This window comes from Barbatula barbatula (assembly GCF_947034865.1).
Source record: "Barbatula barbatula genome assembly, chromosome: 17".
Taxonomy (NCBI): Eukaryota; Metazoa; Chordata; class Actinopteri; order Cypriniformes; family Nemacheilidae; genus Barbatula; species Barbatula barbatula.
In genome coordinates this window covers 18,700,913-18,989,270 of record NC_136780.1, presented here as the reverse complement: position 1 = coordinate 18,989,270, position 288,358 = coordinate 18,700,913, and the positions used below count along the sequence as shown (strand labels likewise).

The 288,358-nt window shown below is 41.8% G+C and overlaps 9 protein-coding genes across 21 annotated transcripts; 2 read left to right on the top strand and 7 right to left on the bottom strand.

Moving 5' to 3' along the window:
- Window positions 1–82,585: 82,585 nt before the first annotated feature.
- dhx35 (DEAH-box helicase 35) lies at window positions 82,586–93,932 on the bottom strand. Its single transcript, XM_079477865.1, has 21 exons — window positions 93,620–93,932; window positions 93,224–93,351; window positions 91,894–91,986; window positions 91,738–91,815; window positions 91,557–91,661; window positions 91,229–91,290; window positions 90,986–91,055; window positions 90,847–90,906; window positions 90,428–90,540; window positions 89,983–90,079; window positions 88,957–89,115; window positions 88,626–88,836; window positions 88,196–88,320; window positions 87,657–87,711; window positions 87,389–87,579; window positions 87,230–87,307; window positions 85,419–85,548; window positions 85,186–85,267; window positions 84,996–85,067; window positions 84,810–84,921; window positions 82,586–84,062 (listed from the first exon to the last, which is right to left on the bottom strand). Exons 1-21 carry the CDS (start codon window positions 93,657–93,659, stop codon window positions 84,024–84,026), a joined length of 2,100 nt encoding a protein of 699 aa, XP_079333991.1. The 5' UTR covers window positions 93,660–93,932; the 3' UTR covers window positions 82,586–84,023.
- Window positions 93,933–93,993: 61 nt separating this feature from the next.
- rab5if (RAB5 interacting factor) lies at window positions 93,994–98,375 on the bottom strand. The gene is made up of 4 exons (XM_079478712.1): window positions 98,086–98,375; window positions 97,759–97,862; window positions 97,553–97,682; window positions 93,994–95,288 (listed from the first exon to the last, which is right to left on the bottom strand). The coding sequence occupies exons 1-4, from the start codon at window positions 98,191–98,193 to the stop codon at window positions 95,247–95,249; spliced, it is 384 nt and encodes a 127-aa protein (XP_079334838.1). The 5' UTR covers window positions 98,194–98,375; the 3' UTR covers window positions 93,994–95,246.
- A 1,006-nt stretch (window positions 98,376–99,381) lies between these two features.
- On the top strand, window positions 99,382–109,419 carry zhx3b (zinc fingers and homeoboxes 3b). The gene is made up of 3 exons (XM_079477820.1): window positions 99,382–99,583; window positions 104,466–107,709; window positions 108,669–109,419. The coding sequence occupies exon 2, from the start codon at window positions 104,595–104,597 to the stop codon at window positions 107,682–107,684; it is 3,090 nt and encodes a 1,029-aa protein (XP_079333946.1). The 5' UTR covers window positions 99,382–99,583; window positions 104,466–104,594; the 3' UTR covers window positions 107,685–107,709; window positions 108,669–109,419.
- Window positions 109,420–109,605: 186 nt separating this feature from the next.
- plcg1 (phospholipase C, gamma 1) lies at window positions 109,606–139,552 on the bottom strand. 4 transcript variants are annotated; one of them, XM_079478630.1, is made up of 33 exons: window positions 139,218–139,552; window positions 138,545–138,822; window positions 128,176–128,328; window positions 127,969–128,062; window positions 127,516–127,563; window positions 125,489–125,573; window positions 125,274–125,357; window positions 124,930–124,952; window positions 124,597–124,666; window positions 124,297–124,398; window positions 123,954–124,072; window positions 122,686–122,771; window positions 122,379–122,499; window positions 122,118–122,286; window positions 121,906–122,028; window positions 121,724–121,825; window positions 121,360–121,547; window positions 120,749–120,949; window positions 120,175–120,294; window positions 119,912–120,092; window positions 119,701–119,778; window positions 119,494–119,600; window positions 116,135–116,228; window positions 115,884–115,950; window positions 115,441–115,604; window positions 115,242–115,338; window positions 114,897–115,121; window positions 114,665–114,813; window positions 112,810–112,924; window positions 112,265–112,426; window positions 112,055–112,161; window positions 111,725–111,969; window positions 109,606–111,233 (listed from the first exon to the last, which is right to left on the bottom strand). In XM_079478630.1, the coding sequence occupies exons 2-33, from the start codon at window positions 138,756–138,758 to the stop codon at window positions 111,194–111,196; spliced, it is 3,933 nt and encodes a 1,310-aa protein (XP_079334756.1). In that variant the 5' UTR covers window positions 138,759–138,822; window positions 139,218–139,552; the 3' UTR covers window positions 109,606–111,193. The 4 variants fall into 4 exon arrangements, with proteins under 4 accessions (XP_079334756.1, XP_079334758.1, XP_079334757.1 ...); XM_079478632.1 differs by having other exon boundaries at window positions 112,073–112,161; XM_079478631.1 differs by having other exon boundaries at window positions 119,494–119,597.
- A 15,643-nt stretch (window positions 139,553–155,195) lies between these two features.
- Window positions 155,196–173,810, bottom strand: LOC306906281 (protein spire homolog 2). 5 transcript variants are annotated; one of them, XM_079477544.1, is made up of 16 exons: window positions 173,432–173,810; window positions 171,443–171,474; window positions 171,201–171,371; window positions 170,985–171,110; window positions 170,795–170,857; window positions 169,348–169,515; window positions 169,167–169,247; window positions 168,813–168,933; window positions 168,551–168,627; window positions 168,428–168,461; window positions 163,956–164,023; window positions 157,057–157,173; window positions 156,919–156,986; window positions 156,823–156,850; window positions 156,602–156,726; window positions 155,196–156,455 (listed from the first exon to the last, which is right to left on the bottom strand). In XM_079477544.1, the coding sequence occupies exons 1-16, from the start codon at window positions 173,673–173,675 to the stop codon at window positions 156,287–156,289; spliced, it is 1,692 nt and encodes a 563-aa protein (XP_079333670.1). In that variant the 5' UTR covers window positions 173,676–173,810; the 3' UTR covers window positions 155,196–156,286. The 5 variants fall into 5 exon arrangements, with proteins under 5 accessions (XP_079333670.1, XP_079333673.1, XP_079333674.1 ...); XM_079477547.1 differs by having other exon boundaries at window positions 156,098–156,455; window positions 156,602–156,675; window positions 156,787–156,850; XM_079477548.1 differs by having other exon boundaries at window positions 156,098–156,530.
- Window positions 173,811–176,199: 2,389 nt separating this feature from the next.
- Window positions 176,200–204,420, bottom strand: ncoa6 (nuclear receptor coactivator 6). Its single transcript, XM_079479015.1, has 15 exons — window positions 204,291–204,420; window positions 203,103–203,382; window positions 201,932–202,087; window positions 201,729–201,851; window positions 200,443–200,565; window positions 196,571–197,413; window positions 196,365–196,496; window positions 193,766–195,035; window positions 193,570–193,685; window positions 184,711–188,076; window positions 184,572–184,619; window positions 184,128–184,158; window positions 183,736–183,777; window positions 183,304–183,449; window positions 176,200–176,617 (listed from the first exon to the last, which is right to left on the bottom strand). Exons 2-15 carry the CDS (start codon window positions 203,335–203,337, stop codon window positions 176,565–176,567), a joined length of 6,684 nt encoding a protein of 2,227 aa, XP_079335141.1. The 5' UTR covers window positions 203,338–203,382; window positions 204,291–204,420; the 3' UTR covers window positions 176,200–176,564.
- A 288-nt stretch (window positions 204,421–204,708) lies between these two features.
- ggt7 (gamma-glutamyltransferase 7) lies at window positions 204,709–216,253 on the bottom strand. 3 transcript variants are annotated; one of them, XM_079478038.1, is made up of 16 exons: window positions 216,080–216,253; window positions 215,023–215,228; window positions 214,653–214,879; window positions 212,749–212,900; window positions 212,485–212,599; window positions 212,328–212,395; window positions 211,368–211,441; window positions 211,075–211,268; window positions 210,840–210,927; window positions 210,530–210,657; window positions 210,329–210,417; window positions 207,361–207,513; window positions 207,158–207,275; window positions 206,936–207,073; window positions 206,742–206,841; window positions 204,709–205,951 (listed from the first exon to the last, which is right to left on the bottom strand). In XM_079478038.1, the coding sequence occupies exons 2-16, from the start codon at window positions 215,219–215,221 to the stop codon at window positions 205,782–205,784; spliced, it is 2,013 nt and encodes a 670-aa protein (XP_079334164.1). In that variant the 5' UTR covers window positions 215,222–215,228; window positions 216,080–216,253; the 3' UTR covers window positions 204,709–205,781. The 3 variants fall into 3 exon arrangements, with proteins under 3 accessions (XP_079334164.1, XP_079334166.1, XP_079334165.1); XM_079478040.1 differs by lacking the exon at window positions 216,080–216,253 and adding an exon at window positions 215,605–215,679 and having other exon boundaries at window positions 204,753–205,951; XM_079478039.1 differs by lacking the exon at window positions 216,080–216,253 and adding an exon at window positions 215,402–215,492 and having other exon boundaries at window positions 204,753–205,951.
- A 12,136-nt stretch (window positions 216,254–228,389) lies between these two features.
- On the bottom strand, window positions 228,390–235,764 carry tp53inp2b (tumor protein p53 inducible nuclear protein 2b). 4 transcript variants are annotated; one of them, XM_079478041.1, is made up of 4 exons: window positions 235,518–235,764; window positions 233,626–233,873; window positions 230,873–231,269; window positions 228,390–230,278 (listed from the first exon to the last, which is right to left on the bottom strand). In XM_079478041.1, exons 2-4 carry the CDS (start codon window positions 233,747–233,749, stop codon window positions 230,011–230,013), a joined length of 789 nt encoding a protein of 262 aa, XP_079334167.1. In that variant the 5' UTR covers window positions 233,750–233,873; window positions 235,518–235,764; the 3' UTR covers window positions 228,390–230,010. The 4 variants fall into 4 exon arrangements, with proteins under 4 accessions (XP_079334167.1, XP_079334168.1, XP_079334169.1 ...); XM_079478042.1 differs by having other exon boundaries at window positions 228,390–230,275; XM_079478043.1 differs by having other exon boundaries at window positions 230,873–231,002.
- A 39,876-nt stretch (window positions 235,765–275,640) lies between these two features.
- On the top strand, window positions 275,641–277,654 carry snai1b (snail family zinc finger 1b). The gene is made up of 3 exons (XM_079477534.1): window positions 275,641–275,836; window positions 276,033–276,548; window positions 276,622–277,654. Exons 1-3 carry the CDS (start codon window positions 275,761–275,763, stop codon window positions 276,801–276,803), a joined length of 774 nt encoding a protein of 257 aa, XP_079333660.1. The 5' UTR covers window positions 275,641–275,760; the 3' UTR covers window positions 276,804–277,654.
- The last annotated feature ends 10,704 nt before the right edge of the window (window positions 277,655–288,358 follow it).

The window sequence follows — 288,358 nt, the reverse complement described above, 5'->3', positions numbered from 1 at the left end:
ATTTCGCTGCCGTAAAGCTCCTTTACCGCGTTACATTACCGCATGTGTGACTGCTGTCCTCCTGGCTGGTAAGCAGAGGTGTATATATTTATAGTTTAATTACAGTTTATTACATCAAGTTATACGACTCGTTGTGTCTGTGGTGTAGCGTTGGGGTGCTGTTCTGAAGACCGGACGAGGCGTCCTCCGCATATGGGTTTGTAGCGCTCGCTTTTAATGCATTGATCGCACTTCGTTTGAAAGGTACGTGACGATTTTACTCTTGTAGGTTTCAGATGTACAGCAAGGCGTTGGTACGCTTTGTAGTGTGTTGCTGCTGCATGTCGTGAAGCTCCATCGCTGCTGTTTTGTTGTGCTTTGCTTTTTGCTTTGCTTTGCTTTTCGTTTTGCTTGCTTTGCGTGGCTTGCTTCGCTTTGTTTGTTTTGATTTCGTTGATTTACATTTTGGTTACGTTGCTTGCAGTCCAACCAATTTTGTCTGTTTTCATTTGTTGTTGGACCCCGGTGTCGCTCAGGTTGCAAGTTTTCTCTGCTTGGCTAGCTGCTTGTTCACTTCTGAGCGCATGTAAACCTGTGGTGTCGGGTTTCTCATTCTTTCACGGTTTGCTGGAAATATTAATTATATTTCTCGTGTGCATACCCTTTTTGAATTTGTTATTTTCTTTGTTTAGCATATTTGTTTATCTTGGATTATTTGTGTATATGTGTGTGCTGCCCATGCTTTGGGTAATCACAACTGGTTTTTGTATTAGGTTTATGATTTTGTTGCTTTAGAAATATTAATTGTATTCTACTCTTCTTGTCTATTTAGTTATAAGTAATTGTCCTTTTTCTTTGTTTGCTTCTAGGAGTTGGGGAGGACCAGTGGGGTTGCAGGCTGGTGCGGCCATATACCGGAGTTCCTTAATTGCTTGTGTGGTTTTCCTGTTCTTTTCTTGGTTTAGGTTTTGTCCTTGCTGTGAATTTCACATTTGTATTTGACTTAATTGTAGCACGTGTGGCTCCTTTGGGAAGCCGGACACCTAGCCTGCCTCCTTGCTGGCGATCCCCAGACTCTGGTCGGCAGCTCATCTAACTCTGCTATTTTAATGTTTTCCAACCCATGCTGTCATTTTTATTAAGATTACTACCGATTTTAAAAGAACGCATGGGGTTTTCCCAAATCATTGATTACAATAAATTATATTTTGATATTCACGTCTCATTGTCTTCAGTCATGAGAAATCTGAACCTGTGTGTCTGAGTCTATTTCCCAGATAGCTGTGCTGGGTGGCGTAGTCGGTTATATCAATTCCCCTTTTCCTGTTTTATTGTACCTTCCCTCCCCTCCCCTGAGCTTCGGTCACATTAATATCACCAACATCTGATTCATGCCCAACAATACTTCATATAAAACTAGACTTAAATTAAATGTATTGAATGATTGCCCGTTTCTGACAATCCATCATGGCATTTATTTCAGTTAAGTTTCATCAGTGCACATTGCATAGAGAAAAACTTGCAATAATACCATGTATCGTAAAAGAATGACGTAAAGCTGCTTTGCAACAATACAAATTGCAAAAAGTGCTATATAAACACAACTTAAATGTCATTGTAAAGTCAGATAAGTCAGATTAAATGAAATAAAACTAAACCGATGAACAAACCGTTGATGAACTATCACATTTTACTGCAGACACTTACAGGATAATCCTTCTCTATAAACAAACTATTCAATTTCATTTTGATTCACAATTTTCATTGTTGCTAAGCAGCTTTACATACATCATAATTAAAAAATAATCTAAATAATACTGACTTTCCCAGTAAAAAGTATTTTCTTGATGAGCAAACTGACTTAAGAAAATAAGTATTGTTTTTAGTCAAACAATATGACATTTCTGTGATTTTGTGCTTAAAACAAGCAAATAAATTTGTCAATGGGGTAAGAAAAATAATCTTGAATTGAGAAGATCATTTTTCTTACTCCATTGGCAGATTTATTTGTTTGCTTTAAGACTTATTTTCTAAAAAGTCAGTTTGCTCATCAAGAAAATGCTTCTTGATTCAAGAATGTTTAGACATTTTTACTGGAAAACAAGAAAAAAAGACTAAGTAAGAAAGTCATTTTTTGCATTGGGTAAAATGAAAGATTAACATACATGGTATTATTGCAAGATCTTCTCTATGCAATGTGCACTGGTATCAGTGGAAACTGTCAATCATTCAATGGAAGTAGATTTAATGTAGTTATATTATAATTTTAAATATTCTTATCAGGCGTGGGAGCCGTAAATGACAGTAGACCAGAACAATTAGCAATAATGTGCTGAAAGAATATATTTGTAAAGATATGTTAACCTGCATGTGTGTTGTTGAACGGAAGTTGTGGATGTTTATGGATTAAACTAAATCAGCGGTCTCCCTGTGAGTGGGCCGGTGGCAAGGAACCAAAACTCCACCGTACATGTCTATGTGTGTATAAGAGAAAAAAAATGTCATTATGGAAATATGTGTTATTATTAACAGCAGTCGTTTAGTGATTTTTGTAGGATTTTGATAGGAAACGGCACATCTTTAACACTCCTGATTATATGACATTTATGTCAGGTCACATGCCGATAGTAGCACTGAATGTGAAGGCATCTGTAAACCAATGATACACACAAAACACTTCCCAAAACACCTCAAGTAGGTTCTTAAAGATGTTGCACAATCATTTCAAGCTATTATTTTGGCCGACAAATGACATTTGTCAAAACTATCTTTGGTTCATTGGCTGAATGTTTTTCAGTGTGTGAGCAGGTCAATGTTTCTTTAATCTCATAGAGATTTTCACAATTTGATGTTGTTGCAAAGCAGCTTTACAGAAAGGCATCGTAGAATAAGAAAGAGGGAAATGATGAATTCACAATGCGTTTATTCTTCTTCATATTGTTTTATACAAAACAATTGATGTCAAATTGATTTGCGTGCAGTAAACAGTATGTGTACAGTAGGCAGCACATCGTGTTTAGCAGCCAGAATGTCAGTTAAGCATGAGAATCTCTAAAGCCAGCACAGGTACACAACACCATATGTGAGAGCAGCTTGGCCTCGTATTTTTGCTCTCTTCTACAAGTTTAGCTGCTTTTTTGCATAATGAGGTACAAACAGAGACAAATCACTGCTGCCCCGGCCCAGTTCAGATGTTTCAGATCTTCAAACATCAGCATACGCAGACGCAGCCAGTACTGTGAGCGTGGTGTGTTCACCTGTGTGTGGTATCTAGAAGTCTGCAGTGCGCTCTTCCCTCAGACACCCGCAGTGCAACATATTTGGCCGTCTGGTTTGCACTTTGGATGAATGTTGACGTGTCTTGTAAACAGCGTGTGTGTGCATGTGTGTTTGTATGGGCACAGGGCATCACAGTTCACATTAATTGAGACTACTGGGCTTTGTTTGCGAGAGCCCCGTCTGCTCACATCATTAGCTAATTTGCTGTGTTTGGTCTCATATGATTTCACCTTCACTGGCACAAAAACATCTGAGTGAATCATCCACATCTCTAACACACACACACACACACACACCCAAGCACACGATGGGTCCAGCTCTGAGCTCAGCTCTTTACATCTGGTCTGGTGTGACAAGCAAGATTCAAAATTCTTCAGAATATTTGAGGAAAGATGAAGAACAACATCACACTCATCTCTCTCTCTCACACACACAAATCCAGAGAAATCTTGTTTTGCTGATGTCTGACATTCTCTGTCTTTCTTTCTTTCTTTCTTTCTTTCTTTCTATCTCACGTCACACATCGGATCGTAGTGTGAACCCTGCTGCTGCTTTCTGCTGTTTTTTTGTAGAATAGAGGCAGAGTGACGTTTAAAGCCCTGAAAAAGACTCTGAGATCATATCTGTCCACTATATCACACGCGCTCACACTGTTTAAGTGTCATTAAAGAATTCAATAATGACCTCATGTCTTGAGCACTGAAAGAAAACCATGATCGCGGGAGTTTTGTTGGTGAATGATGTTCAAACTTTCCTCTAGTGTGAAATGTAAGTGCAAGACCACACACACACACACACACACACACACACGTGTATTTCTTGCATTTACTAGCAAACATTTCTGTCATCCTATGATGGGATATAGTACAGGATCAGATTTTGGACCAGGCTTGCAGTTTCACTTTCTCTGAGCGTTGAGCATTGTTCAGATCATAAGCTCAATGTTATCCAACAAAATAAATGTTCTGGACAAATGAAACACACTACAGTAAATTCATTTCACAAATATATTTTGAGTCAAATTAACTTCGTCCCTCAATTACATTAAAAAAGTAACGATTAGATTTTTTGACAAGATTTTGAATCTTGACATAAATCGATAAAAGTGCCTGTAATAAAAGTAAAAACAGGATTCAATAAATATTAGAAAGAATCTTTAAATGAATTCGTGTCAATGCCATTTGTATTAACATGAAATAAAAAGTAACGGTTTCAATCAAAGCATCAACAAAAACAAAGAACTAAAGAAAATAAAAATAAGACTTAGCTACACTTGACACAGTATTTGCCTTTGTGTCTTGAGCAATAACACAGTGTCAGGAAACATATTCGGTTAGATAGAGCGGAGCGATCTGTTAAAAAGGAAAGACTGAGCAGCACGAAAGACATTCTATATCACACCGGTGGAAAAGATTTAGAGACCATTTCAAAATCAGTTTTTCTTATTTAAAAATTCACACTTTCAAGCTATATATGTGTTTAGGTAAAATTATCATTCCATTTCATCCTTTGAACTAACAATATTTCTCCCAAATTTCTAATAAAACTATTGCTTCTAGATATGTTCTATTTGCATTTACTTGCAGAAGTGAAAACTGGAGAAACAGAGATGGTCTGTGTTTTTTAATACCTCAAATACTTAAAGGTTCAAATTCACTTTCTAAGCAATAGAACAGCGATATGTGTACATTTAGGAAAAGTGATAACCTGGATTTTTGTCCTTTGTGAATAACTGGAATGACCACAAAACATCTAGAAATGAACATAAAGAAATGGTCTCTCATTTGTTTACATTGAATTCATTGTGTTTAAATTAAGTTCAGTATCCCATTTTCATCACCAGTAAATAATATTTGATTATTAACGTTGTAACATTGACATTGGTACTACATAATAACATTTATAACCTGAACAAGACATCACTGTTGTTTTGACTTTAAGGATGAATTCTGCATGAATTGTGTCTTTTCCAGTTCAGTGTATGTTGCATTTCAACAGAAACAAACATCGGAAATGATATCATGAGAGTTATGAAATAAATAAGCTTATGTATGTTTTTCTGAAAGGATCCTTAAATACATGTGAAAACAATAGTGTTGTGTTGTTTAAATATGGATAAATAAAATCGTTTTCTTTGCAGTGTTCAAGATCTGTAAACATAGCAGGTTTTTTAGTTTTTAATATTCTGCAAATTAAGAAAACTATATTTGGATTTAATATCTGGGGAAAATGTTGTCACTAGTTCACAGAATGAAACAAAAATGATGATTTTACTTAGTCACACACTTAAAAATTGTGCATTCAAAAATGCTGAAAATATTTTATTAAATTAGACATTTACATTTTATTGTATTTATTTTTTTATGTAGATTAATAGACAGACAGGTGTAAATAATGCAATGTATTATTCACTTACATAACTTCGTACAATTTATCACAGAATATCAATGAATGATTTTGTCAATAATGAAGCAGAATAATATTTCTGGAATCTATAGAGTGATACTGGAAATCTTGCTGCTTATCAATAATTCATCCTCTCCTGCAGGACTTTCCTCATGTAAAACATAATTTCACACACACACACACACACACAGAGAGAGAGAGAGAGAGAGAGAGAGAGAGAGAGAGAGAGAGAGAGAGAGAACAGGTGAAAGTCATTCTCTTTCGTCTCTTTCATTATTTGAAAAAATAAAGGTCAATTCTTTGTAGCGAATTAGCAAGCAAAATGCATCTGTAAGATCACGAGTTATGTGATGTGATGTGTGTAGGTGTTGTGTCCTCTCTTGCTTTTACATTCAAGAAAACCTGCACAATTTTTCCAACCGACATTAAATACTGTAGAGCTTTTAAACCGTACAAAAATGAATGATTCAATAACAATCACTTTCATTTCAAACACTTTATTTTCTACCGTCCAGGAATGTGTTATACACAAACTGTTATATAATGTCTATTTTATTCTTACATCTGAAGTTTAAGTGGGCATATTTATTTCTGTAATTTCTCTTAAAAGTGTTCCTATAGCACTACAGCAACGTGGCATTTCAAGAAACTTCAAGCTTTGGGATGATTATTGCTTTAGTGCTGCTTTAGTTTTTTAGGCTTTAATATCAGACACATGTGATATCTGTGAGCTGTGATATGATCCAGCTGTTTATTTACATGCAAACAGAAGATGTGTCGACCATCACAAAGACTGTTGACTTTGTGACTGAACGAGTGCGTTTACAGTAAAGAAATCAGAAGGATACTTACCCAAGGATAAGAAGCGACATTAATGAACTATACTGTAGCACAAGCAGTGAAATAAACTGAGTGTGTGTCCAGAGCAGGCCTCTGTCTCCCCCTAGTGTCACATCTGACATGCCCTAAACACTCACTCCATCTAGAAGAATCCAGTGCATAATATACATCGTTTCATCGTGTGTTTCATCCATGAATAAAAAACAACAACAAACCGTTACCGTTAAACGAACACTTCAGATTGAACCCAGTATACTGCAGTTGTTTGAAGTATATTCCAAACTTAGTTGTGTGAATGAACAGTTGCTCTTATATGACCGAATAATGAATAATTACATAGACAACGCTGTCTTGGCGAGAGACTCCCAAAGAACTAAAGTTTCACTTGAATATATGTGAACTAAACCTTGAAGCAAACAAAAGGAAGCTCTGCGGAAATTTCGCCATCACTTTCAATCGTGCAGAAGTGCTCATTTACCAGCATCTCGTGAACAGAGCAAAGGAGCCATGGCAAGATCACGAGACGGAGGCCGGCGGGTCCATCGCCGGGCCTGTGAACCCACTGCCGAACAAAAGCGCTCTGCTGTCCCCAGCTGTTAACATCTCCATCACCTCTGATATCGTTTCTAATTATCCTGAGTTATGATGTGAAAAGAAAAAACACTTTCTGCAAATCTTGCAGGTCCTAATTTGGAGTGGTGGGAGTTAACGCACCTGCCATATTATTGCTGACAGCGTGATTTGAGCGAGGGGGTTGTTTTGTTGAGAACGCTCCAGAGAACTTTGAGACTTGCCAATACCGCCGCCGCCGCGCCGCGCCACGTGGAAATGTTGACTGCTGGATGATTGATGGTAGTTATTTGTGGCTTCCTAACCCTCATCGCTTCTCCACCACATCTACCCATCCCTGCCTACGTCTCCTGCTCCTGTTTTCCGAGGTTTCCGGCTCGGAGGCAGTGAAAGGGTGATTAATAACGTGTAATGCCGTGTGTGAGCTGCTCCCTGTGACATTTGGAGAGGGCGTCGCACAGTCGCTCAATCGACCAATGAGGAAAGACAAGCGTCCTGGGCAGTGTGGGAAATGAGCGGAGTTACTGCGCGTCGCCCAAACAAAACTTCTGTCGTAATAATCCACACAGCTGAATGATGGAAGATAATGCTGGTGATTCAAAAGTATGTCATTTTAAAGACCAAGTCAACTTCCCATCAGTGTTTGATTATAATAAAGCTGTTTATTTTACAGTTCATTTAGATTCATATGAACTTATTGTATGTTTATTGTATTAAATAACATTCAAACTGCTAGCTGTCATTGATTCTTTGCGGCGGTTGTTCATGTCGGCATCACAGGTGGACTGTTGTGTGGCACTGATACCCTGAGATAGAAACCATCCAACTCCATCAGAAATGTCCGCGTACACTACAATAATTTCATTGTTCATTCTCATTTCTGTAATACAATCCATGAGTTTCAATGAGCATAAATACTACAATGGTATCACATCATTTTTCATGTGTATTATTTTACAGTCAAATCATCATGACAAAAATCATGTAGTGCAATACCTGCAATGGAACATAGATATTTATAATCTTTCTCATATCGCTGTGTTCTTGATAAAAGAATATGTTGCTGATAGATTGAATATATGATTGGGTGAATCAGTGACGTCCACTTGAGCATGTATAACACATTCTGTTAAATGTGACCTCTGACCTCTTTGAGTGTTTGCCGTAAAGTTGGCTGACTACGGTATGTTATGTATGTTTCAGGTTGAAAGAGTCATACGTGACAAAGAGTTGATACCCTTCACAGTAAAACCCCTTTCACTGCCTGATTCTTCACAACGTTAAATGTCCTGGACGGGCGATAATGTAGGGCAGCTGGGATTTGATTGGAGGGTAGAGTTGCATGCTATGAGATTATTGGTTGAAAGAATTCCCCTTCTCCCACCAGGCTTTGGTTACTTTAGCATAAAAGGGAAATCCATTTAGATGCAGCACATGTTATTACATTTTAATAACAAAAAATATTAAATTTGATTATAAATTGTGCCATGACTAATAAAAGCAGTGAATGATTATTATTATTGTATGCAATACAATTAAGAAAGCAAACAGGGTCAGTTTGGTGCTGTCTTTGCCATCAACAATATTACATCTTAACTTTAACATATACATTCTATTTGCATGTCATGGTATTATTGCAAATTGTTCAGGTATGTTCTCATTACAGTAGGCATAAAGAAAAATGTGTCTTTATTTTATTTATTCATCTATTACTGTTATAGATGTACTGTATGTAAATGCTTTGTGAAAAGTGCTATATAAATCGAACTGAATTGAATCAACAGCCCATAGAAATCAAGATTCAGAAATATGCAAACACAAACTCTTACAATTGAATAAAAGCCTCATGTAAAATTGTGACACAAAACTTTTACCAGTGTGGATTGTCGAGAAGCACCTCTACAGAAAACATTTACTATAAAATCATTTAAAGGTTTTTATGGCTCACTTTACAAAATATAAAAATAAGAAGGTCGTGAATATGAGAATGCAGAGCCGGATGGAAGGACAATACAGTCAGTGTGTGTGTGTGTGATGTGATATGGAGGGAGAGTGTGTGTGTTTCATTAAATGGTCAATATATCTTGAGTTTTCTGGATCATTTAAGCCACATTACAGTGCAGTGAAACTCTTTTAATTTCTAAAGTGCCTTTCAACAGCTTTACCTTCAGGCTGCAGGAGAAAACAGCAGCTGTAGCCAGACAGAAACAAACACACACACACACACAAACATGTTTATACTAATGGATGCTGCACAACAAATTAGTGGAGAGTATTCTTACACAATGTGCCATCATGAAATGTACAAGTACATCTTTACATTTTGTGAACGGTGCTCGTTCTTGCTAAATGTGATGCTGGTGTGCCCGCTGTGGATGCAGAAGTGTTTTCCAGAGGGTTCAGTGTGGTTGCAAATGATGCACTAACCTAAAGCTAAAATAAGAACAATAACAAATACAGCATATTAACCAGTGTCCCAGTGTTCCAGGTACGGTTGACGGTTCTGGTTTGGGGTTTGCAGTCCTGTCAGGTGGCAAAGTGAATGAACACCGAACACTTGGGATGGGGGGGGTTGAAAGGGCTTGAGACCTGCGAAGAAATCAGCAAATGACAAGTGAGGGTGTACAGGGAAAGGACAGGTGGGTGTGTCCGTGACGGGTAATACATCAAACATGAAGCCGCCATGACGTGACGTTCACTTCGCAACACGAGCTCTGCTGGAAATTCAATACATCACCGCTTCATGTGACACAATGAAATGAGCAGAGCCCATGAGGTCTTTATCATATTTCAATATTTCAGTCACAGACAGCACTGAGATTAAACAAACAGCAAACTGAGGGTTTCGCTGAATTCTTTTGATTCCAAACTTTTTCACTCGAGAAAACGAAGCCAATAGTCGAGAGACGAGAGCCAGAACGTCTCAACATCCCAAACCAAAACATCTGAGCTTTACACCAACAAATCCTTGATTCTCCTGAGCTATGAAACAACAAAACCGTTGTTTGTCACTAACAAAAAAAAGCTTATGATGATCAGAAGACAGTGTGGAATTTTTTTTTACTTTAGGCAAATCTGTGGATGCAAATGCTTTGTGCTTAAGATACGTTTCTCTGAAACCCAACATCTTCTTGTGTAAAGAACAGAGAAAAGTGAAATCATCCATCATGATGCGGCAAAAACAGCCTGCAGCGCAGAAACTGCAGCCATGCAGAGGGAAATATTTGCACAGGCCTGCTGGGCCTCCTCATATGTAAAATAACACAAACAAATGTTTCAAAAATGGTCTCTTTTTATTAGATGAATTGCACCATTAAATAACATTATATAATGTGAAAATGCACCATTAATTTTCCCCAAAACAGACATAAACATGCTGCAGCGGCTGGTATCTCATGTCTCTATCTCGGGTGAGTCCCACAGGGCCACATTTCACAGCCATTCTATCTATCCCATTATGCAAATCGACACAATTGAGAAGTGAAAGATCTATAAAGGCCTGTTTGGGGCTCATCGCTTTGAAATGTGAAAATAAATGACTTTCTAATTGTTTGGCCCAACACAGAGAAACGGACTAATCGAGCAAATAGCCCAGCGGTGGTGATTGTAAAATTTTGGTTGGCTGTCTGTACTCCAAAAATAATAACAACACGATAATCAGTGAGTGTGTGTGGCCTTGTTTCTCCATGGACAAAATAATCGTACAATAAAAATGCAAAAAGTTTACTGTAATGTTTAGGTTTAGGGGGTGGTGTGCGTGTTCAATCGTTCAAACGCCATCAGCCTCCAAAGACAGACATTAGACAGAAAACAGAAAATGCATTTCCTACGGAAATCTGATGTTTACATTTATTTCCAAGCGAAACATCTCTGTCAAACCAATAAATCAATCATTTAATCATTTACGGTCATGGGCTCAGCATTCACATACTGTACATGTAAGCAACAAAACTCGTCCCGTCCCGAGGCAACCCCTAACCTTTCCCAAACACAACGCACACTCTCAGTGTGACAAATGATTTCCAAAGGTTTGCCAATTCATCAATGCAGATCTGTGTAGGAGTTTCATTTCTTCTGCACTAGCGGCAGAGGAATGGCTAATTAATCCACGCATGTGTACGTGGAGGCGTGTCGTGTTTGCTGTTTATTTTTGCGTGTGCAGAAGCGGCCCGTTTTTTCCTCCTTCACTTGCAGTGCAGGTGATTAATTTGAATACAGCGGGAGGAGATTTTGACCCTAAACAGGAAAGTCTTGTTGAGGTTCTGATTTATTTTGGGAAGGTGACAATGGCATTAATTACGCTGCCGCAGGTGTAGGCCCTAATTTTTCTTCCCCATCCCAGCCTCCGTGTGCAAGACGTGACAACAACAGCGGCACAATCACATTTTTGTGGGTGTGTTAAGGCAGACTTACTGCACATTTCTGGGTGGCTATAGAGTGTCTCACAGCTCAACAAACACATACATCCCCTATTAACACACATTAGAAATGCCTTTAAACGCAGACATGCCTTTGTAATTTAACACAAAAATGACACTTCAGACCCATCAATTTATGAACTTTTGTTTATTTCTAAACATTTGGAATATTCTTTTCTTTGACTTGCGATTAACAAGAAGTTAAAATAGGTTCTTCAATGAACCTGGTGGCATCTAAGGACTTTTATTTGTAAGTGCTGGTCTTTATGGATTTGTTCATATCCAAATAAGCATGAATCTTTATATATTGCGTGACAACCTAAAGCGCAGTAGCATTACAGTATATTCACGCCAGTGCAGGTCAAAATCAACTGTGACAGGTAAAGTTTGTCAAATCGCTTTTTTATACTAAATACGTCAATCTGCACTTGTCTGGTTCTTTTGATGTAGAGAAAGAAGGTGAACAGAAAGGGTGTTTTTTAAATAATATGAACAGATTGAAATACTGTAGATACTGTCACTTTCTTCATTCTTTGGCTGGTAACTTAACAATGTAAAAATTGGCTGGTGAGAGTAAAAGTTCACTTTAAACCCTGAACACAGCTCATTATAGCCAAAATGTGGTGCATTGGTGATGTGAAAAGGCACGCATGTGTGTGCCTTCTTTTGACAGCACTTACCCAGGGATTTTAGTGTGATGCTCTCATTCACAGACGCTGGTAATAAATTATCACCTCGGCGTTCTTGTATAAGCAGCTGACAGTGAGAGACAAGACCCAGCATCCCCTCAGCTCTTTTTAAAGGGCTTTAAGCGTTAATAGTTTTGCCTCTTGCACGCTTCTTTTACTATCAGCTGCGCACACAGATGAGTTTGAAACGTGAAGATTCCCACAAAATCTCAAGATCGTTTTGAGTTCTCAGAACCCTCTGGAGAACCCTTGTAAGTCCTCAACTGACTTCAATGTACAGTTCAAGAGCTTATAATGGGGCTACTGACAGCTCTTCCAGGAACCCTTCTCCAGAGGCTTCTGCTAGTGCGGCATGTGAAGAACTGGAAACAGCGCCCCGAGATTCGTATCTTTTCGCTATGGAAGACGCTCACCAGTACACAGACTGAAGAAGAGACATAGACAGTGGATAATGCCACAGTGTTGCCTCACTGGTTTCTTCAGCAGTGGGCCTCTTGAATTGTGATGTCAAACATTTGAAGCAAAAGAATATGAGCAACATCTCAGACAAAAGTGATAATAAAATGCAGCATCAGTACTTTGAGAAATGAAACACACAGTTCTTTTCTTAAGAAGCACACGCGATGCAGTCTCGGGCTGTTCACACACGGCACGTCACGACAGCGAGTCTCATTATGGGGTGAATTAGCGCCCCGCGTCGGCCTGATTACCCCCCCGGTGAGCGGACACACAGAGCAGAGCCCTGCCGGCCCGTCCTGTTCCTCCTCTCCCCAGTGTTGTCTCTTCATTCATCTGACAGCTCCCTCGTTTCTCCATTACAAATTGCCGCTGGCTTCCCTGGGCATGCATCATGGCGCGAGGAGCCAGCCTCAATAGCACTGCTCGGGCCTGTTCATTTATTACCGAGTTTGTTTGCACTCTTATCTGCGGCCTTGCCTGGCCGGACCATCCATCACACACACGCACACACACATCTGCCCGCTGCCCGTCCAACCCCCCAACACCATCTCTGTCTCTCTCTCCTCTCAGTGTCTTTCTGCATTACACAGCCATCTGTCTGCCTGCGCGACTCCACCTACTGAATTCTCATGCTCTTTCTTTCCTTTTTTTAGATCTAATGGGTTTATTTAGTCTTCTCTAGTAAAGTGTATCACAGACACTTCAGCCTAAAATGATATATGATATATAGGCTACAATGACATGCACAATATTTACTCACATTTGATGCTCATTATAGCCAGATTTGATGTTTGTAGTGCTATGACTTGTCTTTTCTTTAAGATCATGTTCTCGGTGAATTCCAAAACAATAATACCATGTAGGCCTATTCCAATTCCATGTGTTCTGTTATATACAGTATATGTAGCCTACAGTATATACAGTGTAGTATGTTGAGGTAAAATGAATTTTTTTATCATTCTGTGAACCACTTACACTATTTTACCCAAATTTAAAATAAACATATTGCTTCTATTTGCATAAACTTTCAGAAAATGAAATAAGAGAAAAGATCCTTGAATACTGCAAAGAAAACAAGTTCAGATTCACTTTTAAGCGACAGAAAAGTCATATTTCTACGTGTATTTTGGAACATTTCCGAATTTCTTTTTTTAAGGTGATAACCTGGATTTTTCTCACAGTTTTCATGTGTCTTGTCACGCTGTCAGTGTTTCACATTGCTGTTGGATGACTTGCGTATCTCACGCCTGAGGTTTGATTTCGTTGTAATTCAACAGATGCTGGACTGGAATGACCAGAACACATCATGGTCTGGTCTCCATACGAGCGACAGGTTATGCATTGATCCTGGTTCCTACTGTTCCTGTTATCATAATCTGATACTTTGTGTCGTCCTCGTGCTAATGTCTCGAGCTGTTCTCATTTACCTGCATCTCTGTCAACAACAGCAACTGAGGTGTGGACCTCATGCCCGATGAACTGTGTTCAGCCATCTCCATCTCCTCCATAGGATACAGTGTTCGACTATGTAGCAGTTATAAATCGGGGTATTTAATAACAGCTTAGAATGCGGCTCAACCAATCAGCACCAAGAACCGGAACCGATCGTTTTATAAAAAACATTTTGTTGCTGTTTACAGTCGAATCGGGACTATTTTTCCCAGTGGAAGGAAGGCTTGAAGTTATTTTACTAAATTTCAATTTAGGTGTGCTTTATAGGCATGACAAAGTGTATATTCGTATTGCCAAAGCATTTGCAGCTGGGCTGCGTACAAATAGTGCAATATGTAAACAAACGAAAAGAAAGATAATATAGTAATAAAATAAAATAGGATAGAAACAAATAAATAAAAGTGTGATGTATGTAGTGCACCTAAAGTGGTTTATAATATAAATGCGGAGAGCAGGGCTAGACGAGAGCCATGAGGTAACGAAACAAGGGCTGTGACCTAAGTGAAACGAGTGTCAGCTGTGCATGCACCGGTCTCGCATCTCTCACGGAGGAGCTCCCGAAAGCATAAGAGAGGAGCGACAAAAGGGAAGTACGAGAGAGGACCAGGCCTGGACTTTATGTGATGTGTTATTGTGGCCGGCAGTCAACCGTAAGGGAGCTGCCAGCATTTTAAGTTAATTTTATTGGTCCGGTGGTCCCAAGTCCAGTGGTCCCCAAGGTGTCCATTTCTGAGGTTCTGCCCTTGGAGTCTGTATTTATGGTGGTAGCTGCTGCTCTGCTTGTTCTGGGCTGTGCGCTGTTTATCTGCAACAGAAACTGTTTCTGAACCCACTGAGGTCCCTACCTCATCCAAGATGGCTAAATCCGAGTTCCCTGCCTTGTCCAAAATGGCCGCCTGCGAGCTCCCTGGCTTGTCCAAATGGCCGCCACTAGCCATCCAGCCCAGCCTCCTTGGCCGCCTGACCAGCCCGCCTCTGCTCCATGGCCCTAGCCTGTTCACCCCTTTTGTCTATTTGTTTTGTCATGATCAGTTTCAGGTGTGTCTTGTTGGTTATCCCGTTACCCTGTGTATTTAAGACCTTGTCTTTCCTTTGTCTGGTTTCTGTTGTTGTTAGAGGTTTGGTCTTATGTCTTTTGTTTTCAGTAGTTTTTTTTTTGGCTCGTTATTTTGTTTCTTTGTTTACATCTATTAAAATCTAATACTGCAAGTCGATCCGCTTCCTGCCTCGTAACACCTTGCATGCATTTTTTTTACTTATTTCACTGACAGATATACCTAAGGTGTTCCCATTGAGTGTTATACAATCACACAGACTGAGAACAGAGGCAAAATCCATTAAGAGCAGTTCTGCGCTTTATGGCCATCCTGATTAACAGAGCTTTCACTAGAGTCCAGCGATCTGCACGGATCCTCAGACGACAAGTGCCAATGAATGAAGGATCTGCCTTCCAATTCACTTGTTATTGTGCTGTCCATGTGACAAGTATACCTATATAGTAAGTATTTATTTCAAGAATGTTTTCTTCCATTTTTCTGTCATGATGAATGTTACTTTTATAAATCCGTCGGCGAGTCTTTTAAACCATAAACAATATTTCTTGGGCTGAAGATTCCTTGTGCAGCACTCTTGAGGAACCTTGAGATTTCCTGGCCGTGATTTAATAGCTCATAATTCTTGAGAGGCAATCCTTCTTCCCTTTTTCTTTTTTCAGCCGCTATGCGCCCCTCTGCCCACTGGATGGCCTGAAAACTGAGGGCACTGGAAAAAATGTACCCCCAATTCTTATTAGCATTTTACACAGGGGCTCTTATACAGCTTACTTGTGTTTTGGAACAACCCTAACTATTACATTTCAGTGTGAACCTGTCAAAAAAATTTATGCATGGATCATGTGGTCTGTTGTTAAACTGAATGTGCTGGCACTTTTGTTTAACCGTTCCGAGTTTTCACCTTATAAAACATTTGCATGGCGTCTTCCGATTTTGCAAAGTGACCATAAGAAGAAAACAGAAAATGTTTTGTGTATATTTCCAACATGACAAAAGTTAGCTTTAGCTTGTTAGGGCCATAAACTGAAGTACAGACTCATCAGCAACTGTGTACAGGTGCTTTTGACGGTAGCATAACCACAGAAACCCAATTCCTGTTCATTGGATTCAATTTATTGTCATTACACACATACAAGTACAGTGCAACGAAAATGTATTCATACGCTGCAGAAAGAGACAAACACATGCTCACACAGATGCAATCCAGCTGATTTGAGCCCCGTTTAGACTGACAATAAACATATACAGTAGTGGTGGTGTTTGGTCATTAAGCTGATATCACTAATTGTGTTTTCTTTCTCTTTGTGTGTAATCCTAAGCCTCTCACTGCAGTCTCCATTAATAATGCATGAATTAATTAAACTCTTCACAGGATTTCTCCACATTGAACCAGCGAGATAAAAAGCGTCCCATTTCTCACTTGTTGGCATTTCTTCTCCATTCTCTTAATTGTACGGTTTCCATGTATGGTCGATAACAGTATTAATTCCACAAAAGATCAAGCTTATTGATTGTTACCTGCAATGGTATTTCATTTTTTTGGGTGCTCCACTGGTTGCTCCCAAACATTATTGCTCTAAGTGTTACTTATTGGGCCGAAAACCACATATGTGACTACCGAGAATACTGCTTAAATGTTGACGGATGTACCATAAAACCATCGTCGTCAGCAAAGAATCTTGGTGTTTTATTCGATAGTACTTTGTCATTTTAGAACTAAGTCACCAGTCGTATGCTGTCACCATCAGATGCAGAGAAGCTAATTCATGCATTTATGACATCAAGTCTAGATTACTGTAATGCACTATTAGGTGGTTGCCCTGCAGGCCTATTACAAAAACTCCAATTGGTCCAAAATGTGGCAGCTCCAGTTCTTACACATACAAAAATGTATGAGCATGTTAGGCTGGTTCTGTCAACCCTGCACTGGTTACCCATAAAGCATCGCATTAACTTTAAAATCTTGCTTATTGCCTATAAAGCCCTGCATGGTTTAGCTCCTAACAACTACTTGAGTGAACTTCTCTTGTATTACAGTCCTTCACGTGCTCTTTGCTCTCAGGCATCCGGTCAGTTGGTAATACCTAGAATTTCAAAATCAAGTGCAGGTGGCAGATCCTTTTCCTATCTAGCATCTAAACTTTGGAACAGTCTTCCCCGCAGTGTCCTAGAGGGAGACACACTCTGTCAGTTTAAATCTAGACTAAAGACGCACATTTTTAATCTTGCATACACTACACTATAAATCCTCTGAGGGTTTAGGCTGCACTAGTTAGATCAACCGGAACCAGGAACACTTCCAATAACAACTGATGTATTTGTTGCATGAAAGAGTGCAGAACAGTACTCTACTCTCAGCCAGTCTTGTCTCATTTTTCCAAGGTTACAACATCAGGCAGGATGCAGTTCATGCCCAGACCTGATGGTAGAGCGGAAATGGGAAGCGGCGACCTGACAAGAGCTGAAATGATAGAGCTGGATAAATGCTTGACACGTCTTCACTACAAAATTTCAGCTGCTATTAGATTATTTATGATAATCTTAAATAATTTGTATTTTGCCTTGTTGTGCGCGCACTGTCGAGCTTGTGCAGAAGCTGCAGCTTTTGCCAGAAGGGAACAGGAATCCCCTGGTTAGGCCTGGTTTCCCTCTGAGGCTTTATTTTTGGGTTGTTTGGCACTGTTTGCATACTGCTTTTGCACTGTTTGCCTGGCAGGGGGGGGGGGGTCTGGTAGAATTTTTAAGTTTTATTTCATTAACACTGCATACAGGAATTTATAGTCTGTTTAATATTTGACCGGTGTTTCTCTCTCCTTATCTTGGGTGTCTGGTTCTCAGTGATGGCCGCTGTGCGTGTGTCTGCATGTCTGTCTGTGTGTGTTAGTGCGTGTTGTGTGTGGAGTGTTTTGTGTGTGGGTGTGTCTGAATTTGTGTTTTCACCTTTTGTTGTTTTTATATAAATAAAACTATATAAATAAAGTTGGCTTGACTTGACTAAATCTTCATAGCAATCTTCAAAATTGTAAAAGTGTTACAGAAATATAAATAAATTAAATTTATTTTAGCTCCTTCCTAAAAGTTGACAACATAAACAGTTTTTTATGTAAAACAAACTACAGTTAAACAAACCTTTTAATGACTCATCTTGCACTCACATTTTATTGTCTGATGTTGTCTGTAGAGAGTGAGAAATCCCTTTTCTTAACACCCAGGGGTTGACAGCTCTTTGCAGAATGTCATCACTGCAGAATGACTTAACATACTCTGGCAATTTTGGTCATACAAATAACACCAATAGCTCATTTGAAACTGTGTTAAGGGTCTACTTAACAACAAAACTTTGTGCTTTTAAAAAATAAAGAAAATATAACAAGGAGCACTTTCAGCCATCTCCGTGGACATCTTTCTGAAACCCATCCCTAAAACAGAACTAAACTCTGCAGATACTCATCATAGAAATATGTCTAAAGAAAGCTTGAAGTGTCTGCCGATTAATATCTTATTAAAAAATTATTTAATTATGTAATATGCATGAAAGTCAAGACAGGTCCATTTTCTCCTGTCTCAGCTCATGTGATCACGGCCTCATGCAGAGCGAGCTTTTCACACAGTAATGATCTGTGTGAGATAAGTACACATGTCCACACCCTCATACAAGGGCACAACAATACAGTAAGATTCCTCGTTTAATATACTAGTTTTATTATCTGACATGTTCCTCCTGAACTAATAAAACTTAATTTCACTAGTTCACAACTCATATAATGGACATGAAAAGATATCAGCCCGGGATTAGGCGGGAACCCAGAGCATCCCCCAAAGTAACTTTTTAACGATTTACCCCCAAATAGCATTGAGATCTGGCAGGTTGGTTTGTAAATTAGCCTAATCCTGGTCCTGGTCGGCAGGGCTCGTGCGACCTTCGACGGGAGCATCTCACAACGCCGAGTGGACGGATCCTACCGGCAAGGAAATATAGTTAGATCAGGGGGGTTTCATGACACCTCTAGACGGAGGCAGCTCGCATCGTCGGAAGGTGAACCCCACTGACGAAGGGATGGGGGAAACAGCAAGGAGTTATTGCAAAGAGAGCAGTACTTTTGCGCGTCCGACTGGAGTTCAATACTTATGGCATCAGACAGGAAAGCCTCGTTGGGTGAGGAAAGTGATTGAGCTCGACCGGGAGAGCTTGTGATATCCGACGGGAGTTCAATACTCTTGGCATCGGACGGCTGGCCTCGCCAGTAGTTGGGTAGAATGATGAATTTAAATTTATATTTAGTAAGCTAGCAGATGCTTTGCAAAGCGACTTACAAAGATTTCAGGGAGTAATAAGTGATATGTCATACAGGAGCAATAATACAATAGGTGCTAATACAAAAAGGTACTAGTTTAAAAAAAAAGCCAGACCACTACATGTTGAGAGAAAGAGAGAGGGTCAGTGTACATTAAACATGCTTTCATTCATTTGTCTGTCAATTATTCACAGAAGAGATGGGTTTGAAGGTTGTGAGAGATGTTGTTGACCGGACCGAGTTAGGAAGACTGTTCCACCAGGAAGGAGTTGTGAAGGAGAATGAACGGGAAAGAGATTTAATGCCCTTATGAGAAGGCATTACAAGGCGCTGCTGGTTTGCTGAATGCAGGGTTCTTGATGGGGTGTAGGAGTGTAGTAGGGTGTGAAAGTATGCCGGTGCAGATCCAGTGATAGTCCTGTATGCAAACATCAGTGACTTGAATCTGGTCCGGGCTTCAACCGGTAGCCAGTGGAGAGAGATAAAAAGGGGGTGTCACATGAGCCCTTTTGGGCTGTTGGAAGATGATGCGTGCTGCTGTGTTTTGAACTAGCTGGAGTGGTTTTGCAGGAAGACCAGCAAGGAGAGCATTGCAGTAGTCCAACCTTGCGATGACCAGGGCCTGGACAAGGAGTTGTGCCGCATGCTCAGTGAGGTAGGGTCTAACCTTTCTAATGTTGAAGACATATCGAGAGGACCGCGTTGTCTTTGCAATGTGATCAGTGAAGGACAGCTGTTCATCAAATATGACTCTGAGGTTCCTGGCTGTTTTGGAAGGAGTGATTGTGGTATTGCCAAGTTGGATGGTGAGAACGTGTTGCACGGTGGGGTGTGCTGGAAACACGAATAGTTCTGTCTTTGCCGGGTTCAGCTGGAGGTGATGCTCTTTCATCCAAGCGGAGATGTCTTCTAGGCAGGCTGTTATGCGAGCTGCTACATTGGTATCATCTGGGTGCAAGAGTTGTTGTACTGAGAAGGCTCTTGCAGCATTCGATGGGAGTTCAGGTTTAGTTAACCAGCAGTCACTCTTGGAAGCGCCATTTATAGGTATAATAAATATTCTCCCGTCCTGTTTGTTTCACGTCGCAGCACGATATATATAGAGCCATTTGTGCGAACTATGTTTACGGTGCAAGTCAAAAGTTATAGCATGTCGTGCCGTTTTCCGAATTTGGGACGGAATACTGCGATCGAGCAGTACCAGCATTATTGTTTACAGATTGCAGCACCTGAACACCCGTGTCCCGTTAGCAGTGTGCAAGCATGCAGGCAGTGGTCACATAGAGGAACGAATAAAGTAACGAACACACACATACACGCAGGTATGCAGAATAACTCCCCCAATCTGTAGGGAAGATAAATGTGAAAATATTTAGCCTACTGCGTATCGGACCTGCGGCCCTGCTGCATGGCTGCAGCACTTTAAATCAGTTAGGATCCCTTTTTAAATACAGGCTCCCTGAAAATGCACGCTGTCCCCCCTGTACCGACGGAAAATTTAGTTCAAGCCATGTCAAGTCAAGTCAAGTCAGATTTATTTATATAGTGCTTTTTACAATTTTCATTGTTACAAAGCAGCTGTACAAGAAAAAATTGACTATAAGTAAAACATAAAAGGTTATGGAAGTCAAAACACAGGTCAAATATCCGACACACAATAAATTCCTATATGCAGTGTTAAATAAATAAGACTATCAAATTCTAGCAGCCCCCCCGGCCAGGCAAACGGTGGCGAGGAACCCGAAACTCCATTGGAGGAGAAAAAAACCTCAGAGGGAGACCAGGCCTAACCAGGGGATTCCAGTTCCCCTCTGGCAAAAACTGCTGCCTCTGCATAAGCTCGACAGTGCTTGCACAACAAGGCAAAATAAAAAAACAAAGTTAGATTTAAAATTATCATTAATAATCTAATAGCGACTGAAGTTTTGTAGAGTCGCCACGTCCTTCGTCCAGCATTTGTCAAGTCTGGGAATGGATTGCGCCCTGCCCGCTCCGGTAACCTTGGACTGCGTCCTGCCCGCTCTGGTAACCTTGGAACAATGAGACAAGACTGGCTGAGAGTAGAGTACTGTTCTGCACTATTTGATGCAACAAATGCATCAGTTGTAATTGGAAGTGTCCCTGGTTCCGGTTGATCTAACTAGATCTTTGAAATATATATATTATGATAGTCTAGTGTATGCAAGAAGATGCGTCTTTAGTCTAGATTTAAACTGACAGTGTGTGTCTGCCTCCCGGACAGTGCAGGGAAGACTGTTCCAAAGTTTAGGCGCAAGATAGGAAAATGATCTGCCGCCTGCACTTTGAAATTCTAGGTATTACCAACTGACCTGACACCTGAGACCGTAGTGCACGTGATGGACTATAATACGTTAGAAGTTCTCTCAAGTAGTGAGGAGCTAAACCATGCAAGGCTTTATAGGTAATAAGCAAGATTTTAAAGTTTATGCGATGCTTTACAGGTAACCAGTGCAAGGTTGACAGAACCGGGCTAATAAGCTCATACTTTTTTGTACGCGTAAGAACTCGAGCTGCCGCATTTTGGACCAGTTGGAGTTTTTGTAATAGGCCTGCAGGGCAACCACCTAATAGTGCATTACAGTAATCTAGTCTTGATGTCATAAAGGCATGAATTAGCTTCTCTGCATCTGATGGTGACAGCATATGACGTAGTTTAGATATATTTTTAAGATGGAAAAACGCAATTTTACAGGTGTTGGCGACCTGGTTCTCAAATGTAAAGCAAACAAGCTGCTGCGTTTGCGTGTGCGTCTCTGATGAGCAGTAATGCTTGGAAACTGTTGAGGAATAGAGGTAAGACACTGTGTATTTATACCCATCATTGGACGGTTACGGAATGAGTATCACATGTGGTAGATTAGGCTCCTCCCGAACTCTGTTAATAAAACTTCATTAAGTGTCTTTGGATTTTTATTTCTGCTCTCTTTTTTTCATTTCATTTTTACTTTTTACAGTACTTTGGATAGCTGTGCTATGTATAAATGTGCTTTATAAATAAAATGTACTTACTAAATACTTATGGTCGTGTATAAAGAGAAAATTATTCTTTTAACTAACATTTCATTGTAAAGGGCAACTAAATCCAGTCGAGCGATTCTCTAAGGCCCTGTCCACACGAACACTGGTATTTTGTTTATGTGGTTTGGCTGTTCGTCCACACGCAAAGGCAGTACCTGCTCACTGAAACAAAACTTTTTTTTATTTTTAAATTTGGTGTAAGACGTTGGAATGCGCGCCGCAATCACCTTTGTATGACATCAGATTTCACGGTTCTGATTGGGCAACACGGGTTTGTGGTTAGAGTTACAGTATATCACAGTTTGACCTTAATACAGTAATATGAGATTTTAGCCATTAATATGTTTATAAGCAACTGAAAATTCCTAAAATGTCAGGGTCCTCCACCTTGCCCTTTCTCAGCACCATATCAGCCGACTTGACAAGCTTGTTCATAACCTGAGAGAACAACCTGTCTCATTAGGCAGTTTGATGTCAAAATCAGTGATGACTTCTTATTAAGTAATGTTAACCGTTGTCTATCCGTGTATAGGATCAAAAGAGAAATTATTTGCTGATTTTGACTGAAACAAACTTTTGTCCAGTACCTCAGTGCATATTTAATTTAACTTTTCAAAACATCGGATTAAATATTCACATTTAAAAAATGTTTTGCATTGTAGTCTTATATGGCTGTAGTCATATACCCATTTTGTAGAGTCTCTTTCAAAAAGTAAATCAAAAACTGATATGTCAATGCTTTACTTTACTCATGACTTCGAAAAGTAATCTGATTCTAACGTGTTACCCCAACACTGGCCACATGAGAAGATTATTGGACATAAAATATTGCTTTGAGATATTTTATAAGCTCATTGAAAACAAGCCACACGTGCAATTTGGTTTAAAATCCGAAGTTTAAGCTCATAATCAGGCATATTTATATTGAATTTATATATAAGCAAATAATTTTCAAGGTCAAGTACCCAGATATGATGTTATTAGTTTTGGGTGGCTGTTGGTTGGTGAGTAACAGACCTAGATATTTCACGACTGGCCAATCAGAATCAAGTATTTCAGAGTGCTGTGTTGAAATTATACTGAACAGTAAATACTGTTCTTTATAACGATTAAAATTAATAATCATTTTAACAACATCCAGTGTAAACAATGTAATACAAGATTGTATAATTCAGCTTTATAATGTAAACATTACAATCATACAATGATATTGTAATTATTGAAGAATTTCAGCGTTTGTTTGTTACCTTGTTAAGTGACAATATTTCAGCATTTACAATTACTTGTATTATTTTTAGAATGTATTTTGCTGCCATGAAGTGACAGGAATACTAATATCCTCGGAGTCCTCTGACAGTCCAGCGGTCAGATAAAATAAAAAAAGAAATATGATACAGTACTTTGCTGGGTTGTACTGTGCTTTACATTAAACCAGTGATGACATTTCCAAAGTGAATGAATTCCAGCCACTTTCTTTGCTTAATTTGACATTTAGGGAAAACATATTTTCTATGTTTCAGTGTTAGCCATGACCATGGTCCCAAAGCTAGCAGGCCTGCACTAAAACCACAAACCTGTCATTTGAATTGCATAGGGTCTTTTCCAAAACATCCCAGTTATCGCCAGGCACACATAGGGCACCGTTACTACAATGAAATCGCATGGCACCGTAACCCTGCATGTGTGTTAAACACTCGTCTCTCGCCTTCCTTTCTCTCTCTCGCTCGCCTATCAACCCCTCTAATGAACTGAAAGGTCAAAGCACTAATAAAACTATTAGCAGAAATGAAACTCCCCAATGTGTTAATGCACTTTTAATTCCTGTTAGCAAATTTCATCCCCCAGCAGTTTGCCTCACGCTAATGAGAAATAAAATACAGCGTGCGCAAAGGAGAAAGGGATTTCAGGCGCTGGTTGCGACAGGGGACAGTCCGATAACTCTCTTGCCGATGCGCTGGCTTGCCGTGACGTGGGATGTTATTCACGGGCTGAGGCCCGGTTCCAGCCTCCTGAATCTGTCGGGTTAATTAAAGAGCAAATCTCCATCTGTTCTCATTCAAATGGCCCATCTCGCTTCCTCAGACACCCACCGGCATCTCCTCTGTTTTATCTGCTCTTTCTCCCTCGTTTTATTTCAAGCTTTTTTGTTTTGGATGCCACTTACTGTACATGTTTTTGTTTCATGCATCAGCACATTGACGCATATTTAAAAAATATCAAGGTTTAGCAGGCTGAAGTTAACACTGTGTTCAACAGCATCCCTCTAAGAGAAGCAGCGAGCAAGGCAAATGAACAGTATGGATATGTGATCATCAACACCAGGCCAATGAGTGGCAATGCCGCAAACACACAGAATTGCGGTGGAGGTACCCTTTGTTTGCTCGTGTGGCATAGTATTTTTAGTTTCATATACATTTATATTTTAATTCATTGGCAAACATTTAAGGACAATTAAAGTTATTTTAAATGTACAGTATATACATTTATTTTCATGTAGTTGATCATCAAATATTGTAACACATTAAGTTTGATGGAAAGATACACAAGAGCTAATGAGGTAGAGTAGGTATGATGTTTTGTCGCACCACAGTTTTGTTTTTGATCTTTGTATTTATCAGTTCATCATTGCAATGCAATCATGCACTCTATTTCATGTGTATGCTATACTGTGTATTGAATCCTTAGTTGTTTTCTGTGATGTCTTCATTTTCTTGTTAACGGGAAACTTCACCCAAAAATGAAAATTCTGTCATCATTTCCCCACCTTCGAGTTGTTCCATATCTGTTCAAATGTCTTTGTTCTGATGACCACAGAGAAAGATATTTCGAAGAATGCTTATAACCAGACAGATTGACTCCCATAGTAGGAAAAATACGTTATCATTTTTTTTCTGTTGAACACAAAAAAAGATATTCTGAAGAATGTATGAACAAAACAAACAGTTCTGGGGCACTTTTGATGGCAATTGTATTTTTTCGTGCTATGGGAGTCAACGGGAGGCAAAATCTGTCTGGTTATAAGCATTCTTCCAAATATCTTTCTCTGTGTCCATCAGAACAAACACATTTATACAGATTTGGAACAACTCAAAGGCGAGGAAATGATGACAGAAACAATGCAACCTTGTAAACAAGCACTATACATGCAAAGATAATTTTTAGATTTAAGTGATTTGATATTGGTTTAAAATATCTGTCTTTTTTGTACAAAATGACCAAACAACCAAATAGGTTGGTTCAAGACTTTGAACACACCACTGCAGTCATATGGACTACATTTACATCTTTTCAGAACGTTTGGCCCCTGATCAATTCTGCTGTACAGGCAATAGAGACAGCTCAAAGAATGTTGAGCATAAAGACATAAAGTGTGGAATCAAAGTCGTGCATTTTTGTCTGCAGCGAGGCGCAGGCGTGAGTTCTCTCACCAGTGAGTGAGTGTGTGTATCAAATCTGAAGTGAAACAAATGTTCAGGTTTTGCTCTGTTTAAATGGCTCCAAACCCAAGAGTACCCCATTAAAACTATTCACAAGTATATTATGCAACAAGTGCACATACAAACTTTTTCACAACATCACAATTGAACATATTGCAGATGTAAATTGTAATTTTATGTTAGAACTTTCTACAAGACACACGTAAACAACTGAAATAACTGAAACACCAACTAGGACTAGATTTGTGGAACCCAAACCACAAAAACACATCTTTGTTGGTAAACCACACTCCCCAACCCTTCCATTGCCAGAAGATCAACTTTACCATGTTTTTCTGGCAAACTAAATCTTGCAAGTGTAATGTTATGGTAAATAATGGACAGCAACTTGTCTTGATTATTTGGTCAGAGGATTCCAAACCCCAATGTTAAGTTTAAGAGGTTTTAATTATTTTTAGAAATTGCCCAGTGAACCCAACATACCAGAATCTGATTCAATCTTGTGATTTATCAGTTTGCTCTGAATAAAGTTTTTAAATGTATTCGGTATAAAATCATTGGAGCGCTCTGTCAACTCCATAACAACCAAGCAACTCCAATGAAAAGATAAATTCAGGGATAGTGTTCACAAGTTGTGTAAAAATACATGCGTTTTCTAAGGGTTCTAACAGATTCCACATGACAGAAAGTCTTGAGACAAACAGCAGACACAGTATTAACCTGTGGGAGAATCCTGTAACACCTACAAAAAAATCTATATTCACCTCATCAATTAGTTCAGATTCCCATATGTGGCCAACCAACGGATTTCTTGTTTGAACTGTTGTATCAGCTCAGCCGTTCTGACACAACATAACAGAGGAACAAAACACAAAACCATCAGCTTTTGTTTTGTGTATATTGCACATATCCTGACAAGCACTCTCTTGTTCTAGTCTATAAGAAAAAAGTGGGTAAAAAATCAATGAAAGACTATGAATAAAAAAAGCAGGGGCAATAAAAACCTAAGATTCAGTAGGAGGGGCGGACACACTCTATTACCAAACTGTGCCTTTTAATCAATAAAACGATAAAAGATATTTTAATCAAAGGCATGTGTCCTTGTTTGCGTAATGCCTTTCCAGTACACACCTAATCTTTAAGCAAGTGAGAGTGATGCATAATGCACTCCCAGAGCGCCACTCATCCGTGGAAATTGCCAAAGCGGACAGTCAGCAGAAACATAGACTCGCCAAGTGCTCGGAGCTAAAGCACGCGCCTGCCGCTAAATTGGATTAGGACATTTATATGAAAGCAAATTGCATCCTGTAAACTGGAATAATAATGCCCCCCCCCAATCGCCCAACCAACCCCCCTTTCCACATAGACACATCACCACCGCTGGCTATTAGAGCAAATAGCGCAGGCTATTTGTCCAACACGCTAACATCCGCTGGCTTTGATGTAAGCGGTGAAATAACATTAGCTCGGTAACAGGATCCACACTCTCACGGACCAGTTGGACAGATTTCAGGTTAATGAGCTGGAGGCCCGAGGTGGATCGAGTTCCAGTCTACCGGGTTGAACGGCTGTGGACATAGGCCGAGGAGACGGACCCGAGCCCGGGAGATTAGCCTAGCGCCACTCACTTGACCGCCGCCGGCATCGTTGCGGCCAGAGTGATTGTTTTGCTGGGTTTAAATGCGTGCATTAAGTGAAATTCATCTCCCGTCTACTCGCTGAGTTGGACTGCTCACCGTCTGAGGTATACACAGCAGGTGTTTAGAAAGATCATATCCGATTAGCAACAAACAGTTTGGCCAGGCTGATGAAACCTTGTTGAAATTACATTGAGGTCTACTTAAAAGCATGGCCATTATAAAAATAGGCTGTTGCAACTGACCTGCTTAAAAGCATTGTTTCCTATAGACGGCATAATTCATATAATCGTGCTTTCCGCAACGTTACCTGTTTCCTGGTTTTTACTCAATCATTCAACTTGTCATTAAAATGTATCTGTATTTTCAGACTCAAATATTTCTATAAAACGCTTGTATTGGGTGTAGCGGCATACTGTAGCCTACTGTATGTCTGTGGCATTGAAGTATTGCTTCACAAATCTGGTGAAAAAAACAATTCTCAATAATTAAAGCAATATTTCAAGAGTGCTGGAGAGGGAGGCTTGTGCCTAGGACACGTTTCCAAATATTGTCATGAGTATGAAGCACCATTGCCAAAATTACCAAAATGAACCTTTACACAATCATACTACCACTTATTATGATATATCCATAAAGCTTAATATTAAGACCCACTATGTATCGCATAATTAAACTGAATTTACAGTGTAACTAATTGTAACAATAATGTACCTCTCTATCAGTAAATGGGGACAATATGCAAAGTGGAATAAAGGGGTAATAAAAAAAATATGGTCATGGTCAACTTACACTTCCCCTGGTTTTTTTTAACATGAAAAATCGTTAAAGTTCTTGAGTTCTTAAAGTTTTGGACAATTCTCCCGGAAAAGCATGCGGCACGCCCACACATCAACCATGGACAGCTGGAGAAGGAGCATGCGCACAAGAGACTTGGATTTGAAGATTGTTTGAAACTGATAGATGGAGCGCCCGTTCCTCGGCCTAAACGATGCCGGACATGAACTGCACACGGCAAGTGAAACTGTCTATGTTTTGTTAGCAATGTGTGCGCAAGTGCTTTAGTTCCGCCCCCACACGTGTTGCATGTTTTCGGAAATAATCATACAGCTGTATCTGTCTTTTCTAAAATTGATCAAACTAGATCTAAATCCTCGGTGCTGATTCGGCTAGACCCCAGTGTTTGACACTGTCTAAAAATAACCTGCACCTGTTTCACGCCGCCGCCGGCACCACCACTATGTTGAGTTACTCCATCAACCAGCTGATGAATCTCAACAATTTCTTCACTCCACCAGGCACTGCAGTGATTAAACATCTAGGAATTGTTTTTACGTCCTTGCTTCATACATAGAAGTTCCAGCAGAAAGTTTGTCTGCTCACAGACAAGTCTTACCATAAAAACTGTAGCTCCATCAATTAGCAAAATTTAACTCTTAAATGTTTGTTACTAACAAATCCTGCTTCATTCATGACCATATCCTGCATAAATGTCTGGATTGTATGTGCATTACAGAGACCTGGCAAGAACCAAAAACTTTTTTCTCTTTAAATGAGAGCTGTCCCCAAGGATATAGCTACCTCCAGAAAGCTCGGAGCACAGGACGTGGTGGCGGCCTGTCAGTCATCCATCGCAGTGATCTGGAGCTTTATTTGCAACCATTACCTAAACTGTCTTCATTTGAATGCCTCGCATTTACATGTAAGTCTCCTTCCCCTGTGCTATTCCTCCTCATTTACAGACCACCAAAACCAAATCCATCATTCATCACTGAGATGTCAAATCTTCTCACAACATTCTGCACATCCTCTGCCGAAGTTATAATTCTTGGTTCTATGAACATCCATGTTGACACCCCCTCCTGCCGTCTTGCAGCTGAATTTGAGTACCTTGGACCTGGTCATTACAAACTCTGCCCCTCTCACCAACTTGCAGGTGTATGACCTAGGTGTGTCTGATCACAAGGCAATTTCTATGAATTTGCCATCCCCATCCAGCCTCTCCAAGCCTTAGCGAAATATCTGTTTCAGAAACCTTAAAAACATAAACCCAGAACTCTTGGCAGCAGACATTCAACATCTTTACACACACTTTTCAACAGCTGACGAAGGAGTGGACTACTACAACAACCATATGAGCAGCCTCCTGGACCTCCATGCCCCTGTTAAAACAAGAACAGTCACCTTCACCCGCTAAGCTTCCTGGTTTACAGATGGCCTTAATAAGATGAAGGCAGCAGCACCGGTCCTTAAGCGATGCTTTAAAGTCTCTGGCCTCACTGCCCACAAACAAATCTACCGGGAGCAACCACAAAAATATGCACAGTCCCTCAAAGAGGCAAGGTCACATATTTTGACTCAGAATGTAACAAGTATTCTTTTGGTTAAATTTGCACTAGCGCCGGTACATGTGCTGGTGGAGAGCATGATTGAATGCAGACGTTGGTAGGATCCAGTTGATGAGTGGACAAGCAGCGAGGTTGTGTTTTTTGGACATCGAGAAAGGAATAATTAGGAATTGAAAAGGGAACATAGTGAACAGGGTAAGTTTGTGTTCCTTTTTTTCCCCTATGAGAAACCATTGCTGTTGCAGAATTAGATACGTACTGTTGATGATTATCAAACTATAGGTTAACTCCTTGTGTTTGTAGGATAATTGTGGGATTTCCCTAGTAGGTTTAGCAACGCATTGCGTTTTAGTTTGTTATTTTTGTGCTTTTTGCTGAGTTCACTGCCGCTATTGTCTATCTCACTGTTTTTGTCAGTGGGCTTATACAATTGATGGTATTTGAGTGCTTAAAGAGACTCGACTCTTGGTGAGGGCATGAAGAGTCAGGTTTAGGTATTGTAGGGAGATGGGGAAATATTACTAATTGTCTTGATGGTTGAAGTTTGTAGTACGTGGGGATACGTTTGCTGGAAGATGGTTGAATTAGATTTATTTTATAGGTCTCCTAGTGAGGAATTGTTTGATCAGCTAACAAAAGACCAGTTGTTGGAGGTTGCCGAGAAGTATAAGGTACAATTAAATACTAAGGATAACAAATTAAAAGGGACAGTTGAGTTAATTGATAATGTTTTTGATATTAGTGATTCTGATTTTGCTGCGGCTGATCAATCTAGCGTTTCGATTGCAACTATGTCTTTTGAGCAGAGAAAGGAGTTGATGGTTTTAGAGTTATAGAGTATATCTGAGTTTTAATTTTTTACAGACCGGGGAGCAGCCAGTAGTATCATGTAAGGATGGAGATTCTGGTTATGCTGCTTTCATAACTGAGGCTTATGTGTCATTGGGTGAAAGTGATGAGAAGGTCCACGTTAAAATGTTGAAAGACAAGGGTGCATCTGAATAATTTATTTTAGATTCAGTTTTGCCTTTTTCACAGGAATCCGACACAGGGAGGAGTGTTTTGATTCGAGGTATTGGATTGAAAACCCTGTCAGTCTCATTGCATAAATTGTTCCTTCAGTCTGATTTAATTAGTTGATCTGTTGTGCTGGGAGTTAGACCTTCTTTTATAGTTGAGGGAGTCTCCGTGATCTTGGGCAATAATATGGCGGTTGACCGCGTATGGAGCGACATTCCACCTCGCCCTGTGGTAACTACGTCACCTATTGCATTGGATGAAGCTTAGCTATCTCAGCAGTTTCCTGAGGTGTTTGTGTCATGTGCACTGACACATGCTAGGAGTAAACAGAACACAATGGAGGAGCTGTCAAAGCAGAATGGTGTTAATATGCAACCGGTTGATCCTAGTGATTTTATCACTTCAAAGAGAGTGGTGCCCGGTCTTTTGGCTTTACCTTCGGTTTCTCCTCAGATTTGGTTGTCTGCTCAGAAAGAGGACTTATCCTTGTTATCTTTATTTGATGCTGTTTTATCCCCAGAGGTTGGAGGAACAAAATTTTGGAGTTCTTTAGCCTCTCCCTTTTGAAGGGGGAAGGTGTTACGGGTTATTATTTCTTTGTGGTTGTGTTCTTTTATTACAGGTAAATTAGGTGCACCTGATGCCGATCGGGAGTTGGCTATTTGAGGGCATAGGTTGTCCAAGCAGGATGAAAGCGTGGAACACAGAGTGGCTGTGGCATTGTCTGTATTCAAAAGAGAGAGCTCATCAGAGGGGGGGAGTGCAGAGAAGACAGCAGAGGAAAAACAGGAGGGAGGGAGAGACCGCAGGTTGCGCCGGAAGGTGACCATCGGTAAGACATATGCGATGTCCGGAGCAGTGAGGTCGAGGTCGAGGGTGACGAAGAAGTGATCAGACGTGTGCAGCGGGGTGACCTGAGAGTGATGAGTGGAGCAGTACCTTGTGAAGATCAGATCTAGATGGTTTCCAGACTTGTGGGATGCTGATGTGGAAACCTGCTCGAGGAGAAATTATGCGGTCAGGTTGACAAAGTCAGCAGCCTGTGGCTTTCCAATGTGAATGTTGAAGTCACCTAGTACCACCAGGGGAGTACCATCCTCAGGGAAGGATGAAAGAAGCACATCCAGCTCCTCCAAGAAATGTTCAAGCTGACCTGGGGGACGATATATAACTACAAAAGGTTTTAAATCCAAGAGGTTTTAAAATGGTGTGGAAAGCACGCAGAGTGCAAATTGTTAAAAAAAGGCACTAAAAGCAGCAAAGGCTGAGCACCTTCGTAACCTCATAGAAACCAACAAAAACAATCCAAGAGGTTTTATTTAGCATAGTTGCTAAATTAACAAATAAACCGACATCAACCGACCTGGCTATTCCGCCGCACCTCGGTAGCAATGAATTCATGATATTTTTTACGGAGAAAATTTAAAACATTCGCAACAAAATAGTAAAAACTCAACCTCCAAGTCTGTCCTATGAATTAGCACCAACCATCGCTCCAAAAGAAAGGCTACAGCGTTTTCACCTATAAAACAGGAAGATTTAATTAAACTTATTGCAACATCTAAACCTACAACTTGCTTATTAGACCCCATACCAACTAAATTATTAAAAGAGTTACTACCTGTTGCAATTGAGCCCATTTGTAACATTATCAACTCGTCAATTAATCTAGGCCATGTCCCAGGACCCTTTAAGATGGCCGTCATTAAGCCTCTAATCAAGAAACCAAACATGGATCCAAATGAACTAGACCGATTTTAAATCTCCCATACCTGTCTAAAATTCTAGAAAAAGTAGTGTGCACTCAGTTGTGCTCTTTCTTACAAAATAACGACATACACGAAAAATTTCAGTCAGGCTTTAGACCGCATCATAGCACTGAAACTGTGTTCGTTAAAATTACAAACGACCTGCTTATAGCATCAGATAAAGGTAACATCTCACTCTTAGTCCTGCTTGACCTTAGTGCTGCGTTCGATACCGTAGACCATAACATACTTCTAGATCGCTTACACAATTATACCTGTATTGAGGGACAGGGACTACAATGGTTCAGATCTTGTCAGACAGACATCAATTTGTCCATTTAAATGGGGAATCATCAAACCAAATGCAAGTAAATTATGGATTACCTCAGGGATCGGTTGTGGGACCCGTGCATATACATGCTGCCCCTCGGAAACATTATTAAAAATCATGGAATTAGCTTCCATTGCTATGCAGATGATACTCAGCTATATATCTCATCAAGACCAGATGATTCCTCCCAGATATCCAAATTGGCAGAGTGCATTGAAGATATAAAACATTGGATGACCTGTAATTTCCTTCTTTTAAATTCTAATAATACATAAATATTACTTATCGGACCAAAGACACGCAAACCGAATAAATCTGATTATAAACTGCAAGTTGAAGGATGTACTGTTACTCCAACAAATACAGTAAAAGATCTAGGCATTATATTAGACAGCAACCTGTCATTTCTAAATCACATCTCAAAAGTCACAAAAACAGCCTTTTTCCACCTAAGAAATGTTGCAAAGTTACGAAATATTCTATGTGTTGCTGACGCGGAGAAACTTATTCATGCATTTATGACCTCAAGACTTGACTACTGTAATGCGCTACTTAGTGGTTGTCCTGCATCATCAATAAAAAAACTACAGTTAGTTCAGAATAAAGCTGCCAGAGTTCTAACCAGGTCCAGAAAATACCATCACATAACCCCAATTTTATCAACCCTTCACTGGCTACCCATTAAGTAACGTATTGACTTTAAAGTTCTTTTAATCACCTGTAAAGCCTTAAAGGGTTTAGCCCCTACCTACCTAACAGAGCTTCTATCACACTACAAGCCACCACGCTCTCTACGATCTCAAAACTCAGGACTTTTGATAATACCTAGAATAACTAAATCCACCAAAGGGGGTCGAGCTTTCTCATACGTAGCACCTAAACTCTGGAATAGCCTTTCTGATATTATTCGAGGATCAGACACACTCGCCCAATTTAAATCTAGATTAAAGACACATCTTTTCAGCCAAGCATTCACTCAAAGCAAATATGCTAAATAAACCACCAGGAGACTGCTGACATTAACTTGTTATAAAAAAGACCTAGTAAATAATATCTAAACCATTCATGTTCTGTGTTTTACCCTTTTTTGTGTTTTTCATATTTCCCCTGTAAAGCTGCTTTGAAAAAATGCAAATTGTGAAAAGCGCTATATAAATAAAATGGAATTTAATTGAATTGAACTTGTTTCCTTTTGTTTTCTCACCGGCTTGCAACCACCCCTTTTATAAATTCGCCTCCGGGGCGTTGAGAAATCAGGGTACACAAGGAGATAAGGGTATGGATGGAGCTAAACTTCCTTCAATTAAACGGCTCCAAAATCGAAGCCATCCTGGTTGGCACCCCTCACCAGATCAAATCATCATCCATAACCTGCATTACCTTTTCTGGCTCCAACATACCCCTCTCATCAACATTCACAAATTTTGGTGTAATAATGGACCCCCAACTCACTTTTGAAGCACATATGTCATTATTCTGCTCCATCATGTCATGTTTTTCTTAGCATAGTGGCAGGATCATGACAGAACCTCATGTTTAATGTGGAGAGGCAATTATTGTTCTTATGGCCTTCCATACTCTCTCTCCGGTCTCGTCTTTGTTCCCATCCTCTCGTTACCCTCGTTATTGATTATTGAAGGCACCTGTTTCCCTCTTGATTTGCGCCCTTATTTAATGCCCTTGTGTCTTCTGTCTTATGCTGGTTCATTGTGGTTTGTGTGGTAAGTTCATGTGTCTTGTTAGTGTAGTCTAGTGTAGTTTTGATGTTCATCTTTAAAGTTTATGTCAGACTTGTTTAATTGTATTTAGTATTAGTCATGTTATTGTATCCCTGTTTTGTTCTGTTACCCCCACGTGGGTCTTTGTTTTATTATTGATTAAATATATGTTAACCCCTTACCCGCTGTCTGCACCTGGGTCCTCTGTCCTTGTCTCACCACACGAGAGTCATGACACATAAATTATCTATGCTAGATTTCCTTCTACTACCTCATGTCCTACTACCTCATTCTACTAAAATTTACAAACTCTGCCCCATTCTGCCTTTGTCTCTTCCAGACTGTGGAGTTCCAGACTACTGTAACGCACTTCTCATTGGGATTCCTAGCAATAGACTTCAGAGGCTTCAATACATCCAAAATTCTGCAGCTAGGATCCTGATGAGAGTGTGGAAATATGAGCACATTACCCCATTTTCCCCTTCCACTGGCTTGCTGTATCCACCAGGATTGAGTACAAGGTTTCCCTACTCACACACCAATGCATCCATGGACATGCCTCTCCCCTACCTCAAAAAGCTTATCAACCCACAAAACTTAACACGCACCCTCTGCTCCACTCACTTAGAACTTCTCCACATACCCAGAACCAGACTCAGGACCATTGGAGATAGGGCCTTTTGTGCTGCTGCCCCAAGTCTGTGGAATGCCATCCTTGACACCTTTAGGGCACCTCAATCCATTGACTGTTTTAAAAAAAGGCCTTAAGACATTGCTTTTTAGCAAAGCTTTTGGTTCCTTTTTGTTATTGTAAATAATTTTTGTTGTTCTTTTTTAACATGTAGCACTTTGAAATCTTTTGATGATAAGGGCATTATAAATATAAATACAATATAATTATAATATAATTATAAATACAATTTATTATTATTGTACCCTATAATTCAAAACTTTATTGTGCACATGTGTGTTTGGGGGTGGGGTCCTCAAGACACTTGTGCCCAAGGGCCTTTGATCATTAGACTTTTGTGCCCTGACAATAAGCAAGACATCTGAGAGGTTAATTCATTAGCATTTTCTCAAAGGGTACACTTCACAGGCTACACACAGCGGTTCTAAAATGGAATGGAATGCTAAATACAAAACCTTCTATCAAATGGATGTTAATGTCACTCTTTTACCTTTAAGGACAACTCTTCTGTGAAGACAGGTCGGTCAGGTTTATTCAAATTGTATTTGAAACAAAAATGTGTTTTTTTGCATTGATACACCAAGTGCAAACTAATATTACAACAGCTCACCTTTAGATAATGTCCCATCAAGAAATGTGAATTCTTCTTTTTCACCGTGCTCCACTTTTTACTGTGACTGTCTACATTTGAATACTTTTCCTGCAATCCAACACTCTTCGCACAGGATCTCCTCCCTCAATGAAACGCCGGTTGAGACGCCTGTCACAGGTGCACTGGTTATCGGTGATTCTATTTTACGGAACGTGGAAATAAAGGCTCCAGCGACCATAGTTGAATGTATACTGGGAGCCAGAGCATCTGACATTAGATGAAAGCTAAAAGTGCTGACTAATGTAAAACGTAAATTCTCTACTATTAGTATTCACATCAGTCGGAGATCAGTATAGATAATGTTAAAGAGGTGTGATCTTAAACACTGTCAGACACTGTAATATGCTCTGGTCCCCGCCCTGCTTATCGGGATGATGAGACATTAGAATAGCAGATTAATGTCATTGGCATGGCTGGATTAGATTAGATTCAACTTTATTGTCATTACACATATACAAGTACAGTGTAACGAAATGTAGTTTAGGTCTTACCAGAAGTGCAGTTAGCGAGTGCAGGATATACAGTTAGAATAAATACAGAATACAATAGTGGGAATATAATACAGTGGGCATGGACTATAAAAATATTTTGCAGTAGGTGTGTTCTATGAAAATATGACAGTAGGTATATACTATGAACAATATATACAGATGACTATATACTATGAACATTAATGTACAGGTGGATATGAACAGATAATAATTTAGACTAAAATAGTGCAAGTGACTTAGGTATGCATAAATTATTGACATTGGCTATTAAAGTTGCAGTGCAATAGGTGAGTTAATGCAGTTGTTGAAGTTGATGCAGTTATTAAAGTTACGGTGCAGTATATGAGTTAATGCAGTTATTAAAGTTACGGTGCAGTATATGAGTTAATGCAGTTAATAGGTTGCAGTCCAGAAGATGAGTTAATGCAGTTAATAAGGTTACAGAGCAGTAGATTAGTTAATGCAGTTACTGAAGTTACAGTGCAATTGATGAGTAGATGCAGTTAATAGAGTTACAGTGCAGTTGATTAGTTAATGCAGTTATTGAAGTTATAGTGCAATTGATGAGTAGATGCAGTTAATAGAGTTACCGTGCAGTTGGTTAGTTAATGCAGTTATTGAAGTTACAGTGCAGTAGATGACTAGATGCACTTAATAAAATTACAGTGCAGTAGACAGGTTAATGCAGTTATGGAAGTGGTCCATTAGTGCAAATGAGCATTCAGTTAAATATTCCTGGTGTGCAAGTGAGCAGTATAGAGTGCAAATGATGCTGTGTGTGTGTAAACAGTCCGGTAGAGCAGATACATGAAGTACTGGTGTGTACAGTTCAGTCATGCATGCAGCCCTGTAGTGCAATGTAAACAATGTTGTAGCAGCATTGGAGTTAAGGGTATGAGAGGTAGTGGAATCAGTGGGGGGCAGAGTTCAATAATGAAACAGCTCTGGGAAAAAAGCTGTTTCTTAGTCTGCTGGTTCTTGTCCGGAGGCACCAGAAGCGCCTACCAGAAGGCAGGAGAGTAAACAGTCTTTGAGCGGGGTGAGAGGAGTCCTTGAGAATGCTGCGAGCTCGACGCAGACAGCGTTTCTTCTGGATGTCCTCAATGGCAGAAAGTGTAGTCCCTGTGATGCGCTGGGCTGTTTTCATCACCCGCTGCAGTGCCTTGCGCTCAGCAACAGAACAGTTCCCGTACCAGACTGTGACACAGTTGGTCAGGATGCTCTCTATCGTGCAGCGATAGAAGTTCACCAGGATAGTTGAAGACAGTTGGTTCTTCTACAGTGTCCTCAGAAAGAAGAAACGCTGGTGAGCCTTCTTGACCAGGCATGAGGTGTTGGTGGTCCAGGATAGGTCCTCCGAAATGTGAGTCCCCAGGAACTTAAAACTGGAAACACGTTCAACAGCCATTCCATTAATGTGGATGGGGTCGTGTGTGTCTCCTTTCGCCTTCCTGAAGTCCACGATGATCTCCTTTGTCTTGGAAGTGTTGAGGAGCAGGTTGTTGTCTGAGCACCATATGGCCAGGTGCCGGACCTCCTCCCTGTATGCAGTCTCATCGTTTTTGCTGATGAGACCAATCACTGTTGTATCGTCTGCAAACTTGATGAAGGAGTTAGATCCGTTCACAGGATTGCAGTCGAGTGTGAAAAGGGAGTAGAGAAAGGGGCTCAGTACGCAGCCCTGTGGTACACCAGTGTTGAGGGTGGTGGTGGTGGAGCAGATGGGGCCTAACCTAACAAGCTGAGGCCTGTTTGTCAGGAAGTCCATAATCCAATTGCAGGTAGGGTTGTTGATGCCTAGGTTTCCAAGTTTGACGATTAGCTTGGAAGGGATGACGGTATTGAAAGCAGAGCTGAAGTCTACAAACAGCATATGTGCATAAGTGTCCTTATTGTCCAGATGTGTGAGCACGCAGTGCAGCGCCATTGACACTGCATCATCTGTGCTCCTATTGTTTCGATAGGCAAATTGGTATGGGTTCAGTGTGGGTGTTAGAGAGTCCTTTAGGTGTGCCATGACCAGCCGCTCAAAGCACTTCATGACAATTGGTGTGAGTGCTACCGGGCGGTAGTCGTTCAGGCACGTCGGGTTTGAATTTTTTGGGATACGCACAATGGAGGTGGATTTAAAACATGCTGGAACCACTGCTTGGGCGAGGGACAGGCTGAAGATGTCCGTGAAGACCCCAGCGAGCTGCTCTGAACATGCCCGAAGTACGCGACCAGGGATGCCATCTGGGCCAGCAGCCTTGCGCGCGTTGATCCGACTTAGTGCATTGTGAACATCAGTGGAGTTAAGTGTGATGATTGGGTGGTCAGCAGAGGGTGTGAGCTTGGTAGCTATTTCCTTGTTGTCTCTCTCAAAGCGAGCATAAAAGTCATTAAGCTCGTTCAGGAAGACGGCATCTGTGGCTATGGGGGTGGAGTGGTTGGGTTTGTAATCACTGATGGCCTGGATGCCCTGCAACATGCGTCGAGGGTCAGAATTGGAAAAATGCTCCTCTAGCTTGAACTTGTAGCAGTGCTTGGCCTTTTTGATGCCCCTCTTCAGATTTGCCCTAGAAGTACTATAGGCCTGTGCATCTTCCGATCGGAAGGCAGTGTTACGTGCTTTCAACAGGAGGCGCACTTCCTTGTTCATCCATGGCTTCTGATTAGGGTACGTGGTGATCTGCTTCTGGGTTGTGACACTATCAATGGTGGAATTTATGTAGTCCAATACAGAAGAGGTGTAGCTGTTGATGTCCGTGTGAGAGCCACTGGTGGCCTGAGAAGCAAACAGACTCCAGTCTGTGTGTAGAAACCTTTCCTGGAGTGTAAAGTCTGCCCCTGCAGGCCACACCTTGATGGTCTTCACTGATGGCTTCACACGATTGATGAGATTAATGTATTTGGGTGTGAGGAACAAAGAAAGGTGATCAGATTGACCCAGGTGGGGGAGGGGTGTCGCGGCGTAAGCTTTAGCCATGTTTGTGTAGACTCGTGAGGCACAGAAGTGCGTGGCCGAATGCAGGCGTGTCAGAGCGGGAAATCCCGGAAGTAACATCTTCACCACCGACGACGTAAGTCTCGTCGTCTGGCAGGTGACCTGGCTTCGGTGTGGCTTGGAGGCTTTCCGTCCTCTAGATAAAAAGAAACCAGCAAAATGTCCTCAACAGAAGCGGCTACAAACGAGCGCTAGACCATCAGCAATGGATTACGAGAGGATAAGAAAAACGTCCCTTTCTAAGGATACTTGCGTGCGGTGTTCACTCAAGTCTTCAATCGATCATGCCGTTCACCAGTTGAGGAGCAGGGGAGTAGGGAAGATTAATCAGGGTCCGGACCGCGCACCCATGGTAAGTTTCAGTCACCTTTTATAGAGCTATGAGTCTATGATTATGATGATGAGAGGTGTGGCAGCTATTCAGTCAATGGGGGCCACCTGTAGTAGTCCATTACATCCCACACCCACAGTGTCTTCTGACAAACCTCTTAAATTCAATCCAATCCAATGGCCGGGTGCCCTGTGTAGATCGCTGGGAGCGACGTAGCCCCAGGGACTCTTCTGCAGGGGCTTCCGCTGGTGGCCTCAATCTCGTCTAGTTGGGGTGGTTCCAAGTGTGGTGGAGGGTCTGGAACAGTTGCCTCAGGTACTGGTGGGGGCCGAGTGCTCCAGAATACCAGGGGTCTGTATCCTTGGTTGTTGCTACTCCCCTGTGGCCAGAATATTCCTTCCTCCTGGGTGGATCGTGCCTGTTCATTGGCTGGCGGCTGTGAAAAAGATACTGGACACCCTCGCAAATTATTCCTATGAGCAGTAAGAGTAGGACCTTCCTCACCTTCGGGACGAATCAAGTATACAAGTCGGCCCGGGCGCAGTTGGGAAACAACCACAAATGGTGTCTGCCGCCATCGAGGTGCCAGCTTTCCGTAGGCTCGTTGACGGAAGTGCCGGAGGAGGACACGCTCCCCAACCAGGAGGTCCAATGCCTTGGCTCTCTTATCCCGACAGGTCTTATCACTTTGCTGCCTCTGCTAAGTATGTTGTTGGACTACTTTGCGTGCCTGGTTAAGTACCTGGTGGTGGGACTGGACCCATCCATTGAGGTTCTGTCGCTTGGTCATAGGCCCAGCCTCGTGGATCCAATCTATTGGGAGTATTCCAAACACAACATAGTAAGGAGTGAGGCCAGTGTTGCCATGTGGGGTATTGTTGTACGCCTGAAGAAGGGTCGGTAATCTCGATGGCCACTGTGACTGTGCCTCATCTGTCTAGGTTCCTAGCAGCTTCAGGAGTGTCTGGTTAAATCTCTCACAGGCTCCGTTACCCTGTGGGTGGTATGCCGTAGTATGCTTCGGCCGACATCCATACAAGAGACAAAGCTGCTGAAACAGGTCTGAAGTAAAGGCCACTCCACGATCCGAGAGAATGTGCTCCGGGCTCCCATACACCTGGAACAGGTTCTTCCATACTGCATTGGCAGTGGTGGCAGCAGTCTGGTCCCTGGTGGGTACTGCAAGGGCATATTTCGAGAACAAATCGGTCATTACATCTCCTGGACGACCCAATGACAAAAAGTCAATACCCACCATCTGAAACGGATAGGAAGTCTCGATGGGCACCAAGGGGGCTCTTACCTCAGAGCCTGTTTTGTACACTAAACACCTGGGACAGTCAGCAGCCCACTCAGTCGAGTCTCATCCCATACCAGAAGAAGCGCCTCTTCAGCAGGGAGAGTGTTCTCTCCGCACTAGGATGGCCACCTTCTATGTGGTATTCCTGCCACAGTGTTTTTGTGTGGGAACTGGGAACCAGGATCTGGCTAGAGGATTCACCCATATGCCCCCATCCTAGTCACTCTCCGCAGGGCATCCTTGCCCACTTCAATCTGGTCCCACTCACGTAAGAACCGCTGGAGTCCCGTGCTCAGAGCAACCTGTTCTTCTACAGGAGGGGGTTGGCCCTGTTGCTTCCAGGAGAGCAACTGACTTAAATCGGGGTCTTCACGTTGTTGTGTGTACCAAATGGGTTGCTCTGTGGAATCCTCTCCTTCGGTGGACTCTCCTCCCACCAGCCGGGTCATGACCTCCTGTTGTTCCCCTGGGAGTCTAGATAGGACGTCAGCATTACGGTTAGCAGTCCCTGGGCAGTAACGTATTGTATACTTGAAGTTGGCTAGCTGAGCTGCCCACCGTTGTTCTACCGCTCCAAGCTTCGCCGTCTCCAGGTGCATGAGTGGATTGTTGTTGGTAAAGACCTCTACCTCCATCCCCATAGATAGTCTTTGAACTTGTCGGTTATTGCCCACTTAAGGGCCAACAGTTCCAACTTAAACGAGCTGTAGTTCTGGTCATTCCTTTCAGTGGGGTGGAGACTTCGACTGGCATAAGCAATGACACATTCTTTTCCATCCTGTCCCTGGGCCAGCACTGCGCCCAGACCCTCCAGCGTCGCATCAGTGTACAAATGGAAAGGCAGGTTAAAATCTGCATAAGCTAGGATGGGAGGGCTCACCAGGGCTTCCTTCAACTGTTGGAACGCCTGTTCACACTCTGTTGTCCAATGGATGGGTGCAGTCTTGTGGGCGGTTGCCATGCCCCGTAGCAGGCCATGGAGAGGGGCAGCAATCTTTGCGAACACAGGGATATACCGACGGTAATAGCCCACCAGCCCAAGGAAGGACGGGACCTGGTGGACATTCTGTGGGGCAGTCCAGACCTGGATGACTGCAGTCTTCTCAGAGTTGGTGGCTGAGCTTACTATATGTCCCAAATAGGTCACTTGTTTCTTGAATAATCGACACTTTCTGGGCTGGATATTTAAGCAATAGCCATTTAGTCCCTCGAACACTCTGTCCAAGTCCTGGAGGTGCTGGTTAAAGCTTGATGAATACACAATGACATCATCGAGGTATATCAATAGTGATTAGTTCAAGAATTCACCAGGACAGCGCTGCATGAGTCTTTGGAATGTTGCTGGTGCATTACAAAGCCCAAAGGGCATACGCTCAAACTCATACAGCCCAAGGGGGTGGTGAAGGCAGTCTTCTCCCTGTCCCGTTAGTCCACCTCGACTTGCCAATAGCCACTTGCCAGGTCTAATGTAGAGTACCATTGGGCACCTTACAGACTAGTCAGAGACTCCTCGATGCGGGGGAGGGGATAGGCATCTTTTTGCGTAGCAGAGTTCAGCTTCCGATAATCTACACAGAATCGCCAAGACCCATCCTTCTTTTTCACGAGTACGATCGGTGCAGCCCACGGGCTAGAACTCTCCCTGATGACCCCACTGTTAGGATGCTCCTGGTGGATGGAGGTCACAAGTGACAAAGCAAAACTGCCGCATAGGTTTTTTTTTAGGGTGGCTTTATTTGTGCCATTCAATGTAAGCCTCCCAACATGATACCAGCAATAAACATAATGCAAAACAAACAACAAAAATAAATGTTCAAAAATGTTTACAAAAATAAAGGCTTTGCACGACCACTAGGTCAATGAGTTCTGACCATCTCTCACAAAGCAGTACCTCAGACTACTTTACACTGCCTCTTGGCCTCATTTATAGGCTTGACTCCTCCCCTCCCCAGATCGTACCATCCTACAGGTAAGCACATTTCATTAATTTACAGCTCATTTACATACATATAGGTATATGCACTTCTATAATATATGACTAATTAACAAAAGGTTATGCTCAAATATCACAGAAGGTATAATCCAAAATAGTTTCTGCAAAAATAAAACTTGTTCACAGGTATAAACCATGGAACATTCGATGACGTCACTCACCACTCATCACTCATCAGATAGCGCATTTACCCCACCTATAAATAGCTCGAACGGATAACAGTGCAGGCTTAGCAATCATGGGTCTTAAACCGGGTAAGTGTTGTCCTGTAATTAAGGCAAACATTTTAATAAATCTTGTAACCCAATGTACGTGGTTTTGTGGTCATTTCTTACCCACGGAGAAGTTTACAAACAGAAACTCATAACAGAGTAGCATTCGAGTTGCTAACATAGATATGCAAGCAACATAACCTAAATCAAGCACATAAAACTAATATACACTTCAACTAATATACACACAATAAATATAAACACACAATACATAGAACCGCTACACCGATCTGTGTAACTATGATGTACGGTGCCGGCAAACAGAGAGTGATACTGTGCAATCTATGTGTGTGTATATGTATATGTGTGCATTCAGTCTCAATGCGGTCACAGGTTTACACTGTGACACCCACCATCCAGCATGTTCCTCAGTAAGCTCTTTAATATCGCTCACGGCTAGGAGGGGCAGCCCCAGTGGGGATCTGGTGTTTCACAATATTAGTGTGGCCAAAGTCCTCGTCATGCTCTGCAAAGATGAAACGCCATTTCCTCAACAACTCCTGTAGGCGTTTGCGCTGTTCCTGCTTCAATGCAGAACCCTCTTGTTCCAGGCCAGATGGTAAAGTTGAGGGACTGGCACATACAGTGCTGACCCCAACTTTGACCACTCCAGGACTGCCCGGTGTCAATATAAGCTCTCTCTAACCAACAATGTGTTCAAGTGGCAGTGGGGTGGCTTCTGCAAGTGGCCAACGCTGGGGGACCTCTACAGGAAGCATAGTTGGGTTGCAGAGCCTCAAAGGCAGATGGCCTTCATGTACTATAGCAACAGTACGTGCTGTAAGCAAACTTGACTCCTCATCTGCCAATGGTTCAATCAGCACTGTGCAGTTGATTCTAGGCACTTCATCACTCGTTCGACACCACAGCACCATCTTTGTCTCAGGAGGAATAACAACAAAACGCTGCCTGGTTAGCTTTGCCACCACCTGTCCCAGGGCTGTTGACTCCATCTGCTGTATTCGTCGACATACTGCAAAGGCCTTCTCCCATAGGTTACCTTCAATTGGCGCCACAGCAGCCAGAAAGGCCACCACCCCTGGATGCATAGACCGCGGAACTGGGGGGGCCATGGCCCGGGCAACTTTTGTACTCTGACAAACTATCTTATATGTATAAAAGCCTTAGTTGTATCTGTGTTTACGAGCCAAACAATACTAGTCACCACACAGCTTCACTCACTCTCACCAACTCCTGCCGATAAAAAAAAAACTCACACTGACTGCTGCATTTTGATTTGAAATTAGTGTGCGTTGTTTTTCAACTACAACGTTACATCGACGTAGTTACTAGGTCTGTCATGTGAGAGCGTCGTCGCGAGCTAACGGCGGGTACCTGTTTAACCGCTGGCGGCATTACCAGGCTGCGACAATGAAGGGACAGAAGTCAATATCAGATTTTTTACAAATAAACTGCAAAACAAAATGAGCAAACTACTCCAGCTTCCACTGTGGCCTCAACAACAGACCCGGAGCGTCCATCTCCACCACGGACTCAGACGAGCCCTGGCTAGCTGCTCTCCTCTGGCTTCAAGCGAAGCTACCGACAGCCACTGTACAAGTGAGTGCTGCGAGGGGATCTCACAAAACCCAATCAACCTCAAGACCTTGCTTTGGTCTTTATAAAGACCAAAAAGGTACAGGGGACTGGGTCTAACCAACAAGCAAGATCAGATCAATATATGTGGTTCAGAGATTTTAACTGGCTGACATTGTGTGAAACGAGCGGGAAACTTTACTTGTTTACTTCTAGCTCTGTATGCCACCAGAATAAAATTAAAATGATACAATCAAGATGAATTTGAAGTGCAGACTTTCAGCTTTAATTCAAGGGGTTGAACAAAAATATCAAATAAACATTTTAGGAACTGCAGCCATTTTTATACACAGTCCCCCCATTTTCAGGGGCTCAAATGTAATTGGACAAATTAATATAATTGTAAATAAAATGTACATTTTTAATATTTTGTTGAGAATCCTTTGCAGGCAATGACTGCCTGAATTCTAGTGCCCATGGACATCACCAAAGACTGGGTTTCCTGCTTTGTGATGCTTTGCCAGGCCTTAACTGCAGCTGTCTTCAATTGTTGTTTGTTTGTGGGTCTTTCTGCCTTTAGTTTTGTCTTTAGCAAGTGAAATGCATGCTCGATCGGGTTGAGATCAGGTGATTGACTCGGCCATTGCAGAATATTCCACTTCTTGTCTTTAAAAAACTCCTGGGTTGCTTTTGCAGTGTGTTTTGGATCATTGTCCATTTGTACCGTGAAGCGCCGTCCAATCAACTTTGCTGCATTCGGCTTAATCTGGGCAGACAGTATATTCCTATACACTTCAGAATCCATCCGGCTGCTTCTGTCTTCTGTCACATCATAAATAAACACCAGTGAGTGCCACTGGAAGCCATGCATGCCCATGCCATCACACTGCCTCCACCATGTTTTACAGATGAAGTAGTATGCTTTGGATCATGGGCTGTCCCAAGCCTTCTCCATACTTTTTTCTTCCCATCATTTTGGTACAGGTTGATCTTAGTTTCATCCGTCCAAAGAATGCTTTTCCAGAACTGGTCAGGCTTTTTTATGTGTTTTTTGGCAAAGTCTAATCTGGCCTTTCTATTCTTGATGAGTATTTTCTCTTGATTGTAGACTTTGACAATGATACTCCTACCTCCTGGAGGGTCTCCTTCACTTGGCTGGAAGTTGTGAATGGGTTTTTCTTTACCAAGTAGAGAATCCTGCGATCATCAACCACTGTTGTCTTCCGTGGACGTCCAAGCCTTTTTATGTTGCTGAGCTCACCAGTGCATTATTTTTTCTCAGAATGTACCAAACAGTTGATTTGGCCACTCCTAATGTTCCGGCTATCTCTCTGATGGATTTGTTTTGTTTTTTAAGCCTAATGATGGCCTGTTTGACCTGCATGTTGAGCTCCTTTGAAAGCATGATGAAGGTTCACAGCAATAGATTCAAAATGCAAATACCACACTTAGTATCAACTTCATACCTTTTACCTGCTTAATTGATGAAGAAATAACGAAGGAATAGCCCACAGCTGTCCATAAAACAGCTTTTGATTCAATTGTCCAATTACTTTTGGTCCCTTGAAAAAGGGGGGTAGCTACTCTCAATAGCTGTAATTCCTAAACCCTTCTTCCAATTTGCATGTAAATATGGTCAAATTAAACCTGAGAGTGTGCACTTTCAGCCCATATCCGTTATATCACTATAGCTTGAATAAGTTTAGGTAAAAACCTAACAAAAATAAAAATTGTGCCTGTGTCCAAATATATATGGACCTAACTGTAGCAATCCGAGTCCTAACTGTAGCAATCCGAGTCGTAACAGTTGATTATCTGTATTATGTTCATGTTTAGTTGGTTTAACCTTAATTAAATTACCTTTGAGAGGTTTACGCATTATTTTATGTTTGCTAATCCGGGGGACAGACACAGTCTCTATTTTATGATGTTTGGGAGAAAGTATTATTGCATTTTGTTGTGTATTTAGTGTGTTCTGCAACGTGAGACGGCAAGCAGACCGTTGGTTAAGCCATTCTATCTGCTCCCTGACCTGGGCCCCGGTGAGTCAAGTTTTAGCATTAAGACTATGTGCCATATTTCTAGACAGTAGAAAAGCTCCAGCCCAGGAGGGGTGGAGACCATCACTTTTCAACAGGTCAGGTCTGCCCTCAAAACTCTTCCAGTTATTTATAAAAACAATATCATTCTGCAGGCACCACTCAGACAACCAGCCATTTAGATATGATAATCTGCTATGTATCTCATCACCACGATAAGCAGGGAGGGGGACAGAGAATATTACAGTGTCTGACATCGTGCTTGCAAGCTCACACACCTCTTTAATATTATCTTTTGTGATCTCCGATCACAATCACTTTGGTCAACTGGTTTTCTGAGTGTTCTCTTCTGCCCTAACCAAAAGCGTGAAAGAACACTCGACCTACAAAAGGACCACGCCTCAGAGTACCAGCACCTCCGCTTACGCCTCAGACATCCCGGATCCCTTCAGCAAACTTCTCCAACCCCTGTGCACTCAACTCACCCCACCTCCAGCGTGAGTCCTATGGCCACACCTATGACCTCACCGATTCTCAGGAGTAGTGGAGGAGTGCAGTGGGTTATGCTTAGAGTGTGAGTTATATTTCCGCACTCACTCTGTTCCTGCAACATCTCCGGGAAGTCTTCGGCCAGAACGCAGACCATCTCACCGCGCATGACCGGTTGCTGAGTCTACGGCAGGGTCGCTCTTCAGTGGCGGATTATGCTATCCAATTTCGGACACTCTAAAGATCGGGACCCACCATTCAGAGGAGATCCTGTTCTGGGTTCTGGAGGGTTCCACATCAGATCTCGTCTTGGGATGGCCCTGGCTTCTTCTCCATCAACCCATCGTGGATTGCCTAACCAGTCAATTTCTCCAGTAAAGAGAGAATTGCAAGGGATCCTGTCTGCCCATGGATTATTCTGCCTGCTTGAATTCTGCAAGTCTCCCCATTCGGGTAAACTCCCTTGAAAGCTCAGAGGAGTAACCCCAACCCAGATCCCCTGAGAATATGGGTCATTGACTACCGTGGTCCCTGGATCTCCACACCAACCTCTTCGTCTACCCGCTTCCTCTGATTCCGGGATCGTTCGAACAACTCCGTCACGCAATTGTATTTTCTCAGTTAGACCTTAGAAGCGCGTACAACCTAATCCAGATTCGTGCTGGAGACGAGTGGAAGACCTCATTCATCACACCCAGTGGGCACTATGAATACGGAGTCATTCCCTTTGGCTTAGTAAATGCGCCGGCAGTCTTCCAAAGTTTTATGAACGAGATATTCCATGACTTACTGGGAAAATTCTTGATCATCTGTCTGGACGACATTCTCATCTACTCCCAGTCCTATTCAGATCATGTCAGACATCTCACCACCGTTCTCGAGAGACTCCGTAAGCATCAGTTATACCTCAAGCTGGAAAAATGTCAGTTCCACTAGAGGACCATCCACTTCCTAGGATACATCATCTCCCACAACACTATGATGGATCAGAGGAAGGTAGACTCCTTCATCGCAGGCTTCAGTAACATCGCGGCACCCCTCCCCAGACTCCTGTCCTGGAACCCGGAAGCCCTACACGCGTTCCAAACCCTCAAGGAAGCCTTTTGCGCTGCACCAACTCTCTGTTTACCCGATCCCGAATTAACGTTCATAGTAGAAGTGGACGCATCCGCATCTGGAGTTGTGCTTTTTTCTCCCGCAAGATGTCCCCAGCGGAGGTGAACTATGACATAGGGAACAAGGAGCTATTGGCCATCAAGCTAGCCATTCAAGACTGGAGACACTGGCTGGAAGGGGCCAAACATCCTTTTTCGGTGCTCAATGATCACCGCAACCTGGAATATCTAAAGAACGCCAAGAGACTCAATTACAGGCAAACTCGATGGCCGTTATTTCTCAGTGTTAAAAAAACTTTAAAATTCTAGCAGCCCCCCCGACCAGGTAAACAGTGCAAAAAAGTATGCAAACAGTGGCGAGGAACCCAAAACTCCATTGGAGGAGAAATTAAAAAGAGGGGATACCAGTTCCCCTCTGGCGAAAGCTGCAGCCTCTGCTCAAGCTCGACAGTCCTTGCACAACAAGGCAAAATAAAAAAAATATTTAGATTTAAGATTATCATTAATAATCTAATAGCAGGTGAAATTTTGTAGTGAAGAATTGTCAAGTCGCCGCGTCCTTCTTTATCCAGCTCTATTATCTCAGCTTTTGTCAGGTCTGGGCATGAACTGTGTCCTTACTGCTCTAGTAACCTTGGAACAATGAGATAAGACTGGCTGAGAGTAGAGTACTTTTCTGCACTCTTTGATGCAACAAATACATCAGTTGTTATTGGAAGTGTTCCTACGAATCAGCCAGGAACCTCAGAGTCATATTTGATGAACAGCTCTCAGTCAATGATCACATTACAAAGACAACATGATCCTGTCGGTATGCCTTATTCAACGTTCGAAAGGTTCTTACTGAGCATGCGGCACAACGTGGTCCGGTCAACCACATCTCTCACAACCTTCAAAAAACGACTTAAATCCCATCTCTTCTGTGAATACTTGACAGACAAATACTCTCAACAGGTAGTGGTCTAGCTTTTGTTGAAACTAGTAACTTTGTATTAGCAGCTATCGTACTATTGCTCTTTTATGATATATCCATTATTGCTCCCTGAACTCTTTGTAAGTCGCTTTGGATAAAAGCGTCTGCTAAATGTAAATGTAGTTCCGGTTGAGCTAACAGTGCAGCCTAAACCTTCAGAATATTTATATTATGATATGCAAGATTGCATGCAAGATTTAAAAGATTCATCTTTAGTCTAGATTTAAACTGACAGAGTGTGTCTGCCTGCCGGACAGTGTGGGGAAGACTGTTCCAATGTTTAGGCGCTAGATAGGAAAAGGATCTGCTGCCTGCACTTCATTTAGAAATTCTAGGTATTACTAACTGACCGGACACCTGAGAGCTTAGTGCACGTGAAAGACTGTAATACAAGCACTCAAGTAGTGAGGAGCTAAACCATATAGGGCTTTATAGGCAACAAGTAAGATTTTAAAGTTTATGCGATGCTTTATAGGCAACCAGTGCAAGGTTGACAGAACCGGGCTAATATGCTCATACATTATTGTACGTGTAAGAACACGAGCTGCTGCATTTTGGACCAGTTGGAGTTTTTGTAATAAGCCTGCAGGGCAACCACCTATTAGTGCTTTATAGTAATCTAATCTTGATGTCATAAAGGCATGAATTAACTTCTCTGCATCTGATGGTGTATGACGTAGTTTAGATATATTCTCAAGATGGAAAAACTTAATTTTACAAGTCTTGGCAACATGGTTCTCTAAGGACAGAGTACTATCGAATAAAACGCGAAGATTCTTTGCTGAAGATGAGGGTTTTATGGAACATCCATCAAACGTTAAGCAGTATTCTTGGTTGTTATGCATGGCAGTTTTCGGGCCAATAAGTAACACTTCTGTTTTGTCCGAGTTCATTAATAAAACATTTTTACTCCTCCAGTTTTTTATATCGACTATGTATTCCACTATTCAATTGAATTGCTGTGTTTCATGATGCTTCAAGGAAATATAAAGTTGCGCATCATCAGCATAACAGTGAAAGCTAACTCTGTGTCGCTTTATGATATCTCCTAGAGGTATAATAATATCTCCACATGTATAATGCGAAAAGCATCGGTCCTAAGACCTGTGGTACACTGTACTGGACTTGTGATTTGCGTGACATATCATTATTTATTGCTACATATTGAAAACGGTCGGATAAATAAGATCTAAGCCATTTCAAAGCTATTTCCTTAATGCCGACATAATTTTTGAGTCTATGTAGGAGTGTGCTGTGGTCAATGTTGTCGAATGCAGAGATACAACCTAGGTCAGAAGCCAAAAGCAGATAATTTGTAACTCTGATCAAAACAGTCTATGTACTGTGATGTGCTCTAAATCCAGACTGGAAATCTTCATTGATGTAATTCCTTTGGAGGAAGGAACATAATTGGGTTGAGACTAGTTTTTTCAGAACTGAAAAAAATGAAAGGTAGATTTAAAATAGGTCTGTAGTTAACTAGTTCTCTAGGGTCATCTCTTCCGTCAACACGTCGCTGATTGATTTATCCTAATTCTTTTCCCTTTCCTTCTTAAAAATAAAAAAATTAAATACTAACCTCACTATTCTTAGCTTTGTATACTGTGCTAGGCTTTAATGGACTAGTTTTGATGCACTTTGATGTATTTTGTTGCCTATGTTGTTATAATTGCTTCCAATGTTTCCTCATCTGTAAGTCGCTTTGGATAAAAGCGTCTGCCAAATTCAGAGCCGGACAGTAACGGAGTACATTTACTCGAGTACAGTACTTAAGTACAATTTTGAGGGATCTGTACTTTACTTGAGTATAATTTTTGGGGAGTACTCATGACTTTACTCAAGTACATTTGAGAGGCAAATATTGTACTCTTTACTCCGCTACATTTCTATCCATAACCGTAAGTACACGTTACTTCTAAAAAGGAAAAAGAAAAATCTCGGAAACCACCAATTTGTTTTTTCCCTCTCAAACGTGATTGGATTGTGCAGGCGCCACTTATTGGGCGAGCCTATCAGCAACAATCACCCAGACCTCAGAGCTCTATCATTTGCTGTACACAGCTGTCAATCATCTCACGTCTGCATGACACGTCCTGTGTACACTTCCTTATTCAGGACATCCGCGATGAAGCTAAAGTAACATTTCTTCACCAAAACAAGAAGCTAATAAATGCACGATTGAAGAATATGTGTTTTGTGTGTATTTTCATGCGATTTGGGGGTATTTTTATACGAATAAAGAATAAAGGTAAGGGAAGAGTAGCCAATAGCGTCATATAAAATGCTAAATATAACATGAAATGAACTTGAAAACATCGCGACCGGTCAGCTGATTTTCTTTAATCATTATTATTTTCTCTTCTTTGCTCTATGCTGCGTGTATAACACGGTCAGGTTCAGAGGTGTGTCAGAACATTGCTATATCGCCTTCTTTGCTGTTTTAGGTTTATTGATTTCAGGGGCGGCGTTTGTGTATGGCCCTAGCGTTCAGAAAACATTGTTGAAACAAAGTACGTGTGCATAATGAGACTCATTTAAGATAATTAAACTACTTTACACTGATGTGTACATGTAGCATAGGCGTCGGAAGCATGTGTATTTGAGAATGTATAAACACCGTTAATTCACATAGCGTCATTGACGTATAGTCGGTAAGACCGAAGATATGTAGTTTTGACGTGACATCATCGTAATGTTGGTTCGAAGCTCTTTTTGGCTAAACTCGTTTGTCTGCATTTTCCACATTTAAGATCATATACAGGCATTTATTTTCAATAAAACAAAGAAACTGTCTACAAAATGCCTAACAGTGGTTTTGGAATCAAGTGTGAGGTTATGGGTAGTGGCGATGGTCTTTATTTTCCCAATTAGTTGGCATCCATTTAATAATTTTAATAAATCGAATAATTTACACTATTGTTATTGTATTTCATTCATAATGTACAACGCTATCTGTGAAAAATTAAAAATATATATTGTACGGAAAGACTTTGTAGTGCAGTCGCAGTTTAGGCTATTATGTATTTTGCGATTTGCCACTAGCTATGCCAGGATTAGCTTAAAAATGAAAAGAATCAAGGCTTAACAACCCTGCGACAAGGTAAGACATGTTTTATATTTAATCTTGTTTGCTGAATCTGATCAATGGTTGGTTTATATTTTAGTCTCATAGTCGATTAACGTAGTCGTTGGTGGTGGTTATGACAACATCTGGCTGGGTTATTTTTACTACTTTAAGTTTTGTGGTTACATATATGTGGTATCATTTGGTTTCATTGTGGTTCGTTTTTGTATGGTCTGAGGAAATTTCGCCATACCCTAGGTTTTGATGAAACGCCACTACTGATTGATGAAAAAACAGAGAAACTCACATGTACACACAATTGTTAGCTGAATTGTATTTTCTAATATTACTCATTAATGTAAGCCGAGTATTTGCTTTGATGTTCTTGAGTATGCGGTGTGTTGTTTAAAACTGTTCGGTTCAAATGTGGGTGCAAAAAATCCATTAAAACTCTAGCAGAGGTGAAAAGAATAAAGCATGGTAAAAAGATTAAAATTACTTTATTTTACTTTAAATTCCTTTAACATTCTCCAAGGTATTAACATTAACATTTTTCATAACTCCATGTAGGACGTTTCTGTACATAAGCACTGTGGCAGTAGTAATGCAATATTTAGAAAATGTACTCTTGTACTCTTGATACTCAAGTACTTTTAAAAACATGTACTTCAGTACTTTTACTTAAGTACACATCTGACTGTAGTACTTTTACTTGTACTTGAGTAAAATTTAGCAAGGGGTATCTGTACTTTTACTCAAGTAATGAACCTGTGTACTCTGTCCGCCTCTGGCCAAATTACTAATTGTAAATGTAGGGTCGAGTTGGGTTTTTTTGACAAAGGGACCTTATAACAGCCACATTATATGCTTTAGGCACATGTCCTAGTGTCAGAGATGAGTTAATAATGCTAAGAAGAGGATCTATAACTTCTGGGAGCATCTCTTTCAGTAGATTTGTAGGTATAGGGTCTAGCATGCATGTAGTTGATTTAGATGATCTAGTTCATTGTTAACTATGGTAGAAAATAATAAAAATTTCTACTTTCTGGTGTAGTTAGTTGTTCAGCGGGTTTCACTTCTGGTTGCATATGTGGTAAGGCTGATAAGTCTTTCATGGCGCCGATTGGTGGATCTGATTATTAGTTGTCCTATCAGTTGATATGGGTTTTGATTCTAGTAGTCTCCCCCTTTCTTTTGCTTCGGTGTTACATCCGGTCGTCCAGCAGGTACGTAGCGATGTTGATTATGTCATTGGTAGCATGTGGTAGCTAATGTTAGCGGTTCTTTGCAGAACGGCGCGTTAAGCGAAATCTTGTGACTAACATTTGGTTGGCGTCGCCCCTCTACAGGTAAATGCACTGGCTGTGGTGGTTTGATGTAAGATTGTGCTAGTGGTGACACCACAGGCGAAAGCTTGAGTGAGCTGGAGTCGAGCTTGGGTGTCCGTTACCGAAATTTTGGGGATTGGCTGTGTGCGTACCCAACAAACTGAATGAGTTGACCTCCGCACAATTGTGTGATTACCTGATCCACTGAGTTACGAGATCGGATGTGTACGGTACGTGGGTTAAACCTCGTCCCTGTTAGCCACTTTAATGAGTCGCTTACACATTCTATTTTAGACTAAGTGATGATATCTTGCTGTCTCTGTCCTCCTAAATGAACTCTGCCTACAGATTGTTGAACCGCCCAGAAATTCATCTGTTGTTGCTTATCGGGGGTGGGGAGATTCTTCATGGTATGTACTCGGAAAGTTTTATCAGGATTGTAATTTTGTCTAACCGATCTAACTATTTATTGCATTACCGACAGATTGGTCGTGCCTCTACCAACAAGTAGTTCCCATGCTTTTGAGCTACATGAGAGTTATCTGGAGGCGCTGTTTATTTACCTTATGTTATTGTAAATTTTTCTTTTGTTGAATTTGTTTTGCTTGTTGTGTTTGCTGTTTCTACTTTATTATTTTTTCTTATTTTTACTATGCTTGGTTGGCATTACTGTTTTCATGTTTTTGCTTTCGTTTGGTTAATTGCTGCAGCACTGGTGCTGTTGCTGAAGCGGCATGTTTAATTTAATTTGATTCTATTATATTGTTTGATTCTATTATATTGCGTGTGTAACCCCTGTGTAACCAGTGTGAGGTGTGGTGTGGCCTAGTGTGTACCTAGACCGCGCGGTCATGCCTGTTCTATTTAGTTTGGTCTGTTTAGAGGGGTTTGTTGTCTCAGGGTGCTTACTCCCATCCTAGTATTCTCCCATCCTAGTATTTTCTTTGTTTATCCTTTATATTTCTTTCTTTATTTTCAAGTGATTGTCTGTCAGAATCTTTTAAAAGCAAATATGAAATGAATGGCACCAGCACGAGTTTCAAGATGACAGAGTTCACTGCGTACTTTGATTTTAAATATATAGACCTGTGCATAGCAAAATTTAATAGATTAAAGATGACAGATCCCTATAATTTCCCCGGAGAAGTGGTGTAAAGTATCCGAGTAAATGTACGTAGTCACTGTACTTAAGTATCTTTTTGGATACTTTGTAGTTGTACTGAGTATTAACGATATTAGCAACATTTACTATATACTTGACTACATTTTTGAATAAGTATATTGTAACAAAGTTCCATAAAAGGGAAGGACGGAGGCGTAAACTGGCGAAAATTCTAACAAACTTTAATCAAATAAACAACAAACACGGAAGTAAAAGACTGGCAGCCACCGGGCCCAGTCCTCTCTCGTCAACACTTCTGACTCTCTCAGCTTATGCTTCCTGAGCTCCTCCATGAGAGATGCGAGACCAGTGCACGCACAGATGACGTTATCACTCACGTGACCGGCCTCTCGCCTATCCCTCACGGCTCTAGTCCCGCCCTGCTCGCCACATATATGTACTCCTTACACAACTACTTTTGTAATGACTAATGCAAGCACACATACAATTTTCCAAGGCACCTAACTTTTTCTGCAGCAGTATATTTCTGCTTCAGAAGAAGCAATATTGCCATTTACAGGGAATTGAAGCTGCTGTATTTTGTGCATTTTTGCCCTACTTACTAAAACTTGTAAACATGAAGTATTTGTGCGAATGCGTGTGCATTATCAGATAGTTGACATTGCTGGTGTTTTATGTGGGAAGTGGACATAACTGCAACCGGTAATAAGGCCAAAACCAGCATGTCCGGTGCAAAAAGGCTTTGACTTTGTAATTTTTTCTTAATGTAGCAGGGTGACGCAGGGCCCTGGTGGCTCATTGGCCGAGGTCATGGGGATTGGTGAGCCAATCAGAGCACTGGTCACCGTGTTTAAAAGACTGGTGTTGTAGTATCGGGAAAGCGTCATTTACGGGGACCGCCCCTTTCTGCAGGGCAACAGTGTTGTGAATGAGTGGTGAGTGTTTGGCCGCATTGTCGTTATATCTACCTTTAATATGAGTAACTGAGGTGATCGTATGTGTTGACACAGGATGGGTTTAACGGATTGATGTTCGGGCTGCTGTGCATTGCAGGGCTTCTAAACAGGTGGGTTTTGTGGTGATGCGGAAAAGCAGTTATTATTAAAGGAGCGACTGACTGTTTGCGTTGTTTTAGTGGCACTCGTACGTGATTAGGACCTCCCGGGACGAGTGACGTTATTTAGGATGACTCTGTGACTTGTTCACGGTATGTATTAGGAATTATTTTAATTAAGTAGCTTACCGTTTCTCGTATTTAATTCTGTGTCATGTCTGGCAGGTCCAAGGGTTTCAGCACTTGGAGTTCTGTTGCGGGAGACGTGAAAACGCGTTGATATGATTATACTGCTGCTTTGCCCAGGCTTTATTTCAACGATTTAAATATGTTTATTTAAAAAGACGCTTGCTACGCATTTTATGCCTGTTTCGTTCCCTCGCTCGGGAAGTCTGCAGCCGAGAGCAAGTTGGCTGTTCTCAGCAGCGTGGCATATTGCTTATTGTCATTTTCCCTTTTTTTTGTTTGATTATTGTTTTGTGTATTTATTTTCTGGTTGTCTACATTTGTATTCTTTGGTTTATGTCTGCATGCCCTAGTTCCACTCCTTCCGCGGGTTTGCCAACGAAAGCGCGGATTACCCGAAGTTTGGTGATTTAAAAGGAGTGCGGAAATCTCATTGTTACAAATACACTTTTGTCTAAACTATCTTATGGTTACTGGTTTGTGTTTTTTATTTTCTTTGATTTCTTTCTGTAAGTTGAGTTGTATTTTGTTATTATCTGTATCGGTGTGGAGAGACGCTGGCTGGTGGTGAATGTTCCCTAATCACGTTGTGTGAAATATTGCCGTGGTCTACGAGAGGTGTGTATTGAGTGGGGTGTGAAGAACTAGCGGCCCTTGCTGGCATTCTCTCTCCAGCCCGGTCTTATGTAATGTTTGTTTCATTGTTCATTGTTTCGATCTTATTCAGGTTTGCTTTTTAGACCTGGAGTAATTTATTTGTGTCTATTGTAATAAATGATTATATTTTTCTATTTAAATTTTCTCTATTCATTACTTGCTCACTCCACTACGATCACGAACCTGTGTGCTTATTTTTGTTTTCCCGGCATGTACCGGGTGGCGTAGTCGAGCAATTCTATTCATAAGTCTCATAACACCCTTGCTAAGAGCTCTCCTTGCCACATTAACATTATTTTATTTATCCGTTTACAGAGAGCATTTTGAAGGATATTGGTTTCCTTATGGGCACTTGAGCTTAACTGAGGCTTGGGTGTTTGTAATAGACGTAGGATATGGTGTCGACCTTGATTTGTTGCAATTTTGAGGTGTTCAGTTTTATGCGATGGCTCTCCTTACGAATTAACTGTTTCTTGTTTTTCACTGACATATCTCTTAAGTGTTAAGCCATATAGTATGAGTAAAATACTCAAGTACTGTCTTAATCAGATACTCTTAAGACTTTTGCTCAAGTCGTTTGTGACTTGTTACTTGTAATGGAGTAATTTTCACTGCATGGTATCTGTACTTTTACTCAAGTATGGTTTCAGGTACTCTTTACACCTCTGCTTCAGGGTGGTTTTAACGTGTATCAACAAAGGATCGGATCGCTTCACTGACCTGCAGAATCCTCAACTACCTCATCAACTTTTCATCGTCCCACTCCGGAGACTCTTTAAAAGCCTGGAGTGAAAAAATTACATGAATTTTGTAATGGATATTCAACTTCGGAGTCTGTCGGTTTTAACATGCTTTGTTGTCATTGGAATGATGAGTCAACAGTGTTGTTGTCTAGTGTAATCGACCCTAGCTGTCCTTGTTTGTAGGTAACGATTGTGGCAAAAGCAGTGTAGAAAGCAGGCAATACTGAGGAGGTGATGGTCTAAATCAAACCTGCCCCAACACACCGACTACGCCACCCTGGGAGTTTCACCCAGAGAATGATTTTGTTAATTTCCTAATACCAATACTACGGATTCACTTAAAGACACACAGGTACGTATACAATTCAGCCAGAGACGAAATTCAATGTTTTAAAAAAAGAACAAACTTTATTTCAATCATTTAAAAAGATAATTTAGAACGCATTGATACTTGAGAGAGGGGGGACCAAAAGACAAATTACATTTGCTACTGAAGCCTTCCGGTGGAGGAGACGGGAGTCACGAAGGCAGGGAGGAATCCCAGGAAGAGTCACCCACGTGAACACACACAAACACTAGGAAACACACAGTAAACACAGCAAAGAAAACTGGATCGACAGCACAGCACACAGGAAGGGGACACCACCACTTTCGGCTGTCAGCAACTGAAACGGACAAACACTTTCAAGAGTGTCATGATTCTCGAGGTGAGACACGGACAGAGGACCCAAGCGCAGACAGCGGGTAAGGGGTTAACAAATAATTTAATAAATAATAAAACAAAGACCCACGAGGGGGTAACAGAACAAAACATGGATACATAACATGACAGGACTAAGACTAACTACACTGAAACAAAACTTAAATTAACTCTTTGACATAAACTACACATGACTAAACTAACATAACACAGGAACTCACCACACAAACCACAATGAACCAGCACAAGACAGAAGACACAAGGGCATTAAATAAGGGAGCAAATCAAGAGGGAAACAGGTGTAGGCAATAATCAATAACGAGGTAACAAGAGGATGGGAACAATGACGAGACCGGAGAGAGTATGGAAGGCCATAAGAACAATAATTGTCTCTCTCCACATTTAACATGAGGTTCTGTCATGATCCTGCCACTAAACCAAGAGAAACATGACATGATGCAGCAGAATCATGACATAAGCCTCTCCTAAAGGAGCAGCAACCTGATGCTCCTCAAGGCACAAACAAGACAAGACAGACTGTGACAATGGCAACATAATACAACATGACAATACAATAAATCAAAACAGGCAAGCACAAGAGTCCAAGGGAAGGGGCACACAAGAGTCCAAAGGGAAGTCCAAACATGGGCAGACACGGACTGGGTAGCTCCGGCAGACATGAAAACACTAGCCGGCAGACATGAACAGGATGGCCGGCAGACACGAACAGGAGAGCCGGCAGACACGAACAGGATGCACTGGGCTGGAATGGCCGCATGCACCAGGCTGGAATGGCCGCATGCACCGGGCTGGAATGCCCGGCTCCGCCAAGCAGGAAAGCCCGGCTCAACCAGGCGGGAATGCCTGGTTCCGCCGGGCGGGAGTGCCCAGCTCCACCGGGCGGAAATGCCCGGCTGCACCGACCTGGAATGCCCAGCTGCACCGACCTGGAATGCCCAGCTGCACCGACCTGGAATGCCCAGCTGCACCGACCTGGAATGCCCGGCTGGGGATCCTTGGTGGCCACAGGATTCCGGTGGCTTCGACCCTGGAGGGAAGACCGGCGGTCTCAACCCTGTAAGGCAGTCCGGCGGTCTCGGCCCTGAGCAGGAATCCGGCAGTCTCAACCCTGGTAGGGAGTCCGGCGGCCCCGACTCAGGAGGGAGTCCGGCGTTCTCGACCCAGGAAGGGAGTCCGGCAACCTCTAACCCTGGAGGGGAATCCGGCAGCCTCAACTGCTGCCACAACGATCCCTCTGTCTGCTGGGTCCGATTATGGCTGGTTCATTCTGTCATGGTTCTCGGGGTGAGACACGGACAGAGGACCCAAGCGCAGACAGCGGGTAAGGGGTTAACAAATAATTTAATAAATAATAAAACAAAGACCCACGAGGGGGTAACAGAACAAAACATGGATACATAACATGACAGGACTAAGACTAACTACACTGAAACAAAACTTAAATTAACTCTTTGACATAAACTACACATGACTAAACTAACATAACACAGGAACTCACCACACAAACCACAATGAACCAGCACAAGACAGAAGACACAAGGGCATTAAATAAGGGAGCAAATCAAGAGGGAAACAGGTGTAGGCAATAATCAATAACGAGGTAACAAGAGGATGGGAACAATGACGAGACCGGAGAGAGTATGGAAGGCCATAAGAACAATAATTGTCTCTCTCCACATTTAACATGAGGTTCTGTCATGATCCTGCCACTAAACCAAGAGAAACATGACATGATGCAGCAGAATCATGACAAAGAGGGAGTCACTCGAAAAGGAAATCAATATAATATTTAAATGAAAACAAACTGAAGTAATCTTGGTCAGAACATAACCAAAACCTGCCAGCCCAACAATGGTTAAATTATATAAAATATATAAATTCCAAAAAAAAAAGAGATAAATAGGGTTGAAGTAAATAAGACCTTGGCTAAAGAAAACAAATACAACTGAATCAGACAAAATATATATAATAGAAAGTAAACTAAAGTCTTAATAAAGTAACCAACAAACCATATCAAATTACCCAAGTTGAAAACAAAATAAAGAAACAAAGAAACAACTTAACCAAATTATAAAGAAAGAGCCAACCCATTCAGCTATATTCAAACAAATTTAAAATACTGGCCCACATAGAACTGAAGGCTCGCATTCGACCAAATGGCCGTGATGGCAAAACGGGCGGACAGCGTTCAGTAGCGTTTGCGAGTAAATGTTCAAAACCTGCACGTTAAGAAACAGGCGTACCACGGTCAAGTGGAGGGTTGGAGTTGCGAATACAATACGCGTTAGACAAGCAGCTGTGCAACACAGGCGTGCCGCGGTCAAACAGAGTTGCGAATACAATGTTCAATACACGTTAAGTCAAACAGCAATCCAGGCAAAACAGCAGCCAGTGAGTGAATGCTCTGCGGGTGAGGTCACTCTCCCGTTGAACCAGCCCGATTCCTATTATTTATAAAAGAAATAAATGAACCCCAACTCAAACAAATAAATCCCCAAACGTGTATCCTACCTACCGATCAAACAGTGTTTTGCATCACCCAGAAGGAGGCAGCTCAGAGGGTACAAACAGTACAGTAAGCTTTTGGTAGCATCCGCTTTTTAATGCGTTGAACAAGACTGGCCCGCCAACAGGAGATCTACAATGCATAAAATAACGGCAGCTAATAACAGCGAAATAAGTGCAGACAGCAGAGCCGGTACCTTACCTTCAGAAGTGCCGCAGCCAAACACGGAGTGAGTGACCCGGAGTATGACACCTTCTGTCACCAGCGAGCAAGAGGACAGCCAAAAGGACTACTTCCTGTATTTATAGTAGTGGCCTATGGCCGCGATTGGCCAAAAGAATGCCAAGTAGTTCTGAGTTAGACTCATACTGCTACACAAGCATACCTTGCTTATCCCCACCTGTTCTGGCATCCTGGCGCCCATCAGCTGTCTACCATGTTAAAATAGTATGATTTGTCTAAACAGCCTGGTTTTAAATTATCGTTTTACCACTGTCAATACCAATGCTACAGCCGCTCCAGCGCTCTCTTGATGGCCCTACACAGGGCCGGTTCTAGACATTTGGAGGCCCCCCATCCTACCCCCGCCACACCCTCCTCCCCTTCACCTTTCAGAATTCACAAGTGAATTTTTGCCCCACATTGTGAGAGGAATAATCTAGATGTTGTATTTTGGATTGTGTTGTTTACATCCAATAAGATGATTATTAAAATCAAAGTTAGGAGATGGGGTGGTGGAGGGATGCTGATAATTTGTCAATGAACAGAGGTAAGTCTGCAGTATACATACCTCTTATCTTGTTGATTAACTGAATGTACTCCACTCGTGTTTAAAAACGTTTAATTATCTGAACGTGCTCCTCCCGAACTTTGTTAATAAAACTTTAAATAAAAAGCACTTGAAACAAATATGATTCCTAACCATTTTATTTATACAAAACCTATCATCAGTATTTTTATATTTTTACTTAAATGTGCATATTAATTTAACTTTAATTAAGGTAAAAAAAAAAAAAATTCATCTCAAAATTCATCTGGAGGATTCTGGACTAGCACTTATTATTATTCCATGGCCACCTACAGAGGCACTCTTCTGCTTTTTTTTGAAGCAAACTCATCAATAACTACTTCATAAGAAATCTGTTGTGCGAGTTCTCTGTTAATGCTGATTAAAGCAAGTCCACAAAGCCGTTCCTGAGTCATTGTGGAGCGGAGGTAATTCTTTACAAGCTTCAGTTTTGAGAAACTTCTCTCGGCAGCTGCTACGGTTACTGGCAGGGTAACTGCAATTCTGAGAGCAATCCAGAGGTTTGGAAATATCTCCTGCAATTGCTTCTGGTGAAGAAATTTCAGAAGCTCCAGGCCTGTGTTTTTTTATGGTAATGGTGGAAGGTTGAGGATCTCTTCTGCCATTTCAATTCCAGAGATATCTGCATGTCCTTCCTTGCTGAGTGCCTTCTCAATGTCTTCACAGTGTTTCTTCACTGTTCCTCTTGACATGGTTTCAACATCATTAAAATTCAAAAGGATGCCAAAAGTGTCCCTAACATTTTCCATGGTCTGAAATCTCTCCTCAAGAGAATGGAGTGCTACATCCACAACTGTGTTAAAAAATGTCACTTCCAGGTTTCGCAGTGCGTCGGTCAGAGGCTCATCAGCAGCCTCATAAGAGAACTGCTTCCTGGTGTTACGTAGTCTCTTTTGCTTGAGAACTGCCTCTAGGTTCATTTCTTCACATATATCCTTTGCAGTTGCTTGTGCTGCAGCAAAGCCAGAGGTTCTATACTGTGAGAGTGCTGCTTTGGTGGACGTAATCAGGTTTGAAGCAACGTCCAGTTGCATAGTGGATGACTGGAAAAGCTTATTGACCTGGTTGACAAGTGTCAGAATGTCACACCACACAACAGAACAAATCAAAAAGCGATAAGACCCCAATTCTTCAGCAAGAGCTTGGGCCTCCACTTTAGAAACGGGGTCAGACAAACTCTGCCGTACTTCTACAAGTGCTTCCCTGATTTGGGCAACCTGGAACCTGACAGCCTGAACACTTTGTAATCTGCTCTCCCACCTTGTGTCACTCCATGATTTAAGAGTGAGGTCCACATATTTTTTCAAAACAGACCATCTCTGAGTGGATCCTGAAAAAAAGCTGAATAGTTTCTGCAGGTGTCCAAAGAATCCAATGGCATCCTTTGAAGCTCTTGCAGCATCTGCCAAAACCAGGTTTAATGTGTGCGCCACGCATGGGACAAACAGGGCTCTTGGGTTCTTCTCAAGCAGCCTGGCTTGTACACCTTGCTTCTTGCCCTTCATATTCGAACCATTGTCATATGACTGACCTCGACAATCCATGAAGTCAATCTGAAGGTCCTTCAGCCTGTTAAGGATTACCGAAGACAGATTCTTGCCAGTTGTCTCTTCAACAACCAAGAATCCCAGAAAATATTCTTTTATTTCTGGCTCTGGCTGTAGTTCCACAATGCGTAGAATGATAGACATCTGTTCCAGGTGGCTAATGTCTGGTGTACAATCAAGGATGATAGAAAAGTACTTTGCAGTGGGGATTTTTGCAACAAATTCTTTGGTCAGTTGACTACTCATCAGATTCAGTAGCTCATTTTGTATGTCTTTCCCCAAGTAGTGTGTGTGTGTACTTCCATCTTTGATTTTAGCCAAGTGCTCCTGCATGACTGGATCAAACTTTGACAGGAGCTCCACTTCTTTTAGAAAATGACCATTATCAGAAACATTGAGTTTGTCTGTGGATCCCCTAAATCCAAGATTCCTCTCAGCAAGAGACCGTATAATTGTTAACAGTCTTGTGAGAACATTCCGCCACCTCTGTCTTTCTTCCTCCAAAAGGGTCATCTGTCTCTGGTCTATGGTTTGACCTGTTGTAGACCGCAATTCTAATTCCCTCCACTTCTGCATGGTGCTTATATGCTCAGAACTATTCTCATGACTGCGCAGGATGGTGTGGATGTTCTTCCAGTCTTTTAATCCTCCTTTAATGAGCTTAATTACTTGGGTAGAGAAAAGTTTGCAACTGTAGCAAAAGACTGCATCATTCACTTCTGAATATGACAACCATGATCGTTTGACTCTTTCACCATTAGGCATTTTTCTATGACACAGACTGTGTGAAAAGGCTCGTCCATCTGTATTTTTTGGAAAAACATAACTTTCGCTGACTTGAAACGGTCCTCTTCGCACTGCCTCTGTTCTGTAACTTTGCGAAATTGTGTCAGGCCACAAGGCTGGATCAACAGGTTGAGCTTCGGGTACTGTGCTTCCTATTTTACTTTTTGTTGATGTTCCAGGTCTGGCATTGTCTCCTCCAGACTCAATGACTTCCAATCTCGTGCTACTATTGCATTCAACCTCATGGCTTCTCTCTGGATCTTCACTCTCTTTGCCCTGTCGATGCTCTTCCTCATGACTATTCTCTTGCTCCTCACTCTCTTTGCCCTGTCGATGCTCTTCTTCATGACTATTCTCTTGCTCCTCTCTCTCTTTGCCCTGTCGATGCTCTTCCTCAAAATCACTCTCTTGCTCCTCGCTCTCTTTGCCCTGTCGTTCTTCTGACTCATGACTATTCTCTTGCTCCTCTCTCTCTTTGCCCTGTCGATGCTCTTCCTCATGACTGTTCTCTTGCTCCTCTCTCTCTTTGCCCTGTCGATGATCTTCCTCAAAATCACTCTCTTGCTCCTCGCTCTCTTTGCCCTGTCGTTCTTCTGACTCACCACTGGTTTTTAGAAACCTCATCAGCGATCCTACAACAGGTAATGTTTAAAAGAAATAATGTCATTAGATAGGCTACATTTATTTTTCTACACTGTAAAAAATCATTTGTTTTGTTTAAAAAAAAAAAACTTTTTACATGTACATTTACATTTATTCATTTAGCAGAATTAATAAATGAATTAATGGTGAAATGTTCCACTTTGCTGGTTTTGCTATTACCTCTGAAAGCAAGTATTCTTATTTTTATGTGAAGGTGCCGGGTCGGATTTACCTCAACAGCGACGACACTGAAACTTATTACATGCAACTTATGACATGTCTGATAATAACACTAAGAAACGACCTGCTCCCAGCACAGACTCCAACACAAACTCCATATGTAAAACAATAATAATAATAATTTTTTGATGAAGCTCGTAAGACCAAACATGAATCGGAGCATGCGCCTGTAAACTTATTGGTTGCAATCTGAAACATCACCGCTAGAGGCCGCTAAAATCTGCATACAGCACCTTTAATGTCAATTTAAATTTTAATGTCGATTATTTTCAGTCAGGAATTTTTTTTGCAGTAATTAGTTCAGTAATTTATTTATAGTAACACTGGAATAATGAACAGTTTTGTTCAGTGATAGACTAAATAGTGTCATATGTATTGTAGAGAAATACCTTTAATATGAATATACACAAATCAGCTGCTAGTGTGTAAGTGATATAAATAAACTACTAAATAATGTCTAGTTAATTTCTTCAACTGTAATTATGTGTTTACTCATATGCTTAAAATTGCACACTTATTTTCAATAAATATTGCAACAGCAAAAAAAATTAAATAGGTCTATTATGATAGAGCAGTAAATGTAGGCTAAACATCTGCGTTTTAGAAGATAGACAGTTGAGGTACTGTTTTGAAACATAAACAATGCTCTAGTTATAGTGCGTTTTCTCTTTGACTGACAAACTTCTTTACTTTTACTTTAGTATTTTGCCATTTATTTCCTGACTAGGGCTGGAAATCGATTCCAAAAGAATTGATTCCTTGATTCAGAGGCGTTAGGAATCAAGAGTCGATTCCACAGGTTGTAATCGATTCCATCGAGGGGAATCGACTCTTTTGTAAGATTCAGAATCAGATCAACTGTTAATCATGAATTTGCCTCTCTCCAACAGTGACTGGAAGACCGTATCATTTCCGCGGACAGATTCTTTCGGACGGTTTGTTTACTTTAGAACGTCTTTCTATTTTCTAACAAAATTCTGCATTGTCAGAAGCAAATTCAGTCCATCAACGTTCGCGCTCTTTTGAACTCAGAATAACCGTCAAATTATAGCCTATCCCAAAATGAAACTGATCGTCAGGCTCAGTTTATTTTTTTACAATACATTACAATCACTCCAAAACATATGATACCTGCATCACGAGCTGCACTTTCTTTGCGTGCCTGCTTAGCCTTACGCTTAGCAGCCCCTGAAGGATGCGATCGTTTCGGCGCCATCAGATCAGAAAAGTTGGATTTTATTCATCATCACACTAACGTTAATTGGTTTACTATAGGTGAGTGGCAATTGTTATATTCAATGGAAAAACAGCCTAGTCTTTTGCTGCTCTTGATTGGTGGATCTGCGGGATGTTTTGGAGGCCCCGCCTCCAAGCCCGAGGCCCTAGGCAACGGCCTACTCCGCCTATAGGTAGCGCCGGCCCTGGCCCTACACTCAGCCGGGAGCCCCGCCATTTTTCGTGGGGTGCAGTACAGGATTAAAGTCTGTGTCCCGGTCTCCCTCATCATCAGGATCAGTGGCAACAAGCTCCTACGGCGTGTGGTGACAGCTTCTAGCCTGCTTGCCATGGTAGGGATGCAGCGATTACCCAGGTTCACGTGAAGAACCCGTTACACTGCATTTTTCTGTTGCACAGAACAGAAATGTTGCAACTTCCACAAAATGAAAACAAAGTTACACCAGCGGTGCACCAGCTTAAAGATCTGTGCTTATCAGAGACACGGAGGCTACAACACACACTATATTAACTATGTGAAAGACCAAAAAGCGAATCTTACATGTACATTCACAATCAAGGCTGTAGTGGTGACACTTGGTAAACAAACAAAATAGCATGTAAATTAACAGAGTGACCGATTGTGTCTTGGTATTTGAAGGAGATCTGGCTTTATGCGTTGCATTCATGGATATCTTTGTACAAAGTTATCTTATGGCTTCAATTCAGAAGTTTTGCAACACAAGGTTTGCTTCGGATAAAAGCGTCTGCCAAATGCCTTAATGCAACACAAGTTGATTTAATATACTGTACCTGTGACTGTGCTTTCACTCATGTATTGTGATTTTTTATGGATGAGAAGTGTTAAATGCATAAAAAGTGAACAACCTAAAGCAATGGAATACTCTACACGTCAAACATAATCGTAGGTCGTAGTAGGCTGCTGGTGCTAGAGAGCACTCATCCTTAAGATGGAACTGGTGGTAGTAATAAGGTACTTTTGTACAAACAACCCATAGGCTCAATTTAGGAGGACAGTCTTATGATTAAACAAAACATTAACACATGAACTAGATTCATTAATTATGGTGAAAAGTAAAATGTTAAAACTATTAATGCATTTATTCAATTCAATTCAATTTTATTTATATAGCACTTTTCACAATGTGCATTGTTCCAAAGCAGCTTTACAGGGGAAAATAAGAAAACCACAAAAAAGGTAAAACACAGTACATGAATAGTTTAACTTGTTATATAAGCAACTTGTAAATAATATCTAATGTCAGCAGTCTCCCGGTGGTTTATTTTGCATTAAGTGAATGCTTGGCTGAAAAGATCTAGATTTAAATTGGGCGAGTGTGTCTGATCCTCGAATAATATCAGGAAGGCTATTCCAGAGTTTAGGTACTATGTATGAGAAAGCTCGACCCCCTTTGGTGGATTTAGTTATTCTAGGTATTATCAAAAGTCCTGAGTTTAGAGATCTTAGAGAGCATGATGGGTTGTAGTGTGATAGAAGCTCTGTTAGGTAGTTAGGGGCTAAACCCTTTAAGGCTTTATACGAACTTTAAAGACAATACGATACTTAATGGGTAGCCAGTGAAGGGTTGATAAAATTGGGGTTATGTGATCGTATTTTCTGGTCCTGGTTAGAACTGTGGCAGCTGCATTCTGAACTAACTGTAGTTAGTATGATGCAGGACAACCACTAAGTAGCGCATTACAGTAGTCAAGTCTTGAGGTCATAAATGCATGAATAAGCTTCTCCGCGTCAGCAACACACAGAATATTTTGTAATTTGGCAACATTTCTTAGGTGGAAAAAGGCTGTTTTTGTGACATTTGAGATGTGATTTCGAAATGACAAGTTGCTGTCTAATATAACACCTAGATCTTTTACTGTATTTGTTGGAGTAACAGTACATCCTTCAACTTGCATTTTATAATCAGAAATTTCGGTTTGCGTGTCTTTTTTATGTTAAAAGTTTATGTGTAAAAAGTCTTGGTAACGTATGTAACCTCGGTTCCCTGATGGAGGGAACGAGACGTTGTGTCGAGACTGATAGAATTGGGGTTTGGCTTGAGCCTATCATCTCCGATTCTACTTTGAAAAGGCCAATGAACTTGGCGAATGGGACCCGTACATACGGGTATAAAAGGGAAGATGGTGATACCCATTCATTCACCTTTTTGGGCTGAGGAACTTGAGAGGCACACAAATTTGTGTAGGCGCTCTTCCCTTCTGCACACAGAGTTATGTAGGATTCAAACGTGACAACCCCTCCCTTTTCCCTCCAGCAAGAATCCAGAGGTGGTTTACGAGAAGTGATGCCCCTTATCCTAAACAGAACATCTGTGTGGAGTGGTATGACGCCTATAAAGAAAAACATGATAAACACCTCAAAAACAAAGATAAACACATCATGAAGCAAGGATAGAAAATGTACATTACATCATGAAGCAAGGATAGAACATTTCCATTACAACGGTCTCACCAGTGGGGAGAACTCATGGTAGTAGTAGTGCGGGGCCCAAACCAGGGGTGCACATAAGCGGTGGAGAATGGAGGTCACAGCTTCGCCGACAGTGGAACGAAGAGTGAGAAAGCGTCAGACTAGACTACCCAAGGAGGGGAGTCACTACATGTGGAGCACTAGCCCAGGTACAAGGGTTCACTTCGTGAGGGAAACTAACATATACTGGGCGTGAATAAGAGCTGCTCCACCAGGCTTGTACCCCGCAAGTGCTTAGTGATGGATGGAATGCCTGTACTTCGTCCAATGGAGGCTGGAATAGCGCGCTTGCCTGGAGTGAGCGTCACTACAGTGGGCAGGGGCCTGAGATCGGTAAGCCAAGGGATGGCGTCCACGATCTAGTGCACCAGTCTCTGTTTGGAGACAGCCTCCCTGCTGTCCCATGACACAGACAAAGAGCTGCTCAGAGCCAGAGCTCCGTTTCCGGGCCGAGTAGAGGTGCAGGGCACGTACTGGACACGACAGGGAAAGGGTTGGGACTTCCTCCCAGGGGGAGCTCCTGCAGGTTTCCCACGACCTAGTCCGTGATGGGGGTGGTGGGGACTCTGGGCATGTGGCCAGGTTGGGGTCTAGCCCACGTGGGGTACCCCAACTCTAGGCACCCACTGAACACTGAGAGTGTGTGCTGATCCCCTACCCTACTATTGGGTTCTCCAGGGGCTCCAACAGGGCCCTAAGCAGGCCCACCAGGACCATGTTAAGGTCCCAGGAGGGTACGGATAGAGACGGGGGGGAATCTTCTAGGAATCTGCCCCTTAGGAATCTGCTAATCGGGTCGTGCTACCCAGCAGATCGGGGCACTCTGTGCTGCAGGAGGCACAGCAGGGGGAGAAGAGGCGCCACTTATAGCGACGGTCACCTGGTGATGCTCTTGCTGAGTGACCATGATCAACGAGAGCGGGAGACAGGTCACTTCAGATCTCCTTAGATGCGCCTCTACTCTGGCTCTGCACAGTATCTGTGCGGGGAGGCTCATTGGGGGGAAGATGTACTCCCGCTTGTGCGGCAGCCAGCTGTGCACAAAGGCATCTGTACCGAGGAGGTCTCGGTCAGGGAGTATCCAATCGGGCAATGTGAGGTGTGCAGGGGGGTGAACAGGACCACCTGTGGCTGCCCGCACTGTCCCAATGAGCTGTACCGCAACGATGGAGTCGCCAACTTCCGTGGAAGTAGCAACCTGCCAAGAGAGCGCGTTGGCTGTCTTATCGAGGTCGTCCGGGATATGAATGTCTGCAGCATGTGCTTGCGCCAAATGAGAGGCAGGGGCCTCTACATCGCAAGGCAAGCTGTCAGCAACTGCAGGCAATTGGATTGCCACTGCAGGTGGGGGCCCATCCAGCGTCCCGACACTGCCTGCCCATTGCACACTGCACCCCAACCGAGCAACCCCATCTGCTCTAACGGGACTCCAGCCCGGAGTCGGACATGTCTGTCCGAGGGGCTACGGTGTGCCAGCAGATAGACGTGATGGGAATACGCCCTGTGCTGGGGTGCCACGCTCTCCAGGGAACCCGACTTTGAAGCCAATGCTGAAGCGGCCTTATATGCATCAATCCGAGCGGCATTACTGCCGACAAGGACGCAATATGCTCCAGGAGCCTCTGAGTGTCCCAGAGCGACAGCTGACTGCTGCCTGACGAGGGTCTGGCAGCATAGCATCGACAGGGCACTCTCTCATGAGGCATGCTGTATGGTAACAGAGTCTAGTCCAATACCGGGAAAAGAGGTGCTCCGACAAGGGAGAGCATGCTCTTGTCCTGGTTGACCCGTAGGCCCAATCGCTCAAGGTGCAAAGATAGGTCAGTCGTCAAGATATTTAGCATACGCATGTACCTGACGGCTCATCCTCACTAGGCACTGTGACGTGCTGGCCAGCCATACAGTTACCACGAAAGCTACCTCAGCATGCCGGAGACCCAGACATGTGAGGTAGGTATCTTGCCTGTCTGGCTGGAGTATGGTGTGGTCGTAAACATGGTTTACATAATAATGACATGTTTTTCTTCCAAATGTGATGTGTGATTAATATTATTAATTAAAGTAATGAATCTCTGCATCATGTAATTAATTCGATTTTTTTAATTAATCACTTGACCGACCTAATTACAATGTACTTGTGTGGTGATGCTTTTGTATTAAACCAGCAGGAATACGTAGAAATAGGAAAGGGTGGATTAATGGACTGTCAACAGTGCTGCACAGATTAGAAAATGTGACTAAAAATGTACCAAATGTGTTTCTTAATACACCTTGTGCTCAGTCATTCTTGGCTTCTAAATTGATTATATAGACCAGCATTTGCTACATTTATAAATCTGCCTTTTTTCTGAGCCTTCAAGTTTGTGCATGTGTTGCAGCAAATGTTGCATTTCCCTAACATGCTGAAATAACGGAGTTCAAGAAAGAGATGAAGGGGCAAACACAGCCATTCTAATAGTGATTCATGCTTTTCGTCAGCTCGTTTGACAGCTCGGGTTCGATTCCTCTGCTCAGTGCACTGTAACGCGATCACTGCCAACATTATCATAACAGCATGTTCGTGGTGTTTGGGTTCTGACATATTGATCTGCCTGCTACTGAAGAGACATGATAGATTGGGCTCCCAGAGCGAAATCGGAAAACCAAGTGCTCCAAAAAGCGGGAATGCAGGAAAGCTCTTATGTAATAGAAGCTGTAAAAGTGTTGTTATTTTTACACAATGAGAAACTCACAGTTCTCAGCGAGTTGCTTTAAGTGAGAGATGTGTGATTTGCAAACTTATTAATTTACTTTAGTCATTCCTGTTTCTCTACTGCTCTGAGATCATATTAATCAGTTAATATACGTATATACAGCAGAACCTAAAGGTAAGCAATGACACCCTACTCAGCTCATGCAAATTAATTCATGCCTGTAAAATGACATGAATAAATCAATATACAAAATTGACCCTCGATTAGACTCGTAATCAATGTGTACCTGATACTTTCTAGGTGAACCTGCAGGTCGGCCCGGGAATCCACCTTCACCAAAAGCTTGCCCTAGAAGCCGTCCAGGGAGGCAGTGCACAGGGCGTAGAGCCACAGACTGTGCTGCCTCTTCTGCTCGAACACCAGAAGAAAGCGGCAGCCGGTGGAGGTGATGGGACTGCATTGTTCCGTAAGGCGGCTGACAGAAGTTGATTTAGCACCGGAGAGGCTCGGGGAGTCGGGGTCAGGAGAGGAGTGCCACAGGCTGGGCCTCCAACTCTCCACCCATAAGATGGTAGTATGAATCATTTCTGACCCAGACCTGACCCGGGCCTGGTAGCCCCTATATCCCCTTTTCCACCGACATGCACATGACAAATCTGGTGTTTATTTACTCGAGGAAAAAAGTGGAGGAGAGCAGCAGGGTGGCAGTAGAAAAAGTCCTGAAAATCAATACAGGAGTTACAGAGACATGCACCCAAAGAGAGTTTTTCATAAGGTTTTAGAGAGGCCCTGGGTGCTCTTGGAGATTGTAAAGATGTGAGGTTAGGATTTATTGGAGATATTTAAAAATCCCACATTGAATATTTCATTTATTTCAGCAATGAGATCTAAAGCAACCCGCGGTAATGTGGCCGATCCTGTGGGAGCTCCACGGAAAAACGGCATAAGTTTCTCAATCAATTTTAACCAATCAAAAATGTTTTTAGAATTTGGGTGACTCTCTGATTGGTTGAACTTGCAAATCGCAATTCAGATAGAGTGGTTGACCTTGCAAACAGGAGTGGGCGTGGTTAATCGTTTAGATTTCTCGTACAAATGGACAGGTTCATAACTAAAAGGAAAACTTCAATTGAGCCTAGCATCTCTTCAGCAAGTAGCAGTGTTGCTATAAGTGAACAGGCGGGAGGCAGAAATAATTAAGTTTAAGCAAATTAAAATGTTATTTGCTCAAGGAGAGCTGAATTAAAAATGCCTATTGTATGTTACAACATTGTGCAATGTGCACAATATATTTCTTAGAGATATATTTTGTTATTTTCTTGTGTTTATGCTCCGGTTTTAACTGAATATTTGGCGTGATGTGAAATATTCGATAGACTTTACATAACTGATGAATAGGCTAGCAAATTTCAAATTGTTTTAAGTTGTTATTTATGTAGATTTTTATTTCAAATTGCGTTTCTATCTAAACTATTAGCTTAGGTGTATAAAATCTCTATTTCTTAGAACCGATAAATGTGTTTTATACAATTTTCTTGTGGATCTATAGAGGTTTCAGTTTTCAGTTTTAGGAACTGAAGATCTGAAGCAATGTAATTCTTTGTTCTATTTTAGAACGGTTTTAAAGTTATGTTTACTGTTAAATGTATTCTTGAAGCAATGTTATGGCTTAAAAAGACAAGACTATGTGTAATATTTTAATCAGGCCTATAGCCTATAGTTAGTATGTTCAGTAATGTTTTCAGAATGTTTTTTCAACGTTTCTGTAACTGAAATTCTGGAGCAAAACAAATTATTTGTTGGATTTTAAACTACGGTTGCTGTTGATGTTATCATTTGCTAATGGTACACTGAATAAGAAAATAATAAAATAAAGTCAACATGTAAGTGAAAACGTTTAGTGTGCATTATTTAAACAATACAAAATTTGCAGAAGCTGTTAAAATGTTTAAGATTTTCTTGTGTATATGCTCCGCTGTAAAGTAAGAAATAGACATGATGAATTGTTCGTTGTGAGTTTGAAAAAGATTTTTGATTCAATTTATTGTCATTACAAACATACAAGTACAGTGCAACGAAATGTATTAAAAAGATATAACATACAAGGTTATAAAGTTATAATTTGCTTATGAAAAGAATATCATTGGTGACACGCAAGTGCGTTTTTGGGGACCTGGTGATGTGCCGACTCCAAGCACCCACTGGCGGAAAAAGTAATCGGCTCTTTTGATGTATTCTATTGTTGGATGTTAAACTGCAAATAAAAGACAGAGACGTAAATTAACTGAGCTACGTTATCCAACATTATACTGTATCATCAAAAATATCAACATCGCCTAACTTGTGTCTACTCTTCTTTTAGGAGAAACGGACGACAGGAAATATCCCAAATCAAAAAAATTGTTGATATAGTTGAAAATGTTTCAAAGCAGAGCATTATTTCTTTTGCGCATTTGACGGACAACTGCCCGCGCTGCCCTGCATCTGAAATCCACGGATCAACACATCCTCACACTGACTGCAGAAAGACAAAAGAGCAGCCGTCAGTGCTCCAGAGCGAAACCGAGAGAGTGTAAAGCGGCGTAAAATGGAAAGTAATCTCAAACTATCTTCTGCTCAGGAGCTGCTCGTGCTACGCAGCCCTCACCCCCGGCCCGTCTCCTCTGCCTCCCCCGGCCTCAACAAGACAAATGGGCGCGAACCGATGACAGAGCGCCTGGCCCACAAATCACCCTGCGCCGGCCCGTCCACTGCTCCCCCCGCTGGCCCGCTCCATTACTCATCAGCATGCAGGGAGCAGCAGCCCGCTGCCGTAATTAGACAAGGACAAATGGCCGGCCGCGGACACCGCGGCTCCGTCCACAGAAAACGGGGCCCGTTTCCATGCAGCCTGATGGGTTGAGGGCCAAGACATGCAAGGATCAGGGACAAGGACGTCCGTGAATATCCGGGTCTCGCCCTAAACGTGCCCGGCCATGTGATGTGCCCAACCCTGGCGAGACCTGAGAACTGAGCCTGATTCCACTGGACCCCCAAACCTCGGTAGAGATTGGAGTGTCAGCTATGACAGACAGAGGCACAGCTGCTCAGCTGACAACAGTTTACATTATGGACACTCCGGAAAGCACAAATGTTTTCATCTTGCTAAACAAAAAGGGAATCTGGCAGTTCAGCAAAGTCCACTACTTTAGCGTCTTCATATGTAAAGAGAAGTGTTGAATGAGACAAAAGACGATTTCAGTGAGCAGTTAAATGAATGTTTTCAATAAAAATGCATAAAGCAACGAGAGAATGAGCAAACACTAGCAGAGCAGCAAGAGCGCTGAGAAGCAGTCGACAAATCTCAAACGCTCGCAGTCCAATACACAGAGGAGAGGTTTAGTGCAGATTGCTCTGAGCGGCCCACAACTCAATATGTGACATCTGGAACGAGGGTCTCGGCCACCAAACAAAAATAAAAAACCTTATTGATTCCACCTAATTATTTTCCTATTGGATTTCTGATTTCATAATCATCATCAGGACACGTTACCAGAAACTCATAACCCAAGCAGGATTTATTTTGCCACGGTAAACATTTTTAGTAAAACTGTGGAATGAAGCTGTATATTCAATTTCTTGGACCAGCTGGTGGATTCGACCCCCTCACGCCACCCCACCCGCCCGCATGTCCTTTTTGCAAACACAGAACTCTTGGAAAGCATATAGCGCACAACAGTTGTGCATAAAGAAATGTATAAAAAGCTGTTTCTTCTGCTGACGGCTTGCCTAACGTAGATGTTTAGCATTGCACATTTTCTGCTTGATCTGATCCTGTGTGGGATTATCACACCACTTTACTTGCTGTGTTTTCGTAACTTTTGGAAGGAGACAATCGAGAGAAGGCGGAATGGCTGAAATGAGTCAGAATGACCTTAGGGCGGTCCCCTAGAGGAACGTTGTTGTTTCTCATTCTGTCCTGTAACAGAAACTAATTTACAAAATGTTTAATGACATCTCGTTTGATTTGTCTTATGTAGAAACGGAGGGTTTGAATGATCTGAAATGGATATACTTTCACAACGTTTACTTTTTCCTCACTCTCTCACAAAAGTGCAGTGAGTTTTGAGATGGACATAATCAATCTTTGTGATTCGGGGGGAGATTTGGGGTCACACATCTTAATTTGAAAACACTTGGAATGGCACAAATGGATATATTTGGACAATTTTTTTTGTCTATAAAACCAACTGCAGACATTTAAAGCAAACAGCTCCAGGACTGAGGCTATATTCACGGTGAGAACCAGTCAATCCATACACAAGTCAGGGGGATCCTCAGTCATCCTAACCAGCGTGTCTTTGGGCGGCGGGAGTAAAGCCAAGCTGACACAGGGAGAACATGTGTGGAGTATGTACTGATGTGCGCATGTACTCCCGCGACGTTCAAATAATGAAAGACAACCAAACTGGCAAGTCAAAAGTCTTGGTGAGTTTTTCCAATCATGTCAAAGCAGCAGGCACATCATATCATCCTTCTATTATCTCAGAAATATAGCAGAGATCCGATGTTTTTCCCAAGCTAAGATTTAGAGAAACGTTCATCCTCTCCGGCCTTCTCATAAAGAGCGCATCAGTCAGACCATTTATAAGCTGGATTCATAGTTTTATTACTTATTAATTTAGGCTCCCAGTCCTGATAAGAATATTTCAAATAATAATATCACTAATTATAATTAATTATAATAATACTACATTAAATCTACTTCCATTGAATAATTGACAGTTTCTGTCAATCCACTGACATCAGTGCACATTGCATAGAGAAGAACAAGCAACAATACCATATATCATAATATCGTATATTCTCTTTCATTTTACCCTATAGTATTATTTGTATTAAATAATATATTCATATATATATATATATATATATATATATGTATAAAAAATTATAATAATTATACAATGAAAATTGTGAAAAGCGCTATATGAATAGAGTTGAATTGAATTATTACGACAAGGTATTTTGACAAGACTGAGATCATTAGGAAAGTTAGTCAGTTAGAAATAGTTGAGTCAGCGTTTAGCCGTGATGGAATCTGCTGCCACAAGAGATCAGATCCTAGATTCCCTATCCAGATTAAAAACACCTTTGAATAGCCATGCAGGTTGTTTACACGTGATTTCCGTCCAGACAGAGAGTTTGTGTTTAATCTGATGGTTTCTCAGTAACCTTGAGCTCTTGGGATCTTACGGCTTTTGGCAGTGAAGCCGGGCAGAACGGGCCATCGCGGTTGAGAAGAATGGCCTCTGTCAACCATCCGGCTAACCCATGTGGTGTAAGGTGTGTAAGCATGTTTTTGTGTGTGGGGTCAGAGGATCAGGGTTTAAATCCCAGTGAAGATGTTTTTGGCCTTGATCACAACACCAATCGATTCTTGGCTGATTCACCTTCAGATATGTCTTATTTTATTAGTAGCTTCAGCCTTCCACCGGCTCATTCGTGCGTGATCAATTCGATGGCTGCGACAGGACATATTTTTCTCATTTTTAGTGTCTTAACGCTATTTAACCGTGTCATCTGATAAATGAGCGGCCCTCCCGAGACGCTGATTTTCTATTGATTTCTCCCTCAATCTGGACACCCTTAGCCCCGTCACTTTTCCCTTGTTTGTATGTCCGGTTATCTGCCCGTATCCCTTCCGAAGACTGCTCTGTCCATTGTCCTACATCATCAACCGCTGAGTGTTGGCCCGCAGCATCGATTAAAGGACTGGACACGACAGGAGGGATATTGGCCAAAACTTGGGCTGCTTTAGGGTCACACAGTCATTTCAGAACTCACAAAGTCTTGTTCATTAGTAACCTTCATAGATCTGAGTGGAAACATTCATCTATTTTATCTATTACACTATTCCTATTAGGAATTACGTGCTTTACTAAGTTTTATGCATTATCACATTTCATTTATCATATATGTATTTATTTTATATATTATTTCATTGATTTAATCATTTTATTATTTACTTTATTCTTACTATATGTATGTACGTTTTAATATTGTTTAATGTTATGTTGGGTGCTGTATTGTGCTTATAAGTAGATATGAGTCTCCAGTGGTCTCTGTCTCATAGTGATGTCATGAGACAATGTTTTGAAACCGTCTTGAATAGAATAATTATAACTATTGCAGACGAAGTCAGACTGAGCGTGGAAGCACAACTGAGGTTACGATAGAACGTTACAATTGTTGTAGATAGTTGTGTTTCGCTTTCATTTTAACTGTTTATTTATGAAGTTCAACATGCTGAATACCAAAATCACATGAAATTTTCTTTACCATCAACGGTACTGATTTCAAAACAACAGTTTATAAAAATGAGTGTAAATGTAAACTTTAGTGTAGATGTGATGGTTTTTGTCTTATATGACGAATAATGACGAACCGCTTCATCCCTCCTTCCCTGTGCTATAGACATTTTCTGAATTTTCTGACGGTGACCATTTGGAAAATGGTTGTTAAAATATGTGTTATATTGTTTATTAGCAATATAGTGATATATTGCAATGAATGATATAAGCTTCAACAACGAAATATACACAAAAACATGCTATGTGAAAAAAAATATTACCACAATAATAAGCACCACACAATTCTACGAGAACTGCGAAAAGGTCGGGCGAGACAACAATTTGTTACACTGTGTTATTCAAGAAATGATTTTCATTTTATTCAACAACACTTGGTCTCCTGGCTGCTGTTTTCCCTTCTGTATCTACCTTGTGGTTGATTTTGAAGTATTTACTCATAACAGAGTTGTTATTATGTATTCATTTCCCGACAGAGAGAGAGATCTAGTGAAACTGGACTCAGATCTTTGGATCTATAAGAGCTGCAAGCCACATCCACAGTTGGATCTATCATTGCGGTGGATCTATCAGAATGCTTCGAAAGTGACCTATACAAATCTAAAAGTCATCAAAACCTTGCTGATAGACAAAAATGCCTCTCTTGCTTGAGTACAGTATATTTTCATCATAGAATGAAACACGTTTGTCAGCGTGTCAAGAACTGTCTGAAGTGTCAAGAATGGTGTCATTACAAACATACGTTTGAATCCACTTCTTAACCAATATTTGGGGAAAAAGAGAGAAGATATGCCTTATAGTATTTCATTCGTGTGCTTGTATGACATCGTGCAACAAGAATAGCTGGATGGCAGAGTTGTATGTGAGTTTATACGTGGACTCTCATTTCAACACAAGATATGACTGTTGTGCTGTGATCGGGTTAAACATCATGTTGGTCTAATAAAAGTAAAAACAACTACAGCATAGAAATAGACTTGAACTGAAACTGAATGGAATTCATGTGTTTTGTATAACACAAAATATAGAGTATGTTTAGGGTGTGAAGCGTGTAGCACAGTATTTCCTTATTGAAGGTGAACTCTTCACACATCTGCATTGCCAACATGACTGTTCATCTCACCTCAACAAAACACTTGGTGTACAGTTTGTCTCAAAATAAGCTTATCGCAACTATTCTCAATTACAAAACATACATTTCATTCATAACACACTGATGGAAAAAACACTAACAACAGGAAGCGTTACAGAAATGATTCATGTTCATTTTTGAAGATTGAATGAATCAGTATTTTACACTTATTTACTGCAAACTGGAAAAATGTAAGTAATCATTTTATCATTCATTGTTCTAATAAATCTTCACTGTGAAGCAACACTTAATAATACAAATTGTGGGCAATCTGTTAAATGTTAAAAGAGGTACAGATCAAAAGTGTAAAATGTTTTAGATTGTATTCAGTTGCTGGTTTGTGATGGCAATACTCCACTATTCACTGCAAGGCAGGACCCCGACATGATCCTGACACACCAGCTGTTGAGTTGTGTCCATATCCAAGACGGATGAAAGTAAGGTGTTGTCAATAGTAATAATGGATTTAGCAAAAGTGTTTCGATTCTGCATGCTTTATTTTACACTACTGAATATACATGAATGTTGGGATCAGCTCATGAAAACAAAATATTTGAATTCGATACCAGTGTGCACGTGAGGAATCATATTCATTTTTATACAGAAACATTCCCATGTATGTATAAAATAGATGCACCATAAATGAGTTATGACAAGTCGTCTGAACAAGTTTCACAGGTTCACATGAAGGCAGCAATAGCACCAGGAGAAGCTGGACACGTCACAGAGTGCCCTTTCACGTCTGAAATGTATTATTTATGATTTCGCATTATTATTAAATGTAAATATGTCGTTTGTAATAAACAGTATGTGGTCAGCTACTTCAACGTACTGTAAGTGTGCACCGCTTACCAGACAAACGTTGTTTTCTGAATACTTGACCATCACCAGTCAAGTGCACTCTTTCAGCGAGTAGTAAAGCCCTGTGTAGGCCGCAGAGAAGATGAGCAGCGTCACCCTGCGGCGTCGCGCCGCCACTGCACGCGCACACGGACACAGACGGGCATTAATCATAACCAGGCGAGTGTAAAATTCAATTGCCTCCCTCTATCCATTTAGAGAGTAGAAGCCTCAAGGCCAGCCTTGTACTACTTCACCCGAGGAAGAGAGAGAGAAAATAAATAAAGAAAGAAAGAAAGAAAGAAAGGAAGAACGAAGAAGCCCTCTGCCTACACTTCATCAGAAGGCTCTGGCTCATAATAAATGGAGTGTCTGTGCGGTGGAGTTGTGCCATCAGAAACTCGCGCTCTCTCTATCCATTTAATCCGCGCGGCGCGGGTCAGGGCACGAGCATCCGCGCCGCCTGCTTCCCTCAGTCATGCTGTAAACTACCTTTTAGAAATTGTTTCTCAATAAGAAATGATCAGTCCATTTATCTGCGGCAGACGGGACTGTCTCCTTGCCCGGACCTCACATATTTTTCGTTTGACCCGATCAGGGCAATAAACTAGAGCGAGACACTTTGGATTTGTCACCGGGCTGAGAGCTGGGGGGCTCAACGACTGATTACATCCCTCTCTCCACGAGCGGGCGCGACATACAGCCTAACACCTTCAATACCTTACACAAGCTAGTAACTGTCCTTACGGAGCCTATGTATTCATAGACCTGGCTCGAGTTTTTAACAATTAATTATAACATTCACTACATCCTTTACGCACATATAAGCATATAGGTTTGGTTCCAAAATGAGATCACCTAAAATCATGTTTTTATTATGTTATCATTGTGTTTTATTGTGATAGTTAGCTGTATATTTTAGTTATTATGGTTTAAATCAAAACAAAACAACTTCAGTTTGATTGATATTAATTGCAATGGAGGATAAAAAACATGATTTTTTAAAGACAGAGTTATATCTCTTTTTGGAACCAAACTCTTCACAAATGTGTGTGTGGTGACAGTGGTCAGTTTCCAATGAGTATTATGTAAATATTACTCAAATAATTATCATAAGCAGCATGTTTGCACTAAATCACTATTTGTTGATATATCTGTTTTTGATATCCATCATTTTATATATATATATATATATATATATATATATATATATTGTACTATTATGATCCTTAAGATCATTTTTGCATGAGTTATGAGTTTGGGCAAATGCATGAATTATTGGTCTCTATGACACCAAGATCATTCACAAAACTTCTCTAATATGGCAATTATTATCATTTTTTAATTGTAGTTACATTTAAATTTTTTATCAGACGCTTGTATCCAAAGCGACTTACAGATGAGGTGAACAATGGAAGCAATTGGAACAATATAAGGACAACAAAAAGTATCATATAGCCTACCGCAGTATACAGAGATAAGTTATTTTTGAAAGAGAAGAAAAGAGATAGAAGTCAGAACTGATGGGTCAGGTATTGACGGAAGAGATGTGTTTTCAGACGATTCTTAAAGATGAATAGAGAATCTGATCTTGTAGCAGCGGGCAGATCGTTACACAAATGTGGAGATCCAGAGAAGGTGCCCGAGAGAGATTCTTTCCCTTTTTGGGATGGCATCACAAGACGTTGTTTGTTTGCAGAGCGCAGGGATCTGGCGGGTACATAAACATGCATACGCCAGTGAAGATAAGGGGGTGCCAAACCAGTGGTGGTCCTGTAGACCAGCAGCAGTCTTGAATTAACTATATGAGCACTTTCCAAGATGTTGACATTTTTAGTTTTTAACAACCAATCAATTCAGTTTTATTTTATTTATATAGCGCTTTTCACAATTGTCATTGTTGCAAATATGCTTCACAACTGAAATAAAAAATAAAGACATTATACTGTATTAAGATACAATGATATTAATGCAAGTTTTTTTTTATTAACTGAAATGCAGAAACTGTCAATTATTACATTTAGGTTAAAATATTGTTCTCAAGGCTGGAAACCTAAAATTGCAATAGACCAGAACAATTAGCAATAATACTAAAACATGAAAGAATAAAGTTGTTAAATGTGAATTTTGTCTATATTAATGGATTAAGCAAAGGCAGCAGTCTCCCAGTGAGTTTAACTCCACTATAGATGTGTACTGTGTGTGTAAGAGTGGAGAGAATAAACCTTGGGAGAGACCAAACTCAGCCGGGAGAGCCAGTTCTCCTCTGGCATTTTAAAACACCACTGCTGCAACTACAGCGAGAATGATCACTGTAAACTGAGAGGTTCTGGATGACTGTAGGTTGTGGCTGTAGTCATCATCACGCTGCGTACACACCGTGAGTCACTGTGTGTAACCAGACTCTTGCTGTGAGGTGGTTAGGTTGTGTTCCTAGGCCCGGCTGCTCCAGCAACAGCCACAAAAGTCGCTCATCATACGCATGAAGTTGAGCCATTCCTGTCAACCACCGTCACTGCCGTGCCACCGCTGAAATGAACGAGACCACGCGGCTCTGCCGCTGCCAGGCACTGGCGGTGTGAACAGGGCGTTTGCCCATCATCACAATCTTGTGTGTCTTTGGGAACCCAAAAAAAACTGATATTAGCTTAGAGGCCGCTCATAGAAAGTATAAGGAGGTTACACAGTATGCTTGAGGTGTGTGTATGTGTGAAGAATATGAATATGAAATGAAAACGAAATGACTGGTATTCAGCCGTCTCATGTTGTAAGGTTGCTCAAGTGATTGATCCAGAATGAGGACCCATAGCACGTCAACGGAAACACATTTAAAAATCTAATCGGAGTTTGTCTGAATATTGTAATATAACACACATGAAGAGGAGCAGTGACATCTGCTGGTGAATTTCAGATGCCACCGAAGCGTCAATACAACTTACAGTTTCTAACCAACAACAAGGCATTGTTTGATGACAAAAACAATGGTTTGGTGCTTCTCTTTTAGTATTTCCTTCATTGTTTTATGGTTTAAATGAACTTTCACCATTCAATAATGAAAGGAGAGAGAAGTATTCATTTGTAAGGCAGCACAAGTTTTGATTCATTTTCAATCTCAAACGAGAATATATTAAAAAGTAACCATGAAATACTGCAGATCATGTTTGTATGAACATAAGGCTTTATTCGACTATATGCTGTCCAGAGCTTTAGAGAGAGAGAAGCATTAGGACAAAGACGGTTTTGTGGTACGATTACATTTTGCACATGTAACAACACATGTTCTACATCTAAAGAAGTTGTTTCCCTGTAAAAGGTTTTGTCGAAAGACTTCAGTGAGCATGCAGGAGTTGTATGAACTGGTTTCACACGAATCTAATTTGACCGGGTCAAAGCTAAATCTACAGGACTGAATACATACTATACATCCATGTATACTGACGTGAAGAGATTTGGCAAAGGTCATAAAAAAGCAGATTGATTGTTTATTGTAAATTGATGTGAACTATTTCACTTTTCTTTGGAAGTCTTTGTTTTTAAAGAGAATCGTACACAGTTGGCAGAGGACAGAAAACAAGCCAACATGACACAAAGTTTGCCACGTTCAAGTGTAAAGAACATTACATTCGTGTGACGCACACTCGGCACTCCCATCGGTTTCCGTTCCTTTTTATCTTTGCTTGTATTTTGTTTTATAAAATAAACCCCTCCCTGAGGCAAACGTCATTCACTGTGCTATTCACTCACCGTACATGAAGAACTAGTCATGGCTCATCTTTCCTTAGGAAATGACTCAATGAAACGAATAACTACACCTAATTTACACAGTGCAGAACAAGGCTCATTTTTAAGGGGGGATATAAAAATGGCACTTCATCGTCACATGCTGACAGTGTAACTATACGCTCTATGGCACATCCCATGTACAGCAGGTAATGCTCCATGACTTCATCGTATCTGGCACATCATGGTAAAAAGGCCACTACGTTTGAACTACACAGTATTTCTCCGATGAAGGTTTGAAATCATTGTTGTAATATTGGATATTAATATGATAGGTAAGGGTTCGTGCATCCTGTCCGTTAATCCATCAACAGAAAACAGGTTTTCACACTCGCATAGAGAACAAGGAAAAAGTCAAGTTATTCCCATGGCTCTCTACCTTCACTAAACACCTATTAAACGCGGTAATAATGGCCGCGAGAGTGATACATTTATACACAGAAAAGTCACGCAGTGTTCCAAATGTATTCACGGTTTCTCATTCATCGAGTGTTCGTCTGTCCGGCTCCCATCACAAGACTTTGGCCCGTTTGCTGTTCAGAGATCCATGCTACGAGACAAACGAGAGGAAAACATTCACAACTGATCTCTTCATTTATGTAGACATGCTATATGCTATAGACAGTTCCACTTTCCATTTGACCTTCATATAGTCTAATGACATATGCAATGTCTAATGTGTATAGATAAAACCACCATATCAACTTATCGACAAACAGTGTTGTTCTTTTCCTGAAAAGTAGGGGTTCTGGATGTACGAGGTTTCTGCCCGACAGCATACGTTTGCCTGGCCGGGGGGCGGCTTGAGAATTATAATTTTAAAAACACATTTAACTTAACACTGCATATAGGACTTTATAGTCTGTTTAATATCTGACCTGTTTCTCTCTCCTTATCTTATATGTGTGATTCTTAGTGATAACCACTGTGTGTGTGTGTGTGTGTGTGTGTGTGTGTGTGTGTGTGTTTGAATCGGTGTGTGTCTGTCTTCTGTGTTTTCACCTCTTTTGTTTTAACTTACATAACCTTCTATGTTTTGCTTATAGTCAATATGTTTCGTGTAAAGCTGCTTTGTAACAATGAATATTGTTAAAAGCGCTATATATATATAAAGTTGACTTGACAGCATCAATATGTAAATAAGCTGATGAACCAGACTTCAGATTTAATAAGCACGTTCTGAAGCTTTGAAAGCATGCAAACGTTAGTTTTTAAAATACAGTCAGCGCAGAAGAAACCACATCCACTCCAGAACCATTTCTGAGTGCAGGTCCAGGATCAGTTTGGCGTGTCTTACCTTGGCCTGTTTGTAAAAGTGAGGAGCCAGCTCCACCATCCAGGAGGACTCTACCGCCGTCACATCTCGCATGTAGTACTTGCTGGTCTGAACCAACTCATTGAAGACGACCCTGAGACACGTCATGTTCTGTTAGTACTACATGATTTCTTTGACTGAATAAAAGCACTCAGATGAAGCATGTACCATTTAGGGGGCTTTTCTCCATACAGCACAGAGTCGGGATGGATGTGCAGTTCTCGGTCATCTCTTAGAGTCCTGCGCATGACAAACAAACGCTGTCAAATACACACCGCATGTACATCAAGATTAACAGAAGAATACTGATACGAGCTGCGGAAAGAAATCAGAAGGTTTCCAGCTCTGGATTACTGACCTGTAGGAGCCGGAGTGATGCATGCGCGCTGCGTTGGCAAAAAATCCTGAAACCACACATCTGAGAATCACGTCCGGGTCACCTAGAGAGCAGAGAGACGAATGAGAAATCTCGGAAACGAAAACAGATGTATACCAACAGACAGCGAGTCAAACTGATGAAACAAGGGTCCACATGACAATAAGACACGCCCATACTGATACGTCACACAGGCCAGAGAGATGACAACTGACCTTCACTGGACGTTCGAGGGACCTTAAACTTGTTGAGCAGGTGTCGCAGCTGTTCGCGTATGGTCATGGCACGCAGGAGACCCTTGTAGTTGAGGAAGCGGTCCTGACACCATTGAGAACTCTTCTGATGCTACGGGACAAATTCATGAACATGCTTGAAACGGTCAGATCCGTTTAAACCAGTCCTATTGTAATTCAAACGGTGTGAGGGCTTAGAAAGATGCAAACTAGACACGCGCATATATATCGGCCAATAATATATAGTAGCTACATCAGTCAATACATCACTCGAAAAAAGTTTTTCACACTATCAGTCGATCAGGGCGATATGTAAGCAAGTCATTACGGCCTGGTTTCACAGACACGGCTTAGCTAAGGCCAGGACTATGCCTTTGTAAAATTGACAAATATCTTCATTTCACTAAGAGGACGAATCAACGGCACTGATATATATATTAAGTTATTTCTGGCTAAGTTATATTCAGTTAAGACAGCTCACATATTTCTTTTAGTCTGAGACTAGCCTTAAACGAACTGTTCGCCCAAAAAATAACCCTAACGCAGAGAAAGATATTTGTAAGAACGTTAGCAATTTTCAGATCTGTGACATCATCCACTACCATATATTTTGTTGTTCTGTTGGCCAAAAAGTGAGATATTTTGGAACACAACCCGTTCTGGGACACCTTTGACTACCATGTCATGTCCTACTATGGCAGGCAAAGAACAGAACAAAGAAATGTATATAGGTTAGAAACAACGAATAATTTATACAGATATGAAATGACATGAGGGTGAGTAAATAATGACAGAATTTTTGGGTGAACTGTCACTTTACGCCTTGTCTGTGAAACCAGGCCTATATGAACGAATGACATTCAGAAAGTTCCGAAATATTTATTTGATCTTCAAAACCAGCAAATATCGTTTGACAGCAAAGGGTTTCCATTAGAGATGCTGCATCGGAACCCATATCATGCTTAGTATCGGTGCAGCATCTCTAATGGAAACCCTTTGCTGTCAAACGATATCAAGCACGACTACACACAACATTAATGTTTTAAAATTATACTTGTAGATTCTAATCATTTCACGTTTCATTTCCAATTGAAAGTAGAAACAACATAAAGACAGTCTGTTTCTTTAAATGCCATCACATTTGAATGAAAACCTGCATCCGTATGAAATCGGCTTTTCTTCATTTTAACATGAATTACAGCCACTCAACGCTGAAGTGTAATTGAGAGCTATCAGTATAAGGCTTTAGAAAACGTTGAATCTGTGCCCTTCCACCTCATTTGAAGTCAGACACATTAGTGACAAGTGTCCCAGAAGCAGGTTTAAAGGAGCAATGTAGAGATTTAAGAGCTGCCACTAGACGCAGATCTGTCATTCCCATTTTCACAACTCTATGCATTCATGTGCGACTTTATCTTACCCGTCGACACGATGGCCTTCATGACATAATCTTGTGTGTTTTTCTTCATTCGAGCACGAAAGAAAACAAAATTCTGGTGCTCTGTGAGACAAGAGATTCGCCAACAGCTGAAGCTGGAAGCTGTCTATCTATACCAGACCCGTCCGTCAAAGCAACTTTTTCAAAGCCTTTGCATGAATAAGAGTGTGATCATATAATGTAAGGATGACGGAAACAACGGATAAAATATTTGTTTAATCTGAAGAAATGCATCGCATGCGTTAAATGTATTATTTTTGACAGCAGTCGTATTTAAACAGGCCTTGTATATTGCAGGGTTGCATTAATGACTAGAAAAAAGAAATCCCCAAAAGAGATGAAACGAAGGCATTACCTTTATGAAGGCTTCATAGATATTCAGCATGGTGAGATGATCTCCCTCAGCCACGGCAAACTTTCGGTGCTCACGCGCCTATACGTCACACAGAGACATGTGCATGTAAAACACGTATTAAAGGCTAGAAATGACTGACACCTGAATGAAAATGCCTACGGCTGCTTTCTTCTGATTGTGCGGCACCACAAAAATGTTTTGAATTTGCATCATGGCCGCAATGGTGACGATCTCTTTGGAGCAGGCGAAGTTCCCCGATTCCAGCAGCATCTTGGCAAACATGGGGCTGAGGGGAAACTCGGCCATGCGAAGGCCCATCGGGTCCGTGAGACGCCCGTACTGATCTAGACCTGAGAGAACGAGAGCTTACCACATGACAACATCATCCACGTGAAATGATGAAACCGTGTGCGCCGTGTCCACCTACCTCCAAGCGCATAGAGCAGCTCCAGAGCCTGAACCATAGACTGAGCCGGCGGAGGCTGAAAAACATTGCAACACACATCAGAAAAACACAGACTAAAGAAACACCTCAAACTCTAGAAGAGCAGTGATGCAGAAATGTGTTCAGACACGGAGAAAACATGACCAGACCACTCGATTTACTGTCGGTTTTAAGTAAAATCATCATTTTGGTTTCTTTCTGAAGTATTAGTTTTTATTTGCATTGTCAAACACTACATCATACATCAACAACCAAAAGCGGTTTCATGCTACATCCACAACTATGAAAAGTACACTTGAGTACTTGAGGTTTGACCACAGAGGCACTCGGCCGTAGTGCTGTCCGTTTACTTTAACTTTAAACATTCTGTACGTAAACTAACTTATCGCTTAGTGACAAATGACCCAATGAGAGCGGAAGTACATCATTGACACAACATGCAGAAATGAGGTTTAAAGGTCAAACGGAAGCGGTCTCTTCGTTTTTTCCGTGGCTGTGTGTTGTCAGTAGGTGGCGCTCACAGAGAGAAAGCTGAACCGGAGGACGTTGTCAATGCCCAGCGCTTTCAGCTGCAGAATGACAGGAGCCAGATTGGAGCGCTGCATTTCTGGCACTGTAGACGCGGGTAATTTCTGGAAATCCTCCTCTGTTTATCCATATAAACACAGAGAGTACAGAACACTGTCGATTAGTTCTTTCATTTTACAGAATGTTACACAAGAACCACTGCGCTGGATATTTCAGCAGTATATTGTTTGATTTTAACCTTGCCTCATATGAGTATTTGTAACCCCAGCAAAAAAAAGAATGGATCTGTAAGTAGGAAGGTACATTGCGCGATATATTATCACTGCTATTCATGTAATTTTACTTTTTGAGTAAGAATAAAAGCATCTGCCAAATGCAGAAATGTAAATGTAATGTTTTGCGTCACACTATAACCTGGAATACCTGTGTAGAGACGGAAACATTTCCCCGCGCGGTTCCGTCCGGCTCTTCCAGCCCTCTGACAGGCGGAGGCTTTAGAGATGGGCGTCACGATCAGTGATTCGATGGCTGTTCGGGGATTATATGCTTTCAGCTTGACAAAAGCACAGTCAATGACAAACACTATGCCATTAATGGTGATGGACGTCTCGGCTATATTAGTGGCAACCACCACCTGAAACCAGATGAAAAGATGCAACACTCCATGAAAACAACATCCATTTGATATGAACCAGCATCACATTCATATTCCGTTCTGTAGACTTCTTTCCTCAACTACAAATGTGTGTTTTACCTTTCTGACAGTAGGGGGCATCCTCTCAAAAACTCGCATCTGTTCTTTATAAGGCAGACCCGCGTACATAGGCAGCACACAGAGATGTTTCTTCATGCCGTAGCGGGACAGAGTTCGGGCCTGTTCCTGGAGCATGGACACCACCTTCTCCACCTCCTCCTGCACATGCAGAGCATTTCAATGACACGAATGACAAGGCTCAGGGCTTCCATACCCCGGAAACGCACACAATATGTACAGTTAGGGTGATCCAGGTTTACTAAATGTAGTCTTTAACACACCAACAGCAGAGAAAGAGCCACATCAAATTTTCTAGTTGTGGATCACTGTGGTGTTGTGATTCATATTCAAGTCTTGTTTTTTATGGAGTATTCTGGTGTTGATTATGAATGATTTATCCGTGCAGGTCATTCTCTTTTGAAAATTCATAAGCTGTGATGTAAATATGTAAATATGCACTTCCGCCCTTTTAGTGGTTATGTTTTTCTCTGACGACGTCTGCTAAAATCTCCGAAAGTTAAACCACTTCCACTCTCGCAGGGCTGAGGTCATTTGTCACCAAGCGATGAGGATATGTTGAACAGACAGCACTACAGCTGAGCATTGTTGAGTTCCTCTGGTGCCCCAAGAGCAAAACGTTACTTAGTACGCTACGTGTGCCGGATGAGACCGAGACCAAACGTGGAAGCAATCGAGTCAATTCTGTTTTACTCTCTAACGCGTCAGAATACTGAAGACAATCGGCACTTCCGTTTAACTGGGACTAACACCGTGTCCACATCGGACGCGACGCGACATGACAACCTGCTTGTTCTTGATGGGTTTGTTATGTCTTGCAGCTGCACATCCAGCGTGGACAAAATGTAACATGATATGGGTTCAGATGCATTTCTGATGTGTTTGTCGTGTTGTTTTATGCTGATCGCGTCCGGTGTAGACACGGTGTTAGCATAATTCCGGCATATGTTTCAGGACAGACGGGTGAAATCCTTTTCATATGGAGATGTTTGGTGTGCAAGCACACACCTGTCCTGTGAGAAAGGCCAGCACGTCACCATCATCCTCCGTCTCATGAATCTTCAGCACAGTTTCCACAGTGGCCTTCACATAGTCCGGCACGGGACTGCAGAGAAAACCTTTGAAAATGAGTCGTTTTCATCTCTATTTACACAAAAAGGTCAGGCCACACAAAACAAGCCAAGGGTTAAATACATGATGTTTCTTGCAGTGTGTTTCAGCTTCACATTAGCCCTGTTTTCACAAGATGCATCCAGCAAAGAAAGTTTTGATCTGAATCCCACAGAAAGCTCCATTCCACAAATAAATAAAAGTTAATCATGTGAACATGCATAAGACGGTTGAAACAATGGCACCGTAACGGAAGCCATGGAATTTAAGTGTGCCGGCCAGGCAGTGTACTTCTGTATTAGTTCTGGCAGGGGTCCATCTTCTCTTTATATAAAACACTCACCTGACGGTGTAGAAGATATCCACAGGGAAAGTTCGGCCCTCGACGGTCAAAATGCCACAGGTGTCTTTACTTGAGTCTCCAGACTCATTTAGGTTGAAGAAATCTTGAAATTTCTGTCAGATACATAACTGTATTAGATCATCCCATCCCTCAATACTGTCACTGATCATCAGATGACGTCAGCCCAGCGTTAAATGAGCTTCACTGTAAACGCATCAATCACTTCATCAACAGTATTTTATAAAGATGGCTGTGATATGTCATTTTTCATTCCTCAGATTTATTTGAATCATCATCATCATCATCATTACTGTTCAAGACAGAGAGGGAGAAGAGATGGAGAATGCCGAACTGTATTCCCTTCGGAAGAGATGAAGATCTCTCGGTTCTGTTTCTCAGGGCTGCGCGCTCACACATACCTTGGCATCCAGGGTGGCCGAAGCTACAATCAGACGCAGATCTCTCCGCTTCTTCTGAATCTGTATGAGAAAAAAACCTTCAATCACAGGGACACGCTCGCATGTGACCGAGACGTCAGCACTGAAAAGAAATTCTTACCTTCTTCAGAAGCCCAATGGTGATGTCGGTGTAAAGCGTCCTCTCGTGAGCCTCGTCCAACATTAACACACTGCAGAACAACACATGACAGCACATGACACGACAGCCACGAGCCGCACAATCCGTCTGGTGTATAGGTGTACAGTTCACTTCATCAAGCAAATCATTGAAGGTGAATAAAACATGTTGCTTGATGACAAAATATATTAGACACAATAAAGGAGTTTAAAGGAGCAGTATTACCTGTATTTCTTTAACAGAGGGTCAGACATCATCTCCCGAACCAACATCCCGTCTGTCAGAAACTGAACAACACAAAGAAGTGGGAATGAAAAGAATCCTAAACAGAGATTCAGAGACTCTGCAGAGCTTTGGTTTAGAGCAGCTCTTCTCAAAAAGACTGCAACACAGACACATACAATCAACATGATTTGCAGGTTTGACTTGTGTTATATGAAGAGAGCGATCAGGACGTCCTTCATTATTCTTTGGGTGCTGGGATGCATCCACTATGTCACTGCGTGTGTGCGTGCATGCATGCGCGCGTGCGTGCGTGTAGAGAAATGCCTACTTTAATCCGTGTAGACTGGGGGTCGGAGCAGTCATCAAACCTGATGCTGTAGCCCACTTCATGGCCTAGGAACGCCCCTCTCTCTTCTGCTACACGAGCGGCCACCTGTACACACACACACGGTAAACTTCACGTCTCGGAGCGATCTCACGGAGGAGAAATGACAAGAGCGGATACATACAGATGTAGCTGCCACACGTCGAGGCTGAGTGACACCGATCACTTTCCCTTCTGCCGCCCATCCGGCCTCCAACAAATACTAGCAGAACAAAACACCTCGAGTTACATGACTGAAGGATTCTGGGAAAATGGGAAGCATTTCTGCCTCTTGACGAACCTGTGGAATCTGTGTGCTTTTCCCACATCCGGTTTCTCCGACAATCACCACAGTCTGGAAACTTTCCACCAGATAGAGGATATTGTTTCTGTGCTGCATACAAAACAAACAACAACACTTATGATCAACAACACATGAGGACAAATTCTGCTTCAGTTAGTCTCACAGACACCAGAAGACATTTTGTATCATTGTCGAAGCAAGCGTATTTCAGACTGAAGCTTGAACATTCTTACATACTAATGATCATATCTGTGACATCATCTCATCACTTTGGTTTCTAGACTCTCAACTGTCCCAGACTGTATTTTAATGCAACTTTATACTACATGCTCAAAATGTACACTTAAGGGAGGGTGATTTCGTCTCTTTTTATTAGGTCTGTCTCATGCGGAGCACGGTGTCTGTCTGGGTAACACCTGGTGTGCATACAGTCTCTCCAGATGAAGTTTATTTGTGTTCTGAACAGTCAGTGAAATGTTTTTTGGACACACGTACTGTCCCGTGAAGTGTGTTGCTGCAGTAAAGCTATATTCTGCTGGCACCATTAAAAGCACATTTCAAACATGCAATTAAATGAGTTCAATGCAACACAAACACCATTTCTATAAATCATCTTCGTTTAAGCCTCAAACACATACCGCAGGTCAGGTCTTTAGTGACCCGCGGCATCGTTCAAATGTTGATGTTTGTTTTGAGCCAGTGTGCTGATGGAAGACCTAACCATGAACCATTATAATATTTCTAGCAGAGCAAGTCAGGTTTGGATTTGTTGGTCTTTGAAAGAAAACATGATGCTCACCTTGGTGTGCTAAGAAAATGTAAATATCAATGGGAATATACCTGGGAGATATTTTACTGATAAGAATACCTATCAATAATTGTGACCAGGGTGTATTAGAGAAGAAAAAAATCATAATGTGAACACCTTGTTATAAAACACACATCAGTAGGCAGGCAGGCAGCCACACAGAAATGACCGGAAAATGTGGTGCCAAGGTTTACTGTCTGCTTCATATTCAACATTATAGGATTTAGCCTAGAAGATTTCATAGATTGTCAGATTGACAGATACAACTGTACATTTATATTTAAAATATTGATGTTTGTTTTGTTGTACTCATTACTCACAGTCTGGTTTCTTCCCATAATACCCATTTTACAATACTTACAGTGGATTTAGAAGTAATTGTGCAAATAATATTATTAAAAGTCTCACTTGTTTAAATCTGTACTCAAATGGCAAACCTTTCTTATGGCCTAGTGTTTTTCTTTCCATTGTATTTCTCCATCAGTCATACACAACATTGTGTGAAGATGTCAGTGGTACCTTGAAGACTGGCAGTCTCTGCCTCTGTTTCTCTATTGAGAGAGCAGTGTGTGGATTATAGATGATGGGAGATCCGGTGGTCTCGGTGGACAGATCCCTCTCCTCTCGCACACCGGGAGCATCAGAGCCTGTGAAACATCAATCAAAACAATCCCGATCAGTCCCGTTACGAACATTTGTACACGTACGGCAATACACATCGTTAACCGAAGTCTCATACACGTTTACTATGGTGAAAGCATGATGGTGACATGTGATGAAGGGTGACGGCAGCTACAATGGATCTGGATGTTGTGACCGTGCTACTGCAGCACTACACGCACACACTCTCCGGATAAATAAAACACAAATACAGATGAATTATCGGGCTTGTGAAAGATGTGCTGTGAATGTTACCGGGCTTCCAGAATTTCACGGTGGAGTGGGGCGCCGCCATGATGCTATACGTCACTGACGTCACCAGAGCGTTGCATTTTACCTCGAGCGCGAGAGGGCGACCTAGACCGCTTATGTCATCGACTCATTTAATTAGGAAAAGGCTAAATAACTTTCGTCATCATTAAAACACTACTGTTTATTCCTTTACTTATATTGTTAGTTTGACCAGTGTTTATTAGTTAATGGTCTTCATCGTGCAATTGTGTTGAATTGAATTGTTTGAAAATAAAAAACAGCCAACATTACGCAATGTATGGATAAAAGCGCACAGCTTATTTACAGCTTGTTTTTCAGGGAGTAAAGGGGGCCAAGGAGGTCCCCAATGCAATAGTCCTTCACTATTAGAAATAGAAATTCACAATTTTTCAGTGAATGGAGCAAAACACTGTACTTATTAAATGATGAAATACTGCAAAGTTGACAAGCACTTGAGATATTTGCGACAAACATAAAGGATGACTGCTATTAATGATATACGGCAAGAAAATCACAAAATATGGAGATGCAAGTGTAGTGGAACTGGTAAGGTTTTGGGTTTTAACAATCTATGACAATCGCCAGCTTGAAGTTTCAGCAAGAACTCACAACAACCCAATGTCACCACCTTTGTTTTGTCGTAATATTTGAAATATGTTTTTTATTTTTAATATAACCTGGGTAAAGCGTGAGCAAAAAAAGCAAATAATCTAAATTTGAGTGTTTTATCGTACATTAAAACATTTGTGGGGCCAAAAATGAAAATTATGTCATTATTTACTATCCCTCCTGTCATTTCAAACCTTCATGACTTTCTTTCATCCGCAGAGCACAACATAAGATATAAATAAAAGGGTATCCGTCCAGCACTGGCACCCATTCACTTCTATTGAATGGACACAAAACCAATGCAAGTGAATGGGGTCCAGATAACATGAAATATTCTGCGGAAGTCATACAGGTTTGAATTGACAATATTTTTATCACTTTGAATCTGTCGATATAAGCACATAACAGAAAGCATTAATTAAATGTAACTACTACAACCTTAACGTAAACGTTTAACAAGAGTTCAAAACAGGTTTGTGGCAAACAATACCCACATTTTATTTTATACTTTAAAACATTCCAGCCAGAAAATAGTCTCTCTACAGCCTCAGTTGTGTCTTATGGATCATAACAAGCAGAACATTCACATTTCCGTGAATACGCTATTAAATACTGAAAAGTATGTTACATCGACGACATAAGAAAGGCATACAATACTTTAATACATCGCGGATGAATAGAATAAAATTGTACAGAATTTACACACTACTATTTGATTTACTAGTCAAAACAGAGTAAGACAATTTGTGTTGGAAGCTAATCGTGAAACATAAAATTAAGTTAACAGAAATAACAGTTTTAATCCATCAGCCATGGCAGTGCAGTGGACAAGATTAAAATTCAATGAGCCCTGGGTCGAGGAAGGTTATTCACATGTAGCCACTATGCAGCCGCTCTTCCAGGCTCATCTATGCTGCTGGTAACATAACAGTGCCTTGACGCTCCAGCCCTTCCGTATAACATTACATCAAATGTCTCTCGCCAGGTCTACGGCACATCCTCACTCGTAGTGTAGAGCCGTGTAGAATATTATCCAAACCACCTGACAACAAAAACAAATCAGCACTGTTTACATCACTGGAAATGTGTTAAAGATAGCACAGGTACGTCTGCTAAAGATCTGGAAAACATCTTAGAAACAGCTGTTGTACATCCATTCAATTTCAATTTTATTTATATAGCGCTTTTCACAATTTGCATTGTTCCAAAGCAGCTTTACAGAGGAAAAAAACGAAAAACACAAAAAAGGTAAAACACAGAACATGAATAGTTTAACTTGTTATAAAAAAGACCTAAATAATATCTAATGTCAGCAGTCTCCCGGTGGTTTATTTAGCATATTTTGCAGTGAATGCTTGGCTGAAAAGATGTGTCTTTAAACTAGATTTAAATTGGGCGAGTGTGTCTGATCCTCGAATAATATCAGGAAGGCTATTCCAGAGTTTAGGTGCTACGTATGAGAAAGCTCGACCCCCTTTGGTGGATTTAGTTATTCTAGGTATTATCAAAAGTCCTGAGTTTTGAGATCTTAGAGAGCGTGATGGGTTGTAGTGCTCTCGGGCACTACAACCCTTGCTCAAGGGCACCTCAGTCGTTTCCTGCCGGCCCTGAGGATCGAACTGCCAGCTTTCTGGTCACGAGTCCAACTCTCTAACCATCAGGCCACGACTGCCCCAGTGATTGAAAGAACTTTAAAGACAATACGATACTAATAACATTGTTATGTGATCGTATTTTCTGGTCCTGGTTAGAATTCTGGCAGCTGCATTCTGAACTAACTGTAGTTTGTTTATTGATGATGCAGCACAACCACTAACTAGCGCATTACAGTAGTTAAGTCTTGAGGTCCTAAATGCATGAATAAGCTTCTCCGCGTCAGCAACACACAACATTTCTTAGGTGGAAAAAGGCTAATATAACGCCTAGATATTTAAATGTATTTGTTGGAGTAACAGTACATCCTTCAACTAGAAGTTTATAATCAGAAATATTCGGTTTGCGTGTCTTTACTCTGATAAAGAATATTTCTGTTTTATTAGAATTTAAAAGAAGGAAATTACAGGTCATCCAATGTTTTATATCTTCAATGCACTCTGCCAATTTGGATAGCTGGGAGGAATCATCTGGTCTTGATGAGATATATAGCTCAGTTCAATTCAATTCAATTTTATTTATATAGCGCTTTTCACAATTTGCATTGTTCCAAAGCAGCTTTACAGGGGAAAAACGAAAAACCCAAGAAAGGGTAAAACACGCTACATGGTGTTTTATAAAAATCCAATTATTCTAGTAAATAATATCTATGTAAATCTGATTTATTTAGCATATTTGCATTAATTGAATGCTTGGCTGAAAAGATGCGTTTTTAATCTAGATTTAAATTGGGCGAGTGTGTCTGATCCTCGAATAATATCAGGAAGGCTATTCCAGAGTTTAGGTGCTACGTATGAGAAAGCTCGACCCCCTTTGGAGGATTTAGTTATTCTAGGTATTATCAAAAGTCCCGCGTTTTGAGATCTTAGAGAGCGTGATGGGTTGTAGTGTGATAGAAGCTCTGTTAGGTAGGTAGGGGCTAAACCCTTTAGGGCTTTATAAGTGATTAAAAGAACTTTAAAGTCAATACGATACTTAATGGGTAGCCAGTGAAGGGTTGATAAAATTGGGGTTATGTGATCGTATTTTCTGGACCTGGTTAGGACTCTGGCAGCTGCATTCTGAACTAACTGTAGTTTGTTTATTGATGATATATAGCTCAGTATCATCTGCATAGCAATGGAAGCTAATTCCATGTTTTTTAATAATGTTTCCGAGGGGCAGCATGTATATGGAGAACAGCACGGGTCCCAGAACCGATCCCTGAGGTAATCCATAATTTACTTGCGTTAGATTGGATGATTCCCCATTTAAATGGACAAATTGATGTCTGTCTGATAAGTAAGATCTGAACCATTGTAGTGCCTGTCCCTCAATACGGATATAATTGTGTATTTGAAATAAAAGTTTTTTCTTACAGTATGCTGTAACAGAAGGGGGCGTCACGATTCTTTCGTCCACACAGTGCATGTTTTCTATATATCCATTTTTTAATCTGCTAAATTTTGGGTTTTTATTTCTTGACAAGAATTTAAGCACCACAGTCCATTTTTAATACTACACTGTATCTGTCGTAACAGACTTCAGTTGAACAGATTTTAATTGCAAAACAGATATTCATTCCTGTACCACATTTCTCTTCCCAAATCGTGAGATTTACACTTCACTGTGGCTATGCCATGGTTAAAGCGCTTGTTTGTTAATAGATTTTACCAGGAACAAAGCGAAGGATGTCATAAAGCCTTCTTTGGTGAGCTCCCATGTTCCTCCGTACTCCTCCTCATCTACCTGCTGGAAACTGCTGAAGTACACATACAGAACTCCAGCGTTGATGACACAGAATCTGAAGGAAACATAGAAAGACGATCAAACATCGCTCAAGAAGACTCGTAAAAGTGAGACAGCACTGAAGTACTCACATGGCTAAACCCAGAAAGCCTTTCAGCGGCACGACGCCCCATATAACCCCCAGTATGATGGCGATAATTTGGCGAAACCAGTAGACGACATCTAAAAACTCATCCTGTGGAGATGTGAGGAAAAATGCATTCCAATGAAGAGATCGGTCACCAAAGCACACCACACAAAACTTCATCTTATAAAAACAACGTAAACACTTTAGATTAGATGGAGCATCATATAGCAAAGCCTCGACATGTTTGTGTGTGATGTGCCACAGAAAAGCAGACAGTAGACAGTAGTGTAGAGTAATGAAGTGTAAAGAGCTGCGGGTGCGAGTAACATACCTTCTCGCCCCACACCGCTTTACAGCTGATGGCTTTACTCCACGCGGACGGCTTCACTCCTCCGTTAGACACGTGCAGCTCTTCTTTCCGCCTCGGGTTGCTCGTCATGTCTGCTGTCTGTATGAAGTCGATCAAACTCGCGCTTTCTTCAATCAAGCCTCAATGTGTTTTGTGAGATCTGCAGTCGATCAGATTCTCCACACGTTGAAAATGACGCTGCGCATGCGCACAGGAGTCATGACCTTGCCAGCGCCTCCAATGAGCAAATGCGACGTCTTTCACGCTCAGCCAATGAGAACGCAGAATGGCTCTCACGTCTAATCGAGCTGTGCCATCTACAGGTGAGTGATGGTAATGGTAACACGAGACGGTCATCAATAGGCTTCTATCCAAATTCGTATTTTGTACAAAGTATAACAATCAGCTCATTAGCATATTCGCGTAATTCCTCCTAGTACGTTTGATTAAGATTAATAATCAGATATTTCCATTTTAGGAAAAGACTGTCAGGGACGTATTTTTTCTTTACACAATAAATCCACATAAATCTGTGAAATCGGCACAGGCGTCTTGAGTGTGATGGGTGCGACGCTTTTGTCGGTTTTGTCATCACCACTTTTTAAAAGTATAACACACTCAATACAGAACTTGTGTATATGAAGAGATTGCTTCCAAAATGAGAAAATTGAAAAAATTGAAAAATAAATCAATATACAGTGTTTTTTTTTTATTGTGCATCACAATTAATATCTATCAGACTGCAGTCGTTTTGTTTTGATTTAAGCCATAATAACTCAAAAAATACAGTTAACTAACACAAAAAAACGCAGTATTTTATCTAATTTAAACTAAACACACACACACACACACACACACACACACACACACACACACACACACACATATATATATATATATATATATATATATATAACCTAATTATGAAACGACTTTGAACTTAATCTCTTTGTCATTTTTTTGTGACAGAAATTGCACTTAATTGACTGTTTCATTGTGTATTTTAATGTAAATAGTCATCAGTGTTGGTCATTTTTGATTGTTGCTAAAAGGGATACAGCTACGGCCGGAAGTGGTGTAAAGTCTCGCCATATAATTACAATAAATTACATTAGCTAACGCTACACCTACACCACCCTAAATATAACCTTACAATAATAATAAAAAGATTCTGCTGTTTTCGGCGTGACAAATATGAGCGGTATTGAAGTGCGCATGCCCAGTGAAGGTAGCTGTGTCCCTTCTAGTCAAAACCCTTCTTTTCTTTACGACGAACTCACGCCAGTGACGCGTGCGGTCACATGACACTGCTGATGGTGACGTAGTGCGTGAGTTTCTTTGCCCGTCCGCGCTGAACACACACGCATACAGTTATACACACTGAGCTCGAGTGGACGTAAACAAGAGCGCGAGGCCTTTGTGTTACATTCATCAGCATACACTGACATTACTGTGAATCATTGTGCGCGCGCGTGGACGGGTGAGTTTGTGTTTGACTTATTGTTCCACATCAACGTTACGATGTGTCGTTATCACTAAACTGATACGATTGACTGCCGCTCTGTCAGTGTGTGCGTGTGTGTGCGATGTTGTTCAATGATGTGCTACAGTTGTATCAAAGTTGATCGATAAGACGTCACACGTGCTATCCGACTCGTACAACAAGTCACTTGTGCGGTTTTCTCTAGATTTTAATGTCTGGTTTCGTTGTAGTTGAATTTACATGAGCCTACAGGTTTAATCACTTCGTTTTGTAGCGTGTCACATGTCCACACTGTCAGTCATTTTAAACACTGTTGTGAAAACGAGATTCATAGGATCAGGCAGAAAGTGGAAATAAATAGGCATGTAAATAATCATAGAGCAATATATTGATGTGGCCTGATCATTTTGAGATGCTTGGCCTGGATGTCCGAATAACCAAAAAATGTGATTTCTTCCCCCCTGTGACGTCCAGAAGCGAATGAGCTCGGTCAACGGATGAAGTTACGTGCACAACCCAACACTACATACGTCAGTCATAGGTCACACTGCTTTCTAGACGACAGTCCTGGCATTGATCATCCAGTGAACAGCCTATATTGGACATCAGTTCAGGACGATATGAATGCGCTTTAACAGTTAAATCGGGTTGTAGTTGTGTAGTACGGTGTGAAAGAGATAGACAAAGAAATAAATGTAAGTGACTTCCCCATCCTATGTGAGGTCCACATCATGTTCGATTCTGAAAGACCACCATAGGGCTTTCCACATCAGCAAAGGGTCCTGTTTAGTGAAACCTGCACTTTCTGCATTGAGAAATGAAACGCACCAGTCATGTGAGTGCAGTTGAGTCTCAGAATGTTTTCATGTAGGAAAGGAGGAAATCAAATCATACATCATCACGTGTGAAGCCCCTATCAAGTCGTAACAAAACAATACCATAACAATGGGCCATAGATAAGAAACCGAGAGAAATGGTCCATTGGTATGCCTTTCTTTTGTTACTTGCCTTGTCTTTCTCCCAGCATCCAGGTGCTAAACTATTGCCCAAACGAACCCTGGAAATGTTCCTTTGGCTCAGGACGAGCGTGCGGCATTGTGAAACCAGGAGAGGGGCAGCAGGTCCGTGCTCCGCGTCTTCTAGCAGTTCTAGTCCGCAGGAGCTGGCATCGCACTGCCTCGCTGCCGGTTAACTCACTGTGATGTCAGCCATTTTAAGTTGGACAGCAGAGCGTGCCGTGTGCCGCCATTTTTCTCCCCCTTGCGCTTCCATCTTTAACTGAGCTTTAACACCTTAACTGCTGGTCAAGTCAATGTTGTTTGGCACTTTTCAACTTTTGACAATGATGTTTTACGGTTGGGGTTGTTGTTTTTAATGAAAACTGAATGAGCAATCGGAGCCTATCAAAAAGCTTTATGTATGTACACACACAAGTCCACGCCACTCTTATTTTCTTTGACCAATGGGATCTTGTTTTTGAAACAATACATAGCAAATCGAAATAAACGCAAATCGGACTAAGTCTCTTGAAAGTTGCGTTTCACTGATCTAGAGTAAGATATGTTAGTTTGCAAAAAAGCCAACATTCTTAAATCTGGAAACAAGAAGTACGACGCTATCAGACACCAAGAAATGAGATCAGGGCCTTCTCTCTCAGCAGCGACCGGAAAAAACAAGCCAGCGAGAGCTAGGAACCCAACACTGTCTGTTAGCTGACCACTGTGTGTGTAGGGGGGGTGTTGCCATGGGGATAGTAACACACCACTGCTGCTGACGACCCCGTCTCCCTGCAGGCTAGGCTGAACTTGTTGAGAGAGAGAGTGAGAGTGGGGGAGGTGAAGGCGAGCAGCCACACTGATGGTGGGCTACATGTGTTTTCGCCAAAGCAGTGTAAACACAACGATAGAGAACAGCCAGTCATTCTTGAGTGAAAACTGTTTTTCTGTGAGCACATGGTTTGGAAGAACTGGTTAGTTCAGGCACTGGACACGTGATGTGACGTCCTCCAGAGAGACAGAGATAGTAGACTCGTAGACACTCTTAAAACACCTTTAATACTCATTTATATTCGCCTTCAGGCACTTAATGATCGTTTGCTCAGAAGACCCCAACAAAAAGAGAACAACAAATATGCATACATCACAGTGTGGCTGTTGAAGGGGTTTTGTGCATGCAAATAACTTTTTTAGGGGTTTTAGAAAAGTAGCTGATCAAGATGTCTGTTGCCAAGTTTACATCCCTGTATTTGGTTACATTTTCCTATATTAATCAATGTGGATTTTGTAGTACTTGAGTCAACGCAGGACCGCTGAAGGCAAACTGAAGCTCGGCTCTGAGATTGACCACTTGCTAAACTGCCCGTGTTGGAACATTCCAGAGTCTTCGCAGTGAGGAGGAGATGGGGGTTACGGTTGTCTGATTGTTGGTGAGGGTGGGGAAAAAGGCTGTGTGGGATGGGGGGGTGGGTGTTTAGTATCAAGGCAAAACATTCCCTGGCTGTAACACCTCACTGCTTCCTGCAATAGTTAGCGCCCCCACCCTGACTTCCCCACACACTCACACCTCAAAACCCCCCACCCGCCCATCTCATCGGTTCTCCATCCTCGGGGACTAAACCACGTGATGGATGCCAGGTCCTGCCTGCTTCATAAACTCTTTGTGTTGACCCAGCAGCGTTGAGTAACGGGTAGTAGACAGTCTGATTTTAGTTGACTTGAAACACTATGGCACACGCAGCTCATAAACTGGCTAAAGTAACATTTCCATCAGGTTACTGTTACTTTAAATCATTCAGCAGTGCAAAAATCTAACTTGACTGCGTTCCCACAGCGGCATTCATGTCCACTGATATTTTAAATGAAACTGTGGACATGCAGGCTGTGTGTGTTCGCGTCTCAATATTTTAGGAAAGAAATTGTGACCGTATATAAACATATTTGTGTACTGAAAAACCCCACAAATGAGGTTTAGTTTTGCAAGTGGCTACAATAATATTAAATTGTATATTTTGAAAATAAAAAATCTTAAAGACGGGGTAACACACGCAGTTTCTGCCAATATCATATGAATCTTTAGGACCTATACAGTAGTATAGCAAACGTCCTATCTTAAAATAATATTTAGTTTGGTCAAATTTATAAAAGAGAGATACACCTGTACGATTATTTCCTGAAACAAGACGAACTGCTGAAGGCAGGCAATGGTACAGAACTACAGCACAAGCACACAACACATCATCACATTAATCATTTCGTGTTGTTTACATTACAGACATATGCCTTAGTTTGACTTACCGCATGCAATTCATGTCCAACATCTTGTAGCGCTGGGACTGCTCCATCTATCAGTTTCGCTCCATCTATCAGTTTTAAACCATCTCAAAATCCAGCGTTATGTCCACCGTTTATATAAAATCCATCACTAAAATGCTGTGAACAAACAAACACACCTAAACTTCTTTCACTATCACAAGAGTATGGCGCTGAAGCTTCAAGCCCACAGCGCAAAAAATCTTGATTAGTTCCTATGCTCGTCGGTTGGCGTGGGTGAGCTTTTCTGGGAGAATTGCCCAATAAAAGGAATAGGATCACTGTTACGCAACAGACTTAAAAAAAAACTGAAGTGCTGGTGGAATGTATCAAGTACAGAAATACTATGTCATATGTCCAACTCGTTTTTTCAAGTTGACCATGTTAAGCAAGAGAAGCCTTTACACTGTTCAACAGTGTAAAGAAGTCAGAATGCATGACATAGCATGATACCCCGTCTTTAACAAGAGTCATTTTGTCTATTATCACAGAAAAGAACACCGGACAATTGCGTTGAGATATTTTGCATTTATTGCATATTGCATGAATTACCTTTATGCTTTGTCACTCTTATGCGACATACTGTTTTCATTGTCATCGCTGTAGACCTCCCGTCGTGGCCCTCAATAGCCGTATAAGCTGAAAACTGTGCTGGTCAATTTCTGGATGTGTTTAGTTGCTTCAGTCTAGGATTAGTGTATTTGAGTGAGGTGACCTATATTTCTAGTAGGTCTTAGCAGCTGTAAGTGAGCCTATAGAGGCACGAAAGCCGTTGAGTGGCTTTTTTATCGTGTCAAATGCATAGCAGCACTACAGCATTTGAAACATTCAATAACCCCTATTAGACATTCAGCTCGATTAGATCAACCAGATTTAAATGATTCTGTAATTTTCTTTACTTCACAAGTTTGAACCTTATTCAGTAAATAGGCCATAGGGTGTAAAACGTCCGTATCTGAGGACAGAGGCACATTAAAGGTTCACTGAGTTTTTGCATTCAAAAACATAAAAACCAACAAGTAATATGCTATTTTCTACCCTGGTTTTGAGGCAGGCATAAGAAACACTCGTTTTTTTAACAGGACGCATTGAAGACTGCTATAATTGGATAACAGTTCCAAAAGACGTGTGCCCTGTGATGTACATTCCTGTGCATGTCTTTTTTTACATGCAACGTGCTTAGCTGGAGCCTTCTGTGAACCTGGTTAGACACGTAGGTTACACATAATCAGGACATATATAGCGATCTCTAACAAAGCAATAGAGACGCATCATACATATATTTTTACTCGCATAAGATTCAGGTTGGATTAAATTCACAGCTTTGCTTTTTCATCTCAGTGAAATTCCAGGACCTGGCGTTCACGGGGCCTGGTGTCAATTATAATAACAATAATAATTTCAGGACGACATCAGTTCTTACACTTACAGGATGTTTGTTTGAATACAATGAGCTTTTGTATAATAAAGGCTCAGGTTAAAATGTAATTCTTAATTCATGACAGTTTTAAAGCATTAATTCATTTAGAAATCTGTAGTTCATTGTTAAGCTTGTTTTTTTATTTTAACAGGTTGATAAAATCAACATAGAGGATGGACTGATGACCATGTCCATCACCCGGTTCTTAGTGGATGTCTACAGGAGTGGATAACAGAAGTAGTTAATTGGCCGTCTTACTGGACACTGGCTATAAGGAGCAATGGCTAGCAAGAGAAAGTCCACCATTCCATGCATGATTCCTGTTAAAACCATGCATCTTCAGGATGACCTTGAACAGGAAAGACAATCTCCTTTGTCCAAGGACATTGGGTTCTCCTTCAGGGAGGAAGCATGTAAAATAGGCAGTTCCAGTTTGGGGAACTCGTCTGGCCAGGAAGCAGGCGATATCCATAAAGACAGTGGCACTTACACCTGTAGGCCTTGTAACTTCGAGACACAGGACCTAAACCTTTTCCTCGACCATGTTTACAGTGGACACCCAGATTTCCGTGTTGACCCTTGTTTTCTTTGCGTGGATTGTGGGGTAAGGGCTGCAAAATTCGAAGGCTTAGCACTGCACAATGCCCGTGTACATCCCAGCACAATAAACACCACGCTTCAGCTTAAAAGGAAGGACAACAAGATCGCAGTAGAACAGAGCCTCGTCATGGGAGTTTGTGAAAGCACTAGCTTTAAAGAAACAGAGATTTCCATCAGCAAGACACCAATCATGAAAATGCTTAAGGGTAAATCAGAACCCAAAAGAATCGTCGTTTCTCATCCAGCAAGCAACGACCCTTCCTCCTCGGTTACTAGACCGCACGAAAAAACTCCCGCTGTAACAGTTACCCACGTGCCCACTATTGTACACAATGGAGCAGCCAACAAGGTTGCCCTGTCGTCAGCCATTCAGATTGTTAACGCCTCTGGGGCGTTGCCGCTGCTTAAGACAGCTGTTACGCAAGTTGTATCTGTCGTGCAAAACAGAAGTGTCCACCCACAGTCTGCACCCATCGCTGTCTCCTCATCGTCAAGCACCAAGAATCTTCCGAAAGTAATGATCCCTCTTAGCAGCATTCCTACCTACAACGCATCCATGGACAATAGCAGTTTCCTGAAGACATCCTTTAGTAAGTTCCCTTATCCGACCAAGGCTGAGCTGTGCTACCTTACAGTAGTGACCAAGTACCCAGAGGAGCAGATCAAGATTTGGTTTACAGCACAGAGACTGAAGCAAGGAATTAGCTGGTCTCCAGAGGAGATCGAGGATGCCCGCAGGAAGATGTTTAACACAATAATTCAAACGGCACCTTCCTCCAGCCAGCAGCAGCGTCTGTCCCACCAGACCACCTCTCAGCCAACTATCACAGTTCTGGGCACAACTGGCATCCCTCACATTTTACAGGGTAGCCTGGTTGGGCAAGGAGGGGTGATTGTCACCCAGCCTATGATATCTAATGGTATTCAGGTCAGCAGTGCCCCTGTTACGCTCGCTGTAACACCTAAGCCTCAGGCTGCCGCGAAGCCCATGATGCAGGCCAGGCCTGCTGCGGCCCTGGTGGCTGATAAAGGAATAGGCATGGTCTTAGGCACTGTTGGTAGCAGTAGTAGTGGAAATTGCAGCAGTAGTGTTAGTACTGGAAGCAGTTCTAGCAGTATTAGTAGTACGAGCAGCTTAAGCAGCCAGGCTAGCATAATTGGCATGGACCGTAGTGGCACTGCTAAGTCAAACAGCGACAGTGACGTTAGGGCCTATACGCCTGGTGCTAAAGACACTTGCGTTCAAAGCAACGGCAATAATGTAAAAAGTACGGGTGACAACAATAAAAGCAGTAGTAACTGCAAGAACAATGTCAAAGCAGCTGCTAGTCAACTCCTTCCAGCCACCACCACAACTACCACGGATTGCACAATACCAAGTAAATCGGACTCCCCATGTCATGTCTCTATGAACTCTCGTATGTTCTCAACAGCAAGCCTTCTGGACCCCAGCTTTAACAAAACAAAGAAGTCACAGGAACAGCTGGCAGCCTTAAAGGAAAGCTTCCTTGTTAGCCAGTTTCCCAATCAGGCAGAGGTGGATCGACTCATCGGCCTAACCGGTCTGTCTGTGCGTGAGGTACGGAAATGGTTCAGTGATAGACGGTACCACTTCCGTAATCTGAAGGGCTCGAGGATGAGTGCAGGCGGTCAGACTGCAGCAGCAAGTGCTAGCGGTTCCCAGTTTGATGCGCTTGTTACTGTTGACCTGTCAGAAAACAGCACCCCCCCCGAGAGGCCTAAAACCCCCCAGCAGACACCCATCAGTCCCTCACAGACAACATCCCCACCAACTCCCACAAGACGTCCTCCACGACCCCCGTCACCAGATTTTACTGCTATACGGTACAAAGAGCGTGAACCTCACCAGGTGCGTGCTTTAGAGGCCAGTTTTGCTCAAGACCCAGATCCATGTAATGAAGAAGTTGACAAGTTGAGGGCAGAAACAAAAATGACTCGGCGTGAGATCCATGGCTGGTTTGCTGAGCGTCGGAGGAGGGTGGCAGCAGACAAAAAGAAAGAGGAAGCCGAGAGGGCAGAAAGGGACTATGACGATGATGGTAAAGAAAAGGAGAAGACAAACACTGAGGAGATGCATGAAGCTGATAGTCCTTCCTCTGAGAAACAGAAGGAAGAGACTGGTACCGAGCCAAAAGTTAACCCTATCAAGATCAATCTCAAAATGCTGAAAGTTACTGAATCAAATGGAAAAGATGAGCCGGAGGAAAGTGAACCCACCGAGGCTACCAAAGCGCTGCCTTCCAGCTCTCAGGCCTCTTCATACCGAGGGAAAAAAACACCCGAACAGCTCCACCTGCTGAAACAAGTATTTGCTCGCACGCACTGGCCTAGTAGTCCACAATATAATGAGCTCATTGCTAATACAGGCCTACCGCGACCAGAGGTGGTACGTTGGTTTGGAGACTGCCGTTATGTCTTGAAGAACGGTCAGCTCAAGTGGCTCGAGAGTTACCAGGTCATGGTAGATGAGGAAGACTTCCAGAAAGCCAACATCAGTGTGCTGAAGGAGCACCTTGACACCTACGGCAAGCTAGATGAGAATAAAATGGAGGACATTGTCAAATCCAGTGGCTTAGGTGAGGAATCGATCCGACGGTGGTTTGTGAGTAAGTCACCACTTCTAGAGAATAGTAAGTCTGGGTCATTGACTGCGGCCAGCCCAACTGAAACTGCTCTGGAATCCCAGCATCCACAAGAAGTGGAGAAGTTACTAAGTAGCCTCATCTCAAAGGACCAAGCCACAGAGTGAACAAATTATGTATCTACCAAACAAGGTAATTTGTTTCTGTAGCAGCTTGCCTCCGTTTGGCTTAGGGGTCTGCACTTGCTTTAAACGAAAGCTTGAACCCGTCCCGGCCGTAGAGTTACATTTTAAGCCCGACGTGAACCAGAAGTGTTTTAAACAGCAAGCTTTGTTGAAATATGCTGAATTTAATAATTGATGCGATGGTAATAAAGCAAATAGCTACATGTTAGCAAACATAGTTTCATCAAGGCACAGCGGCTCCGCCAGCAGTGAACACACACATCCAAGATCAGTGTGTCGCTGTAGAGAAGACAAACCTGTCTTTTTGCTGTTATAAGCCAAGAACGCTTTGCAAGCTCTGCAAGTTCAAATGACAAGATCATTATTCTTCCAGAGTGCAGCTTTCCTGCATCATTTGGAATTGTTATAAGTTTCCCTCACAAATTTTTTGCTTTATGGCACTCATCTTACCATCACCTGCTTTGTTGTGACAACGAGTACAAGAACGGGAGCACATGCGCAGTGTGTTTTCTCTCGTGTTTTTGTGGTCAAAATGCAGCAAAAACGCAATCGCATTTTCAAAATGTCAAAATACTAATTCGAAATGTTTATCCTTTTCATTTAGTTTTTTACTCCTTACAAATAGCAAATTAACATCAGGCTTATTTGTCATTTATTGGTAATTAAATAAAACATGTTTTTGTCACACGCTTTAAGCTCACAGCCGCAGGCTGATTTAACCCCTCGCTGTATCTTGTGTGAAACAGCCTTTAAAATCCTAGACTTGACCGCTGCGACCAACAGGCCAGTCTATGTTAAAGGGATACTTTAATCAAAAATAAATGTCCATTTTTGGGTGGAGTATACCTTTAACAATGATTGTTACAGCAATGCCACACTGCAAACAAAACACATTTAGTATTTGTGTTCATTTTAGATTTCATTCATATCAATACCCTTGGTGTAATACATGTGTTTTGTCCTTAGGGTCCGACTGAAAGGGAGAACAGAAGCTTAAATGGACGTGTTGGAAGTGCAAAGGGATATCACCCAATAGGATTACAGCACATGTGGCCTTTTATTTTTTGGCAACGACCGATGAAATTTAAACAGAAGCACCGGAGGACACCTGTGCAAAAACACCTTCCATCCCTGCAAAAACATTTTTAACCCTGGAATTACAAGCGGTCTCAATGTACAAGACACCCAGCTGCTTTTACTATTTCACAGGACAGAGGGGAAAATCTGCAAGACGTGAGAGGAAGAGGAGTGTTAAGGTCTTACTGAATGTGTCAGTGTGGATTAAGTGACGTTCATTGGGGGACTTATAGTGGTACCAGACACTGCACAGCTCTTATTGAGCCCTTTTGTAATTCTTAAACTGTGACTGACAAAATTGCACCTCAGAGTTTTAGATGTATGCTGTAGGAGATGCTTCAGTAGCACACAGAACGTTTTTTCAGACTCTGTCGTCACCGAGCAAAATAAAACTAAAACCTTGATTATGAAGTGTTCAAACTTTCAACGCTTGTGAACATCTTGACTTCTGCAATACCTATCATTTGAATAATAAATTTATATTTAAGTTATAAAAGGAAAACAACAGGTCCAGAGGCCTCTTTTATGAATTGCTGTGTAGATAATGTCCTGATTTAGATTTTATGAGCATTTCTCAAAGTGGATACCTAATTTATACAATAAAAAACCTTTGATGCCTAATAAATATCATTTCCGTTTGACAGGTGCTCTTTTATGAGCTTATAGTTCCAAAAACCTGCAGCACTCAGGCAGGCACACGTGCGCACGTCTGCTTCGACTCCCACGGCAACTTTCATATTTCTAAAACGGATTCTATGATTTTTGCGTACACACGCAGGTTTTATAAATGAGGCCCCAGGACTGACAGGAAGAAAACTCACATCTGTTGTTTAATAAGTACTTTATTCTCAGGCTTGATTATGTTTCATATGAAAAGCAAAATTAAAATGTATATTTCCTCCAGTATAGCATAGGCACATTACAGAAAAGGTTTGTAAATAAGAACATTGGTAACAAAACATTAATGCAAGAAAGCATTTAGAAAAGGCATACATGTCTTTTGTTGATGTATTTAACTATACATACACCAAGGCACATGAAAGATGACGCAGGGAAAGCAGAAAGTCATTTACAGATGGACGGAGGGCGGTGTAGAGATTTAACCCTCAAGGGAATAAATGCAGGAGAAATTGACTGAAATCCCTCCGGAGGAATTTGGCCATTTTTCTTTCGAAAGCTTGCAACGTTATTATGGTCCCTGGGTGTGATTGCCTGTTGGTCACGCTGATTCCACCATAGTTAACCTGCTTCAGAAAATGAATATGATGAAATGATTTGTGTGTGTGTGTGCTTGCGCGTGTGCGGTTCGGCAACATCCCGAGCTCTACTGGCTGAATGGGAACAGCAGGAGTCAGCAGAGCCCCTGCAGCAAATATGGCCTTGATTTTCCACATGAACTGTTAATACTGGCATGTGATATGGCGGCAAAGTGACAACGACTGTCTGGCATGTATCCAAAGAAAAGCTACAACTGTACCACTTGATGCCTTCACTCTCGTCCACAGCTACAGTAATTCACAAATGGGGTTGAACTCTGAGCGATTTTGTCACAAATCCCAAACTAATTTGGTCACTGTCTAACCTTTGGCTTTCTTTAAACAGACACCGCATGTATGGAACTTCACAGGAATAACATTGGTGCTAAAACAGAACGATCAAATAATAGTCAGACTTTTAATAAGGGATAGGCATTGTAAAATGAGATGGTCCCGCAGTTCTGTTCCATAAACCAAATGGCCAAAGACTGGCTTGTGATACAAACCTGAGATGATTTTCATTTCAAGTCAACTTGTGCATCCTGGAACAGAGATCTCCAAAACGGACAGAGCGAGAACAAAGAAAACGCAATTAAAACAGCCAAGCCCTCATGTTAAAACATATTGGTATATACATAAAAATAAAACAACAGTACGAAAGTTTAAATAAAATCATGTTGTGAGTGAGAGGCTCTTTGAGAGCAGATGATTTCCGGCTGAACACGCACACACACGTTTACATACTGGAATATAAGCCAGAGAGACAGAGTAAAGAAAGGGAGTAATAATACTCTAGAAAGGTTAACCTGGGATCGAGTTCAAAGCGATGAATGATACAGTCCCCTCTCAACAGTCAAACATTCTCCTCTTCTCGCCAATCAAGAGTGCTGTCCTTGAGTTTGACGCTGCATCAGAACAAACACTCGTCCCGTCCGCTGCAGGTTCAGATTGTAGCTAAGCAGATAGTCATTCATTCTGTGGCTCCTTTACCAGCCTGCTCCTAGAGTCCCCCCCCCCCTCGCCGTTCATCACAGACAGAGGGAGATCTGCCCTAAAATACTGATTTCCATAGAAACAGCAGTCCTTGACATCTTTGGCCCTGAAGGAGGCCTGCGGCTGCTTTCTTCTGTCCACCTGTCGTATGGTCAGCCGCTCGGTTTAGGCGCGGTTGTCGGCGCTGACGCGAGTCCTGCGCAACCTTAGAGCAAAGGGACGGCATACCAATGAAAAAATGTGCGCATCTTCACACCTGTCCATCAACATCAAACCTAAAACGTTGATGTTTCAGTACGGTTTGATGTGCCCTATACAGGTAAGCATCATTTGTTTTTACGTAACTGCAAGAAAAACACAATCGTATGTTAATTTTGACATTTAGAATTCTGCACCCTCAACCAAAGTCTAGTCTTTAATTTTAAATGTGAAACCGACTGCTGTGTTGAACAGAAGTGAGTTTTAATCAAAGAGAGAATAGAACAGAATAATGTATAGTATAATGCAACGTTAAGTCGCTTTGGATAAAAGCATCTGCCAAATGCATAAATATATAAATAGTTGTATGCCTGTGTAACCACCAGCTTCCTCTGCGTTTTCAGTCGGTTTGCAGTGTTACGACGCCGTATTTTGGTCTACATAAGCGACGGTTGAAATGCCATTTATCATTGGTCGTAACAGAGAGGCGGGTCATACCTTTTGTTTTCATGGTCCAACAGCACCTCCTGCGACACTCTCAAGTCATCCAGTGGAGACTGGTACCGTGCCTCAAACGATCCCTCCCGACCGCGGTATCCCAGCGCCTGAGCCGGAGACGAGGGCAGAGGCGACATGGAGGACGTGGAGGAAACAGAGCCAGACTCGCCCATTCGCTCCCGGCCCACCAGTATGCCCGTGGCCCCCGCTGCCGATAAGGGACTCAACATCTCGCCATTCTCATGCTGCCGAGAACAACCACCGTTACAATACAGCACATTCAACAGGTGGACGCCATGTTACATTACTGCGGTGCATTTATCCACATACTATGAGCTCATAGCCCACCCGTCCTCTGATGATCTCCACGTGCACCAGCAAAGATGCCAGCTCGAGATCTTCACTGTAGCTGTTCTTCAGAGGAACTGACCGGTAGCCTTCACACACGCACACACAGAAAGAGAGCGAGCATAATTTTTCATCATATTCAGAGACATTCCTCACCACGGATGTTTGCTGTATTAGTGGGAGCGGCGGTACCTGTTTTAAGGCAGTTGATGGGAAACGTGGCCTGGGCGAGAAAGTTCTGGTCGTTAAACATGTCGATCTCATACACCACAAAACGCAGAAAGGCAAAGGAAGGATTGCACACGGTGAAGCGGAAGGGCTTTCTGGGCCACGTGGGGTTCAGACCGTTGTCCGCTGTAAGATGGACAGAAAGAGATCAACTCCAGAACAATCCAGAAGCAGTTGCAGCAGAATATCACTTGAGAAACAGTAGAGGCGGTTAGCCTTCAGCACACAGCGAGACGGCATCAGATGCTACAGAATAACGTTACTACGCCACTAGTGTGGACTTGACGCTCTCATTTAAAAAGGACCATGCCAATTGCTGGTGCAACCCTACCCAGCTCCTGGACAGTTTCGTGTGAGCAACAGAGCAAAATGTACCTTTTGATAAAGCTATTAAATCTGACACGCTGCTGCCCAGGGTAATGTCAATGTAAAGAAGCGCCACCTACACAAATCTATGATGTGGTATGTGGCATGAACGTGTTTGTGTTGTCGTCACATTTCAAGCTCACCTTCAGAGTCGGTCCTTTGCTTGCTGTTGTCATATTCTGCTCCGCAAACTTCAATCTCGATGAGAGGGCAAACAATCCCTCTGCCATGTTTGGGCAAGTGACGAGCTCCCAAAACCTTCAAACACAAACACATTACTAAATACACAACACTTCTAAGAACCAGTGCTAATAAACTGCAGAAACGTCACAATCACATGTTTAAACTAAAGCCAGAAACACACAGTGCACAAGGGAGGTTGACAAATGTGTCCTATAGACATTGACCATTCATCTCTCTTATGCCATTTCATATGAGAAATGTTATTATAATATATATATTAAATGTATGATTTCAACATTTTGCTCTGTCACAATATAGGACACGTGTACGGTGTACGGTACATAGTTTTTGGAGGGCTGATGGATGACCTGGATGTTGAAGGTCTGGGGACATGGACAGTGCCGTGCGTTCCAAACAGGACATATCGCCCTCCGAAGGGCAATTCATTGTGAAAACGATCATGGCCGCCATATTGAAGGGTCGTTCCGAACCGAAGTGCTCATAACTGGCCACTTGAAATGTCCATCAGTTGCAGCCTTCGGAATCCCTCATTCCGATAGGTGCTTTGAAGCTCCCATGACTGCACGGTTTTTGGTCCCCTTCACCCTTCGAAGCTCTCACTCCAGAGGATAAACTTGCGGAAGGGCTTAGGGATGAGTCTTTCAGAATGAAACGCAATCCGATTCTTAAAGGGCTTGTTCCTTTTAAACATGGGTGTCAAACTGGAGGGCTGCAGCTCTGCACAGTTTAGCTCAAACACACAGCTGTTTGGAAGTTTCTAGTAATCCACAAGATGTTAATTTGCTGAATCTGGTGCGTTTAAAGCAGGGGTGTTAAACCTTAACCATTAAAGGAATACTTCACCTTAAATTTCCCATTTACTAACTTACACATCATTCACAACTTCTTCAGAACATAAAATAAAATCATTTTGCTTTATGCTTGGGTGCTAAGGAAAGCCGTAAGTAAAAGCATTTACATGCTGGTAAATTTGTTGACATGTTTTGATCAGCAGGTGGCGCTGACACCAAACTCACATCATCCGATCAGATTTGTTCAGCTGCACTCACAGTGTCAACCATTATGTCGATTATATCATTTCTGTTTCAGAAATGTTTGCGAAAACCCTTCACTTAAGCAATTTGAAGCGAAATTAAATGAATTTTAAAGGAATAAAGCACATTTTTAATATTGCATATATTCAACATGTGTGACCTTGATATCGTTAAAGAGATACTCAAAAATGAAACTTCTGTCATTAATGACTCACTCTCTAGTTCCAAATCTGTATAAATGTCTTTGTGGTTATAAGCATTCTTCCAAACATCTTTCTCTGTGTTCCACCAAAAACAGATGTCAACACCCATTTAATCCCATAGTAGCAAAAATACAAATGGCAGTCAGAAGCGCCCAGAACGGTTTGCTGTGCTACATTCTTCTAAATGATATTTTTTGGTTCTGTTGAACACAAAAATACAAAGTAATTTTTCCTACTATGGGAGTCAACGGGTGTTGAGATCTGTTTGGTTAAAAGCATTCTTCCAAATATCTTTCTCTGCTTTAATCACAATAAAGACATTTATACAGATCTGGAACAAATAGAAGGTGAGTGAATGATGTTAAAGCGAAAATAATTTTTTTGTCATCAGAGTAAGCACATGTCAATGACTGACGCTTGTCATCTCATCGTTCTGAGAAGTTGAATTTCAGAGTAATGTATGCTCTGCACATTCAGTTGTGTGTACGGTGTAGCCAGCGATGGATGTTCGGACAGTTTTACTCTATTTGTCTGGGGGTTTAACGGCGCGTCTGTACCTCTATGATCAAAGTGATTGGCTCCACTCCTCTGAGAGAATGTCTATCGAAAGGATCAAAGTTGTCGTCTCTCATGATGGGTGGCTGCAGCACGTAACCGCTCCTGCCGTTCAGCATGAAGATCGCCTGATTCATCTGCATGGGTTTATCTGAGTGGAGATCAGGCCAGAAATCGTCACGCAAGCAGATGGAAGCAGGACGAGCACCAAAGGCCGACAAAACGCGTCCTCACCTGCAGTCTGGAAGTTAAGGGCCACCAGCTGACTGCCACACAGCCACATGGGTAAAGGGTCGTAGTTAGACGAGTCCAGACGCTGACCACGCGGGTAGATCCGTGACAGCTGCAGACGGTTATACTGCAGGAACTTCTTTCCTTTGATGCGGTTGACGTATTTCTCCGCTTTGGTCTCGGGGAAAGAGGACATGTCCCGGAAACAGGCGCGCTCCGTCCCGATCTCTGCAAGAGGGGTGGGGGGTTAATGACATATAACAATGAAATTTCACACAGCCTAGCACAACATGTTGTTTTGCTGCCACACCAAATCCACCGGTCAAATTCAACTCATTGGGCTCTTACTGTCTTCATCGAAAGGAACCGGTCGGCAGTAGATCACCAGATCTGACAGCTCCAAAGCAATCTTCTTTCTTCTCTCCATCATTTTACCTTCCTCCAGCTGATGGACGACAAACCATCATTCTCACGCAGTGTAAAGGACATATTCGAATATCTACCACAGGAGTTGTTTGATGCTTGGCTTTGGAGCCGATGGACTGACCTTGGCTTCAGAAGTCATGGTGACCTCTCGTATCTTCACCACCCAGTCCTTGAGCTCCTCCTGCGAGCTGGCGGCGATGTCCAGCACTGGACCGGTTCGAGGAGATGCTACGGGAATCAGAGAGAAGACAAACGGCCGGCTGCCCTTCCCTTCAGGTCTGACAGCTGCAACAAATCCACATGTTTACTCACACAACATATATTCCTCACGGAGCACACTTGCAATTTCAGACATGTCTATAGATTGTTAAGAACCTTGATTTGTGTCATTTGATTTTCAGCTAGCAAGCGAGACAAATGTTAAGCATGAAAATGATTTCAGTGGCAGCAGGGCTGGCTAGTTTGGCTTGTTAAGTTGTTGACTGAACGTGAATTTACTGTAAAATCACGGAGGAATATTTCTTAGTTGTTTCTTTTAATGTGGTGTGTGTGTGTGGAACACACCGATCTGACAGGAAGACACGTCCACACTTCCTCTCAGGAGATCTCCCAAAGGACTGTTCTCTGTGGCCTGCCGAGTGTACACGTGCCGGGGAGAGAGAGAGTAAGAGCGAGAGGGGGAGAGAGAGAAAGGGAGAGAGAGGGGAAAGGTCAGCGCTGACACAACACACACACACACACACACACACACACAAACACACACACACAAACACACAAACACAAACACACAAACACACACTCACATGCGCACTCACAGATCTATCAGGCTCTGCAGCTGTAGGGCTGATCTCCTCCACGTAGTTTGCAGGAAACCACAGCTGCTTTTTACCTCCACAGTCTCCTTTCCACCTGTGTGAAGAACACACACTTTACCTGACTAATAACGGACTCTGGTTTCACAGACAAGACTTCAGGTTAGTCCCAGACTACTATGAATGTTTCAGCTGTCTTAACTTACTGATCAATTGCCCTGCCCATTGAACCTCAAAGTTTACAGTAATCATTCTCTCTGAAGTTGCAGCAGTGGTGTTTAATATGCCAGAGGAGAACTGGCTCTCCCGGCTGAGTCTGGTCTCTCCCAAGGTTTATTCTCTCCACTCTTACATGCATACAGTACATATCTATAGTGGAGTTTCTGCACGTTTTGGTATGCAAATTGTCCTGGTATATTGTAATTTTAGGTTTCCAGTCCTAATTTAAAATAATAATATTGACCATTTAATACTTCGATTACATGATGACAGTTTCTGACAATCCTATTTATTTCAGTTAAGCTTCATTAGTGCACATTGCATGGAGAAAAACTTGCAATAATACCATGTATAATAACATATACTGCCTTTAATTTTTCACTTTGTTGCAAAGGAGCTTTAAATACATCATAATTACAATGTAAATTGCTTTATAAATTAAATTGAATTGTATTTTTATACAAGCGACTAAAATTAGGCATAGTCCTGGCTAAAGCTAAGCCTTGTCTGTGAAAGTGCAAGTCTTTCAACAACTTTCACCATCAAACATTAAGCTTGTAAACTGTAGGGCTGCAACTAACAATTATTTTGATAATCGATTAGTTGGATGATTATTTTATCGATTAATCGGATAAAACGTTTAATTGGATCTTTGGCTTATAACTAAATCAGAGATGGGAAAAGTATACACAACTGAACTCATTTGCCTTCTCTCAAAATGTTGTGGATGTCCCCCTAATTAACACATGACGTATGAGTTGATTCAGGTGTGTCATATTAGAAGCAGCTGACATTTGTCTCTCCGACACGTGGAATCGGCCAATGAAATTGTTATTTTTTGTGGCATGAAAAGTGAGATATCTGTCATTCAAATGTAGCAAAGTACAGTAAAAAGTATCCAGAAAAATATATACTCGAGTATAGTACATATACTCAAAGTGTCCTTAGGTACAGTATAGGGATGTTCATATTAATCGTTTAACGTTAACCGATAGTTAAACCCTATGACCGATTACTATTATCAGTTAGGGCTGGGCAGAATATTCCGTTCCGAGATTCTTCTATTCTGTGTATTCCGCGGAATGTAAATAAGTGGGCGTGTTTAACTTGGCGCTCTGCAAATTGGGCTCTGAAAAAAACGAATTAATGAATCCATCCGTAACAAATGAACCCAAACATTCTTTTGACCTTCTTTCAGTCTGTAGTTTAGTGATCCGCTCCAGTCCGGCGATTCTTCTCTCACCCGCAGGGATCTGCTCCAGCATAGAAAAAAGCTCATTCTCAACACGTATTGCAGAAGTCAGGTTGTTTTGTAAAAGCTGTTAATAGCTTTAATAAAATTTAACTTCAGGCAAGTCAAGGTGAAACTTGCATTGAAAAAGCGATGACGCTCGCCGCTTGAATACTTTAAATGTGACGCGCTAACATCCAGTTTTGGGAGACACGTGAGGAGTAAACATGGAGATTAAACAAACCTAAAGACAGAGAGCAACACACGAATATTGCTCATCTAATAGAGAGTGAAAACGATAAACACCTACAGTACAGACCCCATGAACACCAGTTTATAACACCAGTCAAATACTGTACTCTCACTGTTTGTTCATATTAAAACGTCATTATTATACATGCTGTCTATCTTCCTACTGTATACATATGATATGAATAAATAATACATCTGATTGTCAGAACTTAATTTGATATCTTCAGTACATTTGCATAATTTGCCTACATTTTAACTATGTTGAGCATTTAAATAAACTGTAATAAATAAATTGGGTAAATCAATCTAAGAAAAATTTGGTGTAAAATATAGCATTATAATGCGAGATTTCATGAATATGTCGTCACAGTAAAATAATTTACTCACTCCTTGAAATAGATTTTTGACCATTCCGCCACCTCTACTATCAGTTAAACGGTTTAATTTCTTTTAATAGAGAAACAAATAAATTTTTTGGTATGACAATGCAGATAATAAATCATAGATTTTCATGTTTTTTGCATGACAACGAAAGATGTGCTAATACTTGTTAATTTACGTCAACACGTGAAAGACGTCGACGCGTGAAGCCACATGTGCCAACAGACATTTCGCTGAGAACGCAAACTGAAGCGAGCGAAAGAAAGTAATGTGTGCGAGCATTTCGACAGAAACGTGTGTATCTTTGGCAATGGCCACTACAGAAGATGAACAAGCGTGTCGGATGATGCGGCTGCGGAAGCGCGGGCATAACAGTTAACAGGCTGCGGTCCAGATTATCCCCGCAGCATGTGGATATGCTCCTTTTTTATAAATATTTTAAAATCTTAATTTGTTAACTATTTAATTTATGTGATTTTTTTCAGTTTAGGTTTATTTAGAGTTTATTTATTTTCAAAATTATATTCTCCATTTATATTGTGAATAATATGTTTGTTCGTTGTTGATCCGTTTTGTACGCTACTGTTTGCACTTTCATAATAAACCCATAAAAATGAGTTTTTACTGGGTCACAGACAATCAGCAACTTTTTTTTTTTCAACATCCGATTTATATAAAAATCTCAGTTAATGTTCGGTTAATGAGCATCGGTTTTCGGTTAAGAAAATTACCCGAAATGAACATCCCTAGTACAGTAATCAAGTAAATGTACTTCATTACTTCCAACCTCTGCACGGAGAGACACGTCTAAAATTTTAATTTTAAAAGGGAAAAAGTCACGCTTTATTTATAACTGCACAGCTCAGAAATTCTTTGACAACTATTTTCATTATCGATTATTATCGATTTTATCAACTAGTTGTTGCAGCCCTAGTAAACTGACTTTCTATGTTATTGTTGCGTGTCTATGAGAAGACTCATGGTAGGAACATCAACAAAATCTCAATAACACAATGAGCGTCACAATGAGACAGGTGCACTGCGATGTTGAACACAAATAATTCCTTCCTTCAAAGGACGAAAAGTAAGGCGCTTATAAAAATAACGGTTGCGTAAGTTCCTAGCATTACATTGATCAGATATATTTGTATACTGAACCAAATTGTTTGAGATTCTGTTGTGTCATCAGTGGTGTCCAGGCTGAATTGACAGCAGGTGTGTGTGTGATGTTTCAATGATATTGAAATGTGTATAATATAAGACAGCATGATGGTCTTACCAGCCTCCCTCCTGTTTGTCCACATTCTGAATGATGGCGTTCTTACTGAAGGAGAGCTCGTCGTCTCGCTGGGCTTTGTACTCATACATGGCCCGTACCGTACACTGCTTACACACACAAACAGACACACACACACACAGTTACACTCCAGCGTTACGAACACAAGCTGTATGAGAACAGCTGCTTGTGTATAAAGAGCACAGCTACTTTAAAGGTGGGCATCTGATTGGCTTCCACGTAGAATCCAGGGTTCCGTCCTTCATACAGAGATCCATAGTCTGGCTCCTGTACAGAGCAAAACAAGTCAAGACTCAGAATCATCACTAAACCATCCCTAATACACTTCATAGAACACAGAGCAGTGCGCTTCCTGTTTGTGAGTGTCTGACTTCTGTTTGAGATGATAGAGTAAACTCACAGCAGTGCCGATCTTCTCCAGCGTCTCTTCATTGATGGGGTAGCGGAGCTTCATCTTGCGGTACAGCGGGTGTTTCTCATAGTAACTGATTAAATCCACTAAACTGTCAAACTCCGAGGTGCCCAGAACGACCGTCTGTCCTTCCTGCTGCACGCGACAGTGTTTGATCTTCCCCTCCGCCCTGACCCAAACCAAACCAGTGAGAAACAAAAGCAGCATTCATGGGGAGAGAAAAAGCAGCAGAACGGGAGCAGGGCTTTTACCGGAAGGAAATGGCGAATGAGTTGAATTCTGTTCTCTTGCGGACAAGGAAAGCACCATCACGCGGGACTCTCATCAGCATGTTTTCAGCCTGGCTGCGGGACAGACACGCGTGGTACCACCTGCCCAAAAGACACGACACGAAGACCGTCATGCTATGAGTTTGTTTTAACAAATTCCTTCATCCAATCATCAGGGATTTTGGTTGTAAGGCATATTTTGGATTTGTAAACGCATGCATTGTTTTTGTGTGATAATGTGCTTGTTTTTGTTTAGATGTCTATTTGATGTCTGGATAAACATCTGCAAGATGTATTTTGCTCATCTGCATAACGTCTCGGAAACGTCTTCTGTCAGATGTCATATAAACCTCTAGAAGATGTCTGCAAAATGTTTCTGATTTCGAATGGATGTACAAACAGCTCTTTCTAAGATGTTTTTCGGATCTTTAGCAGATGTCTTACAGACGTACCTGTGCTAGCTGGGATGTTGATTTTATTGTAATGTGTAAACACGGATGAGCTTTCTGATACAAGACAACAACAGATGACATGCGTTCCCTGCAGCGACTCTTACTCTTTGCTCTCGTGAGCATTGGTTTGTGGCACCGGTTCGGTCAGCTTCATCTCAAACTCATTGCAGCGCAGAGGAACCTGCTGGTAATGTGTGATGAGAGCGAAGAGCGTGTCAAACACCAGGTTATCCGTCAGGTAAAACTTTGGGCTGCCGGCCTCCTGTCGAGAGTGAATCCTGCAGTGCTGAACTCGACCAGAACGCCTGAGCAGAGGAAAGACACGGAACAGCCGGCACATATAAACACGCATGTTGCCACACATCAAGACATGCATCACAGAGCTTTGGCGACGCGTTTAATCCAAGTGCTTGACCTTCGTCTCATAGTAACTGATTAAATCCGAGACGTTCACACTTCTTTCTTCACTTTGAAATTACGTTTTATCATACCTATTGGGTTTCTTTCAGATGGTACAATTAAACCTTGTAATTACTTTACGGTTTAACACAAATGTTTAATCCAACCCTTTGTAATGAATTTCACTCATTCACGTATAACAAAATAACTTGAGTTGGGCGCATCATTGCACCCCTGACATGTTGTCAACAATAGATTCAATTAAACTGATGCATTTCTATGACATGTGCATCGGAGGAAAGTCAAGTGTCATTACCAGAACGAGAGCGTATAGTCCCCTACAAACGTCTCGCTCTCCCGCACCAGAAATGAGCCGTCGGGCGCTCCAGTCTCCAAGCAGTACTCAGACAGCAGCCGCTCAGCGATCTGTCGCCCGTCACGTCCGGCACCTAGCTTCCCATGGAACCACTTCTCGGTCACGTGCTGGTCCATACCGTTACTGATCTACACGCATACAGACACAGTTCAAGGTGCTTTGCTTTACCCTTCACTCTAAGAGCTCTGGAAATATGAGGTTATTATCATCTTTCCCAGCCAATTCTCACATGACACAATGCTCACGAGCGCAATTCAACTAAACATTCACTACAGTTACTTCAAACACCAATGCATTTCCTCACGTCTCGGTGTTCTTCTTCATCTTCGTTCCCCTGATCGCTGGATGTCTCTTCAGAATAATAGATCTTGTTGCTGGTCAGAACAAAGAAGTGAGGATACCACTCCTGCCAAGACAAGAGTCATGCACATTGACAAACAACCTTTCAGGGCATATAGCAACAAGAGTGCGCGGCGACATGCTCACGTGGTTAATGGGGTCCTCCAGGTAAAGGATGCCATTCTTGATGGAGTTGCTGATGTCATTCTCCGAGTAGGGCGTCGAAGACGAGACCTCCTCGTACGCACTTCCCTCAGCTAACTTCTTGTGCTGATCACGGATGAATCCAGCCATGAGCAGACGCATTTACAATCCTTAAGCCCTACTTCCCGCCCCCCGTGATCGTAACGGTCTCTTACCTTGATGAGGATCTTCCTCTTCAGCTGATTGGGTGAGGGGAGCCCGTCCGCAGAGATATCCACCGCTTTGGTCAAGAGCATCTCTCCAAACACTTTCTTAAAAAAGGTGGCCATGTTCCTCTGCTGGACAATACTGCAGTGGTCTTCAATTGAGAGGATGATGGGATAGCTGTACAAAAACACACACACACACGACTCAACACAGTTCCTTGACAGATGAGCATCTTACGCAGACGAGACCAAGAGAGAGGACAGACTCACTCAGACGTGACGAAGGCGTGTTCTTTGATGGTGTTCAGCACGTCGCTGAACTTGATCTTGGTGGTGAGCGTGTGACCGTGATAAATGACTGGCATCCCATCGGGACCATCCCAGCAATCCACTACAAAAGACACACGCCGGACGAGTTCACAAAATCATCAGTCAAAGCCTTAAGATGACACAGACTACACGGGTGTCCGTCGCATACATCTAACACCGCTTCACCTAACACCACTAGCTGAAAATCGCTAATAAAGGAAAGCAAGCTTTTGTAAATGTTCGAGGTGTTGTGATGCGACACACTTACACTCGATGCATCTGCAGCCCATGCGCAGACAGCGGGCGTACGCCTCCAGGGACGACTCACTGGAAAACTGGTCTCCTGTCAGATAACTAGAAACACACGTCAGGTCAAGGACTGTCTGCACCACAAATCAGCCGTCGCACCACACAGATGCTCGGCACAAATTCTTCAAGTGCTCTCGGAGTTCTTTCACTTATGCCTGCAACCATCTAGTTATAACAGTTCCCAAAAAAATAAGAGTTTGGTCGTGAGAGAAAGCAGAAGTCTTTCCTCACTTTTGCTCTTCTCACAACCATCATCGGATTCGAAACACGCTGATTTTGGCTGTGGGGGGGTTTGATTTTAAGACAACACAAATACTGATGACGAGAATCCACTGCTGTGTAGCTACATCACACAAAGCTTTCACGTGACTTCGGAAATGAGGTGAACGATTGATTTGTTTTTCTGGTTTACTGGGAGTATTACTAACGTTTATGTGGGGCACTTGCTAGCCTGGTCACTTCAGCTACTCAAAAAAGGTGATTTGAGAGCAATTTAATCTTAGCAAACCAAAGTTATGGTACAATCCATATGAGGTTTAATTATTGATTGGAAATATGCCATTTAATTGTGATTGGAGAAATTTGGCCTTCCCCCATTCAAGTAGAAAGGACTGTGCTATGACATCTTTAGCTGCCCAGAGGTGGTGCAAACATGGAGTGACACGACTTCCGTAAACGGACTTTGGGCATTACCACTTACATCTTACAACAGATCGTTTTTCTGATTTTAAAATGTACTCTTCATAGGTTGTGTGTATTTTTGTTTCATTCTGTGAACTGAGAAATTTATCACATTTCAGATAAACATCTCATTTATTTTCTGCATTTATTTGCAGAAAATGAAAACTGGAAAAACAGATGAAAATGACAGAAACGATGCTGTGTGTTTATTCAGACCTCAAATACTGCAAACACAAGTTCAGATTCACTTTAGCAACAGACCAGTCATATTTCTACATGTATTTAGGAAATACTTTATTAGCGATAACCTGGATTCTTCTCAGTCTTTTCATGCTGTCAGTCTTTCACATTGCTGTTGGATGACTTTGTCACTCCTGGGGTTTGATTTTGTTGAGATTCAACAGACACTGGACTGGTACGACCATGATTTGAAATAAAGTCTCTTCATTTTCAAAAGTTCAATGCAAAATTGTGAAAAGTGCTTGACTGGAAATCAAACTGAACCGAGTAGATATTGAGGTGAAATGTTTCTTCAGATGGACTCACGTGTTGTGTGATGAGGAGATCCAGTAGTGAGACAGCGGGTTGTTCATGTCCTCCGGTCGCACCTGATCTAGCTGTGAATCCCAGATCGTGTTCTCCTTCGAGAACAGATACGTGAGGAACTGACAAGCACAGAACATCAAATGAAACACTGCACACATACAGAAACTCAAAAGTCTTGATCTCATTTAGATCGTCAAGTCATCGGACTTCGATTTCATGTTTCAAGTCCAAAGTGTGTGGTGTGGCTTAATTGAACATTACTTTAGCTCAGCTGCTAGAGAACACACATGACAATGATGATGAGGGTCTGTAAGACACTATGGAAATAAGTTGTAAATGTAACCTCATCTTGATGAAAGTACGGCTGCTCGATCTCTCGCAGAGGATCTTTAAGGTAGTGGAACATGAACTCCTGAGCCTTGTTGTTGTCTGTGGCCCAGAGCTCCTGAACACACAAACACTTGTGACCGACCATGATTTTACTCACATTACATTAATTATTTACCTGCGAGAAGAACCTTTGTTTTTAATAACATTTTATTTTCACAAAAATAATAAAAGCCAAGCAGACGTTATAATGTAATCACACAAACACGCTTTTCTCTTTCCCAGAATGCAGCACACATGCAGACCACCTGCTAACCTTCTGATGTTCAATTAGAAAACTCTGAAAGTCCTCCAGTGAGATCTTCTGATCGGCTCGATCTATAAACCTGCAGAAAAATCCACAGAGACATGACTCAACTCGGACACAAACCTCTTCAGCTGTACAACTTCTGCATGTGCAAAGTTGGGTTCTTTTCCACTTTATGATAAAAACTGAAATTGTATTTGATAAAACTCTACAATGAAATCCCCTGCTAATGTTGTGCCCGGAGTGTTTTTACATTACAAACATAAATCAATAGAAATCAAGGTTTAAACTAAACAGATGTGGTGAGAAACAGAGGGAGCGATAGAGAGCGAGCAAGCATACCTTTGCAACAGTGGAATCTCCATCTATATGAAAACATAAAGACACATTAGTTATGAAAGAAGCACATTTAATAGATGATGATGCTGCTGTAAACAAACTGTAGCGCATCATATTCATATGCGGTCCCATCATCAGCTCGACTTGATTGATCAACATACACACACACGAGTGCAGGGGTCGTCCGGGATCTGTGTGCGCGGTCGAACGGCTTTTAGCTGAGTGATCTTGCAGCTTTTTAAAAAGGAGGAGTATTGACGTGAAGGCCATTTGAGATGGGGACAGATGATGGGGCATGAAGTGATTCAGAGTTCAAGGGTTCACATCTCACGATAACACATACTTACAGATTTCTGTGCGTCAAACATCAGACTGCGATACAACTGAGCAAACTGACTGTACGACACATCTCCATTCCTCAGCTCTCCGTCCTGACACAATCATGAAGATGAACACAAAACACAATATTCTGGGTGAAGCAACACAGTCACAAATCAAATATCTGAATGTTTAACTGTGCATGCATTGGATGTTAATACAACGAAAATAAGTGATAAGTTACCGGAAGCTTCTCCCGTAGGAATCTCATGTTAGGAACTCTGTAGTTGACCTGACACAACATACTCTTCAGATCTTTACAGGAAATTCTGCAGGAGAAGAGGAGATGTTTAGGACACTCTGTAGTGTGTAGTGTGCAGCAGCAGTCTTCAGCGTCACCTCTCATGAAATCACACAGAACGTTTACTCCCATCAGAAATGACCACACATCTATATGGTATATTATGTGCACCTGTCATCACGTTGTTTCATGTTTTAGACACATGTAATGTGTTTCTGAGGCACACGTGTTTGTTGTTGTAAGACGGCCCTTTATTGTGTAGACTAGAGTGTCATTTGGGTTTGATTTCAGCACAGATGTTTTCTGAAGTGACACGGCTGTGAGTGTTATCCACAGAAGACCTCGAATACCCAAACCCAGTCTCTCCACCCCTCCCACCTCTCTCTCCATTTACGTTCTGTGCGCGCGTGTGTGTGTGTGTGTGCTGTGTGTTTCCTGTCGCAGGATGTGCCGTCTCTGAGCTCTATTTACCCAACAGGAGTGTGTGTGTTTGTGTGCGAGTATATGTGTGTTTGGGCTGATAAGGCTCAGTACCTGTCAGACACCTTTAAGAACATACACCGTAACAAAAGACACACAGATCACAGTGTCAATTCAAATATGAACACCGTTCAACAGGAAAACAGAGCCACCTGTACACACACACGCCTTTCCGTGTGCTCTGATATTCAGTGACGGCCTATTAAACTGAACTGTCTTTATTAAGAATATCTGTGACACTTATCCTTTCATTACTTATCTTCATACTAAAACACAAACTATTGCTGCAAAGACATTTCGGTTTTACAAACCTTGCAGTTATTTAGGCAATCTGTGCCTACGTGGAAAACACACCGTCAAGTCTTGAGCGTTACGATTCTTGATGAAGTCATTTACTACTACTTACACTGTCAACTTTGAACTGAAATGATTGGGAAGGTAAATTAGTTACTTCACTACTTCTTAAAATCCACACTGACAAAAGACATTTTTAAATCTTTACATATCGAAATCTACTTAACAAACCTGATGAACACAATACCTATACTTTCCATTTCATTTTTCAATACAAACTTCACTTAATGTTAAACTTCTATTTGGTTGTTTAGTGGTGACATAAGGAATACAGTTTCTGGGTCCAAGCATCTATTCATTTCAAGCGGGGCAACAGCTAAAACAGCTGGATAGGAGAACCGCATCACATATTTAAGCGGATCATTTCTTTATTAACTCACAGTATACACTACAGTCTCCAGGCTTAACCAATCTTGGACATCGACATTTGAATAAATGATGAGGAATAAATAGCTCACTGGCCATGTGGAATTTCGTTAAGAAGATAAAGGTTTTCCAGCTCGCCATGAGCGTATATGAGCATTTTCTGTTGTTTGCCTATAGCATCTTACTCAGCGTTTGGAACAGGAAACAGTATATGACCTTCCATATATGGTGTAGCATGACGTCAGACTAAGCAACCGAATACAGTACGTAGTGTCCTGAGTGTCCCGGATGAGACATTTCAAATACTCCTTTGTTAAACTTGTGTCAAGTCAAACCTGTAAGATGCTCTTATGCAGAACACAAAAGAAAACTGAAAGTCCTTAACAGGTTTACAACCCCAGGAGAGTGAGAAGACGATGACTGAACTTAGATTTTTAGGTGAACCGTCTCTTAAAAATGTAATCCCTCGATTTAACAGTTATTACAGTAATAAGATGCTAATTAAACCGCTGCAAGATCTCATACTAACAGATTTGATTTAGTTTTCTTTAGGATTCTGGGTTATAATAGGATACATCACGTTGAATTTAACATATGGACATGATTTACACACAACAAGAAATCTCAAAGGCTTCCCCATCATCGTCATCGTCATCGTGGAGCAGATGCATCATTTGTGTGGCCGCTGAGACCTGCTGTGGTGTTATTCCTGCACTAACTACATGTGTTGAATTGAAGCAACCCATAATAACATGACGTAACAAACATACCTGTCTTCTCGGTTGCGATCCACTGCGTAAAACTGTTTTCTCAGCCACCTGAACGTATCCGAAGACAGAAGACAAGACAACAAACACAACGCTCACTTTAATGTCTAGACTTCATCACAGATCATTTTGGTTTCATTGATAGCACTTTCATCTTTTTCACAGTTACAAAACGAAGCTATGGAGTCTGTTGATCGTTTATAAGCAGTAATACAGGTGTGTATTATTCACATGATGTTAGTCATCCCGCTTACTGACACACATATTAGTAAACTTGGTTAATTAACATGCAATTATTATAAGCACTGGAAACCACAAAAAAAGCTGAAAAATACCAGATCAGAAGTTCACGTGACTCGTGTGCACTTAAATGACGCATCACATGTTCTTAATGGATATCATCAATCAATATCTAATGGACTGTAGAGCAGGGTGTGAATAAGGGTCAAAGGTCACCTCTCTATCTGCAGGGGCGTGGGGGAACGTAATGTATCCGACACCAGCCAGGTCAAACCCTTCACCCACATGACCATCTCCTCATCGGAGGTCGCTGGCAAACCAAAAGACAGCAACAGAATTACATCAAGGGAGAAAGTGTGTTTCCCAGAGTACAGAGCCTCCGGCCGTTCAAGTGTTGGTGTGGTGTGTGTGTGTGTGTGTTACCTGCCAGACTAAGCGCTTTGAGACGAAACTCGGTCCCGTAGAGAATGACAAAGCAGTGGGCCTGGTCCAGCCGGGCGGTCGAGTCCTCCACATATCGCTCAAAATCACGTGATTTCTGTCCCGTCCGGATCTCCTTAATCTCTCGAATATCAACTGAAGAGCAAACACCACAAAGACGTCAGGATGAGCGCGCGCTTGCAAAAAAAGCATGGTAATCTTTGAACTACATGGATACCACGTGACGCATCGTTCCATTTTGTTGATTTTATCAAACACACACTGTCGTTCAAAAGGTTTCCTTGACTGAAATGACCTTAAAAGATCTTCTGATCTGAACCTTATAGCTCAACTGTTCTCCACACAAGTAGTGTTCATTAAAAAATGACTATGGGAAATTATGTACAAAAGGCAGACATTAAAAGCGGTGTAAAAAAGATGATCAACCATAGAAATATGGAAGCGTAAACTTGCCAAGTTCACATTTATATCAATATCACACGGACATGTTTATCATAAAGATAATGTGAATCATACGCATGGAGCTGAAAGTATATCATGCAGTCTCAATGTCAATGTGAGATTTAGTGAGAAATGTCAAAGCTAGTTTTCATTGAGAACTAATAAACTGAAGGGGATCTTTGTTGCAAAGCCTAAATGACTTTGTACATGAATCTACACTTTATACTCCATAATGGCAAAGCAAAACAACTGATGTGACAACTTAGCATATTTATTAAAAATAGAAAACGGAAATAATTACATTGCATTAGTATACATCCCCTTAACTCAGTTCTTGGTCAAAACCCCTTTATAGCCTGAGGGAATTCTGGGTATGATGCTAGAGCTGAACGATTCTGAATGACAAATAAAAAGTAATTAAGGAATAACAATTACCATAGGTAAATTACAGTGGTGAATCTTTTGTTTTGTTTTACTTCAAATGCAAAGGTTAAACTTTAATGCATTAATACTTTTTATAAAGTGACTGTATGAAATATTTATACAGCATAACAAATTCATAAGGTGACACCTGCAATTAACGGTCTTTAGAAAGAGATTGCTTGAAGAGGTCTTTATATGTAAATACTGTGTTGTATTATTCTTTAAACTTTTACATAAACTGAAAACATGGAATGCAGGGCAGGAGATTCTCGATTTGCTCAAATAAGCGCCACACACTCTCACAACGTGTTTTAACCATAGTGACAGATATAGATGCGCAGTGGGATTTGTCCGCACTACAAACTGCAATCGTTAAGGGTTTTGTTTAAAACACGTCTCGTGCGAGCGAGTTGGCAACTCTCTGCTTTAATCACAGTACTTCTGAGACAGATATAACGGTAGTGAGTTGTTGAATAGACTGTTACGCATGCAGTTTCATACTTCATAATGATAATGCTCTGCTTCAGTGGCAGCAACATCACAGATTGAAGCGTTCTGACTATAGTCTGAGGTGTAATAGATGGAGAATTGTTGGTTTTCATTCATGAGACCGTGTGGGTCTTTGAATCGAGATCGCCATCTTTTAAAGATTAATCCTGCAGCTCTATATGATGCAATTGACAGTTTTATTTCATTCTTCTCCTCAGATCCTCTTAAACTCTGCCAGGTTGGATGGAGACCATCAGTAGACAGACATTTTCAGGTTTCTACAGAGATGTTCAGTTGGGTTCAAGCCCAAGCACTGGCTGGACCAATCAAGGACATTGACAGAATTGTCCATAAATCACTCTTGCATTGTGTTTAGGGTTATTGTCCTGTTGGAGAACAAACCTTCTGGCCAGTCTGAGGTTCTGAATGTGCTGGACTAGGTTTTCATTAAGAGTTTCTCTGTACTTCATGCCGTTGAGCATTACTTCAGTCGCTGCTGCAGAAAAACACTGCACAGCATGATGCTGTTACCATCACACTTTACTGTTGAGATGGTATTGTGCAAGTAATGAGCAATGCCTAGTTTCCTCCAGACATGGTTCTCAGGTCTGATGAATCTTAGTTTCAAGCATCTTATTTCTGATCGTTTGAAAGTGTTTTTTATGTACCATCTTTACTGAGGAGACGCTTGAGTCTGGCCACTCTTTCATAAAGCCCAGATTGGTGGAGTGTTGCGGTCATGTTTGTCCTTCAGTAAATTTCTCCCGTCTTCATATATGATCATGGAGCTCTACCAAAGTGACAATCAGCTTCTTGGTCACCGTTCTAAGCAAGACCGTTCTCCATCGATGGCTCAGTTCCTCCAGGAGGACAGCTCAAGAGACCTGGTTGTTTCAAACTTCTTCCATTAATGTAGTCTACATGCTTCTGTGAACCTTCAATAGAACAGATTTATATTTGCAATCTTGCTCCGATCTGTGTCTCGAACAAATCCCGTCTCAGAGCTCTACTTGCAGTTCTTTTGACCTCATGGCTTCATTGTTGCTCTGATATGCATTTTCAGCTGCCACCTTTGATTTGGAAAGGCTCACACCTTTTAATAATAATAATAATTCCAATGAATTTGCCACAGGTGAACTCCACCTGACGTGTAGAAACATCAACAAGCAAAACTGAGCAAGTATTCATCCTACTTCAAATTTAGTTAAGAATTATTAAAATGTAATTATTTGAGTTTTCATATTAGGAAATTTGCTTGTAAATTATTGGATATCTGTTTTTCTTTTCTGATTTGTCGTTATGGAGTATAAAGTATACCCAGGTAGCAAACAGACGTTGGGCCAACGTCAATATTGGTTGGTTACGTTGGCCCAACCTATCTGACAGAAATACAACGTTGGGCCAATGTTGGTATGGTCAGCTGCAATTGCCCACCACTTCCCTCAAATTATATATATACCCAGGTAGCAAACAGACGTTGGCCCAACGTTTGTTGTTGTGTTGGGCCAACGTTGGGTGCTGACGTTGGCCCAACGTAATTTTGTCCGTTGGGCCAACCATGTTATTGGACGGCCAGCAGACCTTCTGCCAACCTAAAAAATACCTTGCCAACCTTCTGCCAACTTAAAAACCACTAAAACAACATTGGGCCAACGTCAGCACCCAACACACCATTTTAAGATTGTGATATGGCCTATTCATTGTTGAATTGCATTAAAAAAGAACAACAGACAAACTGAATTGGTTATAAAAATGAAATTTATTGGTAACAAAAAAACAGCAGAAAAAATGCAAAGCAAAGTAAAACAAAGTCAAAGAAATCAACAAGGAACCATATATATATATATAATTATTAAAATAAGTATAATTATTAAATTATTAAAATAACCATTGGTTGTTATTATCTTAGCAGATAATTTTCTTTTGATGTTTATTGTTGTTGTTAAATAAAAAAACATTAACTACACTTTTACTATAATAAAACCATTTTTATAATTTTTATAAAGGTCTGTCCATTTAGAACAAAATGTGCATTTATGTAGAAATAATTGAACACACCCCCGGATGAAGATCTAAAAAGCTATGCTTTAAAAGTACAATATTTCTGTTTATTTTAATACAATTTAATGTTAAACAAGTTCTACCATCTTTATTGTTTTTAACATGTTGTCTTTTGTTATGTGTTATTAGTCATGTTCGACTTCATGATGACGTCAACGTATCGCGAGAGCGAGTCGAGAACTTACGCGTAGAGATCTAATTTCGAATCGCTCTCGCGATACATTGACGACATCATCCTATCAGCGCCGCATGAAGCCACACACACGTATTTGTGGGCGCGCGCGCGCCTCCGTCCTCGTGAGTTCAGAGTCAGATGTTTACCTCAGACGAGTTTCCGTTTCTGTTGGAAATTCTGAGGTAAGTTTTCATTAATTCCTGGTTACCTCATTAAAACAAGTTCACAGTAATGTTCATTTTGTTGTTAGTAATTCGATATGACTAAAATATTATAAACTTTAATGTTGACCGTTAGTGTAATCTGGCGGTTTGACTGAGCTTGTGACGCAACTGAGCTAATGTAGAGCATATCTTTTATTTGTCTTTATTTTCTTGACAGATGTTGACATGCATCCTTGACAGATGTAATGTTAATTTTGTTGTTAGTAATTCGATATGACTAAAATATTATAAACAGAGGTGCACTTCATCTTTACACTGCATTAAGATGTATAAAACATTTGCTACCCCAATATGGTGAATTTCTTGCAAAAAACCTTTGGGTTGTGTAATTAAAATAGAACGACACATCTTAAATCTTCTAAAAAGTTGTTTGTATGTTTGTTGTTTTTACAGGAGTATATGCTGCTGCTTCTCCTCCTCCGCTCTGCAGATTTGAAGCTATTTGATGATAGCTCAAAGTTTTTTTGGCCTTCTTCCGCATTTTCTTCGCCGCCTTTTCTGTCACTTTGGTTTCTTGTTGATTTCTTTGACTTTGTTTGACTTTGCTTTGCATTTTTTCTGCTGTTTTTTTCGTTACCAATAAATTTCATTTTTATAACCAATTCACTTTGTCTGTTGTTCTTTTTTTTGTAATGCAATTCAACAATGAATAGGCCATATCACAATCTTAAAATGGTGTGTTGGGCCAACATTGGGTGCTGACGTTGGCCCAACGTAATTTTGTCCGTTGGCCCAATGTTGTTTTAGTGGTTTTTAAGTTGGCAGAAGGTTGGCAAGGTATTTTTTAGGTTGGCAGAAGGTCTGCTGGCCGTCCAATAACATGGTTGGCCCAACGGACAAAATTACGTTGGGCCAACGTCAGCACCCAACGTTGGCCCAACACAACAACAAACGTTGGGCCAACGTTTGTTTGCTACCTGGGTAGTTTCATCTTAAAAAAAAAAGTTAAACAAAGCAGCAACATAACAAAATGTGAACACAAAAACAACCAACTTCACCAGTGCTTTACATCCTATTAAACAACAAAAGAGAATAAAAACCAGATCATATCCGTATGAAATCGCAGGGAAACGGCCATGTTCAGGATAAAGCTAAATATGAAGACAGATAGATCTGTAGCACATCACGATCAATTCGCTTTTATTTCTGTGCAACCAACCAAAAGCTATTTTATTAACCAGAATCACATTTCATATTTTCTTCTACTGATTTAACTCAAGGTAACCGGTGTGAAGTAAACATGACAAGGGGTCCTCTACAGGTACAAACACAGCGTCTATATGAATATGTGCAGAATTGAGACGTTTCAGGTCATATCAATACCTCAGGGAGCCATTCAGCGGAGACTGTGACAAAGAAAAGAAAAAGCTTGGTACTTCAAGAGACTTTAGAAAAAAAGAAACAGACAATTCTGAGGAGGAGAACTGCTATGACATCACAAAGTGTGTGTGTGTGTGTGTGTGTGTTGGATCCTGCTCGTACTCCTTACTAGGGCCTGGCGATAAAACAATAACAATATGTATGGACGATACACCTTAATCAAAAACGATAATCCAAACACAACATGTATATGAAGTTGCATAGTCAGTCACTAGACAGTGCGAGCATCATTATGAATAGTCCATATTTGCAACCTGCAAGTTTTAGTTTGGATTTTGCTTTTACGGAGAGAGCATCATGATACGTTGTTCATTCTATGACTGCGCGGGCGCATCCACGCAGCATGACACACATCCACTATTAACCAACGTACATATCACCATCACAGACATTGCAGTTATTCATCATCATGAAAGTTTACTATTTGCATCCATTTTAAATTCGTGACGTTTTGAACTTTAAAACGATTTGACTCATAGACCTGTCTGCTGACATAAGAGCACATCAGACACACGTGCACAGAGACACAGAACAAAGTTCTCTCTTTCGAGTCGTCGCTATTTAGCTGAAAAACGAACACAAGATTATGCCAAAACACACAAGGTTCACATAAACACAGTGGTTAATGTTATGAGTGAAGTTAACAGTGGATGTGTGTCAGCATTAGCATTAGCTCTAAAAGGGATAATTCACCCTAAAAGGAAATTTCTGTCATCATTTCCTGTTCCAAATCTGTATAAATGTATTTTTCTGATGAACAAAGAAAGATATTTGGAAGAATGCTTATAACCAGAATGCGGCGGCAAGAGTGGTCTTCAATGAACCGAAGAGAGCGCATGTAACTCCGCTCTTCATCAGGTTACACTGGCTCCCTGTTGCCGCCCGCATAAAGTTCAAAGCTATGCTCATTGCCTACAAGACCAACACCGGGTCTGCACCATCGTATCTCCACTCACTAATGCAGATCTATGGTCCTGCCAGATCACTGCGGTCTGCAAAGTAACAACGAATAGTGGTACCATCCCAAAAAGGAAAAAAGTCACTCTCCCGTACCTTCTCTGGATCTGTTCCACATTGGTGGAATGATCTACCAGCTGCTACAACATCAGCAGACTCGGTTGCCATCTTTAAAAAACGCATCTCTTCCGTCAACACGTCGCTGATTGATTTTTCCTAATTCTCTTCCCTTTCCTTCTTAAAAAAAAAAACCTTACTAACCTCACAATTCTTAGCTTTGTATACTGTGCTTTAATGGACTAGTTTGATGCACTTATGTATTTTGTTGCCTATGTTGTTATAATTGCTTCCAATGTTTCCACATCTGTAAGTCGCTTTGAACAAAAGCGTCTGCTAAATGACTACATGTAAATGTAAACAACCAGACAGATCTCGACACCCATTGAACACAAGAATTGCAGGATATATGGCCCAGCCCTACGTAGCCGCCATATTGGTCAGGGCAAAGCCGGCATATACAACATAAACAAAAGTGAATGGTGTAGCTGCATTTTTCTGAATATAAACACTTCATTATTAAGTGCAAAATGTGCAGCGCCAAGCTGCATACAAAACATAATCTACTACGTTATCATCTTACACTCGGTCTACACCACAACCGTGATCCAACGTGGCAAACAGGGTGTTTGTTGCGTCTCTTCCCGTTGCATCCAGTGGGAAAATAATTTCGGTTTATAATGGGTTCTAGTGTTGAATTCGCACCCTTCGCGCAGCAGAAGCATAGAGCGTTTGCAAGCCATTCATAAGGAAGCTGCGCTCACAGAGCATTCCTCAAGCAAGCATTCCTCTGCGTGAACGTGCTCAAGTTCAAAAGAATCAGTGTTTCATTGATGTGACTATGGCGGGCCACCATATTCTATTTTGTCTTAAAACGAGTCAAAAAAAAATCTTATAACATCAAAGATATTTTATAATGTTGAATTCTGCAGCGTTGTTTCGTTGTTGTGTCATTGTTCACAGCTAGATGGAATGAGTGGCCCTCTCTGTTGCTTCAGCACAATGTGTGCAGCACACAAACACGTACTAGAACGCACACTTGCACGCTATGGCTTCATCTTTTTTTATTTAACATGTTATTACCACTGGTTCTAACTTAACTATTTTCTGAATATTAAATGGCATATTATTGGCAATTTGCATGTAACACAATGGTTAAAACTTAATGTTTGTGCATTTGTAAATATTTCAAGAAGAGGCAGATAAATTTGTAAATAAAAGTTTAGTAATGTATTAAAAGTCATTCTAATATTATATAACTACAATAACAGTAAATAATACATGTGTACTTTATGCAATTCATATATGGTAATAAATAATTTGGTCAATTGTTGAACAGTTTTTTGCTTTATTTTTTGATGGCTCATGCTCCACATGTTTTGAACGTTTCTGAATTCCCATTTTACCACTTGTTGTGCCCTATTTTCACCATTTATATCTATGGAGCCAATTACTAGTATAAGCTATTGTATTCTCCATCATTTTGCACCCGATTGCAGCATTTACCTTTAAAATATGCACAGTTTTCTTATGGGGCATGGACACGTCAGTTCGGGTGTCAGGTGAGACCACTTCTATCAGACAGACAAGTCAGACGAGCATAAGAGACCCTGGCATTCTAAAGTTTGAAAACCCCTGATTCACACTACTTGAGAAACTGATCTGACTGAACTTCTAACAAGAGCTTGCGACATAAGGAATCAATTTTTATTTGATCTTTTGCACACTATCATCATCAGGTTTCTCTTCAACCTTTTAAAGAATCAGTGGTGTTGCTTTTGGGAGTATGTTGTATGCCTCGTCATCATTACAGAGACGAATTCTGGTTTTAACACTGAATATGGTGGCACACCTATACCTATAAATCTTACTGGTTCTTGTTGTCGTCGGGAGACACATACGACTAGTCACGAGACATGTGAGAACCAATGAAATCCACAATTATCGATGTGCCGCCGCCATATTTCACCACGCTGATGTATACAATTCCACTACGGATGTGTGATCACAAAATAAGTTCAACATATGACAAATTAATGTATTGTGTCATGTCACAGGACATTTATTGCCTTTTTGAGTGTATGATTCAATTCAATTATAATTTATTTCTAAAACACCTTTCCACAATTTTGCCATGTTGCAAAGCAACCTTATAGAAGAAACAGATTTCAATATTTGTATTAAAAATCTGGAAGAAAACAAAAACGAGTAAACTATTGGAGAATGTTTATTTTAAGTGCACTATTTCTTGAAAAAGACCATCAAATACAACAAAAAAAGTAGTTATATCCAGGTCATTTATTCAAAAGTGTCAGAGTAAGTGTCAGTTTTTAAATCCCCAAATGATACGGTCAAGCACAATTCTTCAAGAAACAAAACCCTTGCGCTCCTAGAGGAATAACACCTCATGAATGTTAGCATGCATGTCTTTTTCTGTGATAAGGTTTGCGAGTACAAACACAACACTAGTGAGAAGGAAGCCGCACCGACTGACAAACACACACAGGACAAAAGCAGCTGGCCTGAGATAGGAGCTCGGGCCGGGTGCGAGAGAACGCCTTGACAATCCCAAACAGGGCGGCAGGAAACACAAAACTGCACAACACAACCGAGTGTCTTCCTGTCTCACAAACACACAACAGCAGGACCGCACACACCTTAAGGAAATAGCTGGAGAGCTTGTAATACATTTCGAAAGTTTTGATTCACAAGAACAAGCTAAAAGAATATTCGGTCCTCTTGCTTTTGGGCAGGTCAATTTGGTAGGGAGTTATGGGAACGCTGTCGTTTCATATCTGCTCTCCAACAGTCCAATCTTACCGGACACACTTGCGAAAAAAACAAGTCAAAGTGATAAAGAGCCACAGATATAATAACAAAATGTTTTAACAATAAGATCAAATGAGAGTAAAGTCACGCTGACATTTGAGCTCAATGTTCTGTTCAAAGGAACTTCTGCAGTGCTGTGTTTCACCTGTACACCGCCTGGTATGCTAATCTGGACAGTTTAACAACATTCCAACACATCACCTACTCACAAATACAACAGTACTAAACAAAACATTCAGACACACTCTACGGATACACTTGGGGTGGGATGTTGTTTTTTTCATTCCAGGTAAACTTGCAGAACACAATTATTCCTGATAGATTTTAGCTTCTCTATGAAAAGATCGGAAGAATTTAAACAGCGCTCACAAAAGACAACGTCTAGTCAATGAAAGCTCATCCAAACGCTAATATACCCTCGAGAAAGACACAATATTTTCATTTCAATAACTTTTTTTCATCAATGTGGGAACATGGGGGTTCTGCACACTGCAAATGTCCTGCCATCTTAAAACTTCCTAGCGGGAGAAATGCGGAGATGAACATCTATTCAAACAATTCTTCAGCACAACAAGATCCATGACATCCCATCCACGCAGCGCACCTAAAATCAATCGACTCGATGTCTGCTTTGTTTACAGAAGATCTAGTTAACGTCTTATTTGAGAGACACACACTACGCCGAGGCTCACTGACTGCTTTTTCATGTGGCTGCTGGTGCATCCGGAGCAGAACGCAGCTGTGTGCAACGTTTCCTGCGCTCCAATCCACCTCACGTTCAAGAGATATTTCATCCAAAAATGACAAGTTCTGTCATCATATACTCATCCTCGCGTCAAACCTGTCGGAGTTTCTGTCGTCTGCAGGGCACGAAAGAAGATTGTGTTGAGAACATTTGTAAGCAAGACATCTCTCCTAATCTTCTTTCGTGTTCCTGCGGCTTAACGGGAGAGCATTGCGTTGGCAGCGTTAAAGGTTGTGGGTTCAAAACCCAGGGTACAACAGATACAAATAAAATGTAGATCTTGAATTCACTGCAAGTCGCTTTGGATACCGGTGTCTGCTAAACGCATAAATGTAAATGTGTTCCTCTGAAGAAAGATCATCACCAGATAAAAAGTACATTACGTCCCTGTGAAAATACCAACGTGAAAACGGCAGGTGAACTTAGTGAGCAAAGAATGAAGCGACAGTGAAGGTTTGTCTCATTTCTATGCTATACATTAGGACAAGATTGAAGGAGAAAAGCCAGAAACACATTTGGAGGATGAAGTCATACTGTCAGGCAGTGATTTGATCTGGAGTCGTCACTTACTTTCACCCTCGATCTTATCCGTTCCTCTTGTCCAGATAATCTGTCTGGTCTCGAGCTTGACTTGAAACGTTCTTCTCTCTGGTCTTTGGGACTTTTTGGAGTAAAAGAGAGTCAATACAGTGCCCAGCTCCAGATCACGGTACAGATTGTTGACTTCAGTGTCGGTCAGCGTCCAGGGCACCGGTCCGTTGGTGAAGCCGGCGGTCGCAGCCATTTCCCCTGTTTGTTCTTCAGTTCCTTTCAGAATAATTCACACCCTGCCGGGTCTGGCGGGAGACCTACGACAAGAAAACAGCGCGTCTGAAAAACACCAAAGATCAGCAGGGACGGCAGCGCGCGCGCACACACGCACACACGCACACACACACACACACAGGCCTGCTGTAACGTACACACATGTGTACTGATGCACTGGAAAGATCGGATACATCTTGACATCTCCTGCTGAATGTATTGAAAAGGAGTGTATGAATCTGTATTATTGTGATTATTATAGGCACACAAATCTCACAGAGCATCAGTCCCTCTGTACTGCGTTATATTACGTCGCGATGCTGTTTAGCGGAAAATAACCCAGAGCGAGAGCCTTCACAGTAACACGAACACGACAGATGTTCATATTGTTTGATCAGTCGAGATCGAGTGTCGTTTGAATGCTTGACTTTTGTCTTACCGTGTGCGGCTGCGACTCAATAAACGCAGAAATCACGCGCTGCGGTCTGGCTGCAATCTCAGCTGCGCTCATGTCGTCCAGTCCGCATGATCAGACGCGAGCGCTTCAGCAGCGCTGTGGTGATCGGACCGAGTCTGATATCTGATGCTCTCTCTCCGCCATGAGTCGACTTGTGTGAGTGAAAGCCCTTCCCCCATCAGCCGATCCCTACAGCACAACGCAGCGCACGGCCTCTTAAAGATACAGAGCCTCGCTTTAAATACGCCTGCGCACTCTGCGCCTGCCGTACGCGGTCTACTCTGACCACTGCCAAAGTCCGTTTACGGAAGTCGTGCCACTCTGGGCAGCTATTGACGTCATAACAAGTCCACAGTCCTATCTACTTTAATGGGGAAAGGCCGATATTTCTAAAATCGCTGGCAAGAATCACAATTAAACAGCATATTTCAGATCAATAACGAAACATGACATGACCTAGATCATAACTTTGATTTGCTAAGCTTAAATTACGCTACAAATCATCCTTTCCAGGGCTCCTCAACTACTGCGCATGTGCACGGGCTGGCAAGCACCTCACGAGAGCCCCGCCCCGGAGAATGGTCAGTCTTTACTGATTGACGATTGGCTCGTTTTTACTGGAAGGCGGGACTTCCTTCGCTAGAGCGGCCATATTGAGCGTTGCACTCCGACACTCCCTGCCATTCATTGTAACGGAAGTAGCGCGTCTTGTAAATATGAATATATTTGCCAATGCACATCCAAGGCAGGCCAAAGTGCCAAAGGTAGCGATCACCTTCACAGTGTTACACTAGCTGTCACTGTTCTAGGCTCTGGAAGTAAAGCATAATTCGAGTCGTGTTCTTCGTTTGGGGCGATTTCACTCTTGCAGAGAATCATTCTCATTGATTCTCAGTTTTTCTCCACGCCATGATCTCCTCCTACTTTGCTCTTTTTCTTCTTCTGTGCAGTTCTATTACAAGGGGGTTAACGGAGAAAAGATTTCTGACCCTAGAGAAATGAACATCTGTTTGACCTGTTTAACATCTGTTTGACCTCCATTTTCCCCAGAAATGCAAGTTAGACGATAGATTTCAACGCAACCAAACACACGAGCTACATGACAGTGCATCCGGTGTCAGCATTGCTCCACGCATGCGTGTTCTGACCACACAGGCTCTTCATCGGAACACACATGCGTCGAGCGATGCTGACACTGGATGGACTGTCGTGTGGCTCTCTGGAATGCGCTCTGGAAACTAATACTGAAATCAGGCAGTTTTGAATACAGTCGTTTGTTTTGTTTGTTTTTGCGCACACAAAAAGTATCCTCATCATATTATGTTAATTTAGACTGAACCACTGGAGTCGCGTGGACAATTTTACAATGTCTTTATACTCTTTCATCGCTTTGAAGATTGGTTGCATTTCAATCTAAGGAGGAGTCAGATAGCTTCCAAATTAATTTGCGTTTCTGGGAAACTGGAGGTCAAACAGATGTTAAACTACTTGAAGGTGTATAAGTAATGGCAGAATGTAAATTTTTTGCCGGAGTTCCCCTTTAAGCTTGGTGCTCGAGCCGGGCCTCGTTTTCGAGCCCCCCATAGAGGACATTGAGCCCAAAGTTTGTTTACCATTAGGCCTATCTATTGAGACTGAATCTGTCTTCGTCAGGTGACGTCACACTCCCGAGAATCGAAGAGCAGTATGGGTATTGCCGCCATTTGTAAGTTATCAACACCGAGATCTTCTTCATTCAATTTTTATCTTGTATACACTACACTTTCATAATACTATAACTATTCCGACGGTTTAGGCTGCACTAGTTAGATCAACCGGAACCAGGGACACTTCCAATAACAACTGATGCATTTGTTGCATCAAAGAGTGCAGAACAGTACTCTACTCTCAACCAGTCTTGTCTCATTGTTCCAGGGTTACTAGAGCAGGCAGGACGCAGTTCATGCCCAGACCTGACAAAAGCTGAGATGATAGAGCTGGATAAAAAAGGAAGCGGATACTTGACACGTCTTCACTACAAAATTTTAGCTGCTATTAGATTATTAATTAAATAAAAATAAATATATATTTTGCCTTATTGTGCAAGCACTGTCGAGCTTGTGCAGAGGCAGCTTTTGCCAGAGGGGAACTGGAGAGTTTTTTTTTCTCCTCCACTGGAGTTTTGGGTTCCTCGCCACTGTTTGCATACTGTTTTGCCTGGCCGGGGGGGCTGCTAGAATTTTAAATTTTTTAATTAACACTGCATATAGGAATTTATAGTCTATTTAATATCTGACCCGTGTTTCTCTCTCCTTATCTTGGGTGTGTGGTTCTAGGTGATGGCCCCTGTCTGTGTCTGCATGTGTTTTCGGGTGTTGTGTGGAGTGTTTTGTGTGTGGTTGTGGCTGAATCTGTGTGTCTCTGTCTGTCTTCTGTGTTTTCACCTTTTTTGTTTTGAGTTGCACAACCTTATATGTTTTGCTTATAGACAATATGTGTTCTTGTACAGCTGCTTTGTAAAAATGAAAATTGTAAAAACGCTATATAAATAAAAGTTGACTTGGCTTGACAGTATGTAACATGTCAAATGGTTTCTAACGGTGTTCAATCCCACATTGGCTTTTTGGTAATTGTCTTCTTTACCATGGAAATCTCACCTCAGTTCACACCTTCAGGTGCAGAGCATTTTCTATTGTGCTGCACACATGCCACAGCACTCATGCTATAAACTCACATATAGACAGAGGTTATAAACCAAAACCACAGGTGCAGATTGCTAGCATCAGAGCATGAGGCATGAAGGATGTGCATATGACATCATTATGTCTACTTCAGAAAAACCTTTAATAGATTATGTTATTTATTTTGATCTCGTGCATTGTTTGGTAGATTGCACTCTTTTTGTTTGCAACATGATGGGGCAATTTATTTATTTGTGTGTGTGTGTGTGTGTCAGGGTGATTATTAAACTTCTATATTAAATGAAAATAAAATAAAATAAAGGCCTAAATATCTACATTATATTTTTAGTTTAAGTTAAGGCACTACAATTGTCAACTGAAAAGAAACTACACTGAAACTTACACTACAATTAACATAAAAACATAATTCACAGAAGCACATAATACTGCTAAAATTTCAACTAAAAAATTAATAAAATTCTGAATTTTGATAAAACTACATTTAAAAAATGTAATAAAAAATAAATGTAATACTCAAACCCATAATTATTATATAATAGCATTAGGAATAATAATCAAAGACACCAAGACCACATATAAACACACATTACTCAATTATTTAGCTGTTTTATAAGAATACTGTAAACAATGGCTTATGTAAATGTTCCAGCCCACCTCACCTACAGCCATTTTTAAAGTAAAGGTTAAACTGTCAACAATAATTAGCTGAATACACAAACTTCTGTATGAAAACGAAAGGACTTGGTTTCTATTACATGAATGCAAAACAAAATCAACATTCGCCTCCTATGGTTATACTTCCAGGTCAAACTTTTAATGGTATTTTAACTTGCCTGTAATAGGGTAATACTGTAGACACTTCAATAATCTGCAGCCAGTGTCTCTCCGACTGAATTTCAAAGGAAACAGTATTTCATACTGCAGCTAAAAACACTTGACTTACACCTGATTTACCCAGAAACGCTCTAGTCTTACTGTTCACTGTACATACTTTAATCAAGAACAATCATTCATTGATGTTATCACTCCGGATAACCATTCGTCAAAGGCCAATAATGCCTAAATGCTTTAAACTGCACGTAAACTGCTTTTAACTTAAACTGCCACGTCAATAGCACCTCTTGAAACTCTCCAGGCTGGGTTTCTTCCTCATTTTTGTGCACCTTTGGAGATATATTGCTAACGAAAATACCCACAGCTATTTCATAAGCAAACACATCGTTCAGATACAGGTCAAAGGGATATTCTTCCATACTTTCCAAAACAAAGGGTTCTCCCATTTAGATGTAACATGGTGAGAGTTCTATTGTGTCATAGCGGGGAGTTTTGTTCCCCAGAAATAATCCCAGAGGTGAGCCGATGACTGTTGACACAGAGGCAGAAGTCTAAACCCAAAACCCGCCGCTGTCATTCCCACCCTCGGACATTACATACAAGAGGAAAACAAAAGGCCAGATTGGGCCATTGTTCCCATCTGCATGTTTTTCCCCTCTTTGCTTTGAGGGGAGGTTCCCTTCAACCCAATATGTCTTCAGTATTCATCAAGTAACATGCATCTTCAGAAGAAACATTTATTTCGTATTTAAGAGTCAATGACACAAGTTATTTAAGGAGATTTTTTTGTGATGGTTATATAAATTCTTCTGAAAAGGCATGGAATGAATAATAATGACTTTACCGTCAGTATTACCGTCATCATCTCAACCGCCCACAACACACAGAGGTCACACCTCACACTCAATCAAGACCAAGAGTAGAGACCCTTATTCTATCAAACAACGCTTATAGGATGGGTTAAGGTTATTTTGGAATATTTGTTGTAGGATCAAGGCTTCGAAAGGTCTGGAATGAAATCACCCTGCTTTGGACACAACAATACTTAGCTTTACACATTCTTCATTGATTTCTGAAATGGTTACAGAGTCGATTTACGCATCAAAATCCATGACGGTTGCAACCTAAACTCGTTCTCGTAAGCATATACATTTTCCATATATACAGTAACAGTCAAATATTATACATCAAACACAAGATCAGATATATACATGTAAATACACAGGGACAATAGGTGACACAAGTCACCCTGCCTGCCATAAAAGAAGAATGCATTCAGTAAGCGTCTGTTCAAGGTAAACATGCATTAAATCATAGCTTTAAACTACCCATTTAAGACAGTGAAGAATATTTAAGACATCAGCATCCACCATAATCGTACACTTTATACATTATGAGAATATACTGATAAACACAATAATAAGATGCTTGAGGTTTGGTTATTTATTCTGTATTATGTGAATTGTGGGGGAGTTCCTGTTTCTGTCTCCATCACTGTCGACAGTTTGTTTGTATCATTGCACTTTGTTTTAATATTAGTGTATTTACTTATCACTGTCGTTGCTAACTTATCCTGATATCGCAATAACCCTGTCCTAGTTATTTACTTGAAGATTCTAAACCAAAATTGATAGTTAACTCAACGGCGTTAGCATAGCATTAGCATGCTAGGTTGCTTTCTGTTTACACTGTGGAAATAGCTAGGCTGACATAGAATATTTTAGAATTAGACTCATGCATCCAATCTTTATCTGAGGATAGTAAGAGTGTAAGGGCCATGTTAGTATGCACAGCTCGATTCCGGTTGAAGATCCCCGCAGCAGGAAACTTTGGTACTTTGGGACGGCGTAGTCGCAGGTCAAAACATTACTCAACCGTTCTGATTACAGTCTCGAACAGGTTTGCCCCACTCAGTGACGCACTGAGTGAGAAACGTGCAGAAAGTGCCCTAGTTATCGGTGATTCCATTGTTCGGAACTTTAACATAGAGGCACCAGCCACCATAGTCAAATGTTTAACGGGAGCCAGACCGCCTGACTGTCACATTTAAATGTGCTGGCTAAGGTACAAAGGTGCTGTTCTTACACATACAAAAAAGTATGAGCATATTAGGCCTGTCAACCTTGCACTGGTTACTTATAAACCATTGCATGAACTTTAAAATCTTGCATGAACTTTAAAATCTTGCAAATTGCCTATAAAGCCAAGTGCAGGCGGCAGATCCTTTTCCTATCCAGCTCCTAAACTTTGGAACAGTCTTCCCCGCACTGTCCGGGACGCAGACACACTCTGTCAGTTTAAATCTTGTGACAAATTGTGTTACTCTCACATGTAAAGTATATCAGATGTGCTCAATAGGACTAGGTATTATAATCCCTCTATTTAAGCAAAGTTTAATTGCCTAATATCACATTTCCCATCCCTTATGCATGACAGGTGGAGCAGTCAAGAATATAAATAGAGGAAAGGAGGTCTGAGATTTCACTGGGTTTGTCGGATAGGCATCCTCTATGTTTGGAGGATATATGATTAGTAATACATAGCATATTTATACTTACATTTACATTTAGTCATTTAGCAGACGCTTTTATCCAAAGCGACTTACAAAGAGTTCGGGGAGCAATAAGCGATATGTCATAAAGAGCAATAGTACAATAAGCACTAATACAAAGTTATTAGTTTCAACAAAAGCTAGACCACTACCTGTTGAGAGAAATGGGTTAGTGTACTTTTTTTTCTTCATTTGTCTGTCAAGTATTCGCCGAAGAGGTGTGTTTTAAGTAGTTTTTTGAAGGTTGTGAGAGATGTGGTTGACCGGATCGCATTGAGAAGAATGTTCCACCAGGAAGGAGTTGTGAAGGAGAACGAGCGAGAAAGGGATTGTAATGAAGTTCGTTAGAAGGGAAGGAAGGAGGCGGGAACCGGCGAACATTCAAACACAAACTTTAATTAAATAAACAATAAACACTGAACACGGAAGTAACCGGCAGCCACCTCACGGTAGACCATGAGCCATAAAACATACAAAATTGTCCGGTTCCCTGACACGCTGTCGCTCGGTCCTCAGCCAGCCGAGAAACTCTTCCTCGCGGTGCCATGCGATGGTACTGGACGCTCGGTGGACGGCTCGATCCTCCTCCGCCCCCTGGCGGCCGCCGATGACCCTCCAGCTGAGGGCAGCTGGTCCTCCGTTCCCTGCTCCTCCCCATCATGGCGGCTGGGAGCAGGCTCGGCCCACGGCGAACGGGCCTTGGCTCCCTCCTGGACGGCAGCCACCCCACCTCGACCCAGGAGCACGGCAGCGAGGTCCTCGTCCCATCCGACTTCTCGGTCCAGCACCACCGCCTCGGGCAGCCACTCGCGGACTTCCCTCGTCCGCGCTGCCCGAACTCCTCAGCACCGCGATCACCCTCGGCAGCGAGGGCTCTTTGACAGCATGTCCCTCCTTCCTCCCGGGTTTCGGCACCAATGTAATAAAGTTCGTTAGAAGGGAAGGAAGGAGGCGGGAACCGGCGAACATTCAAACAATAAAACTTTAATTAAATAAAAAATAAACACAGAAGTAACCGACCGACAGCCACCTCACGGTCGACTGCCGGCCATAAAACATACACAAACTAAACATATGTCCGGGCCCGGTCCTCTTTAGTCAACAGTCCTGCCGAACATCCTTTTAAGCTCCCAATCTAAAAGTCTAAAAGTCCCAATCTAAAAGTATGCCGGTGCAGATCCAGTGATAGTCCTAACATAAGCGACTTGAATCTGATCCAGGCTTCAACCGGTAGCCAGTGGAGAGAGATGAAAAGGGGTGTCACATGAGCCCTTTTGGGCTGTTGGAAGATGAGGCGTGCTGCTGCGTTTTGAACCAGCTGAAGTGGTTTGATACCCTTTGCAAGAAGACCAGCAAGGAGAGCATTGCAGTAGTCCAACCTTGAGATGACCAGGGCCTGGACAAGGAGTTGTGCCGCATGCTCAGTGAGGTAGGGTCTAACCTTGCAAATGTTAAATAAGGCATACCGGCATGATCACATTGTCTTTGCAATGTGATCATTGAAGGACAGCTGTTCATCAAATATGACTCAGAGGTTCCTGGCTGATTCGGAGGGAGTGATAGTGGACTTGCCAAGCTGGATGGAGTAGTTCTGTCTTGGCCGGGTTCAGCTGCAGGTGATGCTCTTTCATCCAAGCTGAGATGTCATCTAGGCAAGCTGTTATGCGAGCTGCTACAGTGGTATTGTCTGGGTAAAACGAGATGTAGATCTGGGTGTCGTCAGTATAACAGTGATACGAGAAGAAGTGTGCCCGTATGATGGGTCCTAAGGATGTCAGATGGAAAAAAGCAGAAGTCCAAGCACCGATCCCTGAGGGACCCCAGTGATCATATGGTGAGAAGTGGACAGCGAGCCCCTCCATGACACCTTTAATGATCTGCCGGAGAGGTAGGATTGGAACCAGTGGAGAGGGGAGCCAGAGATTCCTAAGGATGACAGGGTTGCAAGCAGTATCTGGTGATTGACCGTGTCAAACGCTGCAGATAGGTCTAGCAGAATCAGGACAGAGAATTTGTATTCCGCCTTGGCTAGCCGCAGTGATTCTGTGACCGATAGCAGTGCAGTCTCAGTGGAGGGGTTTGTTTTGAAGCCAGACTGCTTGTCATCCAGTAGATTGTTCTGGGATAGGTATGAGGAAACTTGGTTGAAAACTGCCCTTTCAAGAGTGAGGGAGGAGAGACAGGTATGTAACTGTCGGTAATAGTAGGGTCCAATGTGGGTTTCTTGAGTAGGGGCCTGTTTGAATGTGGAAAAGTGCCGGTGAGCAGGGAGGTGTTGATGATGTGTGTGAGGGCAGGTGTGAGTGTGGTGGATGTGGCCTGAAGGAGATGGGAGGGGATTGGGTCAAGCGGACAGGTGATGGGGTGGCGAGAGAGAAGTCAGGTGACTTCTTGTCAGACGGTGGGGTGAACGAGGAGAGTTCAGTGTTAGAAGTGAGGGTAGTGTGTAACGAGGTCTGCGGTGCTGAGAATTGTTTGCTGATGGCTGATGTTTTCTCAGTGAAAAATACTGCAAAGTCCTCAGCAGTCAAAGAGGTAGTAACCGGAGGAGGACGGGGGCAAAGAAGAGAGTTAAAGGTCTTAAAAAGCTGCCGGGTGTTAGGTGCATTGCTCACCTTGGTGGTATAAAAAGATGTTTACGCCATGGTAACACTAGCAAATAAAGAGGAGAGTAGTGATTGGTAGTCCCCTAGATCAGCAAGACTCTTGGTCTTGTGCCATTTCTTTTCAGCAGCCCTGAGTGTACTCCATTGTTCACGGAGGATGTCATAAAGCCAAGGGCAGGAGGGGGTGGCACGAGCTGGTCTGGATGACAAAGGACAAAGATTATCTAGACAGGATGTAAGTGTAGAGCATAAGGTGTCGGTGGCAGTGTCAGCATCTAGAGATGCAAAGTTGGAGGGAAGAGAGGATGACACTTTAGCAGAGAGGGTGCTAGGGGAGAGAGAGTGAAGGTTCCGTCTAAAATAAACAGGTGGTGGTGTTTGCGTAATGCATGTAGGGAGGAGCATGTTGAAAATGATGAAGAAGTGGTCAGAAATGTGAAGGGGGTGTGACTTTAATTTTGTTTGTGGTGCAGTTACGCGTGTAGATGAGATCAAGCTGGTTTCCTGATCCGTGAGAACCGGCTGTGGCGAGGCGTGTGAGGTCAAATGAGGCAGTGAGAGTGTGGAAGTCAAAAGTGTAGGGTTTGTCCAGGTGGATATTGAAGTCCCCAAGGACTACGAGAGGGCCACCATCCTCCGGAATTGATGAGAGCAGAACATCTAATTCTTCAATGAAGTTGTGCAGAGGACCTGGGGGGCGGTAAACTACGACAATACTGAGCGGAGTAGGAGAAGTAATATTGACAGCGTGGTATTCGAATGAGTAGTTGTTGCATAGGGAAGAAAGTGTGGAATATTTGCAATTATTGTTGATAAGCAAACCTGTGCCTCCTCCTCTTCCAGTTTGGCGGGAGGAGTGAGAGAAGGAGTTGTTGGTAGAGAGAGCAGCAGGTGTGACTGAGTCCTCTGGACGAATCCATGTCTCAGTAAGACCTAGAATGTGAATGTACTTACCTTTCCTTGCTATTATCAGAGAGACGTCTCATGAGTTGTGTGTCCGATCCTACTTTTATCACATCCATTATCCTGCGTGAAAGATGCCATTTTGGTGAGGTGCTGCTGATAAGGACATCTTTTTGGTTCCCATTAATGTGACACATTGTCAGTTGTGCACCTCAGCCTCATTGGGTGTTTCGGCCCTTCACAAGACACCCTCAGCCAAGGGGGGCCCACCGCAGGTTGATAAGACCTGGGTGTGTGTCGCATTGTTACAAGGTCATCTGCATCTATCAAGGTCACCCTTGCTGGGCTTGAGAGACCATACATCTACTTGGTTCCTCCTCCTCCACCACCACCAGGTGACGCTGTTCCGTTGGTGTTGCTTTTTGCCATGTGGGTGTGGTTGACGCCAAACTGTTGTTGGGTTCCATTTCCTCCCTGTCGCTACTCTTGGAGCAGCATCTCTTACAGAGGCATCAAAGGATTCTTTGAGCGTCATCTCAAAATATGTTTTGGTGCTTTTATATTTCTCCACCAGGCTTGAAATGGGAAGAGAGAAAGTTCCATTGCCTTACAGCCCTTTGTTGCTAAGGCATCATAGTAGCCCAAGCCATTTCCTCACTTGTTTACTTACCAATCTCTCCAGGTTCTTGGCGTGAGACACCGTGAGCTCATAGAGTTAAATTGGCCACATCAGTCGTGGCAATAAGCCAAATTTGAAGCACCAGAGTTTCAGCTTCACAGTATTATTGATTATCTTGAGTCCACTTGCTGTCTCTTACCTGAGTTGTTCCACCTGTTCGGCATCTTTTAGGTCTGTGGTGTACCAGTGTCCAAGGCTTCTGATGTTCTTTTCCATGACCGTTGGTATGGGCTCACCTTCATACAAAACTTGTCGTTGGTAAGCCGGCCCTTGATTATAGAAATGCTGCAGGATTTGCTGGGTTTGACCTCCATTTGTGCCCAACTAATGTCCTCCTGGAGCTTATCCGGCAGCCACTTTATACATGCTGTTATTTATACGTGTTGTGAAGACACAACCCATTTTTCAAACACTCTCCCCTGTCCACCCAACGTGATGCCCAGATTTTTATTTCCATTGCCATTGTGAAAGCCAGTGGTGAAATTATACAAAACGTACATTATGCAAACCTCCGGCTGTTGCCACGTGGTGGTCCTATCCTGTGCGGTAATACAGAATCAGAGATCCTGAAAACATGCCTTAATCAGCTTTGTTACCTGCTCTGGAACATGGAAGAAGTCAAAGGCTGTCCACATCAGCTCATGTGGCACTGATCCAAAGGCATTGGCAAGATCTAGAAAAACCACATGGAGGGCTTTCTTCTCCTTTTTTGCCATTTGCAACTTGTGTCAGATGATGTAAGCATGTTCCAAACATCCAGAGAAACCCCCTATGTCGTCTATACTGAAGTGTCAATGAAGTTGTTACTCCTGAGAGAAATCCTGAGAGTCCATTGGCCACAATGCTGAAGAAAATATTACCTTCCACATTCAAGAAACTAATTTGGTGAAACCGGTCAATAGTTGAGGAGTTTTTCTCCTCGGGGATCAGTATGCCTCCTGCCCTTCTCCAGACCTTTGTTATTTTCACCTGCTTTTTCCATGCCACAGCCATTCATCTCAAAAGGTACCTCAACACTCCAGGGGCCGTCTGCATGGTATACGGTTGGGTCCAGGATCTGAAGCAGTAAAACGTGAATCTTGCACGTTTTACTGCACTCTCAACTTCGCTCCATTTAGGGGGCCTTGTGTCCATCTGGTGTTCGGGTAGCTGAATTGGTGGCATGTCCTCTGGAATGGAGATTGGCTCATGCCTCTGATTGTAGGAAAACGTTTTCCGCAGGTGTTCCTCAAGATCTGTTATAGGTACTTTAAGGGTCCCAGTTATCTACATGCTAAAAATGCTACTGGCAAACTAGTAGAGATCTTTGTACAAAGAGGTCCTGGTTTGCTCCTTTTCTTATGTTCCTTTCTCAAGCTCTCTGCTTTTCGGAGCGAGGCCAGGCCACTTTATTATCGCCTTGTAGTGCCCCTAGGCCCTTCCATACCTCTTCCGTGGCCTTCTTCCACTGTTTTCTCAGTTGCCTCCTTTCTCCCACAATCTCTTTTTGTCTCCTGGACTCCTCGGCCCATTGTCTATTTCTGTGACCTTGAATTCTTCTGCTTTTCACTCAAAATCTCTCCACCCCATAGGTGTAGATGATCTCCCGCATCTTTTCCATTTTTCTTTCGACATCTCCTTTTTGGCCTGCTAAAAGCTTTTAGCATGCCTTGTTTGTATTAAGTATAGAAAGAATATTAATAAATCGCTAAAGTATTATATCAGGCAGTGAGGTAAAATTAAATGACAGTTAATGTTTAAATGATGCTAGCGCGGCTCTTTGCATTTTCCATTTAATAACCTAATAGAAATGGCCAGATTCAATAATCAAATGGCCAGTGTCCAGGTTATCTGGAGACCAGTATAACACATTGCTACAACGTTCTCCATGCGATTAACTCACAACGTTATTTGAGGACGTGGCTACAACGTTTCTGGAACATTAGCAAAGATTATAAGTAATGGAACTGAAGGATTTTGTATATGTCTTGACTGTATTATTGATTGTGCCTGTTCCCCACATGTAATTATTCAAGTAGCACAGATGAGATCATATTAATTCATGGATGATTAACAAATTTATATAGCACTTTATTTTTTGTGTATTGCTGAACACCCAAAGCGCTTTACAATCATATGAGGGGGGGTCTCTCCTCAACCACTACTAGTGTGCAGCATTCACCTGGATGGTGTGACAGCAGCCAAAGTACAACAGTGCCAGTACGCTCACCACACACAAACTATAGGAGGATAAGAGAGCAAGATTCAGCCAATTCAGAGGGTTGGGAATTATTAGGAGGCCATGGTTGACAAGGGCCAGTGGAGGGAATTACTTTTACATTTAGATATTTGGCAGACACTTTTATCCAAAGCGATTTACATTGGATTATCCTATACATTTGCTCTTACCACTGAGCTACAGGAAAGCTTTTACAACTGGCCAGGACACTGGGGTTACACCCCTACTCTTTACGAGAAGTGCCATGGGATCTTTAATGACCACAGGGACTCAGGACCTTGGTTTACTATCTCATTCGAAGGACGATGCTTTCACAGTATGGTGTCCCCATCACTATCCTGTGGCATTAGGACCCATACAGGCCACAGCGTGAGCACCCCCTGCTGGTCTCACTAACACCTCTTCCAGCAGCCACCTAGATTTTCCCAGGAGGTCTGCCATCCAGGTACTGACCAGACTCAGCCCTGTGTAGCTTCAGTGGGTAACCAGTCTTGGGCTACAGGGTGATATGGCTGCTATCATCAGATTACACTACCATGGGATCTCCATGGAGTGCCCTTTCACAGGTCATCGTCTGGGTAATCTTTTCCATGGCTTCTCTATAGGGTGTCACTGTATTGTTTGTGTCACATGTGTTCAGGTATGAAGGTCTGCTCACACAGACAGTACCTTGGATTAAGATCTAAGAATGTTTAAGAATGTAGAACAGTGTTTCGAACAGTGTAATCTTTCTTTTTTGGTAGAACACGAATAAAGGCAACTATAAGCTGTTCTCAAATGTTATGAAATCCATTAAAAGTGATTACACCGAGCTCGAACACAGAATATGGCATTCTCTATTTCTGATGGGGTTCATCATGTATACATTCAGGTTAGAGAGGCATATAAATGTGCTGCTAGTAATGTTAATGTATGTGTTTGTAAAGCATTGTACAAATGTATGTTTCTGCTGGGTGTTCAAACTGACCAATTCTACAACCTCACGCGGAATGTTGGAGGGCATAATATTCCCAGAGCAATGCGAGCAAGTTTTTAAAAGAAATGCGTTATAGTGCTTTACCAGTCATCCGTGAACAGAAATTATGCATTCAACGCAAAAGAGATTAAAGATCAAACTGCTCCATAAGCTGCTCCTCGCGGTGCTTTGATGCAATTTTCCCAATAGATATGCGCAGTACGGCGAAACACACCAAAGTACACAGATGTAGTTTCATATAAAATTCAGGATCGGTGCCTCTGGAACATGAGAGCTCTGTTATGTTACCTTGACGGTAGGGCACATTGTTTGTCTTAAAACACCACATAAACCTTTAAACAATATTAAAAACTTGATTTTTACCACAGGGGGTCTTAAATATATATTAATATATCTGAAATATTATAATTAATATTAATATTACAAATTAATAAAAACCTGCAATTATGATAATTTATTTTTGAAGAATAACCCCAGGCTCAGGGGGCTATTGACTTCAAGTCAACTTAATTTATATAGTACTTTACAATTTTCATTGTTACAAAGCAACTCTACAACAAACATATTGACTATTTTCTTGTACAACCTTATATGTTTTGCTTAAACAAAAAAAGCTGAAAACACAGAAGACAGAAACACAGATTCAGACACACCCACACACAAAACACTCCACCCACACACAGAAAAATGCACACATAGACACGCACATAGACAGACACACACACACACACACACACACACACAGCGGCCATCACAGAGAACCACACAACCAAGATAAGGAGAGAGAAACACAGGTCAAATATTAAACAGACTATAAATTCCTATACGCAGTGTTTAATTAAATTAAAAATTCTGGCAGACGGGCCAGGCAAACAGTATGCAAATGGTGGCGAGGAACCCAAAGCTCCACTGGAGGAGAAAAAAAACCACAGATGAAAACAAGGCCTAACCAGGGGATTCTAGTTCCCCACTGGCAAAAGCTGCAGCCTCTGTACAAGCTCGACAGTGCTTATACAACAAGGTGCTTATACAAATTAAAAAATAAAATAGATTTGATATTACCATTAATAATCTAATAGCCGCTGAACTTTTGTAGTGAAGACGTGTCAAGTAGCCGCGTCCTTCTTTATCCAGCTCTTGTCAGATCTGGGTATGAATGCGTCCTGCCTGCTCTTGTAACCTGAGAAAGGACTGGCTGAGAGTAGAGTACTGTTCTGCACTCTTTGATACAACAAATGCATCAGTTGTTTTTGGAAGTGTTCCTGGTTCAGGTTGATCTATCTAAGGAGCATCTAGTTGATTTGGATTGTTACCAACATCTGGTGAAAATTTCAACTGCACCTTGAGAAATGCATTTATTGAGAAAAATGATGACGTGTTCAATAGTTATTTTACCCACTGTACCTTACACATTCAGACACCAAATTGCATTTTGACATTTCCTTGCATTTGTTGGCTAAAATCACATAGTAGATGTATGGTGTCTCATGTAACTCGGTCTTGACTTTTCGTAGAAGTAGCGAGGCAGCACATTCAAGTAACTCATTTTGAATCTCTGGACTCATTAGGCTGGCGTTTCTGGGTATCTGCTCAAGGCAATTTTGGACATTTGGTTCATGCTTTGCAATTATGCTTAATTCCACAAAATTGCCCTTATTCAAGACCTCTTCATTCTCCCTGTGCCAAAGAAATGCAATGCCTTGCACAGAACAATGTAAATAATGTTAACTCGTTATACTATTTTTGGGGAAAGCAGCTTTTCTTTCCGGCAAAATTAGTGTAAGGGTCTGCAGTCATCACTGGTTGCAAAGAGGGTTGGTCAATTGCAGTATCACCACTACACTCCAACGATGCATTTCGTGTTTCTGTGTCCTTGAAATTTGAGGCCTCAGGAGTCTTTTCAGGAGGTGGGAGCAAGTGATAAGGTGTTGGGTCTGTCTCAAATACTGACGACACATTTTATTTTCACTCATCTTTTCATGCTTTATAGAAAAAACATAATATTGAACTTTGTGCAACTGCCATTTTTGCCGAGTGATAACATTTTTCGCAAAAGATTAGAGCGTAGGCTATGTACAACACGTGACAATTAAACCAATAACTTTGATAACCGATCAAAGTAAAAAAAAAAATCTTATTTAAGCAATCAAAATATGAGGGGGCTTTGCTAGTGACCCAAATACAGGTGAAGTGCAAACTATGATATTTTAAATCTTAAAGATTTAAAGTGAATAAAAATAATCTCCATCAGCGTTTACATTGACTGTATTACAACACTATTGATTTGTTATTAAATAAATGAACATTTTGCCAGATTGCTCAACTCGAAGTCCTTGGTTCACTTGCACTCTGGACAGCATAAGCTGTCCACACTTTTTGGTAGCTTCACAGTGAACCGCTGGTGATCTGAAAGCTGCTCCAACTGGTTCGTGACTCGAGAACGATAACCACGCCGCAGCAGCTGCTTGTGCACAATAGTTTTCTCTTCACAACAGATCTGTTCAGTGGTATTAAAGTAACTGAATAATTTTTTTTTATTTCAAGTTAGAGGGACGATAACAGAGAGTGAGTAATTCAAGTGATTAGTGGAGACATGAACTGGTTTAGAACGATTCAGTCAGATTTGATTAACCAGATAGAATTAAGAGACTCAGCGAAAAAAAAAAACGTTCTAAAGAATTATTAACTCATGAATGTGACATCACTATTGCAAACCTTGTGAAATGAATTCATAAGCACAAAGAATTCTGTGACCTCAAAAGCAACACACTCAGTCAGATCTTACACCAATAAATTCTGATACAATTGGTCACAGAAAAAATTTAAATGTCAGCTGACATATATTGTACCGATGACTTCATATGGAAGGGTCTGCTCAGCAGTGAGCGCAAGGTACAGCTGGGACATGAAGGGCCCACCTACACTCCCCCATAAATCCATCGTGAATTAAGAAATCATTCACCACGCCTGGTTTTTATAATATTTTATACCTAACTTAAACCAAACTTGTTAGAAAAACAAACATCACCTTTATAAGAACTTCGTAAAATGCGAGAAACAATCTTGGCAGAATTAAAATTTAAGTGTAACTGGATTTTTCCGTTTTGAATAGATCCCATTTGTTTACATGGAATGGGCAAGGTTGTGACCTACACTGCAGCCAGCCACTGGGAGGTGATCAAATTAATTTTGCGTCACTTTTCAGGACATATATGGTGTGCATGGTTTTGACATGCGTGTTGGTGTATTGTTGATGACTCAATTACCTAATTCATCATTGATACAGCTTAACTGGTATTCACAAAGAACCTTTGCATTGCCTTACTTGATCTTAAGGCTAGCCTAATAGTCACTGGAGTGAAATGTGGAAACTAGATCATCTTTGTTTGGGCTAAAAATTATGTAGACAGTTTTCATAAAAATGTTCGGCACATTTATTTGTTTATAATTTAAAATCTTAAAATTAATTTGCAGAACAGTGAAAAATGAAAACTTTCCAAACAACATTGTGCCACACCCCGAACCACGAACATTAACATTAAAAAACAAACACACAGATAAAGGAACAAACTGTTAAAGGAGTGCTGAAAAAAAAAAGATGCATCATATCTCTTGAGAGTCTTTGATTGGGTCGCTGGACAGCACAGAGTCACATGTCTCTAATAAGAGCGTCTGGCAGCACACACAGATGTCCTGACTGTACCAGTCGCGCATAGCCAGGCTATGAACAGACGTCGAGCTCGGCCCGCAGGAAACCAGAACCAGAGGGATCCTGTGACATCAAGCGGCTTTCTTCATTACATCTTCATAATAGGGCTTAGTACGTGTCGCAGACAAGGAATCTTTTCTAGAACCAGATCAACTGCACAGCTGTCACGTCTATGAGACATCAGCTGTGTAATAACATTTGGTGCTTACCAGGCTGAATCCCAGGACCAGCGTTCAGTCCAGAAATTTATCTGGCTTTGTTCGCCATCCTTCATCAGAATTTGCTTAAAGAAGCAGAGTGGAAGATTTACGCACCACTTGGAGGGCAGACGCATCTTTGTTGCAGAAAAGAAAACGAAATGCCAGGGAACAGTCAGAAAGTAAATTATCAGTACCTTTACAAACCGTAGGTGCACGAAAACATGGCCTACCTCCACACAACACGCAGGACAAATAACCCTGAAGAAATAACAAATATCGTCACAAGACCACAAATTTGACCATAAGCTGACACAATAAAATCTTACCTACTACACAGAGAGCAGACTTTATGCCATGTGAAATACAAGCTTCTCGACGAGCAACACGAACAAACCTAAGTAGTAGAGCACTTTAGGGCACAGACGTTCATTTCACATCTACTAAAGGAATTTGTAAATGCTCACCCGCCAGTCGCTGTATCGCTCACACATCATGTTTTTCACATCTCCTTTGTAAGAACTGTGCATTTTCTTGACGTCAACAATAGTTGTGAGAACTTCCCCCTTTTTACTCCCCTTAACCTTCAAATGTTAATATGAACAGGATAAAAAGATAACGAGCAGACATTTTTTTATATTTTTGTAGTCTCTGGCTGCAACCCAGTATCACGCTTTGCCTCCTCTTGGCGTGAAAATGACATGCATGTGTAAAGGTGGAGTAAAGTTAGCAGCAGGGAGCGATTTTCTAATGCAATTACCTAACTTAATTTGCCATCATGACGTGTACGGGTGTGATCAAATATGGTATTTTACATCTATGCATTTGGCAGAAGCTTTTATCCAAAGCAACTTGCTGATAAAATGTATAACCCTGAATGATCTGTATGCGTGTTCCCTGGGAATTAAACCCCCAACCTTTTGTGCTGCTAACACAATGCTCTACCACCGAGCCACAGGAACAACGTATTGTGTATGCTTTAGACTCATTTTAGCATGAATCCTGACCTTTAAACCGAACGTTTTGTATATTAAAGGAGCAGTTTCATGTATGTAACATGTAACTGCGATACAAAGCTCAACCGCTAGGTGTCAATTTAACTTAATTATTAACTTGCAAACTTATAAATATTTATAAACTTAATAGTGCCAGAAAGGGTAGAATGTGCCATCTTGAACCCAGATAATTTGTTTGCTGCAATGTGCTGTGATTGTCACCAACTGGAAACGTTGAAATACAGTACTGGGAAAAGCGTCAGTAAGCGGCGTCATTTACATCTACAGATGCTATTTGTGACCTTGGACGACAAAACCAGTCTTACGGGTTCATTTTTTTAAATTGAGATTTATGAAAGCTGAATAAATAAATACGTTTTCCATTGATGTATGGTTTGTTAGGATAGGACGATATTTGGCAGAGTTTCTGGAATCTGAGGGTGAAAAAACTAAATATTCAGAAATTGGCCTTTAAAGTGTAGCAGGCCGTGGCTAAGAGGAAACTAGTTTGTTTAAATTCACTATTGGCTTACTGCTGCAATGACGTTGCGGAAAGTGGATGAACCTGAAAGCAGAAATTGTAAGCTCTACATGGATATCAAACTTCAGTGGGCAATGCCCAAAGAGCGGACAGCAGCGAGAGAAACGCGTATCCAAACTTCAGTGTCATGAGTTATAATACCACGTATTATTTTTCTTTCATGCGGTAGAATGGGAGTGAACCAGGGGCGTTTCCTCCGAGGAGGCAAGGGAGGAAGTGCCTCCCCTCCCCCTCGAAAATAATCGAATGAGAATATTATTAACGGTTCAGAAATAAAATAGGACAGCAGATATAACTTATTTAGCTAAACAGGAGATAAATCAGCGTGTACAACAATGTGAAACAGCGACCCCACTCGAAAGAATTCCAAAGGGAGGCAGCTTTTCTCTTGGCTCCTCTAAGCTCATTGACTTTACATATACCCGCTAAAGCGTGCCGTGAGTTTGAGTGGGGGTAATTGAAAAGAATGGAGAAACGTAACGTGAGAGGCAATGCCTCAAACGGGCTACAATTGGATAAACTCATCAGCAAGATCCCGCCTTCCTGCTAGTCTTCGTCATACGTTTTAAACTGCGGGCGCTAAATTAGATTGAACGTTAATTAAATTGTTTTATTAGTTGTATTAATCTTAGTTTAGGATTCGTGTCGGAGATAGCGGAGGCAGACGAGTTATCGATTGTTGACAGAATATTACATGGTTCAGATTTGTTCAAAAACTTTTGCTTGTGATCAGGCTTGCTCAGGATAGCAGCAAGGCTAAAGTAAGTCACATCGATTTGATTTGATCTCTTAAATGCTTTGAGTATTTCTGGGACTGCTAATAATTAAATTGATGGTATTGGTAATGATGTTATTCTCATATAGGAAATCCCAAATGTTCCAGAAAAAGATGAAGGTGGTGTTGATGTACCTTTTCCCAAAGCAGGGAAAATAAACAAAAAAAAATCAGAAGTACATACTGTAATGAACTTGTAGTAATTAAAATGAATTTTTCACACATAAACACTGAAATGACTGGTTTTCTGACAATCGCACTTGTTAATAGTGCAGAGATGAACAAAAATGACATGGGTAGAAATCTGCCTCATTTTTTTTTTAAGTCCACCGCACACCACTGGAGATGATTATTTGAAGCTCCAAAAAGTGCATCCATCGTTCAAACAACTACTCGACACGGCTCCATGGTCTTAAAGGTCTTCTAAACAAACATATGGATTTGCTTTAGGAGAAACATACATATTGACAGCGCAATTAACATTGGTTAGAACCAGAGACTTATTTTTCCGTCAAATGACACAAGAGTGTCTTAAAACGAATGCTTTGTCCGTCACCAGAACTTGTTCCAATAGGATGCCGCTACCTCTACACAGAAGCTTCTGTTGCAGTCATTTACAGGAAAACCAGCCTCCGTTCACGCGAATGTGAGCGGAAGGAAGCTACACATCAACGTTAATGGCCCTGTCAATATAGATATTTCTCTTAATCGAAAATATACGGAAGTGGTGTGTGCTTGGTGGAGAATAATAAAGTGAGATCGGAGTTCTACAAGAGTGTCAGTTTATTTGTTTTTTGCATGCGTCTACATGTGCCATCCTAACTACAGGCTAACTTCTGACACCAAGGACTTCACAAAAATCGACCTCCTGGTCTTTGACGAGAATATCACAGACAATTGGATTAAGTTTAAATCGCGAATGGTGCATATACGGCCATGCCGGTCTTTTAGAAGCAAGTGAAAAAGTGAAGGTGTACACAATTCTGAACCTCGCTGGTCCCAATGCCCAGGATATATATGAAATCCACTTTCGAGGAGGAAGGTCTGGAAAATTCAGAGGTACTGGTAAAGAAATTTGCCTGCCTGTACAGAATGTTATTATGGACAGTCATGCATTCAATACGATGAACCAGAAGCCACATGAAACAATCCAGTCATACGTTGCCACATTAAAAACATGAATTGATTCCATTTTGGAATAAGGCTGTGACGTGACAAAATGTGGAAAAAGTGAAGCACTGTATTTATCTGTCCTGTCTACCACAAATACAGGGAAGCAACTTAAGGTAAAGATTGACACTGTAGCCCGGTGCAGAGGTGTTCTCCAGCACGTCGACCCAGGCGCTCATGTGGACCACAACCATGTGGCTTATGGTGGTCAGATAATAAAGACTTCAGATGTTACTGACGTAAACTTTACATGCGGGACATTACAATTCAGTGTTGTTGACAATGATGTAAAACCTCAACTGGGCCTCATAGACATCGTTAAACTGGGCTTTGTGCAAATTGGTCCGAATGTCCATGCGCTCCAGCAGGGGCCCCCTGAGCTCACAGAGTACAAGGATCTCTTTGAGTGCAGCACTATAGGCAAACTGCCTACGCGTTGTGAACCTTAAGCTGAAGTGCCGTTTCCAGGTGTCATTTGTGGGTCATCTCTTAACTGACAAAGGAATAAAGCCTGTCCCTACAAAGACAGATGCAGTCCGTTCCGTGCCAACCCCAAGGGACAAGCATGATCTTCAACGGTTCCTCAGAATGACAAATTATTTGTCTAAATTCATCCCTGGCTATAGTGAAATAGCACAGCACGCCTGCGTTCACTCCTTCAGGATGTGGAATGGAGCTGGCAGCGTTCACCAGACTTTAAGACCTCCTCATAAGTCCTCCTGTACTTTACAACTGGCTGGTGTACATCATTGTCTGCAGATGCCTCTCAGGATGGCCTGAGTGATGTATGCCTCAAATGACAAACCATTGGCGTTTGCCTCAACACTTACGGAGACCGAGTCACACTACCCTCAGATAGAGAAGGAGCTGCTGGCCATGGTCTACGCTTGTCAGAAATGTCATGACTACATATATGGCCGTCCAGTGACTGTCGATACGGATCATCAGCCCCTCATCTCTATTCTGGGAAAACCACTACACTCAGCCTCTGCACACCTTCAGATGATGATGCTCAAGCTACAGCGTTATAACCTCAATGTCATTTACAAGAGAGGCAAAGAAACATGCCTAGCAGATACTCTCATGTGCACACATGCCTACTGACTGGACCAAAAACCAGTGAAGACTGTAAGGTGATGACAGTGGAAGAATTGAGGAACTAAGACAGGAAACACAGGCAGACCCACTATATAGGCGTCTATCAGAGGTCATTGGCGGGCTGGCCTGACTCAAAGCAGCTAACATACGACTCCAGTCCAATATTTAAAATACCAATTGCAGTTGGGATAAAGGTCTTCTTATACTTGGCCCTTTTCACTTAAGGCACTTGATAAGGTCTGCCGGAAAGAAGTAGCTGGAAAGAACTATACAGAGGATGAGAAGAGTCTCCCACAATAGCGAATGCTTTTCTTTTTAATGCCGCAGTAAAAAGATCAGAAAGAGGTGTTTGTTTCTTACTCGCCACATTTATAATCCTCAAAAGTTTGTTTTTACTTTTAATATTGTATCCTGGTTCAACGCTCTCTCTGTTAAAAGAACAGATTCAATAAGTGATTTATATACAACCATCAAAATGTCCTTTTCAATGTTAAAACTCAACGCTTTGGGTTATTTTGAGCATTCAGATAATGTTTTTAAAAAGGCTTAAATATTTAGGTACAGAAATTCTCAATTTTTATTTAAGATGCCACCTGTTCAATTTCCTCTCCATCAACTAACAAAGGTTCACAAAGCGCCAGTACACTATTTGCCCCACAACACATTTCTTTAGTTTTTCTAATATTAAGCTGCAAAGACCTCTCCTCTATCCAAATTCTGATATAGTTAACAAAATTAAGATGCGTATCTAATGACTGAACATGACAAGTTCAACCATCATAATCAGGCTAAAGTGCCACTTGCCCACCCATTGAGCTCCTCAGCAGCTAAAGACTGACAATGCAGCATGTTTCAATTAAATTTTATTTATATAGCGCTTCTCACAATTTGCATTGTTCCAAAGCAGCTTTACAGGGGAAAAACGAAAAGAAAAACCAAAAAAAGGGTAAAACACGCTACATGGTGTTTTATATAATAAATTCAATTATTCTAATAAATAATATCTAATGTCAGCATCTTCTGGTGGTTTATTAGCATATTTTGCAGTGAATGCTTGGCTGAAAAGAGGAGTCTTTAATCTAGATTTAAATTGGGCGAGTGTGTCTGAGCCTAGAATAATATCAGGAAGGCTGTTCCAGAGTTTAGGTGAGAAAGCTCGACCCAATTTGGTGGATTTAGTTATTCTAGGTATTATCAAAAGTCTAGAGTTTTGAGATCTTAGAGAGCGTGATTGGTTGTAGCGTGATAGAAGCTCTGTTAGGTAGGTAGGTAGGTAGGGGCTTTATAAGTGATTAAAAGAACTAAGTCAATACGATACTTAATGGGTAGCCAGTGAAGGGTTGATAAAATTGGGGTTGTGATTGTATTTTCTGGACCTGGTTAGAACTCTGGCAGCTGCATTCTGAACTAACAGTGGTTGTCCTGCATCATCAATAAACAAACTACAAAGTAGCGCATTACAGTGGTCAAGTCTTGAGGTCATCACAAGCAATGGAGTTCCAAGAATTTGCCTGCATATGGGATTTCTGCCATGTCACCTGCAGCCCTGCGACCCCCAGTCAAATGGGAAGGCTGAGCGAACTGTATGCTCTGCCAAACACCTTCTGGAAAAGTGTGCACGTGATGGAACTGATGTGTATGGACACTACTCAGAGCAGCATCTACTTTCTCTGCGCACCAAAACCCTTATTCCCATGACCATAACCATGTACGTGCCAAAGGCAGAAACACAGGTCCAGGCAGCTCTAAAAAAACACATTAAAGGTTAGCCAGACCTTTATCCTCAGAGTCTGCCCTGTTACCAGGTTCAGCCGGGGATGCCACATATGTGAGAAACAGGTGCCACATCCTACATACACCTGAACAACATAACCAACCAAAAAGAACCGAGGTCCCACTTAATAATAGTGAACCTCTGCAACAAGTACAGCCTCATGTCGACCAGCCACAAACTGAATAGGTGCAGGAACTACCTGTGGTTGTCACCCGCTCAGGCAGAATATCAAAGCATAAATCCTTATTCAAAGACTACACTACATAAGTGCAGACGATTCCTATCTCTACTGTCGCAATATAACAGCTGTTCAAAAAAAGGAACCGAACTGTTTACGTTTAACCTATCCAGGTAATCCCTCATTAAGGGGGATGTAGATTATATTGATAGTTTCTTGTATCCTCCCTGTGGCTGTCGTAAAAGATGACATAGGACGCTACAGGATGTTGGTAGTGTAAATATACAGAAGTGGTGTGTGCCGAGTAGAGAACAATAAAGACCCGAGCTCTAAACAAGTGTTGGTTTATTTGGTTTTCCATGAGTCTTAAGACTGGTTTTGTGGTACAGGGTCACAAGTGAAATTATTTCAAGCGTTCCAAATCCGAAGAACAGCGATCCCTTCTCCATCCGCAGTGAAACTCAGATACTGTTGTGTACGATTTCAAAAACTGCTTCCGGAAGGTCAGGTTCGATTGTGAAATGGCATTGTCTCTCGTGACTGGTTGCATCATTACCTTCCCTGACACGCATTGTCGAGTGGACCAGTGTGTCTATTACATGCTTTGGCATGATACCAGGTGGCTGGCTGATAAATCTGTGGTCTTACACGAACATCTACTTGTGTAGCTGCAGCATTGCGACAAAGCTTTTGGTGACTAATGCCACTCCATTTCATTCTGCAATCTGACTCACCTAATCACGTGATAGTGACGTAATGCATTTAGGTTTATAATACAAACAGACGTTATTTTAATCATGTAAATATTACTATCCCAGGATATGAACTAACTCACCACCTTGAAGAGATCTCGGTTGCTGGCAAAAGATCTGGTCCGACGCTTTCCAGAGCAGACTTTTAAGTCTAGTGGAATTAAACACAGCAGAATGTAACATACAAGTTTTATTTATAATTTCACCCAAATAAAGAAAACGAGGATATGACTGGTTTTTTTCTGGTCCAGGGTCACAGGTATATTTGCAGCAATAGCCAACAAAACATTGTATGGGGCAACATTTATAGATTTTTCTTTGATACCAAATGTCATTAGGATATTAGGTAAACATCCTTTTCCATGAAGATATTTAGTAAATTTCCTACTGTAAATATATAAAACAATTTTTGTGAGTGAATGCAGAAAAATCGTGGACAAAAATGTCCGGAAACACATCTCCAAACTTCACTCACTACTGCCTGCTCTTTGAGAATGACCAACTCAAGTTTGGTATTGATGTAACGCTTAGAATATCAGCTTTCAGGTTCATCCACTCTCCACAATGGCATTACAGTGGAAGGGCAATAGAAAGAGTTAAAACAAACCTGTTTCTTCTTAGCAACGGCCTATTTTTTTGCACCCTCAGATTCCAGAGGTTCAAATAGTTGTATCTCGGCCATACACTGTCCTATCCTAACAAACCATACTCAATGGAAAGCCAATTTATTTATTCAGCTTTCAAATGGAGTATAAATCAGTAAAAAAAAAATTGACAGATTAGACCATAAATAATCTCCACCCTCCGCTAAATATATTTGGTGTCTAAATATTGTTGAAAGATAATCACATGCCGGCAGTTTTTTATCAGTGCACTTGAACTTTGTTTTAATATTAGTGTATTTTATTATCATTGCCAACTTATCCTGATATCTCAATAACCCTGTCCTTGTCATTTACTTGAAGATCTTAAACCAAAATTGATGGTCAACTCAACGTTGTTAGCATAGCGTTAGCTTGCTTTTGGTTTACACTTGAATTTCATTTTGCCTTCTAGTTGTCTTGTGAATCAAATGATATATGCTTAAGAGAAAAATTTGGCACAAGGTAAATTGGAACTTCTCTTCAAATTATTCTCATCTTATTGTTACTTGCACTTTATATCAAATGTTTAGATTAGCCTTCTCTGTCAGCAGCAAGTACTTTACATGCGATAAATGCTGGGAAATATACTAAGCTGACAGAAGATCTCAGCATTAGAGCCTCGCATACACTCCTATCCTCAGATAAAGATTAGAAGGACCATAGAAAACACTTTGGATGCAAGCAACGTTAGCGTGGACAGCTCTGTTCCAGTTGAAGATCCCAACAGCTGGAAAACTTTGTGACAGAGACAGCATATTTTCGATTATAGTCTCGAACAGGTTTGTAACGCACTGACTGAGAAACCTGCAGAAAGTGCCCTAGTTATCGGTGATGCTATTGTTCGGAATGTTAACAGAGGCATCAGCCACTATAGTCAAATGTATAGTGGCTGGTGTATAGTGTAAATACATGGTGTAAATGTATAGTGGCCAGAGCGCCTGACATAGCCAGCACATTTAAATTTGACTAAGGCAAATAGTAAATTCAGTAAGATTGATATTCACGTCGGCACAAATTATGTTCGACTCCGATTGACGGAGATAAAAAAAGACAATATTAAAGAGGTGTGTGAGCTCACAAGCATGATGTCAGACACCGTAATATTATCTGGCCCCCTCTCTGCTTACCGTGGTAATGAGATGCATAGACAACCAGCCATCTAGTGACGCTAATCTGCTAAGTGGTGCCTGCAGAATGATATAGTTTTTATAAACAACTGGGAGTTTTAAGGGGGAAGACCTGACCTGTTGAAAAGTGACGGTCTCCATCCCTCCTGGGCTGGTGCTTTCCTCCGGTCTAGAAATATGGCACATAGTCTTAATGCTAAAACTTCACTAACTGGGGCCCAGGTCAGGAAGCAGACAGAATTGCTTGCCGTCTCATGTCGCAGAATACACAAAATGCACAACATGCGATAATCCTTTCTCCCAAACATCATAAAATAGAAAAAATGTTTGCTAGTCCGGGAGACAGACACAAAGACAAAATGTGTCAGGACCCAATCGCCTTAGTATTAAATCTAAAGGATGATAACGGTCTTACAGTATAAATGTGGATGACGTAAAAGTCCTTCAGCAGAGCGAAGACATTTCTGATCATTATCTGGTATCATGCTTGCATCACTGGCCTATGGCTGCATTCAAACTCCTTGTTACAAATATGGTAGAAAAATAACTTCAACATTTACTCATAAGGCAGATTATCAAGAAATGCTCCTTTTGTAGTTGAAGATCTTGACTTTACCACTGAAAATTTTAGCTCCACCTTCTTGGAAACGCTAGACACAGTTGCTCTGCGCTTGAAGATAAAAAAAATGACAGCACGACACTGTGGTATAATGAACACACACAGGCTCTAAAGCAGGGGTGTCCAAAGTCGGTCCTGGAGGGCCGGTGTCCTGCAGAGTTTAACTCTAACTTGGCTCAACAACCTGTCTTGAAGTTTCTAGTCTGCCTACCGAGACCTTGGTTAGCTGGTTCAGGTGTGTTTGATTAGGGTTGAAGTTAAACTTTGCAGGACACCGACCCTCCAGGACAGACTTTGGACAGCCCTGCTCTAAAGAAAGCGGCACGAAAAACGCAACTACCTTTATTTTCTCCAGTAGTTCATCTAAATCAACAACATGCATGCTAGACCCTATAGCTTAGAATCTATCTTAACTCATCTCTGACGCTAGAACATGTGCCTAAAGCACAAGGCCCCTTGACAAAAAAAAAACTCAACCCTAGAGGACTAGTTAACTACAGACCTATATCGAATCTACCTTTACTTTTTCCAGAACTGTAGATATGAGTCTCAACTCAATTATGTTCATTCCTCCAAAGTAATGACATCAATGAAGAGTGATCAAAGCAGTCTCTATATTGTGATGTAGAGTTACAAATGATCTGCTTTTGGCGTCTGACCGAGGTTTTATCTCCTTATTGGGGCTGCTAAACCTTAGTGCTGCATTCGACACCATTGAGCACAGCAAGCTCCTACGGACTAGAAAAGGTCGACATGAAGGGAATAGCTTTGAAATGGTTTAGATCTTATTCATCCGACCGTTAAACATAGGTGTCACGCAAATCGCGTGTCCAGTACTGTGTACTACAGGGCCCTGCTCTACGCATTATATCGCCTAGAGGTAGCATGTATTTTACACCTTAAAAATATCTATGTCATATGCTTACACTATCAGAAGCAGAGAAGTTAATTCATGCATTTATGACATCAACACTAGATTACTGTAATGCACTATTAGGTGGTTGCCCTGGAGTCTTATTACAAAAACTGCAAGTGGTCTAAAAAGCAGCAGCTGGAGTTCTTACTCGTACAAAAAAGTAAGAGCATGTTAGCCCGGTTCTGTCAACCTTGCAATGGTTACCTAAAAAGCATTGCATTAACTTTAAAATCTTGCTTATTGCCTATAAAGCCCTACATGGTTTAGCTCCTCAGTACCTGATTGAACTTCTCTTGTATTACAGTCCTTCACATCCACTATGCTCTCAGGCTTCCGGTCAGTTGGTAATTCCAAGAATTTCAAAATCAAGTGCAGGTGGCAGATCCTTTTCCTATCTTGCGCCTAAGCTTTAGAACATTCTTCCCCGCACTGTCCGAGAGGAAGACACACTAGTCTAGACTTAAACTGACAAAAACACATCTTTTTAATCTTGCATACACTACCATAATGTATATATTCTGAAGGTTTAGGCTGCACTAGTTAGAGCAACCGGAACCAGGAACACTTCCAAGAACAACTGATGCATTTGTTACATCAAAGAGTATAGAACAGTACTCTACTCTCAGCCAGTCTTGTCTCATTGTTCCAAGGTTACCAGAGCGGGCAGGACACAGTCCATGCCCAGACAAAAGATTGAAAAAAGACGCGGCAACTTGACAAGTCTTCACTAAAAAATTTCAGCTGCTATTAGATTATTAATGATAATTTTAAAACGTTTATTTTTTATTTTTGTCTTGTTGTGCAAGCACTGTCGAGCTTGTGCAGAGGCTGCAGCTTTTGCCAAAGTGGAACTGGATTCCCCTGGTTTCCCCCTCTGATGTTTTTTCTCCAATGGAGTTTTGTGTTCCTCACCACAGTTTGCCTGGCTGGGGGGGCTGCCAGAATTTTAAAGTTTTATTAAATATAATACTGCATATAGGAACTTGGAGTGAGTTTAATATTTGACCTGTGTTTCTCTCTCCTTATCTTGGGTGTGTGGTTCTAGGTGATGGCCCCTGTGAGTGTATATGTGGGTGTGTGTCTATGTGCACGTTTGTATGTTTGTATGTGTGTGGGTGTGTCTGAATCGGTGTCTTTTCACCTTTTTTGTTTTGACTTTTATAACCTTAGGTTTTGATAGTCAATAGGTTTTCTTGAAGAGCTGCTTTGTAACAATGACAATTGTTGACTTATGTTAACAGACTCTCACCTGTAAAGTCTGTAGCTTGTCGATGAGGAGCTTCCTACACGAAGAGGAAAAACAACGATATACGGTCTTAAACAAAAGCAACAAATAACATTAAAAGTGCTGTAGTAATTCTTAAGCTCATACATTCATATGCTTCCTCTGTTGAGCTGGCTTCAAAGGAAAAGCATCTTCATTTTCTTCATTAACAATCAAGTTGTTCGCTGTTTTAAAAAACAATAATGTTACAGTTTTTGGTGGTTAAAGTAATTTTCTTTGCAAAACACAAGTCACAGCACAACTAATGGACTCGTTGATACTGAAAATTTAAAACTTGGTTGCCTGGAAAAATACCTCAGTGAACGGGATCAGTTACAATAAAAACATGAAGTGAATTTTGTGCATTTACAGGGTAGAGCTGTGTTGTGTGCCAGACGTTTCCAGTGGTCAGTAGAGCGAATCTCCTGCATAAGCAGCTCGTGCAGACATGTTTTCTCTTTGGGCTTCATTTCCATCTTCCGCTCAGAGGCCTGTGGAAATAAAATGAATAATTTCGGATCACTCAAAGAGAGAAAGGTTCAATAGGAATTGATTGCATGGTGACACGTGATTTGAGGGATGATTAATTTAATTGAAATAAGTTAGTTTTATAAAAAACAAAGAACAGACAATCAATTGGAGACAAATAAATGGATTCATCTATGATTATCTATTCATCTATGAATTTTTCTCCAGGCAACATGGATGAACATAATTTTTTTACCGGTCGTAGTTTGGGCCGTGAGCGGATAAATTCTAGAAGAGTCTGGTGAGGGTCTTGTTTTCTTTGGCCATTAACAACACTCTGTAAATATAACAATATACAGGCAGAGACGAAGGCTTTTAAGGGCCAAAAACAAATACCATTACACACAGGGACAAACAAAAAAAGTCCTTACACGCACCTGAACTTTTCGCAAAGTGTATCGCCTACACTTGATGTCCAGCAGAAGCTGGTCGAAGGGAGCGGTCTCCACTTGCACGGGACTTCTAGTTACGTTCACACACTTTGTTAATGGACTCAGCACTACACCCCTGCTCAACTCGTCCACCAAACCCTTCCATTCAGAACACTAAAGTGTGCCATGACGACCTTGTGTCATTGCATTGTCATAAAGAGGCCATGACTTGACAGAGCATTCATTGTAAAGTCGCAACCAAGAGACGTCTTTTTATACAAAATGATTTTCGAAGAAAATGTTTAATACATCTAGGTAGGATTTTCATGATAATTTACTCACCCCTTTTGTATCCAAGATGTTTATCCATTGTTTTCTTTAGTCGAAAATAAATTAAGGTTTTTGATGAAAACGTTCCAGGTTAATTCTCAATATAGTGGACTTCAATGGACTCCAAACGATTGAAGGTCAAAATAACAGTTTCAGTGCAGCTTCAAACGATAACAGACGATGAATAAGGGTATTATCTAGCGAAACGATCGGCCATTTTCTAAATAAATACAAATGTATATGCTTTATAAACAAATGCTCACCTTCCTCTGTTCTGCGAATCGCAATCACAACTTCACTTATTATGTTGAAAAGGTCATACTTGACGTAGGGGGAATCCAGGATACGCACACAAAGTTACCATTTTAAAGCAAAAAACTGACACAGACTGTTGAACATTTAACAACTTTTGAACGGTCATCCTTCTTCAGATTTGTAAACATGGACTCTGTACTGCCCAAGTCAAGCATGACCTTTTCAACGTACTTGCAGAATACATGAAGTCGCGAACGCCCTGCGCAGAACAGGGCGAGGATTTGTGTTTATAAAACATATACATTTTAATTTATTTTTGAAAATGACAATCGTATTGCAAGAGAAGAACCTTATTCATCGTCTTGCATTGGTTAAAGCCCTTTGAAGCTGCACTGAAACTGTAACTTTGACCGTTTGTAGTCCATTGAAGTCCACTATATAGAGAATAATCCTAGAATGTTTTCATCAACAACCTTAAATTCTTTTCAACTAAAGAAAATAAATACATATACATCTTGGATGACAACAGGGGTGAGTAAATTATCATGAAAATGTATGTTGAAAGTGAACAACTCCAATAATAAAGCAAAAACATTTTGTACATTGGTTTTAAGCATAAAGTAACAACAAATAACAGACTCCCTGATATGCTGTAGTTTGCCAAATATTTTGTCTAAGAAGTTAATTTGTACTAGACATCTCATTGTGTACCTGAGGGAGCATACTGAATATAAAACAAATATTCCCCCACTTCGCAATCACTATTGGCCATTACTGTAAATATAAAAAGCAATGTTCGTTGTACAGACTATTTAAAATGGAATAAAAACTCCAGAAAGTTCTTCCTTTGTTTTTTTTTTGCACTTACCCAATTTGTGGTCACCCTTGCAATCCAGTTGGGCTCGGATTCAATGATTAGTTTCTGTAGACTCTTTTATAAGAGTTATCAGAACAAAAAGAATTGGACAACATAGTTTGATAATTATAGAAGTGACATTTGACTATTACAAGCTAAAAATCCCCAACGTTAACTAATATTATGAATGCAGAATTCTCACCTTGCTGGATTGTTGAACAATCTGCATATAATGGCTCAACTCAACGGTGTGCAAGAAGAGAATGGAACACACGTTCTTATAATGTTGTGCTGCCTGACCGGGATCAAACAGCCGGTGCTTACAGACCTATAAAGCAGATACCCAGCCAGCTTCAGGCCGTTTCATACATTCAGTTCCACAGTAAAGACAGCCAAGAAAGAGTAATGACGTCGCTACCTGGATGACATTAGAGACCGTACACATGGGCTTAGAGTCACAATAGCTGAGATTCACTTTGGTCATCTGACACACCAGGATCTCCAACGTCTCATTCAATTCACGCTCAACCTGCGTCTCCAGACCCCAGTCCAGACAGGAGTAGATAAGACGACCCAAGAACTCTATAGCCTATTAACAGATTCTGCATTGGTACGTGCATGAATGCCAAAAAGATCAAATGTAAGGAACTTAATGCCAACCTGCTCCTCTGTCTCCATTACAGAATCTGTACCTACGGAGAAAAAATATTTAGCAAAATTAGCAGACCATAAATTTATAACATGTTGACAGCTGAAATTCAGCCCGGCTAAACACGTCGCAATCAGCCAAAGGCATAATTCGCGGGTGGGACATGTCCCTGCCACTTTTGACCAAAGTAAAATGTGTCCTATAAACATATGGAATGCGTGTATCAGGGGCCATTATAACATTTTAAAACGTGTGGAAAACGAGGGCACGCTAGTAGTTTAACAAATGCGGACAAAAATGTAACCTATACATTATTTGGGAATATACGCAGAGAAGCTTATTCATGCATTTGTGACCTCAAGACTTGACTACTGTAATGCACTACTTTGTAGTTTGTTTATTGATGATGCAGGACAACCACTGTTAGTTCAGAATACAGCTGTCAGAGTTCTAACCAGGTCCAGAAAATACAATCACATAACCCCAATGTATCAACCCTTCACTGGCTACCCATCAAGAATCGTATTGACTTTAAAGTTCTTTTAAGTCGGAAAAACCGAGCTCTCTCATTCGTAGCACCTAAACTCTGGAATAGCTTTCCCAACGCTATTCGAGGATCAGACACACTCGCCCAATTTAAATCTAGATTAAAGACGCATCTTTTCAGCCAAGCATTCACTTAATGCAAATATGCCAAATAAACGACCGGGAGACTGCATTTATTAGTTTTCCTGTAAAGCTGCTTTGGAACAATGCACATTGTGAAAAGGCACTATACAAATAAAATTGAATTGAATATGCACATTTTTTTCAATCTGGGACCCGCCGGCACGTAACCTCTCTCAACACCCACACGTTTGTTTAAAGGGTCATGACATCCCCTCCTTCAGCTACAGTCTACCTCACTGTCATGCAGGGGGCGGAACTCAAGCATGAAATACTTCACACACATCAAACTCGTTTTTTGCCAAGTTGACCATGTCAAGCATGAGAAGACAGCATATTAAACCTTGTAAAGAAGTCAGATTCAATTCAATTTTATTTATATAGCGCTTTTCACAATTTGCATTGTTCCAAAAGCAGCTTTACAGAGGAAAAACGAAAAGAAAAACCAAAAAAAGGGTAAAACACGCTACATGGTGTTTTATATAATAAATTCAATTATTCTAATAAATAATATCTAATGTCAGCATCTCCTGGTGGTTTATTTAGCATATTTTGCATTAAGTGAATGCTTGGCTGAAAAGATGCGTTTTTAATCTAGATTTAAATTGGGCGAGTGTGTCTGATCCTCGAATAATATCAGGAAGGCTATTCAAGAGTTTAGGTGCTACGTATGAGAAAGCTCGACCCAATTTGGTGGATTTAGTTATTCTAGGTGTTATCAAAATTCCTGAGTTTTGAGATCTTAGAGCGCGTGATGGGTTGTAGTGCTCTGTTAGGTCGGTAGGGGCTTTTTAAGTGATTAAAAGAACTTTAAAGTCAAAAAGATACTTAATGGGTAGCCAGTGAAGGGTTGATAACATTGGGGTTATGTGATCGTATTTTCTGGACCTGGTTAGAATTCTGGCAGCTGCGTTCTGAACTAACTGTAGTTTGTTTATTGATGATGCAGGACAACCACTAAGTAGCGCATTACAGTGGTCAAGTCTTGAGGTCACAAATGCATGAATAAGCTTCTCCGCGTCAGCAACACATAGAATATTTCGTAACTTTGCAACATTTCTTAGGTGGAAAAAGGCTGTTTTTGTGACATGCGAGATGTGATTTCAATGAAAATTGTAAAAAGCGCTATATAAATAAAGCTGACTTGACAGATTTCAGAAGATTATGATATTTTACATCCTACTGTGACTTTTCCACGTGTGGAAGAAACTTCTCAATCTCATTCTTGTTGTCCGGAAAGCAAACACTTGGAAAGCGCCAATATACTTTACAACAACGCAACACGGTGAGAAGCTTTACAGAAACAAATTCACAAAATGCACATTGAACATTACCGTTCTTCGTCACCCGAAGCGAGATGTTTCCGTCTCTGGAGAACAGCACTCCATCGGCGGCGGGCAACACAACACGGGTCCATGTTTTAGGTCTGGACTGATGATGACGCAATAAAGAGCACAGCTGATAACACAGAGCCCACGCCTGCTCCTCACTCACAGGCTGATCCTGGACCTGCAGAATGTCACTCAAAGACATCGGATCATCACATGAAGGCTTTGTGTCGTACGGGCACAGCTCCATCGTCTCATTCAAATCACGCAGATTCAGCCTTTCAATCGCCAACCGCTGGAAAGACTTGTGTGCGGGACCCACTGACAGCTTCCAAGTAGCTCTTCCTCTCCACAGGTCCGTGTTTTCAATCTTCTTCTTCGTGATGAACGTAATTCACTGCACCTGATAACCGAGTCATGACGACGGCGTCGTCGCGATTCATCGGGTTCGGTTCAGTGAAGCAGTTCAAACCAAACACACGATTCTTTAATTTTTTTATTGCATAATATACAAAATTGGACAAAACAACTATTAGGAAACCAACAGGGACGTTCATGACATTATTTATGTCAACTTTATGCACTTTAAGGACTTCCCTGTAGATCAGGGGTAAGCCAATGGGACCAGCATGCCAAGGTCGTGGGTTGGATCCCAGGGGATTGCACATACTTAGAAACACTAATAGATAAATAAAAGGACGTGAGCAGTGAGTCTATCAATCCAAAAAAAAAACAGAATAGGGCTTGAGCCCAAATATTTTTGCCAAACAAAAGGAAAAATGTACCCTTAAGAACATAACAAAGAATATATCTCAAATTAAAAGATGTGTGCCTTGTTTTAATGGGCACACAAATCAAACCAGTTTACAAGGAAAAAATAAGTGTGTTAATGTCTCATCATCATTACCACAAAAAGGGCACAAATTAGGGATGTCAACATATGGACACGCATTCAATTAATATATTTGATGCAGCATTTTCATGTGAACTTCTTTGGTCTTGTTAGGTAAGAAATATTCATTTATACTCGATCAATCAATATTATCTATTAAAGCGGCCCTTCCTCAAGGCATAATTCGGTCTCCTTTCTGAAAAATCTGTTTATTATTACATCTTGTCATAAACATTAACGCCATCCAGTAACAAAACAGACTCCTTTATATCTTTGTGTCTATATAAAATATGGCCTTTGACCGTTTGCATAAGACCTGAGGGAATTGCTTTTAGTAAACTGTTATTTAAAAGGAATGGGAGGATTATAGATGGTCATATAGCGTTCATAAGACAGGACATTGCCAGATTCATCAAATAAAGAAAAAATATGAATAAATCCTGTATATTAAACCAATAAGAGTATATATATATATATATATATGTGTGTGTGTGTGTGTATGTATATCCATATTATTCCACAAATTAGTTTTGTGAGGAGAGACATTGTTGCAAAAACACAACTTCCATGAAAGAAGAGCTTGCTGATGAAAATGAGTTAAATTATTTTTTACAAGTAATTACATTTCAAGATAAATTTGATCAAAGATATAATTGGGAATCAAAAACCACATGGAATTTGGGTTAATTCTTCTGCTTAGCCAGTTTATCTAAAAAGTATAGATAGTGTCATTAAAAATTTATGGCTTCCAGTCCCCCATCACTTCTACCATTTGATATCACTGCTTTTTTAAGTTTATAAGACCGGTTTTTAAATATAAATCAAAACATAGTTTATTGACTCCTTTGATCGTCTGATCATTAATGAATAAAGACGCGAGAGAGACCTTCCGCTTTACATAGAAGAACCCTACCATAGAGAGAGAGGTCTCTTCATAGCCAAAGACTGAATATATATTTTGTTACCTTAATTCGACTTAGAAAAGTTAATATGTTGTCTGGCTGCAAAACTTTGGGTAACACAAGCAAACGAAAACACATCAACAATTCTCTCACAAATTAAATATAGTGGACAAATGCTTAATTTGTAAATCTGTAGTGGAGAACTGTTTTGTACTGTAAGAAATTAATTGCACTTTAAAATAGTACAAAGCGCATTCTCCGCAACTTATAAAAAAAGCATCTTATATACAATAGTGTTTTTGATTCGATACTCATGGGGGCCCCGTGGTGGTGTAGGGGGCCTACGCAACCTGCTTAGTCTATATGTCACTAATCGTCTGGGTCACAAGACATGAATCTGCACATTATGAATGAACATGAAGAGCAGACACTAGCAAGAACAGTCATCAATGAACATTAAGACTATCAGCTACACACACCATAAGATTCACAAGTACAACTGCTCTTTGAATAAAGGATCTACCATTTGTGTCATTATATTTATTTTGTGATGTTATTTTTAACAAATAAACCACAATATACAGCACAATGCATCAATCTGAATCATTTGCAGCATAAGTTTCCTATCATGCCCATAAGGAATAAAATATTAAAACAGAAAAAGTCAACTGAAGACACAAGGGATGAATGGATGGAGGAGTCAGAAGTATCTTTCACATCTTATTGTCTGTAGACTTTTTAAATAAAGCAAAACCCTTTGCAGTTGGGCGACTTCAGTTTAAATGAACTATTAACAGGTGAATTACACATTACAAAAGTCTTAATTTAATAATTTTTATCATGTCTTTAATTTAAATTAGTATCAACACTTAAAGAAAAATCTAGTGAATTTGTGACGCTTTCCTATTAAGAAAAGCACACTTTGAAAAGGAGTTTCACTTAGCGTGTTTTAGTGGCTAAAGAAGAACAAGGCAAACGGCCACTTGTAAAAATAGTTTAATGCATGTGATCTGGGGCCAAACAGAGGTGTTGACATTATTTAAATGCACCGCTAATTCATCATAAGATAAAAATTCTGATCAGGTCTCATTATTATTATCATCATATAGTGATACTACAGACATGATTTTACACTTAGTCAGCATCATGTGATTAATCCAGCACTTATCAATATTAATTATAATAATAAAACAATGACATACAATACAAACACATCATACACAATTCTAAATATCATCTAGTAGCCAGGAACAAAATACAGTTTTAGGATAAAAATGCTGTACATGGTTATCTTACGAGGAACACAAGAGAACAAAAAGTACATTCACAAGTTAATTCAGTTTCATTACTTCGACTTCCTTCGTTTTGCCTGGGTGGGACTCGCTCCAGTGTTTGATTCTTGAAAGACAGAAAGGGAAAGAAAATTGTAAATGTTTTCTAAATGTTACAGTCCTCGAAGAACTGTCTAAGCATACACAGATTTTACTGCTTTAAATCCAAGCTTGATAAAAGTTCTGTTCTTCACTCATTATATACATGTCCTTTGAACTGGCTGCAGAGCAATTGTTTTTAGTATTTGAATAAATTGGCCACTTTATTAAGTACACCTGTTTTACTCTTTGATAACATAAATCAGCCAATCAAATGGCAGCTACTCAATGCATTTAGGCATGTCCAAGCTCAAGACAATGAATACAAATGTCTAATCAATCTGCTGTAGATCGATGTTCGAAAATCATCGTTGTAGTGAGGTAGGCGGGACGAGAGCCGGGAGTCACGGTCTCGTATCATGGAGGAGATCAGGAGCATAAGAGGACGAGCGACCGGACCGTCAGGGAGAGGACCAGGCCTGGCTTTTAGTTATGGTTTGTGTGTGTGTCGCCAGCAGATGCCTGTGTGGGGGCTGCCGGCTGTCTATTTACGTTTATATTTATTTATTAAATATGTTAAATGTTTGCCGGTTCCAATCTCCTTCCTTCCTCTTATTGAATCTTGTTACAGTGGTGGCGAAACCCAGGAGGAAGGAGAGACGTGCTGTCGGGGAGTCCTCGCCTCCGAGTGGCCTTGCGGTGACGGAGAGTTCAGGCTATTTGCTGAGGGTGAAACTTATACTTAAGTATATCACATACAGAAATCGTTGTTGAACGCACCGATATATTATTTTTATCGGATCATTCTGTATTAGCCCTCAGGCTGTTAGCATTACTAGTCTGTTTACTGCTTAACTTGCTGTTCTCATTATCGCATCACTAATGGCTATTGTTTCAGACGTGTTTGTACCTCAGAGTGTAGATAAGGAAACGCTTGCACCTCAGTCGGAATTGGAGGCTGTGGAGAAGCAGATCCAGGATTTACTTGAGAAGCAGACATGGCTGCGAGAACGTAAAACGGTGCTGGAAACATCCCGAGCTGACACTCGCAAATCTGCAAAAAGTTATCGCGTTTAAAATACTTCTACCACTTCTACTCTGCGTGTTTCTCTGCACATAGCCCAGGCTTCGAGAACCCGATCAGCCAAAATAAAATGCACACCCACAGCGAAAGCCAGAACCGGTTCGATGACTCAACTGCCGCCACCAACTTCGAGATCCCGACCAGGAACCGGTTTGCCGCCCTCTGCGAGACAGAATGCAATGCTGTGGTCAACGGAGACTCGATTGTCCGGAACGTACGCGCTTCCTCCACTTAAGGTGCGCACTCATTGTTTTCATGGGCGCTCGTGTTCTTGATGTCTCTGCGCAGGTACCTGCGATCCTGAAGGACGACACTAATGTCGGAGCTGTGGTCCTGCACGCGGGGGAGATGTTTAATGTTTCTGCTTCCAAATATACACTCACCTAAAGGATTATTAGGAACACCTGTTCAATTTCTCATTAAGGTAATTATCTAATCAACCAATCACATGGCAGTTGCTTCAATGCATTTAGGGGTGTGGTCCTGATCAAGACAATCTCCTGAACTCCAAACTGAATGTCAGAATGGGAAAGAAAAGGTTATTTAAGCAATTTTGAGCGTGGCATGGTTGCTGGTGCCAGACAGGCCGGTCTGAGTATTTCACAATCCGCTCAGTTACTGGGATTTTCACGCACAACCATTTCTAGGGTTTACAAAGAATGGTGTGAAGAGGGAAAAACATCCAGTATGCGGCAGTCCTGTGGGAGAAAATGCCTTGTTGATGCTAGAGGTCAGAGGAGAATGGGCCGACTGATTCAAGCGGATAGAAGAGCAACTTTGACTGAAATATCCACTCGTTACCACCGAGGTATGCAGCAAAGCATTTGTGAAGCCACAACATGCACAACATTGAAGTAGATGGGCTACAACAGCAGAAGACCCCACCGGGTACCACTCATCTCCACTACAAATAGTAAAAAGAGGCTACAATTTGCACGTGCTCACCAATATTGGACAGTTGAAGACTGGAAAAATGTTGCCTGGTCTGATGAGTCTCGATTTCTGTTGAGACATTCAGATGGTAGAGTCCTAATAATCCTTTATGTGAGTTTATAGAGACCATATCTGTCCCCGAATAATACTACAAAATAATAATTTCAGAGAAAAAAAATCTGATTGTGATTAAACCTGAAGACAATGTAATAAACAACCAAAACCAATTCATAAAGTTCGGCCTAGTTAATATTAGATCACTAAATTCAAAGGCAGTTATTGAAAATGAAATTATCACAGACAACAGCTTTGATATACTTTGCCTTACCGAAACCTGGCTTAAACCAAATGATTATTTCGGTCTAAATGAGTGTACCGCACCAAGCTACTGTTATATGCATGAGCCACATCCAGTTGGTCAAGATGGTGTCACAACAGTCTTTAGAGACTTTCTTACTGTACATCAGAGAACAGAGCATAAATTTAAATCATTTGAAGTGCTTGCGCTGAACATAATTGTTCCAAACGAAAGTAAAAAACATTGCTTTCTTTTACATTGGCCCCCTGGTTCGCGGACGTCTTATCGGACCTATTGGTTAATGTTGATAAAGTACTAATTGTCAGAGATTTTAATATCCATGTAGATAGCGCTAACGATGCACTAGCACTGGCGTTTACAGAACTACTACACTCTCTTGGAGTAATACAAAACATCAAAGGACCCACTCATCGATTTAATCATTTACTAGACCTGAATATATCTCACGGAGCCGATCTAACCAATATAGATATTATACATCAAAGCGACGATGTCACCGATCTTATAACATGTACACTGCAGGAATCGGCTGTTTAACTCCATATCGACAGGATAGAACAATTAGCACGACTAATAAAGATAGTTTCTCAAAGTGCTTGCCAGATTTGACTCATTTAATAACCATACCAATAAATACAGAATCGCTCGATAACATGAGCAGCAAATTGGGCACTATTTTCTCTAATACATTAGAAGCTGTCGCACCTATAAAGTAAAAAAAGATCAATGAGAAAAACAAAGCACAATGGTACAATAGCACCACCCACGCCCTTAAAAGAGAAACACGTAAACTGTAGTGCAAATGGAAACAAACTCAATTAGAGATCTTTAGAATTGCGTGGAAAGAGAGTGCACATTAACAAATAAACAGACATCAGCTGACCTGGATATTTCGCCGCACCTTGGTAGCAATGAATTCATGAAATTTAACGTTTCAGAGAACATTTACACCTGGTTGCACGCTTATGCGCATCTCCGCGAGTTAACACATGTATAGCCTTTTTCTGACAGAAATTGCCGTGTCAATATTAGAATCCTATGTCTCCTTCAGTCTCACATGGACGTGGAAAAACTAATGCAATAGCCTACAAATTGCTCTAGATATTACACAATTTCAAAACAGTAATAGTCCTATTCTATATTATTATTCAAGTCTGATCATGTCAGAACAAGCTTATAAATAGGCAGAATCCAACACAGCACAAGCATAATTATTAGGTACATTGATTTTCAGATCATATTTTTTTACATTTCTTAATAATTGCTATAAAGTGTGTATATAATTATTTATTAGCAAAGGCTTGAAGTTACAATGAAATGTTGTAAAATACATGAATACTGATTTTTATAGAGGTTGAAACAGTAGGATAAAGATTAAAGGTGACTCTTAAAGGGATATTTCACTACCAAATCAAAATTTCCCCGTGTTTAACTCACCCTCAAGGTATCCTAACTGATTATTCTTCCAGAAGAAAAGCATATTCAGATTTATAATTCAACGTATCAGTTTACTTCCAAGCGGTAGAATTTTCTGAAGCTTCAAAAAGTGCATCCATCGATCATACAACTGCTCGACACGGCTCCATGGTCTTAAAAAAGGTCTTGCGAAGTGAATCCATGCTTTTCTGAGTGAAATTCTGTCATGAATTACTCACCATCTAGTTGTTCCAGACATGCATAAATATCTCTGTTTGGTTGAACACAAAGAGAGATATTTTGAAAAAATATGAGCACCCAACAGTTCTGAAGCACCATTGACTGCCATAGTAGGAGAAATGTAAATGGTAGTCAAAAGTCCCCCAGAACTGTTTGATTTCCTACATTCCTCAAAATATCTGTTGTGTTCAACAGAACCTAAGATTACAAACTAAAATGTCCTACTATGGCAGTAAATGGTAATTCAGAAATGTTGGTTGCTAACATTATGCCAAAATATTCAGTGTTCAATCGAACAAAGAAAAGTATACATGTCTGGAACAACTACAGGCATAGTAATTCATGACAGAATTAAATTTTTTGGGTGGAGATACCCTTTAAGAGAAATATCCATATCGACAGCACTATTAACCGTTGATGTCTAGCTTCCGTCATCTCTTTAATGTGCGTGAACCTAGGGCTGGGCGATTAATTGAAATTACGTCGGTTAGAGCTTCTTAATGTCGGTCATTTCAATTACTTTTAATATCCTTTAATATCCATTTCGACACGTGCCGCAATAACTAACTTTTTCCTTATCAGAGCAAAAGAGACTTAAAATATTCTATATATTTTGGGCATACACATACATGCAAGACATTATTAGAAACTGTAAGTTGTGTACTTTTATGTTTGTACGCTTACAATAACATCAAAGCGTAAACAAGGATGCGTTATCAGCAGTCTCCACTCCGCTCAAATCCCAAAATCTCTACTTTTAAATGACCCGATTCAAATGGATATCATATATTCTGTGTTTATGCATTGAAGACAGGTACAGTTCATACACGATATTCTTCCAGGTCTGCTCCCATTTAGTAATCACAACTTTTAGTCCAAAAATGTATATTGGATATACTGAAGCACGTTTACTACATATTTCTTTAGACAGACTGATGAGTTTTAAGCTCAACTATTCAAAACCGTCGGTTTCTTTCACGTGACAGCTCTTAAGACGGCAGGTCTGGTGTCTCCGGGCAGGGTAATAAAGAAAACAGATTTCTCACTACACATGCAGACGGCTGATGTGTGTTGCTTTTTTTCTACAGTCCTCAGTTGCAAGAGGAAATGTTTCAAAAAAAATAACACAACATGTCTATTATTCAAAATGTTCAATAAATAACCATAAATACTTTGTATCTTCTGTGATTATCTAAAAATAACATGATAAGAAATGTTTCATTAGAAAAAATACCCCAACTTTAGTTTACTCTATTTACTCTACAAAGGCATATTTACTCTACAAACCTTGTCTGTGCTTTATGCCGGCAAAAAACAAAGAAAACTAAACAAAAATGAAATATTCTTGCAATAATCGTGATCGAGAGAAAACGTTCAAGTATTCTAAATTTAGATTTTAGGCCAAATCACCCAGCCCTACGTGAACCAGAGGCTTGTTCTTTCGGCAAATGTGTCGTAAGTTCCGGTTAATGAACGCTGCATTTTCCATTTTTGGCCAATAGGGGTAGCGTCTACTCTGGTGGGAGATTGTCACCTTCATGGTGCCAATCAAGCCTCTGGTACACTCGCATTCGAGAGATGATGGAGGCTACAGAACAAAAGCTACCGCTGCCTTGAGTGCTGCCGATGGGGAAGGGCATTTACATATGAAACTAGTTTGCAATATTTCCACCAAGGAGAGTTTGAACCTTCAGTATTTAACCACATGTACTATGAAACTTCCTTATTCATGACAGAAGGCAACACATTACATATCAAATATATATTTTAACAGGTCGGGTCCAAATCCTATTACTTTGGGTCCCGGGTCTATGGAATTATAAAAAATATTAAGAGTCGATTAAAATTCAGCACTGTTTGTGTTTTGTAACTTAGTTTCAACTGGTAAAATTAGGTGAAAAAAAACACTAGCGAGCTCAGTCTGGGCATTATGTTATAATGACATTAATCTTCATTTAACATATCAGCAAGTAAAACAAAATGGTAAACATTGTGAACACGCAGCGGCACGTTTAAAGCCAGTGCGGGCATAACCTGCTTGTTTTTAAAGTGCAACGTAGTTTTCAATTTTAACTATAGGCTCATTTACAAAGATTTACAAAGACCAGGTACAGATTCCCGCTGGGCAGACAGAGTTTATGATTCATTATTATTTTTAATGAAAATATACTGTTGCTTATATGAAGATGATGGAGCTGTTTCACAATCATCACGTGACTCGCTGCGGGCTGCAAATCACGTTTGCCTGGAACAGTTGAAGCTTGCGCTGTATAGTGCAGATGCGACTGATTTTATTAACTTGAGAAACTGCACAACTTTATAGCTGCACAACTGTGTACAAATAGAGCAGAGAGTCTGAATAAATTTGACATCATTTTTGTCATCAGGAGGGTCTGCTGTCATCCGGTCCGCATGCAGACCAATTTTTGTAAGGAACGCATACAACTGCGTATGTGTGAAAACATTTTTAATTGCCCGAGTCCACTAGGTGATGTACTGCGCATGTTTCGAACTCGTCTATCCACGCTTATCTGCGGTTGAATATGCTCAAGAAGCTGTTCGGATGTGTTTGTGCGCGAGACGGACGCTAAAATTCAACTAGCTGTGAAGGCAAATGGAGTTCCAAACTAGTGAGGCACACCTAATAAAGTGGTCACCAAGCATATAATTTTAGAAATCTTTGAAGAGCAAATATTATGCTGACTAGAACTTGAGATGGCACCTTTTCCTGTGTTCGACGAGGCTGACCCAGGCCTAGCAGTCCTTTTTCTCTGGCCATTGTCAGATGCATCCTCTTCGGGTTCCTTGTCCGTCCGTGAACTACGTCGACTAGGGCCTTTTGCTTTTTCAGTGGTGGCCCTTGTATCCCTAAAAGAAACAAGAGGGGCAATTAGGACAAGGACAAAAAAATTACATAGAATGTATGGAAGCTGACTATTAAACAGCACTCTATTTCCCCTCGGATTTGGAAATCAACAGTTGGTCTTAACGCTATAGTAAAATGCCACATGTAGCACACCTGTACAACTGAGGAATTTCTAATTGCTGTTTTTCCTCATCTAGCACAGATAACGTCCGTCCATTTCATGGCCATGTTTGCTAAAATGGCCACGCTGCCCCGTGCAGGGAATCTACAGGGTTGGTACATACATACCTTGGGGCTAAGTTGACGGGCGTCTTTCTTTTCTTTGCCCATCTGTTATAGAAGTGGAAAAACAGCGGTAAACTGCTTTGACGTTGAACAGCATTTTTTTCCTCCTCTCCCAAATTTGAGTACAGATCAAGTCAAGGATTGATTGCAATCATTCCATTTGGTTTATTAGCGTCTTCACAAGGCGAGTAAATTCAGATGAGCCAATTACTCTTTGACTTATGAATAGAATTAACAATGAAATTAAGCATATTCATATTAAGCATCAGGTAATCAAGAATTACAAAATATCAGCACAAATTAGAAATGGAAACACAAAATGGATAACACAAAAAATGGTGACAATGAATTTTAAGGTGAGTGATTGCTTGTGAATCAGATCCATGTTGCCTTACCCTTGTTCTGCTCCAGTGCTAATTCCTTGTCCTGTAAACAGAGACAATTTTCATTAGTTGCACTTGTTCTTCATAGATATGTATGACTGTTATACATAAGGTTTACACATTAACATTACATTTAGTAATTTAGCAGACGCACTTATCCAAACCGACTTACAAATGAGGTAAACACTAGAAGCAATACACTTTTACATGTTTGTTTACACATTTTCATAGACTACATCCCTGAGAGTAGGTTGAAGCCAATTTGATTCAGATCACAAGAGAGATGGTCTTGGTCAAAGACTGTTTCCTTCCTCAAGAATTTTTGATAGCAATTTTTTTTATCACAAGGTTTGATGGATGATCTTTTACTATGCCAAAACAGTTACTATATGACTGCCATTCTTTTGTGTTTTGTTCATACAAGCTTTTTGTATCATTAAACAACAAATTGGTTACCAGCTTGGTCACGTAAAGGTTGGTCATCTTGTGCAGCTTCAGCATGAGCTGTAAGATTTATGTTTACAAAAAAAGTCATTAAAATCTGCCAATTTTTTGCAACAATGAATATACTTTTGTACCATCAAAAATAAGTTACCTGATAGGTTTGGAGCAACAACTGCTTCGGTCATTTTAACCAAGTCAGATCCACTAGTCTCCATCAGTGAAGATGGCTGCTGTTCCCCCGTGTGTTGATGGGATGTATCAGTGGAAGAGCTAGAAGTGGTAGTTGGAGTTCCTGGAGCAGTGCCAGGCAAACTAGGGGGTGGTGAAGAATTAGTAACATGACTAGATAGATGAAGCACGACAGAGGTAGAGGTTGGGGGTGGCATATTAGATGTGGTTGTAGAAGTGTTAGGGACAGGAGCAGTCTCGAGTTCAGGTGTAGAAACCTTTGGAGGTAGTGCAGACATCTGACATGAGACCTGAACATTTGGAAGTGTCATTGGAACAGATGGCTGAAGCGAAGAGACCATTTCAGAAGTAAGAGATGTTGGGACTTCAACAGATTTTCCAGATTGGCTGACTGGGCTTTGCTCTTTTTGTCCATCATCATTGCTCGAAGAGATGATGGGTACAGTATTTCTGGCTACAACAGTCTGGACTGAACTGCCTCTGGTTAACACTGTTGTTGTTGGAGACAGAGGAATTCTACGGGCAACGGCTATAGTCCCTGGGCTAGAGCAAGCCGGTGGAGAGCCTAAAAGCTGCTGAAAGGGTGCAGACGTGCTAGGCTGTATAGAAGATTGTCCAACAGAAGTAGGTTTTGAGCCATTAGTACCAGAGAGGCATTCTTGTTTTGGAACTCCTTGGCTAGGCTGTTGAGTTGGTGACACTATGCCTAAAGGGCAAGCCTGACTTGAAAGTGCTTTCACTTGAAGTTGACCAAGGACTGGTCGGCATTGTTGACTAGCAGCTACACTGACAGCTGGTGAGTTTGTTGCTGTAGCTGTTGATGAAAGTTGTGATGTAGTTGACACTGTGTTCGGAGCAAGCTGGATATTTGCAGAGACTAACGGACCAACCATTGTAACAGGCTGAGACATGACATTGGTACTCGACGTAGCTTGAATTATCGAATACACTGGCCCTGTAATGAATTGCTGCCGTGTGTTGGTAGGGTTTTGTTGCCGAACATCTGCCGATCTTATTGGGTTTTTATTGGGAACTGCAAGCACCTTGGATACAATAGCTGGTGGAACTACAGATGCAGTGTTGGTAGCGGAGCTAATTGGATTGGCTGTCACAAAGACTGTGATCTGGTTTTGTGGTGTTGGAGCTGATGACATGGGTCTTTGCAATACTGATTGAGAGGCATTCGACATAGCCATAAGGTTGGCATTTGAACTTACAGTAGTGTTGGGAATGGACGCGAGGCTTAAGAGCACTGCTTGGTTCGAACCAACACTTGATACAGCACTGACAGGTTGCAGGTTTGAACCACTACTGGGGACAAGATTTGGGCTTGATACCGAGACCAATTTTGGTTTCAGATCGGTTTCACTTGTAGGCAAACTATCTGTGCTCTGCAAGACGACAGAATTAGTTTGGCTGTCTTGGGCCAACGAGGCATGTGAGCTCTCTTTCTGCACAGAATCTCTACCTATTTTTGATATTTGACTATTTGGAGATTTTACTGACAAGGATGGGGTGCCTGTATTGTCCAGCAGTTGATTGAGAGATGTTGGAGCATCTCTAAAGCCTGGTGACATAGAAGAGCCAAGCTCTTGCTGAGCTGATGTTCGGGATTGATTCCGATCATCAATGTGCTGTTCGACCAAATTGTTAGGATCTTGGCTTTTTGGATCCTGAGACGGCAGCTGAGGGCTTTCAAGTTTAGACACAGAAGCCTGCTCTCTTAACGGAGCAGCCTGATGTTGCTCTGGCCGATGAGCCACGTTGTGTCCATCTTTAACTGGATCGCCACTACCAGGTATAGTCTGCAGAGAACTGAAATTCTTCTGCGGCTCGCCAGGTCCTGATGAGGGCAGAGATGCAGATGTAGTTGGGAGCGCTGAGGCGGTACTAACCATTACAGTCTGCAGACCCAGCATTTGCTGCTGATATGGTGGGGGTGTTAGTGTGGTTTTGGCACCCTTTTGTCTTCCTGGGCTTGGAGTGGCAGTTTTTCTATTTGAGGCTGGGCTGGAGCGCCGACTATTACTGGGACTAGCCCGTTTTGCATGTCCAACACCAGGTTGTTTGTCTTGTTTTCCTCCAGAACTTACAATGCCAGCACCTGAAGGATAAGACTGTGGGCCAATATTGTTGCCACTAGAGTTACTGTTGAGAGGAAGAGTTGCTAGGTTTGGTGGAGCCTGGCCAATAGCTTTAAGGGTTGTTGGGTTTAAACCCTGCTGATCAAAGCCACGATTAAGATTGGGTTGCCGTGGTGGCAGTGGAATGTTTATTTTAGGCGGGAAAAGACCAGCAATAGAGGCATTCAGTCGTTCAGGGGACAGATTTATCTCAGAGGGTTCAGTACTAGGTGGACGGTTGGTTGGAGTTAGAGGGTGGTGATACGGTCGGGGACTGGCCCGATTAGGGGTTTTGGGGCGGGAGCTTTGGGAACTTGAAGGAGCAGTGGGAAAGTGAATATTATGCGAACTAGTCATTGGTGTCACCTGCTGTGACTGTTGTTGAGGGCTTGCTCCTGGAACAGACTTCATTAAATGAGTATTTGCACCTTGGTTAGCAATCATTTGTTGATTTCCATTTCCTGACTGCAGACCAATTTCAAGCGGTCCTCTGTCCTGAACACTGTGTGTTCCTGGAGTTTCATCCATTTGCAAACCTGACGTTGGTTGTCCACCCTCTGAATTTGGCGTCCTTCTTTGTGGTCCAGGGAGAGGGGGATTTAACATGAGTGGCATGCCCCTGGCTTTATCTGGAGAAGGTGGAACAGCTCCATGCCCTTGAAGATCTATCATTACAGGCATGTTGCCCTGCTGCGACACAGGCATTCTCTGAGCAGGATCATTGGGATTAACAAGAGCCTTCGACATGTGGCCGCCCTGTTGTAGTGGCATTCGATTCTTAGCTTCCTGTTGCATTTTAAGCATCATCATCATTTGTTGCTGCTGATGTGCCTGCTGCTGCTGATGTGCCTGCTGCTGCTGGTGTGCCTGCTGCTGCTGTTGTTGCTGTGCCTGCTGCAGTTGTTGTTGCTGCTGTTGCGCCTGCTGCTGTTGTTGCGGTTGTTGGAGGTGCTGTGGTTGCTGCTGCTGTTGTTGCATCTGCATTGACTGTTGTGAATGAATCAGGGGCTGGACATGATGAGGTCCTTGTGATGCTCCAGATTGACCTAGAGGACCTTGCACACTCTGGATCTGTTGCTGCTGGATTTGTTGTTGTTGCATCTTTTGCTGCTGTATTTGCTGCATCTGTTGCTGTTGTTGTGAGGGCATAAACTGCATAGGTATTTGCTGTAATACCCTTTGATCTCCAGGTTGACCAGACAGACCTACAATTAAAACAATAATTTAACACATACACAACAATAATTCCTCACCAGGGATAAGACATTTTTTTTACATGTCAATCGCGATTCAGTCTTAAAGGGATACAATTTTTGTGTTAAAATAATAATTTAATAAGTGCATTGAGTCAATATAACAAGATGCGGACACTGAATCCTGTTTTTTATTTGTCATCTGGCTGTTCTGCGTGAATGAGGTGCATAGTTTAACATACTACATGAGTGATGATCAAGGATTTGTCTGCGTCTGCACTTTATAGGGATATAAACACATAAACCTAATCTCCAGGGTTGATCTGAGAGTTTATTTAACTCTCAGATCAACTCCATCCATCCATCCATTTTCTTCCGCTTATCCAGGGCTGGGTCGCAGGGGCAGCAGTCTAAGTAGAGATGCCCAGACATCCCTCACCCTAGACACTTCATCTAGCTCTTCCGGGGGGACACCGAGGCGTTCCCAGGCCAGCCGGGAGACATAGTCCCACCAGCGTGTCCTAGGTCTTGCGGGAGGCATCCGGAACAGATGCCCAAGCCACCTCAACTGACCCCTCTCGATGTGGAGGAGCAGCGGCTCTACTCCGATCTCCTCCCGAGCTTCTCACCCTATCTCTAATGGATCGCACAGCCACCCTGCGGAGGAAGCTCATTTCGGCCGCCTGTATACGGGATCTTGTCCTTTCAGTCATGACCCAAAGCTCATGGCCATAGGTGAGAGTAGGAACGTAGATTGACCGGTAAATTGAGAGCTTCGCCTTGCAGCTCAGCTCTTTCTTCACCACGACAGACCAGTACATCGACCGCATTACTGCAGAAGCTGCACCGATCCGTCTGTCAATCTCCCGTTCCATCCTTCCCTCACTCGTGAACAAGACCCCAAGATACTTAAACTCCTCCACTTGAGGCAGGAACTCTCCACCAACCTGAAGTGGGCAAGCCACCCTTTTCCGACTGAGGACCATGGCCTAGGATTTGGAGGTCCTGATTTTCATTCCAGCCGCTTCTCACTCGGCTGTAAACCGTCCCATTGCATGCTGAAGGTCCTGGTTTGAAGGGGCCAACACGACAACATCATCCGCAAATAGCAAAGACGAGATCGTATGGTCCCCAAACCTGACACCCTCCGGCCCCTGGCCGCGCCTAGAAATTCTGTCCATAAAAATTAAGAACAGAACCGGTGACAAAGGGCAGCCCTGCCGGAGTCCGACATGCACTGGGAACAAGCCCGACTTACTGCCGGCAATGCGAACCAAGCTCCTGCTTCGGTCGTACAGGGACCTGACAGCCCTTAGCAAAGGACCACAGACCCCATACTCCCGAAGCACCCTCCACAGTATGCTGCGAGGGACACAGTCGAATGCCTTCTCCAAATCCACAAAACACATGTGGATTGGTTGGGCAAACTCCCATGAACCCTCCAGCACTCTGTAGAGGGTATGGAGCTTGTCCAGCATTCCACGGCCCGGAAGAAAACCACACTGTTCCTCCTGAATCCGAGGTTCTACTATCGGCCGTATTCTCCTTTCCAGTACCCTGGCATAGACTTTCCCGGGAAGGCTGAGAAGTGTGATCCTCCTATAGTTGGAACACACCCTCCGGTCCCCCTTCTTAAAAAGAGGGACCACCACCCCGGTCTGCCATCCCAGAGGCACTGTCCCCGACCGCCACGCGATGCTGCAGAGGCGTGTCAGCCAAGACAGCCCCACAACATCCAGAGACTTGAGGTACTCAGGGTGAATCTCATCCACCCCCGGAGCCTTGCCACCGAGGAGTTTCTTGACTACCTCAGTGACTTCGGCTTGGGTGATGGACGAGTCCACCTCTGAGCCCTCAACCTCTGCTTCCTCAATGGAAGACGTGACGGTGGGATTGAGGAGATCCTCGAAGTACTCCTTCCACCGTCCGACGACATCCCCAGTTCAGGTCAACAGCTTCCCACCTCCACTGTAAACAGCATTGGTAGGGCACTGTTTCCCTCTCCTGAGGCGCCGGACGGTTTGCCAGAATCTCTTTGAGGCCAGTCTATAGTCCTTCTCCATGGCCTCACCAAACTCCTCCCAGGCCCAAGTTTTTGCCTCCACAACCACCCGGGCAGCAGTCCGCTTGGCCTGCCGGTACCCGTCAGCTGCCTCAGGAGTCCCACAAGCCAACCAGGCCCGATAGGACTCCTTCTTCAGCTTGATGGTTTCCCTTACTTCCGGTGTCCACCACCGGGTTCGGGGATTCCTGCCTCGACAGGCACCGGAGACCTTACTGCCACAGCTCCGAGCGGCCGCTTCGGCAATGGAGGTGGAGAACATGGTCCACTCGGACTCAATGTCTCCAGCCTCCCTCGGGATCTGGTTGAAGCTCTGCCGGAGGTGGGACTTAAAGATCTCTCTGACAGGAGACTCGACCAGGCGTACCCAGCAGACCCTTACAGTACGTTTGGGTCTGCAGAGTCTGTCCAGCTTCCTCTCTCGCCATCGGATCCAACTCACCACCAGGTGGTGATCAGTTGACAGCTCAGCCCCTCTCTTAACCCGAGTGTCCAAAACATATGGTCGCAGGTCAGATGAAACGACCACAAAGTCGATCATCGACCTGCGGCCTAGGGTGTCCTGGTGCCACGTGCACTGATGGACACCCTTATGCTTGAACATGGTGTTCGTTATAGACAAACTGTGACTAGCACAGAAGTCCAATAACTGAACACCGCTCGGGTTCAGATCAGGGGGGCCGTTCCTCCCAATCACGCCCCTCCAGGTGTCACTGTCACAAACCCACACCAGCCCGCCGCCTCTCACCATGGGCAACTCCAGAGTGGTGAAGTGTCCATCCTCTCTCGAGGAGTGTGGTTCCAGAGCCCAAGCCATGCGTAGAGGTGATCCCGACTATCTCCAGTCGGAACCTCTCAACTTCACACACCATCTCAGACTCCTTCCCCGCCAGCGAGGTGATGTTCCACGTCCCTAGAGCTAGCTTCCGTATCCAGGGATCGGGCTGTCGAGGCACTCTCCTCCGACTGCCGCCCGATCCACTATGCACCGACCCCCTATGGTCCCTCCCGCACGTGGTGATCTCTCAGATCAACTCTTCAATTGAAATTGAATTTAAGAGTATTTAAGAGTTTGCTGTTTGAGTGAAGCTATCAAACTCAAGCGTTTTCCCGGCGACCCATCAAAATTAAAGTCCCGTTAACTTGAACACTCAGACGAAAAAAATACTCTAGTGTTTGCTCAGCAAAATTGTAATACCCTTGTAGTTAATTCATAATCTGTAGTAAACACTAATATATTATAGTACGATTCAAATACACAATAGTATCTAGGAAAGTTACTGCAGTTTACTATAGTAAAGATCATTATAGTAAAGTGATTTTATTGAAAACATATAACTCTATTGTATAGTAAATAAAATGAAATAGACAGAAATTGGAAAAAATAAAACAAATTTAGGTAAAGAAATAATTGTATGGCCCTAATTTATCCATCTGTATGTAACAATGTCATTTGTCAGTTACCTGCCTATTTATGTGATAAACTGCACTAGCATATTTATTTAATGATGACAACAAACGTTTTACACTTGCGCTAGAACTGTTGGGCCTCTGTAGCACCAGTGCTATGTGCCAAAAAAGTTAACATACAGCCCTGGACAAATAATCAGTGCTTGCTATGGTTCTATAGCAATCATGGAGAGTATTAAACACATTTAGGAGGCTGCAGTGGACACTTGGTAATACGCTAATAAGCAAATTTGTCCAATCAAGATCTTAAACAATTACAGTTTAGTGACACTTCAAATGAAATATACATATTTTCTATCTTTAAGTAATATTTGGACAACCACATGGCAATGCTTAATGTCAAGCACTTATTATGGCCGCCATATTGAAGGGTTATTCCAAAATCGAAGTGCTCATAACTTGCCACTTCAAAGGGCCATTCGGAATGGCTTAATTTCGAAGGTTACAAATGATGGTCACTTCCCGCCCCCATGATTCTTTGCGTGGCGATGGCACCTCCTTATGGGCACAGGATGTTGTTGTTTGGTCCCTTACACCCTTCAACCCTTCGAAAGGGGTAATCTCTTTGAAGGGCTAAGGCAGTGTTTCTCAAACTTTTTCTGCCATTCCCCAGGTATGGAGGTAGGGTAGGAGTCCGAGCCCCACCTGTCACCAATAGCCAAAAACAAAAGGGTAATAAACTTTAGGTCCACTGTCTGTCTTGGTTTTCTCTGCTGGTGCCGAATCTCCAGTTCTTTTCATTCCATGTCACAAACCTCTTACCTAAAATCATTCTTGCAATTTATTTGCAATCTGATGTTGTTTTAAGTAAGGCTTACATTTACATGTCGTTGTTTTGTTTTGAGTGTATGGTCAATAATAAAGTAATTAATAGAAATGACAAAATGTCCACCCATTTGTCGCGCCCCACTTGTCATGTCTCTATTCCCCACCAGTGGGGCCCGCCCCACACTTTGAGAAACACTGGGCTAAGGGGATAGGGATGATCCCCTCGGGATGGAATGCAGGACCTATCTGCATCTGGCATCTTTCTATGACAATTTTTCAAGTGTCCTCAGGTATTTTCATAATAATAATCTATATTTATGATGATGATGTTTGACGGGTGTTGCTTTTTTAAATGCATGTTTTAAATGACTCAAACACGCAGTGCTTTCAGATGGAGCAGCATTTTCCACTGATCACAGAGCCATACTTCACAAACAAGCTGCGCATAAAACAATTGCAGCCTTTGCAACTTCACAACCGCAATAGCCACAGAATTAATCAGGATTAGAATGGGAATTGCAATTTATCGTGCAGCCCTAGCTCAGAGCATCTTGAGATCTGAGGCAATCAACTCCTTAGGTGGCATTGAAAGATGTAATCGAAAGTTCAAAAAGCAGATAAAAGAAACTGAAGTAATTTACCCTGCTCCTGATGACATATTAATGTATTTTGAAGCGAATCTATCAGGTCAATGCAATAATTATTTAATAATAACGGTTATCTACAGCTTCTGCACCTGAAACTTTGGACGAATATCAATCGCACCCAAGTGCCCTACACACTTACAAGGGCACAGCTCTTGAGGAATTCTGAAGGGAGATTGTCAATTGGGTCTCATCACATAGCTGTAATTTAATATGAAAACAACCCTTCCCTTCAGCAGTGCTTTTCAGGGGCGCAAAAAATTACGTTTGGAACACGCTCTTTCTGACGCTACCGCAGGAATATTGCCTGGCAAAATATTTCACCTGAGGACTAACATTTTACAAAATCACAAACACCCACCTGCTAATTTTTCAGATGTACAAGATTCACAAGAATGGCATTCATAGATTCAAAACAGCTAACAGTTTGCAGGTATGGTCAACACTAGTGTGGGTGAGTGCAAATGTGACACGATTACATTAAAATGATTATGCTAATAAGACGTTTGAGAAATCGATTTGGAATTGAATCCTAACATAAGATCAATTTCAATGACTTACCAGGCCGATTAGCAAACTCAGAAACTTTCACGTTGGATTCAATGCCGGCTCCTTGATCACTAGTCAACCCTTGCATCTCCACTTCCTCCATTCCATGAGGCAGTGAATCCAGACCGCTAAAAACAGAGACAGGTTATATAAACTTTTAATGTTGTAATGAGATATATTTAAAAAGTACAGCTTAAAAAGTGCTTACCAAAGACCTTCGGATTGCTGTCCTTCGCCTGCCTTGGGTTTTTTCTTACGAGGAGGTTTCTTCTTTTTAGGCTTGGCCTGGTTAGCAGCAACCCCACCTGTTCCTTGTTTCCCACCAGGCCCAAACTGGTTAGCAGAAATATCACTTTGGAGAAGGTTAACTAATAGGGGACTTGTTAACGTTACATCCTTGTTTACCGGAAACCCACTTGCCTGGCCACAGGGCATCTGACCAGCAAACTGAGGATTGAATGACATTCCGTGACCAGGAAAATGGCCATTGCCCACCTGTAAATGTTGAGAGCCAGCCAGCATAGCCTGTTGTTGTTGCTGATTCTGCATGTCCGGAAGCATCTGTTGGCCAACATCAGCATTTACACCACCATCTCCTAGCTGATGTGCAAGTTGTTGACCAGCCTGCTGCTGCTGTAGCATCACCTGCTGTTGCTGCTTTTGCTGAAGATGTTGTTGTACTAAATGGTGATTGGCTGGAAGTCGCATTTGAGGACCATGCATTCCCAATGCTTGATTGGGGTTGCCATTCATTGGAATTTGTTGAGACTGTGCTTGAACCATTTGCTGATGTGGCTGCTGTTGTGGGTGCTGCATTTGTAGCTGCTGCTGTTGTAACTGTTGCTGTTGCTGCAACTGTTGCTGCAACTGTTGCTGTTGCTGCAACTGCTGCTGCTGCTGCAAATGAACCATCTGTTGTTGTTGCTGCTGCTGCTGCGGCGCCATCTGAGCTTGAAACTGAGGCAGATTACCTTGTAGATTGGGTGAAGGGCCTCTCATCATTTGACCTTGCACAACTCCGGCCTGACTTTTGGCGCCAAAGGCCTGCTTGTTACTCTGTAATTGATTGGCGACCATATGTTCCATCATAGTATTTTGCTGCTGTTGAAGTAACAGCGCCTGATGTCCCGGTCCTCCACTGAGTTGGTTTTGTTGCATTATTCCTTGACCCTGCTGTGGCACAATTTGCTTAGGAGGGGTCATCCCTCGTTGTCCTGGGTTCACTGGCCTGGACAAGACAGTCTGGCCCCCTGTCTGGCTTTGTGCCATTTGACTTTGAGAGGAAGCTACTGCCTGTGTTTGATGCTGGGACTGCACACCCATCATCTGAGTCGGAACACCTTGCTGAGGATGTCCCATACTACCGGCCGAAGTGGTGCCTGGGGGTTGAGCTGGAATGCCAGTGTGGTGGCTCATTACACCCACCTGAAGAGGATTGGGCTGCATGTGGTTGGGTGCAGAGGCTGAAGACTGGCCACCTATAATGAGATTTACTAATTGAATTTGGTGTTTGATGCTTAGATTCCCAAGTATTTATATAGTAATAATGCAGTGTCAAAACTTGGGCTGCAACGACGCGTTGACGTCATAGATTATGTCGACTACAAAAATACGTCAACGTGTCACATGATTTACATTATTTGGAGGAATGGCGGATTCTGCTCCCGGGCATAGTGCAAATGACGAAATTACATGATCTGGTTTTATTTAATATTTTTAAGTGTGGGAAAACTTCAAACAGAGTTCGGAAAAAACGGTGATTTGTTCACTCTGTAAAAAAAGAATGGCATTCCACGGCAGCACGACTGCGATGCAAGAGCACCTCAAGAGATAACATCCTGTGACTCTGCGATGAGCCTTTGTTACGGTCAATGACTCATAATAGACGTCACCCTTGAGCTGAAGCTATCGGCTAGCACATATTGTAATAATATGGTGGCGCTAGGAAACACGTCCGCACGGTCCATTGATTCGCGCAGATGACATGTCAGCGCAAGCTCTGTAAAACCCTGCTGTCTCGTCCCACTTTTGGACTGTTTAACTTCATATATAATAATGTTAACAGCTAATGGTGCTAATGAAAGTTACCTTTGGTGGCAGTAAACTTCAACATTAGTCAGATGTAAATCTTACATCCACGGAAATTGATAACAGATAGTAAACAACACGTTTCCTCGTTAGACCTTCACTGTATACATTTTGTCATGCTTTCTCGGTTAAAATACATTAATAGTATTTTAGAAAGGGTAACATACTTTTGTTGTCATGCACTACCCTTTTTGAAATGTAACTAGAACTTTGTGAAGTTACTTAAAATTTGTGACACAGTCTCCCAATATTTTTGTGCACTGTTGTTGTTGGGCATTATTTATGTTTGATTTGACTTGAAACTACATGTTGCCTCTCAGGATATTTTGCAGTGTATTAGGCAGGATACATATTTGAAGTAACGTCTTTAAACTATATGTTGCGTCTCAGGATATTTTGCACTGCATTAGGCAGTGTTTTTTGGACTTTGATCCATTATTATACATGTTGCCTTTCAGGCTGTTAGGCAGTATCTATGTTTGAATAAATTAAAGTATGTTTTCAGAAAATTATTTAATAAAACTTTTAAAGTTTAAAATACTAACGGTAGAAGCTGTACTTATTATTTTAACGGAAAGTTTACAAAATAATTAATATGGTAAAACAACAACAAGCATGAGATAAATCGGAAAAGTAATCGGTAGATCAATCGACTAATCGAAAAAATTATCTACCGATTTATCGACAATAAAAATAAAACGATTAATGTGTCATCCTACCTGTGTTTGTCATGCTCTGGCTGTTTTGTAGCTGGGGTGTACTAACTGCTCCACTAGTAGTTACCTGCCCTTGAGCAAAGTTCTGATTTACAGGAGCATTTGGAAACCCCATGGGCATTCGTTTGGGCATACCTGCAATTGACAAACATACATTGAAGCATGCATATACAAAACAAATAAAACATTCATGAAAACAATTAACCAACCTCCTATTGCGCCTTGTGAGATTTGTCCATGCTGTGAAATGCCCATAAAGCCTGGCTGAATGTTTCCTTGCTGGCCCATCACAGCTCTTCCTGGTGATCCAACACCCTGTGGGAAACCCTGGGGGGTTGTTGGACGTGGACCAAGTTGTCCCTGCCCCATCATTGGGGGAGTTCCAGGTGAGCCTTGTTGGAAAGGGGAACTCGAGGAACCAGGAGACTTAGCTGAAAGATTCCCCTGTGGAGCAGAGGAGGGAGGCAGGGGAGGAGGTGCTCTTGAGCTAACCACCCCTGATGCTCCCTGGGGACCTTTGGGTTGTGGGGCTGCAAACTGGTTTGTCCCTGCCTGCTGCTGTAACTGGTGCTGTGCCATTGTATTGAACACCTGTCCGGCCTGCTGGCTGCCAAATGGATATGGTGGTGGAGGATGACTGGGTGTTTGAACAGATGCCAAGGAGGGCTGCCGCTGCCCCATTTGTGGCTGGGCTGGGGCTTTTCTCCAACTGGGTCCCATGGTACCCTGGACTGGTGGTGGCTGGAGAACACCAGAGGGCAACTGGTTCCATCCAGGAGGTACAGGCATCTGGTTAGAGGGGTTAAAAGGGCCACGTGCACCACCTAGTTGAGCTAGCTGAACCTGTTGCTGCTGCTGGTGTTGCTGGTGATGGTGCTGTTGATGTTGCTGAAGTTGCTGTAGGGTTGCGGGATTCAACTGCCGATTTGCTTGCATGGCTTGTGCGTGATGGCCCTGTGGGGCCATGTTGTTAAGCGAACCATGTGCTACTTGTTGATGCTGGAGATGTTGTTGCTGTAAGGCAAGCCCCGAGAGCATGGGGTCCATTGTGTCTGAAAAACAAATTTGCACAGTGAACACCAGTGAAATAGAACAAAAGGCATTATGGAATATTGCCTTGTATAGCCCTCAACGTGGAACAAAACAATTGATGAATGATTCACACAGCGCTTCTGCCCTGTTGTGTACCGTACAAACCAAAAATGGTTTCGGCTAACTGATTGTGTGCCTTATGATAAAAAGCAGAACCAAACGTGACTGCTAAAAAAGACTGTTTTTGATCTCACATCACCTGTGGAGTGTGCTCCTGACAACACCTGCAACTAAATAAACATTGATTTGCATTGTATTAGGTATAGTCATGTTTCAGTAAAACTAGATATTTTTTTAATTTTACGCATTGGCCACAACAGCACAAAGTGAGCAGTGCATTATCTGATGTATTTGTTTACATCAATAATTTGATTGGATCTAAAATGCATCAAATCCAGAGTCAATAACTTTAGTCTCAGAATCAGAAGCACACTTTTCTGGAAACACTTCAGCAGGTTTGAAGTCGTCACCTGATTGGTTGAATTTTACAGGATTTCAAGGAGACATGTGTGTTGCGTTCTTTAACGGTTTGCCTGGAAACAACACAAAGCCATCTGATCGAAGTAGTAAGCTGTTGTGTTTACAACAGTTGCAATATCATTCATCACAATCGACTAAATGCTGAGTTCTTAAAAGTATGCAAAGATCACAGTCTAAACGTATAATCATTGTTATTGCTGTTAACTTTTGACACGTTTGTGAATGTACACCAGTCTGTTACTGCGGAAACAAAACAAAACGTGATTGGTGCTTTACCTGTCAAGTCATATGGCCTCTCGGGCGGGCCTTGGCCAAAGTTCCCAGACCTTCATAATTTCATCAGTAGCCCTAAACGGCCAAACTGTTCTACAGTACGTGTTTCGTAAATGGGTCATTCTACGGAAATGTAAATTTTTCTGTCCCTAGAGCTTTACAAAAATATTACACTTTAGGGTTTAGGCAATTTTTTTTATATTTTAAAATGAAACAATATGTTATTTGAACAATTACACCTTCTTATGCAATCAATTTGGCAATATTTTATTTTTATTCATTAATTAGAATTACAAGCACTACAGAAGTGCTCATCCCCACAGTCATGTACAGAGGGAAATGCTTTATTTTGAGGTCAAAAACTGTGTTTTCTTCCATTTAAAATACAATAATGTGTCCATAACTATCAAATATATGATGTAAATTACATAAAAAAACTAAATGCTAAATAAATATTATAAAATATATAATGAAAGTAGTGGTCCCCTGGAGTTGTGTCACTGGTGTTACCGTTTAACAAAAAAGGTCCTATCTTTAAATAAAAACCACACTGATGACATAACTTGACTTCCTTCTTCCAATTTCCTGGAGATCTATGAAGAGAAGCCCATGGTAAGTCCACTGTCTCTTTTCAATTGTCAGAAATCTTCTCATTTATCTCATGATTTCATATGAAGCTATTAGTCAAAGTCACTGGTATGACCTCCTGTATTTTTTGGGAATTGTAAAAAACTAGAATACAAATGGATTAAACTGCGTAATTTAGTGAGTATACAATGATTGACAACATGTGGTTTGATACCTTGCAGCAGCCATTTTGTAAAATGCAATTTTCATGAAAATTGTCACTGGTGTTACTGTCACTAGTGTTACCTTCCTTATAGGTAACACCAGTTAAAATCAGTAACACCAGTGACTCCCTTTTATAGATAAACTTTGTTCAAAGCTATTCATTTAGTTCTTTTGCATACAATAGCACTAAATCACAGTGCGATTCTAACTTTTCTTTGTCATTGTTAATCCTCCTTTGGTCAGGTATTTCTAAATTGAGGGTATGGCTAAACTGAGTGCAGCTGAGAAACAGCGACTACACAGAAAGCGTAGGGATGCTGATCCTGAACGCAGAGCAGAGTATTTACAGAAAAGGAAACAGAGCTATCTCCATGACATTGACACACAAAAAATAAGTGATAAGAATAAGTAATTTGAGTGAAAGGGAGAAGAGATATGAGCGAAAGGCATATGGAGGGTCCGTCAGCAAAGATGCAGGCAAAGAGTCAGAGTATAAGCATTGACACCCCCATCATCACCAGATAGATCACCCAGCGTTTCAAGGTACAAAACTTCTCTCTAGTCACATCTGGATTTGCTTCCCTGGCTATTCACAACAATATCATCTCACATAACCTTTTCACTAACTCCTTACGCACACACACACAGAAAAAGAGAGACACATACTTAGACATACAGAGAGAGCAAGAGAGGGTTAAATGAGTGAGAACTTTTTTTCAAGAAAATATTTTGCTTTGAATTCTGCTACACTTAAGAATTAGGCTTTAATGAAATTAAAGGATTGTATCATTGCTTGTTTATAACTGTTTTTCAAATATTTTCATTGTTATAGCAAATACATGGTTGCGCAAATGAACTAACATCATTCAGTCAAACTTTTAACAGACCTGATTAAAATAAATGAAACAAACTCCTTATTAGTTAGATTATCATTCATTTTCTGTACCTCTGACTGCATGTACTGACTTTTTTTTAAATAATATTTCATGAACACCTTTAATATTGCTAAAAAAGTAAGGTAACACCAGTGACAAAAGAAATGTATGCTGTCTTTGAGTACACATAAATGACAGCTTAATATAAAAAAAATTTGTGTGCATGTACTTAAAGTCAAAGGGTAACCTAATCATGTGGTCTAAGTTTAAATGTTAGAAAAAGAAATCAATTTTAAGACATCTTGCCATACCAAAAGTGGACATTTCTGTAGAATGACCCAAATATGGGATCTCATTCGGGAAAGAAGCGAAAACGTGACAACATCTTAGTTTGCGCCTCAAAGTAAGGTGCTTGCAAAGTAAGGGGTGAGCGGTGATATAATTGGTCCCCTTTATGTTACTCTGTCCTTTAATTTAAGCCCTTTCAACAAGGCGGTCAGGAATTGCTTGCATTTGAGAAACTCCTCATTTCTATGGAGTAAGCTTTTGTGAAAACCTTAAATGGCTACCTGTCTGTGAAGGTGGTCTTGGTGCTCTCGGGTGTCCACCACTATTGTGTACCATACCCTGTGCAGCCATGTTTGCTGCAGGGGGCATCATAGAAACTGACGGGTTATTCATTCGCATTCCAGCTAGTGAAAAAAGTAGACAAAATAAACATCATGTATGTGTTTCTACTAAATATATAGGGCTTGACAAAAATGTGCCATTTACTTGTCAAAGCAACTTGCCCAACACTCAAATAAAAAGGCTGCTTTCCGTGATAATGACCTGTCCTCGTAGTACATATAAATAAAAGTGTCTCAAAAAAGATCAGACTACTATTGAAAAATCAGACCTGTAACTGCCCATTATATTGGTAATAAAGTTATTGTTTTGAATATAATCTTTTTCTTTTTGTCATTATGCCTCATTCAAACTACAAGCAGCACGCAGCTACAAATCCTTCTCTGCAGTGACAGAAACAAGCGGGCAGAATGGTCACTAGCCCCTGGTGGCATTAAATAGAAATAGACCTAAGTGAAAAAGAGCCTTTAAAATGGCTTGATATACATGTGGCGAGCAGGGCGGGACGAGAGCCGTGAGGGATAGACGCGAGGCCGGTAACGAGTGTCAGCTGAGCTTGCACCGGTCTCGCATCTCTCGCGGAGGAGCTCAGGAAGCATAAGAGAGAAGCGACAGGAGTGTATTACGAGAGAGGACCGGCTCTTTGTGATTGCCCACCAGCTCCGGGACTCGTGCCGCAAATGACTACTGGCCAGAGAAGGCGACGTATAGGATATCATTGACCGTGTGGTACTGGAGCAGCTCATCGCTCGGCTAGGAAAACCGTCGGAGGACCAGATGGTTGGCGAACCCAGCCAGCAGTCTATCTCTCCTCCTCAGAGATGACGTCTCCCTCGTTGTCTCCTCTTTTATGCTTCCTGAGCTCCTCCGTGAGAGATGTGAGACCGATGCACGCACAGCTGACACTCGTTATCACTCACGTGACCGGCCTCGCACCTATCCCTTATGGCTCTCATCCCACCCTGCTCGCCACAATACATTTATAACAATAATGGGGAAATAGCACTATGAGGCTCCTCAGGTAGCAGCAGCAGTAGAACTCGTCCGGTCAAGAGTTGTTCTACCACCAAGACATTATTTTAAGGTAAATAAACTACAAAGTGTTTAATGAAAATGTCGACCGCATTGTTGCTAAACCAACATACAGTAACTGATTATATCACAAGGCCATAACACAATATTTCATATTCATTATTGTCATTGTGTTTTGGTATTGATCCAAAATTACCCTGGGCCTGCTGCATGGGGAAGCCAGCATCCATCCTCATCTGACCAGGGGCACCAAGGGGTCCATTGACCCTTATTTCTTGGCCTCTGTTCTGTCCAACAGCAACATGAATAGCTCCTTCACCTGAATGAACCCAAGACACCAGTTAATATGGTTATCTTAAATGCAGCCAACAATAGAAAAGAAAGGGCAAGGTTTCATACCTTCAATCTGCACAGATAGAATTCCCAGATCGCGGAGCTGCTGCTGGTTGTTTTGGGCCAGGAGGCGTAGTCGCTCAGCAGCCTCTCTGGGGATGTTGAAAGTAACTCTCACACTGTTCCACGGCTCCACCCGCTTGGGTTCAAGTCTCTTTGTACCTTCAACAGACACACAGAGCAAAATACAGGAGAAGGGATGAAATGATCGCATCAAACCATTCAGATCTGATATCGGACATTACATGCTCCGTTAACACCGTTAACTGTTTGAACCATTCAATGTATTTTGCAATACACATTATTTTGAATCCAATGTGGATTCCAAATATTGCAGAAGTGCAGAAACGTAGAGTAGTGTTTAGGATGCAAAAATCGTGTAGGACTGAATTAATAGTTCTGAAGGAAAAGTAAATCAACAAACTGTACAATTAAATACGCTATTACAGAGTTCCACACAATACAGATGTACAGAATAATCATCCATACTTTAGGCAATGTCCTCATGCTATTAAGGAGACATAATGCACATTTTTATGAAAGGCACTATAAGGACTAAAAGCATTTGTATCTGTTTATTTCTGGAACAGAACAGCAATTTTTGATAATAACGTGAACCTTAAACAGTTTTAAAAGGAATTTTTCACCAAACAATTCTGTATTCGACACAGATCAACAAGGACAAAAAACACCAACCTAACAATGCTGTTGAAGTAGTCCAAACAGTAGCTATGTTTAATGAACAGGACAAAATGTAATTATCCACACCAAACCATTGACAGCAACTTAATCTTTAAAGCATCGTTCACGATCACATTTATTATTTCATTAGAGTGATGAACCAGTTCACTGGTGTTCATGTGTGTCAAACAGAACGTGACATGTCATTGACAAACAGGGAAGATTATAACCAGGTGAATCATCATTTACATCCCTCGTATCCCCATCATACCATACAGACTGACAAAACATAATAACTATGTTTTTTTTGTCATTTCAGGACCTTGACTAATGTGATCCCAATGAACTGTCAGTGTAAGCAAATAATAGCGGTGCAAGTCTGATTTGAAATGACAGAACTTGGGACATTGGTTAAAATCTTTTTAAGGCATAAAAAAAGTGTTTCTGATCATCAGTGCATTGTTAATGGGCATATAGGTTAAGACCAAAGACCGACCTAGCAAAAGCATATCTGGAATTCCGTTTAAGATGGCATCCAGCTTCTTCTGAAAGTCCTCATCAGTCGTGCTTCCTTTGAAAGCCACATATATGGTGGAGCTTTCCACTGGGAAAGGAGGGCTGTCGGTTCTCTCGTCTCCATCTTCCACTCCGGAGTCGTGATCCGTGCACGAGACAGCTTGAAGGGTCAGGGCTTCCCATGAGCGCTCAGACGAGCTTCGTGGATGCACCATAGCTCTTCACCAAAAGAATCGCTCGCTCGCGCCGCCTCTGCAACACTTCAAAATATCAACATCATCAGTTCAAAATATACAGGTACTACACAGACAGAGAGACTGCAGTGCTTTCCAGTGGAAGGGGATTACAAATACAACTTATTAACTTCCATATTCATTTCAGCAGAATAGAATCAGCAAATGTTGTGGTGGCATACAGGAATGAAATATGGTAGTACACTTTAGTATTTACTGTAATGCCTCTAGCATTCTATAGTACTACCTACAGTACACTGACAAGCTGTAGTTGTGCTTGTGTTAAAACGGCTTGCAATGCAGTTATTAAAAGGAGAAGAAACAGCGTAATGGTAAAGCAAGTACGAAACTCTACAATGCAGTTGAATTATGCACACAACCTGAACCATCCCCTACACACACACGAGCTCTTAATACTATTGTTATAACGCTCATTCATGACATGTCAAATGGTATATCAGCCGACCATTTAGTCATAAATATTTTTTTTTATTAAACACACACACCCATAGAGAATAAGACACCAAACAACTACAATACTATCAGCATCAAACGAGTGATCTGTTAATGGTTTAATGTGTGAAGAACTTTAGATGTTTATTATGTCTCTAGCATTAGCATTAGCCCTATCAAAACAAAGGCAAAACAAATCGCCTACGCTCAAGACTAACAACACAACACAAAATGATATTAAAGATAAAATGTGGTATATACACAGCCAATAATATCATCATTATAGTAAAAAGAATACATGCTCATAACGCTTCACATTTAACGTTACGTATGCTAGTGGATTAGCTACACAAACACCCTAAGTTAGCCTCACTGGTCAGTATCACATAAATTTTACTCACATTTTCATGCATTTTTGACATTTATATGCGAATTTAGTAAAGGCATTTGGAAAAATGTGAAATAATGCGAAAAGACCTTACCGATTTAATCCATCAGGAGTGACTTTATTGCAGTAAACAAATATGCTAGCGAATGCTAACAGCGCGCTCTCGAGCAACCGTGCAAGTTCAGCGAAGTGCGCGTGCCCGATGTGACGTCAGAGTCCTTTCTACTGTACAGACGCACGAGAAGAGGTTAAGATCGCAAAAATAACGTGATAAAAAGCTACGATACGTACACAACTAAAGAGGCGTGGCCTCCCCCGTTTTCATATTATTTGTGTTTTGTTATGCGTCTGTTGTTTTGTGCAGCTGAAATAAACATTTGTGGTAGAAGCTTTGTATTTAATTTAAATATTGTAATTCACTACGATCAAACTTCTACTAGACACCTTGTGTAAGATAATGCTCAGTTTAAGTCGTTTAGCACTTTCCTGTAAAATGCAGACTGAATATCTTTAATACATAATTCCAAGAAAGAAAGAAATGCTATGAACCAACTGAGACAAGGAATACAAATTGCCTATTTATTGGAAAACCACGGCATGGTGTCTGTAACGCGGAATTCAACTGTCACTGGGGAGAAAAACAACTGCATTGTACACCATTCAAATATTCATTACACGGTTTTACATCCATGATACAGCACACAACAATGTCCTTTTAAATGACATCAGCTAAATTACACACTTATTAAAGAACTGTTTTTACACAATTGTGCTCAAGCAAGAAATGATCCTGATACTGTATTGCACACAAAGGTTTCCTCTGACATGCCAGGCAAATCTACCCTATTCCCATAATGTACCCTTAAGGCCTCTTATGTTTCTTCTCTTCATGTTAACTTTCTCCATTGAATGCTGGAACGTTTATAAGACTATGTATTTCCTATGGTAACACAAAATACAACTTAAATACACCCAAACCCAGAATCACCAATAAATAATAGGCAACGTTAAACTTTCAAGTAGAGTTTGTAATGGTCCTTAATTTAGGTTAAAATGCCCATCCCATGAAATACTTTTCTAATAGTCTACATAATCCTGGAGGAACTAATAATTATAAGCATACAGTGCCTGTCAAATGTGTCGACCTATTTGAAAAGAGTTTTTACCTCATGATCTTAAAAATTTGAACAAATATACTGTAATTGCACCTACAGTACAATTGAAATTGTATTTAATGGAAGAGTTCTGTTTGATTATGTATTTAAAAAAAATAACATCAACAGCCATAGAAATGAATCAAGTTTGGGTTTTCAAGCATCTGACAGGTACTGTGTGTGTCGTATGCATGCTCAAATAAAAATGTTACCTTTGTAACACACATTGGAGTGACATGAATTGTACTCGTAAAAATGTTTGAGTAAAAAATAAAAGCCAAGCTGAAATCTTGCTGTATTGAACAAGCAGACACATTCTCTCTGCGTTTGTGGCAGAGATAGCAGCATAGTTCCTCCTTTGGGACATGGATCAACTATTTCACAAACGATACATGTAACCAGTGCACACAGAGCAGGATGTGTGATGGATTCTAGGGCAATGACATGGCCAGTGCAGAGGCATCAGTGCTGCGAGGGTCCTTCACAGCTACGATCAGGTCATTGGTTCTCCTCGTTCCTTCTACTAGTGAGATGATGTCCACCTTCTCCACCTTATGGCCCAACTGTGTGAGAGACTCCACATCGGCCTGTAAAAATTTTGCTTGACAAATAAAGAGTTTTAGGTTAAGAAGGAATACCACTCAATCATATCCAGTGTCACATCATCATGAACAAAGTATTTTGGTGGTTTTATCATTCATGGCATCACATTTGGCTCTTCTATTAATTTTATTATTATTAATTTTAATTTTTTTTAATCACAGATGATGAAAATGCAAATGATTGTTGTAATCATTTATTTTATATAATGAGATGTACAGTTAACCTGTTACCGAAATTGGGACATGTCATTATTTCCTAGCAATAGGAAAATATTCTAAATTTGTTAAATAAAAACAACACTGCATCACTGGGATTCGAGGTTAAACTACCCGAAATAGAAACGGTTTAGGACATGGTTTATAAACATATTTCTCTTGAATGAATTATAAACAAAAAGATGAAGAACATAAAAAAGAAAGGATTTAAGTGATAATTATTGAGATAACACACTCTGTGATTACAGACAATCTGGCTTTAGTTTTTTGACTGAACATTTCATTTTTGGTCATTAAAATAACATTTTTTATTTTATACTGTACAGTGAACGAATTATTGCAAACAGATTTTGTTAAATGTATGTGACTATATATGGTGCTCTCATGCATACGTCTGCATTTTATGTTGGATGACGACATTAGTTCTGTACCAAAGCATGCTAAGGGCACATACAATGTCATGATGCGTTTGGACATCTGCCTTGCCCAACCAGCGCCCGAAAAACTCTTATGTTATTAAAAACACATTTAAAACAAAAGTCAAACAGACAAAGTCAACAGTAGAGTACTTACAGTCTACCAGGAGGGTGTTGGTTTGTATGACAGGATGGAGCCTGCCGTAAGAAAGACTGTCGCTCATGTTTTTGCGTGATGATAGAACATTAACTAAAACCTGAAAGAAGCACAGCCGCTCATGAAGTCACAATGAAACGTTAACGTCTTCACAGCTCACCAGACAGGGTGCTGCCACAAAAATGACACTTTACCTGAGTGATGCCGCTAAGGGCCCGGTCAGCATTAGAGGAACCCAGGGTGATGTAAGTGCCGCACAGGCCTATGGAGGGTCTCACCGTAATGGGCATCAAGAAGGAGGCAGGTCTCTTCCCTGGCTCAACGATGTTACGCTGATGATAAAACGCAACAAATATTCACGATTCATGATTTATTGAAACATCCGTTTATGTCATACGTGAAGCACAAAGGCATACCGGATTGAACTCCGTCGAGTCCTTGGTTTTATTGGGCCAGGAGAAATCTAGAATCTGACTGTTAAGAAGGATCCCGGAAGGTGTCACAATGTAGCTTCCAAAAGGCCGGTTCAGTGAGCTGTATGTATGAAAATCATTAATATATGCAAACCAAAGCATTTAAACATAGGGCTTTACTGATCAAGCTCTGTGATGTGACCTACCTCATAACAGATACTATTAAATCGTCTGTGCCCATAATCACCACCTGGCTAGCCACAGCGCCGTCCTGCAGCTTGTACGACGGCACGTAGCTTTCGGCGAGAGACGCATGAGAGTCGTTGATCTTTTGACGGAATAGGGAAGCCTGACTTTTACTGAGAAACCAACGGGACACTTTTATCATCATGTAACTGGATACATAGAGGTCCAGATGTCCTGTGCTGTGTGGTTTTGGTTATGCTTTAATCTGCATTTAATCTCAAATTTTGACCTCAAAGTTATTGCATGACAACATGGAACAATTGTACACACCACTAAACTATTCCTACTGTACTACACAAACTCTGTCTCTTTATATTTGTTATAACCATTCTTTCACCTTTTATAACAAAAAAGCAAGCTCATCGCAGCTCAAAATAACACAAATGTAACAATGGTAATTATTTTGTAACTAATCAAATAAATCTTCAGTGCCGTCACCCTTTATATGAATGTACACATCATTTGTCATTTTATCACCCTGAGATGAGAGGTTTAAACAGCATTGACGGTTACTGGCTGCTTAATCTTTATCATTTCATCTAATATTGTTTTCTTATACACTTGACTTTAAAAACAGTGGCTGGTGAAAGTATTCATACCCTAAAATGTTGCTGCTCGGTGTTAAACTACTTTAAATAGATTTATTTAACATGAATCTACACAATCTACACTTCACACTGAAAAACGGAATTAAGTAAATCGAATTCCAACCCTTAACTCAAAAGTCTGCCAGGTTGGATGGAGACCATCAGTAGACAGACATTTTCAGGTTTCTACAGAGATGTTCAGTTGGGTTCAAGCCCAAGCACTGGCTGGACCAATCAAGGACATTGACAGAATTGTCCATAAATCACTCTTGCATTGTGTTTAGGGTTATTGTCCTGTTGGAGAACAAACCTTCTGGCCAGTCTGAGGTTCTGAATGTGCTGGACTAGGTTTTCATTAAGAGTTTCTCTGTACTTCATGCCGTTGAGCATTACTTCAGTCGCTGCTGCAGAAAAACACTGCACAGCATGATGCTGTTACCACCACACTTTACTGTTGAGATGGTATTGTGCAAGTAATGAGCAATGCCTAGTTTCCTCCAGACATGGTTCTCAGGTCTGATGAATCTTAGTTTCAAGCATCTTATTTCTGATCGTTTGAAAGTGTTTTTTATGTACCATCTTTACTGAGGAGACGCTTGAGTCTGGCCACTCTTTCATAAAGCCCAGATTGGTGGAGTGTTGCGGTCATGTTTGTCCTTCAGTAAATTTCTCCCGTCTTCATATATGATCATGGAGCTCTACCAAAGTGACAATCAGCTTCTTGGTCACCGTTCTAAGCAAGACCGTTCTCCATCGATGGCTCAGTTCCTCCAGGAGGACAGCTCAAGTAAGATAACAGGGCCTGTATTTATCAAGCTTGCAGAACACTGCTAAGAATTGACTTAAGAGTAAAAAAAATCTTGACTTGTCAGGTTTAGAGATAATTAACAACACTTTGCTGTGCTGCAAACAGGATTTTGGATGACGACATTGGCATAGACCAATCACTGAACAGAATTCCTAATTTAAGAATATTCTCCGATACATTTACGTTGAAATTCCTATAAGGAGTTTATATTCAACACACATATGACAATAAAGACTTTGCAAGAAAATACATTATGATATAGATATTGGAAATAAAAGATAAACATTTCCACCATTTCTAAATTACCAGTTTTAAACCTGTGTTGAAATTTGTTTACTTGCTTTAGTCGTCTAGTTTTTAAATACGATGTTATTTTCCTGCCTGTGAAATCACACATATCATTGAGAACAATACAGCATAACAAGAACGCACAAAAATAATGCAAATCCATTGGAAGAGAGCTTAAGAAGATGACTATCTATACTGCATAACGAGAACTTGCAACAGTATTGATGATTCATAGAGTTGAATGACTTGAATGCGCCGCAGCATTAATGTCTTGCACACAAAGAAGTTTGTTAAATGTATAAATTAGATTATGAAAAATTATGTGTAGATGTTGTTTCATTAATACATGCCTTTCGCAAATTCATTCTTTAAAAAAGTGCCACCCACAATTACGCCTATGCAGGGGAGTACCGAATTTATGCATGGAAGGATAAGGTTCCATAGGCCAACCCCCTGGTCCACCACAGGGACATCACAAGCCCCTAGTGGCAACTCCTTAGCACCTGAGAGACCTCTCGAGCGGTCTTAATTATCTGGCAGAGTTAAGTGTGATTCTTGGCTTTTAGAAATGTGATAACTAGCTTTTATTCTTAAATTAAGTAAGAAGTAGGAAAGACTAGTAAGACTAAAATGGCACTTTGAGAAGCTTGATAAATACGGGCCCTGGATGTTTCAAACTTCTTCCATTAATGGAGTCTAAAAATGTTTCTGTGAACCTTCAATACAGCAGATATACATTTGTAGTCTTTCCCAGATCTGTGTCTTGATCAAATCCTGTCTCTGAGCTCTACTGGCAGTTCTTTTGACCTCATGACTTGATTTTTGCTCTGATATGGATTTTCATACGTTGAATTTTCAGCAAAAAAACGTTTTATTAAGAGGTGTGAGTCTTTCCAAATCATACTTACTTCATTGAATTTGCTCCACTTGAAGAGCTCATCAACAAGCAAAACTGGAATGCTTCTAATTTCAATTTCAAGTCTTTCTGAAAAGGGTATGATTACTTATACAATGTTATTTTTTATTTGTTATATATAGTTTTTTTGTTTTGTCATTATGGTTAATGGAATTTAGATTCATGTTTAAAGTAGTTTAAAACAGAGCAGCAACATAACAAAAAGGGAAAAACATTAAGGGGGTATGAATACTTTTGCACTGTATATTCGTATACATGCATTTACAGACAGTTTAGCTCAAATGTTTCTTTAACCTTTACAAATTTTAACACCCAAAAACACGAATCACCTGAGCATCTGTTCCACAACTTCTGAGACAGATGCATTAAACATCGGGTCCCCAAGTCCACTAGCCTGGGACAAGGCAATCTTCAAAGCCTACATGTCACAAGAAATCAAACGGACAGAAAATGAAGTAATAGACCTGTAGCGGTGTAATGCAATTTATAAGCCAAGTACCAACAACGTCATCCAATCAACAAAGCCATACCTCAGCAATCCAGTGGTGAAGTCTGTTCCTCGGCACCTGGTTTGTGATATTATATCCCTCCAGGATGTTTAGAGCGGAGAGGAGAGCGGCTCCCGCGTGGGGCGGAGGGGCGGCAAATACACGGTGACCTGTTAGCACGGACAAACCCATCCATAAACACACTGCCGCAAACTGTTTCATTTTCATTCACCAAAAACAACTCAGTCAAATCCAACAGTTTTATAAAAAAAACGACTGGATGTGGGATTTCGTCTGTACAGATGTGCCAGCTTGGCCTTATTTTTTTTTAAATGGCATGAGCTCTATTTACCTTGATAAAGACTTTGCAGTGGCTTCTGTAGGATGGTGCTGTAGTTTCTAAAGTCTTCCTCTGTCAGCACGCCTCCTTTCGCCTGAACCTATCACAGAAGCACAGCAGTTGACACCCAACCAGGCAATCCCTAATGTTAGTTAATACTAGCAAACACGACGCAGCACATGCAGTTGATCAATTAAAATGTGAACGATTGAGTGCCTGTTGTCGTTGTTGATAGGCTTAAACGTACCACAGACACCATCTCCTGCGTCAGATTCCCACGGTAGAACTCCGAGATCCCATTGGCTGCGATTTTGTCCAAAATGTCAGCTAAATCCAGACGTGTCATGAAGAGGCCAGCAAGTGGACTCTGCCCCTTCGGCAGGAAAACATCTCTAAAGGTTTCCGACACATTTTGGCCTTTCAGTTTAGACAACGCATCAGCTGTGAAGAGATTTGAAACTCAAGACTCAAGTTATCTTCCAAACTCCTTTGAAAGGGAGGAACGGACAGTCAACTTTACCACAGGTGTCGCACACTCACCCAGTTCATGCGTAATGTTGAAACCATTCCTGGCGACATCCGCAGCCGTGGTGACAAGCTCTTTCCACTGCATTCTAGTGTAAAATGAGATTACTCAGTTACATAAAGACTGAAGTCAATGTGCATCACACCTATAAGGACAAAATCCAGCCATTTGTTTTGTGTCCATACAAAACAGCAGGGCAAGCAAATGATCAAAGTAGGCATGCACAGATACAGAAATTCTGTGTTGACTTGACAACGATGTTGGATCATAAAGTATGACTGGCATCTGCTGATACTGATGGTTTAGCTTTTTAGGCAGTGTATCCCTAAATTTAACAAACTCGTCATATTTCTTGCCGTGTCATACTTTAAAGTTAAAAGTTCGAGCAGTGCAGAGCTAAAAAGCTACAAACCCATTCAAATGAATACTGCACACAACATGAGTTCTGGAATGTTGAAATTACATTCATTAAAAAATTAAGTTTAAAAAATCGTTGGGAGAATAGAATTCAGAACACAACTATAACGATAAAGATACAGAGAACGATATCGTTGGGAGAAGTATTTTTTCCCCAGCTAGTGAACGATAAAACACTGTCAAACAGAGTCTGGTGCAGGGCCGTCGCTAGTGGAGTGTAAGGTGGTGACAATTATACAAAATCTTTTTTTAGCCTATATTTCATAGTTATATGGCTGATGTTTTAATGAAAACAACAAGCCCATTCAATCTGGTCATTTTTTTTTAAGTATCTGATTCTCTTCCCTACCTAAAAATGGTTTAGTCTGATCCAATCGATTCGTAAGCTTGGGTACTAACAAACATCAGAGGAACCCAATGAGATTCTAACCCCCAGCTCGTAAACGGAACCAATCAGACTTGAGGCGGTAGTTGAATTCCAAAATGACATTCCGTAATGAAAAAGAGCAAGAGACCAAGTTAAGTTTGGGGAAATGAAAGCATAAATCCGGGTGTACCTTCCATACAGCTGATGAGCTTGATGTAGTCCACTGAGCATGCCCGGAACGGCCACTAACAGACCTGACTGACAGACAAAAAAAATACAGCAAGTAAACAAAGCAGATATTATGTCTGTCTGAGACAAGAGGAAAGCTGATCTGAATAAACCATTACCCTTTGACTAATATTTAACATCAAGTCCTTGTTGATGGCAAACGGTGCGGTCTCACGAAAGTCAATGACTGTGCTTTCATTTCTACGGATGTCATGGACTAGCATCACGCCACCACTGGGAAGCAAGTAAACAAAAAGGCACTTACCATTTTGATTTAAACAACCACAAAATCCGTTTCACATAGCATAGCTTTTGATGTTTTACGTTGCTCTCTAAAATCAACTCTCAGAGTCTTTTGTGAAACTCAGAGCTGGCACTAGTACCTGCCGATGCCTGAGGTGTGGGGATGAACAATGCCCAGGCAGAGAGAGGCGGCTATGGCAGCATCTACACTTGATCCTTGCTTGCCCAGCACGTCAAAGCCCAGAGACGTGCAGCGCGCCACATCCGTCACTACTGCGGCTTGGGTGTACACCTGGAGAAGTTCGAGACAATCGTCAAACAGGAAAACCATTCAACTGGAAGAAAATGTCATTTTCAAATACTGTTAACCGGTTCTTCATCTTATTCTTGTCCAAAAAAATTCTGTGAAACAAATGCCCAAAGGATTATTCGCAGTAAACGTTAATAATCACATCACTTTTTGTCACCCGAAAAGTCATGATGCATTTTTAATCATAATTTTGTTCGGAAGAGGAATATTTAAAAAAAACATACAAACGTGCTCAAATTTGATGGTACCCTTACAGCTCACTGAAATAATGCTTCATTCCTCCTGAAGAGTGATGAAACTGAATGTTATTGTATCATGTATACTTGCATGCCTTTGGTATGTCATAGAATAAAGCAAAGACGCTGGAAAGAGTTGAATTATTGCTTCTATTCTAAAATGGCCTGGACACATTTGTTGGTACACCTTAGAAAAGATAATACATCATCGGATGATAGTGATATTTCAAACTAATTTGTTTCTTTAATTAGAATCACACATGATTTAAACAGAGAAAGTAGTCACTGTGCTGTTTGGTATAATTGTGTTCCCCACACTGAACATAGACCAAAGAAAGCAAAGGATAGAGTTGTCTGAGGAGCTTGGTAAAGGCTACAATACCATCTCAAAGCAGCTTTGTGTTCCTGTGACAACAGTTGCAAATATTATTAAGAAGTTTAAGGTCCATGGAATTGTAGCCAACCTCCCTGGGCGCGACCCCAGATTGAACAGAAGGATAGTGCGAATGGTAGAAAAAGAACCAAGGATAACTGCCAAGCAGATACAAGTTGAACTCCAAGGTGAAGGTACGTCAGTTTCTGATCACACCACCCGTCGCTTTTTGAGCAAAAGTGGGCTTCATGGAAGAAGACCCAGGAGAACTCCACTTTTGAAAGAAAAACGTTAAAAAAGAGCCAGACTGGAATTTGCTACAATTCATATTGACGAGCCACAATCCCTCTGGGACAATGTCCTGTGGACCGATGAGTAAAATCTGGAGCTTTCTGGCAAGTCATATCAGCTCTGTGTTCACGGACGAAAAAAAAATCAAGCTTTCAAAGAAGTGAACACCAAACCTACAGTGAAACATTGAGGAGGCTCGGTTATGTTTTGGGGCTGCTTTGCTGCATCTTGAATCTGTGCAGGACACAATGAAACCTCAAGGCATTCTGGAGCAAAACGTACTGCCCAGTGTCAGAAAGCTCTGTCACAGGTCATGGGTCCTCCAACAAGATAAATCACCCAAGAATGGATAAGAACAAAACATTGGATTATTCATCAACAAGTGATCGCCTCTAAAGGTTGTGTAAGAAAATATTAGGTTAGAGGTTCCCATAATTTTTGTCCATGACATTTTCTTTTGTTTTATTAGTTACAATATTATGTTGAATACATTTTTTTGTCAGTTTTTAGTTTTGTCAGAGAAAATGGAGCATTCTTTGTTTTTGTAGAGGGGTACCAACAAATTTGAACACGTCTGTATAAGCCCAGTGTATGGATATTTCAAACAAATAAACGGTCACCATTTGAAAACGAGTCTACTAAACGCTGGAGTGCGAACATAATATTTTCAACCTTTTGTATGCTTTCACAGGCCCTTTTATAGAGTCGTGTGCCTTTGTAAACAACGGTGTAAAATAAACCTAAAAACAGAACAACGACCTGGTTAACGCTAAAAGTTTTTCGAAATGGGAAACCAAGCGCTGTTAAAATGTTTTGGGTAATAACCCACGGCACCTGTGGTTCCCCAAAGTAGATCTGCATTATGAGCGCCATGGTGACCCCAGTGGCAAAGGTCAAGCAGGCAGTGACGATGACGGTGAGGCTATCTCGTGTACACGCGCAATCCTGTGCCAATGGGTCTCTGGTGGTCTCTCTCAGTGGAGAGATGTTATGGCTTGCCAAGTCCGAAGTTGAAGAGGGCAGGCGCTGCAGCCGTGCTGACTTCAGAAACAGATCAGGATCTACAAATAGCAACCAGACAGAATATAGGCAACAACATCAAGCAGTTAGGCTAACAACATCTGAACGATCTCGAATCACCGCCCAGGGTACATATTTGTGTATGTGTGTGTGTGTGTTTTTATGGATGACAAAACGCATGCACCTGTGTCCTGCTCGCTGAGGAAGTTATCATCGTCTTTGCGTGATTTCAGGGTGTTGTCTGATGAGAGCGCATCATCTTCTGGCAGTCTGGGGAAGCTGGTGATGCTCATGTAGTCCACGGGCGAGTAAGCACTGCTCAGAGTGGCATCTTTCTCCACCACCGTCACACCAGCATCGGCCGCTGCTGGAGTGTACATCATCTTTCACCTAAAAACACATTTCATTGCATGACTGATGTGAAGCAACAAGACACGCAGACTCTTGTCTCTTTACTACAGTGTTTATGGAGTCTGCGTTTAAAAACACGACGGACGCTTGTTTATTGTTGACATCGCCATTGGCCATAACTTTAATGGATTTTATACAACACTTCATAATACCGCAAGTGAGAGCCCGTCCTGTTATATATATCGCTCTCCAAGTGATAACGTGACCTCACAGCAAAATAATCAGCGTCAACACATCGTCATCGCTTACGCTTTCACACGCGCGTTATTTATTTATTTAACAGACACAAGCAAGCGACGCCACGAGACGCGTTATAAACAGCGTGTTTAATGCGACACATGAAATAATATCCTACATGCATCAGTAAGAAATTAACACATCTTTCAGCCGTTTTAGTCGCCATGTATACATCAGCTGATTCACAGACTTCATGCGGCGCTGCGCAGGATGATCTGCTTTTGACAGCCATGTATCGCGAGAGCGACAGGAAAGCACGTGGGGTAGTTCGCTCTCGCGATAGTTTAATGCGACACGCCGAGTGAAGTTCGAACGCCAGATACAGACCAGAAGAGCAGAAAGATCAGGTGACGTCATTCCCTGCAGGTGCGACGCGTTCTGATTTTGTTGAAATACACGACGAAACACCTGTCGCTTTTAACAGAAATTGATCGTAAGTGTTTAATGGCTCGAAAACGCAAAGCTTGCGTCGAGACTAGAGATTCGACGCGACGGCCCAGCGTCCGTTTGACGCGTGTGTAATTCGACCATAAAGCGCGTTAAACGCAAGAACCGTCATGTGTCAAAGCACCTACGCGTTTCAATCTACTTACATGTGCAATTTCTGTGGAGTTCAGCTGCGCGGATAAATCACTCCATGGATTGTAGATCTGCGTGTCGAAGTTTACGCATGCGCCGCAGCTGAGGAGAAGCGATGTGATCCTGCTGAACAGGTTCCTCCTGGACAGCTTCTGGACAAGCAGGTGTAGGGAGGTGCGTGCGCGCGCTTATATATCGTACCGAACTCTATTTTTAGAAAATGAAAATGCTAAAAGTTTTCTATGATCTTTAGGATAAGGGGATCAAATATACAGTTTGCACAGTATAAAAACATTACATCTATGGGCTGTCCCCACAGAGAAAAAAAATCAGACGTGTGTGTGTGTGCGTGCGCCAAATGTCCTCAGTACCACAGTGAATTACATTTACATTTAGTCATTTAGCAGACGCTTTTATCCAAAGCGACTTGCAAAGAGTTCGGGGAGCAATAAGCGATTTGTCATACAAGAGCAATGATACAATAGGTGCTAATACAGAGTTACTAGTTTCAACAAAAGCCAGACCACTACCTGTTGAGAGAAGAGGGTTAGTGTACGTGTGTTTTTTTTGTTTGTCTGTCAAGTGAATTACTTGTAAACCCACTTGTGAGAACATTTTACTGGTCCTCACTAAAGAAAAAATAATATTCTTTAAATCTAATGTCTTGCACATGTTTGTGTGATTATTTGGTTTAGGTGTTGGAGGAGGGTTATGGGATAGACTATATATCATAAGACTGAAATAAAATCAATGGAAGTTGAAGAACATTTAAACAATGTTCTGCGCGTTCAAAAATTGGAGAGAGGCCAGTTCATAAAACGTTGGCATTTATTGATCAGAATCCTCAAACAAACAGCTGTTTCGGTGGATCCTCAGACTCAGAACAGTCTTAACAAAGGATCGACCCCGAAAAACAGTTTCACTGGTATTTATATGTATTTCTCGCCGAAACTCTTCTTCAGCCGGGGTCCAATCAGATCGCCTTCCCTTTGTCTGCATTTCAGCCAATCAGCTCACTGCCTTGTTTTTCAAACCCGACATCTGTAACAAATTTGCACACAAGACCCTCACCCATTCCATGGGGCCCCCCGTGTAATCTAATCTTTTCACACACACATAGTAACATCCTATGGAAAAACCCCACAATATCAGCGATTATGGCTTGGTTACACACAACTCACACACTGGTTATATTTTCAACATATTATGCCTAGTTAGTAATCAATAATGAACTCATATTAAATGTAAAGGCACGTTTAAACCACAATAAGATCCTTGAGTGTACACATTTCTTCCCCAAAAATAAGATGTGGTTATTGTTACACATTCACACAAGCAGATCCTGCAACCCCCCTCTCACTGACCACATTCCGATCTCTGGCAACATCTGGCAACTGAAGAACTCTCAACTTCAAGCTTTTGTTCACAATCATGTCATGTAGGAAAATACATCTGATTTAAACAACATCAATCATCCATTTTTATATCGATCCATATACGGATCTAAATTCCCATAATCCCTCTCTTGACCATTAAAAAATGGTCACAAATCATCACAAACATCATTATCATCTTCATCTAGGAAATGATCGCCAGACAATAGAGGCATGGTATATTTCGGAGGGGTTAGGTCTGTCTTTTCTATTGCCGATAATATCACTCTGTTACATAGTGATCTGATACAGGGAATACAACAGCATCCGCATGAGACCAAAATACCTGCAAATACAGCTATTGATAACACAATCGACATTAAAACGGATTTCCATTTGCCTAGTGCCTTGTCTAGCCAATCTCCAATAGGATTATTCACTCCTGAATGTTCCTTCATTTCGATAGACAAAGTTCTCAAACCTTCCAATGCCCTAGTGACTGATCCGTCTGGTGCTGTATTATTAGGAATGTAAGTACAGCAAAGATCACCAAACATAACACATACTCCTCCCTTTTCTGCCAACAACATGTCCAGAGCCATACGGTTCTGTATAGCCATAAGTGAAGTTGGTGCTAGCTGTTCTGCTAAACCATCTACTGCATCCCTTGTCATATTTGCTAACCTCATTACATTATAATGTACATAATTAATCCTATCTACATTCTTGTTTGGGGTGACTGGAAAAATAGCAGCTATTATGGGTATATTCTCAAAACCTGCTGCCACTTGGTTCGCTAGTTTATATTCATCCGGAACACCTCTGGGAATCCCTATCGCGTCAATGTATGTCGGACTATTTAATGATAAATCTACACTTGATCCTATTGCTCTCTTTGTCATGATGTGTCTCCTACGTCTTCTAGTCAATGTTGCTGAATTCACGGTTTCCGTTCTGACTGCTCTGTCTCCTATCAGGGTTATTGGGGCTCCCAGTCTCACCATGGCACACACTCCCTTTGCCTTCTCAGGTATCCTAGTAAACAATCTTCGATCTCCACAATAATAATACAAACCTGCTCTAGCCCACGTACCTATCTCAGTCCCATTATCTACTATGATCTGATCACACCACTCCTTATTTATCTCCCCCAGGTTGCTGGTTGGTGATAGACGTTTAATATCAAAACAGGTATAATTTGCTTTCTTTGGTGTAAATGGACCTGCCCGTGAAAGGTTGGTTATTGGTGGGAATATTGCTGCCAATGTGGTACAATTTTTTGGACTGGCCATCCGTGTCAATGCCAGCATACACTCATAACCCCACGTATCGTTTTGGTACAACGGGGCTGGTCCAATATATAAATGAGGTCTTGCATTAGCACATCCAACACAATCGTCTAAGCTCTGTTCTCTGGCTGTGGTAATTATCCATTCCAGCCACAAATTATTTTCCCCATATCCTGTGGCTCTTTCTATCATATCTTCTGGTTTTAACATGGTGTAATCTATTTCTACCACTCCATACTTTTGTCCTACCGATAACGGCTCAGCTACTGTCCCATTTCTTTCCTCCTCAGGTGAACTGTCCACAACAAATTTTATTACTGCTTTTTTATCTGTTCCTGGGCTGTGCACCCCCATTATAAGGAAAAACTCCCCTGTATAATTGGCTGATCCCGTTCTAGTGGATATTGAAAGGGTGAGTGGATTTTGACTTGCACTATAATCTCTTTGTATTTTAAAATCAAATTTTGCCGAGGTACGGGTCCAAAGGCTAGGTTCTTTCGGAGTCCAAGCACCGGTGTATGCTATCACGTTGTTCCATGACGGACACCATTCACCCCTATGGGTTCGCCTAGACTGGTATGCCTTACAAACACTGTCCGTATTCCAGTCCATACATACATATACCTCGTACCCCCTCCATGAGCTATTTTTTCCCCCACAATTTATGACAGCGCATAGGTCGAAAGTAAATGAGGTGGTCTTACCCCAAACATAGTTAATTACGAGTTGTTCACATGGTAACCTCGTATCGGCTATGGCTCTTTTGTAACTCGGTTTCGATATGTTGTTGTTACTTTCCTGACCCTCAGTTATGCTAAAAATTATTCCTACTATAACCCCTGAAATTATTAATAGGATCCCTGACAGCTTACAGTTTTCCCACAGCTTCATCTCGTTACCCTCTCTTGGACTTTAAAGGAACAATAAACACACTCTTGGAAATTTAAATGGTTAAACACACAGTACACTTAATGGGAATATGAAATTCAGAAAAAATATATGGTTAAAATCCCACAAAATAGAAATGTAAGGAATAAATGGTTATACGTTAATGAATATGACAATATAAAATCACAATAGCAACATAAAAATATAGAAAATATGGGAAATACTGAATATGAAATATGAAAACTGTGAATATAAAAATATGAAAAATAGCAAATATGGAAAATGTGAATATTAAACTTGAAGGATCACAATAACAACAATATATATTGCTTATAAAGGATTAGAAAGAAAATTAATATATAAAGATTTGGTAAAGGTAAATACGAAAATGTTGATAACCCTTGATTATAATGAGTATATAGTTTACACACCAGTTTCTTATTTGTTTTAAGCTCTGGGTGTGATCATCATAAATTGGATAGTCCGTGCACCTTGCTTTTGTGACTAAATGGAAGATAGTTCTACTGTCTTCCTCATGAGTCACTGCACAATCACCTGTTCTTTTATTTTGTCGTCTCACGTTCTCCACTCCGTACCTGTTTTTAAATGTCACTGCTTGAAAAAATGTCACCTTTTTTGCACTGGATTTTTAATTTTTAATGCCCCTGTTGTTGATGCTTGTATGTCACTTTCTGCTCCACTTTCTGCTCCAGAGATACCCTCCCCCTCTTGGACCTGAGCCCTCAGGTCCACAGCAGTCTCTGACAGCGACCTGTTTGGTGGATCACAGTTAACACAAGACGACAAGTGATACCAGGTGTCGCCCTTGCCAGATAGACGGACACAATGTGATGTCCTGGCCGTCACTTTCAGAGGCTCCGTCCAGCGTGGCTCATTCCACTTCCTTCGAAACTTCTTCAGGCGAACCCACTGCGAACCGGGCTCGACAGGTTCTCCAGCAATGTCAGAGGGAGTCTGCTGAGAGAAATGTTGAATCATAGCAGTCAGTTTGTCAAAGTATACACAATGTGAAAGTGGTACACAGGTGTCCGGCTTCAGCGGCGTCGACGGTCCTGGAAAAGATCTACCTGTAAGCAATTCAAAAGGTGTAAAGCCAGTGATTCTGTTAACAGAGGAACGTACAGACATTAGAGCCAACGGAAGAGCTGATAGCCATGATAATTTGGTCTGTGCACAGATTTTAGCCAATTTAAGTTTCAGTGTTAGGTTCATCCGTTCGACCTTACCTTGCGATTCGGGATGATAGACGGCCCCAAACGCATGCGTTAGACCCAGCGATTTCTCTACGATTTTTAAATGCTCATTTTTGAAGTGTGAGCCGTTATCTGACCGGATATGCCGGGGGAAACCGTAATGCGGGATGTACAAATTAATGAGACACTTAATGACTGCAGTGCTGTCTTCTTTCCCACAAGGAAAAGCCTCAGGCCAACCTGTGAATTGGTCAACTATCACAAACAAATACCGTTTCCCTTGCACCCTCTCTACCATGTCTGTAAAGTCAATCACGATTTCCTCTCCTGGGCCTCGTAATGGCAAAAATGTGCCCTTTAACTGTTTTAAAGTTGGTTTGATGTTATGTTTTTGACAAATGTCGCATGAAAGTACAAAGTTAGACACCATAGCCGTCAAAAAAGGATGCCACCAATATTGCAATGTTTTCATCATCTGTTTTGAACTCACGTGTGACATAGTGTGTGCTTGGGTCATGATAGAGCGTGACAGGCTCATGGGCAATGCTGGTCTGCCATCTGGGGCCTGCCACAGACCATCTGGTGCACACAGGGCCCCATACTCTGTCCACGTTGACAGTTCCTCTGGTGTGCATTTGCCATGTTCGGCCACAAGTGTTTCTCTGCTGAAAGATGGTAACAGTTTCACATATGAACAGTCAGTCTGTACCATCATGGTCACCTGATAGCCTGCAGCTGTTTTGGCAGCCAAGTCAGCAGCCTCATTTCCCCGTGCTACAGCACTGTCTGTTTTACAGTGGCCCTGACATTTTATGACAGCAACAGCTGCTGGAATTTTCAATGCGTCCAACAGTGCACGTACTTCTGCATCATGTGCTATAGGTTTACCAGACGTAGTGACGAACCCACTCCTTTGCCAAACTGCGAGTTCGACATGAACAGCACCCACGACATAAGCTGAGTCACTATAAATGTTGACTTTGCCAGACCCTGCAAGTTTAAGTGCTTGTGTGACCGCAATTAGTTCTGCTCTCTGTGCCGACTGTTTGCCTTCTATTTTCTCTGCTTCCCTAGTAGTGTAACCTAAGTCTGTTTGCTGCACAACAGAGTAAGCTGAGACCAAAGAGCCATCATGAGCTCTAAAACAGCACCCGTCCGTGAAAAATGTAATCACGTCCGAGGCTTCAGGGATAGGGGTTGCAGTTAAGTCCTGGCGAACACGAGATGCCAGGTCAGTGATTGGTGCACAGTCATGTGGTTCCCCTTTGGTGAACAAATCTGCCATGTTAATGCCATCGTGTTTGTATGTTATGTTTGGCGCCGTTAGACATTTGGACAGTTTTCTCTGCCTCAACGGTGAAAACGTAAATGATGCAGAATTGACAAACGACATGACAGAGTGCGTGGTCAGGACCGTCAACTGATGACCCATCACAATGTGTGATGTCTTTTCAATAATCTTTGCTAATCCTGCAGTAAACCTGGCACAAACCGGCTGGCGTTGTTCAATGGCGTCCATTAGGACACTGACATACATGAGCACACGTCTAGCACTAGACTGCTTCTGAAAAAGTACTCCATGTGCGCTATTCCCTGTTTCAGAAACGTCTAGGAAAAATGCCTTACTGTAATCAGGGCTATGCAGATATGCTGCATGTGACAGCTCCCCTTTCAATTTAATGAACGCAGTTTCTGCTTCAGGGGTCCATGTTAACTTCGCCTGCACATTTCTCATGCCTTGTTCCTTGACCATGTCTCGTAATGGCTTGGTGACCGCTACATACATAGGGATATAATTTCTGCTGAAACCTGTCAATCCCAGAAAGGAAAGCATGTCCTTCACATTGTGTGGCTTCGGGTGTGACAAAATGCCATCACGTTGGCGATCAGACAACGTTGTGCCTTGGCCTGTGATTAAACGGCCCATGAAAGTAACAGATGGCCTGCTGACCTGCAGTTTTTCTTTACTAACCTTGAACCCAGACGCATACAGCTGTCTCAGAATGACGCCCGTTGCTTTTAAGCAATCTTCATTGGTTACAGCTGCTAGCAAAAGATCATCAACATACATTATTAGAACGCAATCCACAGGTAACACACAATTTATCAGCTGATTTTTTAGGACCTGATTGAATATCCCTGGCGATAAAATAAAGCCCTGTGGAAGTCTGTTATAAGAATATTGACATTTTCGGTAAGTGAAAGTCAGGCACGATTTACATTCTTCCGAGATTGGTATACAGAAAAAAGCGTTGGCCAAATCAATGCATGTGAACCATTGGTGAGCTGGGGTCAAATTTGAGATGGCAGTATATGGGTTTGGTACGGCCATTGTTGGTGTTGTCACCAGGCTGTTTACTCGACGCAGATCATGGACTAATCTATATTTGTTTGTGCCTGGTTTTTTTACAGGAAAAATCGGGGTGTTCCATGGCGATCGCCATGGAATAATGACACCTTTCTCCACTAAACCTTGAACAGTGGGCGCAATGCCTTCCTCTGCCTCCCTTTTGTTAGGATATTGTGGGACCCAAACTGGTTCTGTCGATTTTAACTGAAATTTGACTGGCTCAATGTTACAGAGGCCAACGTCCGTTGGACCTTGTGACCAGAGGTCGTCCGGCTGGCTGTCAATTAACTGCTCAGCTCCGGGACCGTCTGTCAATTCGCGACCATGGCTTCTTGTAATTTCGAGGTGAGTCAATTGGCCCCTATCGGTCGTTTTTTGTGGTACCCAATATGAATCTGTCATACGCGAATACAAAACCCCTACAATGCCAGAGGGCTCCCAATCGGTCACCAAGCGCAACCTTTTTGTCATGGCTCCTAACTCTCGAGCTTCATGGCCTGGATGCAGTGCCATAGAAATGTGAGGTTCAGCTGTGTCTGCCATTTCATACCATATCTGTTGTTCTGGTGTCAGTGTAACTGGAACTACTACACCCTCTTGTCCTACATATAGGCCCTCCCCTGTGAGTGTCCACATTTGGCCCTCAATGTCATGGAACATTTCCTGGTATGTGACAGTGTCATTCCGGTCATAAAATAGTGTACAATGCAGGGGGTCGATGGGAGGTAAATAGACAGCTAAGTCTTTGATCCAGGGCCACTGACTCTTATACAGTGCTCTGGCTCCCGATTGTGAATCATCTAGTTCCACCCAATATATGTCTGCCATCTCTTGCAAGGGTCCTCCCAGCAAAACCTGCTGGTGGCCCTCTCTACTGTGTGCCTGTGAACAGTCGACTTTAGTGCCGTCCGGGAACGTGACTGTGACACCTTCTGGTGAGCATAAAATATTTGCACCCAATTTAATCAACAGATCTCTGCCCAATAGGGGAACAGGTGCTTTTGTGGAATATAGAAATGAGTGTGACAGGGACTGATTTGCCACTTTCGTGGTAAGAGGAACAGTAAGATGCCAGTGTTCGAACCTTCCAGAGAACCCCATAACTCCAACAGTCTTATCACTTAGATCTTTGTCAGTGATTGTGCCCCTCGTTACTGTGGAGTATGTTGCTCCGGTATCTACCAAAGCTGTTAGTGGTCTGTTGTTAACCACTAAAATCATGTAAGGCTCAGCCAGACCTCGCATGATTGTTCTCTGTTGGCCTCGTCAACAATCCGCGCCTTCCCCCTGGCCCCAAGATGGGTTCAAGGGCGCCTGAATCGAGTGGGGAGGTGGGCCTTGTTGCTCCGGGTATTTTGGAGTTTGTGGTCCTCTGCCACGACCACTGGGCCCACCTCTATGAGGATCCCATCCCCCCGCAGGTGGTCCCATATACTGGCTGTTCACTGTCATGGGACAGTCTCTCCACCAATGACCAGTCCCCCCACACTGATAACATACCCCCCTGTAGCGCACCTCTTCCCCATTTGGTTTTCCCCTAGCCCATCCGCTATTGCCCCGTGGCCTATACCCTCCCCGCGGTTTCATTAATTGAAAATTAGGGACATGTCCTCCCTGAGCATAGCCAAAAGTTTCAGGTGTGGTTATGGGAAAAGTTTGGGTCTTCACTCCGGGCTGCCCGTCAAAGCCGCTGCCCACAGGACGTTGTGACATTTGTTTTGTTTTTTTACTATCTGACTTAGCCATTTCTAATTGTAGTTTCAACAATTGTTGCTTTGTCTTTTCTAATTCCTCCTGTTCTTTATCCTGCTTATCGACTGATCTGTCAATATGGAACACTAGATGCCTTTCCCACATTTCGTTGCTGGCAACTGGAGTGTCAGGATTACACTCCATTGCCTGCTTGACACCATTGGGGGCCCCTGTCATTACGGCAGTTCTAAATATATTACGCGTAATTGGATTATTTAGACTATTTTCTTCTACCATCTGCTCCCATTCAGCTGCACATCTAAAATAGTAACTCGCTCCAGTCTCACCAGGCTTAATGCGGAACTTAATGTTTTGGTATACGGTTGGGGGTGTTGGAAATTTTGCTCTGAGGGCCCTGGCGATCGCTGTACTGACAGTGGTATACTGTGCATCATTGGGTTCGTCTTCAATGTTTGCATCCTTCTCAAACTCCGCCATCTGCGAAACAGTAAAAACTTGGCCTAAAAGGCATCTTATGTCTCCTACCGCCAAGGTGGTGCCGTGGCACAATGTCATCAACTTTATAAGCCATCTGCCTCCACCAGATGTAATGGGGGGCAATTTTGCCAGCACAGCTGTCATGTCACTATGGCTCCAGGGCTGGTACTTTGGTACCCCTCGGTTGCCCTGTAACAGAGGCATGTTAGTTGACCCTCCTGACATCAGCTGGGCGTTTGGCACATTCACATTCCTTTCATCATACTCACTACCTGGGCGACACATACTGTCCCATTGTCGCTCTTGAGGGGGAGTAAATTGACAGGCTGGAGTGGATTGACAGGCTCTGGTACGACTCCTAGTACCCTGTGACACTGGGGTAGACATCATAGTTCCTTTAATAACTACGTCCCTACATACCTGCAGTGGCCCTCCATCCTCACTGTTATTACATGCTTCCTGTCCCTTCATGTCTCTGCCTTCCTCCTCATTGTGCACTACTTGTGCTCTTTGGCGTGTTATGCTATTCTTTCTTTGTAAGGTTTCCTGTCTATTTACCATTAGTTCTAATTGTGCTGTCAACACGTTTATTTGATCCTTTAAAACATCTAGATCTGGCATGTCTACTTCCACCATCGAATCTTTCACATTCACTTGCACTTGCTGTGAAGCTGGTATGTAGGGCGGGGGCAACAGCTTATTCAAATCAGGATATAAGGGGGCGGTCTCAGTATGACGCGAGATACTGGCTCCTGCACTTCCTGACTCTCTCACCATTTCTTTCTCTGACTCCTCTGATTGCACATGTCCTGTGCCCCCCCTAGGGGAACTCAAAGCAATTGCAGTCAGAGCAATCCGTGTCCAAAGGCGTAATTCTTCTCTCAATCTCTCTTCCTCCTTTTTATGCTTATTTTTATCTAACCACTTCACATCTTTTCCTCCTTCTACATGTTTGTTTAAACTTGCATGCGCTTTTTCCTCCATTTCCCTGATTTTTGGAGTGATCTTAATCAACACTTTCTCAGATTCCTTCCACACATTCTCCATGCAAATTTCACTCCATTTTTGTTTCCAGATTTTGCTGTCTTTCTTACGAGTTTTCGGCTCTGATTGGGCCATTAACATATCAACAATTTTTTCCCACTGCATAGCCACAGGGGAACAGCTATACTCCGCACATTTTCTCTCAAAATCAGACATTTTACACTGTATACAATACACAATATGCACAATTTAATCGGCTTTTAGTGTACCTTTATAAATACACTCGTGACGCGGCCTTTCACCGGTCTTGTTAACGTAAATACACCGTGACGGGCCTTTCACCGCGTCTTGTTAACGTAAATAAAACTCGTGACGGGCCTTTCACCGCGTCTTGTTAATGAAAATAAACCGTGACGGGCCTTTCACCGCGTCTTGTTAACGTAAATAAAACTCGTGACGGGCCTTTCACCGCGTCTTGTTAATGAAAATAAACCGTGACGGGCCTTTCACCGCGTCTTGTTAACGTAAATAAAACTCGTGACGGGCCTTTCACCGCGTCTTGTTAACGTAAATAAAACTCGTGACGGGCCTTTCACCGCGTCTTGTTAACGTAAATAAAATCGTGACACGGCCTTTTATTCTGATCAACAAATATCAATGATCTTTAATTTCTACTCAAATGGTACAGATATACTTCAAACTCAACACATAAATTTGGAATATCCAATCTGCAGAAGTTCGTTTAAACAGGCTCTGCTCACCTTTTTTTAATTCTGTCGACAGCGTGTTGAAGTTAAAAGTTGTCTCGTCCCAATTTTCGGTCACTCTCCGAGTTTTACAATTCTCTTTTGGTGGCTCTGTCTCCAACCGCGTTCGGGGTCACCATCTGAAGAACATTTAAACAATGTTCTGCGCGTTCAAAAATTGGAGAGAGGCCAGTTCATAAAACGTTGGCATTTATTGATCAGAATCCTCAAACAAACAGCTGTTTCGGTGGATCCTCAGACTCAGAACAGTCTTAACAAAGGATCGACCCCGAAAAACAGTTTCACTGGTATTTATATGTATTTCTCGCCGAAACTCTTCTTCAGCCGGGGTCCAATCAGATCGCCTTCCCTTTGTCTGCATTTCAGCCAATCAGCTCACTGCCTTGTTTTTCAAACCCGACATCTGTAACAAATTTGCACACAAGACCCTCACCCATTCCATGGGGCCCCCCGTGTAATCTAATCTTTTCACACACACATAGTAACATCCTATGGAAAAACCCCACAATATCAGCGATTATGGCTTGGTTACACACAACTCACACACTGGTTATATTTTCAACATATTATGCCTAGTTAGTAATCAATAATGAACTCATATTAAATGTAAAGGCACGTTTAAACCACAATAAGATCCTTGAGTGTACACATTTCTTCCCCAAAAATAAGATGTGGTTATTGTTACACATTCACACAAGCAGATCCTGCAACCCCCCTCTCACTGACCACATTCCGATCTCTGGCAACATCTGGCAACTGAAGAACTCTCAACTTCAAGCTTTTGTTCACAATCATGTCATGTAGGAAAATACATCTGATTTAAACAACATCAATCATCCATTTTTATATCGATCCATATACGGATCTAAATTCCCATAAAGTGTATGGAATGTCCCCCATAAAACATGGAAACCAGTGTGTGTGTGGACAATGTTCACAACCATGTCAATAACATACTATTATACGACTTAAGAATGTCTTTATTTTTGTATTTAAGTTTTCACTAGCTATAATATTTAAGCATTGCATTCTGTGTATCATATATACTTAAGGAGAGTTTTATGCGCACGCATACAAATAACGAGTCGAGACTACAGTTGCATCCTGAGTGTTTATTGTTATTGTCTGGTACCTGCATTTCTGAATGGATGCTGGAAACCCATCATAGTATCTTGCATAGGTCTCTGATGTCCATGTACTGTGGATGTAACAGTTGGCACATCACGAAAACCATGCAGAATAGTGCAGTAAAGGCACAATCACCAAAGATGTCATACACACCAAACATTTTTAATACTCTGCATTTTGTTATTAGGGTGAACATCTCTTCTTTTAACAATGTGAGGAAAAAATACAAGCATATACATATTTGTTGACCTTTCTTATTTGTATGTCTTAAATCAACGTCCTACCCATTCTCAAATCACAACAACTAGATATCTTGTGAGGCCTAACAGACCTTTAACCTCTACAACTTAAATAGTCACACGCACACAAACAAACTAACACAGAGTATACGGTGTTTAGCTGTGATGTTGAACAGTTTTTGACATTACCTTGTCTAGATGTTTATACCAAAACAATGTGAACAGATGACAGCTTTCAATTGGACAGTGTTAAGGATCCTTGTAAGGCTACAGGGCATTTCATTTTCCTAGATATACCACTGACATTCTTACTATGCTCTCTGTAAAGGTGTCATTTTAAATTAAACCAAAGAAATGAAAGCTAAGTTGTTTCCTAAAATATAGCTTTAACCTACTACACTATTTTACAGATAGTGGCAGGTGATAGGAAAGACAAGAATGATTAAATGAAAGAAAATTGCTTGGAAAATCAAGTCTTCGGTGCATGATCTAACAGACAGTGGTACTGACAACCTGGCAAATGTCGGTTCGTATAATAAATGTGTACTCAAGTATTTGGAGGAACAGACTTAAGGTAAAGCTACACCATCCAAACAGACAGCTGATGTTTCAACTCAAACACTGAACTGCAAATCATTTGCAACTATCCATTTTTCCCTTTTAGGGTATAGCACAACTCATGCATGTTGGCATCTCATTCACTGTTGCAAAAAATAGCACAATTCTCCATAAAACATACAACTCTCACAAGTTTCAATTTTTTTACAAACAATCATATATTTATATACTTTCAGCACCATTTGTTAGTCTATTCATTACTGAATACACATGTAAGAAAGGATTCCATTAAATGTGCTGACTATTGAGGAAGTGCACATTTTAGGACTTGACGTTTGTGTGGGGGGATGTGTGCACGGTCAGTTACCTTATATTTTCATTTAGATTACAGAGATGGTCTGATTAAAAGCACAAACAAATGCACACTGCCCTGATACCCCTGGGATCTTTTCCTTTTCGATTAGACGTTGACAGAAAACTATACTTTTACAATGCTTTTTGCATTTGAGGAAATGCTCTGAAAGATAACTTAAATGTAAATGAACGACAATTCACTAGCACGTCGCGTCCATCATGGGCCCACACTTGTGGACTTCGTTTTCTGTATACCTGGGATGTTGTTTGTTGAGCTACCTACAGAGTTTGCTTCCATCTCCGTTTTTGATATACTCCCTGCTACCTCTGGCATCTAATTGAGGTGTTTTACAAGGACACTCAGGTGGTACAGGTAGCAAAAACACACAGAAATTGTGCTTGGTGGTGGACTGTCAGAAAAGATAAACATAAACTCACTTGTGCGTAATAAGGGCTAACAAATGTTCAAAATCTTAAACGAAATAACATGATGGGCGTAACACCAGTAAAAGCAAAGGGAGCATAAGGACTTTAAAGAGGGCAAATGAGAAAGGAAAGTTTACGTGGGGTGCCTCTGTGTAATAATGCCCTCAATGTAAACATTTGATGTCTCAGTGACAAAAGTTGCGCTGGCACGGTTGGTGCAGGAAGGAGTTACGGGTGTGAGTTGCGAGCCGTTGGACCTTTTCACGAGTGCGGTTTTGGCGCTGCACGAGGTTGCGTCCCAGGTGGCGACGCTCAGTGCGGGCTTTGGCCCTCTGCACCCTGGACATCTGTGTGACTTTAGTCAGGGCACCAGCCTGGGCGACTGCTCCTCTAGTCACCCTTGTAGGCATGCTGCTCCTGGTAACAGCAGGAAGAGCAGATTCAGACATCCTGCTGAACAAAAGAATGAAGTAAAAATAACATGAATTAAATAGCATTGCAGACGTGAACAAAAAAACCACCACCACACGATTGTAGCAACCAATACCAGATTTTTTATGGCAATAAAAAAACTAGCAGAGGTCACAATGTACAAGATTTTAAGCAATACCATATCCAACACATTCACTTCGGTATGATATAGTGGCAAATTCAGTCTCTTGATTCTCTACATTTACATTTAGGCATTTGGCAGACACTTTTATCCAAAGCGACTTACATAGCATTATCCTATATATTTTACATAGGTATCTGCAATCCCCTGGGATCCAACCCGCAACGTTGCATTGTTAACGCAATGCTCTTACCACTGAGCTACAGGACAGCTGTTTCTCTGGGAAGCTATGAACATGGTCAAATACTATTGGTCTGAAATGTCTCCCCGCATTAAACATGTTTGAATGCAAATTCTGTTTGCATAAATGGAAATGAGTCCACAAATGCAAACAAAAGTGGCGCCAGTGGTCAAGCGGACGACTTAAGTTTTCATTTACACAACTTGAAAAAATGCAGAAATGGGTTTGAAAACACCGGAACACTGACACTTACCTCACACTCCCGGTCAGGCTGATGGCACTCTCATCCATTGCAGGTAGATGGCCAGGTGAAACATAGACAGACATGCTGGGGTGCTCGATGAGGAGGTCTTCCATGGGGCTGGCCTCCGCCGTGGCTCCCTCTGCAGTAAAACAGGGGGGAGGGGTGACAAACCAGCTCTCATCCATGCTGCAGTCACTACAGGAGCAAGAGCCCCGCTTGCTTAACAACACATTCACTTCTACTGACTCAGGGTGACAGAAGGAGGTGGGGCCAGGAGAGCAGACGGAACGGGATGTGGCATGCGCTGTCTGTATCCTGCCTGCTCGAGTTCTGCGCTTTTTGCAGGTTGGAGGAGAGTGAGATGCGTGACTTTCTGCTAGCGATGCTGCCTCCGGCCTGCTCTCGCCTGCAGCGGTGTAGATATGTGGATATAATGGGCCGTTTTTTTCGGGAACGTGAAAGGTTTGGTTGAAGCCATGCAAAAGGGAAATGGCGGCACAATGGGCACACACACCAGTAAAAAGGAATTCAATCAAATGTGGAGAAATGAGAGGGGGTACGTAAACAACAGAAAAAACAGAGAATAGGAATACTGTCGTTAGTTTTTTTATAAGTCTGTGTGCGTGTGGCCTTGTTTTTATATCCCAGTGGGGACCTAAACCTTGGTGCACATCAACTCCTGGGAACTCGTGTCTGTACGATTTATATGCTTTTTTTGCCCGTTGGGACCTCAATTTAGATTTTATTTTAAATCTAAAAATGCTAAATGTTTTCTATGATATTCAGTAAGGGATAGGGGATCAAATATACAGTTTGTACAGTATAAGAATCATTACACCTATGGACTGTCCCCACGGAGATAATAAACCAGACGTCACTATGTTTCATACCTACTGATTTGCCAACCTTGACAGCTTCTTAAAGCATTGGCCTGTAGGTGCACTACACAGTAATAGGCTGTCATAAAAGGCTGTTCCAAACATTAGGCAATATAACTATTTTGCCTTAAAAGATGCCTCATTTTGGCCAGGTTTTAAGGCAGCATTTCTTATATTTTTAATGGACCAGGCAATCCCATAATGCAACAAAACAATCTGAGAGAAAACCTTATTTCAAGATGGTGGACGAATAGAAAGACATTAGTATAGCTACATTTTTTGTTTGAATTCATATAGCAAATAAAATACTATCATGTAATTATACAGATGACCAGATATACTTGCATAACGTGAAAAACGTCTCTTCCATTGTAACGTCCTTACAATGTTTTTGTTAGCGTGGCATACTCAATGGGTCGCCATAGTTACATTTAAGCTGAATGTGTTATTATTCACGTAGCCGGTAATGAGAATGTTGATTGCCTAAACAGCTCAATCCAGCTTTAAACCTGCTCAGCAAGACTGTCTACAAGAGAAACTGACTGTAGATCTCTTGCTTCTTTTTTGGTTTCTCTAACGCTGAGAACGTACTTGCTAAACTCTTGACACATTTTCTGGAACAAAGGTGTCGGTGCATGAAATCGAACTTGTGTGATGTGTGCTATTTACATGTGTATAGCAGAGTTTTTTTTAGTTTAGTCTTCAGCCCCCCCTCTTATATGATTTAACTCATCATAGCGTGTTAAATAATGACACAACTAGAACATTCAGGGGGGAACTAATGTTGACTGCTTTCCTATAGCTCAGTGAAGGGGCGTAATTTCCACTGGGGTCAAGGGGGTCATGTCCCCTCCACTTTTCAAAATCCGGTTTGTGTCCCCCCACTTTCAAATTAGTTTGTTATTACCCATAACAGTGTGTTAAGCATGTTGGTTGGGGGATGCTGTTTCAATAAATGGCACAATCTAGTCACAGTGCTAGTACAACTTGCTATCGTTTCACTGGGATCCACTAAACAGCATATTTTTGAGAGTGAAGATGCTAACACCTATGGATGTTGCTAGGGGTGGGCTTTGGGACTAGCAATTGAATGCATTTTATGTTGTGTTTTTGTTACAAAAGAACTGCTGCAATACACCCTGTAAATTAGATTACGCATGCAAACTTCATTTCACATTTATTCTGCACAAATGTAGCTTTTATTTAAATGATTGCAGAACCTGACCATCCTGATGTTCATTTCCATCAAGATGTAATAGCTTTGACTATTTCACAAACATTATAGTCAAAGTGAAGTATAGAAAGCATTTAAGAAAATGTTTGTGAAATCCAAAACACTACTTCAACACCACATTTTAGGTAAATTCTGGGCATGTAACCTGCATACTACTAGCTCTGTAGAGCACACAAGCTCACTCTAAATGGCTGTGGTACTTAAAAGACATGTTTCTTGTCATTTTGTTTTCTGAGCAACAATCACACTACACTACAGTACACTACACTACACAACAAGTGACCAAGATTGAGAAAACATTTTCTCACGTAAATTTGTGCGATAACATCTAGTTTAGGCAGTAGGCAAACCTGCTGTCGGTGACTTTGTAAGTATGAGTATGTGCTTTACATTTAGCAGACGGTTTTATCCAAAGCGACTTACATAGCATTATCTTATACGTTTTACATAGGTATCTGCAATCCCCTGGGATCCAACCCACAACCTTGTGTTGTTAACCCAATGCTCTTACCACTGAGCTACAGGAAAGCTTTACTTTTCCACTTACAATTTTTATGCCTGAATCTTTGAATTTGAAACAACCTCGCGTAAAAACATGTTCCTGGTTTGCACCCATACAGTGTTTTTCATGGTTTGTTCAGGACACTCACCGGCCAGGTTGACAAGGAGCCATCCTTCTTCATCAGCCTCAGTCACACAGGGCTTTGGTCCCTTCAGCTCTGGAGTAACTTCTTCAACGCCTCCTAAGAACAGACTGCTGAGTCGCTGGAACATGTTTTTTTCCTGAGGAATAGCTGCCTTAAATGCTTAATATTTGTAACTATAGTCAGTAATTTCTGAGTATCAAAAAAGGCGACATGGAATATAAGGTCTCTCTTGGTTCAGGTGCTGCAAAGATCTATAATTACAAAGACAGAGCAAAGAAAATAATTGGTCAATAGCGTCATGATACAAGAAATGACCACAACTGGGGAATCAGAAATCTTTGGTTACAGTATGAAAGATTGAAAATAGCTTTTGCTAGTTGATTGTGTTTTCAGAAAAAAATGGCCAAACAATCTGATCAGAAAGGATTTCTTGCTTTACATATCATGGACACACCTATTCATATCCATAAAAAAGTACAATAAAAAACAGAAAGACTGGAAAGATTCAACAATATCTGTCAAAAGACAATATATAAAATTACAATTTTAAAGTTGTTATTAATTAATATTGCATATAGGCATTAATAGTCTGTTTAATATCTGACCTGTTTCTCTCTTCTTATCTTAAATGTGTGCTTCTCAGTGATAACCACTGTGTGCGCGTGCGTGTCTGTGTGTGTTTGTATGTATGCATATTGTGTGTGCTGAATGTTTTGTATGTGGGTGTGTTTGAATCGGTGTGTGTGTGTGTGTGTGTTGTGTCTGTCTTCTGTGTTTTCATCTTTTTAGCTTTTACTTGTATAAGTTTAAATGTTTTGCTAATAGTCAATATGTTTAATGTACAGCTGCTTTGTAACAATGGAAATTGTAAAAAGCGCTATAGCTATAGATAAAGCTCACTTGACAAATGTTAATATTTGTTCTGGGTCATTCATACATTTAGACATATTTTATTTATAAGTAATACATTCAGACAATTTTGCTGGGTATTTGCCATTGTTTTTTGGGGTTTCATTCTTATGCAATAATTCTTTTCTTTTAAAACTTTTCTTTATTACTGTCCCGGAAACAGTTTTGTAGGCGGGGCCTCCACTGACTGCTAACGTCAGCGCGGATCCCGATGACATCATGGACACATTGACTCCGCCCTCTTCAACTAGCGGACGCAGTATGAAACAACAACAGAAAGGAAAGAGGGCCGTTTTGACAGCAACAACCGTAAACGTTGTTTATTACTGTGGTTTTCTAATAGTGCATTACGAACGCGAGTGGTTACTGATGTAATGCATACATCGAAGGACAACGCGTTGATGATTACATTTATTTCAGGCTAGGTCAGACAAAGCCCGCATTCTAGGTGCAAATGTTTTCATTTGTGGATAAACAGGAGGACATACATGCAAACACATAGTTTCAAGCATGCGCATATAATGTGAAAAGCACAGGCAAAAGAGAACGAGATTGAGCCTAAGGGTCACAGCAATGACAGCTCGGATCAAGGGTATTTACCGGCGCATTCACATAAACTCACACGTCAAGCAAGAACGACATTAATGCCGCAACATCTGAATGTCGGTAAACGATGGTTTAGATGGTTCAAGTGCGGTGGCTGCTTGAAAATCCATCATTGCTCTTTCGGCATTTAAAAGGACATTCTGACGGCAGCGTTGCAGCTCCGAAAAGGAGCGAGAGGACAAGCTTTAGTCTAGGGCTGCTATCTGTCACGACGATGACGACGACGACACCATAATAAGATGTAATAAAAGTCAACAACAAAATGAAAAACCTCCATTAATGGACAACTGTTATTAGCGTTTGCTATTGGCGTTGTCAATACAAGTCTGATCTGAGGTTTCATGCCTCAAAAACAAAGCAGATGCAGATTCGGGTCTTACCTGCAAAATTATTCAAGATGTAAACGCGACGAACACAAAATATACACGACGAGAAAAAATCTTAAAGCATAGCTTTGCTTCAGGTGTTCTTGAGGTAGTAAATTCACAAAAAATAGAAGAAATCTGCGCGTAAAGTCTGATTCACACGACGTTTAGATCGAAATATCTGCAGCTTGTGGTGTTTTGGCAGATATTGTTTGTGGTGTTATTGCTTCGCCCAGCTGATCCGCGGATCAGAATATAGAGCGTACAAAACAGCTGATTGTGATGTCACGGTGCTCGTAGCAACGGCATGACCACGCCCACTCTGGCCTCTGGACCAATCGGCACTTTACACAAGATCCAGTGCTGTAAGTGAAACGGTGGGGGCTGGTATGAGGCAGATAATGTTATCGACGACGCCGTGCGTCATTTTGAAAGACGGGACAAATTTAGTTTGAGAATGCAGCCTTCAGCTAACTTTCGGTCGAGTGCTTTTATTTGTTTTGCATAGTGGCTGAGATCAACAACATCAAATGCGAAATCAAGTTAAATGGAAATGGCGTTTACGAATGTTTTGTTGAAACTTATTTGGTTTAGCAAATTGTATGAAAACACATTTCGAGTCAACATGTCATGATTCGGTGTTGTTATGATGCTGTAATAAAAGACATGTTAAGTGATGGAAGTACAGAATGCGGTCTTAGTTTCTCATCATGGCCATTGGCTGCGCGGAGTGTGTAGCCTATGATGCACATTTACTGTGGTGCTCATGCAGGTTATATGATCAGAATACTGCTTGTTGTAACATGAGCTCTGTGTTTGTAAATATTGCTTGACCCTCCCTCTCTTCATATTCCTGGGTAAGAGACTGCCACTTGTCAAAAGTAAGCAATCGTGAAACATGCTATGAATAATGGCATGTCTTGATAGTTGACTTTGGCATTTTCAACAAGCTTCTCCGTATTGTTTCAAAGGAGCTTTACAGAAAACATTCCAGTAAAAGAAACATCATAGTGAGCAAACTTAAAGCAACTGTGACGAGTAAGAAACATCCCATATGGAGCAAGTAGAGGAATCTCTGGCCTGTATCAGATTGGCCCGGGTAAAAAAAGGGCACATTTTTATAATGTACTTAAAGCACACATATTTTGCATTTAATATTCTAAAACTATTCTTAAGTATTTCTTCATATGATCTCAAGAACATCTAAGTGTAATCAACTGTGCTATTCTGAGCTTGAATATGAACTAAATGTGCTTTTAACATACTATCTTTAGTATTTAGTAACCACTAGTAGTACACTTCAATCGTGTGAGGTGTGATATCAGGTGGGGTCTGATATGGGTCTGCTTGCATAAACTGCTTAGACTAGTCTTAGGTCCCTGAAGTGCATGTTCAGCAGGTGTACAGTGATGTACGGCACCACATAAGTGTAATGCAGGGGAAAGGTTACGATGTGCTGCTGTTTAAATGTTATCTTTAGCCACCTGTACACGACCCACGACTAAAGTTACATGTTTCACATTCATGACCATCACCGCAAGTCAAAGCTGTTTAGTTTAACAGTACGTGATAAATGAACTGTAACTATAGTGTCTTACAGCTATGGGGATCCAGAATGTATGGTCTCATTGGTTCCCCAGTGACTGTGTTGGAAAACTGTGTGTGTGTGTGTGTACACAAGGTTAGAGATGACAGAGTGATAGGAAGAAAGCTGTTTAAAGAACAAACACAACAAACCTATGAGCTCTCTATCCTTGACTGTGTCATTGCTTTGATGTTACCTCCATGGCCCACTTCGATTTTCTAGCTTCCCCACTAAAACTTGTTTTGTTGTCACAGTGAACACAGTAAACTTTTTGAAGTGCTTTCTATCTCAGAGAAGATGGGGAAATGGGGGAAAGCCTCATTACATAGCAAACATTCATTCATAAAATGGTGAAGGAAAGAGAGATACACACATACACACACAGTGAACATAAATGCAAATAAGTGTATGTGTGGGTGAGGTCAGTACTCACACCAGAGCAACATTCAAGGAATTTTTGACGATGACAATTTACTTCCAAGAGTGGCCAGGCTTGTCTGTCTGCAAAATCCATTTTATTATAGTCTTTTGTATGATGTCTTATTGTCTAGAGCCTACATACTGTACATTTAGCGACTTCATATCATCAACTTCGATTTCTAACAGTTTTGGCATTGACAAGTTATGAACAAAACATATGGTATTTAAAGCAAAGTACAAAACTGTGGACTTCGACTTGCGTGTGCAACTGAGTTCGAGAATACAGATTTCTGCTCTAGAAAATGAACCTGCTCCCCCATTCTTTGAGCGATGAGACACATTTCCTGCCCTCCTCTCCGTGGTGTTCTCCAGACATCTGTGTGATGTGTGTCTATACACGACTAGAACAAGCAGTCCCAGTCGAATGCCCTTGGCAGGAATAAAGAGACCGTACTCACTCGGGATCAAGCTTCAGCGGAAACGCACTTTCACCAGGGAACAAACTGTTTTAACCTCCTGGTCTAGCACCGTGCTTGATTTAAGGTCAACTGAATCTAATTTAACACCATTACTTTCCCGAGCACCTGGATCTATGTAAGAATGTGCAAATTATTTGAAATACACGTAAGAGCGATGTTTGACTATTATTCAGCTGTTAGATAGAGACCAGTTTCACAATTGAATGGATAAAATCTGTAAACATACCAAAACATATACTTTTTACACCCTGGTACAAGGACAGCGTTGTGAACAGCAGCGGGTGAGTGTAAACCTCGGATTACATAACCTTTCCCTGCCTCGTCCTAAAATATCCTGTGTCTTCTCTTACCCTAAGCCTAGCCTGATAACATGAACCTGTATGTGGACCAAAGGGTGTGCCAAACAGTGTAGAAAGCTTGCAGAAACATTCAATATAAAGAGCACAGATACTATGTGAAGAATTTTCATCAGATTCAGCATTTTCGTGCAGAGCTCACTGTTTAGGGCCTCATTTATTTAACGTGCGTACGCACAGATTTGATCACATGCAAAAATCCACAGCAACGTTCATATTTATAAAAACAGGCTCAATCTGAAATGACATACTTCCTTAAAAAAGCAGTAGACGAACAAATATTATGTCCGAATCTTCAGTATTCACAAAACAGTAAGCGAGAAATATCCTGGTGATGGACTATTTCTCGCGAGATTTGGACGTTCTTATACTAATGTTTCGTCTTAATACGCCTACTTACCTACTATGTAGTAAGAGAAAACAGTACTTGAACAGAGTAGGATGTCCGAATCGTCAGTATACATAAAAGAGAAGGCGAGAAATTCCTGGATGGCTTACTTGTTATGCCCAGATTTAGAAGTTCTCAGCGATGGATACTTGATATACTGTACATGTATCCCATGATACCACTCACACCCCGCAAAACAGTCTCAACTGACTTTCATGTACAATGAAACATGTTGTTAATTATTATAAAGCTAATGTAAAATTAACATTGACCTTGCTTTTACATGCTGATATGTCTTCAACATTCGAAAGGTTAGACCCTACCTCACTGAGCATGCGGCACAACTCCTTGTCCAGGCCCTGGTAATCTCAATGTTGGACTACTGCAATGCTATCCTTGCTGGTCTTCCTGCAAGGGCTATCAAACCACTTCAGCTGGTTCAAAACGCAGTAGCACGCCTCATCTTCCAACAGCCCAAAAGGGCTCATGTGACACCCCCTTTTCACCTCTCTCCACTGGCTACCGGTTGAAGCCCGCATCAGATTCAAGTTGATGCTTGCCTACAGGACTATCACTGGATCTGCACCGGCATACTTTCACACCCTACTACACTCTAACAACTCCTCAAGAACCCTGTGTTCAGCAAATGAGCGGCGCCTTGTAATGCCTTCTCATAAGGGCACTAAATCCCTTTCTCGCTCATTCTCCTTCACAACTCCTTCCTAGTGGAACAGTCTTCCTAATGCGGTCCAGTCAACCTTCAAAAATCTCTTCTGTGAATACTTGACAAAAGAAAATTTAAATCCTAACTCTTTCTCTCAACAGGTATTTTTCTGGCTTTTGTTGAAACTAGTAACTTTGAATTAGCACCTGTCGTACTATTACTCTTTTATGACATATCATTCATTGCTTTGGATAAAAAAAAAATGTAACGATTAAATGTAAATGATTTGTTTTTAAATTGACTGTGTTTAAAATTGTGCATAGTTTTAATTCATAGAGTTTAAATACGGAGCATTAATATTGAGCTTATTTTCAGCAGTTTATTGACGTTTGTGTTTTATATGTATATTTGTCCATTACAATATTATAAATTGCTGAAATGTTTTTGTAACTCATAGAATACATGATAATTATTCACGAGATCATTTTAATCAGGTGGTTTTAACAGATACACTTTGGCGCAATTCAACTTTCTAATCACTTTTCATAAACAAATATAATTGCAAAACACAAATACGCCCTAAACCAATTAATTACCCTGCGTTCAGGGTCAATTTATTTACTTATTTATCCAAACGAGAAATTAAGAGAAAATGGTGTGTACAATGGCCTGTTATTGCCGAAATTAAACTAAGAAAACGAATCACACAATCACAAAGCTGTTGTATGCCTTTTAATTGTTTACTTTTATCAAAATCCTATAGCCCTACAAGGTAAAAATGAAAATACATGAAGCTCTGAATGTGCTGTACTTGAAGAAAATGTAAGGCTTTGTTTCATGTGTTGTTTACTTATACAAAACCCATGCTACGGTGTTAATACAACCTGTCTCTCATAACTTGAGTTGATGCGCGTTTCATTACATCAATTGGCAAATCTCTGGCCCACACTCCAGTACAGTAGGTGGCGGATTTGCACCTCAAACGTAAGTTGCCACCCGCCATCGAAAAGGAACAGAAGAAGAATTACGTCACATGATCACATCATGGAGTATGACGGCCGATTTCATTCATACTACACCCATTCAGGCGTACCCATTTAGCCCCGTAAAGTACGTACTTACTGAAACGAGTACCTACTCATTGAGTATCCCATTAGGGATTCAACCACGGTCTTTGACATGGAAAAGTGCTTGGCTCCATGTCAGGGTCTGAGCAGACGTACGCACGTTTGCTTGTCCTTTGCAAAGGACTTGCCACTCGTAAAGGATTTGGACTTTGACAGGTTCTCTTTCATATATCAATGACATTATCTAGACATCATTAAAAGGCTGATATATGTAGTTGTTCCGCTGCGCGCAACTTCATCATAATATCCATTTGGGATTTATAGATTTCACATCTAATAGAGAAGCGAACACGTGTTTTCTGTGTATACGTTCGTTTCTATGTATCATACATACACACTTTGAGAAATAATCGTAACATCTGATTTAGGACGGTTTCTACACATTTTATAAACGAGGCCCATGGTTAGGCTGTTGAGGGCTCTGATTGGCTGTTTAGCTTATATTTTAAATATGTACTATTCATGAAGAGTGATACAAATATAATTGTTAAATATCCACAATATATTTTCATACAATATATGAAATATATTATACTTAGGCCTATATATGTGTATATGTTACATGTTAAGCAAATGCAGTGTTTGTATATTTTGTGACCCTAGTTCTGACTCTTAGGTTTCCCAGTTTGAATGAAAAAAACTGAAGATTGGTGCCATCTGCTGGTGTGTGACAATTATTTCCTGTCATGCAGGAACTGAAGCATGTGCTCTTTAGTGATGGGAAGTCTGGTTGTTTTCTGAAAACCGGATCTTTTGGACTGGTTGTTTCAGTGCACTGGTTCAAATTTGTTTCACCAATTGTTTTACGCCACTCAGCACATTAAAATATATCATTCAGTAATCACAACTTCTTTCAGTTGACACATCATCTTTAAGATCTTACATGTTTCTTACATTTAAGCTTTAAGCTCGTTAAATATGATATACTTAGTATTGATAATCTAATAAAACACTCAAATGTGCCTTTGTTACAGAAAACTTCTCCGGTTACTTTCGTAACCTCGGTTCCCTGAGAAGCGGGAACGAGACATTGCGGAGACCGCATATGAAACTCCTCCTCTTTTTCACTTTTCCTGAAGTCCTATAGGATAACGCCAGTAAAAAAACTGGCCAATTGTCGCAAGACATGCACAGTATGCAAATACTGACGAGTCTAGACAGTATAATTACAGTGCATGTGACGACAATCCTCAGAATCTACGAAAGAACGCCCGACCGGTGATAAGCGGCGAACACGGCGATCTACGCAATGTCTCGTTCCCGCTTCTCAGGACACCGAGGTTACGAAAGTAACCGGAGACGTTCCCTTTCGAGAGCGGTCACTTCGACATTGCGGAGACCGCATATGGAACGGTAGTACAATCCCGCCGTGAGAGCTAATAAAAAACAGCCCGACAACTGGGATAACACGCACACAGTATGCGGAGCAAACAAATCAACCATTCGCGAGGTTGCCCCAAGCGTTAACCGCTGATTGGCGGATCTGACGACTCGGAAGACAAGGCGGGCAAAGAAATGACCTGTGCTCTAAAAGGGGTAGACATGGACTTTGGCACATAACCCGATTTTGGCCGGAGAGTGACACTGCAGTCGCCTGGTCCAAAACGAATGAAATCAGCGCCGACTGAGAGCGCTTGCAAATCCCCTATGCGCTTAGCCGAAGCAAGGGCGAGAAGGAGAACGGTTTTTAGAGTGAGCTCTCTCACAGAAGCCGCGTCCAAAGGCTCAAAAGGGGGAGAAGAGAGAGCCTTCAACACCAGCGCTAAGTCCCAAGGCGGTACCGAAGGGGTTCGCGGGGGGAAAAGTCTCCTCGCTCCTCTGAGGAATCTGACCACCAGCATGTGCCTACCAATCGATTGTCCATCAACCGGGGAACGAAACAAGGCGATAGCCGCTACGTAAACCTTCAGCGTTGACGGGAGGCCGCCGCTGTCCAGCCTGTGCTGCAGGAAAGATAAAATATCAGACACGGGGCAAGACGCCGGGTCGATATTGTTGCTGCTGCTCCATCAAGCAAACACCCCCCATTTTAGAGCGTATAAACGTCTGGTAGACGGCGCACGAGACTCCGAAATAGTATCCAGTACACGCTGAGGGAGTGCAGTTAAAACCCCCGAAGCGGCCAGGCATGGAGGTTCCACAACTCTGGGCTGGGGTGCCAAATCGTGCCGTTCACTTGGGACAGCAGGTCTCTCCTGAGGGGAATCCGCCACGGCGGTGCCGTCAACAACTCCCTCAGGTCCGGGAACCATGGTTGATTCGGCTAGAATGGAGCGACGAGAATCACCGACGCCGTCTCCTCTCTGACTTGCACAGCACTAGCGGTAAAATCTTCACCGGAGGAAACGCGTAAAGCCGAACGACCGGCCAACGCCCCGTCAGTGCGTCGCTCCCCATGGTAAGTCCCAAGGAGTGGATCAGCGAGAAATACAACGGGCAGTGTGCGTTCTCGCTTGTCGCGAATAGATCCACTTCCGCTTTCCCGAAGCGTTCCCAAATTAACAGGACTGTGTCGGGATGAAGCCTCCATTCCCCGTGCTGAAGACCCTCCCTCGAAAGCATGTCCGATCCGCGGTTCAGATGACCGGGGATATGCGCTGCTCTGATAGAGAGTATATGCCGATCTGCCCACAGTAGGAGACCCGCCGCCTGTTTGAAAAGAGCTCCGGAACGGATCCCTCCCTGGCGATTTATGTACGAAACCACAGACATGTTGTCGGTGCGAATCAGAACATGTTTCTGCTCCAGCCTCGACTGGAAAGTATGAAGAGCTAGAGACACCGCCTTTAGTTCCAGGCGATTTATGTGCCATTCCCTCAGAGACTGCGACCAAAGGCCGGATGCCGGCATGCCCTCGCACACCGCGCCCCATCCCGAGGACGATGCATCCGTCGTAACGACACTGCGTCTCGTCACCAGCCCCAGGGGAACTCCCCGACTGAACATGCTCGGGTCGCGCCACGGACTCAGGGCGCCGAGGCAGCCGCGTGTAACCGGGACTCGCGCCCGACCTGAGGACCATGCTCTCCATGGAACCCGAGCCTTCAGCCAGAACTGAAGTGGTCGCATGTGCAGAAGACCTAGGTGGCAGACCGCCGACGCCGATGCCATGAGACCCAAAAGCCTCTGGAACTCCCTCAGGGGAACAGACCGGCCCGGCCTGAGCAAATGTAGAGCTGAAGAGATGGACTCCGTCCGCTCTGGGGAGAGGCGAGCGCGCATCTCCACTGAGTCGAAACATACCCCCAGATGCGTTATGGACTGACTCGGCGTGAGTTTGCTCTTCTGCATGTTCACGCGCAGCCCCAGGGATGTCAAGTGACAAAGCAGCTTCTGCGTGTGACCGATTAGCGCCTTCCGAGAGTGGGCTAAAATCAGCCAATCGTCCAGATAATTGAGAATGCGCATTCCGCTCGCTCTGAGAGGGGAAAGCGCCGCGTCCACGCACTTCGAGAATGTGCCCGGAGCTAATGCCAGCCCGAATGGGAGGACGGCAAATTGGTACGCTGAATCCTCGAATGCGAATCGCAGGAACCTTCAGATCTACGGAAACAAACCAGTCCCCGGGACGCACTTGTGCCATGATCTGTTTTAGAGTTGTCATTCTGAACGCTCGCTTGTGAAGCGCTCGGTTGACAGGTCTCAAGTCCAGAATCGGACGCAGACCACCATCTCTCTTGGGCACTACAAAATACAGGCTGTAAAACCCGCTTTCCAGGTCATTCGGGGGGACACGCTCGATCGCTCCTTTTGCGAGCAGGCTGCAGATTTCCTGCCTCAGCACAGGTGCGTTTTGCGCTGACGTAAGCGACGGGACCACACCGCTGAAGCGGGGAGGTCTGCGCCTGAACTGCAGGGAGTACCCGTGTTCTATCACGTTTAGCAGCCAAAGAGAGATGCCTGGGATGGCTTTCCACGCGTCCAGAAACAGACATAACGGCCGAATCTGATCGGGGGTTACCGTCATCGCACCGTTTAGGGTAGCACGCTGGCCCAGCGAGGCTAAATGCACTGGCGGGAAAATAGCTTGCGCGTGAGACTCCAGCGGTCTCTCGTCCACGGGAGCGTCCGTGGACGAGGGAATGCTGGTTATAGTTGTGACTAGCTGCGGCTTCGCGCTGCACCGTGGCAGGGCAAGGGACGCAGCATTGTGTGGGTGAGGGGGAAAGAGCTCTTTCTGTGAACAGGTATGTGTTTTTATTGCATTCACACAAACAACACTTACAACATTGCAATAATTGCCCGCAACCGCGGGGGAAAACTGTTGCAAACAGCGGCGTTTGGGGGCCGCCGGCACGCTCACAGACTCTCTCCTCCTCTTCCCAGGTCCGTCAGGACGACGGCTTGGCAGCCGATGACGCTCCGCCGTCGTGGCGTGGACCTCTCTTCGGCCCGTACCCCTTCTCTGCTGGGCCCGACCATTGTTTCGGACGGACGTCCGGCTCGCGACCTCAACTAGCCGGTGCGGGAGCCGCGTGCTGTTTGGCGGGTCTATGCGAGGAGTGAGGCGCGGATGAAGAGCGGGCTCTCGGAGACGGTTGGGTTGGTAAGAGCGTCGAGGCAGCACGTGACACATGGCCTTGGCGCGCTTTTGCGCCTCACCAAAACGCTCTACTACCGACTCCACGACGTCACCAAAGAGGCCGGAGGGAGTGATCGGTGCGTTGAGCAGGGACTTACGATCGGCGTCTTTTAGATCCGCCAGCGTAAGCCACAGATGACGGTGGAGGACGACCATAAACCCCATAGATCTGCCGATAGCCTGATCGGTGCGTTTCGTAGCCATCAGCGCGAAGTCGGGTGCCGCCCTCAGATCCCGCGTAGCGTCCGCCTCCAGGCTGCCGCTATCCAGCGACTGGAGGATCTTTGCCTGGAACACCTGCAGCACCGCCATAGTGTGCAAGGCAGAGGCGGCCTCGCCAGCGGACGCGTATGCCTTACCGGCGAGATGGGCGGTAAACCTGCACGGCTTCGAGGGCAGGCCTGGGTCCGAGCCCAACGAGGTGGCGGAAGGGCACAAATGAGCGGCGAGGGTCTCCTCGACGGGTGGCATGCGCACGTAACCGTGGGCCTCGGCCCCGACCACGTGGGCGAACATGGCCGGCGTAGCAGCATGGACGCGCGCCGACTGAGGTGCTGACCACGTCTTCACCACGTGCTCGTGGACATCTGGGAAGAACGGCGAACTCCTTTTCGACGTGGCTTGGGGGCGACTCGCCTGAAAGTACCAGGAGTCGAGCTTACTCTTCGCCGGCATCTCAGGTGGATCCCAGGTGATGTTGAGCTCGCTTACGGCTTTCTCGAGAACCCTGACGAACTCCTCGTGGAGGTCTGGGGTGCTCTCCGGATCGGGACGATCTCGTTCCGATCCTGCCCTGTCCTTGTCCGAAGCTGATATGGACATGGAGTCATCGTCCTCCTCGACGCCGAAGGAAACGGCGTCCGCGATGGAAGGCGGAGGACGAAGGCCCTCGTCGACGTAGAGGACTGGGGAATGAGGTGACGGCAGAGGACGGGGGCCCGGAGCCGGGTCGTCGCCGCCACCTCGTGGAATGGGTGGACTCACCAGCGGCTCGTTGGCGGCGGTGAGCCTCGACCCTATGAGTCCACGAGCGATGTTCCTGCGAGTCCTCAAAACACTCGCCGGCAGGTCCGCACAGTGCGCGTAATCAGACTCGCAGAGTGCATCCTCCGCATGGGCAAGGCCCAGGCAGGCAATGCAGTGCTCGTGAGTATCCTGCGGGCCAATGGGGCCCGCGCAGAGACGACAGAAAGAAGCCATCGGATGCGGTGAAGAAGTATCCAGTTGCGTCTTCAACGATGGCAGTGTGAAAAAGAAGATTCTGAGGATTGTCGTCACATGCACTGTAATTATATTGTCTAGACTCGTCAGTATTTGCATACTGTGCATGTCTTGCGACAATTGGCCAGTTTTTTTACTGGCGTTATCCTATAGGACTTCAGGAAAAGTGAAAAAGAGGAGGAGTTTCATATGCGGCCTCCGCAATGTCGAAGTGACCGCTCTCAAAAGGGAATCATATATGGTGCTACTGCTCCCCCTCTGAAAAAGTTTGTAACACTGTGCTCTGAAAAGACAACTAGAAGCGTCTAAGGGGGGAGTGTAGCTTCTCACAAAACGTAAAACCAAATTTGGGAGTTCCTCCTTCTCATGTGTGGCCACGAGGCAGTGGAATACCCTTCCAACGGAATATATCTTATGTACAGATTCTCACACTTTCTCATGCCTGACAAAGAGTTGGTTTCTAAGTAACCAAGTTTGCACACATCTCTAAGGTGATATATCTGATGCTACTAAACTGTTTTAGTGTTTGCTGGAGAACTAGGAGATAGAAAGTTGATGGACTCCCTGTTTCTGTAAATTTTTTTGCAAATCTGTTCGTTCTAAATAATAATGGACACTGTTTTATTCATTATTCAATTATTCAATTACAAAAATCTGTCATACCTGCCCGGACTACAGGTGAAAATTAGCGACTGTTGCTATGACCTGGCCCGAGACATATTCTCTTGTTTCAACAAGTTTAATGTTTATTTGTGCACTGTCCCTGTTTAAAATAAAATAATTTCTATTCCATTCCAAGTACAAAAATGCAGGCTGACGGACTTTTTCGCTTCAGTCCTGCATGTTCAAAAATTTGAAGAAAGTCAAAGAGACCGTTTTTCCCAATAAGTAAAATGTATTATCAGATGTAAAAGCTTCTTTCCAGCTGGGGTTGCCTCTCAACATATATATGAGTGAACAACTAAAAAACTGAGAAAAAATCTCGCGTAGCATTAGCACAGAGCTGTCCACACTGTTCACTGTTCTGTGCCTCACGGTGAATCACACATGCTCACTATCATAAGCTCATCGGTTCTCAAACAGGACGTGTCCGAAAGAAACAGCTCTCTGTTCAGTGTACTTATGATCTGAAAGCTGTTGCAACTTGCAATCGGTTCTTGACTCCAGAACGAGAACCGCTCGACATTTTCAAGTGCTCTACTAATGACTTTATGATTTATTTTATCATCCGTGATTTGTTTATTTTATTAAATGTATTTAAGAGACAAATGGTGATGCTTGGAGTACATGTGTTGGCCACTGTAAATGTGCGGCACAATAACGTGTCACGTTCAGTGGAAATGATGAACTTCAGAGTTGGCGCAACGGATTAAAGAGGAGCGGATGCCTGACGAGCCTCTGCTCATATTGGTTTTTTTTGTATTTTAATTAGAGCTAAAGATCTCTTTCACAACAAAGCGGCCAACAAAGCATTTGTCATGTGTATTCAAGTGTCATTTGTATCTGGTCTATTTGTATGATACGATTGTGAATGTATTCATATGTGTACATTCGCAGTTCTTACGGCATAAATCCAAGGCTTAAAGGCAAAAGTGTAAAAGTGCAGACACCATAAGGAATATAAATAAATGCCTGTATATAAAGAACTACCTGTGTCTTTGGTGTTGGGAAAATGTACATTTAGTCATTTAGCAGACACTTTTGTCCAAATAAACTTACAAAGAGTTCGGGGAGCAAAAAGCGATATGTCATACAGGAGCAATAATACAATAGATACTAGTTTCAACAAAAGCCAGACTACTACCTGTTGAGAGAAAGAGAGAGGTTTTTTCTTTACTTTTTTCATTTGTCAAGTATTCACAGAAGAGATGGGTTTGAGAGATGTGGTTGACCGGACTAAGTTAGGAAGAATGTTCTACCAAGAAGGAGTTTTGAAGGAGAATGAGCGGGAAAGCGATCTACTGCCCTTTTGAGAAGGCACTACAAGAGACAGCTCGTTTGCTGAACGCAGGACTCTTGATGGGGTGTGGGATTTAGAGATGCACGGATCAGCTCAAATGTCACCCGAATCCACTGCTTCAAACAAAGAACTAAGGATTTAGATTCCACCTTGGCTAGCCGCATTGCTTCTGTGACCGATAGCAGTGCAGTCTCAGTGGAGTGATTTGTTTTATAGCCAGACTGCTTGTCATCCAGGAGTTTATTCTGGGATTGGTAGGAAGACACCTGGTGGAGAACTGCCCTTTCATCTGTTTTTGCAATAAATGGGAGGAGAGAGAAAGGTCTGTAACTGTCGGTAGTAGAGGGGTGAAAGTGTTTTTTTAAATGAGGGCGTGACCTGGGCCTGTTTGAATGTGGATGGAAAAGTGCCGGTGAGCAGTTGTTGATGTGTGAGTGCCGGTGTGAGTGTGCTGGATATGGCCTGAAGGAGATGGGAAGGGATTGGGTCAAGGGGACAGGTGGTGGGGTGGCGGGAGAGAAGTCTGCTGACTCCAGTGTCAGTCAGTGGGGTACCGAGGTCTGAGGTGCTGAGAATTGTTTGCTGGTGGATGATTTTTTTTTCTGTGAAAAAGTCAGCAAAGTCCTCCGCAGTCAAAGAGGTAGTGGGTGTGGGAGGAGGGGGCAAAGAAGAAAGTTAACGGTCTTGAAAAGTGTTAGAGTGTTAGGTGCATTGCTCACCTTGGTGGTATAGAAAGATCAAGTCAGCTTTATTTATATAGCGCTTTTGACAATTTTCATTGTTACAAAGCAGCTGTACAAGAAAATATTGACTATAAACAAAACATATGTCATGACACTGGGACGAGAAAGGAGACTTGGAGACTCAGATGCAGGGCAAAACAAGAGATCTTTTATTGAAACCGGGCAGGATCCACAATATGACACCAGCCAGGAGAAGAAAACCACGTAAGCCTGGCGGAGAGGGATCTCGATCCGTCGGGACTACGGGAGAACAGTCACACCACTTAGGGAGATCAGGAACGGAGGAATCCTCCATACCACGGAAGTCTGCGGGGAGACGACTCGACCCGACGGCACTCACGGGAGATCAGTAGAATACCCAGACCGGGAGAAGTAAGTGCTGAGAGGACGCACGGCAGGGAGAGCCTCCACCCACTGACCAGTGTCCAACGAGAGAGGCAGACCACCAGGTGGAGAAGAGTCAGCAGCGTGCAATGCACGAGGGTCCAGAACGCCAGCGCAGACTAATGGGCAAAACCAAAAAACTAAACTTGAAAGCAAAGAGCAAACTCAGGGTACGAAGACTACGGAGACTAAGACAGGAAGATTTCACAAAACTTGACAAGGTACTAGACTAGAGGAGCCAGGAACGTGAGCTAACACACACAACGATCTGACAAAGAACGAGAGGACAAGAGGGACTAAATAGAGGGGAACCAAACAGCGGGAACAAGCTACAGGTGAAAATGATTAAATGATTACTAAGGGGAACGAGTAAAGGGGCATGAGATATTAAATGACTAAGTGGTTAAGTGATAAGGTGATGGAAACCCGGTGCGGGGAAAGCCTGGTGGAGACACTGGGCGGGGCAATGACGTAGACACCAAACATGTGCGGAGCTGTCAAACTGACTCCGCACGAGTTTGACACAACAACACAGTACAGACAGCCAAGACAAATACTAGGATCACAACAACATATAAGGTTATGCAAGTCAAAACACAGGTCAGATATCAGACAGACTATAAATTCCTATATGCAGTGTTATGTTGCAAAGAATACTCTCATACATCCCTCCAATGTTGCACAGGACCCGTCTACTACGCAACAACATCCACATGAGAGTCAGTGTGTCACCCTCTATTCTTGCCGGCCAGCAACAGACACACTCCCAACTCCTTCCTACTGGCTGCTTTTATCCCTCCAGCCACGCCCCTTCTCTTGGTTAACTCCTTTGGTCGTACCTGCTACATTCCACCCCCTCGAATACATCGGCGACCCGACAATGAGAAATTTTTTTTTAATCATCTACCTTCTCTGTTCCCCCAGCTGATCGTAGCAGCCGATAGGGGTTTGAATGTACTTCTATAATACTTCTAACAGATCTGCGAGGACCCTTGCCTATTTGCGGGGTGTCTTCTATCCCTTCGAACACCCTTTCCCCTCCAAGAGCGCTTACCGGTGAGTCTGGAGATCCATTCTCTTCCCCTGAATCATCCTGAGACATTGCCATCGGGTGAAACTCTACCTCACACTCCCCCATATTAACCTCCCTTTCCTCCTGGGCCTCTCCTTCGGCTCCAGAATGGTCTCCTATCCCTACCACTGCAGCGGGTACACCCCTGAGTTCCGCTCTGTGTACCTGTCGTATTGGACCCTCTTGGCCCACAGGGATAATAGTGTAAGGGGCACCCCCTTCCCTAGGCTGCCGCACCACCTTATACAGTGTGGCATCCCACCGGTCCTGAATCTTATTACGGCCTTCAATGGCATGATTACGGGTATACACAAACTCCCCCTCTCCTATACCAGTGTCATTAGCCTTGGGCTCGTATTTCTGATCTCGTAACTGCCTCCTTGCTTGCAACCATTCCCTTACATGCCTATAGGCCTCCCCCAATACCTCCTGATGCTCCCTCACCCAATCTTCTACCTCATCGTCTCCCTCTGCAGTCTCATCTCCAAACAGAAAATCCACCGGTAGACGGGGCTCCCTACCGAACATCAGGAAATAAGGGGTCCTACCTGTTGACTGATGGACTGTGGTGTTATAGGCATAGACTAATTGTGCTAGGTACCGCAGCCAGCGTCTCTTCTGATCGGGGGGTAAAGTGCGTAGTAAGTCATGCAAGGTACGGTTAAACCGCTCACATTGCCCGTTACCTTGTGGGTGGTACGGTGTTGTACGACTCTTCTGGATGTTATAGATTTTACACAGCTGCCGTATTAAGCTACTCTCAAAATTTCTGCCTTGATCGGAATGAATCCTACTAGGGGGGCCAAAAAAATTAAACCAGTGCTTCACTAACACATCTGCCACTGTGCTAGCCCGTTGGTCTTTGGTAGGGATGGTTTGGGTATACTTTGAAAAAACATCTGTAAGGACCAGTACAATCTCTCGGCCATCAGATGCTGGCTCAAACACAGTAAAATCTATTGCTACAACCTCATGGGGCCGATTCGCCTGGATGCTTCCCAAAAAGGGCCTAACCTTAGGCTGCATGGCTTTAGCCAAGATACACCTACCACACTCTTGACACCATTTCTCCACATCCCTTGTCATACCTGGCCAATAGCAGCGTCCCCTCACTAGCTGCAGAGTTCGCTCCACCCCTTGATGCCCATGCTTGTCATGGAGGCTAGACAATGTTTCTTCCTGTAAACACTTTGGCAAAACTTACTGATAAACCTCCTTTCCTCCATCCGGAGTGTGCCGGCAACGATACATCACTGTATCCTTCTCCCTCAGGCACTCCCACTGCCTGAGAAGTTCCTTTGTCCCTACCCCAAACACTGATCGCTCCTTTGGACTGGGGAACCGCCCCTCCCTCAAATACGGGATCAACGGCCCAATCACCAGATCTCGTTCCTGTAGCCTAGCCAACTCGACTTCGTAGCACCCTGGGAAAGTAAAAACTTCTGCCTGAATACCAAAGCATAGCTCGTCTACAATATCCCCTGACGTCTCAGACAGCTGTGGTTCGTTATATCGATGAGACAATGCGTCCGAATTACCATTTCGGGTCCCTGGGCGGTACTTCAGAGTCAAATCAAATGCGGCTAGCTGGGCAGCCCATCTTTGCTCTACTGCTCCCAATTTAGCTGTATTCAAGTAACTCAAAGGGTTATTATCAGTGTACACAACACAGGGTGACCCTAGCAGATACTCCCTAAATTTCTCAGAGACTGCCCACTTAAGGGCCAGGAACTCTAACTTCATTGAACTATAGTTCTGCATGTTTCTCTCTGATGGCCTAAGGCCCAGACTCGCAAACGCCACTGGTCGTCGCTGTCCCTCATGTTCCTGCGATAATACTGCCCCTAACCCCGAGTGACTGGCATCCACCTCTAACACGAATGGCTTCTGGAAATCTGCGTAAGCTAAAACCGGAGCAGAAATCAAAGCTTGTTTCAGCTGATCAAAAGAGGTGTCACACGCTGTACTCCAACATGAGGCGATAGGCTTCTTCAGGGTTTTACCCCGCTTTCTTGCCACAATTAACTGTGCTACTACTTGATGTAACGGTGCTGCCATCTTTGCAAACCCTGCAAAAAATCTGCGGTAGTAACTGGCAAAACCAAGAAAAGAATGCAGCTCTGCCAAGTCACTAGGAGTTTTCCATTCCCTTACCGCTGCAACCTTATCAGGGTCTGTCGCCACCCCCTCCGTCGAGACGACATGGCCAAGGTACTTCACCTGTGTCTGAAAAAAGTAACACTTAGACAATTTTGCCTTAAAGCCCTGTCTCTGCAACCGACAAAACACTTCTTCCAGCCTCACCAAGTGCTGTTGCACCGACGATGAAAACACAATTAGATCATCCAGGTATAACACACTGATTGGTACCGACAATCTCCAAACATACGCTCCATAAGGCGCTGGAAAGTACCTGGTGCATTACATAGCCCAAATGGCATTCTATTAAATTCAAATAGTCCAAACACGGTGCAGAAAGCAGTCTTAGCCCGGTCTTTCTCAGCTACCTCCACCTGACTATAACCACTGGCTATGTCCAGCGTAGAGAACCATTTTGCCCCAGTGAGCCCATCCAAAGACTCCTCGATCCGGGGCAATGGAAAAGCATCTTTCCTTGTCTTTGCATTTAACTGTCTATAGTCCACACACATTCTCAGACCTCCATCCTTCTTTTGCACTAACACAATTGGAGATGAATAAGGGCTATTACTCTCCCTGATGATTTGACTATCCAGCAGCTGCTTAATATGAGCTCTCACCACCTCGTACTGTGAGGGGTGAATCCGCCGATAGGGCTGGCGAACCGGAGTCTCATCTAAAAGGGGAATTTCGTGTGCTATTAGGTTAGCGCAACCAACATCAAAGTCATTCTTTGCGAACACTGTAGGGTACTTAGTCAGCAGGGCCCTAGCCCTCAACTGTTCAGACTCATCCAACCCATCAAAGGAAGGAAGATTCCACTCTCCCTCCACCACTTCAGCTTGCTGAGAAATTGCCACCATAGTGTTCTCCCTGTCGCTAGATGGAATTACCGACTCCTTCTGTGATGCCTGTTCGCCCACTACATTAGCTATACGCACCAGTGCCACCACCCTCCGTGGAGTTAACCACGCATCCGAATAGCCCACATTAGTCAAAGGTATATATGCCACTCCATTGTCTGAAGGGATAAGTGCTGGCGATACCAGTAACCCCTCTGGCAACCCGCCTTCTTCGAAATCTGACGGCTCCACCAAAAAATCAACATGCCCCTGCGAAGGAACCTTAGGGCATGTGACAGGGACAAATGTTAATGCCCCCGCCTCCACATGCACTGAGCCCCCTCCCCGCACTTTAACCTTATAGGCTTCGGGTGAGTTCAGGATTGTTTCCTCAACCTGGCAATTCCTCAAAGCTCTTCTCCATCCCAAGTCAAACTCTTGCACTACCGGAATGTCAAAGAGGCTGGTGCCATGTTGCTGAAACAACTCCTGATAAAATCCCTTAATGATGTTCATTCCTAGTACCCCCTGTGTTCCTAGCTTCTTAAAACGCATCTGGGGGTCTTTGGGATCTTTCACTACAAGTACCCCCATAGCTGGCATGTAATTCCCCAAAATTGTGACATCTAATTCCAGATAACCCAGATAAGGTAACTCTAACCCATTACCCGCCCTCAGGTCTAACCCCGAGCAATTCTTTAGCGGAAATTTAGAAAACCACTCATTATAGAAACCCTCGGTTATAGTTGTAACCATTGACCCCGTATCCAACAAAGAAGGAATTATCCTATCACCTCTACTACAGGGCAATGGCTCACAAGTATTCGTGTGGTCTCAATAACAGAGCCTGGTGCTTTCCCTACCAGTGTGTGGCTCTGCACACTGGCGGGTTCTAGTTTCCCTGTTGAGTCGCATTTTCCTTTCCTGCTTGTTAAGCTGTGGAGGAGCAGAACAATAACGTGCCATGTGACCCAGCTGATCACACCGAAAACATCTTAAATTGCTCTCCACCCTTCTTCTATTTCTAGAGGGAGGAGCAGGGGAGGGAGCATTTACACTCATTTTTAATGGGTTTAGTGCCTTTACCAGTGAATCTAACTGACTCTGCTGTGCCTCAATTAGAGCTCTAAGTTCTGCATACTCAGATTGATTTACATGTTTCTGCTCATTGAACCCCTGAACCTGAGCCTCATTAGAAAAATATGGGGTATCCTTTGGCTTTTGCTTAAAATACTCTCCCTCACATTGTGCTATCCATTGAACAGCTTCCCTGCGTACTTCACGAATCGTCCAATTCGGATTTGCCCGTACTTGATCTCTTAGTCTCACACCCAATGTTTGGTCTATCACCCCATCACAAAATTGGTCACGAAGATCTTTTTGAGCTTTAGCCTCGGCCAGTTCGTTTGACTTCACAATTTGATCCATTAAAGTAATCAAAACATGGGAATAATCTAACAAAGATTCCCCCTACCATTGTTTACGATTAAAGAATCGACGTTGCAGGGAAATATGAGAGTGTGAACACCCATAAACTTCTCTTAGCACTCTAAATATACTTTCTACACATTCCTTTTCTACCTTTGGGAGATATTTTACTTCTAATCGAGCGGCACCCTCCAAATGATTATACACCCACAATGCTTTCTCTTTAGCTGTAACTTTAGTATGAACATGCATTTCACCTAGTTCAATCCATTCTTCTACAGTAAGACCATCCGTCCCATTAAAAACTCCTGAGAATTTTGATACCTTCTCAGCCTGTTGAATCAACAACACTTGTTGCCCTCTGTCCATTACAGCTGAGTCAGCATTGGCCATATTTCCACTTGAAGTCCCTGGAGAGGCTGGTGAATCCAACTCTCATCTTTGCTGCTCGGAATCCATAGAGCCACCTGCACTCTTTTCCAACGATGTAATCCCAATCCTTATTCACCGTCCACCACAGCCTAAGGTTGCTCTTGTTAACCCCCCCAAAAAGATAAAAACAATTACTCCCACCAAAATTATCTTTATGCCACCAATAAAGAAAAGCCGACTATGCCAAAATGTTACATTGAATACTCTCATACAGAACAGGTTCAGGTAAAAGTTGCCAGAGTTTATTGGTGCCACTCACACAAAAGCTACACACAAGGATGGCCCCCAAATTACCTCAGCAGAGATGAATGTTCACATACATCCACAGCACAGCAAACCAAATTGAAGAACAAAAGAAATACCAGCAAATCATAACATGACTTCAAAGGAACACCATAGTGAAACACTCTGCATACGGTTAATAGATGGCTCATCTCTGCCTACAGCACTTTACCTTCCATCCTCGTGGTACTCACACAGTGAGAGTAGTTAGACAGAAAACAAAAAAAAACAAAAAAATAATAATAACTAGTCCGCCTGGGCCTCCCTACTAGAGGAAACATCATCATACATCAAACTGAAAAACAACCCCAAAAATAAAGAAATAACAAGAGCAACGATTAGGCCACACTGAGTCAAAATAGCCGTTGCCACACTGCAAAGGAAAACAAACCACTTTATTATAATTATATTAAAACATTGTCCCACATTCCCTAATCATACAACCCTCCATACCCATATAACTAGTCCAATGAGCCCTGCCCATGTGCGCCCTCGCACACGGTCAAGCACAAACACTTCCCTGATTCCGGCATGCACATCCGCCTACTTCCGACTTCACCAAACTACGATATACAAAACATTAAAACTTTCTCGATCCTATTAAAACCAACATCCTATACACCACCATAATCAGATGGGTGACTTTTCGATGTTCCCCTCCAATGTTGCACAGGACCCGTCTACTACGCAACAACATCCACATGAGAGTCAGTGTGTCACCCTCTATTCTTGCCGGCCAGCAACAGACACACTCCCAACTCCTTCCTACCGGCTGTGTTAAAAAGATGTGTTTTTAGTCTAGATTTAAACTGACAGAGTGTGTCTGCCTCCCGTACAGTGCAGGGAAGACTGTTCCAAAGTTTAGGCACTGGATAGGAAAAGGATCTGCCGCCTGCACTTGATTTTGAAATTCTAGGTATTACCAACTGACCGGACGCCTGAGAGCGTAGTGCACGCGAAGGACTGTAATACGAGAGAAGTTCACTCAAGTAGTGAGGAGCTAAACCATGCAGGGCTTTATAAGCAATAAGTTAATATGATGCTTTATAGGTAACCAGTGCAAGGTTGACAGAACCGGGCTAATATGCTCATACTTTTTTGTATGTGTAAAAAAGTATGAGCATATTAGCCCGGTTCTGTCAAAGCAGTAGATTTGTAGGTATAGGGTCTAGCATGCATGTAGTTGATTTAGATGATCTAATAATTTTAGATAGTTCATCGTGATCTATGGCAGATAATAAAAGCAATTTTGCCTTAGGGGCGCTGTAGTTTGTTGTTTCTTCAGCAGGTTTCACTCTGGTTGCATAGATATAATGTTTTCTCTAATATCTTGGTTTTTATTTGTGAAATAGTTCATAAATTCATCACTGCTATGCTGGTATAAAGAATCAGAAGTCGCTGACGATTTATTTTTGGTTAATTTTGCCACTGTGTTAAATAAAAACCTAGGGTTGTGCTGGTTTCTTCTATTAGTGATGAGAGGTAGGTGGATCTAGACGTTTTTAGGGCTTTCCTGTATTTTCGAATATTATCCTTCCATGCTGTACAAAATACCTCTAATTTAGTTTACTTAAAGTTGTCCTCAATTTCCCTTACCTCTTTCTTTAGAGCCGGAGTTTGTTCATTATATCACGGTGTCGGGCTGTCATTTTTAATCTTCTTTAAGCGCAGAGGAGCATCTGTGTCTAGGGTTTTCTGAGAAGGTGGCGTTAAAATTTTCAATGTTAAAGTCAAGATCTTCGATGTTATTACTCATGCTAGAGATTTGAGGCAATTCAGGCAAATTATCAAGAAACGCACCTTTTGTAGTCGAAGTTATTGTTCTACCATATTTGTAACTAGGAGCTTGTTTGCAGCCATAGGCCAGTGAAGCAAGCATGATACCAGATAATGATCCAAAATGTCTTTGCTTGCACCCAGTACTAATTCTGATAAGAACCCACCAAATTCTTTAATAAAACCTGTGTGGTTCCCTGGAGGCCTATATACATTAGCTGAAATACATTTTAAGGATGTAAGTATTAGGTGTTGATACATGAAGTACCATGACTTCAAAAGAAGTCCCAGACTTCTGGGAAATGCTAAAAGAGTTACGAAAAGTGCAGCAACAACTCCACCTCTGCTTTTAGGCGAGGCTCATGTTTATAATAATAATCTTGGGGGACAGACTCATTTAAAGATATATAATCATCTGGCTTTAGCCATGTTTCTGTCAGACAGAGCATGTCTATTTTATGATCTGTTATCATATCGTTAACAAAAAGTGCTTTATTAGAGAGAGATCTAATATTTAACAATCCGAGTCGTAACAGTTGATTATCTGTATTTTGTTAATGTTTAATAAGTTTAATGTCAATTAAATTACCTTTGAAAGGTTTACGCGTTATTTTATGTTTGCTAGTCCAGGGGACAGACACAGTCTCTATTTTATGATGTTTGGGAGAAAGGATTATCGCATGTTGTGCATTTTGTCTGTTCTGCGACGTGAGACGGCAAGCAGGCCGTTGGTCAAGTTTTAGCATTAATATGTGCCATATTTCTAGACAGAAGAAAAGCTCCAGCCCAGGAGGGGTGGAGACCATCACTTTTCAACAGGTCAGGTCTGCCCTCAAAACTCTTCCGGTTATTTGTAAAAACAGTATCATTCTGCAGGCTGTGGTAACACTAGCAGAAAAAGAGGAGAGTAGTTACTGGTAGTCCCTTAGGTCAAGCAGTATTCTTGGTCTTGTGCCATTTCCTTTCAGCAGCTCTGAGTGAACTCCGTTGTTCATGGAGGATGTCAGACAGCCAAGGGCAGGAGGGGGTGCCGCGAGCTGGTCTGGAGGACAGAGGACAAAGGTTATCTAGACAGGATTTAAGTGTTAAGCATATGGTGTCGGTGGCAGCGTCAGCATCTAGAGATCTGCCAAAGGGAAGAGGGGATGTAACTTTAGAGGGTGATAGGGGAGAGAGAGCGAAAGTTCCATCTAAAATAAACTGGTGGTGGTGAATGCAGGAAGGAGTATGTTGAAAATTATGAAGAAGTGGTCAGAAATGAGAAGAAGTGTGACTTTGAGGTTATCTGTGATGCAGTTACGGGTGTAGATTAGATCACTGTTCTACGCTTCTTCAGCTCTGGCTTTGCGTCTGCTTTTGCCGGGCTCGCTGACTGTAGCCTGTGTGCAGTCTGTGGCTCTCTCCCTGGTTGCGTGTTGTCTTCTCCCTTATAAACGGTCTCTCAGCACCCTTACTGGAATGAGATACAGGTGTTGATTGTCTGCAGGTGCCCAACTCACTCACCGCTCGTCTCCCGGCTCTCTCTCCTGCTGCAGACCCCTCTAAACCACGCGTCCCTCGCCATACAGTAATAAAGTAACTCCTAAAATAACTCCAATGTGTTTTACAGTCTCACACTTCTGATGTTTGATAAAATGTCTGACTTACAAGTACGATACGCAGTATCATTCATTCTTAACGGCTCTCAATCGGACGTGTCTGAAAGAAACAGCTCTCGGTTCAGTGTGTACTGGCAATCAGTTCTTGACTCGAGAACGAGAATCACTCAGCATCAGCTGCTTGTGCTCATTCGTTCTCTCTTCACACCACTTCAGTTCAGAACTGTTGCAGTAACTGAATAATAAAATGATATATTTTGAGTCAGAGGGACAGTCTGAAATGCCAGAAAGTGATAATTCAAGTAATTTGTGGTTAAGTGCTTATTGGAACTGTTTGGTATGATTCAGTCATTTCAAGCCTGTATGACTTCTGCAGAACATAAAATAAGATTTTATGAAGAATGTTGATGCCCAAACAACACTGAACTCCATTGACTTTCAATGTATGAACACAAAACCACTTAGACATTTCTCTAAACATCTTCTTTTGTGTTTCACTGAAGAAAGAGTCAAATAAAGGTTTACAACCACATAAGGGAGATTAAATGATGACAGAATTAAGATGTATTTGCTGTACTGTCCCTTGAAGGCCAATGAAGTAAGGCTTGTGTAATGTCATTGTAAGAGAATGTGGAGAAGTGGCATACAAAGTTTCAACTCTTGTCAGAGACAATACCCGTTGTAATATTGTCCCTAAATAGTTTTTAGCTGCTCTTTTATTGTAAGGGATGCTGGTGATCAGACACATTTTATGAGGTTAATCCATCAGTGAGGATTTGTGAATGTGAATGAACAGGAAAGTAATTTTGTGTCGTTTTTGTGTGGGTTCTGGACAAAGTGTTCTTCCCATCGGCCGTCAAAAGTAGTGACCTTCCTCCGCTAATATCCAGAAGCCATATCACCCTGTAGCCCAAGACTGGTTGCCCACTAAAGCTAAGCAGGGCTGAGCCTGGTCAGTACCTGGTTGGGAGACCTCCTGGGAAAGCTAGGTTGCTGCTGGAAGAGGTGTTAGTGAGAACAGCAGGAGGGTTTACCCTGTGGCCTGTATGGGTCCTAATGCCCCAGGATAGTGATGGGGACACTATACTGTAAAATTCACTGTGTTAAATCGAGTTCCTGACTCTCTCTGCTCATTAAAGATCAGATGGCACTTCTTCTAAAGAGTAGGGGTGTAGGGTTAGGGTTAGATTCCCTCCACTGGCCATTGTCAATCACGGTAGGTCTACTATCCTGCGGAGTTCAGCTTCGACTCAAATCACACACAACTGAACCAGCTAATCAAGATCTCAAAAGGCATTGTAAAAATTTGCAGCCTGGTGTTTTGAGGCAGGTAGGAGCTAAACCAGGGGTGTCAAACATACGGCCTGCGGGCCGTATCCGGCCCGATAAGGCGTCCAATACGGCCCGAGGGAAGATTTGAAAAATAATACAAATATGAAATAAAAGTTTATTATTATTTTAATTAATTTAAAGTTTATTAATACAATCAGGTTTTCGCTGCCATATTATGTTTTGTTTTATTACATTTTTTATTTTATCATTGATCATTTAATTGGGCTTCTGCCGGAACCCCTAACAAGCATGCGCATTCTAAAGCGCCGCCTACATTTCGAAAACAAAGTCGGCTAAGTTGTGCGGCAAGGACTAGTGATTTTAAAATGTCCAAATAAAGAAAACTGACGGAAGAAGACGTATTTCTTCTGTGAGTTCAACGGTAGGCCGGTATGTTTAATCTGCTCACAAGCCGTGGCTGTGCAAAACGAGTAGAATATTAAACGGCACACACGCAGAGAAATATGATAAATACACTGGACAACTTCGAAAAGTCAATAATTTAACTTTAGCCTCGGAAAAAAGCAGTCAATGATCACAAAAACAACAGGGACTGATGAAGCTGTAACGCTATTTGATTGCCAACGAAATCGCAGCGGGATCAAAGCCGTTTTCAGAGGGAGAATTCATCAAGAATCGGTAATGAACATTAACAAGTCCAACCTGCGCTCTCGACTAACAAACAGACAGCTAAATGACATCATGAGATTGATGTGGTTGAAGAAAAGAGATGTCAGGAATTAAAATCATAATGCAGATGCGATCTAGATCTTTTGTTGTTAAAGGGAATTTCTAGTATATATTTAATGTTCATATCCAAAGTGAAGTTGTACTACTGTACTAATTGTTAAATATGTTAAGGCAGTTTTTCCTATTAGTGAATTATATTGTATAGCTTGTATGGTTCATATTTAATGTGACCGTCTGTACACAAATAGAGTCTGTTGCATTTTTGTCATTACTAGTTTAAAAAGTATCTGACAAAAAATATTCATATTCAAAGGAAAGGGTTTTGATTGCCTTTACCTAAACAAAATAGTTTTTTCAAAGAGGAATAAGAGTGTTATTGAACCGTTCTGAGGATTTATTAAATGCACCTTTTACAGAACAGTATGTCTTTCTATTTTTTTTGCTAATTCATTTGTAATTTGGTGCAATATGGTTTAAAAAAGGTGATTCGGCCCGCACATTGTCACTTTTCTCTCCATCCGGCCCTTACCCTAAAATGAGTTTGACACCCCTGAGCTAAACTCTGCAGAACAGATCTCCAGGTGCTAGTTTTTCACAAACTTGCCCCAAAAACAATCGTTAAAAGTCCAAGCATTAATAATGTTAGCTGTGACAATGCTCTGATGTGTGTGTCAAATAATGAAGGGATTGTCAGTGAAGCTTTGTTTCTATACTTGAGTCGTTCTCTAAAGATCACATGACCGATGACGTCCGAAGTTTTGTTTCACACACACCAATGTGACTGCGTAGTACTCTAATTCAAATGTTTACCCTTGGGGGTTCTTGAGGTGTATTGCTTTGCGTGGAATTGTTTGATTAGACCAAAGAAGTTTTTTGCTGGGAGAATTTGGGACTCATGGAACCGGTTGCAAATAGATGTGGAAACACTTTCATTTGATTTCTCTCCATAAGGTTATTCATATATTTGCCTTTCTATATAAATCATAAAATGTCTTACTTAAATCACTATCTTTGTGAAATTATATATATGGCTAATTATACAGCTAGGTGGACCCTAGACTACGTCATGATAACTGCTGAAAAGAATTGTAAAATATTTTTATCAGTGGAAGGAACCAATACAACTCGCTCTAATATGTCGTGTCATATTTCTAATTTTGTTTGGAGTAGCAGTATAAACTGGAAAATACGGGAAAAGGGCATATAGGCTTTGATGGACTACAGTGATTATTTATCTTTATCAGAAGAATGGTCCAAGAGCTTACGACTGATCATTACTAGGCGTATCTTTTGTTATGTAGGTACGGGGTTTCATTTGATCCCAGCAGCTGCAGGCCTATAATAATAATACACATTCAATATTGAGGCCTTTTCATGCAAACCATGACAGTGCCAGATCCTTTATATAAATTGGTATCAGCCGGGTGACAGCCTGTTTTCAGCTAATCATATTCAAGAAATAAATAAATTAAGTGGTTAAAAATGCTGTGTGTGTGTGTGTGTATAAAGGAAACAAAAAGGACAGGATTGATGAGGCTCTTGTGAATATGATTGTTCAAGACTCCCATCCTTTCACCATTGTGGATGATGTTGGATTTTGATCTTGTGTCAGCCTTTTGGATCCTATGTACGTTCTTCAATCCAGGCAAATATTGAAGGCAAGGGTGGAGACTAAGTTTATGGAGGAGAAAGAGAAGGCTAAAGAAGAAGTTCAGAGGGCTACAGCTGTGTGACCTTAACTTCGGATATGTGGACATCTATCCATATGGATTCTTATTTAGCTGTCACCTGCCATTTTAATGACAGTGAAGAACGGCTTGCTACGGTATTGCTAGGAGCAGGAAAATATCCTGCTTCACATGCAGCAGCAAACACTGTAGCAATTACATCTCTCATGGAGTAATGGGGGATTACATTGAAGGTAAGATGTCTTGTCACTGAAGCAGCTGCTAATATGATTGCATGTGTCTAGCAACAAATGGGTGAACCTACTTACAGTATAAATTACAGCAGGAGGTAAACACGCGCTGGAACGGCACCTTTCACGCGCTGTATAGACTGCATGAACCAGTTAGTGGTGCACTGGTTTCACTGAGGATGGATTTGGCTGCTCTGTCTTCAGCCGAGTACCACAATATCTCTGAGGGCCGGGTGTACGGTCTCCACTAAAAGAGGCGACTGTTGAACTTTCAGCAGTAAAAACTGTTTCAGCAAAAATATTTAGCTCTAAGGTCACTGTTTTCCTTGAAGGCCTGTGGGATCTTCTTGACCAAGGGGTGATGGAAATATGAAGGGTGAAGAACACCATGCCGCTATCTGCGTGAACCATAATTCCCCAGCTCTGAAAATCCACTTCAGTTTTGGTCACATTTACCCACATTTATACATGCTGGCCCTAAGCTATTTGTGTACACCGCCTCGTCTGGGCCTTGTGAATGGGTAGTTTCTAAGGCTGGTGAAGTGGTCAGCAAGAAGAGAAATATGCTCAGCCCTACTGTTCCTGAATTAAAATCAAACAACATAAGTAACTCAAACTCGATCAATAAAGTCAGCTTTATTTTTTTTTTTATAGCGCTTTTTACAATAAACACAACACATTTCCCCTGAGCTTTCCACAAACAATAGCAGAAGAAATATTCTAATTCCACTACACTTGCATTTACAGTGAGGGAAATACCACTTTTCCTGTAGCTCAGTGGTAAGAGCATTGTGTTAACAACGCAAGTTTGTGGGTTGGATCCCAGGGGATTGCAGATACCTATGTAAAATGTATAGGATAATGCAATGTAAGTCGCTTTGGATAAAAGTGTCTGCCAAATGCCTTAATGTAAATGTAAATAATGATTTGATCCCCCACTGATTTTGTAAGTTTGCCTGCTAACATAGAAACGAAGGGTCTATCATTTTTATGGAAGGTTGATTTTAACCGAGAGACAGACTATAAAAAAATCAGGGGGAAAATGCTGTATAAAGGTTATAAATTGATTTGCATTTCAGTCAGTGAAAAAAGTATTTGATCCCCGAGAAAAACATACTGTATCTTTGTACTTACTGGAGAAACCCTTGCTGGCAAGCATAGAGGTCGGATATTTCTGATAGTTGGTCTCCAGGTTTGCACATGTGTCAGAAAACATATGAGTCCACTCCTCTGTGAAAGGTTTAGTAGTGCACTGGAATAGATTGTTGTCATTACCGTAATATATTGATTCATTAATGTCACCAGCAGAGGTCCTAGTTGAGCTCTGATTTGAAAAGCTTGGAGTAATTAACCTTTTTCTGAAACACTTTTTTGGAGAGCTTAAGAGGTTCAAAAATGTTCACTTCGCAGTCACTACCAAGCGTGTTAAAAGTACATATGTTAAATTTTGAGTATGCAATACAAAGAAAGTGAAATCCAAAGGCCTTGATGCTTTATCTGGAAAGGTGAGTCCAAAAAAGGAGAAACTCTACAATCCCGCCGTTTGATGGTCGGAGACTAAATTTTTTGTCAATTAAAATTAAAACGGTGGAACACAAACATTTTCCATTGTAATTTGGTGCATTGTTTCTGGACTTATGCCTTTGAATGGATGCAACAGAAAATACATGCAAGATTAATATTATGTCAGGAGTCTATCACGACCCGGAGGTTGTGACAGAAGGCGGAAAAACCCAAGCACAGGGCAATGGTGGTACGAGACAGAACAACAGCACAAAACCCATGATGTGGAAAACACTGACAAGACTAATATACAAAACTGAAAATAACACTTCCCACAAGGGGATAAACCAAGGGTACAAAATAACAAGACTCACGATATGACAGGAACCAAACTACAGTAAATCACAAACATGAAACAACGTCACAAACACAAGAAAATGACTGAAAAAAGGCAGGGGAAAAAGACAGGCGGGATAAGGAACAATATAACATAAAACAGGCCGAATAGACACTCACGAGTAAACAGCACAACGGACAAGGTAGTACAAACAAGCACAGGACAATAGACACAAGGGCATTACATGGGGAGACTAACAAAGGGCAAATAAGTGGCAGGTGCAGGGAATGAACAATAATGGAAAGCTAATGAGGAAACAAGATGGCGAGGCCAATGATGAGACCGGAGAGAACGCATGATATGTCATGATCGACAAGAATATGTTTCTCTCCACACAAAACACCAGGGGCCTCATGTACAAAGACTTGCGTTGAATTCATACTATAACATTGCGTACGGACAAAGCTGTAAATGTGCGTACGCACAAAAAAAACAGATGTATGAATCTCTGCGTACGAAGGATCCCACGCATATTCTCTTTGTACATCCCAATTAACGTAGAATTGAGCGCACATGCATGAGCACAACTCCCCACCCAGTCTCCTCCCCTAATTAAATCAATTTAAATATGGTAATGAGTTCACTTTGGCAAACGATAGCAGTAAGAAAATGGCTAAAGCAAGCGGCAAGAAACGAAACTTTACGGAAAGTGAACTGGAGGTGCTACTATCGGAGGTAGAAACCAGAAAAAATATTTTATTTGGCACTTTGTCCTCCGGAATTAACAACAAAAGGAAAAAATATGAGTGGGAGAGTTTGGCTGGAGCCGTCAATGCGGTGGGATCTGAAAGTCGCACTGTAAATGACCTTAAAAAGAAATGGTCTGATATTAAGGTGGACGTAAAACGGAGAACTGCTGCCCACCGACAAAGTGTGGCCAGAACAGGCAGTGGTAAAGGGGTCGATGAACTAACACCCTTTGAGCAGAGAGTTGCCTCAATTATAGGTGACAATTTACTCTCTGGAGTGGTATCTGCTGCTGTGGGAGACAGATTCACTACAGGACTGCCACGAAGGTAACAATTTCTCATTTGTTTTTACTTTGGTATATATAGCCTTTTTCATTATCAAATGCATGCAATGTAGTTGACCAAAACTACACCAGAGATTTTACATATCCATTGCATTTATGGCAAATGCGTGTGCCCCTTAAAAATGGAACGGACTCAAATCAAAGTTAACATGTGCCTGTGTTTATTTAGACTCATATGGTGCAATAGCCGGAACATCCACTGGCACGCACTCGGAATCCTCCCCTCCTGAGCAGCCAGCGCCCACTGTGCCCAGTGTTTCCAGTGCTCCCACCAGTGCTGACGCCCGTCCGTCTGGCCGCGTCTTGACGCATGCTGTTTTGGAGTCACAACAGCAAATCGTAATGGCCATCGGAGAAATCAACAGTCACCTTAAAAATATCACTGACGCACTCACAGACATAAGCCACTCATTAAAGGAATTGGTCAAAAAATGAACTTTGTCTCCGATTACCATTTATATTGTTGCAATCACATGTTGACGGGCCTGAATAGCTTGTTGGTTGGGCTGCACATACATTGGTCCTGGGTCAGGGTCATCTGGCGGTGCTGCCACCTCACCAAGTGGTATGCCATGCCTGTGCGCGACATTGTGCAGCACACCACAGGCCAGCACAATGCGGCACACCTTGTCAGGGCGGTATAACAGCATCCCCCCACTCCTGTCAAGGCAGCGCCACCGACATTTCAGCTGCCCAATCGCCCGCTCTACAACTGACCGAGTGCGAGAATGGGCATTATTGTATCTGCGCTCTTGGTCAGTTTGTGGGTTGGTGAGGGGGTTAAAAGCCACGTCTTTAGTGGATAACCGCGGTCTCCTGAAGGGTTATTCAATAATTAAATGCAAAAAAATATATATAATATACAATAAGATAAAGCATAACTTTAAATGCATCACTTACCAAGAATCCACCCATCACGCACCCTGCCAGTTTGGAGCCTCATCCCAACCATGCTGTTTGTAAGGATGTATGAATCATGGGTTGACCCAGGCCACCTTGCCACAATATTTGTTAGGCGCATTTGTGCATCACAAATTATCTGCACATTTATTGAATGGAAATGTTTCCGATTCACATATGCAAATTCTTCTTCAGATGGCGCCTTTATAGCAATGTGTGTGCAGTCGATCGCTCCGATTACATTAGGGAAACCGGCTATCGCTGCAAATTGCATTTTAATGTTTGGCTGGTCAACTGCATCATATGGGAACCTTATATACCTGGTAGACATGCGGATGATCCCGTCCCATACCGCTGGCATTGCGCGGCTCAAAGACGACTGGCTTATTCCTGAGCGGTCTGCCAGTTCCCTTTGGAAAGAACCAGTTGCCAGAAAACCAAGTGTTGTCAGCACCTGCAAGGGAACGGGTATTGTGTGGCTCCTCGCTGTCTCTCTCTCTATATTCGGACCCAACTCAGCACAGAGCTCCAAGAGGATAGCCCTTGGAAATCTGAAACGGCTGATAAGCCAGTCATCATCCTGAGCAAGAAAATCATTGTGGTCCCTAAAAACTCGTTCTCTTCGGATTCTGCCATTAGCAATGTCCTCTAATAAAGCCAAAGCTGCCATTGCCATAGACTAAGGGTTGTGTCAATTTGCATACCGGTATGCTTTTATATGTTCTTATTTAATTGCATAATTGATATAATTAATATAATCCTATAAGGCTTGTGTGACAATATATGTCAATTATTTATAAATTGCTAATTAATAGCAATGCTTCCCACAGGTGGTGGTGCGATAGACTTGTAGAACAAATTATTGTGTAATGTTTACAACTTCACTTCATTGCCTGTAAGAGTCGCCAACGGACAAAGACAATGAGAAATGTACGTACGCCAGACATGAAGTTGGCTTGGAGGAACGCACATTCTCGCGTTAATTTCACCGTAAGTACATCCGACCGTGAGCGTGAAAGCTGGCGTACGCAAAGTTTTTGTGCGAACGCAAGGTTGATACATGAGGCCCCTGGTTCTGTCATTATTCTGCCACTAGGTCAAGACAAGCAGAATTAGAATGAACCATGATAGATTATCATGGGAAAATATCTCATTTGGTTAAATAATTAAAAACAATGACACATCTTTTGTTGTGAAAAATACTTTTATTGAAATTCTATCGGCCTACTCAAATATTGTCCATTTTTAAAAGCTTTTTTAGCATAGTTATGCAAAAACTGTCAAGCTTCTAGAGATGCTGCAGAGGGGAACTGGTTATTTTTCTCTCAGGAGTTTTGCTTCCAGCACGTTGCCAGCAGGAGAGTGGTGACGCAGGGGACGATGGGTCATCCTGGACAGATGAGTGATGACTATGTATAGAGTTCCCTGGAGTGATGAGTTATAATCAGGTGTAGAATCCAAACGAGAATGGAATGGGAACAGCACGACATGATAAACTAGACTCTGAATTAGGTACACACGAGGAGAACAGGAAACAACTCTGTGAAAATCCAACAACAATCTGACAAACATGAGACGATAGACAGGGCAATAAATAGGTTGGTAGATGACCTTCAGCTGCAGCTGATCACTGATAATCAGCAGTTACGTCCACATGAAACAATCAGCGTAACAAGTTCCACACGCACACAAGACCAGAATGAAGCAGCATGACCAACCGTGACAGTACCCTCTCTCCTAGGAACACCCCCTGGCGTTCCCAGACATACCTACGTGTCGATTGTAATCATCGATAAGGGAGTGGTCCAGGATGTCCCTAGCAGGTACCCAACTTCTCTCCTGCAGACCATAACCTTCCCAGTCCACCAAGTACTGGAATCCGCGTCCCCTCCGTCTCGAGTCCAGAATACGGTTTACCGAACATGTAGGTTCGCCATCTACGAGTCGCGGCGGTGGGGGAACCGGGGCCGGCAGATTAATGTGTGAATGAAACACAGGTTTAATCTTTGATACATGGAAGTCGGGATGTATTCTCGAACAGCCACCGGACTAATGATCTTGGTGACCGGGAATGGGCCAATAAACCAGGGAGCTAAATTGTTAGATACTTGTTATACGGGAGGCTTCGTCCAGTGGCGGTCGGTCTTAGCCTTGGTTTCGCGCTCCCACCTGATGAAGAGTCTCACAGGCTCTACTCCAAGTGTGGCGGCACCTCTGGACGAAGGCTTGAGTGGAGGGGACCGCGACTTCGGATTCCAGACTGGGAAAAATAGGTGGCTGGTAACATAAGCTACATTCAAACGAAGAGAGGCCCGTGGATGACACTGGTAAGGAGTTATGGGCGTACTCAACCATAGAGAGTTGCTGACTCCAGGTGGAAGGATTCTTGCAAACCAAACATCGCAAAACTCTCTCCAAATCATGGTTGGCTCTCTTCGTTTGGCCATTGCTTTGGGGTGGAACCCAAGTAACTTACAAAAATGATGAAATCTAGCGCTATGTGGGACCAGAGTTTCGAAGGGACAGACAGCGGTTGGAGTAGCGCATCTGGGGGTTGATTGGAAGTCTAACCCGTGGCACAAACTGAACAAGCCAAAACAAAATTGCGAATGTTGTGAGCCATCAACGGCCACCAGAATCGTTGCTTGACCAAAAAACTGTTGAGATTAACTCCTGGATGACACGCAACGTTGGAACAATGTCACTGAATAACGTCGGACCGCCACACCTCCGGCACAAATAATCGATTCGGTGGGCAACCGGGCGGAGGCGTTACCCCTTCTGAGGTCATTCTGACCCTTGATTCGACCTCCCATGTCAGAGTGGAGATCACTAATGTCTCGGGTAAAATACACTCGGGAGTAGACGGGCGTTCGGAAGGATCAAAAATACGTGACAAAGAATCAAGTTTGACATTCTTGGAACCCGTGTGATACGAGAGAGAAAAATCTAATCGTCCGAAAAAAGTGCCCACCGAGCCTGCCTGGAATTCAGTCTTTTAGCAGACCTGATATATTCCAGATTCTTATGATCAGTCCGAATGATAAAAGGTACCCGACACTTCTAACCAATGATGCTTCTCTCCCAACGCTAATTTGACTGCCAACAACTCTCTGTTACCAATGTCATAATGTCGGCGGGTGATAAACAATGGGACAAAATACAACTTGCGATAGTACTTTCTCCCAAACATCATAAAATAGAGACTGTGTGTCACGAATGCCAGTGAAGAATCCTCTGTCGGCCACCGGAGGTCTCACTCTCCTGAACATTAGCTTTGGCGGAGAACTACATTTCCCAAGAAGCCACATGCTGGGATTAATTACTGCACACCTGATCCTCATCACCAGACTATTTAAACCCTACCTGTTCATGCGCAAATTGCGAAGTCTTGTTTGCCCCGGCTACATTTCTGAGCATTATCTTATCCTTGTATCGTCTACCTGTGTTTGGACCCTGCCTTGGATTACCGTTCATGACTCTTCTCTGCCTGCCCCTGACTTCTGTTGTACCTGGACTCCTACCTCTGATGTTATCTGCCTGCCTCAAACTTTTGCCAGTTTTGACTACGTTTATTGCTCTGTCTCTGATATTGTTGTCTGCCCTGTTATTTTGATCCACGCCTGTTTGTACATTGAGCCTGCACCTATTTACAAATAAAGCTGCATATGGATCCTACTCAGTCTGAGTCTTCGTTACACTGTGTCTGTCCCCCGGATTAGCAAACATAAAATAATGCGTAAACCTCTCAAAGGTAATTTAATTAACGTTAAACTAACTAAACATGAACATAATACAGATAATCAACTGTTACGACTCGGATTGTTAAATATTAGATCTCTCTCTAAAAAAGCACTTTTTGTTAACGATATGATAACAGATCATAAAATAGACATGCTCTGTCTGACAGAAACATGGCTAAAGCCAGATGATTATATTACTTTAAATGAGTCTGTCCCCCAAGATTATTATTATAAACACGAGCCTCGCCTAAAAGGCGGAGGGGGAGGTGTTGCTGCACTTTACCGTAACTCTTTTAGCATTTCACAGAAGTCTAATCCTAAATACAATTATTTTGAAGTAATGGTACTTCATGCATCAACACCTAATACTAAGGATAAAACATCTTTAAAATGTATTCTGGCTATTGTATATATGCCTCCAGGGCACCACACAGATTTTATTAAAGAATTTGGTGGGTTCTTATCAGAACTAGTACTGGCTGCAGACAGAGTCCTTGTTGTTGGTGACTTTAACATTCATGTAGATAATGATAGAGATGCTTTAGGAATGGCTTTTAAAGACACTCACTCCATGGGCGTTAGTCAACATGTGTCAGGACCCACTCACCTTCGTAATCATACTTTAGATTTAATATTGTCTTACGGTATAAATGTGGACGACGTAAAAATCCTTCAGCAGAGCGAAGACATTTCGGATCATTATCTGGTATCATGCTTGCTTCACTACCCAATGGTGGCAAATCAAACTCAAAGTTACAAATATTATAGAACAATGACTTCGACTACAAAAGGTGCGTTTCTTGATAATTTGCCTGAATTTTCTCAAATCTCTAGCATGAGTAATAACGTTGAAGATCTTGACTTTACCATTGAAAATATTAGCCTCTCAGGATATTTTGCATTGTATTAAGCAGTGTTTTTTGGGACTTTGCTGCTTTAAATACATGTTGCCTTTCAGGCTGTTTTGCACTATTAGGCAGTATCTATGTTTGAATAAATTGAAGTATGTTTTTAGAAAATTATTTAATAAAACTTTTAAAGTTTAAAATACTAACCGGTAGAAGCTGTACTTATTATTTTACTGGAAAGTTTAAAAAATAATTAATATGGTAGATTAGTCGGCTAATTGAAAAATAATCTACAGATTAATCGACAATATAAATAATCGCCCTAATATAATCCAGACCAGAGCGGCTTTATCCAAAAGCGACTATCTGCTTATAATTTAAATACACTGTAAATAAATCCGTAAATTAACAGTTAACTGACTGTATATTTAAACAGAAATTTTCCATTCTACATGTGTTGCGGTGTTTTTCCTGTTAAAATATATTTTCGAATTGCATTATGGGACCGTGATCGCGCCTTCGACAACTTTTGATGGTTATGGACGTACAAGCACAGCCATAACAGAACATTTTACCCAAGTTTTCCACTGGTAAGTACTGTTGATTAAAAATTAACACGACATTTCAATTAAACGACTGCTTTATTATCATTATTACAGACCGGCCATGTAAAGAAAAGCAATGAATTTCGTTGTTAACAAGAATAGAAGTTTTTTCAGGTACAAACTGAACTATGATTTATTATTTGTAATACGTCTTGGTTTTTGCCTTCTCCTCATCAGTTAATATGCTCTCTGTTAATTTACAGTTTATTTGTCAGTATTTTTATCTGCTTGGTGCGTGGGAAGTGATGTTCCATCCCCCGCTGCACTGTGTGACAGACACCGGTTACCTTTAGCTCCTCTCTGTGTGTCCAAGGTATGTTAATAAATATGTTAATGTTAATGAAATATAAATTGAAGGGGTTAACCCCTTACCCCCTGTCTGCACCTGGGTCCTCTGTCCGTGTCTCACCCCACGCTCATGTTTTGACTCAAATGAACTGATTTGAGTTGGAATGAAAAACTTTGTGTGTTCATTTCTTCAATTAAATAAAAAAATGCTTTAACCCTGAGATAAATAAATGAAATATTTAGAATTGTATTAAAAAGTGGCTTGGGTGTAAATATAAGCTTGGTGTCAGTGTTATATATAAATAAAAGGCATAATTGAATATCATTTAATTACACGTTTGTTTAAAGTATATATTTTTTCTGTGCACTTTCTTGTCTGCACATGTTGTGTGTCATAACAGGCCCGTCGCAGTCACCTTGCGCTGTTTTCAGTGCTGGGCATTACTAATGGTCACTTCAAGGTGTATTTACTGAGAATGTTTGAGCGGGTCTGGCGGTCAGTCTGTGCTGTTGTCACCGGTGGCTCTACTATTCACCTTTTGGCATCCTTCAAGCGTCCGGCCTGAGGCTTTGGAGGCCCCTAGCAGTCCCACACCACAGGGTACTGGCCCCAGTGAGCTGTGCACCATAATTCAGCAGTTTAAAGCAGAAGCACCAGCAAATGTATGTGTACCTACCTTATGTATACATTTAATCAGCATTCGTGACTCCTGGAAATCAAATTCAAAATCCTGGAATTCTGTTCCACTGTCATATACACCATTGAGCTGCAGGCTACAGGGACATAACAGCAGGTTTTTAATGCATATTATTGTGATTTAAATAATATGCTGTAAAGGGTTACAATAGATATACATTTCAGGCTTGCTTTTTAATACATTTATTCCCCAGTTTTGAGTACCTTTGAGTGCCTTGTCCAACATGTGAGGAGATTTTCACATACTAGGTGCTAAAAACACATGGTGTGAGTCACTCAGCATCCAACCGCTGCCGGTCATCTGAGGACATTAGTTTGTTTATGTAAGAGCTGGTCGTGTTTTGATTGAGGTCGAGTCCAGAGGAACCACAGACAGCTCATCAAGGTAGACACAGGTTGTTAAGCTAAATTCCTGGGCTCCCCTATACAAAAGGAGCATTTCGCCATATGTTTCAGCTTAAATTCCCCAGGGGGTCTGCCTCTGCAGTACCTTATCATGCCCATGCTGTGTCAGGCAGGGGTGGTGGAGGCGAGCACCTCCCTGCGCCCCTCGAGCCCCACACAATTGTTCCAGTGAATTTCTGTTTGAATGACTCTTAAAGTCAATAACATGTCCGTTGTTCTTACAATCATCACACTGGATGGAGAGAACCTATAGCTTTGAATGATAGAACATCCATAGACTATCATTTCAAGACAGTAAAGGCAGGCAAGAGTCCAGTGTGCGAAAAAAATGCATTGTAATCAGAATAGCCACCAGTACGACACTCTTTACATGTACTGACCCACATGAAGACAAATGAAGTGTAACAGAAGTTAGTCTGAAGCTGTCAATGTGCACAACAAAAACAGCTGCATGTCTGCTATGCAACATTTCCAATATTGAAATGATTTTGTGTTATGACAGAGCGATTCATATGCGTTTGTTAAAATATTTGTTTGTCCCTTTGCACTATTAAAGTGAATTACAACTCAAATACTTACTGTCTCTTAGGCATGTTAAAGGTATAGTTCACCGAAATATGACTGTTATTTTGTTTTTATTTACTCCCCGTCAGATTGCTCCAGACATGTATACATTTCTTTGTTGTGCTAAACACAGAGGAAGATATTTGGAGGAATGTAACCGAACAGATCTTATCCCTATAGACTCCCATCGTATATATTTCCCTACTATGGCAGTAAATGGGGGATGAGATCTGTTTGGTTACTGACATTCTTCCAAATATCTTTCTTTGTGTTCAACAAAGCAAAGACATATATGGGTGTACTACCCCAGTTCTAAGCCAAGCGATGCATATTTCTTCGCGGCTGTGGAAGTAAACGATCGACTCTTGACTCATATACTGTATGGGGGCTAAATGAAGCTGGAAGGCTAGAGTGCAAATGAGCATTTCACGGCTCCCTCTGAGGCACACAAGGAAAACATCTGTTCTCAAGCGAGGGCATTTCTGTGCTTTATATGCTCCCTGAGCGCAGGTCAAAAGATCATCTGCACACTGGTCACAGAACACAACCTGTGGCTGTTGTCTACTGACAAGCATAAAACGCATCAAATTAGGTGAAAGTCTTTGTGTAAAGAACAGAGGCTTTCATTATGCTCTTATAGGAGTCTTTCAAGCATTTACAACATATAAATGTGAACAAGTATGGAAGATGTTTGCATTGCTTTACATGCACGTGTCATTGTGCATCAAAGCTTAAAGAAATAAATACGTTTCTCAGAAAAGAAAAAAACTGTATTAGTAGCATTTAAACACGACTCTTGTGGTTTGGCTGTATTCGAAGTAGCCTACTGTCTACAATGCTTTTCGTTTGCTAAACGGCAAGAATGGCCTCGCGATCACACGCGTTTCTTAAGGGAATGTGTCTGGGCGCGCTGGTGATGGGCAGCGTGTGGTGCCCCTTTAACTCGCGTCTGATCGGCGTCGGTGTTACAGAGGCGCTAACATGCAGACTGTAGGAACGAACAATGCGATGCATACACGCACAGTGCTGCTTACAGACACGCACGAGCACACTTAACACCCTCTCACAAAAACGCATTCATTGGCAAAGTTTGATGGACCTTTTAGCACCCCTTTCTCAATTTGCGCGTAATAAATGATCAGTGAATGTGCCTGAAGGAAGAACAGAGGTTAACACAGACTTTTGTTCAGAAAAAGGCCATAAGCGCCTTTCTCGTGTCCCGCGGGGATGTGTGATGATGATGAATGGTAAAAACGAGCGAAGCGCCAAACCAGTGTTTGTCCTTTAAATATAAAGAATTTCAGTATACAGCCAGAATAAAAAGTGTAGGCTATAAAAATCAATGCAGCCTACTGATAATATTCATCACGATAATGCGACGGTTTTAATCATTCGATATAAATCTCAGTTTATGTCAAATATTCATTTATTCAGCAGTGCCTATCAAATTTGCCATTTTGACGTGAATCTTTGAACCGTTTTATTTTAATAGCAACAGCAGTTTTTACCCAGAGTTTATTCATATATTTCTACATTTGAATGAACTGCACTACACATTATCATAAAACTGATTTTAATGTTTGCGGGCTGACTGCAGTTGAGTGTTCAGGACAGGCAAATGCGGGAGGCGGGCTCATAGTTTGTGGGATGTACTGATGGGCGTGGACAGAGCTAGAAACCACGCCCATTTCTCAGCTCGGCATCATAAGATGGGACCCCTCTGCGCTGAATGGCTATAGAGTCGAACATTGGACATCTGTAAAAAACACTCTAAGCTTCCTACATGTCTGTTTGTGGAAAATACTTTTCCGTTGTAGAAAACAGCCACAGTTGAGATCTTTGAGGAACTTTCAAAAGATGCCACGTTCATTTCTGGTCAAGAAGTATTTCTCCAACAAGAAGCCTAACTACAGTGAACTGGAGAGTCAAAGTGGTGAGTCTGCTTTCGTAGGAGCTGCCTGTTTTCTGTGTAATCATCTGCTAGGCAATATTCATATATGAATTGAAAAAATCTAAAACTTAAACTTGAGCTGGCACCATTCATGCATTTGCATTATCAAGGACAAGGTGGAACTGTTCTAATTCTGTTTATTTTAAAACCTGAACCTGTTTCTTGATCTCTTCCCCAGATGAATGCTGTGCAAATATCCCACTGTGTTTCCCTCCGTATGACATCGCCACCAATGAAGACGATTCTGTGGTGCCCACCTACCCCTCTCTGCTTGTGTGGAGCACTGGTGCCTTACCTGTTAACTCTCCTCCTGGGCCTCTGGACCTGAGCTCTCAGTCCAGCTCCAGTAGCGGAGAGGAGGACGACTGCCGTACGTCCGATCCACCCAGCCCGGATCCCACCGAGCGCTTCCAGTGTGCCCACTGCGGCAAGAGTTGCAGCAGCCCGGCCGCTCTGTCTTGCCATCAGCTCACACACTGTACCGCCCGTCCGGAAGCGTGCATCACCGTGACAGGAGTCTCCAGCACCGTCCCGAGGCCAGCGTTTCACTGCAAGCACTGTCCCAAAGAGTACAACAGTCTTGGGGCCCTGAAAATGCACATCCGTTCACATACGCTGCCCTGCTTGTGCACCACATGTGGAAAGGCGTTCTCCAGACCCTGGTTACTGAGGGGACACATTCGCACACATACTGGTGAGTATAGTTGTGAGAATACGTATGAAACGTTAGAATGTTTCTGAACCAGATTCTTTGTATTTGTTTTAAGGCGAACGTCCCTTCTCCTGCCCCCACTGCAATCGCGCATTTGCTGACCGCTCAAATCTGCGCGCTCATCTCCAGACCCACTCCGAGGTGAAGAAGTATCAGTGTGGAACGTGCTCTCGTACCTTCAGCCGCATGTCCCTCTTGCACAAACACACGTTCTCTGGATGCTATCCATCTGCCTAGAGGAAAATACATCCTCAGGTATCAAGCTGGGATGGGTTTAAGCTATACCTGAATGTGTGAACTCAAACGCTGTCCAGTGCCTTATCTTCCACAAGCCAAGGAGAGATTGTTATTTTTCTACCAGTTGTAGTTTTAGACGGACACTTGTAATGTCTGCGGTGAAGGTTTGCTACATGCAGACTTAACATTTTTGTTGACTTTGGCTCTCTGTGGATTCCCAAGATGCAACTTGGTGCCGGCTGGTCCCGGACTGTGAGGGGGCAGCTGCTATAGTGTGTTTGTGTGATGAGAGGTCATCTCTCACCGAGATCTCCACACACTTACGGGGATCTATTGAGACAGCTGTCGCTGTGCCGACCTGTCCACAAAAGCTCGCAGGGTTGTTGGCTTGCCATTTCAGCCCTTCTGTGATGATGACTTGAAAACCATACCGTAACCAAAGGCCTGTTTTTATAAGAAGTTTGATTCAATTTTGGTATTTTGTTTCGAGTAATTTGAGCTCACAGGTTTTACATCACTCAGCGCCGCCACCTTCTGAGTTTGTCATTTGAGCCTTGAATCTGTCATACATTTCAAATTGTGATGTGAAGTGTACTCGTAAAGATTTTTAAACCACCACATAAGATTGTTGTTTGCCTTTGAAAATTCATTGAAAATGTACAGTCTATGATGCATGTATAATCTGGGACATATACATGTTCACATACTGCATATTTCACAATGGTATATGAAGCCCTCCGTCTACATATAGTTGATGTTTGTCGTTTAACAAAAACCAAATGCTATACAGTCTTTTTTAATTGTGTCTATACCTTGTTATTTTTTTCAATAAAATAATTTATATGTTTGTTAAATGGTATTGTTTTAGTGTATGACAATTATGTAGATGTAGTTATTTCTTTCTGTCAAAACGGAGGGAGATTTGTGTTCCAAGAGTAACTTAGAAATATATTTAATTGTGTGCTGTATTAACCACAGCTGCGAAAGTAATGTACTTAGATGTTGTTAAAGACACACACTTTAACCATCACCTGCCTTCACAAATTGCCGCCCAACTTTCGCTTTGGATAAAAGCGTCTGTCAAATGCATAAATGTAAATGTGGATACAAATGTGCTGGACTGGGATCCTCCAGGATAGGTTTATGATGATGTCTGTGCAGTTAGAAGCCTATACTGCTCAGCCTAACGCTAATACAGCTTAGCTGACGCATAGGCAATAAACGCAGACGACAGGAGAGAGTTCATAGAGGAACACCAGAACACCCACTGGATCCAGCTCTACGCTCCAGAACCTTAATCTGTCAAACAGATAGAAATGCCTGCCCTAGGGGAAGTGTAATAAATGCAGGAAATGCCAACGATATGTGCTTAATGCCCTGCCAAAAGGCATTAGGTTTTGTAGAGCTCCTCCCCAACTCACCCCTTCTTCAGCAATCTGAACCCACAAAACCCCGGTGACCTGCACACGGATGCCGGCTAGTCTTGCTGAAGTAATGATGCACTTCCTGCTCTGAGTTTCAATGCTTTGGGGTTTTGGTGGGGGAAGATATGTAGCTGGGGGGGGGTCGGGGGGTTGGGGCTTGATGGTTGTGCTTTATCTGCCATAACTTGGACCACAGTTACAACAATCATTCATCTCACGATTTGGCCATTTAAAATAACCTCTACCTAGTAGGTGAAAAGACACAAAAAGGGTACTGTGTGCACAAAGAGTCCAGCTTTGATCCGTCAGCTTGGCACAGTCAGCCATAAGCTTGTGGAAAAAAGAGAATTGTTCCTAATGGTGATTTAAAGGCATCGTGTATTCTGACTGAGCATACCGATGCAACTGTATAAATAGCACAAATGTTCAATATTTATGGCTGAGGTGAAAAAAGGCCTATGAGTGCACATTAAATAAAGCATAACTTTATAGAATAAGCTTATTTTAAACCCTACTAAATGCCTTTCCATTGTATGTGTGTATGAGTTATGATTTGCTGATGGGTGTTCAGTAGACTGCAGACTTTTGGGCTTTTCGGTATGATGTGGTGGGACTGAGATGGAGACATGAGGTCAGACATGGAGGATTGAGTTGGGCCTTCAAAGACAGGGAGTCAAATTCACAGAAGACTACTATGTGTGGGAGGCTAGATGGATGACATCATTGTATTTTAACCCTCGAAGGGGCGCAAAATTGCAAGAATGCCTGCCAAAAACGATCCTCTTGTACCTGTGAGGAGGTGAGATAATGCTCTTGTGATGGATGGCAGTGCAGTGTGTAGGATTTTCAGCTGGATGTTTAGTTTGCCAGGAATGGGGCATGTGAAGGTCCAGGTGTGTGTGTTTCACTCAAAACACAAATACACATACGGATCATTTGAATATAAATATATAATCAACAAAATAAACTCAATGCTTTGTTGTTTTTTTTGTTTGACAGTAGCTTAGTAACAGCACAAATGCCAAACTTCTCAACAAGCCGTGTTATTACACGTGATAAGAAACAGGTGCTTGATGGTTTCCACCAAAGAAAAGATTGGTGAAATTCTTTGTCTTGAATGTCTCACTATTACTTTATGGGCTAACAAATAATACAGGAGGACAGCTGCCTGTAGTGATCTTCACGCGGGCACCAAACAATGAAGAGAGGCATACACTAGACACTAGAGGCGTTACACACTTGTGGTCACACGTCACCTCAAGTGTGTGTGTGTGTGTGTTTGTGTGTGACCACCTCCTCCATCTTAATTCAGGGCCCCAGCCAGAGAATTTCACACTAACAGTAAAAATGATCTAAATAGAAAAAAAATATGTAAATTGGAGGAAGTAAGTCACCTGGTTTATCTGATTTTGTGAGATTCAGCTCGTAAAGCTTCTTACTGTATTATCAACATGTAATAAGATCCATAAAAGGGAAGGAAGGAGGCAGGAACCGGTGAACATTCAACAAACTTTAATAAAATAAAACAAACAATAAACACGTAAGTTAAAGACCGGCAGCCACCCCACGGTCGACTGCCGGCCCCCAAACAAAATTCGGGCCCTGTCCTCTCTCACTGACAGTCCGATCGCTCGTCCTTTTATGCTCCACATTCTCGTCCGTGATACGAGACCGGTGCGCGTACAGCTGACGCTCGTTAACAGCCTCGAATTCCGGCTCCCGTCCCGCCTAACTCGCTACACAACACAAGGAAGACGCAGATGTAATAAAATAGAGTTTATTAACAAAATATATACAAGAAAGCTAAAAACTACTGAATGGTAGTAAAATGCTTCAGGATCCCACAGTGCTTCGTTTTTAAGGCTGTTAAACGGAATCCATCTCCTTCCTCATTTCAGCACAGCCCAGCCTGACCAGTGGACTTCTCACGACCAAAGAGGACCGTAAACATCACTAACCAAACCTCTTTCCAGAGACCTTGACATTAGTGCCATATTCTATCTTTAATATTGCATTGCTGAATATCAGGTGTTAACAGATAATTCTTCAATTAGTTGTTCAATTCAGTAGACATAAGGTCTTCACCTTAAACAGAAAATATTCTGCCATTCATCAGTCACCTATATTTTATATTCTCTGTACTTTACCTTTGCACCTCACTATCATTTAGCACTATAGGGTCCTATCAATCTGGAACTCACAGATGAGGCCAGAAGCTGGTGCAGAAGGTCCTTAACAATCTGGAACGTACATATGGACGGTAGACTGTAGAACATACTGTAACTGATCTGATGCAGACAATTGGTGCATGGGCTGGAGACACATGAACTTTGGTCATTCTGCTACTGCCTCTCTAGAAACGGAGACGCAGAACTTAAATGTCTGTTATGCCTCTCCAAAGGGGAGATTCAGAACTTGGGTGTTAGTGTTAATGTCTCTAGGGAGACTCAGAACAAAGAGTTTTCTGCAGAAAAGATACTTTTATCCTTTTCAGATAAGGAGGAGATTGGATTAGGCGCATCTCGATTCCTATGCTTTGGGCATTTGTTTATGTTAGCTCACTAAAATCCAGATGCAATGTTGCAAACTTTTCTCCATCATGGCCATTAGAGAGGGGGCCTACAATAAAGCTGTGGCCCTGGATTGCATTGCTGAGTGCTGTTCATGACCTTTTTTATACTGTTTTTCAAGTTTATTCTTCACTCTCTATGTCATTAGCTTCTCTTCTCAAGGCAGAAGAACACAGATCACGCAACAACGGAAACAGTTTGTCAGTCACATATAATCACTGGCCTCTCTGCAGTACTGACAAAAAACATCAGAAGTGTATGCGTAGTGCAGCATGCGCTGCATGCAAGCTACAGAGAGATTGAGCTAACAAGGAAGAGTTTGGCAAAAATAAACAAAAATCTCTTATCATGGTTGTTTATCTGAATTTCCTAAATCCAAATAGGTTATAAGCGACACAACCGTGAATCAATAATTTATGAATATGAATTGTTATTATTGTATAACAGTTACAATCTCTTCAATGTTTATGGAGTTGCCTCATTTACTTGTCTGTTGTTGGCGCCATACTCTTTAATTCAACAAGTGCGAGACTAAATTAGTTTCCCTGGTAGGCTAAACAACATCCATCCATTCCATTCTTCAAACCAGCGGTGCGGGACCGCATTTACGATCACATGTTAGCTAAAATGTTAGCAAGCGTTAAAACATTATATTTAATAGTATACCTTTTGTGTGTAACATTTCGAGTCGCTTTGTCTCAGAATAAATGTCAAACGCACTCAGTTTTTAACAATGCAGGCGAATGTAAATGAGAATTTAAGAAAATATAACAGTTAAGAAGAGTTTTCTTAAGAATGTTTTGTGAACCTGGCCCCTGGTCTCAGTATGCGACAGTAGCCATGCATTGCCTTTAAATGGGCATATTTGAGCAATGATGTTCTAGTGTTTTTGTTTTTGAAGTGACGCTTTAGAGAGCTGAGTCATAGCGGATCGGGTTTGAGCCAGGAGCTGTTATGGTGGTTTGGATTACTAACAGAGTCCGAGGTGATTGTGAATCTTGCATGGGAATTACCCACATACTTTGGCTCCCATCTTTCTTTCTCCATTCGCTCTCTCTCTCTCTCTCTCTCTCTCTCTTTCTTTCGCGCAAATGTGATTTTCTTTCTTTTCTTTGATTGGATCTTCTCTCTTCATGCACATACCACCATGGGACAAAAGCAATCTAGAATCAATTGCGAATTTTTTTTTCAATGGCAAATAGTACAACATTTCGTCAATAGGCTTACATGTAAAAGAATTGGCAAGTAAAAGAAAAAGGACCTAGTAGGAGAACACGTACTAGTAGGGTAATAACCTTCCAATGCTTTTGGAGCATCAGTGTGAACGGTTAAGGTTTTAGTGTAAATGCAAATGCCTCATCAAATCTGATTTCTTCATGACAAACAGCAAACATGTTTTGTGACTTTGGCATTTCTGAGATGAATTGCCGAAATAATGTCCGTTGAGCTATGTTTCTTGGTTTGGTACATTGAGATTTTGGGCATGCCGTTTCTTACCGCATGTTGCACGTGCAGTGAAATCCCCTGCCGTCTCCCTGTGAGCATGGCGCAGGTATTCGGGGCCTCAGGAGAAGCTTTGGTTGATTTGAAAGATGCAAGGTGCACTTTTGTTCTGCTCTGAGACCTGCAGCATTTTATTACTCTATTGTTCACACGCACACACATGTGTCCTGAAGAGAGCCTGCAGGTTTATCATCGCACCTGCCTGAAATGCACACCTTCTTATCTCGTTATCAGGGGAAGGCCTCTCACAAATGCTACATACATTCATGAGTCTGTGCACTCATTTATAAGTGACATATTGAAAGTATGGTATCCTTTTACTATGACTTATGTCAGCGTATTATATTCTTCTCCATCCAAAAAGCATATCTGCATTGATCTGTTGAGGATACTGGTGGCATAACAAACTCAACGCTGCAACGTATGGAAGCCAGTGGACTGCTGTTCATATTGATGGATTCGTTTCATGAAAAACAGCGAACAAAAATAAAGAAAAATGGCCTTAAGTTAGATCACAATCACAAATTCTCCTGCTAGTCTCCAGAGTAAAAGACTCCTGTAGTCGGACCTCTTTTTAAAATGAACTTCACCAAAAGTCTGAATTATATGAGCTATGCTGTCTACATTCGTTTCACAGCTGAGGATTTCTCAATGTGTGTCTACTTTGATCTCAGGGAATAAAAACATTATAGACAATACACACAAGTGGACATGCTAACGGAGACGGGTCCCCTTGAGCTGTAAATAAGGGCAACATCTGAGCAAACCCGTTTACATGTGACCGTGTGAGAGTTGAGATGTTATCCAAGGTCCCGGCACAGAAGGCAAAGACAGGTGGACAGAGAGGAGACAGAAGGTGTCTGTGTGACCTGAGGATGCGGTCAGGCGGGTACACACCTGTCTCCTTTTAGATGAAAGATTCTGCTAACACAAGAAACACTCTCACTGTAAGAAGTTTCGTCTCATTCAAAGCAGAGATAAAGCAAGAAAAAAGAAATCAGATATATTATTTTACTTGCATTTCCCCTTTTGTTTAAGAATCCCAGCATCTACGGATATGCACACACAGATCAGTGAGCTGTGACAGTGTGACCTGCCAGCTTTGTGAGAGCTCTCCTGAAGTGTCTCGACAGCTGTCGCAGTGTAATTCTAGATTGGTCCACCTGAGCATCGAAATGACAGGACACCTCCATCCCCCTCCAGCTCTGGGTCTTCCTGCTGGACAGAGGTTACTCACGTGGGTGTGTGTGAGGACGCGGCTCGGCACAGCAGCACTTCAACCCTGATGATATTCAGCAAGCTTTCCCTTCCTTATCATTTGTTCGATGTCATTAAAGCACCATTGGCTCTAATGTTGCAATTGCAGAAATAAGCTGGCCAAAAAGAGGCTTTCATCAATAATGTCTTCATCAACCCTAAAGGTGTATTTTCTATATAACAGCAGGATGTCTGATATTTGACCCCTAAACCATACTTGTTTTGTAAAATGTTTATTATATTTTATTAAAATAATTTTGAAACATTTGTCCATGTGAGTCCTTTTGGTAGATATTCAGCACACAAATGCTGCATCGTGGACTCAAATGCTTTACCAAATGTCCACACAATTTAAGAGAAGCATGCATGAGCCGAAGCTCTCACACACACACACACACACACTGAATACCAGTGCAGGTGTGGGGAAAGTCTGAAGATATTCTAATTGTATGAGCATAGAATTCGCATTGCATTCGCATTGCGGAGTAAGTTTTCACTGTTATGCTGATGATACGCAACTTTATATTTCCTCGAAGCCTCATGAAACACAGCAATTCCATCGAATAGTGGAATGCATAGTCGATATAAAAAAGTGGATGAGTAGCAATTTTTTATTACTGAACTCGGACAAAACTGAAGTGTTACTTATCGGACCGAAAACCGCCCTACGTAACAACCAAGAATACTGCTTAACTATTGATGGATGTTCCATAAAACCCTCATCTTTAGCTAAGAATCTTGGCTTTATATTCAATAGTACTCTGTCATTTGAGAACCAGGTCGCCAACACCTGTAAAATTGCGTTTTTCCATCTTAAAAATATATCTAAACCACGTCATATGCTGTCACCATCAGATGCAGAGAAGCTTATACATGCCTTTATGACATCAAGACTAGATTACTGTAATGCACTATTAGGTGGTTGCCCTGCAGGCCTATTACAAAACCTCCAACTGGTCCAAAATGCGGCAGCTCGAGTTCTTACGCGTACAAAAAAGTATGAGCATATTAGCCCGGTTCTGTCAACCTTGCACTAGTTACCTGTAAAGCATCGCATTAACTTTAAAATCTTGCTTATTACCTATAAAGCCTTGCATGGTTTAGCTCCTCACTACTTGAGAGAACTTCTTACGTATTATAGTCCATCACGTGCACTACGCTCTCAGGCGTCAGGTCAGTTGGTAATACCTAGAATTTCAAAATCAAGTGCAGGCGGCAGATCATTTTCCTATCTAGCGCCTAAACTTTGGAACAGTCTTCCCTGCACTGTCCGGGAGGCAGACACACTCTGTCAGTTTAAATCTAGACTAAAGACGCATCTTTTTACTCTTGCATACACTAGACTATCATAATATATATATTTCAAAGATCTAGGCTGCACTAGTTAGATCAACCGGAACCAGGGACACTTCCAATAACAACTGATGCATTTGTTGCATCAAAGAGTGCAGAACAGTACTCTACTCTCAGCCAGTCCCTTCTCATTGTTCCAAGGTTACCAGAACGGGCAGGACGCAGTCCAAGGTTACCGGAGCGGGCAGGGCGCAATCCATTCCCAGACCTGACAAATGCTGGACGAAGGACGTGGCGACTCTACAAAACTTCAGTCGCTATTAGATTATTAATGATAATTTTAAATCTAACTTTGTTTTTTATTTTGCCTTGTTGTGCAAGCACTGTCGAGCTTGTGCAGAGGCTGCAGTTTTTGCCAGAGGGGAACTGGAATCCCCTGGTTAGGCCTGGTCTCCCTCTGAGGTTTTTTTCTCCTCCAAAGGAGTTTTGGGTTCCTCGCCACTATTTGCATATTGTTTTGCACTGTTTGCCTGGCCGGGGGGGCTGCTAGAATTTGATAGTCTTATTTAATTAACACTGCATATAGGAATTTATTGTGTGTCTGATATTTGACCTGTGTTTTGACTTCCATAACCTTTTATGTTTTACTTATAGTCAATGTTTTCTTGGACAGCTGCTTTGTAACAATGAAAATTGTAAAAAGCGCTATATAAATAAAGCTGACTTGACTTGACTTGACAGTGTAATGGTTCTGACATTTTTTTGCGTCATGTATTGATTGTGCAGAAGTTAAAATGGCCTTAACCGTCACACAAACTTCCTGCTGCACACGGCCAACACCAAGCATGTTACATTTACATTTACATTTAGTCATTTAGCAGACGCTTTTATCCAAAGCGACTTACAGATGAGGAAACATTGGAATTATAACAACATAGGCAACAAAATACATAAGTGCATCAAACTAGTCCATTAAAGCACAGTATACAAAGCTAACAATAGTGAGGTTAGTATGTTTTTTTATAAAGAAGGAAAGGGAAGAGAATTAGGATAAATCAATCAGCGACGTGTTGACGGAAGAGATGCGTTTTTTAAAGATGGCAACTGAGTCTGCTGATCTTGTAGCAGCTGGTAGATCATTCCACCAATGTGGAACAGATCCAGAGAAGGTACGGGAGAGTGACTTTTTTCCTTTTTGGGATGGTACCACTAGTCGTTGTTCCTTTGCAGACCGCAGTCATCTGGCAGGAACATAGATCTGCATTAGCGAGTAGAGATACGATGGTGCAGACCCGGTGTTGGTCTTGTAGGGCAGGAGCATAGCTTTGAACTTTATGCGGGCGGCAACAGGGAGCCAGTGTAACCTGATTGAGAGCGGAGTTACATGCGCTCTCTTCGGTTCATTGAAGATGGGCTGAACAACAGAAAAAACAACAGCAGAATCTATAGTACAGTACCTTTACCTTATTTTGAGGGTGAAGACATGTCACACAACGAATATCCATATAATTTGATGACCGAGGTTAGATGACTGCAGATTTTATTATACTCGTGGCCTTTCATGTCAGCAACCAAAGATGTTTCCTCATTCAAAAGAAGCTTTTTTATTTTGCTTTGGTCAGTGTGACTATAGGATATAGGTAGAAAGCCTTCATATTTGGCGCCCTGGGAGAACGGACATGCACTGACTGAAAACCATATCGCCCATCATTGTTCATGTCTTGTATAGCATGTATTGAAATAGTATCAATAGGTTCACTTGTCAAACACGGAAGTCATTTTGGTTAGTAAAGTTATTTGTTTTGTTGTTTTGGGGGGGTGGGTGGTTTGGGTGGTCTACCGAGATATTCCCTCCCACAGACACATTGCAGCAACAGCACGGCTCCCCCGCTTTCAGCACGTAAGCATTTCCAGATGTGCTTCCATCCGCCCCATTGCTGATGACTGACGCTACTAAACAGACACAACAGTTAAATGACAAAATTATGTCGACAACGTCAACAAGAAATGATGAGTTTATAAACTTGTTTCTAAACTCATGCACAAACAGAGAGGTCTGTTCCAAAAAACTGTATTTTAAAAAGGCTGATTGCATTTTAATATTACAACTGGACAGACAGGTAAACACATGTCTTTATAGATTGTGGATGCTGTTTCGAAAAAAGGCTTTTACCACAACAGTGCTAGTGCTAGGCTCACTGCTATCACTTAGGCGCTAAATGAGCAGCAAACAGCTAATTAGCTTATGCTCGCTCGCTTCCCCACATCAAAGAGAGAGAGAGGAAGGAGACAACCAAAAAGTTCTTGTCTTTATAATTCCAAACACTCCTTTTTTTCACGCATGCACACACACCACCATTATTCAACAGCTAAAAAAACCTAGGCTAACTTGAACAGCTCTTGATAGATTTTGTTGCTCATTATTGAAATGATGTGCCTGTTTTAAATGTGGGCACACGTTTAATTGCCCTCTCATGCTAATGTGCCCTGTTTAGTAATCTGGCCCTTAATATCTTGAAATAATATTGTGGGGTTCAATCTCTAAAACAGTTGAATGAATAGTACACGATAATGGAATTATCATAAATTTCCCCCTTTTTACATGCAGTAACATGTATTGGTATTATTCTCCTAACAATGGTTTAATTATTGGTCAATATTGTTTTTGGTCAACTAAATGTCATGCATTTGATTTTAGCAAGGCACTCTGACGCTTACATTCCTGTGTGTGTTGATCCAGTGCCATTTGTGTTCCTGTAGTTGAGGAGCTCCACCAAAGCAGGGGGTGTAATCTCTGAGCCCCAGGCGAGACATGAGGTCTGAGCTGAATGCTTTTGTGGTATAGAGGTGACTGCCTGAAGGGAGAGGGTGCAGAATACTGTAATGGAGACCTCTCGGTCTGTCTCTCTGTCTTGAAGGGATAGTTCACCCAAACTTGTTGTCATGTACTTACCCTCATGTCGTACAACAGCAACAGCTAGAATTGTAGTTTCTCATCAAAATAATAATGGTCATAATGATAATATAGAGGTTTTCTTCGGTTTTCAGCCTAAAGTTAAGAGAATATGGTGATGTTCTGATAACAAAGTTGTAGCTTAATGAGACCTGAACCATAATCTAATGTTATGCAAATAGAGCTGTAAAGGGAAGAGAGTAACCGTGTAGTATCTTATTAATATTATATGTAATATTAATAGACCACACAACAAATATTGGATAAGAAATGTTTGATTATAGCTACTTTACAGCACAGAATGTAACATGTCTCCTGGACATGTTTACTTCACCGTGCTCTGTACATTGCATCTGGGATTACGTCATTCACGAAGAACCAATGCAGTTGATGCCATTTCATTTGCTCCAGAGCAAATTGCGTTTTAAAGGCAGCATGATTTTGTTGCATACTGTTCCGTCCTTTGAAGAATTTCCATATCAACATGTTATTCCATTATAATGATTGTTTACAACATGGCGTGATTACTGGTTACAAGTTTTGTGTGCATGTACT

Coding starts and splice junctions, on each gene's coding strand:
- dhx35 (XM_079477865.1), bottom strand. CDS start 93,659: ATGGCGGCGCCCCACTCCACCGTGAAATTCTGGAAGCCCG. Junction 90,907..90,985: donor CCATTGGGCTTCTGAAGAAG/GTAAGAATTTCT, acceptor TTTCTCATACAG/ATTCAGAAGAAGCGGAGAGA. Junction 85,549..87,229: donor TCTATGAAGCCTTCATAAAG/GTAATGCCTTCG, acceptor TTTGTCCCGTAG/CATCAGAAGAGTTCTCAATG.
- rab5if (XM_079478712.1), bottom strand. CDS start 98,193: ATGACGAGCAACCCGAGGCGGAAAGAAGAGCTGCACGTGTCTAACGGA. Junction 97,863..98,085: donor AAGCGGTGTGGGGCGAGAAG/GTATGTTACTCG, acceptor ACATCTCCACAG/GATGAGTTTTTAGATGTCGT. Junction 97,683..97,758: donor GGCTTTCTGGGTTTAGCCAT/GTGAGTACTTCA, acceptor TGTTTCCTTCAG/ATTCTGTGTCATCAACGCTG.
- zhx3b (XM_079477820.1), top strand. CDS start 104,595: ATGGCTAGCAAGAGAAAGTCCACCATTCCATGCATGATTCCTGTTAAA.
- plcg1 (XM_079478630.1), bottom strand. CDS start 138,758: ATGGCTGCGACCGCCGGCTTCACCAACGGACCGGTGCCCTGGACGCTG. Junction 120,295..120,748: donor AATGCTCACGAGAGCAAAGA/GTAAGAGTCGCT, acceptor TCTTTTGGGCAG/GTGGTACCACGCGTGTCTGT. Junction 111,970..112,054: donor GGGTGGGCTATGAGCTCATA/GTATGTGGATAA, acceptor TGTTCTCGGCAG/CATGAGAATGGCGAGATGTT.
- LOC306906281 (XM_079477544.1), bottom strand. CDS start 173,675: ATGGAGCTGTGCCCGTACGACACAAAGCCTTCATGTGATGATCCGATG. Junction 169,248..169,347: donor ACACTTTGCGAAAAGTTCAG/GTGCGTGTAAGG, acceptor TTATATTTACAG/AGTGTTGTTAATGGCCAAAG. Junction 156,987..157,056: donor AGCGATACAGCGACTGGCGG/GTGAGCATTTAC, acceptor TCTACTACTTAG/GTTTGTTCGTGTTGCTCGTC.
- ncoa6 (XM_079479015.1), bottom strand. CDS start 203,337: ATGGTGCATCCACGAAGCTCGTCTGAGCGCTCATGGGAAGCCCTGACC. Junction 201,852..201,931: donor TCTATCTGTGCAGATTGAAG/GTATGAAACCTT, acceptor GGGTTCATTCAG/GTGAAGGAGCTATTCATGTT. Junction 184,620..184,710: donor TGTTGCTCCAAACCTATCAG/GTAACTTATTTT, acceptor TAAATCTTACAG/CTCATGCTGAAGCTGCACAA.
- ggt7 (XM_079478038.1), bottom strand. CDS start 215,221: ATGATGTACACTCCAGCAGCGGCCGATGCTGGTGTGACGGTGGTGGAG. Junction 207,276..207,360: donor TTAATAGTATCTGTTATGAG/GTAGGTCACATC, acceptor TCATACATACAG/CTCACTGAACCGGCCTTTTG. Junction 205,952..206,741: donor CAACACCCTCCTGGTAGACT/GTAAGTACTCTA, acceptor TTATTTGTCAAG/CAAAATTTTTACAGGCCGAT.
- tp53inp2b (XM_079478041.1), bottom strand. CDS start 233,749: ATGTTCCAGCGACTCAGCAGTCTGTTCTTAGGAGGCGTTGAAGAAGTT. Junction 231,270..233,625: donor GCTCCTTGTCAACCTGGCCG/GTGAGTGTCCTG, acceptor ACACCGCTGCAG/GCGAGAGCAGGCCGGAGGCA. Junction 230,279..230,872: donor AGCCTGACCGGGAGTGTGAG/GTAAGTGTCAGT, acceptor TCTTTTGTTCAG/CAGGATGTCTGAATCTGCTC.
- snai1b (XM_079477534.1), top strand. CDS start 275,761: ATGCCACGTTCATTTCTGGTCAAGAAGTATTTCTCCAACAAGAAGCCT. Junction 275,837..276,032: donor TGAACTGGAGAGTCAAAGTG/GTGAGTCTGCTT, acceptor TCTCTTCCCCAG/ATGAATGCTGTGCAAATATC. Junction 276,549..276,621: donor ACACATTCGCACACATACTG/GTGAGTATAGTT, acceptor ATTTGTTTTAAG/GCGAACGTCCCTTCTCCTGC.